At 42.5% G+C, this 243296-nt stretch overlaps 3 protein-coding genes across 4 annotated transcripts; 1 reads left to right on the top strand and 2 right to left on the bottom strand.

The window, feature by feature from the left end:
- The first annotated feature begins 19866 nt into the window (after positions 1–19866).
- stard5 (StAR related lipid transfer domain containing 5) lies at positions 19867–38408 on the top strand. Its single transcript, XM_063065828.1, has 6 exons — positions 19867–20288; positions 25591–25640; positions 27456–27588; positions 33349–33466; positions 33855–33948; positions 36548–38408. The coding sequence occupies exons 1-6, from the start codon at positions 20199–20201 to the stop codon at positions 36693–36695; spliced, it is 633 nt and encodes a 210-aa protein (XP_062921898.1). The 5' UTR covers positions 19867–20198; the 3' UTR covers positions 36696–38408.
- Positions 38409–39546: 1138 nt separating this feature from the next.
- Positions 39547–128130, bottom strand: il16 (interleukin 16). 2 transcript variants are annotated; one of them, XM_063065825.1, is made up of 19 exons: positions 127844–128130; positions 108629–109071; positions 97372–97483; positions 92900–93042; positions 87262–87372; positions 86617–86731; positions 84489–84562; positions 84168–84393; positions 76220–76337; positions 73007–73139; positions 70194–70281; positions 68971–69389; positions 62099–62240; positions 59567–61043; positions 55989–56190; positions 50829–50930; positions 48867–49107; positions 45614–45739; positions 39547–41285 (listed from the first exon to the last, which is right to left on the bottom strand). In XM_063065825.1, the coding sequence occupies exons 2-19, from the start codon at positions 109028–109030 to the stop codon at positions 41071–41073; spliced, it is 4446 nt and encodes a 1481-aa protein (XP_062921895.1). In that variant the 5' UTR covers positions 109031–109071; positions 127844–128130; the 3' UTR covers positions 39547–41070. The 2 variants fall into 2 exon arrangements, with proteins under 2 accessions (XP_062921895.1, XP_062921896.1); XM_063065826.1 differs by lacking the exon at positions 108629–109071 and having other exon boundaries at positions 127844–128127.
- A 10217-nt stretch (positions 128131–138347) lies between these two features.
- cfap161 (cilia and flagella associated protein 161) lies at positions 138348–189110 on the bottom strand. Its single transcript, XM_063065827.1, has 7 exons — positions 188913–189110; positions 166806–166895; positions 162250–162473; positions 158379–158460; positions 157690–157848; positions 148343–148416; positions 138348–138775 (listed from the first exon to the last, which is right to left on the bottom strand). The coding sequence occupies exons 1-7, from the start codon at positions 188979–188981 to the stop codon at positions 138565–138567; spliced, it is 909 nt and encodes a 302-aa protein (XP_062921897.1). The 5' UTR covers positions 188982–189110; the 3' UTR covers positions 138348–138564.
- Positions 189111–243296: the final 54186 nt, after the last annotated feature.

Genomic DNA, 243296 nt, shown 5'->3' with positions numbered 1-243296 from the left:
GAATACTTTTAACACTTCTAAAAACATTTTGCTCTTAGCTAATGTTTTTAATTATTTCAAGCAACACACATCAAAGTTGCTGGTGAACACAGCAGGCCAGGCAGCATCTATGGAAAACTGTAAGCAGTCAACATTTTGGGTCGAGACCCTTCATCAGGACTCCTCTTCCTTTCCAGTCCTAATGAAAGGTTAAAAAGTCTACTGTCTTCCATAAATGCTGCCTGGCCTGCTGAGTTCCTCCAGCATTTTGTATGTGTTGCTTCAACAAAGGCCAATCCAATTTTGAGGAGTAGCATCTTACCTTCTGGCTGGGTTCATTGCATTGGTTACACTGCTCCACAGTCAGTGACTCCCAAAGCAGTTGCTGTTTCGTTGCAATGCACAGGGTAGCTGTGACTGACCTCCATGCCTGCACATGGCAGGAGGGAGTTGGGCATCAGATGCCGGTAAAACTTTCCTCCCAGTCTGCTGCTAGACTCAGGCCACATCCATTTTCAGCTGAGGGACAAGAACTTCTCTGTCTCACCGGCTATCATACTGCAACCCTTTGCATTTCACTATATCTTTCCATCTACATATGACAAATAAACCTCAATCTGAATTTTTTGTTCAAAGAAGGTAGTAGGGATAGTCCAGGTAATTATAGACCAGTGAGCCTTATGGCTATGGTGGGAAAGCTGTTGGAAAAGATTATCAGAGATAAGATCTACGGGCATTTAGAGAATCATGGTCTGATCAGGGACAGTCAGCATGGCTTTGTGAAGGGCAGATCATGTCTAACAAGCCTGATAGAGTTCTTTGAGGAGGTGACCAGGTGTATAGATGAGGGTGGTGCAGTGGGTATGATCTACATGGATTTTAGTAAGGCATTTGACAAGGTTTCACACAGTAGGCTTATTCAGGAAGTCAGAAGGCATGGGATCCAGGGAAGTCTGGCCAGGTGGATTCAGAATTGGCTTGCCTGCAGAAGGCAGAGGGTCGTAGTGGAGTGAGTACATTCAGATTGGAGGATTGTGACTAGTGGTGTCCCACAAGGATCTGTTCTGGGACCTCTACTTTTCGTGATTTTTATTAATGACCTGGATGTGGGGGTAGAAGGGTGGGTTGGCAAGTTTGCAGATGACACAAAGGTTGGTGGTGTTGTAGATAGTGTAGAGGATTGTCGCAGATTGCAGAGAGACATTGATTGGATGCAGAAGTGGGCTGAGAAGTGGTAGATGAAGTTCAACCCGGAGAAGTGTGAGGTGGTACACTTTGGAAGGACAAACTCCAAGGCAGAATACAAAGTAAATGGCAGGATATTTGGTAGTGTGGAGGAGCAGAGGGATCTGGGGGTACATGTCCACAGATCCCTGAAAGTTGCGTCACAGGTAGATAGGATAGTTAAGAAAGCTTATGGGGTGTTAGCTTTCATAAGTCGAGGGATAGAGTTTAAGAGTCGCGATGTAATGATGCAGCTCTATAAAATTCTGGTTAGGCCACACTTGGAATACTGTGTCCAGTTCTGGTCGCCTCACCATAGGAAGGATGTGGAAGCAATGGAAAAGGTACAGAGGAGATTTACCAGGATGCTGCCTGGTTTAGAGAGTATGCATTATGATCAGAGATTAAGGGAGCTGGGGCTTTACTCTTTGGAGAGAAGGAGGATGAGAGGAGACATGATAGAGGTGTACAAGATAATAAGAGGAATAGGTAGAGTGGATAGCCAGCACCTCTTCCCCAGGGCACCACTGCTCAATACAAGAGGACGAGGCTTTAAGGTAAGGGGTGGGAAGTTCAAGGGGGATATTAGAGGAAGGTTTTTTACTCAGAGTGGTTGGTGTGTGGAATGCACTGCCTGAGTCAGTGGTGGAGGCAGATACACTCATGAAGTTTAAGAGACTACTAGACAGGTATATGGAGGAATTTAAGTTGGGGAGTTATATGGGAGGCAGGGCTTGAGGGTCGGCACAACATTGTGAGCCGAAGGGCTTGTAATGTGCTGTACTATTCTATATGTTCTATGAACCTGAATCCACTTAAACAGGATTACCAACTTTAACAACGTACAGAAGATAGGTAGGTGATTTTTAATGGTTTTATCATTTCTAGTGCTTTCATTAGATTATTTTTAATTATGGAAATCCTTTTGAATAATTTGTAAGTGCCCCTAATTATTAGAGATATTTAATAACAGTTGAGAAGGCCTTTTGAGATGAATGAAATGATCACCAGTACCCAATGTTTAAGATTACTACACATTTTGCAAGTGTATTCAATCCATCAAACATGTTACACGTTTCTATTTATTCCATATTTATTCTATTTATTATTTACAATAAATAGAAGAGCTGCCATTGAGAAGGTGTCAGTGAGCCACTGCCTTGAACTATTGCAGTCCTTGTGGTGAAAGTGGTCGTTGGGCTAGAAAATCCATAATAAAGACACACGGGAGATTCCGCAGACACTGGAAATCTTCAGCAGTGCACACAGAGTGCTGGAGGAACTCAGCAGGTCAGGCAGTATCTGTGATGCGAAGTGGAAATGCCATCTGGAGTCAAGATGCAAATCAGCCTGGATTTGATTGGTCGAAGGGGTTCAAAGAGATGAATGGCCATCTCCTCTAAAATACACTGTTAAGCTGATCAAAAGACTGCCTCCAGAAATATACCAGAGATTGCATATGTTGGAAGCTTGAGTTAAAAAAAACTAATTTCAGGAGGAGCTTAACATGTCAGGCAGCATCTATGGAGGGAGAGAGGCAGTTGGCTTTTTGGGTCAGACCAGGGGTATGAGTCTATCAGGTCATTGGAATCTGATTGAGGAGGCAGGTTCTCTCATAACATTTTAAGAATTTAGACAAGCATTTGTATCACCAAGGTATCTTTTTGGTAGAAGAGATAAAAGGGTAGACTGTTTTCCAAATGGAGAGAAAATTCAAAAATCTAAGGTGCAGATTCCCTAAAGGTTAATTTGCAGGTTGAGCCGGTGGTGAGGAAGGCAAATGCAATGTTAGCATTCATTTCAAGAGGACTAGAATATAAAAGCAAGGATGTAATGTTGAGGCTTTATAAAGCACTGGTGAGGGATCTTTTGGAGTGTTGTGAGCAGATTTCAGCTCCTTATCTAAGCAAGGATGTGCTGAAACTGGAGAGGGTTCAAAGGAGGTTCACGAAAATGATTCCAGGATTGAAAGGCTTGTCATATGAGGAGTGTTTGATGGCTCTGGGCCTGTACTCACTGGAATTCAGAAAAATGAGGGGTGACCTTACTGAAACTGATGTGGAGAGGTTCTTTCCTATGGTGGGGCAGTCTAAGACCAGAGAACACAGCCTCAGAATAGAGGGGTGCCCTTTTAGAATGGAGATGAAAAGGAACTTCTTTAGCCAGAGAGTGGTGCATCTGTGGAATTCGTTGCCGCAGGCACCTTAGGAGGCCAAGTCATTGGGTATATTTAAGGCAGAGATTGATAGATTCTCGAGTAGTCAGGGCATGAAGGGGTACGGGGAGAAGGCAGGAGATTGGGGCTAAGAGGGAAAATGGATCAGCCATGATGAACTGGCGGAGCAGACTCGAAAGGCCAAACAGTCTAATTCTGCTTCTATATCTTGTGTTCTTATGGTACAGAAGGATACAGACCAACCATTGATATGTGGGATTAGTGTAGATAGGAGTTTGATGGTTGACATAGACCAAGTGGGTTGAAAGGCATGTTTCTGTGCTGTGTGAGCTGAATTTAATCAGGAGATGCTGCTGATCATTTAATTACATATATAGCTGAAATAAATGTTATCTTGTGGTGGCAGACATGCTGAATTAATATAGATTGTAAATCAATATGACTGTAAATTTTAAAAGGAATGTTTTTAATTAGTGCAAAATAAATAAATGATTGTCTCTCCCCCTCTAACCTCTCTTTGTCACCATTGGGAAAGGTCCTGTGTTCATTCAGAAAGGCACAAGAGACTGCAGATGCTAGATGCAGGTGTTTGTCGTATATATGAAAGGTGTACAATGTACTAAACATGACAAAAGCAATTCTCAACAAGATTTGCCACTGTTTCATACAAAGGGGAATTTGGGTGTGTGGCCAAAGCTCGACCAATGACTGAGGTTTTGATGAAGTCTTAAAGAAGGCAAGAGAGGCTAAAAGATTAAAAAGAGGGAATTTCAGATCTAAAAGCTGGTTACTTCCTTCCTAACCAAGGCTGGCTTAAGAATTCTGTACAACTTAAATGTAGCTTAGTCACGTATACATGATTGCTGGCTGCAAAGAGACTGAAATTGTTTCCCAGTATCATCCATTCTACGCCAAGGACTCAACTGTTTCTCTGACTTCAGTGATATGTATGCACAGGTCATTAACATCAATGCATGCTTGAAAGTACATTCTGAATTTAAAGCTCACACTTTGTGTTACGAATAATCCTAACTGACCTAAAATTCTAGTGTGTTTAGATAAAATCTTCATTAATAAAAAAAATGCATTGAAATCTGAGTAAGTCATCTACTATTGCTTAACAGCACAATAGGGTCTCTTCAGGAAACTGAGAGCCTGAACAAGGACAGACATCAGTCCTGCTAACCCAGTAATCAGTCTGCTAAATCTTCAATGCATGGTAAGAATATCCTTCCTCGGGTTAGGACATTGAAACTGCACACTGTATTCAAAATGTAGTTTTACTAAGGCCCCGTGCAAGTCGTAAACAAATAAATATGAAAAAATAAATAAAGAGAACGAGAAGTTATATATTTGCGCCCAAAGTACTTCTGTGTCGTGCTTTAGCAGGGATAAGAAACTGCAGATGCTACATAGTTCCTAAAACCCTCACTAATTTTTATAGATGCACCATAGAAAGCATTCTTCTAGGGTGCATCACAACCTGGTATGGAAGTTGTCCTCTCCAAGACAGGAAGAAGCTGCAGAAGATCGTGAACACAGCACAGCACATCACACAAACCAATCTTCCGTCCTTGGACTCACTTTACACCACGCGCTGTCAGAGCAGTGCTGCCAGGATAATCAAGGACACAACCCACCCAGCCGACACACTTTTCATCCCTCTTCCCTCTGGGAGAAGACTCAGGAGCTTGAAGACTCGTACGGCCAGATTTGGGAACAGCTTCTTTCCAACTGTGATAAGACTGCTGAACGGATCCTGACCTGGATCTGGGCTGTACCCTCCAAATATCCGGACCTGCCTCTCGGTTTTTTTTTGCACTACCTTACTTTCCATTTTTCTATTTTCTATTTATGATTTATAATTGAAATTTTTAATAGTTACTATTGATTTGTAATCCAGGGAGCGGGAAGCGCAGAATCAAATATCACTGTGATGATTGTACATTCTAGTATCAATTGTTTGGTGACAATAAAGTATAAAGTAAAGTAAAGTAGTTAGCACAGAGATGCAAAACCTTATAGAGCAGTTGTGAAAGGGAACTTTAATTATCCAAGTTTAAACTAGAATAGTAACAATATTAGGGCTGGGGAAGCTGAAGGGTTTCTGAAATATGTTAATGATGATTTTCTAGAACAAAATGTTTCTTGCCCGATCAGGAAGAAAGTATTGGTGAATCTGGTTTTGACGAATGAGATGGATGAAAGGCACGAAATGTTGGTAGAGGTACCTTTAGGAGATAGTGATTGTAATGTCATAAAATTTAGACTGGCTACATGTATCAAGTATTCCAAAGAGCATTGAAAGGTTGTGTCTTCATGATTTCCTCCTGAACTGCTTCAAGAATCCAGGGATGCACCCAATACAATCCTGGTGACTTGCCTACTAATGAAAACCAGCTTTCCCAATACCTACATCCCATCAATTTTTAATATAGCCAGTGTCTCAAACATCTCTCCTCCTTTATTACTTTGAAAATGCCCCCTTCACTCATGAACCTACATGCAAAATATTCATTTGGTACCTCACCAGTGCCCTCAGCTTTTTTGTGTGTAATTGAAGGTAGGTCGATTTCAATGCAATGGAGATGGATCTGGCTAGGTAAACAAAGATTAACAGGTAAAAGTTAGGTAAAAATAAATCAATAGTTAGCCTTTAAGGAAGAAATAGAACTCATGAGAGATAAAGAAAGAACAAATTCAGGGCTCCCTGGTCGATGATAGTGATACAGAAGAGGAGAAAACAAAAGGGAAAGCTACTTCTAACAAGTGTCAGCTTGTAAATACAAATGACAGCCAGGCCGATGATAAAAAAAAGAATTGGAAGGGAAGTATAAACGAAGGAAACAGCGGTTAAAAAGAAGAACTTATAAGCAAAAAATAGCTGTCACTTTAGAATCAAGAAGTCTTTTATGGGCCTGTAAGTAGTACAATTCTAGTGCATAGAAGAGCAAAGCCGATAAAGAACAAAACAGGAAATGTACACATGAATGCTGAGTCTTGTAAGGAAATAAATTAACACAACATCTATCAAAATAATAGAGAGAGAGGGCATGTTTAAGACACTGGATATATTAAGCATTGATAGCATGGAGGTTTTAGACAAGTTGCCTTAGCCTGGTCGCTAGGACTGAATGGGATGCATCCTTAGATTTTGAGGAAAATATGAGAGGACATCACAAAGATACTGACCATGATCTTCTAATGATATTTGGATACTACAATATTGTCAATGGACTGGAGAAGGACAAAAAAAGGAATAATGATATGTCTATCAACTACAAGCCAGTGCATTTAACCTTGCTGGAGGGAGAGATTTTAGAAACATTGATCTAGCACAGGATTGGTAGATACCGGGGGGGAGGGGGTGGTGGAAATTAGGACAAGCCAACATGGATTTGTTAAGAACAAATTGTGTTTAACCTGTTTGATGGAATGTTTTTATTGGATAACAATTAATGAAGATAATGTGATAAGCTGATGTGATGTACGTGGATTTTTAGAAGTCATTTAATCTGTTGCCATATTCATCAAAGTTAAAGAATTCATCATTCAAGTTTCAAGATTGTTTCATGTCATTTCCAGTACACAGGTGTAAAGGAGAACAAAGTAATTGTTACTCTAGAACTAATGGAGCACAAAAAAACACAATAAAATCAAGATAAAAAAACACAATAAATATAAATACATAAGGTAACTTATATACGTAAATTGATTGAACGTCCATAAAGTGGCGTTAGTATATTAAGTGACTCTGACAGGAAATGATTGACGTACTGGTGGCGGGGGCTGTGGAGGGGTGAGTTAGTAGGTGGAGGTGTTGATCAGCCTTACTGCTTGGGGAAAGTAACTGATTTTGAGTCAGGTGGTCCTGGCGAAGATGCTATGTAGCCTCGTCCCTAATGGGAGGGGGGCAAACAGTTCATGAGCAGGGTTGGTGGGATCCTTCACGATGTCACCTGCTCTTTTCCAACACCTTTCATATGTACCTCCTTGGTATCAAGTAGGTTGGTGCCAGTGATGCGTTGGGCAGTTTTGATTACCTGTTGTACAGCCTTCCTGTCTGCTGCAGTGCAGTTTCCATACCATGCAGTGATGCAGAACGTTAGGATGCTCCCTACTACACATCTGGAGAAGGACATGAGTCTAGATGTGCATAGAGAGATGTCCAGCTCTCTTCAGCTTCTTCAGAGAGTAGAGGCGTTGGTGAACTTTCCTGATTGCATTGGATGTGTTCTGGGAGCATAGGAGGTTGTGTGAGACGGGTATCCCAGGAATTTGAAACTGCTCCGCAGTGCTGTGTAAAGGGGGGGTCAGTGCTGTCAGTTCTGAAGTCAATAGCTATCTCCCTTATCCTGTTGACACTGAGGAAAAGGTTATTTGCCTGGCATCAGGCCTCAAGTTTGACCACCACCTCGCTGTAGGCCATCTCATCATTGATGGTGATGAGCCCCAATGCTGTCGTGTCGTCGGCGAACTTGGCAATGTGATTACTCAGAGCTTGACCATTCAGTCACGTGTCAGCAGAGGGCTCAGCACACAGCCCTGGCGGAACCCCATGGTGAGGATGGTGGGGGTGGAAGAGCATTTGTGCATTCTGGCCACCTAAGACTAACACTGAAAACATGGATACAAATTAGCCAAATAACAGACAGCAGAGGTGAATTATTTGTCACACTATTGTAAGGTGAATATAGTGTCACACAGGGGGTCACTCAGGGATCATTTGTTCTGTTGCTTTACAGTAATGACCTGTAATAGGCTGGGTTGATCAGACACAAAAGAACCAGACCATTCAAAGTGTCCTGGATATGTGGTAATAATTGTACAGGCACATCAAAGTAACTTAAGCCTAATTTATTACCATAGAATAGAAAACACAAATAAACTACACAAAATTCTGCATAGTAAGTTGCAAAGATTTCAGGGCTCATGATTCTTAAGTCTCCACTTGATTGTCGCTGTTGTCAGGGAAGCTCTGAATGCTGACTCAGGAAACCACCCTGGGTCTCCTGAGCACTGATCACGATTCCTCCGGTCTAGGTGAGGTCCCAGGAACTGAGCGAAAGGGGCCTCAATAAATAGAAGTTAAAAGGTTCACTTTATTATCGAAGTATGTATGCAGAATACAACTCTTAGATTTGTCTTCTCCAGCTAGCCATAGAGTACAGAAAACCATATAAGTAGTTGAAAGAGTCAATCCCCTCCCCCACACGAAAAGAAAAAGAAACAAAACCTCGCAAACCCCAAACACCCCTATCCCCTCCCTCGCACAAAACTAACAAATCACCCAAACCCCCAGTCCGCCAATCTGCAATAAGAAAGAGTGGGCGAGAACATGAAAGAAACATGGAACTGAAAGAGGCCAATGTGAACTACAGTTAGTTTGAACTACAGTCCAATCCATAAATCTCAGAATTTTGATAACATCTCAGCATTGGGACCTAGCAGCCCCTCCAAAAGCAACAACTCAAATCAATGGCCCCTCCGATGGCAGTGACTCGAACCAGTGGCCCCTCCGACAGCAGCGACTTTACCCCACTTTTACCAGCACTGGGATGAACTTGCCCTTGACGGAGCTTGTCTTCTGCGGTGATTGAGAGCTGTTATACCATCTTAGCAGAGAGCTTAAGTGTTGGTGGCTGGAGCCTTTCTTGGCCTCAAGGTACCAGTGGAATGAGGACAAGAGTTTATCTGTCCCTGTGTGTCTCCCAGTGCTTGTGGAACTCCTAAAGAAACCATGCTGAGTTAGTGGCATGAGAGCAAAAGATCAGATAGTTTGTCTGTCTCTGTGTGTCTTGGTTTGGTCAAGATAGCACCAGCAAGCAACAATTCCTTGGGCAACATCTTCCAGATAGTCAATTATTTCAGCTTTTCTATATCTTCTACTTATTCTTTTTATCTTCATTTTGTTTTTGAAACTGTTGGAGCCTGGGACTTCAGGTATGTTGTCTGATCGAGTGGGCTAGCGCTCTACAGACCCCAAGAAAATTCCGGGAGAGAAATACGAGCACGAGCTACCATGAGAAGCTCAGAGACAAAATGAAGGCCATGATTGACCACATTTCTTTCCGATTAAAGCGTCGGGGTAGATTGAAACATTGAGCTTAATGTGGAGGAGGGCAAACAGCTGTTTTGTGTCACTTTCCTTGGAGAGTCCGTTGGTTGTCTCACTTTCCTTAGTAAAGCCGCTGGTTCATGTCCCTGCCCTTGGGGGGGTCACTGGTTTGAGTCGCTACTGACGGAGAGGCCACTGACTCGAGTCATTGTTATCAGAGGGGCTGCTGGTTCCATCCCAGGCCACCAGACAAAGTCTTGAGCCAATGCTTTCATTTTGACCATGCCTGGATGAACAATTGATGAAGATAATATAGTTGATGTGATGTACGTGGATTATTAGAAGTCATTTAATCATTTGTCATTTGGAAAGACTCCAGCCGCTAACAGCAAACATTTAACAAACCTACTGTGTTTAACTTGTTCTGACACCTTACCTGCTGTGAGCTCACAAAGTGTTAAAGTGTCACTTGGAATTGTTCAGACTTTCATCTAACATTTTTACAAAATTTAATACATGACCTAGACTTGGGACATACAAATCACAACTTCTAAATTTGCAAATGACACAAAAAAGTAAGGTGAACTGTGAAGATCAGGACAGGATACAAAATGACAAGTGGAATGGGCAGACAAGCGGATGAATTCCATACAGAGAAATGTAAGGTGATGTATTTAGTTAGGAATGGTGAGGAGATGCAATATAGAGTAAGGGCCACGGTTTGAAGAGGAACACAAGAGTTCGATCTACAATATGGATGTACAAATCATCAAAGGTGTCAGGAAAGATTGAGGAAGTGGCTAACAAGGCAGGTGGATTTCTGTCTTCATCAAATGAAGCTTGGAATATAGAAGCAGGGAAGTTATGCTAAACCATTGTTAAACACCTTAAATGGTTACCAGAAAGTGATGCTGTAAGAGGGGATACAGAAAACAGATCACAAGAGGTTTCGGGGATGAAAGACAGCAGTAACAAGAGTAGATCGGAGAGGTTGGAGATGCTTTCTTTGAAGAAAGAAGAATGTAGGTTGACTGAATAATGATGTATTGGGACTACGTGAAAAAGGGTGTCAGTTCCCTTTGGATGAGGAGTCAAAATCAAGCACTCGTGGGTATAAAAGGAAAAAGAATTAAGACCAACATAACAAAAAAAAAACATTTTATTACACATGTGTGATTGGAATCTAGAGCGCACCGCATGCACGTGTGGTGAAGGTTGTTACCATTGTAGCCTTGAAGAAAGGACTAGATGAATATATGGAGGAGAAAAATTTGTATGGCTATGGAGAAAGGGCCAGTCAGTGTGGCAGCAACTATTCTATGATGTTATGATGGCTGAATATGTGCAATATCACTACAGGGTGCATTTTCTATGACCTGCTTCTATCTGGAGATTCAAGTTGCTCTTATACACAAGGATGCAGCATACCCATCCCTTTCTATAACAGCAATTCAGGTACCAAAATAGAACCAAATCATAGGCAGCAAGCAGTGCAACTTCCATTTCCAACTCAGTGTCTTTGATATGGGCACGGCATTCATGATTAAATAATTGAATTCCTATTCTGCACTCTTCTTCGTGATTGTTAAAATTGCAAGTGGGTACAGCACTTGTAATGCCTGTGGTGTGAAAATCTGGAACAAAATTCAGAAAGGCATCACAGTCATCTAAGGCCAAATTGAAAGAAAGACCTTTGTGGTAAAAGCATTCCTAGAACCCACAGAGGTATTGTTCCATTATAAGGAATTATTATGGCATACCTTGAAGAGTTAGGGGAAGGCCACAGTGAAGATTGTTGCTGCTCTCATCATCAATGTTACAGTATGAATTGTTGAGAGTCTTAGTAGATGAACAACTGGGACTGATGGTAAGGCTTTGACCTAATAAGCTGAGATAGGAAATGAGAAGGACTCTGTGATTGGAAATATGGAAATTTGAAGGCAAATGACAATCCATACTGCAGGTTGAAAAATGTGTAATAATAATTAATCAGGAAACAGCAATAATACAAACATGAAAGTAAAACCCCGATTAGAATCAGATCCGGGATTAAATAGTGAACAGCCAAAAGTGAAGCATCTTTATCTGAACGTACACAGCATTTGTAACAAGCTGAATGAGTTAATAACACAATTAGAAAAAAAAATAGGTATGATCTCATGACTATTACCACAGTGTAACTGCACAATGACCAAACTGGGAATATTCCAGGACACTTCGAGAAGAAGTCGATAAAATGGAAAAGGAGGAGAGAGGTAAACTGATAATAATGATAGGGTAAAAAAGCAGCAGAGAGGAAATTTCATAGTTCAGGGCATCAAGAAGTAGGATCAATTTGGTTGAAGCTAAGAAACAAAATGGTAAAGTGGGACATAGTATAAATCAGAAGATTAAAGTCACATGCAGTAAAGGTAATACGACATTCATAGGGTCTCCAATAAAAACAGAAAAGGCCTAAAATACTCAGCAACACTATAGCAAAGGACACCTTTAATTGAACTGGTTAGCCAGGTGAGTTACTTCAAACTGTTGGATTTGAAGCTGAGTCCCAATGTGCCCAGACAAAAGATAAAGAGTTATTCCTCAAGTTTATGTTGAGCTTTACCAGAATGGCAGGAAACCCAAAGTTCACAATGAACGGTGGGGTCCTGGAGAGTGTTGTAGAACAGAAGGACCTACTGTAGGAGTACAAGGACAGAGTTCTTTGAAAGTGACTTCACAAGTAAACAGGGAGGTGAAGAAGGCATCTGGCACTCTGGCTTCATTAGCCAGAACAAAGAGTATAGGTGTAGGGCTGTTATGGTGTGGTCTACAAGAAGTTGGTGAGGCCACAGCTTCATTATGTATTATGCACCGTAATTATGTATTATGTCATTCAGCTGAGAAAGAGAATTACCAGAATGATGCCAGCACTCTCTCCATTTTCCACAGGGATTGTTCCCTCCATGGTCCCTGTATCCCTTTGTTCCTCCCCTCTAATCTCCCATTTGGCACATATCTCTGCTAGCAACAGATACGCTACACTTGCCCATTTACCTCCTCCCTTACCTCTATTCAGGGCCCCTAATTGTCCTTCTAGGTGAGGTAACACCTCACCTGCAAATCTGATGGGGTTGTCTGTTGCATCCAGTGCTCCCAATGCTGCTGCCTACTCTACATTGGAGAGGCCTGACATAAATTGTGGGGGGGGGGGGGGGGTGCGGTTCTGCTTTGTTGAGCACCTCTGCTCCATCTGCATAAAGTGGAAATTCCTGGTGGCCAACTATTTTAATTCCTATCCCCATTCCCGTTCTGACAATTCAGTCCATGGCTTCCCTTTTTGCCACGCAGGGGCCCCTCTCCGGGTGGAGGAGAAACACCTCCTCTTCTGTCTGGGCTAATGGCATGAACATCAATTTCTCCTTCTACTAAAATGAAATTCCCCTCCCCCTTTTCTCTTCTGTTCCCCACTGCCTCTTCTCCTCACCTGCCAACCATCTTCCCCAGGTGCCCCTCTTTCTTCCCTTTCTCCCATGGTCCACTCTCCTCTGCTATCAGATTCCTTCCTCTCCTTCCCTTTACCTCTCCCACTCATCGACCTTCTTCTAGCTGGTCCCCAATCCCTTCCCCCCATCTTTTTATTCTGGCATCTTCCCCCTTCCTTTCCGGTCCTTAAGAAGGGTCTTGGCTTGAAAGTGGGCACGTGGCCAAGTGGTCAAGGCATTGGACTAGCGACCTGAAGGTCGTGAGTTCGAGCCCCAGCCGAGGGAACGTGTTGTGTCCTTGAGCAAGACACTTAATCACACATGGCTCTACGACAACACCGGTGCCAAGCTGTAGGGGTCCTAATGCCCTTCCCTTGGACAACATTGGTGTCATGGAGAGGGGAGACTTGCAGCGTGGGCAACTGCTTGTCTTCCATACAACCTTGTCCAGGCCTGCGCCCCAGAGAGTGAAGACTTTCCAGGCGCAAATCCATGGTCTCACAAAACTAACGGGTGCCTTAATGGCTTGAAACATTGACTGTTTATTCATTTCCACAGATGCTGCCTGACCTGCTGAGTTCCTCTAGCATTTTATACATGTCGCTCAAGGGCCTGAGTTATAGGGAGAGGGCGGGCTGTGGGCAGTCTAGGCCTTCATTCGTTGGAGCGCAGGATTCTCATAGTCATAGTCATAGTCATACTTTATTGATCCCGAGGGAAATTGGTTCTGAGGAGTTATTTTACAGAGAAATCATGAGGGGAATAGATAGGTATTTTTCCCCATGGAAAATGAATCAAACACTAGAGGGCATATGTTTAAGTCAAGAGGGGTAAAATTCAAAAGGGACGTTAGTCAGTTCTGGTCATGCTATGTCGGCATCAGAAGTGTGGCGACATTTGGGGCCTGTCTGCAGCACAATTCTCAGACTATTGGTCATTCACGCAAACAACACATTTCACAAGAGCAACTTCTTCATGCAGAGGGTGGTGGGTAAGTAGAACGAGCTGCTAGAGGAAGTGGTCGATGGTGTCACGGTGCCTGCTGGCAACACCTGAACCCAGGTGTGGAGGATTGGCAAACTTCGTCATGGTGAGCAGCTGGCAATGACTCAACCCAGATGCAGAGAAATGACAGACTCCCGCGTAAAGATGGAAGCAAGAGGTTAGACATCGAAATACCACCAGAGCACCGGAGGCAAAACCGAGTGACAGCGCAAGACGAATCATTCTCCACAAAAGGACTCCACTGAGTGCTAAGCAAGTGCGGGAAACTCTGTGCCAGTCACAATAAAAGACAAGGTTAAACAGAGAACACAAGGGCTTAACGACTCTCCTTAAGACAACAATTAATAAACACAGGTGCTCGAGAAACCCAGAAGCCCAACGCTCTAAGGCATGCAGGAGATGCCCGCAGGCCTCCTGACAGAAGCAGATACGATAACATCATTTAAAAAGTATTTGAACAAGTAGATGGATAAAAAGGCTTTAGAGGGCTAGGTGGCAAACTGGGGCAAATAAAATTAGCTCAGATGAGCATCTAGATTGGCATGGATGAGCTGATCTGAAGATCCTGTCTATTGCTCTATGACACAAGATTTTTACCTCACAATGTTGCAAATACATCAGAAACATAGAGGTGGACAAAATTTCAGAATTCAGTGAAGGAGGACCAAGGCACTCATGAGGAAAGAGAATAATTTAGTGTAGGTATGGAAAGGGAAAACATTAGTACAGTGTACTCTCTGTTACCGAAAACCAGGAGGAACGAGGAGTGGTGGTTCTATGAGAACTGCTAAAAATTAACATGTTGCCCATCTGTATTACATCAAAGTTCAAAGCAAAATTTATTATCGGAGTACTGTACATACATATCACCGTATTCACCACCCAGGTTCTTTTTCTGCAGGTATGCTTAGCAAATCTATAGAATAGTAAATGTAAACATCGGGCACTGTAAACGAACTCTGCAAATGCAGATAATAAATAAATAGCAATAAATAACAAGCATGATAACAAGGTGTAAGAGTCCTTAAATGAGTATAGTTATCCCATTTTGTTCAAGAGCCTTATGGTTGAAGGGTAGGGTAGTAACAGTTCTCGAACCTGGCTCCTTGAGTCCCGAGGCACTTGTACCTTCTACCCAGAACATAAGAACATAAGAAACAGGAGCAGGGGTAGGCCATCTGGCCCATCGAACCTGCTCAGCCATTCAATAGGATCATGGCTGATCTGGCCATGGACCCATCTCCACTTACCTGCCTTTTCCCCATAACCCTTAATTCCCCTACTATGCAAAAATCTATCCAACCTTGTCTTAAATACACTTACTGACAATTAACGAGGCAGCAGCTGCAAGAAAAGAACGTGGCCTGGGAGGTGAGGATCTTTGATGATGTATGCTGCTTTTCTATGACAGCGTTTCATATAGATGTGTGTAAATGTTTAAATAAATTGTCAAACTAAATGCCATCTACTTACCCTTTTAAATAATAATGTTTCACATACAACTCTACATTTTAAGGGTAAACAGTATTAAAGTAAAGACTGTATTCACATGAAATACCAAATATTATCAGCCTACAAATATATTGTCCTTATATGAAAACATAAATAAACAAAAAAGTCTTTTCACACTAATTTTGCATAATCACTCAATGAGCTTATTTTCAAAAAAAACAATATTGAAGGCAATAGACTAGCTCCACTAGGGTACTACTTAAACTAATATTTTAAATTTGAGTTATAGACTAAATTTGATTGTGTTGCTTGAGAATTCTGGATGCACAAGTACTGCAATTATGGGTGCTAAACAAGTATTTACTGTTTATGTTAATGTGGATCCACTTCAGATCAAGGTCTCAGAAATTTTGCTGGTAAATAAGGAATTGACAGAGAAATTAAACAATGTTTTCCCCAGATTAAAAAAAAATTAATGAACAGTACCAGACTGAAAAAGGAGCTGGAGGAAGTTAATATTCACAAAAGAAAAGGGAGAAATGCAACTGGAAGATTATGACCCGTGTCCCAAAGGTCTAAGAGAGGTTGCTATGGAGACAATGGATGTACTGTTTGTCATCTTCTAAAATTTCATATTTTCCAGAATGGTTACAACAGATTGGGAGAGAGCAAATGTGACCTCATGAGTTTCCTCTGGGTGCTCTGGTTTCCTCCCCCTGTCCAAAGGCATACTGGTTGGTAGGTTAATTAGTCATGGTAAATTGTTCCGTGATTACCCTAGGGTTAAATCAGAGGTTTGCTGGGTGGCATGGCTCAAAGGGCCAGAGGGGCCTACTCCGCAGTCTATCTCAAAAAATTGAAAATAAATAAATAATCCATATTTATGAAGTGGTAACAGGGCATTTAAATTGTGAGGATTGGGAAAAGTCAGCACAGAATAATGGGAAGAAAAATTTGTTAAAGTTTTTCATAGCTATACCTAAGTAGCTAGAGTGCAGCTTCTTTGAACTCATCTGCAGAAACAACTTAATTTCTACCTTCCCCTTTTGTGTCTTTTTTTTATCCTGTTCAAGGTGGACGGGGTTCTGCCGAAGTCCTTGACCTACAACTGCACTCAAACTGTGGTCCTTTGCAGCGAAGGTTCTCGCTCCCGGGACTCACCAACCGGCCTTTTCTCGATATCCCGAGAACATGGCCTAGAAGACAAATGCACCCTCGGGGTGTTGAGGCTCTATGGCCCTGAGGGTGGGCCAATTTTATGCTGGGGTTGCTGAGTGAAGTGTTGCGGGAGAAAATGGAATGTCACGAACAGTGGATCGGCTGCTCCCTCCCTCTCTCTCTCTCTTGATGGTGGGGAGAGTTTGCTGCTGATTCTCGACTCAGAAAATTCAGGGGGAAAAAAGTAACATGGCAGACTTTAATATCGCAAACAGCAAGTTGTTTTTTTGTTGTCTTGTTAGTCTCCCCCCTCGCTGTGTGACATGTCTCTGCCTCTTTTTAAAGTGAATTGAACTGAATTGACTTTTTTTCTTACATCCTTCACATACATGAGGAGTAAAAATCTTTATGTTACGTCTCCATCTAAATGTGCCATGTACAATCATAGTAATTTATCATAATTTATAATAAATAGAACAGTCAATGTAATACAGAGTACACTCAAATCAGCGTGAGTTCATCAGTCTGATGACCTGGAGGAAGAAGCTGTTCCAGAGCCTGTTGGTCCTGGCTTTTATGCTGTGGTACCGCTTCCCAGATGGTAGCAGCTGGAAAAGATTGTGGTTGGGATAGTTTGGATCCCCAATGATCCTATGGGCCCTTTTTACACACCTGTCTTTGTAAATGTCCTGAATCACGGGAAGTTCACATCTACAGATGTGCTGGGCTGTCCGCACCACTCTCTGCAGAATCCTGCGATTGAGGGAAGTACAGTTCCCATACCAGGCAGTGATGCAGCCAGTCAGGATGTTCTCAATTGCGCCCCTGTAGAAACTTCTTAGGATTTGGGGTCCCATACCAAAGTTCCTCAACTGTCTGAGGTGAAAGAGGCACTGTTGTGCCTTTTTGACCACACAGCTGGTGTGTACAGACCACGTGAGGTCCTCGATGATGTGGATGCTGAGGAACTTGAAGCTGTTTACCCTCTCAACCCCAAATCCATTGATGTCAGTAGGGGTTAGTCAATAGTGGCATGTCGAATTGTCAGGTGAACGACTAGTTTTTGGTGTACTGCAGATCATGGTCTTTTTTGGGTGCTTTGCTATTGCTTGCTTGTTGGGTGGTGGGTGCTAATGGTTCTTGCTGATGGGTGGGGGAGGGGAGGGGAGGCACTTTGCCGCTGCTTGTGCGTGGGAGGGGGGAGTAGGGGATCTTTGGGGTTGTAATGATTTTACTGCCACTCATTCTTTGGGGTACCCTTCTGTTTTCATGGATGTCTGCAAAGAGCAAGAATTTCAGGTTGTATATTGTAAACATTCTCTGATATTAAACAGAACTATTGAACTACTGGAATAAATAAGAGAAACCAGAATATGTAAGATATTTGTACGTCTAAAGCACCTGATATAGTGCTGCTCAAGGGTTATTAAACTTAGACCATGTGGAATTGGGGCCAACATACTGGCATGGATTGAGGATTTGTTATGGAGAGATAACTGAATAAGATTAAATGGTCATTTGGAAGTTTGAAGGTTGTTGCAAGAGGAGCAATTCAGGGATAGTGGCGCCAGCCATTCACAATCTGTACCAATGATTTGGATGACAGAACTTAATGTGGTCTACCCAAGTCTGCCAGTGATGCAGAGCATGGTCATAGTGCAAATTGTAAGAAAGATGCAGAAAGGCATCAGGACAGATGAACTAGCTAAGTGAATGGGTGAAGACATGGCAGATAGAAAAGTATGTGGAAAAAAAATGCGAGGTATCCACTTTGTTAAAAAAATAGAAAAGTAGATTATTTATAAATGATGTGAGATTGAAAGGTGTTGCTTTTCAAAGGGATAAACGCATTTTTCAGATTAGGATAACATGCTTCCATCTAAGTTGTGGGAGCTGTCACTTGGCTGATAAAACAATGTGGGAATCACACACTCTTCCACTGATGGGACAGGAGGTATCTGACAGGGCAGCGGGTAAGCAGTGTGCTCCTGACGGATGTACTCATTTCCACTCAGCATGCTGTTTCTTCACTTTCAGTTGTCTTGAGCTAGGGATTCCCAAGCATCACAAAGTGTTGGAGTAAGTCAACGGGCTAGGTGGCATCTGTGGAGGAAAATGGACTGCCAACTTCAAGTCAAGACCCTTCATCTGGACTGAAACATAGAGGGCAGCTAACAGTATATGGAGGTGAAGGGAGGGGTTGGACCAAAAGCTGGCAAGTCATTCCTGGATCCATTAAAGGAGGGGTGATAGGCAGACAGAAAAGGAAATTATACTCTCCAGGCACTGACCGAATCTTGGATCCTTTCCTGTATTTCCCTTGCCAGATTTAATGAGGTTAAAGTCCTCTATTAGGTGTTCCCTTAGCCTCCACATTTTAGGAGGAAAGAGCCTTCAGTTCTTGGTTCTTGATCCTCCAGAATATTCCGAATGGAATTTAAACTGGAGGTGTTTCAATCTTTTTTGATGGTTCTGTAAGACGTTGAATGCTGTTAAATCCTTTTTTGCTTATGGAACAAAGGTGCAGTTGAAATACTTAATTATACCTGATTTAAGGTCACTGTCATCCCATGGAAACTTGGCAGTCAATTGGCACAAAGCGAGTTTCCACAAAGCCAAGTGCAAAAAGACAAGTTTTTTAAACGTTGCCTAAGTGAAAAGATATCATCCATCACACAAGGAAAACATCAGTTCTTCTTTGTTATGTTTTAAAACAGACCGGGCACGGTCTTTGTTCATCTATTCTGAAGAACAGAATCCATGGCTATGCAGCATTCCCTCGCTATTGTACTGAGAACGTTGATTTAGATTATGCAGTTGTGCCTGCCTCCGTACCAGGAATTGAAACTGAAAACGCAATGACACGGGAGAGTGCACCAACAAGCCAAAAATTGCAGACATTTCTCTGTTCGGTCACCTTTTAGCCGCTGTTAGGGTACGTGCGCGTATTAACTCTCAGAAAACTGGAAGTCCTTTAATCATTCTTCAACTGTATGAAGCATTATTGATGGCGTATTTTTGGCGCAAAATGAATCAACCAGCTCTAAGTAACCGCACCACCAAAAGAATATTCCTTTCTATGACTATGACTATGAATAACAAAAAAAATATGACAATCAGGAGAGTGTTGACACTTTCATGCGAGGCAGCTAACTGGCTGAGAATAAGTGGCACCATCGTTGCTGGCTCGGGGATTGAGCAACAAGGAAGCATTCATGCTTAACTGGGGAGGAATTCCCTGACTGAGACAAAAGAAGGGTAGGTATTCGCTCGTCAGGTGGGAACGCCTCTGCATCGCTCACATCCTGCAGCTTCATTGCGAAACCGTGTGCCACTCGCTCTCGCACCTCAACGCCCGATCACCGACCGCCTCGTTTCCCGATCCCGGGGAGGAGGCGTGCGTTCTGCCGCGCTACCTGCCGGGAGTTGTAGTCCTTCTGCTTTGAGCTCTCACAGGAAGGCGCTGACGGAAGCGAACAGAGAACTTCAACTCCCAGAGTGCAGCGCGGTGCCGGCCGGTGCCGGCAGTGCGGGGATGGGAAAGCGCGGCAGACGCCGGTCATCGGGCGGCGAGGCTTTCGACGGTCTGTGGGGCAAGGCTCGGCTCTGGGCCAGGTGAACCGGCTTAACCCCTACCCCCCCCCCATCCCCACCCCCACCTCCTCTCAGGCGTCGATGCAGTATGAATTACAGAACGGTGGCGGACTCGGTGGCTGAGAAGCTGCTGGGTTACAGCAGGGATGACAGCGGCTGGAGGTTTTGCAAGAGGACGGTGAGTAGTGAGGGGACGGGAGAGAGCCAGTGCTTCTGCTGGACTTAAACGTCAGAAACTGCTTGGTTTTGCGATTGTAGCTTTTCAAATGATGCTCCTGGGTAATTGATTTTGTTTTGAAGCCTAGTTTGTAGTATTGGAAATCAAAATAGAAACTATTGAGATTCTAACATTTTGTTTAAATCAGAAAATGTGTTTAAGTGCCCTAATGTCGTTGTTTGAATGGATGCGTCCTTTTCAAGTACAAATACCGGTCACCTTGTTGAGAGAAAGCTCTTCCTTTTGACGAAGTGTTTCACTTAAGCAGCAGTGGTTTTGACTGCATCTTTTGTGAAGTTGTAGATGGTGAATCCTGCCTTGTTTATTGTAATATTGGATGTTGTGGAGGAAAGAAAATAACCCAAAATAAGAAATAGATTGTGTCTGTATAATGTAATTTTAGTATCACATAGTTTTGCCTGTTTGAGTCTCTCTCTCGTCCAGAGTTTCTTTTTCACTTTATCTCTCTCTCTCTCTCTCTCTCTAACCTTTGCCCTGATGTGATATGTCACTACTGCTACTTAGGCAGTCCCTCAGGATCCAGACTGACTAGCCTTCACTCCGGTCTGGACCTTAGATATGCCTGTTGAGCGAATATGTGACCCATACACGGCCCCAGAGATGAGGTAAAATGTGCTTGCCCACTATGCTGCTATGAGCAGCAGTGAAAGCTCCCGGTGAGGGGACTTGAGGTTCTCATTGCCATCCTGGATGCTGCAGTCATGGGCTAGAGATTCCAGCAATGAAAATGTTACCTTTTCTCACAAAGAGTTTGAAAACAACTTTGAATTGTTTTCTCTATCCAGCTGATCATCTCTTGCCACGTCAGCTCGAAATATGGTGCCTATTTCAGTAGTCTGGTGTTGGGCACCAACATCAAAGACAGCAGAATACAAGAGGAGATTCCTCTAGCTTACTTGCTGGGAGATTCCCCTAGCTTGCTTATCTTACTGGTGGATTTGGAGCATTTTCCAGTACAGTCCCTTGGAAGCGTAGAGAAGGAATGGGGAGTGAAGTAAGATGGCTAGCACTACTGCTTGGTAGCTCATGAGCTCTGTGCCAGGTTTGAACTCTAATCTTATAATACTCTTCCTTAGACAGCTAAAGTTTGCTGGCACACTGAAGGTGAAGAGTAATGTCTGCTTTCATTGAGAAGTGTTTCCTGAAATATGGGAAGTTGTCAACAATTTCCACCTCTTTATCCTCTGATGATGCTGCTGCACAGTGTTTGTTGATTTGCAAATGTTCAACATAAAGTCTGTTCTCCTATTTTCTTCAGAAGACAGGTTGTTGATGACTTGGAGCTTAGCCTCCAAATAAGCAAGTGTCATCAGCAAAGTGCAGCTCAATGACTAAAGTTGGAAGGTGGGCTAGGTATTGGAGGGAATCACTAAAGTTGGATATTCTTATCTGTCCCATAAATTGGCTGCACTCCATCAGTAACCCTGTTGATGGTAAAGTCCAGTACTGTAGTGAACAATTTGGAGGAATACATTGGTGTGACACTTGACATCAGTCTGCATTGAGATTGAGGGCTCGACAGAATTCCTATCATTCTAGTCATTGTGTGATCCATTTGGAAATGATACTATAGAGCAGAATCAGATTTTAAACTGCCACTGATTACGGTGTGCATGGTTGCATTTTCATGTGAAATCTATAGTGTTTTTTCCTTTGGAAAATTATTAAATAAAAAGTAAGAAATAATTAAAAGATTTTCTTCATGTATTAAGATTACATTCAACAATCCATATTTCTGTTATCTGTTCGAAGTACCACAAAACCAATATCAATTGTGCCAGGTCTATGTGACTCTTCAAATATAGGATGAGCTTTTTTTAACACCCAGCCTCTTGAGCAATTCATCAATTGAATAATTCTGACATCTGTAACCATTACTTTCTCTGCAACAAGGTGGCAGAGTTATCACAGAAATAGTCATTAACAACTATGATCTAATTGCTGTTACAGAAATGAGTTCCTCCAACATTTTGTGTGTGTTGTCCAATATAGAGGTTGAATTTCCAAAATGTATACAAGATAGATTTCTAGATCAGTATGTTGAAGAACCAACAAGGGAACAAGTTAGACTGTAGAAAAAGAAGGGATTAATTTGTAATGTTGTAAAGGAGTCTCAATGAAAGGGTCACCATAATATGACAGAATTTTACATTGCTTTACTTTGAAACCAGAGTTTTCAATTTAATTTGGGTAAAACGTGAAGGGTAGGTTAGCTACAGCACAATTGGAAACCACATTGAAATGTAAGACAGTCAGCATTTACATTTCAACATGAAATAATACATAGCTTACAAAAATAGTATTTAAGGTACAAGAGAGAAAGTGGTCCATTCATGGATTAGGGGAAAATTTTAAGGGTAGTATTAAATCTAAGAGAAAAAGTTATCAAACTGTCAGAAAAAGCAGTAAGCCTGAGGGATGGGAATATAACTGAATTCAGCAGGGGTTGAGTAAAACATTGATAAATGGAAAAAAGAAAATGAGAACATATCAGACAAACATAAAGACTGTAGGTGCTTCCAATGATAAGTAAAAGGGAAAAGACTAATATGGGTCCCTTACAGAAGATGGCTGAATTTACAATGGGAGGGTTGGAGGAAATTGCAGAGAAATTTGTATTTCAAAAAGAAAACAGATCAGTATTGGAGAACCAAGAATCCAAGTGCAAATGATGAGGTAAAACAAGTGTTAGTGAAACAAAATTACTCTCTAATGAACCTGAAAATTCTAGGTAGGACCTGTTGACATGCATCAACATGCTTTGGTTCAGCTGGCTATAACCAGAACTTCCACTGTTGCTATGATCTTCCAAAATGGTTATATGGTTATAAAATTGTCTCCATATGGAAAAAGTCAGAGGGATGCAAATTTGACCCCATTATCTCTGAAAAGGAGAGAGAAAACAGAATTACCAGCTATTGGCAATAGTTGTAAAAATGGTGGAATCTGAAGTAAAGGAAGTGATATCAAGAAACTCATTCATTCAATGATTAGGAATGAATGAATCATGCCAGGTTGAAGCACCTAGGAATTGGTGCTTGGGCTCCAGTCATTCACTTTGTATCAGTGATTTGGCTGAAGGAAGGTTAACTGAGAATATGAAACTAAATGTAAATTGGAGTAATGATGATGCAAAAAAAGTGAGTTTTTCTTTTTAAATGGTAGAAGATGAGGAAATGTTGATGTCCAGAGGGACACTTGGCTCAGTCATTAAAATCAAACATAGAGCAGTTTGAAAAGAAAATGGCACCTTGGACTTCATTGTAGGAGAATTTGAATATAAGAGTCGATATGTCTACTTTGTGAGATTATTCCTGGAGTACTGATTGCCTTACCCAAAGGAGGGTATATTTACAATCAGGGTAGTGCAATAAAGATTGACCAGAATGGTTACTAGGATAATGAATGTGTCAGGCGAGGAGAAATTTAGTAAGTTAGGTTGGGCCCCTGTTGTCCAGAGTTTAAAACAATGAGAAATGATGACTAGATTGAACCATTTTCTGTCAAGTACTCTGTTTTTTTTTACATACTAGGAGTCTGGAGCTTGAGGTCATTTTCCAAGTAAATGGATGAACTAATTTGGATGGAACTAAGAAGAAAATCTTTCCACCTGGAGATTTTTTCCCTGGGCGTCTCTGGCTGATAGATTCATGGGTATTAGGGATTAGTGGAAAAAAATAGGGAAAGTAATTCTTGTTGAATTGTAGAACAAGTCGGAAGGACTGAGTGGCCCATTCCTGCTGCTGTTTCTTTTGTTCTTCGTTGCGCATTCTTTAGTTTGTTTTTATAACTTGTGTTCACTCTAAATAAATACCAGGTGTGCTGAACCTTTATCCATTAACTACTTATTCCTAATGTAGCCCAAAAACTCCTTTAGAAAGCTGTATTAGTTACATGTCCTAATTCAATTTTTTTTAGATTAGATTATGAGGACACTCAGTCCTCGTTTATTGTCATTTAGAAATGCATGCATTAAGAAATGATACAATGTTCCTCCAGAGTGATATCATAAAAAAAACAGGACAAACCAAAGACTAACACTGACAAGACCACATAATTATAACATATAGTTACAGCTGTGCAAAGCAATACCATAATTTGATAAAGAGCAGACCATGGCCACGGTAAAAAAAAGTCTCAAAGTTCTGATTGAGTCCCGATAGCCCCGATAGCAGACAGTAGAAGGGAGAAACTCTCCCTGCCATGAACCCCCAAGCGCCGACAACTGCCGATGCATTGGAAGCACCCGACCACAGCCGACTCTGAGTCCGTCCGAAAACTTCGAGCCTCCGGCCAGCCCTCTGGCACTGAGCACCATCTCTGCCGAGCGCTTCGACCCCCGCCCCGGCTGCCAAGCAACAAGCATAGCCGAGGACTCAGGGCCTTCTCCGGAGATTCTGGATCACACAGTAGCAGCGGCAGCGAAGAAGGAATTTCAGAAGTTTCTCAGATGTTCCTCCATACTCTCATGTCTGTCTCCGTCAAATCAGGATTGTGCACGGCACCCTACTTGACAGATTACAGATGTCATTCACCGGAGTGGCCACTGCGCGCTGCATCGTATCGCCATCTTCTCCTCCAATTTGCTACAACATTTAACATACAAAATTTGACACAAGGCTGAGGCTTTCAGGAGAGAGCTTGGTCAGACGTTTAAGGGCTTCCTGAAATGTGAATGAAGGTTATGCATACCTTTCTGATTTGTTGCTTTGGATATATTTGGGCTTCCTTTGGGACAAAAAGAAGTTCCTTTGCTATTACTTACGTTTTAAATCAGAGTAACAAAACTAGTTGTCTTAAAGATTCAAACAGTCAGTTTGATGCTTTGAACTTTTTTTTGAGCAGAACAAAAGAGAAACAAAAAAATAGGAAGTTAGAAGTTAAATGATTGGTTTTTAATTTGGACTTCTCTAGTCAAAATTTAGCTACTCTTTTGAAAATAGGTGTAGAATTTACCCATATCCATTTCTAGCACTTGTCACATCAAATCAATGACTGCTGCTGTCCTGAACCTACAGCAAATTTGAAAATCTTTCCAAAAGCAAATGAGAAAGCACCAATGTGATGGCAGATTTTGTGTTAATGGGATAAATCACTTCCATTATTTAGCCTCGTTATTTTGAGCCTAAAATAACATTTTATTTCTTCTCAGTGCCGTGATTAAAAAGAATACATATGTTTACTTGTGTTTTGATATTTTCTGTACAAAATACAATTTTTGAAATTTGTTTCTCTTTGGTAGGGTGATGTTTGTGTATCCTGGAGGCCATCATCAGAATATTCTGGAAACTTGTGAGTATGGAGATACGTATGTTTAAAGAAGTTGTCCTCTGAGAGTAGTTCTGCTTATATGAATTGTGCCTTGTCTTCCTACAATATCAGCTGATATAGTTGCAGATCATATGTGAATGTTAAGCATAGAATTAATTAGTGCAGCGTAATTCTTTCTGCATTCAGAAGTCAGAAGGGTATTAGATATGTACAGAAACTCCTGTTGTGCTAAGTTTACCAAGGTCACGGGATATTGGATTTCCAGAGGCTTTGACTCTTGGTCAGAATCTTGACATGGAATACTTAAATCTGGAATTGATGGGGTGGAAAAAGCTGATATCTGCAATGGGAACTGAACTTCTGGCTTGTCATTTTAAAACAAAACCCACATAGTTCACTGATGTCCTTCAGCAGAGGAATCATGGCATCCTGAACAGATCTAGATTATTTGAACCAAACCCACCTAGGTGAGTTCTCAATGATGGGTATCTGCCCAAAACGTTGACTGTTATTCCTATCCACAGATGCTGCCTGGTCTGCTGAGTTCCTCCAGCATTCCATGTGTGTTGTTCCACCTGTGTATTTGATTCCTTAATTATCTTCAGATACAGGCTGGAGGGTTAATCTGGGGTGGACACTGCCAGCTTTGCCAGTGCTGTCTATATCCCATGAATTTATTCTTTAAAAAGCCACAAAGCAGCATTTCACATCAGGGAAAGGACTGAGTCACCTCAATCACAGTTTTCTAGAGAGCAAATTGTTAAGGGAAATGGAGTTGAGGTTCAGGAGAAGAACTTGTCCTGTTTACATGATGTATTGAGTTGATCAGGAAGCATATTCTGAGTTTTCAACAGTACTCTACATATCACACCTGTCCCTTGATGTTTTCTCAACCCGTAGCCTATATATAAAGACTAGTATCCTACCATGTATTTTTTCAATATATTTGGCTAGTTCCCACGTGTGATTTTTGAAGTATTTATCTAATGCAAATTTTTGAATTGAGTAAGATGAATGTTCTGGCTGTCCCAATGTCAGAGTCTGAAAAGAAACCTGCTGGGAGTGAGGTTGCCAATTAAGTATATTAATTTGCATGATTCTTACCATGGAAAAAGAAACAAGGTTTTAAGCCAAAGAAGAGTTTGTGAAAAATTTGCGGGACATAAAAGGTGGGCTTTAAGGAGGGTACTATGAGAACATGGAGTAATAGAAAGCATGCTTAGGCCATTCAGCCCTTTATGCCTTGTGTACTATGAATCATAACCGTTCTTCTCATTCTTGTCCTTGATGGCTGAACCATTTGATGAGCCACTCAGGACAGAGGTAACAATTTTGTACCTTTCATTGACATTAATGGAAGAGGGGGATAGAGAGACTGAGGAAAATAAGAATGAAATCTTTGGGTGTTGGAATCTTGGTGGCTGGAAGCACAATTGCCAGTGATGAAGTAGGAGTCCAATGGAGAGACTGAGATTGTCATTTTGTAGGGATCTATATGCAATAGATGAGTATTTTAAACTGGATGTGTTGGGTGCCCTGGAGAAACTGTTGTCTCCATATTCACTGCTGTGTAAAGCAGCATGCAGTTACAACCCATTATTATTTTCATATTTGACCATCATAAATCCTAGAACTAAAAATATGTGGTAGCACAGGTCAGGCAGAGTAGAACTCTGGATCAGAAATAGACTTTATCCTTAACTGCAAAAATCATCTTTATTTTCTGCACTAAAACATTTCATCAATTTGAAATTCTACTTATTTTCAATGTTCTTAAAAATAGCCCACAGTTATTATAATTACCTTTTCCTTTTGTTGTTGTGGTCTTTGACTCAGGTACAAAGGTGAAGGGACAATTAATGCTGCACCACATGAAGTTTGGGAATGTCTGAAACCAGTGCCTGATGGACTAAGGGTGAAGTGGGACAAAAATGTGAAACTGTTTGAGCTGATTGAGACTATTGATAATGTAAGTTAATTGGCCATAATTGATTTAATTTGCAAGAAGAATTTGTGGTTTAGTCAGCCTAGGTAGTTGTTTGGCAATAATTGCACACTTAGATGGTATTGAATATGCCCATAAGAAAATCAGTCTCAGGGTGGCATATTTGTACTTTGATAATAAATTTACTTTGAAACCTATGAAGTGTTGTACCATGATATAAGTTTATGACAGCCATGTGTCTAGGTTTACTACATCTGAAATTTGAAGTCTGTGCTATCTCAAGATGGTGCCACCCTGTCACTGAAGAAATCTTGGAAAGAGATACAGCACAGAAATGGATCCTTCAGCGCACCAAGTCTGTGCAACTATCAATCCCACGTTGAGCTCTTTTTTTTTTTTTTTACTTAACTTTTCCTCCCTGTGATTTTCATCAACTTCATCTAGATTCAACTACTCACACACCGGAGCAGGGGTTTCCAACTTGGGGCTCACAGACCCCTTGCTTAATGGAACCCTTGCACTAGATGCAAATTACAGTGACACAGCCTACAGATCGGGGGACAGGAATGTGCTTCGCTCGTCCAGGTCTGCGCTTTCACTAGGGATCAGGAAAGCGAAAAGGGACTACGCGGGCAAAATACACGGACACTTCTGTGACACAGGTGACACCAGACGGATGTGGCAGGGAATTAAAGCTCTGACAGACTACAAGATCAGGCAGAAAACTGATGACAGCGACACCTCTCTTCCAGGCAGGCTTAACAATTTCTTTGCACGCTTCGAAGCATCAAACACTACAGCAAGGGTAAGAGCCAGTCCCTTTTTACCATCTGACCAGCCAGCTCCGATCATTGATCCAGAGCAAACACGGAGGACCCTTGCCAGGGTCAACCCACGAAAAGCGGGAGGTCCTGACAACATCCCTGGATGCGTGCTCAAGGAATGTGCTGATGTATTAGCAGATGTCCTGACAGACATTTTCAACATCTCCCTTAGTTAAGCCATTGTCCCCAGATGCTCCAAAACCTCCACAATCATCCCTGTAGCAAAGAAATCAGTTGTAGCCTGTCTGAATGATTACCGTCCCATTGCCCTGACCCCCATAGTGATGAAATGTTTTGAATGGCTTGTCAAGCCTCATATTACAGCCAGCCTCCCCTCATCACTGAATCCTCTACAGTTTGCTTATCGTCCAAATCGCTCTACGGAGGACACAATATCCACCACACTGCACACAGTTCTCTCTCACTTGGACAACAAAGACACTTATGCCAGAATCCTGTACATTGATTACAGTTCAGCGTTCAATACCATCATCCTGCAGAGACTAGTGGAGAAACTGTCGCTGCTTGGCCTTAACACTGCCATGTGTCTCTGGATTCCGGATTTCTTGACAGAGAGACCACAGTCAGTCCATGTTGGCAGGAACATCTCTGACTCCATCACACTGAGCACTGGATTCCCACAAGGCTGTGTGCTTAGCCCATTGCTGTTTACACTGCTAACACATGACTGTGCAGCCAGATTCAAGGAGAACCTGATCATTGAATTTGCTGATGATACCACAGTGGTGGGGCTCATCAGCAAAAATGATGAAACAATGTACAGGGAGGAGGTCAACCACCTAGAGAGCTGGTGCAGGGATAACAACTTGATGCTTAATGCAGACATCCCACCCTGCAAAAACTCATTTCAGGGAGGTAGCACCATCAATTTGCGGGAGACTTCCGGGAGAGGTGGGATGTCTGCAATAGAGTAGCTCCTTAGTAGCTAGCCAGCTAGTTTAAATAACATTAGTTATGCTAATGAACAAATGGCACCTGTTAAACTCACCTCAACATGCCTTTTACATTTTAACCCACCATGGGCAATAGAAAAGTCACTGTTGCAAACAGTGTAGCGAGCAACACTGTCATTATTTTTCATCCCTATTTGGCAGGGGTACACTTTGGTGTAGTCTGGGGTGACGTACGTTTTATTTTTTTTTGGAACACTCTGCCACTCTCTCTTTTTTTGGAACTCTCTCTCGCTCTCTATCATGCACACGCTGTCTCTCGCTCGTGGTCGCTCTCACTCGCGCTCACTCTCTCGCTCTCCCTCTCACGCGCCCTCTCTTGCTCTCTCGTGGTTGCTCTCACTCACGCTTGCTTTCTTGCTCTTTCGCTCGCTTGCTGTCTCGCTCTCTCACGCTCACTCTCAAAAAAATCAATTTCCGGGACATTGTATATAATTTGCGGGCATCAGGGAGCCACTATTAATTTGCCGGAGACTCCCGGAACTTCCGGGAGAGGTGGGATGTCTGTTAATGTCACCAAAACCAAGGAAATGATCGTCGATTTCAGACGGTCTCAGCCTGAGCACACACCCCTCAGCATCAGCGGCTCCACGGTGGAGAGAGTGGAAAACATCAAGTTCCTTGGGGTGCAGATCTCGGACAATCTCACCTGGTCCAGGAACATCACTGGGACTGTGAGACGGGCCCAGCAGAGATTGCACTTTGAGGAAGCTTAAACAAGCATCACTCCCCACTAACATCTTAACTACATTCTACAGAGTCGTAGTTGAGAGTGTGCTGACCTTTTGCATCACAACCTGGTACTCCAGTTGCAGTGCTGTCGACAAAAAAGCCTTGCAGAGGGTGGTTAGGGGAGCAGAGAAGGTTATTGGGGTCTCCCTACCTTCTGTCCAAGACCTCTTTCAGAGTCAATGCCTCCAGAAGACACGGTACATCATTAAAGATCCCTCACACCCTCTCCATGAACTGTTTGTTCTTCTGCCATCAGGCAAACGTTACAGGAGCATCAAAACTAAAACCACAAGGCTACTAAACAGCTTCCTCCCACAGGCAGTCAGACTACTAAATAGCTGCTCCACCTGACTCTGCTTTGGACAGTTTTAACTTGCACTGGACACTTATAACTTGATTTTAACTGACATGTGGCTGTTGTGTTTTACTATTTATTGTTATGTTTATTATTTAGTGTTGCGTTTGTTATGTTATGATTGCACTGCTCCTGGGAAATGCCTGCCTCATTCTGCCTGCAGAGCTGATGTACGGTTAGAATGACAATAAAGGTTTTTGAATCATCATCATTGAATCATTTGAATCAGTGCCATCTTTGAGATGTGAGGGGAAACAAGAGCACCTGGAGGAAGCCAATACAGCCACAGGGACAACGTGCAAATTCCACACATACAAGGCTTTCCTTTTATCTTGCACATGCTCACTCTTGTCATGGTGTAAGAATTGAAGGTTAAACTGTCACATCTGCCACACCCTCACCTTTTAGTTTGCCCAGTTTGATTCCTTCTACACCCATTTCAGTTAATCAGTTTAGTTCGTCCAACTCATTATGTCATTGATCATTAGCACCTATTTGTTATCTTTGTTTACTCATGCACTGGGCTAGATACCTTCTAAGTAATCAAGTTTTTATTTGGAAAGTGTTCTGTTACTTAATATGTTACTTTCTTTAATGAAATACAAACAATTCTCTGTAACATTTGATTTTTTTGGAAAATGAACATTAGGGAATCTAAAATTTGCTCTTTTCCATCCACTGATGCTCTAATGCAGAAGACTAAAAAATAAACTTCTGAAACAAAATTTATAGTAAAAAAATTCTGACGTGGCTAGGCCTTTTGCACTTGCACAGTACTGTAATTGAACAGGACAAAAATGTAGATTGTTGGATTAGTAAGCTTACAGGTGATATGAAGATTGGTGATGTTATGGATAGTTTAGAGGACTGGCAAAGAATACAATGGGATATAGATCTGATGTAGATATGGGCAGAGAAATGGCAGATGGAGTTTAACCTAGGCAATTGTGAAGTGTTGCAGCTTGGTAGGTCAAATGCAAAGAGACAGTTCACATTTAAGGGCAAGACCCTTAATAGTGTTGATGAACAGAGAGATCTGGGGTCCAAGGTCCAAATTCATAGCTCCCTGAAAGCGGCTGCACAAGTTGATAGAGTGTTTAAGAAGGCAAATGGCATGCTTGCCTTTTTAGTTGAGCAATGACTTCAGGAGTCAAGAAGTTAAGTTGCAGCTTTATAAAACTAGTTAGGCTGCATACAGTTCTGGTCAACCCATTATAGGAAGGATGTTGAGGCTTTGGAGAGGGTGCAGAAGTTTACCAGGAGTTGCCTAGTTTAGAGGGCATGTGCTATCATGAGAGGCTGGACAAAATCGGGTTGTTTTCTCTGCAGCGGCGGAGGCTAAGGAGAGATCTGATAGAGGTTTATAAGATTATGGGAGTCAAAGGTAGAGTAGACAGACTTTTTCCCAGGGTTGAAATGTTTAATACAGAGGGCATGCATTTAAGGTGAAAAGGGTAATTTCAAAGAAAATGTGAGGGATGAGGTTTTTTTTACATAGAGAGTGATGGGTGCCTGGAATGTGCCTGAGGGGTTGGTAGTGACAAAAACATTAGGTACTTTCAAGAGATATTTAGATAGGCACATGAATGTGAGGAAAATGGAAGGATATTGGCCATTGTGTAGGCAGAAGAAATTAGTTTAGTTAGCCATTTGATTGCTAATTAAATGGGTTCAGCACAACACTGGGGGCCAAAGGGTCTGTTCCTGTGCTGTATTATGTTCTATAGTTCTGAGGTGATCGGAGGAAAGTATGGTGGGGTGGGTTGTCAGGGTTAAGTTCCCTACATAGAGAGCAGTGGCTGCATGGAATGCCCTGCCAGGGTGATGGTCCAGGCAGATATGTAAGGAACTCTTCAATAGGCACATGGATGATACAAAAATGGAGGGCTATGTAGAAGGGAAGGGTTAGATTAATTTTAGAGCAGGTTAAAAGGTCAACATAACATTGTGGGCTGAAGAGCCTGAACTATGTGGTAATGTTGTATTCCCTGACCATGGTTTTTCTCATCCAATTAGTTTTAAAAGCCTTTACATTTTTTTGTTTACCTGTTCCTGGGACATTGGAAGACACAGCTAAAACCTACTGTGAGCTCTTAATTACTGTAAAGGCCTTCCCATTTTAATGTACCTAAGTTAGGTATCAGACTGCATAATAGCCAATGTTTTGCGTTCCTGTTTATTAGTACTTTGTAATGTATGCCCTTAATCCACAGAATACTGTTTGTGGGTTTTCTTTTAAGAATTGTTCTCACTTCAGTTGATAACTACCTTCAAATTCTGAGCCGCCTTCACTACCTTCAGCATCCTTCCAGACCATACGTCTGCAGTTTATCTGTCCTCCTTGTCTGCCGCCCTTTTTGCTTATTGCATTGCTATCTACAAGCTTTGGATGTCCACGTTTAGTAGTGTCTTCATGTTCTTTTCTCTGATTCTGCTTTCTTACTATCGTTTGACATGCATCATCATGCAAAGGATTCTTACTTTGTCTCTGATGCGGATCACTATTTTTAAATTTGAGTTGTTCTGTAGCCTCTAATTGACAAGGAACAATTCCCTTCTGATTAATTTTGGTTGTTTTTAAATACTGGCAATGATCTAAAAGTGCCCAATAATTGCCAAGTTAGCAACTGAACCTAATGACATAGTATAATTAGTTAATATTATGTGATGTCTGCTTATAAATATTAAGCATTTTTTATTCAAGAAAATGTTTTGAAAGTGGCAGTATTTTGGGAAAAAAATGTGCTATTTTAAAAAAAAACTGCAAGTAAAGCCAAATATTTAAGGAAAATGGTCTATTTGAGAATTTGGCTGAATATATGTGGAAAAATGTCATGTTGTAACCACTGAACAGAAGTGCATGATGAATGAATTCCTGACTGTTTGCCCTGTATCCCTCCAGACCAAATCTGTGTGCAGGACTGTTACACCATCAGCAGCTTTGGGCATTATCTCCCCAAGAGACTTTGTGGATGTCATTTTAATCAAGCAATATGAAGATGGAACGATATCCTCAAATGGTAACTAACACACAGCCTGCTTAACTGAAATGTAGAAATGGGATCAAAACAAATGTTCCAGTGTGGAGGTTTGAGAAAATACATCTTCAGTTCCTGTTACTCAAGTGTTATGAATATTTAATGAGATTGAAAGAAGTGCCCACAAACTCATGGTAGTGTGTTCACACTAAAATGACTCAGCCACTCACTTGAATAACAAGTACAAATGGGTAATGGATCTGGCTGATAACCATCAACTGTGAATGAATACATATTTGAATTTGTAAATTAACTTGGTTCATACAGTACCGAACCACAGTGCAAGGCCCTAGGATCAAACAAACTTGTGTGGTTTCAGTGTTTTGTGCCACTACAGTTTGAAGTGACAAACGTCCGTTTTTCTTCACAGCTACTAATGTGGAGCACCCTGGCTGTCCTCCTAAACCTCATTATGTGAGGGGATTCAATCACCCCTGTGGATGTTTCTGTGCTCCCATTCCTGGGTAAGACTCCTTTTTAATTTTTCTAGATCCTTTTTTTCATTGAAAATTGTTCCTTTTTTCCTTCAAACAAGTTTCTCAATCAACAATATTGTATATTTTTCATTTTATTGAGGATAGATTAATCCAGTTTCTGTGATGGGTGACCTTAAACTTTAGGATTATAAATACAACATTATTCTTCTTCTTCATGTGCCTTGCACGTTACACGCTTGGGTGATCATGGCTTTCCCACATCAGACGATCCCTCGCAGCATCAATGATATCTCGCACACTCAGATCTGTTAGTTCTTTCACAGTGTCCATATATTTTCTTCTTTGCCTTCCTCTTCCACGTTTCCCAGGCATATGGCCTTGTAATGTAAGGCATTTTATTTCTCCCTTTCTGATGACATGGCCCAGGAATTTAAGTTTCCCCTCATTTAATGTTCTCATTAAATATCTTTTTGTATGGGCACGTTGGAGTACTGTCTCATTAGTTACCCTATCTCTATATGATATTTTCAGCATTCTCCTAAGAAACCACATTTCTGTTGCTTTCAAGTTTCTTTGGAGTTCTGGTGTTATAGTCCATGTTTTGGAAGCATACAGCAAGATTGACCAGATGTAACGCTTTAGTAGCCTAAGCCTTGTTGTCATAGAGATGTGTCCAGCATTATTCTGGTACAATTATAAATTTGAACCAACTGGTTTAATGATGAATGAGATTTGCATTATCCAAGAGCAAGAGTCCAAAACTCCTACAAAAGGTAATGGATTTGGCCCAGTGCAGCATCCAACATCAAAGATCCTCACTACCCAGACCATGCTCTTTTCTCGCTGCTGCCATCAGATAGAAGATATAAGAGACTCAGGACCTGCACCGCCAGCTACTATCCCTCAGTCATCAGGTTCTTGAACAAAAGGGGATAACTACACTCATTCTATTTCCCACAAACAAAGGTCTCACTTTAAGGACTCTTTTAACTTGTTAAAACACTCGTTATTTATTGCTATTTATTTATACTTGCATTTGCACACTTTGTGGTTCATTAATCCTGTTTACAATTGCTGTTCTATAGATTTGCTAAGTATGCCCATAGGGGAAAAAATTTCAGGAAAAAATTGTTTTTGGCGATTCTGTTCGGTGGGGGGGTGTTAATCACGACCGGAATATAGGTGATAAGTGGCTAATACACTCAATTTCGTTTCTAAAAGGGTTTATCTAACGAATTTAATATTAAATACACAGCACATATTTTCCTCGCTTGAATATAGCAATAAGTCAATTGCTATAGTGGTAGAGGCAGGTTCGATATTATCACTTAAAGTTAAAGTGGACAGTTATATGGAGACAGGAAAGGAATGGAGGGTTATGGGCTGACTGCAGGTCAGTGAGACGAGGCGAGAGTAGTGTTCGGCACGGACTGGAAGGACAGAGATGGCCTGTTTCCGTGCTGTAATTGTTATATGGTTATGTAAGTCAATAGCATCATAACATTTTAAGTAACGTTTGGATATTAAACACACACCGCATCCATTTTCCTCGTATGAACATATAAAATCATTGCAATGCACCAATATCGCTGAATCAGTGGGAGCCCTGGACTGAATACTTGTTTCCCTGCAACAACACCATCCTATCGAGGGGTGATGGGAGACAGCGATACTCGAAGGGGGTTCCTTATGTCCAGTCTATTCCACAATTTAGTTTTCGTTGCATTCATTGCAGAGATATATTGGAAATGGAAGCAACGTTTTCAGTGCTTTTGTGGCTATCTCAGGATATTTAGCCTTGCCTTTGATCCAGAATGCTGGCAGAGATGTTATGTCAAACATACTTTTTAGCCTGCCGTCATTTGCAAGCTCGAGGAGTTGATCTCCTTCCCGCGCTGACGTGGATGATGCGTGTGTAATGACTTCGCGTGCCTTCAAGCTCCACTGACTCATATCGCCAAATCATATTGTTTCCTTGTGGCCCGGTACCGGTCCGGGGCCTGGTGGTTGGGGACCGCTGGACTGGAGGGTCTGACTACAAGACATTTTACTGTAATTAATATAGGGCCTTGGTGACTGTTCCTGAAATAATGTGTACTGTTCTGGTTTCCCTACCGAAGATGGTGGGATGTACTTCCCATAAAATTAGTGCAATAAAGCTTCACCAGATTAATTCCTAGTTTGGAGGGAATTGCCACATGAGAAGCAATTAAACAAATTGGGCCCATATCCATTACCATCAGCAGAAAGGATAAATCTTTTTGAAATATACCAATATATTTGCATACCGTCAAGGCAGATCGCAGGGTTGTGTTTTCCTTGTCTGGAATGGCTAGAAATACGAGTCTCTGTCTCAAAGTAAGGGATCCATTTAAGGGATTTGAGAAGAAATATCTTCACCTGGAGTAGGGAGACTCTTGAATTTTGTATCAGAGTGCTGTAGAGCCTTATTTGCTGAATGTATTCAAGATGTATGTATAGATTTCTGGATAATCAAGGGATATGGGATTAATGCAGTAAAGTGGGCCTGAGGTAAAAGATCAGCTGTGATAATGAGTGTCACAGCAAGCACAGGGAACTAATTTGCCTTCTCCTGTTTCTTATTGTGTATTTGTCTCAATTTTAGGGAGCCGCGAAAGACCCATTTGACTACATTCTTTCAGACTGACCTGGGTGGGTATCTCCCACAGTCAGTAGTGGACTCTTTCTTTCCATCTAGTATGGCTGAGTTTTACAGCAATCTGTCAAAAGCGGTGAAGACTTTTAAAGCCTGATGAATCTCAGTTTTCTGCACGTCTCCTCTACAAACCCTCTGATTTATTTTTGCTGCATTGAAGATCAGTTTTTGATTTGAATATGTGTTTGGATTGATCTTTCATCTTTTTGAAGAGAATAACAATTCCACCATTATTTTAGAACAATGAGTAGAATGGAGAGTGAGTTTGAGTTAAACATGAGGACCAAGAATAATATATGTTTATAGATATTATTAATAAATTAAAGCAGAGCTATTTAAATTTTCATTAATTGGGTATCCAATTGAGAATATCTTTATGTACTTAGAGATTTTTAGCACATTTTAATCTTGGACCAAAATTATTAACTTGCCCAGCAATGAATAATATACAATTTTATTTTTCTAATTGTATAAAGCACAGTGGTTAGATCAGCAAATAGGCCTCTTTATTTAAATGAGAGTTGGATATCCTATTCGTCAAATGTAAAACGAAAAGGATTGATCACTGCAAAATATGATGTTTTGTGACATGTTGTTCAGAACTTTGTCATTACAAGAAAATAAGCACTATTTTTTTGCTATTTTCCATGGCATTATGCTGGAGCAGAACTTGAATTACAGAGCAAGGAGTGTCACTAGTTTAAAACTGTGGCTGGATTGGATGATCATAGGATATATTTGTACTTGGAGCAGATGCAGCATGTACTCCCTGGATGGTCTGAGTTCTGATTCTTAAAGGCAATTCATGTGATGAATCTGTAATATAACTCTTCAAAACATTGAAATTATAGTGCAGTAGTAGCCACTTGGCTACAGTATCCATGCCAATAAAAGGTGCATTTACTTCTGGAAGGCTATGTAGTGAATTACTTACTTAAAAACTAGGCCAATTTCCAAACAGCATTTGGCATCCATGTTTGCCATGGAGTGCTGAGGATGGCTCTGGTTTAAAAAAAAATCGAACTGTGGAGTTTAAGCTGAGAATGAAAAATAGTGGAGAAAATGATTATTTTCAACCCAGAGTATTAAAATAAATAACTTTAGAAATTAATAGTTTAATCGCCATCTTCCCAACTCTTAATTTGGGCATTGTCTTTGTGCATCGGAAAACTATCATTGTTACACCACTAATGTCTGCAGGATAACTACAGTTGGAAAATAGTGAATGGAATCTAAGTTCAGAAAAGCATTTGCAGATACTGGCAACAGACCTCAAGTGCAAGAGTGCCACAAGTTTTATTAAGTATTTATTCTTCCAGTTCCCCAGTAATAGCATTCACCAGGAGTACTCCACAGAGTCAGTGTATTTTAGAATACATTTATTCCTTCAAGCAACATGTTTCCTGGTAATTTGCTATCTTGCATGTAAATGGTATATTTAATATTGTTAAATTTGTCAAAGTGTTCCAAGCAGATTCCATTTGTATGAATGTTTTTAATTGCTGCATCACTACTAGCACCAACTCTTGGTGATGGGAAATATTCTGCTGGTATGGAATTTCATTAAATCTGAATTTTACTTTCTTAATGAAAGGTGGGTTAATTTGCACAGTTTTAATTCTGTAAACTTTGACCAGTGATGTGACGCCTCTTTTTTCAAAAATTAACTTGCACTTTTTTAAGGTTTAGTTTTGGATTTAATTCTGAGCGAGTCACATATTTATTTGGAAGTGTCGAATTTCATAACTTCATAAACTGAAGAAATCGTTGTTCCTACAATGTGTACTTGAAATTCATGCAAAAATAAACATTCATAATTCACATGTTTGCAGCCTGACTGTTGATTGTGATCTATCTGCAGTTTCAAATACACTTTGTTGACAGTGTTCAAAAAAAGTCTTTAAGTAATACCATTTATTAACCGGTCTGCTGTTTTCAAATAGTGGGGTTGAAGAAAGATTTTATAAAACTACTTCTTAACTGCTTATAGCTGAAAATGGATAACAGTAAGCTGTATTACTAATTTCAATAAACTCCTGGCCTTAAGTTTGATCTGTCTTAAAACAGCAATTATCAGCTTGCAGTACAAAAAGGTCAGCCTATAGTCCTCTAGCAAGTAAATGCATCTTTATTTCTGTGCTGTAAAAAAATTGTTTACTTAACAGAAATTAACTACTTTCTAAATGATTTTTCATCTCTGTCCTTGCTACGGTTGACCAAAAAAAGGTGAAAATAACTTTGAGACCGTGGTGGCGAGCAGCCACCCAATACAGACCAGGCATTGAGATGTACAGTAATAATCCGTGGGGTATTAACTTTTACTGACAGATTTTGGTGTGGCATCTAACGAGTTAGAAATGAAATTATCAGGAGATGTTATTTATGTAGCTTCCAGAAACCATTCAATAGGGCTTTCTGTGTGAGTTTTAACAAAAATGAGATCTCAAGAATATGGAGGTAACCTAACAATGAGTAGAAATGTAGTGCAGAAATAGATAACTAGTCTGTGTTTGTCTCCGGTGAAAGACTGCATGACAACACTCTCAAACTCAGCACTATTATCTATTAGATGGGGTCATTGAGATGAATGCTAATATTGCATTTGCCTTCCTTACTACCAACTCAACTTGCAAGTTAACCTTTGGGGAATACTGTACTAGGACTCCCAATAAAATTTTCCTTCCCTTCCTCACTCAAGTAAAATCTCTTTTTAAAAAAAAATCCTAAGTTTTTTTTTATTTGCTTCATTGTCACTGAGCTAATACAATCCAAACTTCATAAGGTTTGGCTGTGGTAAAAATGTTACTCATATTTAAGAACTTGCATTAACCAAGAATCAGCCATGGTTCAACAATAGTACTTGCAGCTCTGAGCCGGAACATTCCTCTCCCTTGCGATTTATGCACATAATCTAGGCAGCTATTCCATTTTAGTGGTGATGTGATGCTGTGTTTTGACTGTTGCATGAAACAGAGTTTCCATCTTCTCTGTTCGATAACTAAAAGATCCCATGGCTGCATTTACAACCACATTTTGGTCTGAGTGAACTTGAATACAAGTAAGCTGCTGTGTTTCCTGCATGGCAGCAGTGGTTAAACTTTTGAAAGTACTTGGTTGGTTGCAAGGTGCTTTATAATGTCCTTGAGTTGTGTATGGTGCTTTCGAAACGTAAGTAGTTTCTATGATAAACTTTTATCCAGTACTAATTTCAGACCTCTGTCACGCAGCAGACGTCTTTTTATTTGTGCACTTGGAAGATCAATTTTCCGCAGAAATCAAACTGTAAACCACTTTTAAAATCACAATACTGCTGAAGGAACAGGTACAATGCACTGCCCTGAGCAAGATTACATGAAAGCTGCAGAAACAATTCAAACCCAGTGCCCACAATTTTATCATCATCAATGATGGTCAGAATCTTTAACGCAGTAAAGCTGTAAACAATGAGGTGCAAAAGCAAGAGTGATGGAGTCCATAGCTAGTCGGATACTTCTGTAAAGCAAAGGGACTAGCTAACAAGAAAGGTCCAGATCAACAAGAACCTTTAACTTTTTATACATTCTTATGAAGTTGCTTGTCCCCAGTATTTCCTGTTTTAATTCCAGTACTTTTTCTCAAATAAGGAATGTCACAGTATTGTAGAATGGGTTGCAGATTTCTGTTTAATACCACACAAACAGCTAATTCTTCTGTTACTATGCAGTTGGTCCCACCTTCCAGTTTTCACATCATGAATTTCAGAAGAGGACTTGAATGGATGGATTCTTGAGTTTTGGGAAGGATGAGATCTTTAGATTGAATAAAGAAAACCTTCAGGAACTAATGTTCAGTTAGTTTTCATGAAATGTAGTTCAGCTGAAATGAAGTCGTGGCTTGTAAAATGGCCATTTGAAGGGAGTGGCTGTAAACATAGGCTAGGAGTTCATATTAAAAGGAGAAATTAAGGGAGGACCAATGTATGTGAATTGACATCACCAGTGACAAGTCACTGGAGATATCTGGGTAGTAGAGAGCCTAGTACAATGTGAGATAAAAACAAGGACGTTTCCAACAATTGACGGGCTGAAGGAGAGATGGACAATCCCTGTGACGGACCCACTACTGGTCAACAGCTCATTTCATGACTGAATGAAGCAATCAAGTTTGAAATATGGTACAAGGTTGGCAAGAAGTTTATTTAAGTCATGTCACCAGTTCAAAACATTTTACTTTTTATTCTTCTTTCTGCAGGAACTGCTCGGTGTAATTAGTCTGCTTTTACTTGTGATTGAACTGAGATTTGGAATGATATGTTCCCGTCTTACTTATTTTTGATGAATAAAATTGCTCAAGATAAAATCCCAGCTGTTCACAGAAGTAGCAAATTAAAAGGTTAACTACTTCCTTCTGTCACTGACATAGCAATGGGCAATACCATATAGTCCACTTTCTAGATTAACTGAATTATGTGAGTATAAATGAGTAGCTCCTTATTAGCAACTTCGTTCAACATCTTGTGATATCTCTGTGTCTTTGGCTGTGCTAGGAATGGGGCCATTCCTCCTAATTACTGCTGTGCAAGGGCCATCTGGCAAGGATTTGATGATGTTCCAAGCCTCAAAGCGGCTAAGACCTTGGAGGACAGTGGAGTTTAGTTGCAACAGTTCATCTCCAGGCTGAATAATGTTGTTCTGTTCTACTGCTCCTCCTGTAATGGAGAAAGAAACTTCAAGAAAATTTTCATGGTCAAATGTTTGAAAATGTGATGTGAAACTCGGGAGTTCTAACACACTACCTTGAGAACAGCAAGCCGTAAATGCACACGCATGCACGTGCACACACACACGCACACACACAGTCTGTTCTTGTTCAAATAAACACAGCCTGAGGGAAATCATACATATCTGTGCAGTTCCAGATACTGCAACCCCAGGAAGTGGTTCATGAGGTTCATTATGGGGAGTTCTCTCAGAGAATAGACCATTCAGTGAACAAGTCTTCCAAGCGGTAGAGAAACATCAACATCAAAAAACATGTAGAGTTGAGTTGAGCGTAAGGGATAAAGTTGCACCAAAGTTGTTACTTTTAATTGATTGTGATGAACACACTTTAAAAAAAGCAAAATTTTTTGGCATTGGTTTGCTTCATGGAGACTGTAATAGAAACAGGGAAGTTATTCCATTGCCTACAGAATACTTTGTAATTAAGTAATATAAGTATATATCTTATGTATTCCCAAATCAACTGGCTTGTGGTCAAATTGGGCCAAGATGCCGTCTCTGTCAAGGTTTTAGCTCAGACTTGGGTTTCTTTTTTAGTTTCGTAAGGATGGCTTTGGGGGCAGAGATGAGAGTTAGGGGTCACGTTAGGGCTTAGAGACTGGGATGTGGGGAGTTAGAGGTCAGGCTGGAGTCTTATCTGCATTCCAGGCTTCAGATTCGAAGGCCAGCAATGACATGGATGAAGGATATCTGTGGACAGATGTCAGACCGGCAAGCACTGTGGGAGAAGACCAGCGAGGGCAAAGGGTACCCTTCCCTCCCTTCCCTCGCCTCCACAGGTCACTGAGTCCTCTTGTGGGATCAGTAGGATCTGGGGTCTGTGTGGGTAAGAGATACGAGGGTCAGTGATCCCTAAGTACGTCAGTCAATGGATCCCGAATTCGAGGTCTGGAGTTCAGGGTCCCATCATCTGGAGTTTGGGGTCAATACTGAAGTTGAGGCCCCTGGGTCTGCAAGTCTACTGGGGAATGCGGAGGCTCAACGTCTTTTGAGTCCGGTGGAGGCCAGGTGACTGAAGGTGGTCTACCCTAGGGTTGAAGTTTTGTGTGTGAGTGCGTGGGTGGGCCCTACCCACCCACACTCCCCCCCTCTCTCTCTCTCTCTCACACACACACACAGAACAGGGATTTTTTTTGCTGCTGTCTGAACACTGGGCATGCTAGGTTGGTGCAGCAGGTGTGGCAACACTTGCAGACTAGGTTGTGTTGGGTGTTAATGCAAGCAGAACATTTCACTTGTACTCCTTGTCCCTGTTTAGAGTGGAGTGAATATTCCTCAACCATTACTGCTTTTAGATCACTAAGACACAGTACATGCTCACTACTATTCATTAAAAACCTGCCCATATGTACAAAGCAATTCACACACTGTTTATACTTTAGAGTCATAGAGCACTATAGTACAGAAACAGATCCCTCGGCCCATCTAGTCTGTGCCAGCCTGGACTCCTGCCTAGACCCATTTACCTGCACCCACACTGTAGCCTTCCAAGCCCCTCTCATGACCAAAAGACCATAAGATATAGGAGCAGAAGTAGGCCATTCAGCCCATCGAGTCTGCTCTGCCATTCAATCATGGGCTTTTCCAATTCTTCCAGTCATCCCCATTGCCCTGCCTTCTCCCCATTCCCTTTGATGCCCTGGATAATCAAGAACCTATCTATCTCTGCCTTAAATGCACCCAATGACTTGGCCTCCACAGCCGCTTGTGGCAACAAATTCCACAGGTTTACTACCCTCTGACTAACATAATTTCTCCGCATCTCAGTTCTAAGTGGATGTCCTTCAATCCTGAAGTTGTGCTCTCTTGTCCTAGAGTCCCCTACCATGGGAAATCACTTTGCCATATCTAATCTGTTCAGGCCTTTTAAATCCACCGCACCCCCCCCCCCCCATTCTCCTGAACTCCAGGGAATATAGCCCAAAAGCTTCAAGACATTCCTCTTACGGTAACCCTTTCATTCCTGGAATCATTCTTGTGAATCTTCTCTGAACCCTCTCCAATGTCAGTATATCCTTTCCAAAATAAGGAGCCCAAAACTGCACACAATACTCCAAGTGTGGTCTCACAAGTGCCTTATAGAGCCTCAACATCACATCCCTGCTCATATATTTATAGAGGTATAGAATATAGATAGATAGGTATACCCTTGGGATTAATAAAGTATATCTATCTATCTATCTATATTCTATACCTCTAGAAATAAGTGCCAACATTACATTCGCCTTCTTCACCACCGACTCAACCTGGAGGTTAACCTTTAGGGTATCCTGCACAAGGACTCTCAAGTCTCTTTGCATCTCTGCATTTTAAATTCTCTCCCCATCTGCCCATTTATTTCTTCCACCAAAGTGCATGACCATACACCTTCCAACATTGTATTTCATTTGCCACTTCTTTGCCCATTCCCCTAAACTATCTAAGTCTCTCTGCAGGCTCCCTGTTTCCTCAATACTACTCACACCTCCACCTATCTTTGTACCGTTGGCAAATTTAGCCACAAATCCATTAATCCCATAGTCCACATGTACCTGCCCAAGCTTTTCTTAGAAGTCACAATTGACCTCTCATCTACTACTTCCTCTGGCAGCTAGTTCCGTGCTTACACCACCCTCTAAGTGAAGAAGTTGTCCTTCAGATTCCCTTTAAGTGTTTCACCTTAACCCTATTATCCTCTAGTTCTATCCTCACCCAACCAGAAGCAAAAAAACTTGTAATCATTCACCTCATTATTCATAATTTTGTATACCTCTATAAAATTTCCTCTCATTCTCCTAGGCTCTAGGGAATAAAGTCACAACTTACTCAACCTTTGCCTATACTTAGGTCCTCAAGTCTCAGCAACATACTTGTAAATTTCCTCTGCACTCTTTCAAACTTATTGATAATCATTCCTGTAGTTAGGTGATCAGTACTGCACAATACTCCAGTGCAACCTCACCGATATTTTATGCAACTTCAACATAACAACACAACTCTTGTATTCTTATTTAGGAAGGCCAATATGCCACAAGCTTTCTTTACCACCCTATCGACCTGTAATGTCACTTTCAAGGGATTATGGATCTGTCTTTCCACATCCCCTTGTTTTACCACATACTTCAGCGCTCTGTCATTCACTGTATAACCCTTCTCCTGGTTTGTCCTTCCAAAGTGCAACACCTCACAACTGCCTACATTAAATTCCATCTGCCATTTTTCAGCCAATGTTCCCCACTGGTACACATCACTTTGCAAGCTTTGACAGCCTTTCTCGCTGTCCATAATGCCTCACTATACTACACAGCAAAATGCTTGAGCAACAAGAATAGACCTGTTGTTACATTCTGTTTTTTGCTCAACACTGAGGTGTGATTGTGGGCTAGCAGTGTGTGTGGACTTTCATAAATCATTCTATCTACATCATTTGCAAACACTATGTTTCATGTGTGAGTCTTGCAAAATTGACCTTGGAATTTTTATACCTTTAGACAGTGTGAACAAAAATCTCACATAGACATTGGGAGATGAGTTTTCCAGGAGACCACAGCATAGAAATGCCAGTCTCGCTGATCTCCTGTCACCTTGGTACATAATTTGACCAACATATGTTATTAGTCATCAGAGATTGATTCTGTATTCATTAATTTACCACAGATGCAAAGACATGGAAACTCAGATATGCAAGTTGTGGGAAGAGTTAAACTCTCAATAAGTTTCTCTTGATGGATGACGATTGGTTGCAAAAAGTGCCAGTTTCTGAGTACAATGCAGAGCACCCACGTCACACACAGTAAAATATTCCCAAGCCACTTTTGAGGCCAGGTGGGGAATCTTCTGCTGACAAAGGAAGCACTGGAGCCGGCATCACAGACCACAACAGAAGACCCTCCTTTCCATCCACTGCTTCCCTTCCAAACAACTGCGGAGCCAACATCAGCACCAATCCCATCCTTACTGCCCATGCCACTCACCCAACCATTTTATATTTTCTGGGACTTTCCCAAAGCACACTATCTCATAAAGCAAGAGGGCCAACAACTGCATAGATAAATTTAAAAATGAGGCCATATCTTGGTTGATCAGGTACCACCCTGTCCAACTTCTGGTAATGCAGCCCACAATGGGCTTACGAATATTTGCCACTAAGGGTCCAAACGCATTTTTTTTCCTCCCAATCTTTCTGCACACAATCGTACATCACTCCCTGGATTATTTGCATGTTGTTTCCATAACTTGAAAAAGTTCTGCTTTATAAGCTGGTCAATCTGCTCACCTTTAAAAATCCGGTTGATAATCAGTGGTTTGTCTCCATGAATGGAACCCTTTCCTCCTTCCAAACTGAAGCCAACTCCTGCAGCGTTCTTTTCAAGTGTCACGGTGAAAGTGTTCAGTTTGTCTTCTGTTGTAAATCATAACAGCAAAGCCTGGTTAATAGGTCTACTCAACAGATTCTTGTTTAATTATCCTTGAACAGATACATGAGGCAAAGGGGAGCATGCAGAAATGACTTGATCACTGAGAAGGTTAGGGAGAAAATGATGTTTGTTGTTGGATGTACAGGTGTTCTTTCTGCCAACACTTCATATATGAATGTTCCCCAAAATCAATAGAATGCCCCTCTCTCCACGTAGGAATACAGTGGATTCTGGTTAATTGGGCCATTGGTTAATCAGGGAAGCTGTTTATTTGAGAAAACTCTTAAAGAACAATAGTTCAAATAAATAGACAGAATTCCCTTCATTTATTTGGGACGATATACCACTTAATTGGGACAGGAGACTGTTGCTGAACAGTTTCCAACTAGCTTCAGTCATTCCACCATGTTTAGAGCAACATACATCAAAGTTGCTGGTGAACGCAGCAGGCCAGGCAGCATCTATAGGAAGAGGCGCAGTCGACGTTTCAGGCCGAGACCCTTCATCAGGACTAACTGAAGGAAGAGTGAGTAAGGGATTTGAAAGCTGGAGGGGGAGGGGGAGATGCAAAATGATAGGAGAAGACAGGAGGGGGAGGGATAGAGCCGAGAGCTGGACAGGTGATAGGCAAAAGGGGATACGAGAGGATCATGGGACAGGAGTTCCAGGAAGAAAGACGGGGGGGGGTGACCCAGAGGATGGGCAAGAGGTATATTCAGAGGGACAGAGGGAGAAAAAGGAGAGTGAGAGAAAGAATGTGTGCATAAAAATGAGTAACAGATGGGGTACGAGGGGGAGGTGGGGCCTTAGCGGAAGTTAGAGAAGCCGATGTTCATGCCATCAGGTTGGAGGCTACCCAGACGGAATATAAGGCGTTGTTCCTCCAACCTGAGTGTGGCTTCATCTTTACAGTAGAGGAGGCCGTGGATAGACATGTCAGAATGGGAATGGGATGTGGAATTAAAATGTGTGGCCACTGGGAGATCCTGCTTTCTCTGGCGGACAGAGCGTAGATGTTCAGCAAAGCGGTCTCCCAGTCTGCGTCGGGTCTCACCAATATATAAAAGGCCACATCGGGAGCACCGGACGCAGTATATCACCCCAGTCGACTCACAGGTGAAGTGATGCCTCACCTGGAAGGACTGTTTGGGGCCCTGAATGGTGGTAAGGGAGGAAGTGTAAGGGCATGTGTAGCACTTGTTCCGCTTACACGGATAAGTGCCAGGAGGGAGATCAGTGGGGAGGGATGGGGTGGGACGAATGGACAAGGGAGTTGTGTAGGGAGCGATCCCTGCGGAATGCGGGGGGGGGGAGGGAAAGATGTGCTTAGTGGTGGGATCCCGTTGGAGGTGGCGGAAGTTACGGAGAATAATATGTTGGACCCGGAGGCTGGTGGGGTGGTAGGTGAGGACCAGGGGAACCCTATTCCTAGTGGGGTGGTGGGAGGATGGAGTGAGAGCAGATGTACGTGAAATGGGGGAGATGCGTTTAAGAGCAGAGTTGATAGTGGAGGAAGGGAAGCCCCTTTCTTTAAAAAATGAAGACATCTCCCTCATCCTAGAATGAAAAGCCTCATTCTGAGAGCAGATGCGGCGGAGACGGAGGAATTGCGAGAAGGGGATGGCGTTTTTGCAAGAGACAGGGTGAGAAGAGGAGTAGTCCAGATAGCTGTGAGAGTCAGTAGGCTTATAGTAGACATCAGTGGATAAGCTGTCTCCAGAGACAGAGACAGAAAGATCTAGAAAGGGGAGGGAGGTGTCGGAAATGGACCAGGTAAACTTGAGGGCAGGGTGAGAGTTGGAGGCAAAGTTAATAAAGTCAACGAGTTCTGCATGCGTGCAGGAAGCAGCGCCAATGCAGTCGTCGATGTAGCGAAGGAAAAGTGGGGGACAGATACCAGAATAGGCACGGAACATAGATTGTTCCACAAACCCAACAAAAAGGCAGGCATAGCTAGGACCCATACGGGTGCCCATAGCTACACCTTTAGTTTGGAGGAAATGGGAGGAGCAAAAGGAGAAATTATTAAGAGTAAGGACTAATTCCGCTAGACGGAGCAGAGTGGTGGTAGAGGGGAACTGATTAGGTCAGGTTAGAGTATGTTTAGAGCAATCAGTTTTTAAATAGCGTCAGTTTGTGTGTGTTTGTGTTCAAGAAGCAATGATTTTTGTCACTGATTGTTGGCAAGAAGTAAGCAGTAAGACAACTTGGAACTATTTTACTGACTGCAGTTTCAAGCATTCAGGCTTGGATATGCCAGAAACAGTCATGTGTAGAATTTCACTACTTCAACAAGTTAGAAATTACGAAGGTATTGACAATCATCTTGATTGTTACAACAAAATGAGGATTTGGAGGATGTAATCATCTAAAGCATTGAAGGCAGTCTATTATCTGCACTAGGTGTTACAGTTAAACAAAGGAACACAGCAAATGATATAATACAATCTTATCATACTCTAGAGGTATTGGTAGTGTTCTAATTTGTTCTTCTTTTCATTGGCATATATAAGTTTTTTTTCTTTGGCTGTATTAATTATATACATACTAATTTGTTGAATTTCTGTATTTTATAGCTGTAGAAGATTATATATTAATAAAAAGATTTAAAAATGAATAATTTGTTCTATTTTTTCATTTAAGTATATATATTGTTACTCAGTTAAATAGTAGTTTTTTTTAAATATACCTTTTAAACTACTTCCATGAAACTTTGGCTAATTGGGCAGCCACTTAATTGAGCCAAAATGTACTGGTCACAATGTGTCCCAATTATCTGGAATCCACTGTATGCCTGAATACACATAATGCAGTTCACCCTAGCCTTTTCATTTCCCAGTAACAAAACCCTTTCATAAATTGAGGAATATCTGTATTCTAGATCTTTGATTAACTTCTGACTGTGCAACAAATTTGTATTTGAACCAATGGATTGCATTTGAGATGTACAGGTCTATTCCTGGCAGTATTAGTCTTGCTGAAATGTGATACCTTCTACCAATGTTATAGTGACATTCATAAGACTCATGGTTTAAACAGCATGGTAAAGGAGATCTGTGGTGGATGACTTGTGGAGGTGCAGAAGAAAAATTCATATTGAATTGTCTCTACCTGAACCTGCAGGGTTCTCAGTTGTTGCAGATTCTGTTGAAGTGCTGAACTTGGTTTCACTTTCCTTGCCCTTGTGGACCACAATTACCGCTTGCCTTGGCAGTCGAGCTTGACGCAGGATGGTCAGACCCGCAGAGTGAGTCGCACCTTTCAATGACTGCCCATTGATTGACAAAATCTCATCCCCCTTTTGAATTGTTCCTTCCTGCATGGCCAGGCCATTTGGAAACACTCTGTGAACCTGTCATTGGAGGGCAGTAGAAAATGGAAGACAACAGGCTGATTAGTGTCTACACACTGTGCCATGTGTGATTGCTGGGCCTGCTTCTACGAATTGTCCATTGAAACCTGTGAATTTTCCACATCTATCTCATGCACTATGATATAAATAATGTCCTACATGGAGTTCAGGGTTGATAAGATCAGTAGCCCCTTGCCAGGGTCTAAAATATCACATTCATCTCGGGGTCCTGCATCTCAGGGCAAATTCTGGAGGGAGGGCATTGCTGTTTTGCCAGAATTCTATTCCATAATTAAAAGGTTAATATACAGACTAGTTGCATATTCCAGGGCTGTACTCTGTTAGTTTAGAAGATTAAGTAGCAATCTTATCAAAGTCTTTAGGATAATGAGAAGTGTTAATTGTGTAGTTGGAGAAAAGCTAATATATCTTGAGCTTGCTGGAGAAAACGCATTTTTTAATAAGTAGTAGCTCAGGGTCCTCTCTTGTGCAAAAAATGCATGGGGGGGGCAATTGTAAGATGTGGCTTGTACCACCTATATAGATAGTAAAAAAAAATAAGAGCTAGCAAGGCCTTGCCTGACACAGACAATACAGTCACCGCTGTGCCAGTGTTTTTCTGTTACCAGGATGTAGGTTCGATGGCTCCACTTAATATCAGAGAATGCATACAGTATACAACCTGAAATTCTTACTCTTTGCAGACATCCACGAAATAGAAGAAACTCTAAAAGAATGAATGACTGAAAAACATTCTGTAATATTCAAAGTAACCCACAGCTGCCCTGTGTACCTGTCATTTGAGTTGAAGTGCAAAAGCATTCTGTTGAGACAGTCCTCACTCTCCTGTCCCACTCCTCTGCAGAAGCAGTTAGAGCTCTGCCTGGCCTTCCCATTCCTCCTCCAGAGCAGAGCGGACCCAAAAACGGACTAAGTAACAAACTCTAAACTCTAACTCTAACTCTAACTCCAAACTCTAACTCCAAACTCTAACTCTAACATAGCACAGCAAAATCTTCAGAGTTTACAGAAATGTTGACAAGGTTTCAGCAAAGAGAGTTTCCCAAGTGCAGATCAATCAGGAAGTGTAACTGTAAAATGCACATGGGTTTAAATAACACTCAAATTCTATAGTACTGTTTATTTTGCCCTTGTTCAGCTGCTCATTGTATGGTGAGGTCATCATGGCAGCTCAGTGCCAGGATCCCCACCAGACATTTCAATTATCTGTCAACCTCAATCATTTTCCTGGTGGCTAAAACTAACACGGGCTTTGCCAAGCTGAAGGTCAATCTGATGTTGCAGTCCAAACCGCTCAGTCGTCTCAAAATGTCTGCAGAAAACCACCAAACCACTGACAATACTTGCACTCGCAAAAGGATTGCTTTCTGTGCCTTTACTTTAGTGAAATAGACACACTAACTGACTTTGAGGACTGGATTCAGGAAATCTTTCATAGACTCCTAAACCTGAAACACTCAAAGAGAGTTGGTCAAGTCAGTCCTTTGCTTCCAAAAATTTTTCCAACGAACGCATGCCTTGTATCCCACTGCCAGTGTCCAACCCTCTGGTGTAGTTTAATTGAACAGGTGAACTATCTAATAGGATCTTTTTGCTGGGTGGAAGGTTCCAGGACTGAATTCTCAACAGCTGAGCTGAATGAACAATATTCATACTGCGGAGAGTGTTTCACTTCACTTCTCTTTACTGCTGATACTCACAGTAGTCACTTTGTTTTCACAGTCCGCACCACCTCCAATGCTGAATCCCAAACCAGAGCCTTCTTCTTTGTGCAAGACCACGACATGGATGTCATCCAGTTGCTGTGAAGTGAGGATAATTTTAATGAACGCAAACACGAGGAAATCTGCAGGTGCTGGAATTTCAAGCAACACACATAAAAGTTGCTGGTGAACGCAGCAGGCCAGGCAGCGTCTCTAGGAAGAGGTACAGTCGACGTTTCGGGCCGAGACCCCTCGTCAGGACTAACTGAAAGAAGAGCTAGTAAGAGATTTGAAAGTGGGAGGGGGAGGGGGAGATCCAAAATGATAGGAGAAGATAGGAGGGGGAGGGATGGAGCCAAGAGCTGGACAGGTGATTGGCAAAAGGGATATGAGAGGATCATGGGACAGGAGGCCTAGGGAGAAAGAAAGGTGGGGGGGAAGCCCAGAGGATGGGCAAGGGGTATAGTGAGAGGGACAGAGGGAGAAAAAGGAGAGAGAGAAAAAGAAAGTGTGTATATAAATAAATAAATAACAGATGGGGTACGAGGGGGAGGTGGGGCATTAATGGAAATTTGAGAAGTCAATGTTCATGCCATCAGGGTGGAGGCTACCCAGACGGAATATAAGGTGTTGTTCCTCCAACCTGAGTGTGACTTCATCTTTACAGTAGAGGAGGCCATGGATAGACATATCAGAATGGGAATGGGACGTGGAATTAAAATGTGTGGCCATTAGGATTTGAGATTTGAGCCTGCATGTGTTTACCAAAGATTATCTTGGAGGGATCAGCGGATGTGACTGTGCATGTGCGGAACACAGCGAGGGGCAGCTGTCCATATGTAGGGCGAGGGGAGTAATGGGATTAAGGAGGAAGGGTCTGTAGAGTGAGTGAGACCTCTCCTCAGGCAGGAAGGACAGAAGCCTACAGCCCCACAGCACCACTTTCTTGAAACACTGCTTTCCTACATCCTTCAGGTTCTAGAACCAATCTACACAACCCTAACCCTACCTCAGCAATGGGATACTCCATACGACTTCCTGCTCTACCATGACTGTTTTATTGTTGGTTTTGCACACATGTCTTGTTTTCCTCAGCCGTTTTTCCTTCTTCACTCCTGAGTATTCTATGTTCTGAGTGTTTGAACCTACACGTCTGTGATGCTGCTGTAATGCTTCATTGTACCGGTACCTCACCATACTTGTCAATAAACTTGACTGCCAAAGATTAATCTGTTCTTTTTCATTAATGTCTTGTCTGCACGGTCTTTTTCTTCACTGTATAATTTATGTTCTGTCTGTTGCCCGTATTGACGTGCCTGCGATGATGCTGATGCTGCAAACAAGTTTTTCATTGTTACCGTATCTCACTGTACTTGTATAGATGACAATAAATTCCACTTGACATGACTTATAGGAAGGGACCCACATCTTTAGTTTGAGGAGTATGGCTGAAGGGTAAGCAGAAAGCTTATCCTTCTAATGCACCCTTGATTAATGAGGAGTGTGAGGAGACAACATCTGTGAGCAGAGCGGAAAGAGTCTATAGAACGAAGTGCGGTATCTGGGTCTGTACTATCTTTAGCAGCTGAAGAGTATCTGCAGGGTCTGGAAGAAGGCGCTGAGAGTGTTACAGTTGAGAGGAGCATCTGTACTGAATGGAAAGCACATGAACAGTCGGGAGATGTCTGCAGGATCATGGTGGTATCTGCAAGGTGAGAGCAGCATTTGTAGACTGAAGGAAGAATTCAGATTGAAGCAGGAAGAGGAAGAGCTCCTTGTGCTATTCCGCCATCCCATAATATCATGGCACATCTTGCACCTGGCTGCTGTTTTCCTGTTTTTGCCCCATTTCACCTGATTCTATTCTCTGTCTTGAATATATTCTGTACATGACTTTCCACATGTTGGTAGAGATTTCAGATTCACCATCCCACTGATGAAGGAATTTCATTTCCTTTCTATACTGATTGGTCAGCCCGTTATTAGACCATAAGACGTGGCCACAAAATTTGGCCATTCGAGCCTGCTCTGCCATTCCATCATAGTCAATTTATTATCCCTTTCAACCCTATGCTAACGTCTTCTCCTCATAACTTTTTTGATACCCTGACTAATTAAGAACTTATCAACCTCCACTTTAAATATACCCAATGACTTGGCCTTCACAATGAATTCCACACATTCACCACCCTCTGGCTAAAGAAATTCTTCATCATTTCTTTTCTTAAGGGATGGCCTTGTATTCTGATGCTGTGCCCTCTGATCCTAGACTCACACCTTATAGGAAATATCCTCTCCTCTTTCACTCTATCTAGGCCTTTCAATATCCAATAGGCTTCAATGAGATCTCCATCATTCTTCTAAACTCCAGCAAGTACAGGTCCAGAGCCATCAAACACTCCACATATATTAACCCTTTCATTCTTGTGAACCTCCTCAGGACCCTCTCCAATTCCAGCACACCTTAGATAAGAGGCCCAAAACTGCTCACAATACTCGTAGTACGGTCTGGCCAATGCATTATAAAGCCTCAGGATTATATCCTTGCTTTTGTATTTTAATCCTCTCAAAATAAACGCTAACATGGCATTTGCCTTCCTCACCACCTGGAAGCTAACCTTTAGGGAATTCTGGATGAGGATTCCCAAGGACAGAATTTATTATTCTATTCACTTATAAAATTTATTTTCTGAGTGTTATCTCTACCTAAGTGCCTGTGATGATGCTGTAAGTTTTTTTTCCTCTTGTGCACAGGACAATAAACTCAACTTGACTCAACTTGTTAGAAAAGTTTCTGAGCAGTGAGGGGATGAATTTGCAGGAGCAGGGTGGGGTTTACAGAATAAGTGGCAATGTCTGTAGGGTGGCTGATGCTAAGAAGGGAGGTGTCTGCAGGTGTGGAGGAAAGAGCTTGTCGGACAAATGGAGCATCTGTAGCCTGAGGTCTAAACAAGAAGGGAGGCACTTCAATAGGACAGGGCAGCACCAGTGGCTGCATAGAGCGGGCTCATAATATGAGGGTTGGGTCCTGTCGGCTGAATAGCTAGGGAAGGTGTGGGCCAGATCAGTGCGGTGTCTACGGTGAGGAGGTAAAGGACTAACAGTATAATGAGGTCTGTCTCTATTGTTTGCAGAGTGTGTAGAGCTCTCTGCAGGGTGAAGGGGACACAGGGAGGGCAAGGGGAAAACAACTAGGATGAGAAGCAAGAGCCTACAGGAGGAGGGAAGCATCTGCAGCTTAAAGGGAGTATCAGCACACTAATCATTTGAATGATGATGGGGATGTGGACAATGGTCAGGATGCTGAGAGGAGATAGGATGCAAGTGGCAAAGACGGATCTGTTGGGTTGGGGAAGATGTCTGTGAAGTGAATGGAAACCATTATAGGGTAACAGGAAAATGTCAGTGGAATGTAGTTTTCAATGGATCATTGAATTAACAGGCTCATCCACAAAGTGAGAGGCACCTATGGTTGTGTAAGGAAAACTGTCTGTATGGGAGGGGATGCACCTATAAAGTTCAGAGTTTGTTCAAACAGGGAAACAACTCTTTTATTGATGTGCCTCAAGATTAAGGCGTGTGTTGATGAGGTGGGGACATGTCATTTGGAGGTTATCTGGGTCAGCAGCATCTCATTGCCTGAGACATGTCCAGAGAGTTGACCGTAACAACCACTACATTACAAAGGTAGTTCTTTGCCTGTAAATGTCTGCAGCATAACGTAATTAATTTCAGTTGCTATACAAGTAAAACAGTTACTTTTCTCTCATGCTGTTCATAATTTGACCCCATTTACCATTTCCTTTTGCTGAAAAAACAGTTTTGTTTGAAGAAAATTTGACAGCTAATCAAAACATTTTGGCCTAATTATTTAAAGTCTCCACACCAGACACTGAGCCTCATTAATGGTCAGATCAGCAGGGAGTCAGTGCTCCACACAAATATGATTTAAGTTTGTAGATTTTATATTCCTGTTTGATCAAGGAAAAGCTGATTTCCTGCATTTTCACAGCTGACAGCAGACTGGAGAATGGTGAAAGGACACAATCTTGATCGATTAGCAAGTGCTTCAATATTAAAAAGTAAGGACAACATGGAGACGTTCTGTGCGGAATATGATCATTCCGTTTCCCATGGCTTACCAGTTTTTTGCTGGAGTTGTTAAAATCATTTGTTTGTAAAATAATGAGGAGGTTTCATGATCCACATGAGCAATCACGGGGCCATTTGGGAAATCATTCTAACAGTATGTACAGTACAGTGCAAGCTTTAGACATATATGTAGCTAGGGAGCCTCAAACTTTTGCACAGTACTGTAGTAATTTAATGCATTGCACTATACAGCTGCCACACAAAAAAATTTCGTGACATATGTGGGTGATGATAAACCTGATTCTGATGTGGGTCGCTATTGTGGACTGAGAGTGGGAAGAGGGCAGGGAGAGGGGAATCATGGTTGGGAAAAGGGGGGGAGAGAGGGTAGGGAGTTGGAAGCACCAGCGTTTGGAAACATATGGCCTTGCCTGGTGTCTCAGGGCTGAGAGTGTCTGCTCCCGCACCACCCAGCACCCCCCCATCCCTGGCACTCCTTCTCTGCCACCTGTCCCACACCTCCCACACCCCGCGGTGTTCCACCCTCGCCATTCCCAATCTCCTTTGCTCTCACATGTTGACAAATACAGTACCGTGCAATAGTCCTAGGCACCCTATCTATATATATGCACCCAAGACCTTTGCACAGAACTGCAAGTGATCCTGCTGCAAATGTAGAGCCTTATCCACAGAGTGGGTACATGTCAGCAACATGCTTGGACCATTCTTGTGATTTCTGCTCCGATTTCCCAAGTCTCTCCAGTAAATCACCGTAATACACTTTGCACAGAATATAAATCTGCAGGGACACTCATGTTAACATATCACAGTGTAAAAGAAACTTTGTAAGCCTGTTGCTGAGGAGGCAGGGATACAGTGCCAGATGTGCAGATGAATTTCACCACAATCAAAACAATAAGAATAATCGAACATGTGGAGCCTCTAAATTGAACCTTGAAGTTAAAGATTCTCATGTATGTTTCCAAAAGCCCTTTAATACTTATTCTTAAAGAGACATTATCCTATGGTCGGTGTTAATTTTGTGCCATGCATTCATGTTCTAACCTTTAAGGTTTCCTCATCCAGACTCTTTACTTCTGCTATCAGCTTCTCCAGCTCTTCTGTAGGAATCAAGGACATAACAGACTGTGCAGAGACACAGGAAGATAACGATGAGCTGCGCTCTTTCTTTCCATCTTCTTTTCTATCGTCGTCCTTCTGGTTTTCCTCTGCCAGATTAATAGTGCAGTCTCTCAACTCTGCAAGACTAGAGCAGAACATACTCTGTTATTCCCATGAATATTTGTGGGTGCAAAAAACTTAACGCAACCTCTCCGATGAAATAGCGAGTAAAACAAAAGTCACAAAAATAAAGATGGCATTAAATTTCAATTCATATAGGAGGGAAGGGATAAGTTCCATCAGGATGGAGTGCACTTATAATTGAATCTAAAAAATAATAAGGTGTAGGGCACAAGTTAAGTGAATTACTTGATGGTGGATTTGTTCATTTCTTGTGTTTCACATACAAATGTAACTTATTTAAGTTTTCTCTTTTAACTGAAGACCAATAACTTATATTTCTGTCTGTAAGTAAACCAGCCATTCTCAAACTATTTAGATTACAGAGTCGCACACAGTACCAGTCACCCATATCACAGCACTAACGTAGTGATATGACAAAGCAACACTCACACAAAATGCTGAAGGAACTCAGCAGGTCAGGCAGCATCTATGGAAATGAATAAACAGTCGACATTTTGTAAGTGTTGCTTTGGGTTTCCAGCATCTCGTGATAGTGATATTACAGGCTCCTTGAAGATTGATTCATTCGTATTATAGGTTGCAAATGTCATCAACTCCTCCATTTTACAGGGTTCATGTAGCAGTAACCTGCTACCATTGACCTCGGTGATAATAAATCCCAGTAAAAGTCCTGCTGAGGACCAATTAATGCATATTATAAACTTCCCAAGTCAGTGAGTTTTCTAGTATGCGAATAGTGTTGTGAATACATTGACATTCTTGGCCTGTGGACCACATGTATGAAAAACTCATTAAACCCACGGGCTTAAACTGAGTGGCCACTCTCTTGTGTAAGCATATGATCTGAGCAACTTTTTAGATGTGAAATTACCATTTATTTCCCTGCCAGCCTTGACTCAATGATATGGATTCATGTTGTACACACAGAACTGAGCCTGTCATCTCAGTTACCATTCTGGACTTTTAGCAAGCGAGAACGTTTAAATGAGATGTTAACCCAACTTATATTTTCCATTGCATATAAGAGGTGCCATGGCATTTTTCAAAGAAAGCAGGGGAGCTGTACTGATATGCTCTGATTAGAATTAGCAGCAGGGATATATGTGTTCATTGGTTTCACAATCTGTCCGCCCACTCAGTAAGGTCATAGTTGATCCATTCCTGGTCTCGACACCTGATCCCTCTTTGTTTATCCCTCAAACAATACTTAAAATCATATCACTTAGAATTTTAACAAAGAAGGTCTTGCTCTAAGTAAGAACTGAAATACGATTATAAGCTAGGTGGGACAGCGGAAACTGATTGGTTGAGAACTAACCAATCAGGAGGGACGGATGACAAGGGTATAAATACCACCGGACGAGACATGCCCAAGCATCATCCCTGATGCAGATGTCAGTTAAAATCAACACTTGTGCCCGTCTGGAAGCCGGAGAAGAGTTTATGCATCACATATGCCAGGAGAACACCAAATGGTTTTTCATGTCACTTAGTGCTTTGACCTTAATACTCATAATACTTTGTGGTGTGAAAGTTAAGCCCAACTGCTACTACTTTACAAAGTTATTTTCTTAACAAAAAAGGTGTACTGAATCACTTACTTCATTTAATTAGCTATTCTTGGAAAGTAAAATAAGGCCACATGCCATCTGAAAAAATTGGAATCAGAAAGGCTAGCCAATCAAGGAGTTCCAGATTATAAATATTACCTGATCAAATATGAAAATAAATGGATAAATCAATAAAACAAAGCAAGCAATCAGTTTTATTTCCATGGGTATAGAAGTGACCAGTAGAGATGTTATGTTGAAGTATTTGTGAATTTTGTTTAGACTGCGCTCAAGCAATGTGTGAAGCTCTGCGTGCCATGTTAAAAAGGTGGGAAACTAAAGGTAAGGATAATACTGAAGTTGTGTGGTTATATCTGTCAGAGAATGACAGATATAACCAAACCTTCATCTCTATAATCAAGGAAAATGTTAAGAAGATGTCCCAGATTTAAAATTCTGAAATATTTCAACAGAGGAGGTCAGGGAGAGTCATTTTTTGAAGGGGGACAGCCATCAAAATAAGCTTGGAACCAAGATATCAAGGAGAGAATTCTGGACAATTTACTAGAGAGTTGGTCATAGGTACTGAGGGAAATTCTGCATTAGTCATGGAATAGGAAAGGGAAAATTCAGCAACATTACACCTTATTAAGTTATGAAGGGTATAGGTAGGATAAATGCAAGCAGTCTTTTCCACTGAGGTTGGGTGGGACTACAGCTAGGTGTCATGGGTTAAGGGTGAAAGGTGGAATATTTAAGGAGTGCATAAAGGGAAATGCAGCCATGTTTCCTTTCTGGGAACATGACTTAGCCACCAGCTATCAGATTTAGATTAGAATTAGATTATGAGGACATGCCGTCCTCTTTTATTGTCATTTAGTAATGCATGCATTAAGAAATGATACAATTTGTTCCTCCAGAACGATATCACAGAAACACAAGACAAACCAAGATTTCCAGCATTGGCAGATTTTCTCTTGTTTATGAAGGGAAAGTTCTTCACTTACTGGGTCATGAGAGTGTGGAACGAGTTGCTGGCATAAGTGGTGCATGCAACAGACACAAAGCACAGGAGGAACTCAGCAGGTCAGGCAGCATCCATGGAAAAGAGCAAACAGACAATGTTTTGGGCTGTAACCCTTCGTCAGGACTGAGGAGGAAGGGGGAAGCAGACAGAATTAAAAGGTGGGGTGAGGGGAAAGAGGTTCACTGGAAGCTGATAGGTGAATCCAGGTAGGTGGGAAAGGTCAAGGGCTGGAGAAGAAAGAATCTGATAGGAGAGGACAGTGGACCATAGGAGAAAGGGAAGGAGAGCAGGGCCCAGGGGAAAGATGGTGAGAAGAAGTGAAAGGTCAGAGTGAGGAATAGAAGGAGGGAGGGGTGAAATTTGGTAACTAGAAGGAGAGACTGATATTCATCCCATCAGGTTAGAGGGTACCCAGATGGAGTATTAGGTGTTGTTCCTCTACCTTGAGGGTGGCCTCATCTTGGCACAAGATGAGGTCATGGACCAACATATTGGAACGTCAATTTGGATGTGGCCACAATGAGAATTGAGATTACAGTCATCTAATTTAAAAAGTAAAAAAGGACTAAAATACTTCCTGTAAATCTTTTCCCATTTGTAAAAATGAAAGCTTCATTGCACTGCTCAGTAGGCAGGAAGAGCTGACTGTGATAACTATTTGCTGATTACTCTCAGGGAGGAAGGGAACTTCAGGTTGGTACATCAGCCCTGTGCTACTTGTGGGCAAACTACCCATGGATGAGCCAGTAGAAGGCAGCTGTCATTTTATGCCAAAGAATGAACATTGCATCTCATCCTACCTGAGAGAGAAGCCTTTCTCCAACTGATTGTTCACTGTTGGCGAAGACAACGGAGACTTCTCCGCCAACAACAGGTCCTCGGATGGAGTGGAGGTGTGCGAGTTCCAAGGACTTCCACACAAAGATACCGGTGACAGGGGGAGGGCGAGTATACTTCTCATCAGGGCATGTGACAGTTGGTTGCTGACGGTATGCAGTTTGTCGCTGCTGGCCGAGAACTGTCCTTCTCTCAAAGATTTTACGTGGCAAGACTCATAGGTGGTACTGGCAGCCAGGGGAAAGCTTCTAGTCCGCAGCCCCGGCGATTTCACGGGCTGTGTTGGTGTCACTGGAGAGCCAGGCAATGAGGCGGATGATTCGCTACTGGCACTATAACATCTTCTTGGACCAGGGGAGATATTGGTGACTTGCGCTACTGGGGTCAGCTCGTTCACCAGAGCCTGAGATACAGGTCCCACATTCCCATTATCAGGAGGGTGCTTTGAGGTACCTGAAGATATCAACTTTACTTTTGACCCTTGTTCACCACTTGGGGCTGAGGCAGTCCTTTCCAGGGCTTTACCCGAGGTCAGCAGTGAATGAGCCTTGTTTCTGTTTTCTTTGTCTGGTGTATCTGAACTGGAGAAAGTTTCAAAGGAGAAGATCTTGTCTTTTATGGATTTGACTCGTGGAGTGAATGACCCAGTCGAGGCAAGGGCTCTCTCATTGTTGCTTTCCTTGGTAGCGCCACTGGCCTGAATCCTGCTCTTTAAAGCTTTCAGGCTTTGTCGGGACCACGCTGGCTTGGGAGCTACAGGAGGTCCTTTCTTCACTGTTGTCTTTACATCCAGCTTCCTAATTGATGACACATCATCCTCTGGCTTCAGCTGTAAGTCATTTTTGGGCCTTGACGTAGCCCAATTCTTACTGGACACAGTTCCAAGGGCTTTTCCTTTGGGTAGCATTGCAATGTCTTCAGTTGACGATGCCTCCATTTTACCATGGCCGGGACCCTTTAGCTGAGAGGTGGGAACACAAGATGAGAGTTCCAATGCCTTTCCTTCCACCACTCTGTCAGCTGGAAGCCGTCTTTGGCCTTCTAAAGATGAGACTCCTTCCAAGTCCTCGGGTGAAGTAACTGCTTCCCTTTCCATTTCATGTTTGCGAGCAGTGGCGTTTAAGTTGTGGTTGTCAATAGAGGCAGCATCGGCGTGCCCGTTGATATGTTGGCTCGTGATCACCTCTTGATTTCCAGGCAGTTGTGGGAGTACTGACGGAGTGGGAAGTTCCTGTGACTCTGCTGCGGTGCGAAGCTCTGCCATCACTTTGTGAACTGCCTTACCCACCGAGTCTTCCACCGCTGTCGAAACAGCTATGTCCTGGACGTTTTCTGCTGCCTCAGCCGCTCTAACAGAGATTTCCTGTTTCTCGGTCTTGCAGCAAAGATCCAAACATGCCTGTCTCCTCAGCAAAGGCCTTGCAGACTCTGAGCAGTTCGCTACATTGCAAAACAATTAATTAATAGCAATGTTCAAAAAGAAAATCTTGCACTTAGCACGACAAGTTTGTCCAACACACTAATTCATCACCCCTTTGCATTTGACTACTATTGGTTTGCAAAATCCATACGGGGGCAGAGGGTGGGAACTTATTTGCATTCAATATCTCAAAGACAACCACAAGTCATAGTTGTGACTGCCTCTCAGTTCAGGAGACTAAAAACACTTCCTGTTCAGAAAGTCAAAGCAAAGCAGTTTGAAAAAAAACTTTTTTTTTGACATATGCAAATTGCATGTTTGGGTCTTGCTAGGGTTTTTAAATGTAGAATTCACAATTTAATGCACTCCAATTTTTTTTTTCAAAAATAGGAAATTGAGGCATGGTGTGTCATTTATTACTTATTTTTAACCACAAGCCTTCAGCTGTTAGCAAGTGTTTTATAAAGTTTCAATGTGTTAAGCTCTTCTGTGCTTCCTGTAAATTGCTCCATTCGTGCTAAGGCCATGTCATTTTTTTTCGCCTCCCTTATGCATGTACTCCTCCAAGAAGACCACACCTTGCTGTGGTTTGGAGGCTTGTGTGCCTCAATAACCTGGAGAGCTGTGTCGGCAGGAGTCAGGGCTTTATGCTTTGCTTGTGGTAGGGTCACTCATGCCAAACAGGACAAAAGGTAGAGGCCAGACCAAGAGTGGTCCACCGGCCCGACAGGTTCAGGGGTTCAGCTCAGGGCTAACAACCCTGACTGGTCAAAACAAAACTGTTATAGAACGAGCAATGAAAAATCTGAGTGCGATGGTATTCCTGAGTCTCCACCCGGGACTTGTCTGACTGACAGCGGTGAAAACCGAGAGGAAGCTATTGACATGACGAAGGAAGCCTTGAACACCGCCAGAGTTGGAGGACCCTCATTGCTGCCCTAGGTGCCAGCAGTGTAACGGGCAGAGAGCAAGTACGTAAGCATATATTCAGTTAATATTGATGCATTAAAAATATTTACTATACCTCCCCAGACTCCTCTAGTCCAATACCCTTACAATAGTAAATGAAACATACCTTGGTTTGTTCCTCTTAGGTCGGGATGATAGGAATTGCGTAAAGGTAAGTATTGACTTTGGTCTGGAGCAGATATTTGGGTGAAGGCTTCTGAGCAAGTAGAAACTGCTTGATGTTCTTGCGACTGCAGTTTTTTCACTTCCTGTAAAGCAAACAGGAAACCATCACTTACTTCAAAGGTGTTGTTCACTGTCACCTGCCTCTTCTCCTTAACAAACGAATGAATGTTTAGATGTTCAACCATCATCGACTGAGTAGACTAGAGATAGAAATAATTTGGTTGGGAATTTCTTCAAACTACATAATGAAACATTTCTCAGTTGTCCCGTTATGTTGGATCCTGAAAGTCATAATGAACCATCTAGTCTCAGAAAGGGTCTTTCTCGATTTACTAGTGGAACTCTCACACCTTAGTGAGGAGGTGGTGAATCTAACCCCGACCTAGGGGTTTGTATGTCCAATGCTCCCATAAAGAACTGAGAGAGTGCCGCACAGTACAGCTTTGGATGAAAAGTTAAGCACAAGAGAGTGGAGAACAGGAGCCACCAGAAGACCCCTGAAGCCCGAGGTCATGGGCTCAACTGAGACAGAATTACACAGCATCAGAGGCTAACCAACATCAAGAGATGACCTGGTGGGTAGTATGGGAAAGGGATACTGACATTGTGATAAAAGGGTGACTGGGAAACTGGTCTTATACTGGTACTATTATCTGAATGGGAGCGGTGGGCAGAGTTTTGGATGCTCTTAGAAAGGGGTGTGGCCACTGAAATGGTGATCAGAGACTTGGGAATCAGAGAGCGTCATGTCAGGGAGTGATGGTTGGGTCAGTGAAGAGAGAAGCCCAGAGGATGAAGTTATTGAATTACTTGGCAGGCTTTCCCATCTGTTTTCTGCTGGGAAAACCACATTATCTCAGCAGTGTCCGAAGATGGGCACAAGCCAGTCCAAGCGTCCTCTCAGTACTCCAAAAGGAATGTCTCAATGAGAAACCTGTGGCAGGATCGAAAGAATAACTTGCCTCTAAAAAGTATCAGTGATACAGATGGGAAAGGGAATGGAGAAAACTAAATCCTATTGCAATTATACTACACTGTGAATTTGAATTTCCTGGCAATTGGGAGAGCTATTGCCATTGTAAGGCCTTGTGTTGCATTAATTTCTGTCACAGTTCCTTTGTTAACAGAGGTGAATACACCTCAAAAATATTTTATGGGCTAAAAGGAGCTGTGGAACACTCCAAGTTTGAGAATGGTTCGATTTGCATGCACATTCTTTTTTTTACCCCTTGACAAGAGTATTAAATGCCTTGGAGTTTCCAAGATTTCTAAGTTGAAAGGCTGAAATTTAGGTGTTCCAGTCCTGAAGCCAAAGTTTCCTGTGGTTTCATTATCACCAGTAAACTATCAAAAGCAAAGAAAAATTAGTGTAATTAACTGAAGCTTGAGTTGTTGTAAAGTGGATTGCACCAGCTTAAAACCAGATTCCAGAACAATTCTCAAAAGGAAATAGGATAAGAACTTAGGTAGGCCTTTGTGCCTGTGAGCTGTCCCTCGTTTTCGATGAATCTCGGTAATATCAGAGCTTGATATTGTGGCTCTGCGTTTATGGATTGGACTATTGCGTTTATGGACAGTGGACTTTTTCAGACTTATGGTTTTAATATTCTGTGTTGTTATTGCCCATTCCTTTTCCACTTTGTTGTGCGACGGGAGGGTGTTTAGGAGTTGATGTACTGTTAGTTATTCTTGCGGAGAGGGGTTGTTTCTGATGGGGGAGGAGTCCAATGTTCTTGTTCCGTTTTGTGCCAGGTGAGCAGGGTTCTGGGGGTTGATGATCGGATGCAGTTCCTTTTAGTGCAGGGAGGGTTGGGCCTAATGTTTTTCTCTGAACGGCTTTCATGTTCTTTCCATGCTTTGTGGCTATCTGGAGAAGACAAATTTCAGAGTTGTAAAGGGATACATGCTTTGATAATAAATGAACCTTTGAAAGGAAACACTTAGAGGGCTGTTGGTAAAGAGCAAGTAGGACTAGTTGAAGAGCTTGCCCTAAAGACCAAGGCAAATATGATGGGCTAAAAAAGCTTTGTCCGGGAGTATATTCATCAGTGACTATAACAAATAACTCAAGCCAGCCACATACTGTATCTCACTGGCTCAATGGAGAGCTGCTAAGTTTTCGGTTGGAAGCTGAAGGCTGTGTCATACAGCTTGGCACATTTCAACATCTTACCTCACATCAGTCATTGCTCATTTCACTCAAACCACATCAACGCAAATAGTACCTTAACGATGAGTTGCTTTACAGTTTCATAATTATATCCCCACTGGTGCAGCAATGCTATTTGGTGCAAAAGCCCCATTACTAATTAATCAGTGCTGAAGATCACCTAGGCACGTTGTCTGATAGCTTTAAAAGATATTTCAGAAATGCAAGAGTTTATTATCTTTTGCTTTCACTGTTGCTTAGCTCAGAGTCGATTAGTTAACATTTGGTTCATGTTGTTTTATATTGAAGAGTCTGGGGTGTCTCGGCAGCAAAGCCATAGAATCATAGAGCCCAGAAACAGGCCCTTCAGCCCACCATCCATGCTGACCCTTTTTGCTCATTTACACTAATCTGTCTACCAGCATTATGACCATATCCTTCTATGCCTTGCATATTTAATTCCCTTTGAAATGTTACAGTGGAACTTCTTTTTCTTCTTTTTTCTGCTATCAGTGGCATCTCTGAGCATTATTTTTGCTTACAATGAGAGGCTGTATTGAATGGTTTTTGTACAGTGGGCTAACAGACTGAGAGAACATTGATGCAGAGATTCTGAGACCTCCTTCACATCTGAGAGTGTACTGTTAGACAGGAGCAGGTGGCCCCTAGATAGGAGAAAATCAAAAGCAGAAGAAACTGTGCAAGGTAGGATTTATTTTTAAACTTCCCACAACAGGCCCAGAAAGAGCCTTTCGACCACAGCCTCCAAAGCACAAAGAAAACAAAGTAGGAATTGAAACATTGACGACTGGAAGAGAAGAACACAGATGAAATGAGAGCAATGGGATTTCATGGGTCTTTGGAAGAATTTCTTTCCTTTTTGCATTTGTTCTGTATGGTAGTCCACTCTCCACATTGTCTGCCACAATTATCCTCACACTGGTGCTCCACAAGCCTGCACCCTCAGTCCCCTAATCTACTCCCTCTACATTCATGACTGCGTGGCCAGATTCTGGCCTAATGAGTTTGCGGATGGCACCACTGTGGTGGGCTGAATCTCAGATAATGATGAGTTGGAGTGCAGGAAGGAGATAGAGAGTTTAGTGACACGGTGTCATGACAACAACCTTTCTTTCAATGTCAGCAAAACAAAAAAGCTGTTCCTGGATATGGAATGGGGGCTGGGGGGGGGCGGTGCACATTCTCCTATTTATATCAATGGCACTGAGGTTGAGAGAGCTGAACACTTCAAATTCTTAGAAGTTAACATCACCAATAGTTTGTCTTAGTCCTAAAACCTAAACAGTATGCCCAAAGAAGCAAGCCAGTGCCTCCACTTCCTCAGGAAGCTGCAGAAATTTGGCGTGTCCCCATTGGCCAAATTTTATAGAAGCACCACAGAAAGCACTCTGTCCTGGTGCATTGTAGTTTGGTAAGGCACTCTCAGCCCGAGACTGCAGGAAACTGCAGGGGCTTGTGGATGCAGCTCAGCACCTCGCAAGAACCAACCTCCCTCCCCTCTGTGGATTCTGTCGACATTTCTCGCTCTCTGTAACACAGTCAGCATAAACAATGACCCCCACCCATCCCAGACATTTTCTCTTCTCCCGCTCCCATTGGCCAGAAAACAATCGCCTGAAAGCATGTACCAGACTCAAGGACAGCTTCGACCCTGCTGTTACAAGACTAACAAATAGTCCCCTAGCAATGATAAGACTGACTCTTGACCTCATGATCTACTTCGTTATGGCCTTGCACCTTACCTGCACTGCATTTTCACTGTAACGCGTTATTCCGTGTTCTGTTACTGCTTTCCCCTTGGACTACCCCAGTGTATTGATGTGACGAAATGATCGGCTTGGATGGCATGCAAAGTGTTAAATTGCACCTCAGTACACATGGCAGTAATAAACCAATTTATCAATTTAAAACTCGCCATAGCAGCCAAGAAATGAAATCCAGTACTGTAGCTTGAATAATCTGAATTTAAAAGACTTTGAAAAGGTGAGTATGGAACTATTATGTCATTATAAACATGCATCCAACTGGCAATGATCCATCTTGCTCTTGCTGTATGTGATTGCCGATTACTTAATTCCCCTCTGGTAAGACTTACCAAACCACTCAGGTAGCATTAAACCAGCAATACATCTGGAGCATTGCATATAGTTCTGGACGCTCCACTGTAGGAGGGATGTTGAGGCTTTGGAGAGGGTGCAGAAGAGGTTCACCAGGATGCTGCCTGGTTTAGAGAGCATGTGCTATCATGACAGATAGATTGTTTTCTCTGGAGCACTGGAAGCTGAGATCCGATAGAGTTTTACAAGATTATGAGAGGCATAGTCAAAGTGGACAGAAAGTATCTGTTTCCCAGAGCTGAAATGTCCAATTGAGGGTGAGAGGGGGTACGTTCAAAGGGGATGTGAGGGGGAAGATTTTTACCCAGAGAGTCTTGGGTGCCTGGAATGCAATGCCTGGTATGGTGGTAAAGGCAAATACATTAGAGGCTTTTAAGAGACATTTAGAATAGGCACATGAATATGAGGAAGATAGAAGGGTATAGACATTATGTAGATTAGTGTTTGAGTGTTTTTGATTTGCTTTTTAGCTGGGTCGGCACAACATTGTGGGCCAAATGGCCTGTTCCTGTGCTTTACTGTTCTATGTTCTATGCTGTAATCAGTTAGATTTCCTCAGCCCCTGCAGAGATATTTTAAACAGTGGTTGCATGATAGTCCAATGGCCAACGTGGTTATGGGTATATCACTGAGAAATTCAGTAATCCTTGAGGACGATGATATCAGTTGCTACTGAATTCACATTGCGTAGGATAAGGCCTTTCCTTCACATACTCCATTAGCACAGAGCATGGAATGGAAATCTGAGACCACCAAGAACAGATCGGGATGTATCCCAGGAACAGACATCTAGGATGTGGATGAGGACTGTGGGAGAGTAGAGGGAAACAAGGCCAGGGCTGGCAGTCTACATTGGTTTGGTTGGGGATGTGGGCATGGGGTGCAATCTGGACTAGTGACTGATATATTGGAGCAATTTGATTGCTGACTCAAAGATGAATAGTTAGGTCAGGTGGGATGGGATCAGTAGAGTGGAAGGAGAATTCATAGATTCACAATTATACAGCACAGAATAAAAATGTTGTTGCTGAACTACCCTTAAGGCACCTCTGCCAATTTAAGTGCAAACATTCCAAATTTTGTGAGGGGTCTTTGCAGGATCAGGAAATGAGGACCAAGAGTCCTATCTATGCTCATCCAATTTGGCCCATTGTGGATCTCTAAACCATTCTGTGTAATAGGGGGCTAGATGTGTAGCTGGCAAGTAAATAGATTAAAGGATCTTCTTCTAATTGGGTTCCAAGTGCCTGGCAAGGATCCATTTGTGTTTAAATTATGCAGAAGTAACTCTTCCTGCAGAATCAGGCCTCCAGTGGATAAAATTCCCGAAGGAAAATAAATCCTGAAAGTGATTTCTTGATCTGTGTTGCACTTCCTCAGAAACCAGTGTGTATGTCTAGGGTCCTCTTGCACAACCCTTGGAACAACATAAATCAGACTTAAAGGCTAGACCTTTGTTCAGAGGTGATTTCTTATTGAAATTAGATCACATAGCATTCAGAAACTCTGTGTTATGCAATCCAATTTTGTAGGCAAACATAAGGCTACCAGGCATTGACCTCAACTCTTGATTAAGTGTCAGCAAAAGTCTGGGTAGTGTAGTGATTAGCGTGACGCTATTATTATCGGGTGTTCTGGAGTTCGGAGTTCAATTCCAGCGCTGTTCTGTAAGGAGTCAGTACGTTCTCTCCATGGAATGCATGAGTTTTCTCCTGGTGCTCCAGTTGCCTCCCACAGTCCAAAGGCGTACCAGGTAGGTTATTGGTCATTGCAAATTGTCCCGTAATTAGGTTAGGGTTAATCAGGTTTGTAGGAGGTTGCGCGGGGTGGCTCGAAGGGCCAGAGGCCCTACTCTGCGCTGTATCGCTAAATAAAAGAATATTCCCAGGGACACCAGAGATTGCAGATGCTGGAATCTTTGAGCAAGCTTCTGGAGGAGCTCAGCAGGCTGTGCAGCATCTGTCAGGGCTGGGGGAAGAAAGGAAAGGGGGCTTCAACTTAAAATGTCTACATTTCCTTTCCTCCCACAGAAGCTGCTGAGTTGTGCCAACAGATTGTTTGTTGCTAAGACAAAATCCCCCACCCTCTGACCCTCTAAAGTCCTCCTCACAAAGTTCAGGGTTCTTGCACCTAAGATGGCGGGAGAAGTTTCTTCAGGGCAACTGAGCAACAACCTTTTCACTAGGCACATTCCAAGAGCCAATATTGCGACTGTTTTGACCTCGTCTCCCCTGACAGTGGAAAGACTGAGATTGCCTATCTTTCCGTCTGAGGTCATTTCTTTACACTGAGGGTAGTGCGAACCTGGAATGAGCTGCCAGAGGAAGTGGCTGAGGCAGATACAATTGCAGCATTTAAAAAGCACTTGGATCGGTGTATGGAAAGGAGGGGCTCGGAGTGTTATTGGCCAAACGTGGGCAATGGGGACTAGCAGGAAGGAGGTTGTGGTCAGCATGAACAACCATTTGGGCTGAATGACCTGTCTCCTTGCTGTATTCCTCTATGTTAATGTGGATCTCCAGTCACCTCTGAAATAAAGTGATCCTGTTTGGAACCCTTGTAGCTCGTCGTCCTGGGCGGTGGAGTTGGTGGACGCATCCTCTTTGAATCATTATTGTTTCTATCAGTCACTTTTGATGCAAGCTTATCATTAGCTTTGATGAAATAAAGGTCCTTATTGGGACCACCTAGTAGTTCATGCTCTTTCTCTGGTGGCATCCCAATCGTGTCAATCCGTGGACTATCCGATCCAGGTACGTCTGCCTGCAGGCCTTTGCTGTGATTGACATAGATGAGTGTGCCAGAGTTCACGGCTGTGCTGTTAAAGTAACTGCTGTCACTGCTGGAGCGAGTCATTGGCTTCTGAACTTTTCTGGTAAAACTCCTGTCCATGCACTTTTCCCATGTCTTCTTTCTGTGCCAGCTTGCCTCGATTTTCCTCAAGCCTTTAAAAGAAGAGTCACAACCTTAGTGGAGCCCCGTTCTCCTGGAAACGTAGAAAATGAGACCCCGTACTTTACAGAGAACACAGGTCCCGAGGCAGCATTTCCACCCAAAACATCCCCAACTCCTTCACTCCAACCGATACCACTTGGTCCATTGAGTTTGTTTGCTACTGTACAAAAATATCAGGTCTCTTCTTGATTACACTTGGGAATTAATGTCAGAAGCACGCTAACCCATAGGATATTCAACCTGGTTAACTTGCTTAATCATTTCAGATGTTGGGAGTTCTCAAATGACATTGAAATAGTCAACTCAAGGGTTTGAAATATTCCAAGGGCTGCATAGTGAGTCCTAACCTCTGCCCGTATCTACATGGAGTTTGCAAGCTCTGTGTGAGTTTCCCTCCCATGCTCCAGTTTTCTCAGCATCCCAAATACATGGGATTGGTTGGTTAATTAGCCACTGCCAGTTGTCTCTCATGTGTGGGTAAATGATGGAATCTGGGGGTATCAATATGGAGCAAATACCCTCAGCGGCCACTATATTAGTTACCTCTTGTACCTAATAAAGTGGCTAATGAGTGTACGTGTGTGCTCGTCTGCTGCTGTAGCCCATCCACTTCAAGCTTTGACATGATGTGTACTCAGAGGTACTCTTCTGCACACCCCTGTTGTAATGTGTGGTTATCTGAGTTACTGTTGCCTTCCTGTCAGCTTGAACCAGTCTGGCCATTCTCCTCTGACCTCTCTCATTAACAAGGCTGGCTAGATGCTTTTTTGTTGTTGTTTTTGTCTTACATTTACCTTGCGCGCTCCATTGATAACTGTCCTTATTGAACCGTGCATTTTCTACCGTTTGCAGAATTGCGTCATGAAATTGCTGCTCAGAGATCTGCAATTACAAAGAGTTATTGTTCATATTTCAATCATGGACATCAAAGAATATACAAACAAATCCAGAGATTGCACCATAAAATCTATCACTCTTGTTGATCAGTGAAGATTTTACAGAAATACACCTTTATTTCATTTTAAGAAACACACTGTACATATTGATTAAGACAGATACAAGATACAGCAGATGCTGGAATCTGCAGCAATAAACTATCTGCTGGAGGAACTCAGTGGGCCGAGCAGCATCTGTGGGGGATAAGGAATTGTTGACGTTTCAGGTCCAAACCCTGCGTTAGGACGAAGGGTGTAGAACAGGGATAGCCAATATAAAGAGGAGAGGAGAGGAGAGTGGTGAGACTGGGGCTAGAGGTGATTGGTGGCGCAAGGAGGAGGAGGGTTGGGAAGATGATGGGCAGATTAAGCCAAGTAGGGAAGCGGGGAGCGGCAGAGTTCAGAGACAGGGGCAGGTGGAGGCAGATGGAGCCAGGTGGACAGAAGGAGGGGTGAAGCTGAAGGCTGAAACAGCTACGAGGCCAATAAAAATGTGTTAATTAGATTAATTGTTGTTGTTGTTGTACCTTAATCATGTTAATAAAGGTGCAACAACAACAACAGCAGCAGGGAGGGGGAGGTTGAATACCAGGTGCAGGTCTTTGTATCATCCTTTAAAATAAAACTCCCTGCTAGCCACACTTTTGTGCCTAATGCCACCTTTTCTGCCCAAGCACTATCTATTCCTCACCTTGAGAGCTGTGTGCTCTTTCCTGTTAGATTTCACACACACACCCAGTAAATCAACAATTGACGTTTGTTGTTGTTTGAAAGGTTCAGAAGCTTCAGAAGAGTTCTGTGAATTTTATGATTTAAAGTTGCCACCAGGAAGCAACAGATGTCAAGGTTCTGATGTGGATGTCAGAGTATCTGACTGAGAATGTCTACACTGAGCAGAAATGGGTCTGCTCTGAATTTCTGATACACCACGTTCCAAGTTGGCATCGTTAGCTCATTAAACATCCCTTGCATAAGTCATGGCAATAGTGGTAAAGAGAAGTTACTGGTTACAATTCTGAGGCATCATTAGGAAGAGTTTCAGTACAATAATGGCTAAGTTCTGACTGCTACCTGCAGTGATGGTAGAGATATATCATATGGGTCCGAACAACAAAGAAACTACTGTCTCAATTACAACAGCGACTGCTTAGCTTAGAATTATTGCTGGAGGGGAATTATTTAATGGGATATTTGGTTCAGTCCAGCTGTAGTCTTGGATCTCAACTCACAGTAAAAGCAGCAAATTGTTTTACATTCATTTTATCACCTTCTGCCCAGCCCATAAGCTAGGCATGGTCATTAAGATGGTTACATGTTTGACATCACAGCCTCATGGGCACTGTCTCTGCAGTGTGTACCATCCACAAAATGCTCTGTAACATCTAAATAAAGCAGTGACCAAACCTGAAAACTAAGGAAGGACAAGCAGATACCTTGGAACACACCCCTCCTACTCATATCATCCAAATTTGAAAACCTACATTCACAGTTCCTTCCTTGCTGCTGGGTCTAAACCCTGGAGCTCCCTATTCAAAAGCACTAGAGAAGAAAAGCAGCAATCAAGAATAATGGCCTGCCATATCATCACAAGGGTAATTAGGGATGAACTTGTATGAATACATTCAGTATTCCCTCATCTCTACATCGGTTTGCTTCACTCTGAGGGAACATATGATGAGATATTATCTGGTGTCAGACTTGGCACTATAATTTTGTGGTCTTGAATCTCCTTAGCCAGTGTCTACATTGGAAGTGTATCTTCACCAAATATGCACCACATCCAAACTGCTACTGGATGTATGAAACCAACCTGGGACAAAAAATGAAGCACATACTCCTCAGTAAGCTCTTTCACAGCCTCAGATATCCAGTCTCTGCACACCTCCCTCACAAATGCACTGTTAATGCAAGTCTTGCCTTTTGCAAATTCCTCAATATTGTTGAAGAAGTGAAGTTTTCAGTTGACATTCTGCAACTCTCTGAAACTCTCTCAAACCCAGTCATCCCGTTTTCAAACCACAGTTCCAGTCCTTCCTACCGAATCTTCCCCTCCTTGGTTCTACAGACTTTTCGTCCATCTTCCCTCCAGGAGAAGGTTCAGGAGCTTGAAGACTCGTACGGCTAGATTTGGGAACAGCTTCTTTCCAACTGTGATAAGACTGCTGAACGGATCCTGACCCGGATCTGGGCCATACCCTCCAAATATCGGGACCTGCCTCTCGGTTTTTTTGAACTACCTTACTTCCCATTTTTCTATTTTCTATTTATGATTTATAATTTAAATTTTAATATTTACTAATTTTAACTATTTTTAATATTTATAATACTTAATATTTGTAACTCAGGGAGTGTGAAGCACAGAATCAAATATCGCTGTGATGATTGTACATTCTAGTACCAATTGTTTGGCAACAATAAAGTATAAAGTACATCGATTTTCCTCAATACTGCATGTTAAAAACCTATTCACACTACAGTAAATACAGTACAGAACAAGTTGTGAAAATCCTAGGAATTAATTTGAGTTTAGATCAGCAAAAGAAAATTCCATGGGATTGGATGGAATTCTGGTCAGTGGCTCAAAATGACACCATTGACATCGTGCCTGGTCCTATCAGATTCATGATGACTGAGTTAGGTTCAATTACATCCCTCTGATAACGTCATCTTACCAAGGGATCTGGATGCCGACTAATCACTAGATCATTTGGTCCAGACCTACAGTGCTGGAGAAGGGTGTAAGCTTCATTCAGAGTCAGATTGTGGATGTTGGTTGTATTAATTTTTAAAATCTGATCACCGCACCTGCAACAGAAGATAAAACACAATGAAAGATGCCATTTATTTAACTAAATAATAGTACATTATACACACACATCACAACTTGCTGTATAAATGAAGGGCATGCCCTCTCCTCATTGGTACTGCCAGGAAGGAGGTACAGAAGCCTAAAGCACATGCTCTGTGATTCTTCCCCTCTGCCATCCGATTTCAAATTGGACACTGAACCCATGAACACTTCCTCACTTTTCAAAAATTTATTTCTGTTTTTGCACGACTGATTTTAACTTAACTATTTAATATACATGTATATAACTACTTTAATTCTGGTTTTTCTATTTATCATGCATTGCTTTGTACTATTGCTGCCAAGTTAACCAATTTCATGACATATGCTGGTGAGATTAAACCTGATTCTGATATGAATGCCCTGAATGAAAACATGGAGGGGTGGGTTGACAAGTTTGCAAACAACACAAAAATTGGTGATCTTGTGGATAGATTGGAAGATTGCTAAAGGAAACAGCAAGTTATGGATCAGCTGCAGATATGGCTGGTGAAATGGCAGATGGAGTTGTATCATATGTAAAGGGACAACACACAGTTAATGGCAGGAACTTTAATAGAGTTGGTGTACAGAATGGCTGCACTTTCAAGGAGTTATGGAACTGGTAGGATGGTAAAGAAGCTGTACAGCCTTTATTCGTCAAGACATTAAGTTCAAGAGTTTGGACGTTGTGTTGCAGCTTTGGTAAGGCTGCATCTGGAACATACAATTCCGCTCAGCTCCTTTAGGAAGAATATGAAGGCTTTGGTGAGGGTGCAGAAGAGGTTTACCAGGATGCTGCCTAGCACATGTGATATATAGAAATGTTGGACAAACTTGTTCATTCTTACTGATTATTGGTGGGATCATACTGAGTACAAATTGACTCCCGTGTTTGCCTGCTTGAAATGAGTGACAACACAAAAATAACTTCTTGATTGTGGTGGTCTCCCAGATTAAAATATCTAATGCTAGGGGGCATGCATTTAAGGGAAGAGGGGGTTTTGTTTGTGCAGAGAGTGCTGAGTGCCTGGAGTGTACTGTCAGGGTGCTAATGAAGGCAAATATGATAGAGCTATCTAAGAGGCTCTTCAATAGGCAAATGAATGTGCAGAGAACAGAGGAGTATGAATACTGTGTAGGCAGAAGGCATTAGTCAGGCATTTAATTATGAATTAAATTAGCTTAGAACAACATTTTGGGCTGAAGAGCCTATTCCTGTCTTGTACTGAGCCCTGTTCTATGTTCTACAGTTTTCTGAAACCAGGAGTACAGACTGGAAGTCAAAATTGCCACCAGTGGAGGCAGCTGTATGTGGTAAGCAGAGTGGTGTTGAGACAAAGGAGGGAAGGAATCCAGTGTCCCGGTTTTTGTGTGTGGGCCCTGCGTGCCTTAGAAATAATGCATTGCCTTCCTCTGGCTCAGCTGCTTCAGCACGTTCAGCTTTGGAACTAGTTGGACAGTGACCCTATCCCACTTGGTTCTGATATTGGACCCTGACTTTCACAATGAACATGTGCTATTGCTGGTTGGGAGGTGGGTAATTGCACATTGCACTTTGTGGTCCAGCTGACCATTCAATTAAATAGTTCCGCACTGGCTGGGCATGCAATCACACCACTTGCTCTACAGACCATTCTCGTCTATCCCACTGCACACCACGATCAAGAAGTTATTTTTGTGTTGTCACTCATTTCAAACAGGCAAACACGGGAGTCAATTTGTACTCCATAAGATCCCACCAATAATCAGTAAGAATGACCATTTCAACTCTCTTGGCATTTGTTGAAGGAAGAATGTTGTCACAACTGAAGGAACGTTTTCCAAATAGTACTTAAATATTATTAAATTCATGGCCAGCTGATCATAAAATCCATTGGGCAACTTCCAAAATGCAATAGTTACATGAATGTAAAGTTTCCTTTAAGGCCACACTTCTAGAAGGGAGAATCTTAAAATTAAAAGAAACATCTGTAAGTAATAGCCCACAATGCAGGACTTGTCTGTTCAGCCCTGCTGAGGGGCCACCAGCCATCTCCACTCCCTCCAGCCCAGTAAGAACAGAAAAGGAGATGGTGGATATGCTGGAATTAAATAAGTTAATCCTCACCAAATTATTTTTGCAAATCTTCTCCAATTTATTGCCCACAGGTCATACTCACTTAATCTGGACAAATGCATCCTCTAATCGAGAGATTTCCAATCATTTTTATGCCATGGACCCCCTACCATTAACCAAGGGTTCCATAGACCCCAAGTTGGGAGCCCCTGCTGTAATCCCTTCCATTCCAGGGCTTTAGGTGAGGTGCCTACTCAAAACCCGTTACCCCACTGCTTCTGCCTGCCCTCGCCCCCCCCAACCCCGGCAGCTTTGCCAATGTCAATCCCCCAGCCAGTGTTACTAGAACACTTTATCTACTCATCGTTCCTCTGCTCAAAGTGGGAGCTGATGTGCCAGATTTTCATATACAACAGCAGTGGCTGTTAAATGTTTTGAGATGCCCTGAAGGTGTGTAGAGTGATGGGTAACTGGAGATCTGGAGAGGTACAGCATAGAATCAGAGAACTTTGGTGCCCCAAGTCCACACTAGCCATCAGCAGCATATTTACATTTGTTTTACATTAACCCCATTTTTAATTCTCCCCATATTCTCCCCAACTTCCCAGAATCTACCACGCATTCAGGGCACAATACAGTGGTCAATTAATCTAATACTCTGCACATCTTCGGGATGTGGGGGGAAACCGGAACACCAGGGAGAATGTACAAACTCCACACAGACAGAGCAGGATTGAATCAGGCTCTCTGCTGTTATGAGGCAGTGACTCTGCCAGCTGTGTCACGCTGCTGTTAGTAGTTAGACAATTGGAGAATTGACCATGGTATGTTTGATTCCCTGCACCATCAAACTACTGGCTGGAGATCAGGAACCTGGTAGCTGACCATATCTAACATATCTGCTCCATGTCGAAGTCTCCGAGCAACGCTTGTGCTGTGGGAGACCTGTGTAGAGAGAAGAATTTCAGAAAACTTGTTCCATTCACTTTCAGGCCTTACCGCAGCCTTCCATCTAGATGCGCCACTGATCCCGGAGAAAGGGTATGGATATAAATGCAGGACGCCTGCAGCTGTGTGGACACACTGCACAACCCAATTCCCAGACCAACACCATCCTCTGGAGAAGAGGAAACAGAAGTGAGTTTAGAGCTTGTTCATTCACAGCTTCCTAGTTTCTGCCCTGAGAAGCGGATGTGTCTGTGTGAATGGTTTGCTGCATACATACTCGCAGGTGCCACCTTACTATCCTAACTAATTTCATTTCACCCTGTCCCAATATTCTGGAAAAAGGCCCTTTGTTTCATAGATTCATAACAAGGCCGGATCCATCACCAAGGACTGTCACCATTCCGGCCATGCCCTCTACTCAGGACTACCATCAGGGACAAAGTACAGAAGCCTGAAGACTCGCCCTCAACAATTTAGGAAGAGCTTCTTCCCCTCCGTCATCAGATTTCTAAATGATTCATAAACCCATGAGCACTACCTCATCACTCCTTTATTTTGCACTATTTAATTACTTTGTAACTTATAGTAATTTTATGTCTTTGCACAGTACCGCTGCTGCGAAACAACAAATTTAATGTCATTTAATAAACCTGATTCATAGAGTAATATGGTGTGGAAACAGGGCCTTTGCCTCGATTCATTCATGCCGACTGTTGTGTATTTAATATTTCAATAATGTCAGTTATCTTGTATATACAGTGGCATGCAAAAGTTTGGGCACCCCTGGTCAAAATTTCTGATACTGTGAATAGCTAAGCGAGTAAAAGATGAACTGATTTCCAAAAGGCTTTTTTCTCTAAACATAACTTTGCTCATTGCGGCCAAGAAGTTCTATTTTAACTTCATCAGTCCACAGGACTTGTTTCCAAAATGCATCAGGCCTGTTCCTTTGAACCTTTTGAATAGAACTTTTTGCCGCAATGAGCAAAGGTATGCTTGGAGAAAAAAGGGTGCAGAATTTAATGAAAAGAACACCTCTTCAACTGTCAAGCAGGGGGGTGGATCAATCATGCTTTGGGCTTGTGTTGCAGCCAGTGGCACGGGGAACATTTACCGGTAAAGGGAAGAATGAATTCAATTAAATACCAGCAAATTCTGGAAGCAAACATCACACCATCTGTAAAAAAAGGCCGAAGATGAAAAAAGGATGGCTTCTACAACAGGATAATGAACCTAAACACACCTCAAAATCCACAATGGATTACCTCAAGAGGCGCAAGCTGAAGGTTTTGCCATGGCCCTCACAGTACCCTGACCTAAATATCATCGAAAATCTGTGGATAGACCTCAAAAGAGCAGTGCATGCAAGACAGCCCAAGAATCTCACAGAACTAGAAGCCTTTTTCTAGGAAAAATGGGCGAAAATCCCCCAAACAATGAATTGAAAGACTCTTAGCTGTCTGCAGAAAGTGTTTACGATCTGTGATTCTTGCCAAAGGGGATGTTACTAAGTACTGCCATGCAGGGTGCCCAAACTTTTGCTTCAGGCCCTTTTCCTTTTTTGTTATTTTGAAACTGTTAAAGATGGAAATAAAAATGTAATCTTGCTTAAAATATTAAAGAAATGTGTCACCTTTAACTTTATGCCTTTTGGAAATCGGTTCATCTTTTAATCGCTTAGCTATTCACAGTAACAGAAAGTTTGACCAGAGGTGCCCAGACTTTTGCATGCCACTGAGTATTGTTTGAGCATTCTTGTTCATTTAAAAAATTAAGTATGCATATATATGTAAATATACATCAATAGTATACATCATCACACTACCATCTGATACGTACGCCTCACTTAAAGGTGAAATTACAGCCACATTTCTATGACTCCCATGTTTCCTTGAATTAACTAATGTTTTGAAGTTACAAAGCATAACACCAACCAAGCTGACTTTCCAATGCTAATGCATTTGGACCCTGCATCAGGACAGGGACTATTTTGTATTGATTGGTAGCTGCATATCTGACCGAACTAAAATGATATGCGGAGTGTCTCAAGGGTCTGTACTAGGTCCTCTTCTGTTTAACATGCACATGCTCCCTCTAGCTCACATCATGGTAAGCAATAAAATATCTTACTTTAATTATGCGGATGGCAGTCAGATTTACGTAACAGTTGAAAAAGACTATGGTCCGATACAATCACTAAAAAATTGTATTGAACAAATCACTGATTGGATGAGCCAAAACTTCGTTCAGTTAAACAAAGAGAAAACTGAAATAATTGGGGTTTTTTTGTGCCAAAAAAGAATGATTAAAAGTCAGTGCTTACTTAGAATCTCTGTCATTACAGACCACAAACCAAACCAGAAACCTTGGTACACACACAAAATGCTGGAGGAACTCAGCAGGCCGGGCAGTATCCATGGAAAAAGTACAGTTGATGTTTTGGGCCGAGACCCTTCAGCAGGACTGGAGAAAAAAAGATGAGGAGTAGATTTAAAAGGTTGGGGGAGGGGAGGAGGAAACACAAGGTGATGGTGAAACCAGGAGGGGGAAGTTGATCGGTGAAAGTGTTACAGGGCTGGAGAAGGGGGAGTCTGATATGAGGGGACAGAAGGCCATGGAAAAAGGAAAAAGGGGGAGGAGGACTAGAGGGAGGCGATGGATAGGCAAGGAGATAAGGTGAGAGAGGGAAAAGGGGATGGGGAATGGTGAAGGTGAGTGGGGGTGGGACCATTACTGGAAGTTTGAGAAATGCTAGGGTAGCCAAATATTCCGTCTGGGTAGTCTCCAATGTGATGGCATGAACATCAATTTCTCAAACTTCTGGTAATGGCCCATCCCCGGTGTCCCCCTCTGGTGCTCCTACCCCCTTTTCTTTCTTTCATGGCCCCCTGTCCTCAACTATCTGATACCCCCTCTCCAGCCCTTAACCAATCAACTTCCCAGCTCTTTACTTCACCCCTCTCCCTCCTGGTTTCACCTATCACCCTGTGTTTCTTCCTCCCACTCCCCCCACCTTTTAACTCTACTCCTCATGTTGTCTCCAGTCCTACAGAAGGGTCGCGGCCCGAAATGTCGACGGTACTCTTGTCCGTAGATGCTGCCTGGCCTGCTGTGTACCTCCAGCATTTTGTGTGTATAGCTTGGATATCCAGCAACTGCAGATCTTCTTTGTGATCAGAAACCTTGGTGTTGAGATGGACTCCAACTAAAATTTTAACTGCCATATTAAGACAGTTAGGCTACTACCATCTTAAAAATATAGCAAGAGTTAAAGGGCTTATGTCTCAGAAAGATGCAGATAGCCTTGTCCATGCATTTATTTTTATAGGCTTGACTACTGTAATGGCGTTTTCACAGGTGGCTGTAAAAAAAAGCCTCAGACAGCTGCAGCTCATTCAGAACGCTGCTGCAAGAGTCCTCACTAAAACCAACAAAGTTCTCAGATCACTGCACTGGCTTCCTGTCCGTCAGAGGACTGACTTTAAAATATTACTACTGGTTTATAAAACACTGAATGGTCTAGGGCCAAAATACATCTCCAAACTCTTGCTGCATTTTGAACCTTCCCGAGCTCTCAGGTCGCCTGGGGTAGGTCTGCCTACCGTCCCCAGGGTCAATGCTAAATATGGTGAAGCATCCTCAGTTACAATCCTCCTGGAATAACCTTCCAGAGGATCTGAAGTCTGCCCCAACTTTAAGCTCTTTTAAATCGAGGCTCAAAACTTTTCTTTTCACTGTATCTTTTAATTAGAATCTCTTGCACTTCTGTTTACCACATACATTTATTGTGTGATTTTATTTTCTTATATGTTGTCTGAAACTTGATTTTTATATCTCATTCTATGTAAGGTACTTTGAACTGCCATGTGTTTGCAAAGTGCTATACAAATAAACTTGCTTGTTTGCTTTCCAATCCAAATGTCTTTTAAAACATACCCACCTCTCTCACCTCCTCTGGGAAGCTCATTCCATATACCCACACCCTCTGTGTGAAAAATTTGTCCTTTAGATCCCCCTAAGTTCTTCCCCCCCCCCAAACCTACACCCTCTGGTTTTAGACCCCTCTAGTGTCATAGAGCATTACAGCACAAAACTAGGCCCTTCTGCCCATCTAGTTCATCCTAGTCTCATTCACCTGCACTTGGACCATGGCTCTCATATCCCTCCCATCCATGTACTGATTCAAACATCTCTTAAATGTTGAAATGGAACCTGCACCCACCACTTCCACTGGCTGCTCATTCCACCCTCTGACTGAAGAAGTTTCCCCTCATGTTTACCCTTAACTCATGACCTCTAATCTAGTCTCAGCCAGCCTCAGTGGGAAAAGCCTGCTTGCGTTTACCCTATTTATACCCTTCATAATCTTGTATACCTCTGTCAAATCTCCCCTCAATCTCCTCTGCTCCAGGGAATAAATTCCTAACCTATTCAATGTTTCCCTGGAACTCAAGTCCCAGTGACATTTCAGTAAATTTTTCTGTACTCTTTCAAACTTATTGATGTTTTTCCTGTAGGCTGGTGACCAAAACTGCGTACAATACTCCAAATTAGGCTTCACCCACGTCTTATACCATTTCAACATAACATCCCAACACTTGTACTCACTACTTAGATTTATGAAGGTTGATATGCCAAAAGCTCTCTTTATGACCCTATCTACTGTCCAGGAATTGTGGATCTGTACTTCTAGATCTCCCTGTTCTACTACACTCCTCAGTGCCCTACCATTCATTGTAAGCCCTAGCTTGGTTTATCCTCACTAAGTTCAATAAATCTCACTTATCTGCATTAAATTCCATATGCCATTTTCAGCCCATTTTTCCAGCTAGTCCAGATCCTGCTGCAAGTGTCGATCACCTTCTTCGCCGTCCACTGTGCCCCCAGTCTTGGCATCATACTGTGCCTGCTCTGGGAATGTGAATGGATTGGGGAGCTCATATCAGAATAATGGGCATGTTTACATGTCCTCAGGATGTTCCACTGAAGTTTGCAGACAACTGTCTATGTTTAATGTATAACTATCAATAGCAGGAGGGAGAAATGTAGCCGATTATCTCTCTGAAAAGTCTGTTGGTGAATTTGGCAGGAGATAAGTACTGCTGAGCACACTGACAGAACTGCCTTCTTTTCTTTCTATTGTGCTATGGCATCCTTGATGCAAGAGGCAAATATAATGAACAACTCATCTGATTTATGGTACCTCCACTGGGTCTGCACCATGTGGCACGTGGCCAAGTGGTTAGGGCGTTGGGCTCACAATCTGAAGGCCGTGGGTTCGAGTCTTGGCCGAGGCAGTGTGTTGTGTCCTTGAGCAAGGCACTCAACCACACACTGCTCCAGTCAACCCAGCTGAGAATGGGTACTGGCAAATGCTGGGGGTTAACCTCGCGATAGACTGGCGTCCCATCTGGGGGGAGTCTCATACTCTCAGTCGCTTCACACCACAGAAACAGGCATAAGCACCGGCCTGATGGGCTACAAGGATTCAGGACAGACTTTAACTTTAAACTGGGGCTGCACGCTTCAATGCTGTGCTCAGGCCACATGTGATTCCTTTGCTCAACCCTTGAAACCAGAGCGAGCACTACAAATGAGTTAAAACATGACTTTCCTTTGTTGGCGAGCCTTCTTAGAAGCACAACTGGACAGTGTATCTGGGGAACATACATCAAAGTTGCTGGTGAACGCAGCAGGCCAAGCAGCATCTATAGGAAGAGGCGCAGTCGACGTTTCAGGCCGAGACCTGACGAAGGGTCTCGGCCTGAAACGTCGACTGCGCCTCTTCCTATAGATGCTGCTTGGCCTGCTGCGTTCACCAGCAACTTTGATGTATGTTGCTTGAATTTCCAGCATCTGCAGAATTCCTGTTGTTAGTGTATCTGGGGAGCGATGTTACTGGGTTTGGGCAGCTGGAGATCTATGTTACTGGGTTTGGGTATCTGGGGATCAATGTTACTGGGTTTGGGTATCTGGAGATCTATGTTACTGGGTTTGGGTATCTGGGGATCAATGTTACTGGGTTTGGGTATCTGGGGATCTATGTTACTGGGTTTGGGTAACTGGGGATCTATGTTACTGGGTTTGGGTATCTAGGAATATATGTTACTGGGTTTGGGTATCTGGGGATCTACGTTACTGGGTTTGGGTATCTGGGGATCTACGTTACTGGGTTTGGGTATCTGGAGATCTACATTACTGGGTTTGGGTATCTAGGGATCTACGTTACTGGGTTTGGGTAACAGCTTGGACCAGTCGACCTCTCTAAACATACATTCCCTCCACCAGTAGCTGCAGTCTGAACCATCTACAATGTAGACTGTCATTTCTTGCCCAGGCTATTCCAGCAGGCAGCACAAACCTGCAATTTCTACCATTATAGATGAAGGTTCATAGGTAAACCACCACCACCTGCATGCTGAATCGCACACCATTGTTACTCGGAAATATAGTTGCAAGTCTTGATGAACTCCTTCTCCAAGAGTGTCCAGTCATTCAAGCTGGCTCATTTGCACTTTCTCAGTTAATTTATTTACTTACTGAGATACTGTGAGAAGTAAGCCCTTCCAGCCCTTTGAGCCGCACCGCACAACAATCCCCCAAAATAATCCTAGCCTGATTAGGGACAATTTACAACTGACCTACCAACCGGTACGTCTTTGGACTGTGGGAGGAAACTGGACCACCCGGAGGAAACCCATGCAGTCACGGGGAGAACACCTGTACTCTAAAGCATTGTGCTAACTACTACACTACCACACCGCCCAAAATGCTCACTAAGTGCTAGCCTTGCCAGTAACACCCTGATATTGAAAGAGAACTAAAAGGTTGGAGTTAAGTATGGATGTTTAGGAACATGCAAGAACATAAGAAATGGGAGCAGGAGTCGGCCATCTGGCCCATCGAGTCTGCTCCTCAATTCAATATGATCATGGCTGATCTGCCCATGGACTCATCTTCACCTACCTGCCTTCCCCTATAACCCTTAATTCCCCTACTATGCAAAAATCTATCTAACCTTGTCATAAATATATATTACTGAGGTAGCCTTCTCTGCATCATTGGACAGAGAATTTCACAAATTCACCACTCTTTGGGAAAAGCAGTTCCTCCTAAATCTACTCCCCCAAATCTTTCTCCTAGTTTTAGTCTTACCTACCAGTAAGTATAGGAACACACATAAAAGTTGCTGGTGAACACAGCAGGCCAGGCAGCATCTATAGGAAGAGGTACAGTCGACATTTCGGGCCAAGACCCTTCATCAAGACGGATGCTGCCTGGCCTGCTGCGTTCACCAGCAACTTTTATGTGTGTTGCTTGAAATTCCAGTATCTGCAGATTTCCTCGTGTTTGAGTAAGTATAGGATGCATCTTTGTGTATGCAAGTCCAAGTATCTATTTAATGGACATTTATAGCATCGATGAGGCTGTCACCTGGCATGCTGCCCAATTAGATGGGACAGAATAACCTTACCTCCCACTCACATCCATCTGTTGTTGGCAGAATTAGTTTCAAAAATAGTTCACTGGTATACAAACAAGAACAGAAGTTAAGTGAAAAAGGAAAGATAGTGTTCATTTTAGCTTTTCAGCATCTGTGCTATCCTGCCTTTGAGCCAGAAATGTAGATGAACAGATTAAAAGGTTGGCCACAACGTTGCAGGGTGTTCTCAGAGATGAACAGTGCATGCACATTCGTCCTGAGTATGATCAACACTGCCTTTAAGTCTCACAGAACTTATGTTTACTCTGGAGTGTTTTACAGGCAGAGGCACGTAGGAGTGTGTGGCTTGGCCAGCAGTGGATCGTTCTCTTCAGTTAGTGAACCTTGTGGGCTAATCATAGCTGTACTTCTGCTATTAGTTTAGATTTAAGAAAGTCAACCACTAACTGTGCAAACTTGCTGTCATTAACCCAGTATCAAGACCAAAATCGGGGCATACTTAGTCCAAGTGTTCTGTTGGCTTAGAATTTATTTGTGGAAAGATCACTTGCTTACCTTTGTATAAAGTGACTTCCATAATTACTCTGTCATCGGGATTTGGTATCTTTGGCAGGAAAAGCATGTTGTCCAGCTCCAAGCTTGAACAGCTTCCTCGAGTGATATGACCATTTGAGCTGACAGACCAACAACGGCTCAGGCATGCTGCTGATTGACGCTGCCTGAGACTCGGGCCCTTCAGACACGTCCTGACTGTTAGTATGAGAACTCCTTTCCTTACTTGCTGTGTTCAACAAGAAAGTAAAAACACATTGAGGATTTGCTTTTGTATAGGTTTCAATTTATAAACTAAAACTGTGCAGCCTCTGACATACTGACCTTAAATATCTGTATAGCTTCTTCATGGGTTAATTCATTCATAGACACTCCATTCACTTCAAGGATTTCATCACCTGCATGGTAAAAGTTTGACAGTATGGGCATTCCTATTTTACAGGTATCCTGCATCTCAATCATACTTAAAGTACCATAATTTAAATGTTACACTTATGAAGTCACACTTCCGTTATCAAGTGGAGACTGGCATTTCAAAATGTCATTATGATGAGAGAAAAAGACACAGAATGCTGAGCCCCATTTTTTCTGTTTGATCTGGAAGCAGAGCCAATCCAGTCGAGCACTCGAATCAGCTCTGCATAGAAGGCCGACCAAGTGCTGGCAGATGACATTAATAATAGGTGCTTACTAGTTGACATGGGCATAGTGGGTCAAATAACCAATTTCCACGCTGTCTAACCCGATGAATCCAAGAGCAGAGAATATAATTTGTTTAATTGTTGTATAGCTGACATCTCTATATGACGTATTTGATTAAGTGTGCATGCATTTCTCTGCACATGCACAGACACAGAATGTACAAACGTTTGTATAAAAGAGCACCCCTCAGACCTCTCCCTGTTTCCTGTGCATTACTCTGCACGCTCAAGAGGCACACTCAGCAAATCAGATATACTATAATAATTTTCAACAAGAGGAATCTTTAATGGGGGGAAAATTTCCAAGCTTCGTCAAAGGAGTGTAATTAGAAAATGGGGTCAGGATACTTGGCAGCTTGCTAGCCTGACCACAGTTGGCATGCATTTTGTACCAAGTTCGAGCTACGTTTAGGATGTGAGGCCGTATCCCAACCTGAGCCATACTTGCACACCTGACTTTGAAGGTTCTTGTGGCCCGGAATGTCTAAAGTTCAGTTCATCGCAAATGTTCTTAGGTAAACTTAATTAGTGACACTGGTTAAAGTGATTTACTAAAGGGGCAAGGAGAGGTGTGGAGGGACAAAGGAAGAACCTTCCAGAGCTTAAAACCTGTACGGACAGGCAGACAATCATGTCATTGGACAAATGACTCAAAAACTATTCTCTATTCCTTGCTCACTTAGTTGCTTTCACAGCTTCCTCTTAAATGCATCTATATTATTCACTTCAACCACTTCCTGCATTAGCAAGTTTCACATTCTCACCACTCTTTAGCTAAGAAAGTTGCTTCTGAATTCTGTCGTGAATGCCTTGGTAACCAGCCTAAACTGATAGCATCTGTCAATGTACTTCCCCAGAAATGGAGAATTGTTGCTCTATCCACTTAATTGACTGCTTTCACCAATGTCACTGTTGGACATTGATAATGTAAGATGCCTCAGGCCTGTTCCCCTTGTTTGGTGGCGGTACAGATGGTGGGGGAGCTGTGTGGCCTCGGTTGCAGCAAGGACTAGGCCTCGAGCCGTGGGCTTGCCTGCCGCTGCAGTCCAGGAGAGGAGATGCAAGAGGTGGTGTAGCATGAAGTCTGTGCTTGGTTGGTTCTGCCCTCCAGTGATCAGTCAATGGAAAGACAGGCTGGATTGCGTGCATCTGCGCACCGCCGGGAACCGTACCATCAATTTGTGGGATATGTTGCTCAGGGACCTGGGCTAAATATATGTTTTTTTTTGCGCATCTATGTTTTACTGCTTGCTATTTTGAATGTGATGCACCTTTGCCCCAGAGGAACATTGCATTCATGTATGGTTGAATGATAACTAAACTTGATTTTGATTTTGATTTGATTTAGTCTTAAAGATATCCATTAGGTCTTCCATTATCTTTCTTTCCTCAGAAGAATAGAGAACTGTTCATCATTTCCAAGTACTTATATCCTGCTATTCCTAGCAGCACCCAGAAATACCATCTCTTCTTCCTCTTCGTTGTCTCTATATTTCTTTTACCAGAACTGTATACAGTACACCAAGTAAAGACCAACCAATGTTTGGTACAGGTTGTGCATAATTCACATCTAAGAGTAGTTTGGATAGGTACATGGATGGTAGGGATATAGAGGGCTAGGGTCCCAGTGCAGGTTGACGGCAGTAGGCATCTTAAATGTTCGGCATGGACTAGATGGGCCAAAGGGCCTGTTTTTGTGCTGTACTTTTCTATGACAAGTAAAGAAATGGAACAGACCCGGGCTTACACACCTTCCCTTAGCCGCCCATCAGCAGCAGCTGCTCCCTCTGGGTATATCGTCTTCACAAAGATCCCCATGGGTCCGTAAACACTGTCTCGTCCTCCAACCACGCTGAAGCCCAGTCCCTGGGAGAAGAAAACATTCACATTTCTCAGTACAAAAAGCAGCCCAACAACTGTTAAGTAATAGCAAGCAAGTTACCCACATTGGGAGAAACCCGCAAGAGCAAATGTTGGGACTACACTGATGTGGCCTCCACCTTTTGTGAATGTATATTTTTTTAACATTCATGTCACATTAGGATATTCCTATTGACTTCACTGTCCTCATGATCATCATGGCTCCTGCCCAGCTGATATTTACTTGACAAGTATGGCTAGTAATGGAATTGGCACAAATGGTCCAGAGAGGGTAATGTGTCTGTGCAGATGACTGAATTGTGGCTTGAAACGGGCATGTTAATTATACGGTGCTGATGCTTGGTTTAAAAGCAGTACCAGAAAGAACTATTCCGGCCAGGCTCAGTGTGAGCCTGAATTATGATGTACCCATTCACTGTGCAAAGTCTTGTTAAGCAGTAATACTAAAAACACAGTTTCCCTTGTTGATTCTTTTCATTTTCCTGTACAGAAATTGAACAGAAGGCAAGACTTACCTTCCCCTGGCCTTTCATCAGGATAATGTTTGAAATGACAGAGGCTGGTGCACTGCAACCCAAGTGGAATAAGTGGGCTGAACTTAAGGATCGAGTTGCTCGTGTGATTGTCTGCAGGAAGAGAACGTGGATTGGAAAAGGAAAAAAATCACATTTTCGTTAGAGACACAAGAACCGGCAGGTGTGGAAACCTGGACAATAAACAATCTGCGGGAGGGACTCAGCAGGCTGAGCAGCATCTGGAGAGGGAAAGAAAGTAGGAGGAGTCCTGATGCAGGGTTTCAACCCAAAACATCAACAATTCCTTTCTTCCTATCGATACTGCTCAACTCGCTGAGTTCCTCCACCAGACTGTTGTTGCTCCCATTTTTATTAAACGTCGGCAAAGGCTGAAATCCTAGAAAAGTATAGCATTACCATTTTCCCAATAAATAAGGAAATATTCCTTTAGCATTCTATGGAAGACTGCTATGTAGAATTAAGCTGGTCTACCACGTCTTCACTTGGCTGTACATAGCCCAGCTGTAAATAACTGCCTGAGCAACGATGCTCCTTTCATTTATATGGAATCTGGGGCATTAGTTCATCCATGTCCAGATCTGTGGGGCAAATTGTTCACTGATATCTTTTATAAAGCTACTGATTCCCACGGCTATCTTGACTATACCTCTTCCCAGCCTGTCTCCTATAAAAATGCCATTCCCACTTCTTAGTTCCTTCGTCTCCATCACATCTATTCCCAGATGAGGCTTTCTTTTCTAGGACATCAGAGATGTCCTCCTTCTTCAAAGAACAGAGTTTCCCTTCCTCCAACATTAATACTGCCCTCACCCGCACCTCCTCCGTTTCCACTCCGTATCTAGTAATACACTCAGACCATTGGTTTTGGAAGGGGTTGTTTTGAAGAAAGGCATTGCAATAATTCCCTTTCTGTTAGCTCATGGTTGTTCTGGACTGCTTTTCCATTAACTGGCCTTTGCTCCAAATTCCTTTATTATCTAACAAAATTCTGAGTTGTGAATTTTCCAGTTCCCTTCCTGATGTTCAGCTCTTTCTGGAGAAAGATGTCCCAGATGTTTGAAAAAATGCTTTCTGATTTCACTTTCAAAATTCTATACATCCTTCCTGAGGTGCAATGCCAAGAAAGAAGCAGAGAACTCCAGACAGGATTTGAACAAAATTCTTCCTACAAGCATTGATTCTTCCCAACTCTACTCCCCCTGATGGTCAGATATCCTGTCAGAAGATTAGGCAGTAACAGGAAATTTATGTCAGACACCGTGAGTTTTAATTAAAAGGTGGGAGCATGGAAAGTGTGCAAAAGAAGATTTAAAGGGAATTTAAGAAAGCAAGGAAAAATATTGGCAAGCAAAAGTTAAAAAAAAAGTTTATTTTATACATACATAATGAGAAAGATCTGAGGAACGAGAAAAGTTTATCAGGGACTGAAAAGATAACCTACAGTACATGGTTACCTCTGCAGAGGATGTGTACAGGGTTCTGAATGAACTTTTCACACATTGGGGGGGGGATTCTTGCCAGTGTTGTGGTTAAGGAGGGGGTGACTGAGATACTAAATGGGATAAGCACAGTAAAGGAAGAATTATTAAGGGTTTAGCATCTTTGAAAGTGGATGAAATATATCACAGATTGTTTAGTTTTTTTAAAAAACGGGGAAATTGGCCATCATATTTCAGTTCTCACTGGCCTCAGGAGTGGTGCCAGAGAGCTGGGGCACTGTTGGTCTTGTACCATTGTTTAAAAATGAAGGAAGGGATAAACGAAGAAACCACAAGCCAGTCAGTTTAACTTCAATGATGAGAAAATCTCTGTAATTCATTATAAGAGGCAATACCTTCACTATGGGAGAGAGTAATTGTGGATTTGGCATGAAGAGTTACATCGGGATAAATTGGTCAAATTTTCTGAGGCGGGTGGATGAGGGTGAAATATTTGATATAAAGTAATTTATATGGATTTTAGTATGGTAAGGGCCTGAACAAGAGAAATTCTGCAGATGCTGGAAATCCAAAGCAACACACACAAAATGCTGGTGCATCTCAGCAAGTCAGGCAGCATCTATGGAAAAGAATAGATAGTCAGCGTTTTGGGCCGAGGCCCTTCTTCAGGACTGAAAAGGAAGCAGAGTTAAATGACGGGGGGTGGGGAAGGAGGCCAGCTGGAAGGTGATAGCTGAAACAGGCGGGTGGGTGGGAAAGGTCAAGAGCTGAAAAAGAAGGAATCTGATAGGAGAGGAGAGTGGACCACAGGAGAAAGGGAATGAGGAGGGGACCCAGGGGAAAGTAAGCCCTTCCTTCTCAGCCTTAAGAAGAGCCTCGTCCCGAAATGTTGACTGTTTATTCATTTCCGTTGATGCTGCCTGACCTGCTGAGTTCCTCCAGCATTGTGTGAGGGTAAGGTCCCACACAGTTTCCCAGATAAACTATTTGAAGCCCATGGGATCGAAAGGAGAGTGGCAAACTACATCCAGAATTGGCCTTGTGGCAGGAAGCCGTTCATGGATGTTTTGCAACCAGAAAGCCATTACCAGTGGGTTTCCAAGGGTTCAATATTTAGCCCATTGCATTTGTATATTAATGGTCCAGTAAGTGTAGGGAGCAGGATAAAGAGATTTAACAATTGTCCATGTAATTGCCAATGAGGAGGAGAGTTTTGGTCTCCAGGAAGATCTGGGCAGTATGGTCGGTTAGGCAAAGTGGCCAATGGAATTCAATCCAGAGAAACGTGAGGTGAGCTACCCGAGAGGTGCAGCAAGCAGAGGCATGTGAATTAAATGGGAGGGTATTGGTGGCATGGAAGAACACAGGAAAACTGGGATGTACATTAACAAATCCTTCCAGACGGTGAAGTATTTAAAAAGATCTCTAGGATGTTTTTCTTTATTCATTGAGGCCTTGGATATAAAAGCAGGAGGTTTTGTTGGGAATGGTCTACCACAGAGGCTCAACCAGAGCTTATGTACCCCTTTGGTCACCACATTACAGGGAAGGTGTGACCATATTAGAATTTACAAGAATGTTGGCAGAACTAGAACATTCTATGGAACTGTGGACAGGCTGCTTTTTCAGTGGTGGCATACGAGAGATTTAACTGAGGAGTAAAAAACTGTGAAGGGTCCAGATAGAATCAGTAGAAACAATAGTTTATTCAAAAATCAGGTAGAGGTGGAGATTTATAATGATCACTGGAAAGATTAGAAGGGAGAGGAGTTAAATTGCTTTCACCCAGAGTGTGCTAGGGTCTAGAAGGAAGAGAAACTGACATCATATTGAAACAGTTCTTGGGAACAGTACAGCAGTGGACAGGCCATTCCATGATACTGTGCCAATCTTGATGCCTATTTATACTAAATATTCTCCTCCTACTGTACGTATCATCCACACCCCTCCATTCCCTCCACATTCATGTGACCATGTAAAAGCCTCTTAAACTCCACCAAACTGCCTGCTTCCATACTACCCCTGGTACACTATTCCAGGCACCAATACTCTCTGCATAAAAAAACTTGCCTCTCAAGTTGTCTTTAAAGTGCCCCCCCCCAACTTGAAAAGCATGTTTTTTGGTGTTCAACATTTCTACCAAATGGAAAATATTCTGACTGTCTACCATATCTACGCTGCTCATAATCTTAGGAGATACTATCATGTCTCCCCTCAAACTCCAACAGCTGACCATCTGGCTTGTACCCCTTCCCCTCCACCCCCAACTCCTTATTCTACTTGCTTCCCCCTTTATTCCAGTCTGATGAACAGTCTTGGTCCAGAACATTGGCCGTTTATTTTCCTCTGTAGATGCTGCCTGACCTGTTGAGTTCCTCCAGCATTTTGTGAGATATAGAATGCATTAACTTTGATCTTCAGAAATGTCCTAGGTTTTAAAAGATAGGAAATATAACTTATATAATATATTAAAGAGAGGAGAGGAAAATAAAGGAAAACTGCAGAGTTGATCATCTCAGATAGGTAGGTGAAAATGCAGGCCGTTAAGCATGTCATAACATGCCACCTGGATAATGAGAGCACGATCAGGTGAAGTGTTTATGAAGGGGAAACTGTCTTTAACAAAAGGTTCTAACTATTAGGTAGGTGTGAAGATGTGGATGCAGTACGCTTAAGAATTTTAGAAAAAAAATTGCTAGGAGGTTCTTATCAAAGAGTGAGCTTCTTGGAATTGTGACATACGTTAACGTGGATTAAGAAATGATAAGTTGTAGGGAAAAATGACATTCTACATGTAAAAATGTAGATAGTGGAGTATTAAAAGGATCAGTGGTTGGGTCTCTGCTCTTTGTATTTGATACCAACAAACAACATGAAGCAACTAAACAGAGGACACATATAGTATCTTTCTCCCAGGTCAAAATGTGTAATACCAGAGGATATGCATTTAAGACCACAAGATACAGGAGCAGAATTAGACTATTTGGCTCACCGAGTCTTCTGCTTTCTTTAAGGAGAAAGGGGGTAAATTCAAAGGAGATGTGTGGGGCAAGTTTTTTTTTACACATAATGGTGGGTGTCTGGGATAGTAATGAGAGCAAGTGTTGAAGAGGCTTATAGGTAGGCACATGAATGTGCAGAGAATGGCTGGTTATAGACATTGTGTAGGCAGAAGGGATTCATTTGGTACTTATTTACCAGTTTAGTTAGTTTGGTAAGACATCACAGACCAAAGGGCCTGTTCCAGCATTGTAATGTTATATATTTTAAACCAAATTCAATGCATTCAGGAATAGACATTTCAGTGGGAAAGTAGACCACAGGGAAAATACAATGTCACCAAAGGAAACAGAAAAGCTAACAAATGGACTAAATCCTGGGGCACTGTGAAATTATCAATCTTGTTGTTGGAAAACTAGGAAAGTAGGAACTTTCTTTAAAGACTGGCCAGTGAATGTTGGCTTGAAGATTATGTTGGCTCTGAGGTGAAGTCCAATTCTCTACACCGACAGTACGTCGGCAATGAATATTGTGGAATGCCAAATAATTAGCTAATAGCCAAATAGCCTTTATTGCTAGGGGGTGGAGCAGCGGCGAGAAGCAGAAAGTAGACAATTAACTGGAGAACAAAGTTGAATTTATATAGCACCCATCACAACTTTAAGTTGCACTTATAAAGGTCCCATCACAACTTTAAGACATTCTCCAAAGTCCTAAACTTTCCAATCAATGTTAAATTATGCTAATTGGAGTGCAGGAAGTTCCGATGAACAGAAGAAAAATTTGTGCAGTAACCTGCTTTGGGACCTTTATCGGGACACTGGCCCATTATTGAAAAAGCACAATGAGATACTTGTGTCCACCTGAGAGGAAAGACAAGGGTGGACATTTCAACAAGAAAGTGGCACCTCTGACAGTGAAATGTTCCTTCATATTGACCTGGATTTTGACTTAAGGTATGGAGTAGGCCATGAATTAAAAGTCTTCCTGATCACGAGTGCCATAAAACTGAATCAAGTCTGACAGGCATTAAACAACTTGGACCCTATATTAAATTGAAAGGAAAACATGCACGTGACAAAACATAATAGAACAACACATTGTCTTAACCCACAGACAATCTGTGACTAAAGAGTTATTCAGATTCTGTTCAGCATATTTCCTGTGGAATGTCTTACTTGGACACTTTCTGGAGCTTCCAGCTGCTGTGAGAGAGACTTCCTGTTGCCACAAAGTAAATATGTCGGAGGATTCCTACAGAGATTTTGTTTCGCGGTAACCAGAGAATCGACGTTTTTGTCCACCCAGGAAGAATTTACGTCTGCCAAAAATATAAGTTACAATTCATTAGAAAGCAGAGGATGGTCTAATATTAGTAACTGGTGGAACCCACGGAGGCCATAGTCAGTATGCCTGGAGTGAAAGGCCACTACAATGAGCATTCCCATTTACAACAAACAAGTTACAGATTCTATTAACTTTTCACTGAACCTTGAGGTTTTTATTTTGTGTGTGTGTGTGCCACTCCAGAGAGAAGTAAGCACAACACCATAGATGTCAATCGAGGTGGTGGTGTAAAACAGGAAATACCAAGTCAGAAGCAGGCTACATTTCTTCATTTTCTGCTTTCATTTCCATTTTTTATGCTTATTCCTGATACTTTATAAATAATTGAGTTGGCCTCGACGAAAATTGTGTGCGCTTCAGGAAGAATGCAAAGGCCTCCATAAGTGTACAGAGAAATTTTATTAGGATGTTAGAGGCACAAAAGAATGTTGATACTGAAATGTGGAGCAAAAAAGAAACAAACAAACCACTGGAGGAGCTCAGTCAGTCAGGTAGCATCTGTGGATGAACCACGTTTCGGGTCGAGACCATGCAGTTGTTTCTCAGCAGTTAATTAGGATGTTACCTCGGGTTGAGGACAGCAATTACATTGGGATCTTGGAAAAGTCAGTCTCATTGCTCTTGGAGTTGAGTAAAACAAGATGTAATCTGATGAATATTTTTAGAATAGTTAGAGGCTTAGTGAAAGAGCTACATAATAATTATTTCTTTAAATAAGCTGGTGACTATCTGGAGACTATTAATTTAAAATCATTAGTAAAAGAGGGGCAGAGAAGAACTTCTTTCACTCAGTATCTGGAATTTGAATAGTAGCAATAGAAATAATTGAAAGAGAGGCTGGAAAGGGACTTGAGGATGTGGAATTTGCAGTATTATGGCCTCAAAGTGTGTGGTAAACCATAAACATATGTTGTAACTGGGTTACCTGTCTGGACATGCCTGGACATGCCCCTCTGCTGACTGCTCCTGTGGCTCCTCCCACAGACCCCTGAATAAAGGCGATTGTGCCACTGCTCCTTCCTCGGTCCAGGACAGACATACAGCATGGATGTTGGTCCATTTACTGTTAATAAAAGCCTTTCAGTATTTAAGCAACACACGTAAAAGTTGCTGGTGAACGCAGCAGGCCAGGCAGCATCTCTAGGAAGAGGTACAGTCGACGTTTCAGGCCGAGACCCTTCGTCAGGACTAACTGAAGGAAGAGTGAGTAAGGGATTTGAAAGTTGGAGGGGGAGGGGGAGATCTGAAATGATAGGAGAAGACAGGAGGGGGAGGGATGGAGCCAAGAGCTGGACAGGTGATTGGCAAAAGGGATACGAGAGGATCATGGGACAGGAGGTCCGGGAAGAAAGACAAGGCGGGGGGGGGGGACCCAAAGGATGGGCAAGGGGTATATTCAGAGGGACAGAGGGAGAAAAAGGAGAGTGAGAGAAAGAATGTGTGTATAAAAATAAGTAACAGATGGGGTATGAGGGGGAGGTGGGGCATTAGCGGAAGTTAGAGAAGTCGATGTTCATGCCATCAGGTTGGAGGCTACCCAGACAGAATATAAGGTGTTGTTCCTCCAACCTGAGTGTGGCTTCATCTTTACAGTAGAGGAGGCCGTGGATAGACATGTCAGAATGGGAATGGGATGTGGAATTAAAATGTGTGGCCACTGGGAGATCCTGCTTTCTCTGGCGGACAGAGCGTAGGTGTTTAGCAAAGCGGTCTCCCAGTCTGCGTCGGGTCTCGCCAATATATAAAAGGCCACATCGGGAGCACCGGACACAGTATATCACCCCAGCCGACTCACAGGTGAAGTGTTGCCTCACCTGGAAGGACTGTTTGGGGCCCTGAATGGTGGTAAGGGAGGAAGTGTAAGGGCATGTGTAGCATTTGTTCCGCTTACACGGATAAGTGCCAGGAGGGAGATCAGTGGGGAGGGATGGGGGGGACGAATGGACAAGGGAGTTGCGTAGGGAGCGATCCCTGCGGAATGCAGGGGGGGGAAGGGAAAGATGTGCTTAGTGGTGGGATCCCGTTGGAGGTGGCGGAAGTTACGGAGAATAATATGTTGGACCCAGAGGCTGGTGGGGTGGTAGGTGAGGACCAGGGGAACCCTATTCCTAGTGGGGTGGCGGGAGGATGGAGTGAGAGCAGATGTATGTGAAATGGGGGAGATGCGTTTAAGAGCAGAGTTGATAGTGGAGGAAGGGAAGCCCCTTTCTTTAAAAAAGGAAGACATCTCCCTCGTCCTAGAATGAAAAGCCTCATCCTGAGAGCAGATGCGGCGGAGACGGAGGAATTGCGAGAAGGGGATGGCGTGACCCGACGCAGACTGGGAGACCACTTTGCTGAACACCTACGCTCTGTCCGCCAGAGAAAGCAGGATCTCCCAGTGGCCACACATTTTAATTCCATATCCCATTCCCATTCTGATATGTCAATCCATGGCCTGCTCTACAGTAAAGATGAAGCCACACTCAGGTTGGAGGAACAACACCTTATATTCCGTCTGGGTAGCCTCCAACCTGATGGCATGAACATCGACTTCTCTAACTTCTGCTAATGCCCCACCTCCCCCTCGTACCCCATCTGTTACTTATTTTTATACACACATTCTTTCTCTCACTCTCCTTTTTCTCCCTCTGTCCCTCTGAATATACCCCTTGCCCATCCTTTGGGTCCCCCCGCCCTGTCTTTCTTCCCGGACCTCCTGTCCCATGATCCTCTCGTATCCCTTTTGCCTATCACCTGTCCAGCTCTTGGCTCCATCCCTCCCCCTCCTGTCTTCTCCTATCATTTTGGATCTCCCCCTCCCCCTCCAACTTTCAAATCCCTTACTCACTCTTCCTTCAGTTAGTCCTGACGAAGGGTCTCGGCCTGAAACGTCGACTGCACCTCTTCCTAGAGATGCTGCCTGGCCTGCTGCGTTCACCAACAACTTTTATGTGTGTTGCTTGAATTTCCAGCATCTGCAGAATTCCTGTTGTTTGCCCTTTCAGTATTTACTCTACTTCCAGTCTTTTGGAGTAATTGATAGTGCATCAAAGTAGATAAATAGAACTAAACAGAAAGAACTAGCTCAAATGCAAAGGGCTGAATGGCTAATAGTATTTTTCTGTGATTCTACAATTCTGTGACCTCGATGAATATAAAAATCGGGAGAGGAGTCAATGATCATTGGTTTTCTGTAGCTGGTCTTACATCATCACACAAGGATAACATCTATCCTTGGGTTGCAAGAGTAACGGAGGCTTACAGTTCACTGAAAGTCATTCACGATCGATCGTCATTCTCCCATATCGAAGTAAGCGCCCTTGTTGACTTCTGGATCACAGTCACTAAAATGCTGGTGATACTCATCTAAACCCTCTCTCACTACAACATCAAGTTTAGCTGATACTGAACTATTTCAAACAATTCACAGTATCGCCTCCAGTCTGGGAGAACGAGCTGCAATGATATAAACATGTCTTCCTAATTTAAATGCGGACGAGTGCGAGGTGCTGCACTTCAGCAGGACCAACCAGGGTAGGTCTCACACGGTGAACGGTAGGGCACTGAGGATTGCGGTAGAACAAAAGGGTCTGCCAATACAGGTCCATAATTCATTGAAAGTAGAGTCAAAAGTAGACAGGGTTATTAAAAAGAAAGGTTTTGGCACTTTGGCCTTCATAAATCAAAGTATTGAGTACAGTTATGTTGAGGTTGTATAAGACGTCGGTGAGGCCTAATTTGGAGTTTTGTTCACCTACCTACAGGAAAGATGTAAATAAAGTTGAAAGAATACAGAGAAAATTTGCAAGGGTGTTGCAGGGACTGGAGGACCTGATTTGTAAGGAAAGACTGAGTAGGTTAGAACTTTATTCCTTGGAATGTAGAATATTGAGGGGAGATTTGATATAGATAGGGTAATTGCAAGCAGGCTTTTTTCTACTGTGTTTGAGTGATGCTACAACTAGAGGTCGTGGGTTAAGAGTGAAAGGTGAAATGTTGAAGGGGAACATGAGGGGAACCTTCTTCACTCAGAGGATTGTGAGAGTGTGGAACGAGATTTCAGCACAAGTGGTGCATGTGCGCTCAATTTTAAGGTTTAGGTAAAGTTTGGATGGGTACGTGGATGGGAGCAGCATGGGGAGCTAGGGTCCTGGTGCAGGTTGATGGGAGTAGGCAGTTTAAATGGGTCAGCATGGACTAGATGGGATGAAGGGCCTGTCACAGAACTGTATTTTTCTGTGACTCTATAAGGTTGTGGCAAATTGCTTCAGCCTATTCCTCATGCTCTCTGGCCTTTCCTTTCCTGCCGGCAGTCACTTACCTGTTGAGTTACAGCGACTTCTTTGGCAGGAAAATTCAGTCTGTGGATCAAGTGATTGAGGAAACAATCCTTTAGCTAACTCCACTTCAATTGTCCCATTGCTTTTACGTTCCTGCAAAAAAATCAGAAACAATGCATGAACATAACAAGATTCCAGATTGTTTAGTGTCATTTCCAGTACACAAGTGTGAGGAGAATGAAATAATTGTTACTTTAGAACCAATGAAGAGCAAAAAAAAGCCCACAAAAGATAAAGAACACCATAATAACAACAAAGGATCACACAATAAATATAAATACAGAAGAGGTGAAGAGATTGTTTCCTATGGTTGGGGAATCTAAAACCAGAGGGCACAGCCTCAGAATAGAGGGGTGTCCTTTAGAACAGAGATGAGGAGGAATTTCTTTAGCCAGAGGTTAGTGAATCTACAGAAGTCGTTGGTACAGGTGATGTGGAGGCCAAGTCATTGGGCACATATAAAGCTGATGTTGATAGAGTCTTGGTTAGTCAGGGCATGAAGGGATATGGGGAGAAAGCAGGAGATTGAGGCTGAGAGAGAGCCAGGATGAAATAGTGTGCAGACTCAATAGGCCAAATGGCATAATTCTACTCCTATATCTTATGGTCTTATAGCTGATATACATTGATTGATTTATGTCCTTAAACTGATACTAGGCTTTACATAAGATGACTGATGGGAAATAATAAAGTAGTGGTGGAGCTAGTGGCCAGTTGTGAGAGTTGTAACACTGAACAGAAAATTTGCTGGACCTGCTACATAAATATTGAAGAATCAAAAGTTTGTCATTCAGTGCCAAATGGCTTGAATGCCCAAAGCTTTTCTCTGCTGACTACAGAAGCAAGAGGCATTATTCTCTAATTGCCAGCATCATCACAAAGTCAAGCTAGACAAAGCCACCCACTTTTGGCATCCAGTTCACCAATACAGTACATTCCCTCTCTAGACCACCTGTATACCACGACTGCAGGTAGAACCACCTACAAGGTGAATACAATTTGAGGCAACTTCAAAACACGTGGCACCTGCCACCTAGAAGCACGCAGGAAGCAGGAATAGGTCCAGATAATTTATATTTCCATGGAAGGAGCCTGTAGGAGCCATGTATTCTGCACTCTGTTTTTTATTTTAGTAACTAGTCACATCAGTGGGAGTGTGGTGAAAGCAAAGGGAATAAGTTCCGTATTCAGGCTTATTTAGTGGAAGTTTGTAGCTTGGGACCGTGGAAGTCAAATCTTTTCTGACTGCCGAGATAACGCTCTATAATGCTTACTTGTATGTTTGCTAATTGTTAATCAAGGATTGGAATACAGAATTCAACTCTTTGAAGCAATCATTGGAGTTCTGGGTGTGTCACGCAAGAATAACAGTTCTGTGGGGTCGCAGGCTGGCAGCAATTATTTTGTTCTGATTTTGAATCAACTTTGCTGCTACAGAGTCATTTCAACCCATTAAGTCTATGCCAGTCCACAAAATAATTCCATTCCCCACGAATTTTCTCTGTAATTTATTCTCCCCACATTCCCATCAGCTCCCTTTAGGTTCCACCGCTCACTTACACACTAGGGGTTATTTCATTTCCTGTATCATTATAGGAAGGATGTGGAGATTTAGAGGAAATTTACCAGGATGCCTCCTGGATTAGAGAGGATGTCTTATCAGGAAAGGTTGAGCAAGTTAAGGCTTTTCTCTTTGGAGTAAAGGAGGATGAGGGGTAACTTGAAAGAGGGGTATAAGATGATAAGGAACATAAGTAGATTGGACCATCAGCACCTTTTCTCCCCAGAATGGAAATGACTAACTCAAAAAGGTTTCATTTTAAAGTGATTGGAGGAACATTTAGGGGGAACATCAGAGGCAAGTCTTTTACATAGAAACTGGTAGGTGCGTGGAACTCGCCGCCGGGGGTGGTGGTAGAGACGGATATATCAGGGACCTTTGAAAGACTCTTAAATAGGCGCATAGATGAAAGGAAAATGGAAAGCTACATTGGAGGGAAGTATTCAATTGATCTTGGAATAGGTTAAAAGGTCGACACAACATCATGGGCTGAAGGGTCATTATGTTCTGTGCCCTACGTTCGATGAAACCAAAGCATGTGGGAGAAATCCATGCCGTCGCAGGGCAAATATACAAATTTCACACAGACAGCACTGTAGGTACAGCATAAGACTGCCCTGAAGAGTTGCCCCTAGATTCTGTGTTTGCATGTCCAGGAAGAAGAACCATCATTTTCTCACAGAATCAAGAGTTCTGGCTCTAGGTGCCAAAGGTCCACTTGAGAGCAAAGGGTCACGAAACACTCTCAAAGCTCACAAGATTAACTTTCTGGTTTGTTTGTTTCCATTCTTGCAGATCTGGTGATTCAATTTGCAGGACATGAAGCACTGAAAGGTCACTTCTGCAGAGTTACCCACCCTCAGATGTTTTTCACGTGTGTCTATTCTGCCAGACATACATCACAACAAACATACGTAATAGTAGTGATCTTTCAAGGGTCAGTAGATTCTGGAATAGTTCTAGAGGATTGGAAAATTGCAAATGTCACTCCACTCTTTAAGAAGGGAGAGAGGCAAAAGACAGGGAATTATGGGCTAGTTAGCCTGACTTCAGTGGTTCGCAAGATGTTAGAGTCCATTATTAAGGGTGAGGTTTCAAGGTATGAGGAAGCATGTGATAAAGTAAATCAAAGTCAGCTTGACTTCCTTAAGAGGAAACCTTGGCTTACAAATCTGTTGGAATTATTTGAGGAAATAACAGACAGGATAGACAAATGAGAGTTAATGGATGTTGTTTGCTTGGATTTTTCAGAAGGGTTATGACAAAGTTCCACACATGAGGCTCTGTTTACTGCAGTTTAGAAGAATGAGGAGTGGATTTAATTGAAACCCACTGAATACTGGAGGATTTAGATAGAATGGACATGGAGAGGAAGTTTCCAATAAGTGGGAGAGTCTGGTACCAGAGGGCACAGCTTTAGAATAGAGGGACAACCCTTCATAACAGAGGTGAAAAGGAATTACTTTATTCAGAGGATAGCGAGTATGTGGACTTCATTGCCACAGTTAGGTATACTTAAAGCAGAGGTTGATACCTTCTCGATTAGTAAGGGTATCAAAGGTTACAGGAAGAAGGCAGGGAAATGGGATTGAGAGGGAAAATAAATGAGCCATGATTAAATGCTGGAGCATTCAATGGCCTAATTCTGCTGCTGTCTCTTATAGTCTTATGATTATGGTGATTTAAAAGAGGAGCTGAGCAACTGTTACATCCAAACCTGGATTGGAAGGGAAGGCTGCCAATGCTGGAAGGAATGAAATGAGGGCTGTGTCAGTGCCTGCAGCTGCAGGAACACAACAACCTCATGGGAGTAGGGCTGAAAGAGGTTACTGAGGTACAGACTCGGTGGGATTTGAATCTGAAGGCTGTGCATTGTCAAATGGGCAATGCAGAATGTTTATTGTTTGCTCACGGGATGTTGGTAACGCTGGCATCTATTCTCCGTTTTTAACCGCTCCTAAACTGGGGAGACCCACATGATGGATCAGGAGTCACATACAGGCCAGACCAGGTAAGGGCAGCAGGTGCCCTTCCCTAAGGCACATTTGTGATTGAAATGGATTTTTATCAGAATCAGAATCAGGTTTAATATCACTGGCATAAGTTTGTTATTCTGCGGTAGTGGCACATTGCGATACATAACAATAAAAACCGTGAACTACAGCAAATACAATTATATATTAAATAGTTAAATTAAATGGTTGCATTAAATAAGTAGTGCAAAGAAAAAGTAGTGAGGTAGTGTTTATGGGTTCAATGTCCATTCAGAAATCAGATGGCAGAGGGGAAGAAGCTGTTCCTGAATCACTGAGTGTGTGTCTTCAGGCTCCCGATGGCAGCAATGAGAATAGGGCATGATAGTCCTGTATTCTTAAAGTCACTGTTTCCAAAATTAGCTTTAATTCTGTGCAATTAGATAACTGATAGAGCAGAAAGAATATCTTTGAAAATCAGTGCCAGGTATTGCCATTAACATAAACTACTTTGGAAATGCAGCTCTACCATTGAAATGTAGTCATATGCTTTCAATCAAATACCTCAACTTTAAACTAATTTCAACAACAAACAATGGGGTGAATCTGTTAGCAGCAAACAATCTGCTGGAGAAACTCAGTGGGTCGAGCAGAATTTGTGGAGGGAAGAAATTATTAAACCATTAAACCAATTTCCCCCGGGATCAATAAAGTATGACTATGACTATGACTATTCAAAGGCTACATCAGGACTGAGAGTGGGCAGGGGAGATCGCTGATATAAAGAGGACAGGCCCAGAGGTAATTGGTCCATTGAGGAAAGGTGAAGGATTTTGGGCAGACTAAACCCAGTAAGGGAGTTGCGGGGGGGGTAGGGGCAGGTTGAACTTGAGAGTCTGGGGTAGGTGGACGATAGATGGACGCAGACAAGAAAAAAGCAGATGGATCCAGGTTGGGAGAGGGGAGGGTGAAGGTGGAGGCAGCTGGAAGGGTAAGCAGGAACACAGAGGGCTACCAGTGCTGGAATCCATTCTATAAGGAAGGTGATAATGGGAGGGTAGCTGAAATCTGTAGGAAGTAGTTGGATGGAACTTGGAGCGGAATGAAGATGGATTATGGTTATGGGAAAGAAGAGAGAAATGGGAGGACTGGCGAAAAGCTGGAAGGAAGGGGGAAAGAGAAACACACTAGAAGTGAGGGTTACCTAAGATGAGAAATTCAATATTCATACCATTGTTTGTACTGATGCCCCCCAATGGAATATTAAGGTATTGTTCCTCTAGCTTGTCTGGGCCTCACTGGCAATAGAGAAGGATATAGGTGAACAGTGAGTGGGACTTGAAATGACATGCAACTGGGAATTCAGGATGGCTATTGCACAGAGAGCACAGGTTCTCTGTAAAATGGTTTCCCAGTCTGTGCTTGGTCTCACCGACGTAGAGGAGCACCAAATGTATTCAATGAGGTTGACGGAGGTGTAGCTGAACCTTTGCCTGACCTGGAAAGGCTGATTAGGACCCGGGATAATGGTGGGAGAGGAAATTTAGGGACACATGTTGCATCTCCTGCTGTGGATTTACTCATTCTTGCTGGGAATTTGTTAATTCTTCCTGGTCCCTCTCCAATCTGATCTGACCAGCACATGATCCTTACTCACACACAGAACAAAGCTGAGCCTTCACGCAGCCCTGAGTCTGCTGGAAAAGCAGAAGGAACTCAGGGCCATTGCAGAGTGGGCAGACATCCAATGGAATTGGCCTCTTGTCTCTTTCACCTCCACAGCTGTAGGGAAAACAACACAACTTGGGCAAGGCACAAGCATCATTATGGACAATGTTTGTTGATTTGTGATGAATCTTCCACAAACAGATCAACGTTCATTAATTTTCAAACATTTGTTAAGCATACTTTATTGTGTTGGGTTATGCTTCCTAGAGTTATGATGTTTACTTGATCATATTTTATATTGGTTTTATGGAACCAAGTTTTCCAGTAAAGTTTTGACCTGTTGAAATAAGAACCCTTTTGTTATCCCTGTTATATAATTGCTGCTTGAAGTCATGCAAATTCTCCAAGAATTTCAAGAAAACTGCGCAAAAGATGTTTTGGGTACAAGAAACTTAAAAACATACTTGGTAATAGTAGAGAATATTTGGACAGAACAAACAGTGAATCTTGTACTCAAAGCAAACAGTAGATGGAGTACTTCATAGAGCCATAGAACATAGTACAAAATAGAAATAGGCCCTTCAGCCCATCAAATCCATACCACCTTGCTTGCCAATCTATACTGCTCGCATTTAGCTGCTATTGTTGATATGCTTGTTTGACCTGACCATTTAAATGGCCATATGACATCTCTTAAACATGTTAATTGTCTCTGATTCCACCACCTCCTCTGGTAGTGAGTTCCAGAAATCAGACATTCTTCACATTAAAGTAACCTTCCCTGCAAATTCCCTTTAAAACTCCTCCTTCTCACTGAGCTGAAGCACCTGTTGTGGGAAAAAGATTTGATTGTGCTTCTTAGAACCTCATATACAGCTACCTCTGTCCTGCTGGCCAAGTGTTGGAGCTGCACTCATGCATCACACTCCTGACTTGTGCCATATACAGGTCTTCCCTGGTAATGAATGCAGTCCAATTTTATAGGCATTCTTGAATTTATTTTATCCACAAGTTAGAAAGTACACAAGAATTACTTGATATGGTAACCATACTTCCTCAGTATTGTAATGAATGGTACCCAAAGCACTGATAAGAATGAATAATTTAATGGAACTGGGAGGGAGAGAAAACTAGTTCTGGCATCGGTATCAACCAAAGTATGTATGTATATTGGATCTTTGAATTTAATAACGGTATGGGTGCTTGTTTATATATAGGGGTGTTGGTAAACTGGGTGTGTGTAACCCAGGAACAGACTGTACATGCGCTGACTATCAGACACCTACTTTAAAATAATTCCATCAAATTTTTCTCACATTTCCATCAATTTCCCTACAATACTACCATTCACCTGCATCCGAGAGACAATTTAAATTACCACCTGCACACCTTTGCGATGTGAGAGGAAACCTGGGCATCTGAGGGAGATCCCACAAGGTCAGATGGAGAACTTTCCAATGCCACACAGCCAGTGCAGAAAGTTGGGACTGAACCCAGGAAACTGGGGTTGGAACACCGCCGTGGTGTACAGTTAACATTGAGCAGATTCTTTGCTGCTGAAATATTTCCATTTGTGCCATGCTCATTACTGATAGTCATGTGAAGTTCCTTAATCTGCCTTTAAAGCCACTAGTTTTGCCAATGATGAACAAAAGCTGTTCATGGTGAAAAACATGGAATTGAATTCCTCACTCATTTGTTCAAATCTTGTGAAACATCAAATTAACTCTTGCATTTGCTGACAATTGAATGCCTAGATTTATTGTGAATTTTAGTGATAAAATGACAAATTATAAAGCTTCATGTGCTTTCAGGTCACACTGGATTCAGTGCACAAAATACCAGATAACTTGGTACCGAGTGCTCTTTCTGCACTATTTTTAAGCTATTAATTTGAGAAAACCCACCAAGCCTTTTGTTGCGTGCATCAGAATATCAGCCCACTAGATGAAAGTTCAACCAGCGAAGAGCTAATCTGATCAGACAGTTTATCTCCTGATGTTATCTCATCTCTAAGTATCAGGCTGGTAAGAAATCTCACCCAGAAGAAACCCATGCAGTCTCAGGGAGAATGTGCAAGGTCTACGCAACAGGACAATTTACTGTAGACAGCTAGCCTACCAATCTGTATGTCTTTGGGATATTGGAAGAAACTGGAGCACCCACAGTAAATAGTTCCTCTAAAACTACACTCATCCATGAGGCAGTGCTGCATACAGGGATTGCTTCAGCAGTGTTATGCAATTTCTTATCAACTTTGTGAAGTGAAACTGGTGTTTGCCAATAATCCATGGGTCAGGCTAACTCTAATGCAGATTAAGTTCCCACCATCCATATGGCTCTTGTTCAAACTAAAAAATAATAGTTATTTTTACTAATAATAATCACCAATGTGGCTGACTTGCAGTTGTCTAAATAGATGTTTGATTCACATTGAACTACGTATTGTCAGCAAACATCGGTTAAGTTCCACAGTCTGTTTCTGCCATTACTTCAATCAACTTTTGCTGTACGATTCCCAACTTAATTCCCTCTCGTTACTGATGGAAGTAGGATGTGGTATACATTGCTGTGGTACATGCATGTCGTATGTTTGGCAGGGTTATGTCTGCTTGGGGTCTGTCAAATGAGTGCATTTTTGACAGAATGTATATGTTGGATGATGTATATCTGGCCAGGTGTACGTCTGGCAGGGTGTATATTGGATTAGAATAGATTCAACTTTATTGTCATTGTGCCGAGTACAGATACAAAGCCCGTGAAATGCAGTTAGCATCTGACCAGAAATGCAAAGAATAGTGTTACAAAATAACTGCCAATAAAAAGTAAGTGCTACAGCACACGAATATAAAAGTACTGAGACAGTACAATATGGATGCAATACTGCTTAGCACTGTGATGTGAGGTTCAGCAGTGTCACAGCCTCAGGGAAGAAGCTCTTCCTGTGCCTGCTTTGTGGGAGCGGAGACTCCTATAGCACCTACCGAATGGGAGAAGAGTAAAAAGTCCAAGGTTCGGGTGAGATGCATCCTTGATAATGCTTTTCACCCTGCCCAGGCAGCGTTTATGGTAGGTGTTCTCAATGGTGGGCAATTGGGTGCCAATAATCCGCTGGGCAGTTTTCACCACACACTGGAGTGCTTTGCGGTCTGATATAGGACAATTGCCATACCACACTGAGATGCAGTTGGTGAATATGCTCTCAATGGTACAGCGGTAAAAGTCCATCAGTATCCTGGGACAGAGGTGAGCTTTCTTGATACTCCGCAGGAAATAAAGGCGCTGTTACGCCTTTTTGATCAGGATGGAGGAGTTCAGGGACCAGGTGAGATCCTTGGAGATGTGGACACCAAGGAATTTGAAGCTTAATACACGCTCCACTACAACTGATGTAGATAGGGATGTGAATGTGGCTCCTAGCATGCCTGAAGTCCACAATGATCTCTTTGGTCTTCTGGGTGTTAAGGGCCAGGTTGTTGTCGGCACACCACGTGGCCAGGTGCTGGACCTCATCCCTGTAGGCCGTCTCGTCATCCTCTCTGATCAGGCCAACCACTGTGGTGTCGTCTGCGAACTTGATTATAGAGTTAGAACCATGTACAGGAACGCAGTCATAGGTGAAAAGGGAGTACAGAAGAGGGCTCAGCACACAGCCTTGAGGCACGGCGGTGTTCAGGGTGAGAGTGGAGGAGGAGAGGTTGTCTAACTTAACTGATTGGGTTCTATTAGTCAGAAAGTCCAAGGTCCAACTGCAGGGGGATGAGATGATACCAAGCTGGTGAAGTTTGGCGATCAGCTTGGAGGGGATCACAGTATTGAATGCCGAGCTAAAGTCAATGAACAGCATTCTGACATAAGAGTTGGGGCTGTTCAGGTGGATCAGGGCAGAGTGAAGTGCCGTGGAGATGGCGTCCTCTGTTGACCTGTTGGTGCAATAGGCAAATTGATAGGGGTCCAGGGTAGTGGGCAGACAGGATTTCAGATGTGATAGAACTAGTCTCTCAAAGCACTTTGCAATGATGGGGGTGAGTGCAACTGGACAGAAGTCATTCAGGCCCGTGGCAGTGGAATGCTTTGGCACTGGCACGATGGTGGCAATGTTGAAGCTTGTTGGGACAGGGACAGATTTAAAATGTCCGTGAAGACCCCGGCCAACTGCCCTGCACAGACTCTGAGCACACGGCCAGGTATTCCATCCGGACCAGCTGCCTTCCGTACATTCACCCTGCTCAGGGTGGCGCAAACATCGGAGGTGGAAAGTGAGAAAGGCAGTTCACCAGGTGGGAGATCCGCTTTGAGGGTGATCTCCTTGTTTTCACCGTCAAAGCGAGCGTAGAAGTAATTGAGCTCATCAGGGAGGGAAGCAGAGCTGGAAGGGGGCACAGTAATAGGTGGTTTGAAGTCTGTAATGACCTGTATGCCATGCCACATGCGCTGGGGGCCGAGGAGTTGCAATGCTCCTTGATTCTCTGTTTGTACATGTGTTTAGCCTGAGAGATTCCCCTCCTCAAGTTGGCCCTGACTGAGCTGTAAGCCTCCCGGTCTCCAGACCTGAAGACTGAATCTCTGGCTTTGAGCAGGAGGCGAACTTCTCTGTTCATCCATGGTTTCTGATTGGGGAAAACTTTTACAGTATCTCCAAAATCTCTTCAGCTCCCTTCCAGTGTACAGTTAGTGGCCACTTTATTAGCTACCCCCTGTTTTTAATAAGGAGGTCACTGAGTGCATGTCTATGATCTTTTGCTGCTGTAGCCCATCTGCTTCAACATTCAACATGTCGTGCATTCAGAGGTGCTCTTCTGCACTCTATTATTGTCAAACATGGTTACTTGAGTTAATGTCACCTTCCTGTCAGCTTGAACCAGTCTGGCAATTCTCCTCTGACCTCTCTGGTTTATAAGGTATTTTCACCCACAGAACTGCTGGTCATTGGATTTTTTTTATTGCATTTTTTTTGTACCATTCTCTGTAAATTCTATTGGTGCACGAAAATTCCAGGAGATCAGCAGTTTCTGAGATATTCAAACCACCCTGTCTGGCACCAACAGTCATTTCATGATCAAAGTCTAATAGATCACACTGCTTCCCCATTCTGATATTTAGTCAGAACAACAACTGAACCTCTTGACCATTTCTGTGTGCTTTCATGCACTGAGTTGCTGCCACTGGATTGGCTGATCAGAAATTTGCATTAACGAGGTGTACAGGTGTACCTAATAAAGTGGCCACTGAGTCGGCTGCTGTGACCTATCCTGATAAATATTCCTATGATGCTTGATGTGCTATTTTCTGTAATAACACTCTTGATACTAAAATGTTAAATATTTAGACTCTTGATGGTGCAACTTCGGAAGATGGGAAGATGGGAAGATGCACCAATCAGAAATCAAAAAGCAAGACTTACAGATGCTAAAGACCTAAGAGACAGAAAAATGCTGGAAACCCTTAATAGGTCAGACATTGTCTGTGCAGAAAGACACAGAGTTAACATTTCAGGCTTGAATTATACAGCAGGTTACACTGCTGCCATCAAGAAAAAGGTACAGGAGCCTCAGGATTTGCACCACCAGGTTCAGGAACAGTTACTAACCCTCAACCATCAGACTCTTGAACAAAATGGGTTAACTTCACTCAACTTCACTTGCCCCATCATTGAAATGTTCCCACAACCCATGGACTCACTTCCAAGGACTCTTCATTCAGGTTCTCGCTATTTATTGTTTTTTTCATTCATTATTGCATCTTTTTGCATTTGCACAGTTGGTTCTGCACTCTGGTTGAAAGCCCTAGCCGGGTAGCCTTTCATTGATCCTGTTATAGTTTCTATTCTCTAGATTTGTTGAGTATGGCCGTGAAAAAATAAATCAGGGTTGTATGTGGTGGCATATATGTACCTTGATAGTAAGATTTACTTAGAGATTTGAAGTTAGTTCACCCTTGCAAGGTACCAGGAAAACCACATCCAAAACTTTGTAATCAATCTCTACATACACTGACTTCCAGCATTTGCAGTCTTTGTTTTCATTACCTTCTTACCTTGCTGGGACGCTCTTTCCTTACATCTTTTCCAGGTTCACCAACATCACTTGTCCTCAGTTCATTTGGAGTTAGGGAGACCTTGACCCTCAGAACCTTCTTTTGAGCTTGTGATTTAAAGTGAGACTCAGAGGTATTTTCAGATAATTCAACAGCACCTTCAGACACTCTGTCCCTCGATGTGGAATCGTTTTCCTCAACACTTGCTCTCTCATCATTGCTATGTGAATTGCACAATAAGAATGTTCTGGAAATAACTCCAAACCTTCGGGATTTCTTGTTGTTTTTGCGTAAATTCCCTTTCTGACTTCTCTGGGAGGCAGAAGCGTCCCTTTTTTTCTGTCGGTTACTACAAGAATAAAGCATTTCTTTCGGATTCCGTTTGTCTATTTTTGCCAGCATAAGGGAGGAGCTTTATTGCTTCTATAATCAATGCACAATTTCTGTAGATGGAAGGAAAATGGAGATTAATTGGAATTGAGTTATTATTTTCACATGTACAGAGATATAATGAAAAGCTTAAAACACAAGAGTTTCTGCAGATGCTGGAAATCCAGAGCAACAGACACACAAAATGTGGGAGGAACTCAGCAGGTCAGGGAACATCCATGGAAATGAATAAACAGTCGGCGTTTCTGCCAAGACCCTTCATCAGGACTGGAAAGGAAGGGGGAAGAGACAAGAATAAGCAGCGGTGGAGGGGGAGGAGTTCAAGATAAAAGGTGATAGATGAAGCCAGGTGGATGGGGGAGGGGGATGAAGTAAGAAGCTGGGAAGTGATTGGTGGAAAAGACAAAGGGCTGGAGAAGAAGGAATCTGATAGGAGAGGTGAGTGGACCAAGGGAGAGGGGCACCAGGGGAGGAGATAGGCAGGTGAGGAGAAGAGGTAAGCCAAAGTAGGGAAGTGAGGAGAGAAGGGGGAGGGGGAAAATAATTACCAGAAGTTGGAAAGATCAATGTTCATGCCATCAGGGTGGTGGCTACCTAAGTGGTGCCCTCCAACTGCCTAGTTTCACCTATCACCCTCTAGCTTGTATTCCTTCCTCTTCCTCCATCCTCTTATTCTGACATCTTCCCCCTTCCTTTCCAGTCCTGATGAAGGATCTCAACCCAAAACATCAGCTGTCTATTCCTCTTCATGGATGCTGCCTGATCTGCTGAGTTCCTCCAGCATTTTAGCGAAAAGCTTTTATTTTGCATGCCATACAGGCAGATCATTCCACATATCAGTACATCGAAGTAGTACAAAAGGAAAACAATACTAGAACGCAGAATGTAAGAACAGAATAGACCAAGATTCAGACATAGCCATGATCTCTGCCTATTAACCACATGTGGTGGTCCTGTGTCTCTAGTAAAAGTATCAGATGTGGTACTCAAAAGCTGAAGATACTAGAAATCTGCAATAAATGCTGGAAACACTCACCAGGTCGCGACCTATCTGTATTTGTATTGACTGAAGAGCCAGGTATGAGATGATGCCTGATTTTGAAGGTGTGATACAGAATAGACAGGTCTGAGTTAGTAGTGACGTCTCATTACCATGACAGTGAAATTGCTGCCAGTGTTACCTGCACTATCCTTGGGTGAGTTGTACATCTGCTCACAGGGCCTAAAACTGGGTTCATCTCTCAAGAGAATGTACTGCCCATGAAAGCATTCGAGAAATGTGGCTGTTGTGGGGGCTACAAATGGTGGCCCCAAAGTTCCAACGCTCCCTTAGAAGTTATTGTATATGAAGAGCAAGATCTCTTGTTCTCTTAAGACCATAAGGTATAGGAGCAGAATTAGGCCATTTCATCATGGCTGATCCATTTCCCCCTCAGCCCCAATCTCCTGCCTTCTCCCCATATCCCTTCATGCCCTGACTAATCAAGCATCTGTCAACCTCTGCCTTAAATATACCCCATTACTTGGCCTCCACAGCCGCCTGTGGCGACAAATTCCACAGATTCACCACTTTCTGCCTAAAAAAATTCCTCCTTATCACCATTTTAAAAGGACATCTCCGTGACCAAGTGTTGGGAGCATGGTAGGTAAATGATGACGATGACATCGATTCAGACCTGAGAGGCCAGCGTCAGGCATTTTCATGCCTTTAAGGCATCCGTTAGTCTTGTGAGACCATGGATCCGCGCCTGGAAATTCTTCACTCTCCAGGGCGCAGGCCTGGGCAAGGTTGTATGGAAGACCCGCAGTTGCCCATGCTGCAAGTCTCCCCTCTCCATGACACCAATGTTGCCCAAGGGAAGGCATTAGGACCCATACAGCTTGGCACCAGTGTCGTCGCAGAGCAATGCGTGATTAAGTGCCTTGCTCAAGGACACAACACATTGCCTCGGCTGAGGCTCAAACTCACAACCTTCAGGTCGCTAGTCCAATGCCTTAACCACTTGGCCATGTGCCCACATGCCTTACAAGGCACAGATCGAAAGGCTGTGTGGGGCGCCACTCCTCGCACGGACATTTTGCAGTATTATTTTAAGAGGTCAAGTTGTGAGCTCGACATCAACCCGGCGCAGATGGACAGCGCGTACGTGGGCGGTCTGTCACTGGATCGAATTCGGGAACCTCCGTTCTTGAGCCCGGTGCTGATCTCACTGCACCGCCAGCCAACCTTGATTAGGTAGGTAAAGCTGGCTGGAAATGTTAGAAGAAACCAGATGCTAGTGGTTTCAGTGGAAAAATTAAGAATGTTCTCTAGAAAGTGAGGAAATTAATTAATTCTACCTCTTCCATTATGTCACTTTAACATTTCTCTCTGCACTGCCTCAGTCTGCATTGCCATACTTTGCACCTTTCCAATGTCTATGGCCTTGTCACAGTATTTATTGTTGTATTTATTATTATCATGTACAGAGTTTACTTGCATGCTTCATGTGAGCAAGGAATTTCATTGCACCCTACTGTTTATTACAATAAATGAACAATAGCATCTTTTCCAAGGCTTTGTTAATTCCTAATGTATGTGGTCTTCTTAACTTCTTGTAGGACAGGAGTATTGACAAAAGCTGGATTCAATCCAGATGAAGTGTTTCAACCCAAAATATTGACTGTCCATTTGCCTCCACAGATGCTGTCTGGCTGATTGAGTTCCTCCAACATCTCATTTGTTGCTTTGGATCAAACAGTTCATATTGGGGAAAACCATTGAGAATTCCTAAGACAGAGCCAGTGCTGAAGGGGACTTTGATGTTTGGCCAGAAGACCTGTTCCTGTGCTGTAATGTTCTATGTTCTATGATGTGTTCATTTAAGCAGACTTCCGCCTCTTCTTATTTCAAAGTTTCAAAGGCTTATTTATTATCAAAGCATACAACTCTGAGATTCATCTTCTCCAGATAGCCACAGAACTAAGTTCCTCATCAGTTCCATTCTTGGCTCTCAGAGGGATGGAGGCCTTGGATGTTTGGGCTGTGAAGCCCCGTTGTGAATGAAACTCAGGTGCTCTTGTTGAAGTTATGGAAAGCAATTCAAAATCATAACATTACAATAATTCTATCAAACAGCTGGCGGAGACAGCAGGGCGGAGAAGGGAAGAGTGCTGAATCCTGTTTGGCCAGGATGGGCAATGGGGTTGGGTGGGTGGAAGTGAGATTTAGAATTGGATCAAAGGTTATTAATAATCAGTTATTTACTATGTTTACCTTAGAAGTGAGACCTACCAGCTGGTCACTCAGCAGAAGATGTGCCTCCTCGATCTGTCAGCTGGCGCTCCGAGAACAGATGTGAGTATACACAGGGCTCAGCATATAACAAGATGGGGAAGAGAGTAAAGTATGGCTAACCACAGTACCAGCTGTTACATTAGCTGATTGTAATCTCTGAACCTCAAAGAAAGATATTTTGCCACAGAATAAGGAGTTGCTGGTCTCCTGATAGTTGTTAAAATCCATAGACACCCCTTCTGCAAATGAATGGTAATTGATTTATGGGCCTGCTGTAAGTGTAGGCTGGCAGTCTGACTGCTCCATAACAACATTAAAACCTCCTCAGCTAAAGAAAGAGGCCTTGATAACCATAATGAATCATGAGGTTTTTAATCAGCTAATCTGTTTACACTGGTCACCAACCATAAGCCTACATTGGTCTTTCTTAAATCCAAGTCCACATCTCCTACCCCAGTGACATCTAGAGACCAGTGTGGCTGAACTTTCGTTCCCATTTAAATGAGACAGAGTAGAAAATCTTAAGCAAAGGTCACAGAGGACACATTATTGAGATTGTCTTACAGAAATGTTGACACAAACACAGAAAATACGATGTACATCTACAGGCTAAAGAAAATGGAGAGAAACACACACAAAATGCTGGATAGGTGAGGACGGGTGGGAGGGAAAGGTAAAGGGCTGGAGAAGAAGGAATTTGATGGGAGTGGAGAATGGACCATAAGAGGCAAGTGAGAAGAGGTAAGAGGCCAGAGTGGGAAATAGAGGAACAGCGGAGGGTGGGGGGGGGGTGAGATTTTTTTTACTGGAAGGGGAAATCAATCTTCATGCCATCAGGTTGGAGGCTACCAAGACGGATACATTGGTCATCCACTTTGGAAGGGAAAATGGAAGAGCAGATTATCTCAATAGTTAAAAAAATTGCAGCATGCTGCTGTACAGATGGACTTGGGAGTGCTTGTGCACAAATAACAAAAGGTTGGTTTGCAGTTGCAGCAGGCTATCAAGAAGGCAAATGGAATATTGGCCTTCATTGCTCGATGGACTGAATTTAAGAGCAGGGAGCTTATGCTGCAACTGTACAGCGTACTGGTGAGGCCACACCGGGAGTACTGCGTGCAGTTTTGAGGAAGGATATACTGACTTTGCAGGCAGTGCAGAGGAGCTTCACAAAGTTGATTCCAGAGATGAGGGTGGGGTTAGACGATGGGGGGGCTTAGACTATGAGGACAGATTGAGTCACCCAGGACTGTACTTACTGGAATTCAGAAGAATGAGAGGAGGGTGTATAGAAGCATATAAAATTATGAAAGGGATAGATAAGATAGAAAGTTGTTTCTACTGGTAGGTGAAACTAGAACTAGGGGACATAGTCTCAAGATTCGGGGGAGTAGATTTAGGATGGAGACGAGGAGGAACTGCTTTTGCCAGACAGTGGTGAATCTGTGGAATTTTCTGCCCACTAAAACAGTGGAGGCTACCCCAGTAAATATATTTGAGACGAGGTTGGATAGATTTTGCATAGTAGGGAATTAAGAGGAAGGTGCATGGAACAATTGTGGCAGACCCAGGTGACTTCTTCCAGTTCATCCACAAAACAGCTTCTTCTTCTTCTCTTGTGTCTCTCCTTCCTTTTCAAGGTGGTTGGGGTTCTGTCAGATTCCGTGACCTACAGTTCAAACTACGGTTCTTCGCAAGCAGAGGTTTTTCGGACCAGCTGTGTGGCCTAGCGCTTTGCTGTCTCCAGGAACAGCCTGGAAGACGTGCGCCCTTGGGGAGCGGCCCTGTGGCATTCAGGTTTGTTCTTTCTCTCTCTTCTGATAGAGAGTGAAAGCCTGTCAGTCCTCGAGATGGGGGACTTGGAGACACGACGTGGAAGACTGTAACATTGGAACAGTGAGCTGCTGGTTCTCCATTCTCATTGTTGCAGAGGCGACCCCCTCTCTCCCTCGCTGGAGAGAGACAGCCTCTCTGAGATACTGAAGTGCTGGGTTACAGACCGTAGTTTTGATGAACTCAGGATCAAGGTATCTTTGGTGGGGTGGGGGGGGGAGCTTTTCAGTCGTTTGCATGGTGGCAGGATGGGAACTTCTGCTGAAATGAGGGGGGAAAGGGGGGGTTGACACTGTTGCTGCACATTTGTACAAAGATTTGGGGTGGGGGGCTTCGTTATTTCTATTATTCGTTCAATGGGGGTTTCTTTTTTGTGGATGCTTGTGAAGAGTAAGAATTTCAGGATGTATATTGTATACTGATATTGAATGAACTTTTGGGGAAGGACTCTGCAGCTGGAGAATTTGGAGAGGGACCAGTGGAATCCTACAACAAACTACAATGGGAAGAGGATTCAATGCCTTAGTAAACATAAGTGTAGATAAATCCACTGGACCTCAGGAGATGTATCCCAGTCACGTGGAGAATTAGAACACTCCACACACACAGCCCTGGGTAAGAATCGAACCCAGGCCCCAGCAGTTTTGAAGCAAAGAAGTCGCAAGTACAGAAAAGTACATTTATGCAGATCCTTCTGTGCCTTCTTAACTAATGAGCTAAATAAACTTAAGAAGCACAAAATCTCTATTTAAGTAAATGATAGTATCTGGTCATTATCACACAGCTGTGGGTGAAATTCTGCTGAGCAGAGTTCACTGCTGCATTTCCCACACAACCGTGTTTGGCCAACAAATTTAACTACAGAACACTTTTTTAGTCTGAGACCATGGGTACAATCAAAATTCCCAGCAGAGGACAAACAACTAAAAGAGCTGTCACCTCATTGTGGCTAAACCCTTCAGAGTGTACTAAAACCTCTTGGTTTTAAGTGCCAGGCCAGGTTGAAAAGGTTAGGGTGTCGGGGTCTGAGGCGAGGGGCGGGCTGATTCAGGTCGCAGCTCCGCTCTGCAGTGGACGAAGGGTCTGGGGGCAGGGTGTCTGTGGATTTCAGTTCAGAACGTCATTTGCTTTATTGATTATCGTTCGTACCATTTTTTTTCCTCTCTGCACATTAGGCGTTCGACGGTCTTTTTTATGTGGATTCTTTTGGGTTTCTTTGTTTTGTGCTGCCTGTTAGGAGATGAATCTCAAGGTTGTATAATGTATACATACTTTGATAATAAATGTAACTTGAACTTTGGTATCTGTATTTAAAATGTGTTTAATTTGCTTCTGGGATTTGGGACATTTGACATGTTGACATTCTGAAAGATGCTACAGAATCTGATCAGAAGAATACTTCTGATTAAAAGTTCACTGGTTTCGTTCTTCAACACCTGGTACAAAAGACAACAGGTTCGTAAAAGTCCATGTCTTGTTCATTTTCTGCTTTCCCTGTCTGAAAATTGGAGCCATAAATTCATTGTAACTGCAGCAGAAACCCATAAAATAACTGATGATTCATCCAGCCATGGGCCGAATGTGTTTCAATAAATTTCTTTGTCTCCACCTGAAAATGAATGTCCTGGGAAAGCAATATTCAATTTAGTTAAGGAAGCACACGTCACCATTTCCAAATCACAGAATGGTCACAGCACAGTCGGAAGTTTTACCACCACCAAACCTATACTGGTTCTATTTAACAGTGATCCAATTAGTTCTATTCCCCTGCTCTTTCCACACAACCCTGCGAATTCTGCCCTTTCAGATACTTATCCAACTCTTTTCCAAATCCCCACAAATAAACCTGCCTCCACAACACCACAAAGCACTCTGTTCCCAATTCCAATCACTTGTGCAAAAGAAAACCCTGTCTCTATGTCACTTTTGCTTCTTATACTAATAATCTTCACTGTAAGTCCTCTGCTTCCTGACCCAATGGAAAGCGTCTCCCTCCAGCTACTCTCTGATTAAATCTTCTTGCAATCTCTTTTCCAGAGAAACCTCTTGCAACTGTTTCAGTTTACCTACCTAACTCACTATACCCTCACTATTTTTTAATTTCTATTTTTTCATTACTTATTTAATTTAACATATATATACCATACGTGCTATAATTCACTTTTTTCTGTTATTATGTATTGTATTGTACTGATGCCACGAAGACAACAAATTTCACAACATATCCCAGTGATATACACCTCACTTGTAGAATCAATTTAGGAAATAATTTCAGTCAGAGAGTGAGCTAAAGAAAGCAAAAATGCAAGGGATTCTGCAGTTGCTGAAAATCTAGAGCAATGCACAGAAAATGCTGGAAGAAGTCAGCAGGTCAGGCAGCATCTATGGAGGGGAATAAACAGTTCACGTTTTGTACCAAGACCCCTTAAAGAAAGCAAAGCACTGTTTTACCTGTTTAAGATACCCATATCTTTCAAACGTATCTGTTGTATTGTTTCACTTCCCATCCTGGAGATAGTTGTATGTCTGGCTGTACTAGATTTGATGGGTAATGAACCACCACCCAGGCCATTCTCTTTTCTCACTGCGGTCTTCAGGTAGAAGGTATAAGAGCATCAGGACTCACTCCACCAGGTTCAAGAACCGTTACTACCCCTCAGCCATCAGGCTCTTGAATAGAAGGGGATAGCTACACTTGCTTGCCCCATCATTGAAATGCTCCTACAACCAATGATCTCACTTCAAGGACTCTTTATCTCATTATCTCATGTTCTCGCTATTTATTTTAATTTGCATTTGCACAGTTTGCTATCTTCTGCACTCTGGTTGGTCTTTCATTGATCCTGTTACAGTTACTATTCTATAGATTTGCTGAGTATGCCCACAGGGAAATGAATCTTAGGATTGTATATGGCAACATATGTAATTTGACAATAAAATGTACTTTGAATTTGGTGTTAGTGGCAGCAATTGCAAAACTCTTTACATCACAAGGAGCAGCTTAAGGTCTCTCTGAAGGCAAAGCTGAGACGTACACTCCAACGTATGGTACCTGATCACATCTGCTACAGATACCTCTCATCATTTCACTCAGACTTTCGAATACAGCATCGTGTCAATGTCACACCCAAATGGTCCACAGCAGAGGGCAGCAGCATCCGTTTTGTTTGAAGGATAAAAGTTAGCCAGAACAGAGGCTGCTGCAAAAGGCCATGAACTCCACAATCAGCTCATAATCCGTACTAAAATAAGGCCCCCCTCGGTCTCTGAGGTGCTTGCAAAGGACCCTTCAGCAGTACACGCTGGCTCTGTGGCCTATCAGTACGAGTCCCTCAGCCGATAGCCAGCTGAGCAACAGATCAAATGGTCATTATCAAATTATATTTTGTGGGATCTTGCTTGTACACATCACAACAACAACTACACTTGAAAATATTTAATTGGCTATAAAGCGTTTTCCAGCACCTTAAGAAAATAAAACATACGAGGTATTTCAGAAATGCTTCAACAGAAGTCCAAGTGACATCGCATTAGAGAGGGCGAATACACAGCAGACATGGGCACCATGCTTAACTCCAGTTGTTCTCCCTATTCCGTAGCTCACTGCATTGCTCGGGACTTTATGGTTCAAGTCAGATTCACTTCGTGCCACATACACAAATTCTAGAGGAGCTTAACAGATCAGGCAGCATCTATAGAGAGAAATGAAGTCTGTGCTTCAGGCCAAAGCTTTTCCTCAGGATTGGAAAGGAAGAGGGCAGAAACCAAAACAAAAAGGTAGGGGGTGGGGGAGGAGCACGAGATGGCGGGAGATAGGTTAGTCCGGGTGAGCGGGGAAGGAAATGGATGGGGAAGGGGTATGGGAAAGGAAATGTTGTGAGAAGTTAGGTAATGACAGGTGGAAGAGGCAAAGGGCTGAAGGAGAAGAAGGGATCTGATAGGAGAGGACAGTGGACCATGGAATAAAGGGAAGGATGTGAGAAGTGAGAAGGTGGTGATCGGCAGGTCACGAGCATGCGGGAGAGGAAGAAAAGAAGTGAGGGGTTGCATAGGAATGAGGGGAAACAAAGTGTGTGGGGGGGGGGTGAAGGAAAACAGACGGAAGGGGTTACCAAAAATTAGAAAACCACCTACCTTCCCCTTCTTACCAGAGCTCACTTATTGCCTACTAGTTTGTAATCACCCCCCCCGCCCCCCCGCCACCACCTTCTTATTCTGGCTTCTGCCTTCTTCCTTTCCAGTCCCAAAGAAGGGTTTTGGCCCGAAATCTTGATTGTTCATTTTCTTCCACAGATGCTGCCTGCCCTGCTGAGTTCCTCCAGCATTTTGTGTGTGTTGTTCAAGATTTCCAGCACTTACAGACTCCTGTGTCAAAATTCACCTTGTCCTCCATATGCCTCACTGGCATTGCATCTTTGAGGATATAACAAACACAGTCAACAGAGGGGAACAGGTGGACATTATTTACTTGGATTTCCAGAAGGCGTTCGATAAGGTGCCACATAAAAGACTTACCCATAAGATAAGGATGCATAGAGTTGGGGGTGATGTATTAGCACAGATCGAGGATTAGTTAACCAACAGAAAGCAGAGTTGGGATACATGGATGTTTCTCTGGTTGGCAATCAATGGTGAGCGGTGTGTTGCAGGGGTCGGTGTTAAGCCCACAACTGTTCATGATATGCATTAACGATCTGGAAGAGAGGACAGAGTGTATCTAAATTTGCTAATGACACTAAATTGAGTGAAAAAGCAAATTGTGCAGAGGATATGGAGAGTTTAGAGAGAGATATAGATGGGTTAAGTGAGTGGGCAAGGGTCTGGCAGATGAAATACAATGTTGGTAAATGTGAGATCATCCACTTTGGAAGGAAAATGGAAGATCAGATTATTAATTAAATGGTAAAGATTGCAGCATGCTGCTGTGAAGAGGGACTTGGGAGTTCTTGTGTATGAATCGCAAAAGGTTGGTTCGCAGTTGTAGCAGCTATTAAGAAGGCAAATGGAACGTTGGCCTTCATTGCTAGAGGGATCGAATTTAAGAGGGGAGGTTATGCTGCAACTGTATTGATTACTAGTGAGGTTGCATCTGGAGTACTGTGTGCAGTTCTGGTCTCCTTACTTGAGGAAGGATATACTGGCTTTGGAGGCGGTGCAGAGGAGGTTCACCAGGTTGATTCCAGAGATGAGGGGGTTACACTATGAGGAGAGATTGAGTCACCTGGGACTGTACTTGCTGGAATTCAGAAGGATGAGAGGAGATCTTATTGAAACATATAAAATTATGAAAGGGATAGGTAAGATAGAAGCAGGAAAGTTGTTTCCACTGGTAGATGAGACTAGAACTAGAGGACATAGCCTCTAAGATTTGGGGGAGTAAATTTAGGACGGAGATGAAGAGGAACTGCTTCCCCCCCGGCGCCAAAGAGGAGGGTTTCTATGGAATTCTTTGTCCAATAAAGCAGTGGAGGCTTCCATAGTTAATATATTTAAGACAAGGTTGGATAGATTTTTGCATAGTAGTGAAATTAAGGGTTATGGGGAAAAGGCAGGTAGGTGGAGGTGAGTCCATGGCCAGATCAGTCATGATCTTATTGAATGGTGGAGCAGGCTCGACGGGCCAGATGGCCGACTCCTGCTTCTGTTTCTTATGTTCTTGGATTCAGGACACCCTTGTTTTAGATTTTGTAACTTTGGTTTCAATAGTAACGAAAAATAGATGGGTTTCTATAATCGATGAACAATTGTGTCACTTTCAACCTTAGCTGACAAGCTTAGGTTAATCCTGCCTCGTAATATTAATGCTTTCCTTATTACAACCTCACTGCTACCTCATTCTCTTCCCAGGCAGTCGCTTGGAACAGAGGATGGCTTGCTTCATCCCTGATTCTCCGACTCTTCCTCGGATCATAAAGCAAGTGCTTGATTGGGCAGGCAGGAGGGTAGCTTGCGAGGTGGCGGGCTCCTTCTGTCATTTAGCTAGGCTGCTGCATGTTGCTAACACATGGACTCAGCTCACAATCCCATTCCAAACTCTTCTTCTCCACTTTGAGTGGTCACTCCTGTGAGGTAGAAGTAGCATTTGCTCAGAAAACCTCTAAGAACCTTCTGGAACCTCTTCCCAAGGTGGAGCTCCGAATAGAGTGTGCACTTTGGGTGTCCCGTGTCATGCAGGCAAGTGAAGGCCTGCTCAGTGGACCTGAGTGAGCATAAAGCTGTTTACTTCTACAAAGTAGCACGTCCAAAATCCATCATGGGACAGAGTTTCCTCTCAATTATGAGGATGGCACCCCCAGTCTTATTAATTTTTCTACTGTCCTGGCTTCCTCCTGCTCCTCCTGTCGGCAATCTTCACTGAAGTTTTATTATTTGCATGGATAGGAAGGGTTTAGAGCAAAAGCTCCCAACCTAGGGGCCATGGACCCCTTGCTTAATGGCATTGGTTCATAGCATAAAAAAGGTTGGGAACCCCTGGTTAAGATGGATTTGGGCCAAATGCAGGCAAAGAAGCAACTGGGTTGGTCTGAAGGGCCTCTTTTCCATGCTGTGTAGCTCTATGATGCTATGAATCCACATCGAACCAGCTCTTTTCCTGGGATTTATCTTTGCACTCACTGCCCAGATATTCCCTATTGTTGAATCACTACATGGCCACATCCCTTTCTGTGGCACAGTCTGTTTCAATTACCCTCATCACACCACATAGACACCACCGCCTTCTCAGTCCCCCTTCCACCACCTAGGCCCCACACACTGGAATTTCCCTAAGAGACAGGGAGTACAGCTGGGATTAAGTGTACACAGAGACATGCACCATCTCACTTCTACTTTAGGACTCTTCTTGACATCAACTCCTTTAACCAAGGTCATCTCACTTGATATTGTTCCCAGTGGCTCAGACATCTGTCACACTCTCCTGTATTAAAACCACCTGGCAAACACAAGTCATTGTCATCAGAAGTTCAAGCAGAAAATGAATATAACGTGAAGTGGATAATGCTTTCCATTCCTTCCCCGTACAACTACAAGTCCCCTTCAATGTCAACCAAGTAGTATTTTATACTGTTGCCATGCTAACCAATCCCTTTTTCTGTGTGTACATATGACATGGGGATATGGCATAAAACATGGTTAAATATGTATATATTTTTAACCATTAAACCTGTTTTATAACTGCTAGGGTAGAGTCAAATTCAAATCTCATTCCAACAGTATCAAAATCTGAATTTAATGTTAGAAACTTGGAAATTAAAAGCTGGCTTCAGTAAAATGACTTTGGTGATTTGGACTTGACAAAACAAGCATCTCGGTCACTGACATCTCATCTTAGCACCGTAGTGCAACAGTTAGACCTGTGACCACACGGCTCCAATGACTCTGCATTCATCCTGGTGCTTTCGGTGTGAAGTTGGCATGCTCTCCCAGTCACTCTGTGAGTTTATCCCAGATGCTCAGGGTTTTCTCCCACACCCCAAAGATGTGTCGGCTGGCGATAGGTTTGTTAGTCATTGTAGATTGCCCGCAGTGTACATTGATGACAGGAGAATGAGAGCTGGATTAACAAACATTCAAGGGAACGGAGGCACAGTGGTGTAGCTGGTAGAGCTGCTGCGTCACAACTCCAGCAGCCCAAGTTTAGCACTGACTTCTGGTGCAATGCCACAGAGATTGCACATGCTTCCTGTGACCAAGTGAGCTGCCCCAGTTTCATCTGACTTCCCAAAGGTATATAGTCTAGTAGATTAATTGGCACCAATTCAGTAGGTAAATTGCCCCCTAATGTTATAAGAGGGTGAAAGAATCTTGGGGGTAATTCCTGGGAATGCAGGGAGAATAAAGTGGTGATATCATACATGGGTGCTTAATAGACATGATGGGCTGAAGGGTCTGTTTTCACAATGTATGACTCTGTGAATCGGAGTGTACACATTACAGAGAAATAACTAGGCATGAAATGGGACTATTGGAAATGCTCTGAAAGCCTGCATAGATTTGATGGCATGAAAAGCCTTCAGTGTCATAAGAAAATATGAAGAGTATACGTGGGAGGAAAAAAAAAACAGCTGGTGTTTCCCATTCCAGACTGTCGTAGACTTCCGGTCCATACTGATACTCTTTAAACTGAGATGGACAACAAATTCACACTCACAGCCTGAGAATTAATAACAGTGATTAAAAAGCCCAGTAGATGAGACATTTTGTTGTTGTTTAAATACAGTGATACGACGTTACTAACTTTTACAACCCTCCCCATTTTCACTTCCAATCACTTGATGTAAAATGAGTTACTAATGTACAAGCACCAAGAAAATCCGCAGATGCTGGAAATCCAAAGCAACACACCCATAACATGCTGGAGGAACTCAGCGGGGCAGGCAGCATCGATGAAAAAGAGTAAACAGTCGACGGTTTGGGCCGAGACCCTTCATCAGGTCCTGAAGAAGTGTCTTGGCCCGAAACGTTGACTGTTGACTCTTTTCCATCGATGTTGCTTGGCCTGCTGAGTTCCTCCAGCATTTTGTGTGAGTTACTGACGTACAAATACTCAGCAGACAAATCAGTGCTCCTGCATTTTGTACAACATCTGTGGGGGAACACTGAAAGTATCAAGGACACAAAATGTGCTCAGGGTGGGGATTTCCATGTTCATTACCAAGTATGGGCCAAGAGCATCACCATTGACCAGCTAGTCAAGTCTTGAAGGAAAATTATCTGTGACAGATAATGAGCCAACCAACATGATGTTTAACCTCCTTGACCTCATCATCACCAATACAGGTGTAGATGCACCCATCCATGGTAACATTTCTAGAAGTGACCACCACATGGACATTGTCGAGACACCCTCCATCGTGTTATGAGGCATTACAATCCCTTTAAACAGAATAGACTCAAAACAGATTTATCACTATAAGAGTTGATATCTATGAGGTGCTGTGGACCATTAGCATTGCCACAATTTGTAACCCCATGGCCTGCTATGTCCCTCTCTGTACCATTACTGTCAGACCAGGGGGATCAAATAGTAGTGGCAGCCGGGCAAGTTTGTAATATCAGACTCCATGTTGTACCATAGGACTGCAAAATGTAACATAGGGCTGCCTATTTGTCAAACAGCAGAGACCACTTGTAATGGACAGATCTGAGCAACCCCACTGTCAACAGATCATATCACATCTCTGCAGTCCTACCATGAGGATGATGGTGGCCAATTAAACAAGTCAGTGAGGCTGCTCCACAAACCTCCCCACATCAGTGATGGTGGGTCCAACACGTGAGGGGTTAAAATGCTGAGGGGGAAAAAAATTCACAGCCATGTGCAGCAAGATGGGGCAAGTGGACGATCATCTCAGCTCCCTCTGGGGTACCCAACTCCAGTAAACCAGCCTACAACTAATTTGATTAACTCCACGAAATCATTGTGAGCACTGGATACAACACAGGCTATGGAATCAGATAATTTCCTCTTGAGGGTGTTCAAGACCTGAACTCCAAAACTAGCTGTTTCTCCATCTAAACAGTTCTGGTTCAGTTACAACACGGTTATCTACCTAACAATGTGGACAATTGGCTGGGTTTATCTTGCTCACCTGAAGCAGTATCAAATCCATACTGCAGGCTGCTGCCCCATTGGTTTACTCTCAATTATCAGCAAAATGATCAAAGGTGACATTGTCAATACAATCAAGTAGCACTTACTCCAATAACCTGCCCTACTCAACAACACCCAGCTTGGTTCCAGACCTCATCATGGCTTTGGTCCAAAAATGGACCAAAAAGCTTAATTCCAGAAGTGAGATGAGAATGACTGCCCCTGGTAATTAGGTGCCATTTACCAAGTGTAGTATCAAGGCCCTTGGGTGAACCCAAAGTCAATGGGCATTAAAGCAAAATGAAATCAAATGGATCATGTCAGATTCTTGTCAGATGTCAATGACTTCAACCCCAGGACATCACTTGTGTGTTCCTCAGGGCAAACATCTTTGAATCCCTCCATCTTAAAATCAGAAATGGAGGTGTTTGCTCAGTTTAAACAAACGTTCTGCTCCATTTGTAATTCCTCAGCAAATGAAGCTTGCGCATCTGTCTGGAGCAAGAACATAGACAACATTCAGGCATGGGCCAATGTTATCAAACAATACCATACTTTCTCCGTATTTGTAACACTTCATTCTGACTCCTGTTATTGTTGCCCCTTGAGCCACCTCATTGCCCTGCTTTTCACAATACCTTGGTAAAAGTAATAATAATAAACCAGTTTACAAATTTATTAAGTGACGTGACATTTGTGTCAAAAAGGTACTAGGAAATAAATGTTCTCCAACAAGAGAGAGCGTATTCAGTGCCATTGATATTCAAGAGCATTATCATCACTGAGTCCTCCACCATCAACATCCTAGGTACCATCAAAGACCAAAGGATAAACTGGAAAAGCAACTCAATTACCATAGCTACATGAGACTGGGTCTCCTGTGATGAGTGATATTCCTCCCAGCACTCTAAAGCCTTTTCCTCTTCAAAAAGGCACAAGTCAGGACTTTGATAGAACAGGTTTATTTGCAATGGAGGAGTACAGGTAGCTTCATCAATGCTCAACAAGCTCCACACCAGTCAAGACAAAGCTGGCTGCTTGACTGACACCCCATCCACTACCCTAAACGTTCCTTCCCTCCACCACTGGTGCAGTGACTCGTGCGTACTATATTCAAAATGCACAGCCCTTACTCATCCAGGCTGGTGTAGCATCACTTTCCACATGTTTTATCTCTGAGCAAGACTAGCAGGCCCACAGGTTCCCTTCCAAGTCACGTGATGTCCCAACTTGTGTGTATCACTTGTTCTTCCTTGTCACTGGGCATAGGTGCAAGAACCCCTCCATTAAAGACAGAGTATCTTTATTGGAAGAACTGCAGCAGTTCAAAAATGCATAACATCTCCATCTGCTTGGGCAATTATAAGTGGGCAATAAATACTGGTTTCACCATAGGCAACTGCAGCCCAAAACAATAAAACTCAGAGTTAAAACTGAGCCCTCTATGTTCCAGCAAATGCTTTCCTGGGTCACATGTTAGTAGTTATCCATCTGCATTGCCAGTTGGCTGTGGCCTTAGTAGTAAGTATGTCATCCAGATGTGATTCAGTAAACATGTTAATATCTATCCAAAAATTAAACCTCATCATTCTAACTTGTAAATATTTTCTGGTCTATAGAAATCAGAGGATCAGAGGGATCTTGGGGTCCATACCCACAGGACACTCAAAGCTGCTGCGCAGGTTGACTGTGTGGTTAAGAAGGCATACAGTGTATTGGCCTTCATCAGTCATAGGATTGAGTTTAGGAGCTGAGAGGTAATGTTGCAGCTATATAGGACCCTGGTCAGACCCCACTTGAAGTACTGTGCTCAGTTCTGGTCACCTCACTACAGGAAGTATGTGGAAGCTGTAGAAAGGGTGCAGAGGAGATTTACAAGGATGTTGCCTGGATTGGGGAGCATGCCCTATGAGAATAGGCCTTTTCTCCTTGGAGAGATGGGGGATGAGAGGTGATCTGATAGAGGTGTACAGTATAAGATGACGAGAGGTATTAATCGTGTGGATAGTCAGAGGCTTTTTCCCAGGGCTGAAACGACTAACACAAGAGGGCACCATTTTAAGATGTTTGTAAGTAGGTACAGAGGAGATGACTGGGGTAAGTTATTTTAGTGTAAGTGTATGGAGTGGGCTGCCTACGATGGTGGAGGCGGATACAATAGGGTCTTTTATGAGACTCTTGGATGGGTACATGGAGCTTAGAAAAATAGAGGGCTATGGGTAACCCTAGGTAATTTCTAAAGTAAGTACATGTCTGGCACAGCTTTTTGGGCTGAAGGGCCTGTATTGTGCTGTAGGTTTTCTATGTTTCTATGAAGTTTAATGTTGGTGTTAAGAAGTTAAAAATTATTGTCTTATTGTCATTATCACACCAACCCTAGCTTGACTGAAAACTAAAAGATTATCACAAACTTGAAATCAAATAAATGCTAAGATAGACAAGAATTTCTTCTGGTGGGAAAGCCATCTTAAAATTGGAACTATGACTTCCAGGAAGACTTTCATTGGTTGTGACTCCCGCAAGAACCTGAGAATGAATTGGAAACTTCAAAGTTGGGTTGGGCCATTCGAGGCAGGAAGCGAAATGGCACTGCAATAGTTGAATGGCGTTATGTCCAGCCACAATGGATATGACAACACCAGTTGGTCTATCTAGCCAATTTCATGCAATTGGGAGTCTGGCACACCATCCTAGTGCAGGGACTCCCTGGAAAACCAAACAGGTGGACTGAAAAGAAAACAATTATACTGCACAGAAACAGGCCCTTCAGCCCAACTTGTCAATACAGACCAAGGTGCCCAACTAGGTTCAGATTCACCCTTAGGATCATACTTTGATAATGATCAGGAATCTCTGTATGACTCCTGCACAATGAACTGGCTTCACGTGAGAGTGAGATTACAAATGCTGAATTTATAGCAACATCCACAAAGCTGGAGCAACTCAGCTGGATAAGCAGCACCTACTGAGGGAAATGGACTACCATCCTTGAGTTCAGATGAAGGGCTTTGGCCCAAAATCTCAGCTGCCCATTTTTCACCATAGATGCTGCCTGACCTGCTGAGTTCCTTCCGTGTGTGTCGTGTCAAACCAGTTTCATTGCTGGACTGCCCTGAGCAGTCGAGGAGAACAGGAGTTCTGTAATCCACCTCTGCATCCCAGACTAAGGAGCACAAGAAGGAAGCTGGGGATTCAAGTTATGCCACTCTGCAGCAAGTCTGCGTAAGCATTGAAATCATTACTGTGGCAGAGATATCACCAATCAAAAACCACCCAGAGAATGGTGATAAACTCCTATAGAGTTATACAATGCATTAGAAGCTGTCAGATAAGGCGCGCTGACAGAAGTAAAAACAGAAAATGTAGGAAAATCGAAAACTAAACTCATCCACCTGAATCTTTATTCAATCTCTCTCTCTCTCTACAGATACTGCCTGATGATCTGCTGAATTATTCCAGCATTTTATATATACTTAACTCTGTAATGCATTTTATTCATTGAGATACAACGCAGAATGGGCCCTTTTAGCTTTTTTGCCCAGCTATCCCTCAGCCTAATTTACAATGACTAGTTAACACACTAACCGGTAGGTCTTTAGACTGCGGGAGGAAACCGGAGCACTCGGAGGGAACCCACGCGGTCACGGGGATAATGCCCTAACAGGCAGCAGAAGGGATTGAACTCCGGGAGGAGCGATGGCCAGGACAAATGCTGCCCTCTCTCCTTTCACTAAACCCGGTTACATTTGTCTGAACAGTTAAAGGGGCCTCGATTTATCACTTCATTCAGAAGATGTAGCGAGGCAGGGGGGGACAGCAGTGTTTGAGCGGAACGCATGTAATCACAGCGCCGAACTTCAGACCAACAGTTCTTAGGATGAGGCGACGCGAATCCAACTGATTCACTTTGCACCCGTTCCGAGCTCTTTTCTTCCGTGCTGGCACTCACTCGAGAGCAGAGCCCTCACACTCGCGATCTATATACTTCACATCGCCTGTACCTCCACGGTGAAAAGTATCACAGCGTTGTGTGAGTACCGCAAACTATTTCTCTTCACTCGGATTCCAAAACAAGTTAGTTCTCTATCAATATTACGGAAGGAAATTAAGGAAAAGGTTTTACCCTGGCCGCACTTTCATTTAACCAGCGCCTCTCTCTACCCTCCGTTGGATAGTTTTCCCCGAGCATCTGCGGAGGTCCCTCTCCCGCTTCTGTTTTTACCCGGTCACATCAGATCTGATGACTAGTCGCTTGCTTCTGGCCAAACTCCAGCTCACAGTGAGGTTGTCGAAAGCCAGCCTCACGCCTGATTAGAAATTGAGGGGTTTTTCCCCCTCTATTTTTCCCTAGTCGGAGGTCCTGTATGAAGAAGCTGTTCCATATACCGCCCTTTCCATTGAGCTGCACTTTGTGAAAGAGCCGTGTTATTTTGCTGCGCCCGGACCGGATTGTGACTCCAGTACAAACGAACGGGAAATCACAGCCTCTCCCTGGGACTTTCACTGACGTTCAGCCGACTCCAAGATATCAATCCCTTTAACTCTCTGTTGTCAGATTGGGAAAAGTTCGTCAACAAATCCTGCATCATTTAAACCCTTTTTTTCTTTCGGTGCAACAGCCACTGTCGTGCTGAAACGGGATTTAAAGCAGGGTTCTTCACCCCGTTTCTGGGCTCAATGAAAATCATTCATCCAGGATTCTGTAGCACCCCGATCGGCCAGGCTTGCTTGACGCAAGTAAATAACGCCTTTCATAGAGTTTGCCAGAGCACTTCTGGGCAGATGTTTCTGAATAAATCCTATATAGTGGTAGACCTGCTATGAATTACAGCATGGAAGGAAAGCCCAAAGCAAACAGACCCAGCACAGAGGTGTGATTCAGTTAACTGGCCACATGCAGAGGTTAACACTGAGGGCCAACTCAAATGATGCTCCATTGCTAACTTAGTAATATATTTTATATACATATCTAATACTTCTAAGCCAGTTGTTAGAGCTTTTCATATTGAGGTCAAATCACATCTAAATCTATTCATAATTAAAACAATATTCATATTATATCAAATATAAATGGACAGAAATATGCTCAGCAATCTCAGAGCGGGCATTCTTTTCTCTGCACATATTTAATTAGCCTAAAGAGGAGCTCAAAGATAAATCTTAATCTGGTAATAATTAGGTTATTTGACCCAATCTGTCGATAGGAGTACAGAAATGTGACGGTTGGAATGACATTTACCTACTGTGCTCCCATATCACAGTATCCAATCTAGTCTTCTGTGCCGTTGTAATCCAGGTTAAATTGGAGTTTGCCACAACAGTGAATCAAACTCATAACCTGCAGTGATTTAATGGAAAAATAAACTGAGCACTGATTCATTCACGGTACTAGTCAAATCTACATCCACCCCCACTGTCTGCCTCAACCACTGACCTTACCAGTGAATTCCACAGCATGATCATTCTACATAAAGAATGTCTTCAGAGTCAGCCAAAGCTTTCCAGTGTTAAAGGAACTTTTTTAAAAAATGCAAATTGTAGTTGTTCCTTACTTGCTATAAATCTCCTACATTTTACAACTCTGCACTCCTAATCTTAGCGCTGCTGGAACTGACTCCTCAGCATCCAATTCATTGTTTCAGAATAGCTTTGCTTACTTTTGTCTCCTGTGTTTGACCTTTTTAATAAGTGAGGGCAAAAAGCACTTTATCTGAATCTCAGATCTGCCTGGCTCTGCAGAAGTGCCTTACAAGGAGTGATGAGAACTGCAAACTGGAAGGTAAGAGATGGACTATTCTTGGCTGGGAAGGTGAATAACTACTCCAATGTACACTGTTAGCAAGTGCCTGTCCGTATAAGCCAATGACTGCTAATCTCCAAGGTACACTTTCATGAACACATGAAAACAGGAGCAGGAATAGTCCACCTGACCCCTGAGCCCTGTCCCACTGTTCAACATGACCATAGCTGATCCATACTGGCCTCTACTTCTCCTCTGTGCCAGTTCCCATAGACCTCAATTCTCTACACAAAATAATCTGCAGATGCTGGGGTCAAAGCAACAGGGTTCCGGCCCGAAACATCGACCGATCTTTTCCACGGATGCTGCCCGACCTGCTGAGTTCCTCCAGCGTGTTGTAAGTGTTGCCCTCAATTCTCTGACCTTTCAAAAATATATCTACCTCCACATTAAATTGTCATAAGGGGAGGGGGGTGCTGGAAGCAGACCCAAATGCAAGACACAGACAGTGAAGTACTAGGGACAGGACAAGGTTTATCAAGAAAGCAAGGGGAGTCAGGAAGAAACGATGCTGGACATTGACACAGGCCCTGGACAACACTAGGATACAGGGCCTGAGCTAGGACTAGGACTTGGACTAGAAACACGGGACCCGGACGGGGAACTAGGAATGAAAAGCCTGGACTAGGAACACAGAAGACCGAACCAGAGCCTGGACAAGGACCCAGAACCTGGTTCTTGACTCGGAACTGGAACCCAGGTCTAGGCTAGGACTCGGGACTAGGATCTTGGCAAGGACAGGACATGGCTACAGGACAGGACAAGGTACCCCAGCACAGGACAGGGAATCTCCAGCACCAGGCTGGGCAAGGAACTGGAACTAGATGAGGACACGAAGCTCAGATTTGGACAGGGCTGGAACACAACACCTGGACTTGGTTTTGGAACACAGGAACACAGAGCCTTGGACGTAGACTGGACGTTCAGAGCCTTGAACATGGACTGGATGCTCAGAGCCTTGGACATGGACCGGACAAGGTATTCCAGGGCAGGACGAGGTACTCCAGGACAGGACGTGGCTCTTGGACTCAGCTTGGTTAGGCTCCAGAACTCCTCCTTGGAGCGCAGGGCCAGGACCCTTTCTAGGATGCAAGGCTAGGATGACTGCTGAGGATACTTGCCGAAGTAAACTGCCAAGGGACTCCAGGACTGGACAAGGCACATGGACTGGACGAGAACAGGAAGCCTTGACTTGGACAAGACTGGAACACAGCGCATGGAACTTGGAACACAGGAACAGAACACAGAGCCAGGACCCCTCCTTGGGAACAGGTCCTAGGGCCGGGACTCTTCTTTGACATGGACACTAAACGCTGGGGCACAAAGAGATAGTTCCAAACTCAGTGATAGATAGTTCCTTATCTTGGCGTGGCAAGGCTCCGGTCTCACTCTTGCGGTTGAACTTGACGGGGATGCAAGCAAGGCTTCAGAAGGAAGGAGAAGGGTACCGTCCAGCAGGGAATCCTTGGTTTGAGAGGTATTTATGTACCAGCCCACAACAAGAATCAGATGCCTCAATTAAGGCACCCAGTGGAACAAGGGAAAACAGGAAAACCCGGAATAAGGAATCAACGGACTGGACCATGGACTGGAATGCAGACTTCACAGACCGGACCATGACATAAATACTTCCAATGATCTAGCCTCCACAGACCTCTGACAGAGAGAAAGCAGGAACTCACCACCCTCTGTGAGAAGAAATTCCTACACACTTCTGTTTAGAGTGGCTGGTCCCTTTTCTTGTAATTATGCCCCTTTGTTCAAGTCTCAATTTTCCAAACTGATTTATCTAGTTTTAATTCCATGCTCCCACTGATTTTTGCAACTTCAGGTTCAGATTTAGGTGGCTAGGCCATTAAAAATTACCCTAGGTGCACATAGTTTGAAAGCCAGCCAACAAAATATTAATAGTATTAAGCATGCTGTATTTCCAAGGTGCTGGAATGCCATACATGGCATTTTTAATGCAGGAAGAAATCTACAGGTAAATAAAGGGACAAGATTTGATACTAAGCAAAAGGAGATAGTAGAAGGGAAGTATAAAGATGGAGGTTGTAAGGAGCAGGTTAAAGAAGAATGAAAGATATAGCATTGTGCATTTCAGATTCCAGAGCCTTGATGGTGAAGGCACTAGCTTTAGTGATGGAGTAAAGGGAACATGAGAGGGTGAGAAGGTGCAGCTTGTAGAGCCACTGCCTCACAGTGGCAGCGACCCTGGTTCAATCCTAATCTCGGCTCCTGTCTGTGTGGAGTTCTCCCCCTGATCATATGGGTTTCCTCCTGGAGTTCTGGCTTCTCCCCACCCCTCAAACGTGTGTGGGTTGGTAGGTTAATTGGTCATGGTGAATTGCCTCTAGTTTGTAGATGGAGGGAATGTGGAGGGAGCTGACTAGAATATGGGGTGAATGTAGGGTGAGTGTAAAAGAGTGGCGGCTGGTTGGCAGGGAGCACTGCGCTGTTTAAGATGGCACTGGTGATGACCAGCGACTACTTATCAGTGGCAAAATACAAAACAAAGAAAACTACTAAACAACAAACAACACAAAATACTAAACACTTCATTCATAACAATCAATGCTAACAATGGAGAGGCATGCAGAGGCGAGCGGGGGCAGGATCGAGGAAAATACCAACATCTGATCAATTTAAGCACTGGGCCAGATTTAAAAGGTCAGAGTGGTGGGACCGGAGGCAAGGGTTGGGTCAGTTCTGCCTAGTTCTGCAGGGTTCTGCTCACTGCTCTACAACGTTTACTCAGCTCTGGAATGAACTGAGACTGTGGACTGCTCAGTCCGCAGTGATGCCTGGCTTTGTGCTGTTCATAAAACTTCACTTCCAAATGCAATTTGCTTACTTTTATTGTTTGTGTTATTTTTTTCTGTCTGCGCATTGGGTGTTTAATTATCTTTTCTTTACCGTGCCCATGGTCTGTCTTTATCAAATTATGGTATTGCTTTGCACTGTTGTACCTATGTTATAATTATGTGGTTTTTGTCAGTTAGTCTTGGTTTGTCCTGTGTTTCTGTGATATCTTTCTGGAGGAACATCATATCATTTTTAATGCATGCATTTCTAAATGACAATAAACGAGGACTGAGTGTCCTCATAATCTAATCTAATCTTTTTTAATGAGTTCTGCTGGGGTGTTTTTGTTTTGTGGCTACCTGTAAGGAGATGAATCTCAAGTTTGTATTATGCATATATACTTTGGTAATAAATGTACTTTGAACTTGAAAGGCTGATTCTGTGCTGTATCTCTCTATGGCTGTACAACTTCGAAATATTAACTGTTTCTCTTTCCACAGCTGCTGCCCGACCTGCCGGGTATCTCCAGCATTTTTTGTTTATATTAGTGGCCCTCAGGTCTCCGTTCAGAGATAATGAAATATAGACAATGTTGCAAACACTCAAATTAAGCAGCACCTATGGGAAAGGAAACAGAGTTAACATACAGGTCAGTTCCGACATTGCTGATTTATAATCATGCAGGAAATTATTCATTGATCTATGGCAATATCTTACAGGAAAATGTTGAGTCTTAAGAATCAAACTTCGCGAATAAAATGTTTTCACTACTTCAGCATTCTTGTCAAAGGAAAGAACTGCAGGGCAGCAGGAGTCCAGCTTCATCACTGCAGAGGTCAAGCAATTTTTTTTTCAAAAAATATATTTTATTCATAATATATACAGTATATGTAACCAGGACATGTGTTTATAGTCATTGAAACATCAATATATTTTCTCACAATGTAAAAATGCTATTCACAACTCTTCCTTAAACAGTGCCCCCTTGAAGCACTTGAGGAGCTGTTGAAAAGCTGTTACACAGGTCCCAGCTGCTCAGCGTCTACTGACAGCAGGACCATAGACAGGGACCCTTTCCTACAGAATCTTTGTAATGGCTGAACTGGACTTCAGAGCATCCCTCAGCATGTAATCCTTACACTGGAAGACAAACAAGTTTGGGCTGTCTGAAGTGCATCTTTCATCATGTTGGTGATCTCCTGGCAACAGTTCATGTTTCTCTCAGAGCACTGAGCCGCATGTTATAACACTACCTGGGATGAATACAGCACCTTTTCTGGAATTCTTTTTTAATTTCTCTATCATTCTGCATTCTGTTTTCTTTTTACTAATGCAGTGTAAGTATGAATGGCATGAGTATTCATGGGTTCATGGACTATTCAGAAATCTGATGGCAGAGTGGAAGAAGCTGTTCCTGGGTTGCTGGTGTTGCTGACTGGGGTTCCCTGCCTCCTTCATATTACTCTGCCTGTGAAGTGTGCTGCATCAGTGAGTTTCATCTTCAGAAGAGGAGAGGTTGCTGACATCTGTCTTTTCTTCCCACTTCTGTTGTTACCAGAGGCCTTCTGCATCTTGGCTGGTGCATTCTGCATCATTCCTGGGGAAGGAGCCAAGGGCTTCCCAGCTTCAGGTGGTCAGATTTTCCTCACTTCTCCTGGTCTTGCTTTTTGCTGGAGTCTTGGCAAAGGGATGGGAGGTGTTAGTATTCCTCAGGGGATGTTGTCAGCTCTGCCCTACCCATTACATGTATATAGGTAGAGGTTGCCTGCCACCCACACAGGTTGCAGCATTTGCTTTCCTTGGTCTGGTGGCCTTCTTGCTTTGCAATCCCTGCAGATGACTGTTCTGCATTGGGCAGCTGCATATCTAGGTTTGTCGATGTTTTGACATGCGATTGGTTGTCCAGAATTCACGTCTACCTGTACCTGTAATTCTCTTGAACTGCAAAGTTGGAAGGCTGCTGGTTGGGGACCTCCTTTTCACCAGTCCTCTGTGTGATTTTATCCAGGTACTTGTTCATCTGGTTCCCAATATAGTCAATCATGTTAATGCCTCCTTGGCACTTGTTGATAGACTGACCAAAGAAGAGTAACAAACAAAAAACTGGGGAAACTCAGCAGGTTAGACAGCACCTAAGACGGGAAATGAACAATCTTTTGTGTCTCTAGCTAGAGAAGATCTTTGCTAACTCTCTGTGGTCCTTGGTCATTTCTTCAGCAGCACTCTCAATGACTGGTTTGATGGGTTCCACTTTCTATAATTATTTGCATAAGTGAATGGTTAGGGTCCTGGAATCACTCCAGAGTTCATGAGTTCAAAACTCTGTAAACTATGTTGTGAAAATGAATTTAATAAATCAGGTAGTTTGCTTATATGTCCAAGAAAAAAAGTGACAGGGAAAACTCCCAGATTGTCATAAAACTCAACAGTCTCTGTCGTTTTCCTGAGAAAAGGGAACCAGCTGCGCTTGCTCCTCAATGCCACACGCACTTTTTACCCTCTGTAGAGTGTTGGTTCAAAGCTTTTCAGCCTTATCAGGGCAACAGAAATGAGCAATAAATGCCCTTACTTCCTACCTTCCTAAAATAAAAACTGGAGGCATGGTAAATTGATGTCATTTTCTCCTGTGGTCACTCCATATTCCTCTGATAATCTCAAGGAACTGCTCCATATTCATAGGCTTTTGTCACCCAGTGTTATCACCCTTTAAATTATCCAATCATTCTGGTTTGTCCTACCACATAATTTCCCTTTAATTTTCTCCTGCACATCTCCCTTCCTATCCATCTGAAACTCTATTTATTCCCAGTTCCAATGAGAAACTATTATCCTCTGTCCATGTACGGTGCCTGACCAGCTGAGGTCTTACTTTCCCCTGCTGCCACTTTGCCATTGTTCCCCTTCCTTCACTCTATAAAACTGTAAACCACTGATAAAATGGAATATATTTTTTTCTCTCTCTAATTTTCTCTCATTTTTAATTTTTTTTTGCTATTCTCTCTCTGCATTTAATTAAATGATCGACAAAAATAAGGCAAGAGCTGAGAGCATAGAAAGCCATTCAGATGGGGTTTCTCTGGGGGTGTCACAAGCAGGACGAACAATGTGCAACCTTGCAAATCTTTCCATTTCCTTCAACAAATAAACTTAGCATTTTTCCATTAAAAAATTTCAGGTTTAACTTTGTGATGCTTTATGCTCCTGAGCGAATGAGTAGAGAGAAGTAAAGGCTTTCAATTATATCACGTCTTTCTTCACTTCACCAAGACCAAAGGTACTTTGAAGCCAATACAATCCTTGGTGCTACAAGCAACCAATGTTTTCACAACGAGCTCCCACAAACATCAAATGAATTGCAACCCAATAATCCGTTTCTTTTAGCGATGGGGTTTGACGGCTCTTAAAAAGCCAACATATTGGGAAGAACTCACCCACTCTTTCTTTAAAATAGTGCCAAGGGATCTTTTACATCCTTTTGAAAGAGTATACAGGCCTCAGTTTAATGTCTCAATTAATCATTTATACTATTGGTTATCCGGCTGAGGCAGACTGCAGCCACAGATGGCAGTAGGGGATGGGATCGCATTGCTGAAGTGTAGGCAACTAGAAACAAAATGCACAGTTATAGTGCTTTCTAGGATATTTACGGGTTTAGCATGTTGTGACCACACTTGAAAATCCTTGCTTCCATCAAGATTTTTTTATTAACAGTGGTTCTTTGTGCTTTTCTGGTCGTTGATACCTGCCCTGTGGTACGCTTCACTTCAGACTCCCTGGTGCAGACCACACAAGGTTGCTTACTGGCATTCCAAGTCACTCGACCTCCTTGTTTATAGAATGGCTTCTGACCCTCTTCATTTCTCTTTACTGGAACATTCCTGCAGGTTTTTTTGGAAAGCTGCAAATAAAAAGTCTCCAGTAAAATAACAACAATTCCTCATTCTGCAGCAATATTTCCCTCCGGGCTCCAAATTAAATTTAGACAGACTTCCTGCCACCTTCTATGGGGTCCACAGGCTGCGAGACAGTCAAGTCAAAGAGAAATACTTACACTCCCGAGCCTGCAGTAGGTCAAATACACACACTGATGTTAAATCAGCAAACGTGATCGGAAGCTCATCAGTGTTGGGCCTCTTTCACCAGCCTGCTCTGTCTAAAGCAGGTGTGATGCAAGGCGTAACCAAAATACAAATCATTCTCTCTAGATCACCTGTACAGGCTAGATACGAAGGACTCAACTCTTCCTTTCCTATACCACCTTCTCCTCTCTCCCCTACAGAGAGATAGGGATCAGAGTTCAGGTTTTATGGGTTCAGGCATGTTTCAACACATAACCCACTACCTCCCTCTGCCCCACTCATATTCTCCTGCAATTGGTCCATCTCCACTAGATCTCAGAGAACTGGAAATAATGGGCATTTCTGAGGCTGGAAAGATGTAACATGCCTCAGAGATTAGTTTTGGTCCTCGGTTATTACTCATGTTTTATTTACAAGTAACTACCTGTCACAAATTCATCATCTATTGGGAAGCAGTGATTTCTGACCTCCGGTTACTTGTGAGACCTGGGTTAGCTAGAGCTAGCTCCAGAGAGATGCCACCAATATTGTCTTCACAAACATCATCCAAATCTAATAGCATAGTAAATAAACTGGTGTCAGACAGCCCCACATCTAAAACATTGATGTCTTAATTGCTTTCACCTCCAAACCCACAGAATTGGAGTGGGAACAGGTCATCCTTGAAATTATGGGACCACCTGAGTAAAAGACATTAAGACTGAGTTGAGACACAACTGCAGCTTATCTAACCTGATTCAGATCCCACAAAATCTTGCTCCTGGAGTTCCAAAAAGCTAAGAAATTCAATTACAGCAAAATCAAATTTACTAGTTCTAATAAACCAAAAGAATTCAAGAGAACTTTGCCCAAAGGACTGTCACAATTTGAACTCATTTTCATAAGGCAGGAAGAAAAACTAGTAGGTAAAAGACACTAGAAGGCTTGTGTAGAGTATTGACATTCCCATTGACTAGCTGGAATGAATAGCCTTAATGTTTGCTACATTGCATGCTGAGGCTTTATAAGGCAATGGTCTGACTGTATTCGGAGGATTGTGAGCCGGTTGAGATTTTTTTTAATCTGAGTAAGGATATTCCAGAACTAGTGAGGGTCCAGGGGAGATTCGCAAGAATGATGTTGGCAATGAAAGGGTTAAAGCATGAGGAGTGTTTGATGACTTTGGTTCTGTACTTGCTGGAGGTTAGAAGAATGAGGTGGGGATCTCATTGAAACCTGCTCAATATTGAAAGGCCTAGATAAAGCGGATGTTGAGAGAATTTTTCTAATAGTGGAACAGTCTAGGACCAGAGGACACAGACTCAGAATAGAAAGATGTCCCTTTAGAATAGTGATGAGAATTAATTTTAGTGATAGGATGGTGAACCTGTGGAATTCATTGTCACAGATGGTCATGGGGAACAAGTCATTGTGTATATTTAAAGTGGAGGTTCTTGATTAGTAAGGGAATCAAAGGTTATGTGGAGAAGGCAGGAAAATGGAAAATAAATCAGTCATAATCAAATGGTGGAACAGACTTCATGGGCCAAATGGGCTAATTCTGCTGCTAAGTCTTACGGTCTTATTTCTATCTACTTGCAACGCAACTTTAATTGGTCAAGCAGCAGAATTTTTGTGTTCTCATTTCTTGTAGGCCAATCTACTATCACCTTTGGCAAATACAATTCTGTGTGGTGTGGGTATTGTGAGGAGACCAAGGATTGAGGGGTGGCACTGCTATTGGATGTGACCTCACTCAACCACAAGTTGTAGCAAAATGTCCAGATGATCATTTGCTCTTTGAGCTTTAGAATTACTCTCATTAACAACCCACTATTAAGACAGTCAAGCTACAAATCTGAGCACATGTTACTACACTTTAACATTTATTTAGCTATTTAGATAACAAAATACATTCAGCTGGTTTCCTAGAGAACATATTTGTCATTATTTTACCTTTGCCTCTCATTCATTGTTAGATTGTAATTAAAGTGAACATTCTGACATTCTGCACAAATTGTAGAAGCTTCCATGGACATAGTTCGATTGATTAAATTCAGCACACTATGAAAATGAAGCTGATATAAGGAATAATCCAGCTGATTAAAGATAAATTCAGGTTTGGGAAGGAGAACTGAAATATTTCTAGTCAAATAAATCAAGGTTGCTCAGAGGGTAGGTTTATTTTTGAGTGAAGCAGTCAGATGACTCCTGGCTGTGCGTTTTCTTTGTTTCTGGGTTTTTACAAACAGGTGGAGGCATATGAACCATGATTCCATGAGGAACTCTGGGATCCCCAGTGACAATTATCCAATGGTTCGGGTCTTCTTCAGCCCGATGGATATCGAGGAAGGTGTGAGTAGTAATTTCATGCTCTCTTCCAAACATTGTCCTGCAAAAAGTATAAAATATTGCTGAGCACAATTCAGATTTTTTAAAATTATTTGTACTTAAGAGGTTGGTCATGAAGCAAATCAAGGCCTGTCTTAGGAGTGACATGGATTGGTTCCAGCTTGCCTACCTTCACAACTGATCAGCAGCTGATACCATTTCATTGGCTCTTCACTCAGCTCTGAAACATGTGGACAATGAAGATGTATATGTCAGGATGCTCTTCATTGACTACACCTCAATATTCAACACTAACATCCCCATGAAACTCATCACTAAGCTCCAAATCTTGGGGCTCGCTAGCGCAGTGTGCAATAGGATCCTTGATTTCCTCACTGACAGACCCCAGTTAGTGTAGACTGGCAACAACCTCTCTTCTACCTTTACCATCAGCACAAGTACATCACAGGATTGTGTGCTTAACCCCCTGCTCTACTCACTTTATACTTGTGATCATGTGGCTAAATGCAGCTCCAACACCAAATGACACCACTGCTGTTAATCGAAACAAATGTGGTGACAAATTGGCATATAGGAAAGTGACTGAAAATCTGGTTGGATGGTATCACAGCAACAACTTCTCACTCAACATCAGCAAAACCAAAGAAGCTATTATTGAATACAGAAGGAAGAAGTCAGAGTTTCACGAGTCAGTCCTCATTCAGAGAACGGAGGTGTAAAGGGTCAGTGGCTTTTAATACCTTGATGTTAACATATCAGAGGATCTGTCCTGGGACTAGCACATAAATATCATCACAAAGAAGGCATTACAGCACTTCTACTTTCTTAGGAGTTTGCGGAGACTTGGCCTGTCACCAAAAACTTTAGTAAGCTTCTATAAATGCACAGTGGAGAGTATCCTAACTGGTTGCATCACTGCATTGTGTGGAAACATCAATACCCATGAACAGAAAAGGCTACAGAAGGTGGTGGACACAGCCCAGTCCATCACAGGTGAAGCCCTCTCCACCAATGAATACATTTACATGAGGCACTTCCACAAGAAAGCAGCAGCATCAAAGAAAACACACCATCCAGGTCATGCCCTCTTCTTGCTCCTGCAATTAGGACTTAACTTTTATTTAAGCAACACACATCAAAGTTGCTGGTGAATGCAGCAGGCCAGGCAGCATCTCTAGGAAGAGGTACAGTCGACGTTTCGGGCCGAGACCCTTCGTCAGGACTCATTTTTATTTGCACAGTTTGTTTTCTTTTGCACATTAGCTGCTTGTCAGTCATGACTGTTTATGTATCATCCTTCATAAGTTCTACTGTAGTTTTTTCATTCCCCCCCTGTGAATGCCTGAAAGAAGATAACCCTCAATGTAGTACATGGTAAAATATGCATACTTTGATAATACATTTACTTTGAACTTTGAATCTAGTTGGGTTAGTTTCTGCTCAATATGTTCGCTTCTTCAAACAAATTTGGGAGTATTTAGTGTAATTGGTGTAAAAGGTGGTGGAATTTTTAAGCACAGTTTATAATCAGTGCAAATCAGCCTTCTGCATTGAACTAGAAGCTGCTTGTGCTCATAATATAAGGTTGGGGGAATAAGTGCCTATTTGAAACTGCCACTAATTGTATTTCTTTATTCATCGTCAGGGAAGGAGCTATCTTTTCAACACTTCGGGAAATGTGAAGTTACAGGCAATGGATATCTCTACCCACTCTAAAGAAGGTAATGGTGGGCCACTTTTCTGAAGTACTACAATGATGTTGTTGGGTAGTGGAGTCCAGGATTTAGATGCAGTAACAAAGAAGAACTTCCAACGCAGCAAGATATGTGATTTGAAAGAAAACCTGGAAGTGGTGTATTCCCTTGCATCTACTGCTTTTACGCACATTGCAGTCAATGCATAAGCAATGAAGGAAATGAACATTTATAGAGTGATACAGCATGGAAACAGTCCCTTTGACCTAATTGGTCCACGCTGACCAAGATGCTCATCTAAGCTAATCTCATCTGCCCACATTTGTCTTAGAGTATTCTAAAACTTCTCTACCCATGTAAGTGTCCAACCAACTTTGTGAAGTTGTTATTTTATCCACCTCTACCACTTTCTCTAGCAGCCCATCCATTTACATACCACCGTCCTTGTAAAAAAGTTGCCCTTCAAACTCCAATTAATACTCCTCTCTCATTTTAAGCCTCTGCTCTCTAATCCTTGATTCCCCAGTCCTAGATATAAGACTTGGTGAATTGAACCTTATATATGCCCCTCAGGATTTTATACACCTCTAAAAGATCATCTCTCAGTTTCCTACATTCCAAGGAAAAAGATCTAATTTTAGTATCATCTGCAAATTTATTAAACATGCCTTACACATTCTCATCCAATTTACTGATAGAGATAACAAGCAACAATGGACCCTGTACTGACCCCTGAACCACACCACTAGTCATGGGCTTCCATTCCAAGAAACAACATTTATCTATTACTCCCTGCTTCCTGCCATCAAGACAATTGTGTGTCCACAATTTAGGGTGATTGTTGAGATGAAGGTCTAACAGGCTGCTTTATCTTGGATGGTGTTGAGCTTCTTGAATGTTGTTGGAGGTGCATTCAGCGTAGCAAGTGGGAAATGTCATATCATGGGGTATTAGGGACTGAATCAGCCGCACAGTACTCACCCTCTGCACATTAAATTGATAGATCCAGCTGAGTTTCTGCTTACTGGTAAACTCTGAGAATGTTGATGGTGTTGCAGTAACATTGAATATTAAGATTAAATGATTAAATGTCTCTCTTGTCAGAAATGGTCAATACCTGGCACTTTAGTGTCACAAATGTAAATTGCCATTTTTCAATCCATCTAGGTCTGGTTGCATGCAAGCATGTATTCTTGGCTTCCTGAGAAGTTGTGAATGGATTGAACATTGTGCAAACATCAGCAAACATCTAACCTAAAGATGGAACAACTGAACATGTCTGGACCTTGAACATGATCCTGAGAATCTCCTGTACTAGAGCCTTGTGTACTGAATATTGTGCAACTGCTTCAGTCCCTAATACTCCAAGATCAACTTCCAACAACCACACCTTTGTGAAGTATAGCTCTACCATTGGAATACTTTCCTTTTCATTTGCACTGACTTCCATTATCCTAATTTCTGGATGTTTCACTCAAATGATACCTTGATGTCAAGGACAGATAGTCAATATTACCTCTGGCAGTCAACACTCTGGTTAATGTTTGGACCAAGGCTACGATCATCCTGACCCAAGTAGACATAACAAGCCTCAAAAGAAGAATCAGTTTGCAAATTATTTGTGATCTATCATTTTGCATATGACTGAGAATAGATGAACTGGGGATGCAATTAGTCACATTGGATTTTTCCTGTTTTTTGTGAATCTTGGTCATCTTCCACACTATGGGGTAGATGTTTATGTTCTAATTGTCCTGGAACAACATAACTTGAGGCAAGGCAGTTTGATAAATGTAAACAGCTGGACGTTGTTTGCTCCCACTGCCTTTTTATCTGGTGCTCTCAGTAATTTGCTATCATGTGAAGTGAACTGAACAGATCAAGAACATCCAAGAAGTTCAAAACCATCCAAGATAAAGCAGCCTGCTAGACTTCCGTTTCATCCATCATCCTAAATTGTGGATACATAATCGGCTTGACAACAGGTAGCTTCTGTGTCTGTAGGCATCTCTGAAGAAAGCCGCGATGGATCATCTGCTGACCATTGCATGCCAATTGGCTTGTCATGAGTACTCTCACCGTTGAAACACCATTGTTAAGGATGGGGATATTCACCCATTAATTTTCCATCACTGCTCAAAACTAGATTTAACAAAAATTCCAGAGTTTCATTCTGATCTGTAGACTGTAGGATTTCTTAGCTTTGTCTATTTCATCCTATGTTTTACAATTTAACATAAAAAGAATCGTGCATGGCAGTTTCATCAGATTGACACCTCATTTTTTTAGGTATCTGTACTCCACATTGAACCAGGTGATCCTCCAGACTGAATATAAAGATTGAGAGAGAAGTAAGCAGGGCACTGAAGCCACAAACAGTGGTGTACATTTACGAGGGGTGATTGATAAGTTTGTGGCCTATGGTAGAAGGAGATGAGTTATACAGCTCTTGTTACACACACATGCAGTCCAACTCTTTGAGTGAAAATGCAGAAAGTTTGATGTTAATAACTCATCCCCTTCTACCTTAGGCCACAAACTTATCAATCACCCCTGCTGTGGACCACTTTCTGGAGGTCCAAGACGCCGACTTCTACAAAGAAGGGATCCGTATGCTGCATGTCCGCTGGACTAAGTGTGTAAATGTAGGAAAAATAAATGTGCTGGGTTTTCTAAAATTGACTCCCTCTATCTTAGGCCACAAACTTACCAATCACCCCTCGTATGATGCTCTTTATCTCTTACGTTGATTCATTTAACCATTCCGACAGTATCATCTACACTTAGCCAGCATTACTCTTGAAGATGGACAATGAGAAACCCAGCCCAGACTATATTCTGTGTCCTTGCTACTCTCAGGTGTTGTTCAACATGGAGAAAAACAATTCAAAAAATGGGGATGGTAATTAGGAGGAGGCTTCCTTGCACGTGTTTGCCTTAATGACTTGCAACTTCTAGAGTGAATGGTGAGGACTCCCACCACCTATACATGTCACAATACCCCACTCCTGCTGGTGTGACCTGCCACTGGCATTGGACATATGAGGGATTGTAACAGAAGTGTCTGGCAAGTTGCGTGTAAGAAATGATTCTGTGAGTACAACTATATTAGAGACTGGATGGGAATAATTTTGCAATTAATAAATTTGGAGCCTGGGTCAATGTGAAGTAGTCCTGTTTCGTCCTATTTCTGTTCTGAACTACAAACCAGGCCATTTCGGAAAACTGTCCAGGATGCTGCAGGTCTGATTTGGTTTGGCAGATAGCAGGAAAAGTATTGATAAATCTGATTAACATTAACATTTCTGTGGTCACTGTTAATAAAGCTGATTCTTTTAAATTGCAGACTGCTGGCTGAACAGTAACTGTGTTTGTCCACAGCAGCCATGATCAAATCTGAACTCGTGTTACTGGATTGTCAATTCACCCCACTGGATTACTCAACTACTAATTTAAACATAGTGCCACAGCCATTCCGAGAGTTTAGTTTACCATGAAACTAAATAATACATTAATATAAATATAAAGTGGACTATATACACTTTTTAGTGAAATTAGTAACTCAAAATTAGGTGGTTGATCGAATTCTAACTTTTTTAAAATTGTAATTTTGAGTAAAATCTGTATCTGATTTAATTAAACTTCAAGTTACCATCTTTAAAATATTTTAAAGCATATTTATATTTTAAAACTACTGAACTGCACTGATTTGAAATAGATATTATGTTTGATCATGTGCAATTGAATGACATACCAGACTTGAGGGATAAATGTCTGTATTCTTTCCAGTTAATATAATTATATGATGATGATGATGGCCGGTTCTTCGCTTGTGAAGATCAGGAGGGAAGAAGAGTCCTCAGGAGCGAAGGCACAATCCTTGGAGACTGTGGAGGGCAATTCCGGATCTGCAGACTCAGGAGCAGTAGGGACACGGGAACATCTGGGATGTGGGCGCTTGGGTAGTTGGATCCTTCCTGCGTCCCCTCTTCTCTTCAGCTGTCGCTCTTCTGGATTCCTCAAAGTTCTTGGCTGCTCAGTGGATCAGCGTTCTCCTGAGGTCTCTGTCACAAGCCAGCTGCTGCCACTCGTTGACCTCGATATTGGCCTGAGAGAGCTGCTGCTTAAGTTGGTCTGAACCTCTTGTGCGGGGCACCACGATCTCTCTTGCTCTGAGGGAGTTCTCCGTAGAGTACTGCTTTCAGTAACCTGGAGCTGTCCATGCAAGGCACATAGCCTGACCAGAGGAGCTGCTTGCGCAGCAAAGTGTCTTCAATGCTTGGAAGTTGAGCCTTCTCCAGGACCTCTGTGTTGTTGACTCAGTACTGCCAGCTGATACCCATGATGGAGCGGAGGCAGCGCCGATGGAAGCACTGGAGCAACCGCATTTGCTTATGGTACGAGACCCGGGCTTCAGAGCTGTATAGTAGTGTTGTGATGACCTGTACACCTGGATTTTTGTTCACAGACACAGCTCATGTTTCTTCCATTCACGTTTCTGGAGGCGCCCGAGGGCACTGCTGGCTCTGGTGAGTCAATTGTCAACATCCCTCACTACTATAGCATCATTGGAGATGGCACTGCCCAAGTAGGTAAACTGCTCAAAAGTGGTGAGAGGCTGGTCGTCAACGGTGATCCGAGGTGGGTGGTGAACTCCACGAGGGGACTTCGGATGGAGGATCATTGTTTTCTTCAGACTGACCATTAACCCGAAAGCCCTTGCAGCCTTGGCAAACTGAGTGAAGCGTGTCCTCTGTGAGCGTGAGAAAAGCAGTCATCTGCATATAGTGGCTCTGGCATGCTATTTGTTCAGGCAAGAAGGCGGCGGAGGTTGAAGATATTTCTGTCAGTGCGGAACCAAATGTAGATGCTTTCTGAAGTGGTCTCTTTCGCTTCCCATAGCATCATGCTGAAAAAGATGGCAAAGAACACTGGTGCCAAAACGCAGCCTTGTTTCACACCAGTACTGACGGGGAATGGGTCAGATAGGTCACCACTGTGTTTAACCTGTCCGCTTTGGCCTTCATGGAGCTGCTGCAGGATGGTGAGGAATTTCGGGGGACAGTCGAGCTTCGACAGAATCTTCCAGAGACCATCGCGGCTAACTGTGTCAAGGGCCTTGATCAGGTCAATGAACACCGCAAACAGTCCAATGTTCTGTTCACAACACCTCCTGTATCTGGTGCAGGACAAGGATCACGTTGGATGTGTCTCTGTTCGCTCTGAATCCACGCTGACTCTCTGTGAGGTTGATTTCGGCAATGGTAGGGATGATTCTGCCTAAGAGAATTATGGCAAGGATCTTCCCAGCCATGGACTGCAGGGTAATGCCTCTGTAACTTGAGCAATCTACTTTCTCCCCTTTGTTCTTGTACAGGGAGATAACTACAGCGTTGCATCCGTCATTTGGGACTGAACCTCTCTCCCAACAAAGTGTGAACAGGTTTGTGAGTTCACTCAGGAGAATGCCCCCACTCATTTTGTATGCTTCTGCTGGGATCCCATCAATGCCTGGGGCTTTATGGCATTTCAGCTTGGAACTAGCAGCTTTGACCTCATCCAAGTTGGTGGGCCATCAGTCTCAAGCCTGACCTCATGCTGGGGATCATTTCAATGGATGCTTCTTGTACTTGACGATTATCCTCGAAAAGGCTTCCGGAATGCTCTGCCCATTACCTCATGATGGCTTTGTTGTCTGTCAGCAGGCTGGAGCCCTCGGATGAGCATAAAGGGGCTTGAATCTGATGAGTTGGACCATGCACTACGCGCAGCAATTCATAGAAGGCGTGAGTGTTGCCGCTGTCTGCACAGTGCTGCGTTCATTGTGTCCACCTATCATTTTGCATCTGCCTCAGTTTGGCTTGGAGGGTTCTGTGTGCAGCTCTGTATTCCGCCTTGGCTGCTTGGCCATTGGGTCTAGACAGCAACACTTGATGGGAGGAGTGTTTCTTCTGGAGCAAGTTCCAGATTTCAAAGTCATTTTCATCAAACCGGTCCTTGTTTCTTCCTGACGAGTACCGAACTACCTCAACAACCACATCTTGGATGGCAGTCTTCAGGTGCTCCCATTTCTTTCCTGTGTTGGAGTCTGCACTTGGGGTGCTTTTGCTGTCCAGTTTCTCCCTTAGCTTGATCTGGAATACATCTCAGAGTCCAAAGAGATTATCCACCTGGAGCCTCTTCTACCTTGGTCCCCTCTTCCTTATTGCTGGTTTGATAGCCAGCCTGACTTTCACCCTGACCAGTATGAGATCTGTATAACAGCTTCCGCTCAGCACGACCTGGTGTGTAGAACATCCAACAAATTCTTTTGGTGCACCAGGGTGTAGTCCAGGAAGTGCCCCTGTTTGGATCAGGGGTCTCTCCAAGTCATCTTGAATCTAGCTTTCTGTTGAAATGGCATATTTGTTATAACCAGGTCTAATTCTGTTCAGAGTTCCACCAGCATCCTCTCATTGTCATTGCAATGTGCGACGCCTTGATGACCTAAGACTCCCAGCCATATATCAACACTTCTACCCACCCTGGCACTGAAGTCGCCTTGGTTAATGATCTTATCTGCCTTATATGTTTTCAATAGGAGGGATTTCAGCTCTCCACAGAATGCCCCTTTGACAGTGTGGAGACATAGATGCTTAGAAGGGTGACAAACTGGTTGTCTTGAAGCAAGAGTGGCAGGGACATAAGTCAATCTGAGTGTCCGACCAGTAGGCTTTGAAGCTTATTGATGATGATGTTTTTGATCATGAAGCCCACCCCTGAATGTCTGTTCTCATTGCCTTTTCACCTGACCAGAAGAGAGTGTAGCCTGTATCATGCTCTATCAAAGAACCTTAGTCTGCAAAATGCACTTCACTCGTAGCAGCGATGTCAATGTCCAGCCAAGGTATTTCTTGTGCCACAAGTGCTGAGCATCTTTGGGGTCGGTCACTTTGCATTGCAACTTTGAGGTATGTTGTCTTCTTTGATTTATTTTCCTTTTTCTTACCACTTGAGTGAGATGCCCACTGAGCCATGGCAAACCAAACAGATGGTCTCCATCCGGAGCAAGCAGTACTATCCCTGGAGAGGGCTGCTTGGTCACTGCTGAATGCTGTTGTTGCCTCAGGTCAACAGACAGACAACCCATGGGACTGTGCCGCCTACGTGCAGAGTTGAAACTGCGCCTTCCAGTGTCATCTAACACCTGTAGTTTCACCCCTTCTACATCGCTGCAGGACTTTTCTTCCCGCCTGCACTGCAGAGGTTTATAGTGATGATCAGTGCACGTGGACCAATTCCACTCTTTAGGCTAGGGGACATTCCAGAATGGCATCGCAACCTGCAATGACTGCAGTCACCACAAGGCTGTTGGTTGAATACTGGAGTTTTCCTTCTCCTAGGTAGACTGCCTGGCAAGGCTAACAAGTCCTATCTACTCAAGTTTGGAGTCGGAGTTGTCCTTCTTCTAGGCTGGCTGCCTGCCAAGGCTGAAGAGCCCAGCCTGCACACCCAGTTATACCGCTGGAGCCTCTGTTGAGCTGTGACATAGCAAAACAAATAAGAACAGGGATGCCATGTGAAGCCATTGCTATGGGTACAGTAGTGTAGGAGAGGCCATATGCGAGTGACCTCTTGCATGGCAAGCCAAACAACGGTCCTGCAGCGATCACTACACTTGGAAAGGAGAGGTATAGGAGACAATTCACCTTCCTTATGTGAGCAGGATGTCCAGCCCAGGACTCACCCGTCTATAATTATATAGACAACATTTATCCCTCGTCTGATGTGCCATTCCATTGAATATTATCAAATATAATATTTATTCCAAATCAGTGTAACTGAGTAGTTTTAAAATATAACTATTATATATTTCATAATATGAAACTCAGAAAACTATTATTCATTTTCTGTACTTTGCTAGCAATACTTACCAGAAGGAGTATTCCTGAAGAACTGCTAAAGCCTGATTTGTACGAACATGGTTGATAAGTACTTTAACATTTGCCTACAAAATTAGAAGTAATAAAATCATCACATTAGCAAACGTTGCACTGTGATTTATTTCTAGTGGGACAGAATTAATAAGCAGAGAAAATATATACAATTTATAGCAAATTTATATAAGCCACTCATGCAGAGCTGTGCATATTTCTGACCTCTATTTTATAAACGTGTTGACATAAAAGCATTGTAAAAGCTCCAAAGAATATTTACAAAGAAAATATCTGAACTAAGGAACTATTCCTATTGGAAAACACTGACGGTTCAATTCTCAATAACAGATTGAAGAGTGACTAGAAGAGTTTACAAGTATTAAATAGTTTGTTAGGTAGGAAGGGCTGAAGACGTTTCCACTCAAGTGGACATGGCTGTGCAGGCTTTCGGGGATGGAGGTGTTGAGAAACATAGTTGTAACAAAATTAAATGATACTTTTAAAAACTAAAGCCCAGTAAGCACGGTTTAAAACATTAATTTTATGCTAATAATTTAGCAGTATAAATATACAGTGAATTAATGACAAATAAACAACACAAAATCCTAAGTGGTCCTTTCAAATGAACAGCTGTGCACTAGGTAACGTGAGACTGAGCAATTCAATGGTGCCTCGAAGAGAATGCGAGGTCAGATGCATGAGCACCAGACCCCCAGTATGTTCCTGCATTCAGACTAATGCAGGATAGTAGGATGTAACTAGTAGAGACCCTTGTGGATTAAAGTTTGCATCTCAACTCTCAATAATCTATAATCAATCACTTAGATGAAGGGACTGAATCAACATTTGTTCTGAAGGCTGAGCTGTGAAGAGGGCAAAAGGAAACTGCAAAGGGACAAAGACCAGTTAAGCAATTGGGCAATATAATGGCATATATAGTTAAATGTGAGGGAAAATGAAATTTGCCACCTTGATAAGAAGAATGGAAATGTAGGATATCCTTGAAGGTGAGAAAGAGTATTGGTTGTGCAGAATATTATATTTGACCTCTTACAACTGGCATGTTGGTTGATCATAAGGATGATGAAATACAACAGTAAGTTGAGCTGTAATAATAAGATCATAAGACACAGGCACAGAATTAGGCCATTCAGCACATTGAGTTTGCTCTGCCATTTCGTCCTGGCTGATTTACTATCCCTCTCACCTTCTCCCCACAACCTTTGACATCCTGACTAATCAAGAACCCATTTAAGTATACCCAAAAACTTGGCCTCCACAGCCATCTGTGGCAATGAATCCCATAGATTCACTAACTTCCGGCTTAAGAAATTCCTACTCAGCTCTGTTCTAAATGGACATCCCTCAATCTGTGCTCTTTGGTCCTAGACTAAACCATTATAGCAAACGTCCTCTCCTCATCTACTCTATCTAGGCTTTTCAATATTCAATAGTTTTCAATCAGCTGCCCCCTCCCCATTCTTTAAGCTCCAGCAAGTACAGGCCCAGAGCCCATCAAAATGCTCTTCACGTTAACCCTTTAATTCAGTAAATCTTCTCATGAACCTCCTCTGGACCATACCCAATGCCACCACATCTTTTCTTAGATAAGGAGTCCATAGTTGCTCATAATACTCCAAGTGTGGTCTGACCAATGCCTTATAAAGCTTCAGTGTTACATCCTTATTTTTATATTCTAGTCTTGTTGAAATTAATGTTGCATATTTGCCTTCCTTATCATTGAATCAACTTGCAAGTGGACCTTTAGGGAATTCTGCACAAGGACTCCCAAATTCCTCTGTACCTCTGATTTCCGAATTTTCTCCATGTTTAGAAAGTAGTCCATGCCTTTATTCCTTCTGCTAAAGTGCATGACCATTCTCTCAATCGGTCCAAGTCCTGCTGCAGACTCCTTTCTTCCTCAACACTACCTGCCCTCCACCTATCTTTGTATCATCCATAAACCTGGCCAGGAAGCCATCAATTCCATCATCCAAATCACTGGCATATAACATGAAAATAAGTGGTTCCAACACAAACCCCTACAAAACTGTTAGGCACCGGCAGCCAACCAGAAAGACCTTCTTTATTCCCACTCTTTGCCTCCTGCTAGTCAGCCAAACTTCTATCCATGTTAGTATCTTTCCTGTAATACCACGGGTCTTATCTTGTTAACCAGCCTCATGTGTGGCACCTTATCAAAGGCCTTTGGAAAATCTAAATTAACAACTCTTCGTCTATCCTTCCTGTTATTTCTCAAAGAGTTCCAAAAAAATTGTCAGACAAGATTTCCCATTAAGGAAACCAAGCTGACTTTTTAACCATGTACCTCCAAGTACACTGAAACTTCATCCTTAATGATGGACTCCAATATCTTCCCAACCACTGAAGTCAGGCTAACTGGCCTAAATTTCCATTCTTCTGCCTCCCTCCCTTCTTAAAGAATGGAGTGACATTTGCAATTTCCCAGTCCTTGGGAACCATTCCAAAATCTAGTGATTTTTGAAAGATCATTACTAAAGCCTCCACAATCACTTCAGCTATCTCTTTCGGAACCCTGGCATGTAATCCACCTGCTCCAGGTGACTTTCCTACCATCAGATCATTCAGCTTTCCAAGCACCTCCTTTAGTGACAAGTACACTCTCTTCTGCCGACACTCTCAAATTTCTGTTATACTGCTAGAGTCTTCCACAGTGAAGACTGATGCAAAATACTTAGTAAGTTTGTCTGCCATGTCTTTGTCCCCCATTACTACCTCTCCAGCAACATTTTCCTGCAGTCCAATTTCTATTCTTGGCTCTCTTTTACTCTTTATACATCTAAAAAAACTTTTGGTATGTTCTTGATATTATTGGCTAGCTTAGCTTCATATTTCATCTTTACTTTACTTCTCCTTGTGGCATTTTTGCCTTTTTTTGTTTTTTTAAAAACTGCCCAATCCTCTAATTTCTCACTAATTCTTGCCATATTATATATATTATATGCCCTCTCTTTTGCTGTTATGCTGCCTTTGACTTTCCTTCTCATCCTCACTGTAGAATACTTCTTCATCTTTGTGATTTATCTATCCTGCACTTTCCAAATTGTCCCCAGAAACTCCAGCACTACTGTTCTGGCATCATCCCTGCTAGCGTCCCCTTCCAATTAACTTTAGCCAGCTCCTCTCTCATGCCTCTGTAATTCCCTTTAGTCCACTGTAATACATTTGACTTTAGGTTCTCTCTCTAAAATAGTATGGTGAATTCTATCAGATTGTGATCACTTCCTCCTAATGATTCCTTTACCTGAAGCTCCCTAATCAAATCTTGCTCATTGCACAACACCCAATCCAGAAAGTCCTTTCCCACAGTGGGCTCAACCAAAAACTTGTAGAAACTCTACAAATTCCATCTCATTGGATTCAGCACTAACCTGATTTGCCCAACCTACTTGCATATTGAAATCCCACATTACCATCATAACATTGCACATTTTACATGCCTTTTGTATCTCCTGTTGTAATTTGTAGCCCACATCCTGGCTACTGTTCGGAAGCCTGTAAATGACTCCCCATCGAGGTTTTCTTACCCTTGCAGTTTCTTAACTCTACTAATAAGGTTTCTACATCTTCTGATCCTATGTCACCTCTTCCTAAGGATTTGATTTCATTTTTACCAACAGAGCCACCCCACTTCCTCTGCCTACCTGCCTGTCCTTTCGATACAACGTGTACCCTTGGATGTTAAGCTCCCAACTATGATCTTCTTTAAGCTATGACTCAGTGATGCACATAACGTCATACCTGCCAATCTCTAACTGCACTACAAGTTCATCTACCCAATTCCATAAACTGTGTTCATTGAAATATAACACCCTTGGTCCTTTATTCATAACTCTTTTTGATCTTGCTCCCATATTACACTTCAATTCATCCCACTGACTGCATTTCTACCCTGTCATCTGCCTGTCCTTCCTCAGTCTCACTACATGCTGCATCTACTTGTACACAGACTGCCCCATTCTCAGCCCTATCACTCCAGTTCCCATCCCCGTACCAAATGAGTTCAAATCCTCCCCAATAACAGAAAAGTTACTGGCATAGTTAGACCACTGGCTGATTGGTAGGAGGCAGCGAGTGGGAATAAAAGGATCCTTTTTAGGTTGGCTGCCAGTGACTAGTGGTGTTCTGCAGGGGTTGGTGTTGGGAACCACTACTTTTTATGCTGTATATCAATGATTTAGATGATGGAATAGATGACTTTGTTGCCAAGTTTGCAGATGATACAAAGATTGGTGGAGGGGCAGGTAGTGCTGAGGAAACAGGTAGGCTGCAGTAGGAATTAGACAGATTAGGAAAATGGGCAAGAGAGTGGCAAACGAAATACAATTTTGGAAAATGCATGGTCTTGCATTTTGATGGTAGAAATAAATGTGTAGCCTATTTTCAAAATGGGGAGAAAATCCAAAAATCTAAGATGCAAAAGGTCTTGCGAGTCCTTGTGCAGAACACACTAAAGGTTAACTTGCAGATAGAGTCAGAGGTGAGGAAGGCAAATGTAATGTAGCATTCATTTCAAGAGGTCTACAATACAACAACAGGGATGTGCTGCTGAGGCTTTATAAGATACTAGTGAGGCCTCACCTTAGGTATTGTGACAGTTTTGGGCTCCTCATCTAAGAAAAGATGTGCTGGCATTGGAGAGAGTTCAGAAGAGATTCACAAGGATGATTCTGGGAATTAAAGGGTTATCATACAAGGAACGTTTGATAGCTCTGAGTGTGTAGTCGCTGCAATTTAGGAGGATGTGGGGGGGGCAGGTGGGATCTCACTGAAACCTTTCAAATGTTGAAAGGCCTAGACAGAGTAGATGTGGAAAGGATGTTTCCCATGGTGGGGGAGTCTGGGAGAGGAGGGCACAGATTCAGGATAGAGGGGGCGTCCATATAAAACAGAGATGTGGAGAAATTTATTTAGCCAGAGGGTGGTGAATTTGTGGAAGTTATTACCACAGGCAGCTGTGGAAGCCTAGTTGTTGGGTGTATTTAAGGCAGAGATTGATAGGTTATTGATAGGACACGGCATCAAAGGTTACGGAGAGAAGGCCGGGGAGTGGGGCTGAGGAGAGGAGAAAAGGATCAGCCATGATTGAAAGGCGAACAGACTCGATGGGCCAAATGGCCTAATTCTGTTTCTATGTCTTATGGTCTTATGTCTTATAATAAAAAACTCTGGTCAAAGCACTGTGTGTGGCTTTATCCAAGCAAGAATACTGTATCTTAAAGGAAGTGGAATGAAGACTCAGTTGATTGATTTCTGGCATGGTTATCAAATAGGCAGAATATTGGCCCCACATTTCTTATAGTGCAGAAGAACAAGAAACATATTCATTGAAACACAAAATTATTACTGGGTTCTGCAGGAAGATGCTGGTTCCCCTTGTTGAGGGCAAAACAGCTAGAGTCATGACCTCATATTAAGAGACTGTTTAGAAAGGAGATTAAAACTTTCCTCATTCAGAGCGCAGAAAAGCTCTGTAATTCTATCCACAGACAACTGCATAGATTCGGATGGTGTGTGTATTAATGATTCAGATAAATAACATTTTGGGCACTAAAGCATTAATGGCATGAGAAAATGACCTTTCTAAAAAATGGAGAAAGCTTGTGCAGTCTTGTGACCCACTCTGTCTTCTAGTTATTATGGTTTTATTAGATCTAGATTGCTTTGACATAGATTAAGCTTTGATACAATACCACAGATTGTGTTAAATTTATCAATGTTCTCCACTGGAAACAAGAAAAATTATTTAATTGGAAAATCACTTAATGTGAACTTAAGCTACACAAAGAAACACAAAATCAATGAAATCTTACATTTTGTTTCTCACGGATCACATGAGCTCTCTTGATGGCATACCAAGGCAAGCTTAATAATTTATAAACCATTAGACCCCAAACAATAATCTTACATTTTGTATTACAGTTGTCATGAATATTGGAGGTTGAATAATCCTTAAAAGATTACTTAAAATTGTGTTTTTGGCACCCGGTGAAGATGCCTGTAAGAATTCCTTACTGGTTGGCTAGCTTGATAACAGCAGACATTCATAATGCCAGGGATCTATTGAAGTGATATGTGGAAACAGCAAACTTTGGAGAAAAGGAGAGATTACTAGATTGTTGTATGTTCTGTCACAACAACAGGCTCTTCTATGTTGTCAATGACCACAAATTCTGGGCCAGTACGTTATTGCACTGAATGCCTTCCATCAGATCAGGGGTTCCCAAACTTTTTAATGGCATAGACCAATACCATTAAGTGAGGGATCCATTGACCCCAGGTTGGCAACCCCTGCACTAGATCCATATAATGTTCCGTGTATGAGGTAGATGAAATTCTGCTCTATGGTAATGCTACAGTTGTTATGGGGGACTTCAACATGCAGGTAGACTGGAGGAATCAGGTTCGTACTGGACCCCAAGAAAGGGAGTTTGTGGAGTCCCTCTGAGATGGATTCTTAGAACAGCTTGTACTGGAGCCTACCAGAGAGAACGCAATTCTAGATTTAGTGTTGTGCAATGAACCGGATTTGATCAGGGACCTCGAGGTAAAGGAGCCATTAGGAGGTAGTGACCATAATATGATAAGTTTTAATCTACAATTTGAGAGGGAGAAGGGAAACTCGGAAGTGTCAGTATTACAGTTGAACAAAGGGAACTATGGTGCTATGAGGGAGGAGCTGGCCAAAGTTCAATGGAACAATACCCTAGCAGGGATGACAGTGGAGCAGCAATGGCAAGTGTTTCTGGGAATAACGCGGAAGGTGCAGGATCAGTTCGTTCCAAAGAGGAAGAAAGATCCTAAGGGGAGTAAGGGGAGGCCGTGGCTGACAAGGGAAGTAATGAACAGTATAAAAATAAAAGAGAAGAAATATAACATAGCAAAGACGAGTGGGAAGCCGGAGGATTGGGAAACTTTTAAAGAGCAACAGAAGGTAACTAAAAAGGCAATACATGGAGAAAAAATGAGGTACGAAGGTAAACTAGCCAAGAATATAAAGGAGGATAGTAAAAGCTTCTTTAGGTATGTGAAAAGGAAAAAAAATATTTAAGACCAAAACTGGGCCCTTGAAGACAGAAACAGGTGAATTTATTATGGGGAACAAGAAAATGGCAGACGAGTTGAACAGGTACTTTGGATCTGTCTTCACCAGGGAAGACACAATCTCCCAGATATAATAGTGGCCAAAGGACCTAGGGTAATGGATGAAATGAAGAAAATTTATATTAGGCAGGAAATGGTGTTGGATAGACTGTTGGGTCTGAAGGCTGATAAGTCCCCGGGACCTGATGGTCTGCATCCCAGGATACTTACGGAGGTGGCTTTAGAAATCGTGGATGCATTGGTAATCATTTTCCAATGTTCTATAGAGTCAGGATCAGTTCCTGTGGATTGGAGGGTGGCTAATGTTGTCCCTCTCATCAAGAAGGGAGGAAGAGAGAAAACAGGGAATTATAGACCGGTTAGCCTGATGTCGGTGGTGGGAAAGATGCTGGAATCAATTATAAAAGATGAAATTACAACACATCTGGATAGCAGAAACAGGATCAGTCCGAGTCAGCATGGATTTACGAAGGGGAAATCGTGCTTGACTAATCTTCTGGAATTTTTTGAGGATGTAACTATGAAAATGGATAAGGGAGAGCCAGTGGATGTAGTGTACCTGGACTTTAAGAAAGCCTTTGATAAAGTCCCACATAGGAGATTAGTGGGCAAAATTAGGGCACGTGGTATTGGGGGTAGAGTACTGACGTGAATTGAAAATTGGCTGGCTGACAGAAAACAAAGAGTCGCGATTAACAGGTCCCTTTCAGAATGGCAGGTGACCTGTGGGGTACCGCAGGGTTCAGTGCTGGGACCGCAGCTGTTTACAATATATATTAATGATTTAGATGAGGGAATTAGAAGTAACATTAGCAAATTTGCTGATGACACAAAGCTGGGAGGCAGTGTGAAATGTGAGGAGGATGTTATGAGAATGCAGGGTGACTTGGAAAGGCTGGGTGAGTGGGCAGATGCATGGCAGATGCAGTTTAATGTGGATAAGTGTGAGGTTATCCACTTTGGTGGTAAGAACAGGAAGGCAGGTTATTATCTAAACGGAGTCAAGTTAGGAAAAGGGGAAGTACAACGAAATTTAGGTGTTCTTGTACATCAGTCAAGCATGCAAGTACAGCAGGCAGTGAAGAAAGCTAATGGCATGCTGGCCTTCATAACAAGGGGAATTGAGTATAAGAGCAAAGAGGTCCTTCTGCAGCTGTACAGGGCCCTGGTGAGACCACACCTGGAGTACTGTGTGCAGTTTTGGTCTCCAAATTTGTGGAAGGACATTCTTGCTATCTTCGTAGGTTCACAAGGTTAATTCCCGGGATGGCGGGACTATCATATGTCGAAAGGTTGGAGCAACAGGGCTTGTATACTCTGGGATTTAGAAGGCTGAGAGGGGATCTTATTGAAACATATAAGATTATTAAGGGATTGGACATGCTGGAGGCAGGAAGCATGTTCCCGCTGATGGGTGAGTCCAGAACCAGAGGCCACAGTTTAAGAATAAGGAGTAGGTCATTTAGAACGGAGTTGAGGAAAAACTTTTTCACCCAGAGAGTAGTGGATATATGGAATGCTCTGCCCCAGAAGGCTGTGGAGGCCAAGTCTCTGGATGCTTTCAAGAAAGAGATGGATAGAGCTCTTAAAGATAGCGGAATCAAAGGTTATGGGGATAAGGCAGGAACTGGATACTGATTGAGGATGATCAGCCATGATCACAGTGAATGGCGGTGCTGGCTCGAAGGGCCGAATGGCCTACTTCTGCACCTATTGTCTATTGTCTATTGTCTATGATAATTCCATTGTATTTCTTATAACATAGGAGGAGGAAGCTTGGTTCATCAAGTCCATGCTGTCTCTCAGAGTAATACCATCATTTCCCCAAATATTTTCTCTGTAATCTATTCTCACTCACATGTCATCAACTCTCCCCAATTCTCCAAACCCTCACTTGCAGAGGTAAATCGCAATCATCAATTAACATATCAGCCAACATATATTTAAGATATAAAAAGAAACCAGAGCACTCAGGGGAAACCCAAACCATCGTAGGAAGAACGTGCATGCAGGGTTGAACCTGTGAGACAGCATAGCTTAGTAGGCTAACTTATAACATAACTTACTTGAAAACCTTACACAAATCTGGTCTAAAATTTAAATTGTGGACATTTTTACTCATCACAATATTAAATGGAGGTTATAAAGTTAAATTTAAGGAATACATCTCAATCCAACACAATTTTAAAATTTCCTACTTGCACTGGGTATCCATCGTACTCAAGCCGCATCTGCGGGTCAAAGTACAAGACCTGCCAACAAGTCAGGAAGGAAAGCTGATCTGTGAGGTTCACTAGCTGCTTCCGAGATTTTTTGGCATATTTCAGAAATAATTTCATATCACTTGTCAGATATAGCTGTAAAAGGAAAATCATTTGCAGCTTAGAGCAATAATCATGAGAACACATAATAAAGCAAGCAGTCACAATTAGAGTCAGAGAGTCATAGAAAAGTATAGCACAGAAGCAGGCTCTTCGGCCCATCACTGCCGAATCATTTGAACTGCCTACTCCCATCAACCTCTACGGGGACCATAGCCCTCCATACCCCTACCATACATATCTATCCAAATTTTTCCTAAACACTGAAATTGAGCTCACATGCACCACTTGCACTGGCAGCTTGATTCACACTCTCACAACCCTCTGAGTGAAGAAGTTTCCCCTCAAGTTCCTCTTAAACTTTTCACCTTTCACCCCTAACCCATGACCTCTAATTGTATTCCCACTCAAACTCAGTGGAAAAGGCTTGCTTGCACTTACCCTACCTATACCCCTTCACAATTTTGTTTATGTTGTTTCCCTTACCTTTTCTTCCAGTTTCTAATTGCTTTATTACAAATATTTTGGAAACATCAGAAAACGATTGCCATCTGGCTTTAAAGTACCTGTCCAGCAATTCCTTCCATTGTTTTGAGAGCAAAGCTTTGTCCATATCGAAGTGGATCACCATTGCAACTACCATCAACACTGATTGGAAATAAAATATTGGTGAGAAACACAAAAAAATGAACAAAGCAATAATCAAGCCAATAACAGCAATGTAATTTTGCAATGCATTTTATCAATTAGCTTAGGATTTTAAGTTAATATAATTAGATATAAATAAGCTCATATAATTAGAAATTATATTATTATCCAAATGAGAACATCTCCAATTTTTGAAATCGCACACCTGTTTTCATTTTTAAAAATTACAATGCAAATTATTTATGGTGGACAAATCCATAAAGTAGCTTAATTTATCTGGTTTGCCAGTTGACTGTAGTAACCATGTACACTTCGGTCTGCAAGATTAAAGAGAAAGAGCCAGGGGTTGAAATAGTAAGTTGCCCTGATAGAGATAGCACAGATATGATGGGCGAAACTGTGTCCTTCTGTGCTGTGATCTTTCTATACCTATCCAGCCAATATTGACTCCGATGATATGACATACGTGCAACTATATTTCAGTCTTTCAAAGTCTGACACTCCTTTGCAAAATGAAGCATCAGCTGTCCCCTAAAGTTGGTAAGTCTATTGGAATCTTTGTAATTTACAAGAGTACTAAAGAATAATTATTTCAGCTGGAGTCAACTGAAACAGAAGTTCCAATTAACAAAGTGTGAATTATTTTTAAAATAATTATATGGGTAGAACTAGGTTTCTTTGCTTGAAGGTTATTCATTGTGTCTAAAATCTTAATTTGAGAAATAACATTGTATTCTTTTTTTAAGTGTCATCCCTGTCCAAGGAATGCTTGGTGAACTGCCCTTAAACCTCTGTTTGTAGAGCTCCTCTTGGTCTTTTTTAGATGGCATTGTTGCTGATTATTTTCGCCAAGCAACTTGGCTTTCTTTATGAGCAACACACACACAAAATGCTGGAGGAACTCAGCAGGCCAGGCAGCAATCTATGGAAAAAAGTACAGTTGACGTTTTGGGCCGAAAACCTTTGGCAGGACTGGAGAAAAAAAAAGCTGAGGGGTAGTTTAATGGAGGGGAGGGGAGAGCAGAGCCAGGCGATAGGTGAAACCTGGAGGGGGAGGGATGAAGTAAAGAGCTGGAAAGTTGATTGGTGAAGGAGACAGAAGGCCATGGAAGAAAGAAAAATGGAGAGGAGCACCAGAGGAAGGCAATGGGCAGGTAAGGAGATGAGGTGAGAGAGGGAAATGGAGAAGGGGGGGGGTTGGGGGGCATTACCAGAAATTTGATAAAATGTTGTTCATGCCATCAGATTGAAGGCTGCGAGACAGAACATAAGGTGTTGTTCCTCCAACCTAAGTGTGGCCTCATCATGACAGTGGAGGAGGCTATGGATGGATATCTTTGGCATGGGAATCGAAAGTGGAATTAAAATGGGTGGTCACTGGGAGATCCCATTTGTTCTGGCGGATGGAGCATAAGTACTTGGTGAAGCGGTCTCCCAATCTACGTCGGATCTCACCAATGTACAGAAGGCCATACCAGCAGCACCGATCATAGCAAATGACCTCAACAGACTCACAGGTGAAGTGTCGCCTCACCTGGAAGTACTGTTAGGGCCCTGAATGGCAGTGTGGGAGGAGGTGTAGGGGCAGGAGTAGCACTTGTTCCACTTGCAAGGATAAGTGCTAGGAGGGTGATCAGTGGAGAGGGATAAATGGACAAGGGAGTTGCATATGGAATGATCCCTGGTGAAGGCAGAAAGTGGGGGGAGGGAAAGACATGCTTGGTGGTGGGATCCTGTTGGAGATGGTGGAAGTTCCGGAGAATTATGTGTTGTGCAAAGAAGCTAGTGGGGTGGCAGATGAGGACAAGACGAACCCTATACCTGGTAGGGTGGCAGGAGGATTGGGTAAGAGCAGACATGCATAAAATGGAAGAGATGTGGTTGAGAGCAGCGTTGATGGTGGAGGAAGCCTCTTTCTTTGAAAAAGGTGGTCATCTCCTTCGTTCCAGAATGAAAAGCCTCATCCTGAGAGCAGATGTGGCGGAGACGGAGGAATTGAGAAAAGGGGATGGCGTTTTTACAGGTAGTAGGGTGGGATGAGGTATAGTCCAGGTAGCTGTAAGAATCCATGGGTTTGTAATAGACATCGGTGGATAAACTGTCTCCGGAGATAGAGAAAGTAAGATCGAGAAAAGAAAGGGAGGTATCGGAAATGGATCGGGTCAATTTGAGGGCAGGGTGGAAGTTGGAGGCAAAGTGGATGAAGTCGATGAGTTCAGCATGGCTGTAGGAAGCAGCACCAATCTGGTCGTCGATGTAGCATAGGAAAAGTGCGGGATGGTCACCAGCGTAGACTTGGTACATAAGTTGTTCCATGTAGCCAACAAACAGGCAGGCATAGCTGGGACCCATGCGAGTGCCCTTTTGTTTGAAGGAAGTGGAAGGAGCCAAAGGAAAAACTATTGAGAGTGAGGACAAGTTGCGCTAATCAGAGGAGAGTGGTGGTGGAGGGGAACTGGTTAGGTCTGGTGTTCAGGAAAAAAAAGGAGAGCTTTGAGGCTTTCCTGGTGGGGAATGGAGGTGTAAATGGGCTGAACATCCACAGTAAAAATAAGCTGATGGCAGTCAGGGAGCTTGAAATCCTTGAAAAGATCAAGAGTGTGTGAGGTGTCATGGATGTAGGTAGGAAGGGACTGAACTAGGGGGGATAAAACAGAGTCAAGGTATGCCGATATGAGTTATTTCATCACTCCCCATCCAGGTTTCACCTATCACCTGATGGTTCTCTCTCCCCTCCTCCCACCTTTTAAATCTACTCCTCAGCTTTTTGTTTCTCCAGTCCTGCTGCAGGGTTTTGGTCTGAACTTTTTCCTTAGATGCTGCCTGACCTGCTGAGTTTCTCCAGCATTTTGTGTGTGTTGTTCAGATTTCCAGAAAATGCAGATTTTCTCTTTTCTATGGCTTTCTTTATCTTCGAGCTGTAAAGGTCAAAATTAGAGCATCAACAGTAGTCTGGATTTTCCTCCATTTATTTAACTAAGTACGTGCTGTGATCATACATTGACTTATGTTCATGTTTTCCATGGTTACAACACCAGTATTCATATTCAGAATGTGTCTTTGGCATACTTTGCATTCTTATTATAGCTCTATGATGTGATTGAATCACCAGAGGTTTATATAACAGTACTAGTCTTCCCCTGTAGATAAGTTGGACTCTAGACTTCAGAATCTACCTCGTTATGATATTGCATTTTATTGTTTACTTGTACTGCACTTTCTCTGTAGCTGTTACACTTTATTCTTCATTGCTATTTTTTTCGCTTGCTCTATCTCAACGCACTATGTAATGATCTGATCTGGATGAACAGTAGGCAAGAAAAGCTTTTCATTGTACTGTATCTCTTCACATGTGACAATAATAAACTACTTCCAATTGTTCTAGATTCTGGATTGGTTTTGTTCAAGATCCAACTAAAATACGTAAGGAAAAAATACATAATTTTAACACAGCAAATGTGACTGTTTTCATTATTTTCATTTATAATTAATTGAAATTCAGCAACTTTGAATTAAATGCAGATGATAGTAACAACCAATGTTCAGGAGAAGTCTTCAACCTGTAGTGATATCTCTGTTTCTCTTTTCACAGATGCAGCCTGACTTGTAGAGTACATATCCACAGCATTTTTGTTTTTATTTCAAAGTTCTAACTGCAATTTTTAACCATAATTATTTGTGCACAAATATTTCAATATAAAATTTAGCCACTGGTAAAACAACCATTTTTGCTATACCTGTCATTGATTCAAAGGAACTTTATTAACACAAATTCAAAGCCTCTCTTACCTCGTAATGACAAAAGTATTCCTGACACAGGGTGTTAAGTTCCTGCTGCTGCACACTTCACATGGTGAATCAACTTTTTTACTTGTCATAAATCTGTTTTCATCAACATTCATCGTTAATGTCATGGGGGCTCGAGGCAAATGACTTTGTTCTGTGCCAGGATTAATAAGTAATACCTGGTCACCAAAGTGAATATATCCATCAGTACTCTTGGAAAGCTCAGTCTAAAAATTAGGAAAGAAACTTCTTGTTACTGCAAGCAATGTTGTCAATTATGATACAAAGCTAAAATAAGAACTGTCCGGAATTTATTACAAGAAATATAGAAATACTAAAAAAAGGAGCAGAAGTAGGCAACGCATCCCCTTCATCCAACTCTTATCCTTCAATACAATCATGGCTGATCAGCCACTTCAGTACCTCTTCCAACTTTCTCTCTATATGGCTTAATTCCTTATTCATTAAGCACTAATCTTCTCCTTGAAGACTTGGCTTCCACTGCCTTCTGTGATAGTCAATTGCACAGGTTAATCTCTGCCTGACTGAAAAGTTCTCTTGATTTCTGGTCTAAATGACGGGGGTCAGTCTGTGACCCCTGATACTGGCCCTCCAGCCATTTGGTGCATCTTCACCAAACCTGGCCATTACAATAACAACCGCACACTCAATATCAACAACACCAAGGAACTCATTGTGGATTTCAGGAAGGAGAAGTCAGGGAAGTATGCACTGGTCCTCATTGAGGGGTCAGTGGTAGAAATGGTAAGCAGCTTTAAGTTCCTGAGTGTCAACATCTTTCAGGATCTGCCTGGGCCCAACACATTGATGCAATCGTGAAGAAGGCCCACCTACAGCTCCACTTCTTTAGAAGTTTGAGGAGATTTAATATGTCACAAAGACTCTTGCAAATTTCTATTGAAGCATTCCGCCTGTCTGCATCACAGCCTGGTATGGAGGCTCCAATGTAAAAGATTACAAGAGGCTGAAGAGGCTGGTGGACTCAGTCAGCTCCATCATGGGCACAACCCTACAACCCTCCCATAGATAAGGACGCCTTCAAAAAGGTGGTGCCTCAAGGAGGCGGCATTGATCAATGGGGACCCTCACATTCTGTTCACGCGCTCTTTTCATTACTACTTTAAGGGAGCAGGTACAGGAGCCTGAAGACCCACACTCAATGATTCAGGAACAGGTTCTTCTCTTCCATCATCAGATTTATGAACAAACATAAACCCATGAACACTTTATTTGCATGTTTACTTATTTTGTAATTTCTAGTAATTTTATGTATTGCTGCTACAAAGCCACAGATTTCATGTCATATAAAGTAGTTATAACGAACATAATTCTGATAGCTGTGATCATGGAATTTGCTCATTTAACTGTCAGCTAAAAGAGAACATTGAACCACTGGCACCTTAACACAAATAAGAAGTATTCAAAACACCCAACCCATGGCATAGGTATGACAAGTCTATACTCACCTTTCTTTGACCCTTCACTTCTGACTGTTCTGGGTTCTCAAAAGTTTATCTGCCCACTGAAGATTTCCCAACAGTTCCTGGAATGATTGGAACAGCGTCCACTCCAAAAGGGGAGTGACATCATGAGGGCAAGTATATCGGGACAAGAAAGAGCTCTTGGAGAATGTGACTGAAGAATGAAGCTGGAAGTTGACTCTCCCTGATGTCTTGCCCAGTCTGTGTGGCATTCCTGTTACCTAGCCCTGGCCCAACTTGGCACCTAGTCCAAATACAAACTTAGAACCAGGAACTAAAGATGTGATATCCAGATATCAGACACGAGACCCACTTAAGGCCATTCCCATCTGGGCTCAAGTACAGATCCAGGTTCATTCCCAGCTCTAAACCCATATATAAAAACTGTGAAAAGATATCACATTGTAGCATGACAAGAGGACTGAAAATTGCAAATGTCACTCCGCTCTACAAAGGAAGAGAGGGAGACAAAAGACAGAAAATGTAGGCAACTTAGCCTGAGTTCAATGGTTGACAAGATGTTAGAGTCCCTTATTAAGGATGAGGTTTCAGGGTACTTGGAGGCACATGATAAAATAGCAAGGTTTTTTTAAGAGAAAATCTTGTCTGACAATACTGTTGGGATTCTTTGAGGAAATAACAGGCAGGATAGACAAAGAAGAGTCGGTGGACGGTGCTTACATGGATTTTCAGAAGGTCTTTGACAAGGTGCCTCACGAGACTGCTAAAAAAAGCTACGAGCCCATGGTATTACAGGAACGACTGGCTGACTGGCAGAATGCAAACTGTGGGAATAAAGGGAACCTTTTCTGGTTGGCTGCCAGTGACTAGCGGTGTTCTGCAGGGGTGGGTGTTGGATCCACTACTTTTCAAATTATATGTTAATGATCTGAATGACAGAATTAAAGGCTTTGTGGCCAAGTTTGAGAATAATGCATAGCGGAGAGGCAGTAGCACAGAGGAATCAGGAGGTCTGCAGAAGGACTTACACAGAAGTGGCAGATGGAACACAGTGTACAGAAGGAATAAAAACGTAGACTATTTTCTAAGCAGGGAGTAAATTCAGAAATTAGAGGTACAAAGTCTCTTAGGAGTCCTACTGCCAAATTCCCTAAAACTTAACTTGCAAGTTGAAGCAGTCATAAGGAAGGAAAATGCAAAATTAGCTTTTATTTTAGAGGACTAGAATATATAAAACAAGGATGTAATGCTGATGTATTGTGAGCAGTTTTGGTCCCCATATCTAACAAAGGATGTGCTGGCATTGGAGACAATCCAGGGAAGATTTGCAATAATGATCTGGGAATGAAAGGGTTACCATCTGATGGCTCTGGACCTGTATTCATTAGAGTTTGAAAGAATGACGGGGAGATCTCATTAAAACTTACCGAATATCGAAAGGCCTAGGTAGAGTAGCAAGGGAGAGGATGTTTCCAATAATGGGAGAGTTTAGGACCAGAGGGCACAGCCTCAAAATAGAAAAATGTCTCTTTAGAACAGAGATGAGGAATTTCTTTAGCCGTGAGTGGTGACTCTGAAGAATTCTATGCCATAGAGGCCAACCATTGGCTATGTTTAAAGTGGAGGTTGATAGGTTCATGATTAGTAAGGGTGTCAAAAGTTATGGGGAGAAGGCAGGAGAATGGGGATGAGAGGAAAAATACATTAGACATGATCGAATGTTGGAACAGATTCGATGGGCCAAATAGCCTAATTCTGCTCCTATGTCTTATAACATAACTAAAAGATCTCACATGACAATTATCACATATAGTCAGGGCTTTGAGCAGGGTGATAAAGTTTGCCTGTACACTAAAGCTGACTATTCCTCCATGAAATAATTAGGTATTGAAGTCAATTGCAGCTTCTGAATTTATAATTCATTCATCTGAGTCAATTCAGTGTCTGAGGTGGGAGGTGGTGAATGGCAATATTGATTAAGGAGAATATTTCACTGCTAGTATGCTGAAACAATCAAGGACAGAATATTTCTGAGTTAACAAAGAAGATGCAATTACATCTCTGCCACTATTCTATTAAGTAGCCAACGAATGGGAAGGATATTGAGTAGCAAATTTGTGGTGAAATTGCAGAGATGTCAAAATCCACTGAGCTGTGATATTGGTGGACTTCAATGCCAAGGTCAAAGGCAAATGGAATATAAGTATGAGGTGATGTACTTTGACAGGACTGATAAGAGTAGGGCATACACGATGAACAGTAGGAACTTGGATACTTGCCTATATTAGCTGGGGCACAGAACACAACACCAGGGAGGCTTAGTACGTCTTTATAAAACATTGGTTATGCCACAGTTGGAATATTGTTTAAAACTCTGGTTGCTAAGCTATGGGAACATAGAAATCTACAGCACATTACAGGCCCTTAAGGAAGGATGTGATTTTACTGGAGGAGTGCAAAGAAAGTTACCTAAGATGAAATGTTTCATTTATGAGGAGACACTAAACAGCTTGCTTTTTTATTCCTTATAACAGAGCAGGCAGTGGGGACCTGGTAGAGGTAAAAAAAATTTTGAAGGGCATAGATAAAATAAATAGAAACTCTTCCAATTAGTAGAAATGCCACAAACTCATAGGATAAATAAAGTTCCTTTTATTGTGCAGTATTACACCTTTTGGAGTAATCTACATGGCCTTTCGTGCATTTTGCTTTCTGCTGTGAACATAAAATAAAGCTGTTGCTGGGAAATACAAATAGTAACAGATGTGTTATTCGGCCCATCACTCCAGGTGAGACGTAGCTGGTTTTAAACACTGAGCATTGAACATGGCCCTTCCAAACAATAATACCATGAAATGTTTGTTTATAAATGCTAATTAATATGTAATGACCATTTTATCACCTCCAAAGCAAATAGATTGAAACAGTAAATTATTTAAGTGAGTAAGGCAGATTTAAAGCAAACTGGAAGATACAGAGGAAATTTATAATTTGTCTTGTAATTATTAGAGATAATAATGATTCTAAACCTGCACTCAATTACCAAAAAATAACCACTTGAGATAAAAATGTTAACACTTAAAAAGAATTATTCACCTTATTCAGCAGATCATCTTTAAAGGATCCAAGCTTCTGCATTAAAAGCTCACCACGTTCTTTCTTCTTAATAAAGTCTTTAATAACATCCTGCAAGATACATTTTAATAGGTCTTTTATAGGTCACCAGAGACAATTTCTCACATGAGGCATTAACTCCTATCTTATTAATAGGTGATAGATCAGTCAAAACACATGTCCATTTACAACTTCCTTCTAGAAAGTGGGAAACTACGTTGCTAGCTTACCATGGATGGAGATGACAGGAGAGATTGAGAGGGAGGCAGATATCTTTATGGCATGTTCTTTAGCAGGTTCAGCAACTATTTTAAGGACGTTGTTGTTCTTAGGCAAACGATAGAATGAACCGCAACCTCAAAAATTTTGAACAGCTGAAGAGATACCTCAAATTTTCCAATGCACTAGAGAAAGATTTGCTGGCTGTCTGAAATGTAACATGCTGTAAGGTTTCACTGATAACGTAATGGACTCTCTGTAGCAGCAATGTTTGGATTATGACTAGAGATAGCGGGGTTTGGAATGCTGTTGTCCTTTCTTGTGAGTTTGGAAGAGAGATTTTTGCAGTCTTTGCCAGGGAGAGATGAGGAGAGAAGGCGCGAATGGAAAGAGTTGGTAGACCGCCGGACGGGGTGGATTTGGAGCGAGGGTCCGAAGGGCAGTGACGATTGGAGGAGGTCGATAGTCGACAACCGGCTTATCAGTGAGTTCCAACACTGAGCAATAGACTGTTTCATAAGATTGGGCCCTTTTTCTTTTTTCTCATTTTCTTTACTAACCATATAGTCAAAGTAAGAATGATAAAGCTTAATTGTTTAATCGCATATTGTGTACTGTTTGTTATTCCGGAGTACTGATTTGTAACAGGGGACACATCGCACAGCATCCACCAAAATGAGATTTCTTAAGTTTGGCTGGGCCGGGGAGCTATCACCCCCTATATTAAGCCGCTAGCCGAGGCGAGAGTTACAGAAAAAAAGCATAGAAACAGCCGATACAAAACCAATCACTGCGAAGGGCAATATAGATATAAAGAATTCACAAAAGGTGACCAGGCTAAGTTACCACTCACTTTCATTCAGATACTGTACTGTATTACAGGATAATGTTGGTAGTAGTCCATTCCTTGTACACCATGCCAAAGTCAATTGGGAAATGACTCAATTATTTTCATTCAGATCCTTATTTCTTTCTGTTTTGACATTTCTGCCAGTGCCAGCCTTTAACAACACTCAAGAAAGACTAACATTGCTGTCACAAGGGTCTGCTTGTTTAATGTTCAATAATACTTGTTTTTAAGGGAGAAGTCACTTTCATTTTTTATTAACATTGCAAGCATAACGTGATGTGAAATTACTTTTAAAGACATTCCAAGACCTGTAAAATTAGCCCCTGTCTCTCCAAATCACAGAAAATCCTGTGAGATAAAATTGGACTTTGGTGAGGATTCAAATCACATGGAATCATTTATGTTGCTATTACACAACAATTGGATAAAGTTTAATGACTAACAAACAACTGATGCAATTATGTATAATAATACGTCCCAATTTTAACCTATAGGCCACAGGAAGAGAAGTAATTGATTATAAACTGTTAGGATTACAGAGTATTATTTTAAGAGTTCTATCATGCAAGAAAACTAAAGGCAGGTAGTTGAAAGACACGCTAGCTTCTGAGAAAGCAACCAGGAATGCTTTCAACAGAACAATTACACTGAACATCCACAATCTCGTTGATCTATGAATTAGTTGCCTCTTTAGAACTAATTAAAGGAAGATTCATCCCGAAAAGGTTACATGTGTGTGAAAGCTGAAGATATTCTGAATAAACATTTGGTGGAGATTGCCACAGAGAGAGAGAGAGAGAGAACAGAGACATTGTATTGAGGAGGGACTGCACGGTTTTTTTTATTATTTGTTGAGATTTCAGCGCGAAATAGACCCTTCCAACCGCATCACCCGGCAACCCCCAATTTAACCCTAGCCTAATCATGGGACAATTTACAATGACCAATTAACCTACTAACCGGTACCTCTTTGGCCTGTGGGAGGAACCTAGAAAACGCACACATTCCACAGGGAAGATGTACAGACTCCTTACAGATAACGTTGGAATTGAATTCCAGGCTCCAGTGCTTCAAGCTGTAATAGCATCGTGCTAGCTGTTGCACTACCATGGCACCCATTTGACAGGATAAAACAAAATGACAGAATCATTCAGAATCAATGACTCACTATTTTTTGAAAACCAGTAAGTCATAGAGCCCAGATGAAACCTAGCTTAGGCTGTTAAGAAAACTGACGGAACATATAATGAAGAATTTCCAGTTGACACTAATTTCAGACAGTGTTCAAGGAGCAGACAACTGCTTACATTATAACACTCAACGAAGTTTTACAAGCTAGTCAGCATTATATTAGTAATTGAAAGAAAATTACTAGAAACATTTATTCAGAATACTATTAACCATTGTATAGATCAACATAGTTTAATTTGTAACTTGATTTATTATCATTAACATGTACTGAGCTCAATCAACATGAGTTTAAGGGCAGGTTGAATATGACCAACTCAAACTTATTGAAGAATGAGAAATGCAAGCATATTTAATGTAGTCTAATCACAAACAAGAGAAAATCTGCAGATGCTGGAAATCCAAGCAATGCACACAAAATGCTGGAGGAGCTCAGCAGGCCAGGCAGCATCTATGAAAAAGAGTACTGTCAATGTTTCAGGCCGAAACCTTTCAGCAGATGGTGTTTAGCAATGCTTTTGGTAAGTTTCTTCATGGCAGATTAGTCAGTAAGATCAAATTCACAATGCCCAAAGTAAAGGACAAGTTGGATCAGAAACTGGTCTGATGACAGAAGAACAGCGGTAATGGTCAATGGAGACACAAGGGTCTGCAAAAAAACTGAAATCTGAAGCAACACATGAAAGGATGGAAGAACTCAGCAGGTCAGGCAGCAACAGTGGAGAGAACTGGAGGATCAACATTTTCATCGAGACTTTTCATCGAAAGAAAAAGGGTGATAGCCAGTATAAAAAGGTGGAAGGGAGGGGTGAAGCAAAAGCTGGCAGGTGATAGGTGGATCAAGGTGAGGGGGTCGTCAATGGACGTAATTATGAGAGAAATGCACTTGGGAAGCAGGAACACTAGGAAGGACACAGTCCGTCAGTTCAGGGGAGGCGCCTTTTGGGAAGGAATAGGAGGGAAGTTGTGTGGTTGGCGGGTCCAAGGTTTGGACATATGGGTTTGCATTCCACTTTAGCACTTGGTGGTAAGCATGGGATTGGGTGGTGTGATTTTTGTAAGGTCCCAGAGACGGTGGAACATGTGATCTTGGTGTGCCACAGATATTTGTTGGAATGTGGGAGGCTGTTTAGGCAACTCTTGGGTCGATCTGGGGTGCCTAGTTTGCAGGATATTCTGACACCTGAAGCAGGGATGGTTAAGTCGTGTAGGGCCCTGATGAACTTTTTAATTAAACATGTTTGGGAGGTAGGATCTGACCCATGATGGCTCCCTTCATATACCATTGCAGTAGGGGGCACCATTGCACCTTCCCGATAGGTGCCAGCTGCCATTAGCACAAAAGACGTGAAGGAAGACACAGTTCCAAGTCCTGTTTGGTATACATGAATGATTTCGACAATTCCAGAGACTATGATTAAGAAGCCTGTAGAAAAAAGGTCTCTGTATCTGATGTGATTAAAAGATCTGGACATGACAGGAAGATATCTCTGGAGGATAGGTGGTAAACAGAATTTAATCCTGACTAGTGTGTGTAGAAAATCAAAATAATAAAGGGTATTCACAATAAATGATACTGAATCATGAAGCCAGCTCTGGAGTTCACAATTCCCAACAGGTCATAAAAAAGGTATATGGTATATTTTCCAGTAATAACTAAGTTATAAATATAATTACAAAACAACTATATTGCAACTGTATAAGACATCAGTTTTGCATAGAGTTTTACACAAAACAGGAAAGTGTAATCATGCTGGAGAGAGATTTGCGGCAATGTTGGTAGCACTACAGAAAAGACTGAATCAGTTATGTTCTTCGGAACATGGGGCCGTAGAAAGACTTAATTGAGATATATGATATTTTGATTGACCTAGGCAGAATAGATTTGAAAATACTGTACTATTTTCTTGAAATGACAGGTCAATAACTGAGGACTATAAATCTAAGGTATTGAGGAGATTTTTTTTGAGTCAATACCAGAAAATGTGATTGAAGTAGAAAGCCTGATTATATCTTAAAAGTATTTGAAGGTGTACTTGAAGCGTCATAACTTACAAATCCAGGAACTAAGGGCTAAAAACTGGAATTAGGTTGGATAAGAATAGAAAATCCCGGAAATGTTGAGGAAGTCAGATAGCATCAGTTAAGGTTTTAGGTTAGCAAACCTTAATCAAAAGTAGAGATAGATTGGTTTTAATGTGCACAGAATAATAAAGTAGGTTTGTAATGTAGAAGGCTGGAGATTAAATATCATAAAGGGGGTGGTAATAGATCAAATGAAAACATTAAATATTATTTTAGAGGAGATACTGCATAAATTGGAGAAACTGAATCATTATCTAAAATTACCAAAGAAAACCATTATTAATAGCAGAAACATGAGATAAAAATGCTGATTAGTTGAAATAGTTGAACTCAAGGTTGAGTCGGAATAACAATACCCAGAAAGAAGATGAGCTACTTGAAACTACATTAAGCTTTTGACAGGGGGTCTTCACTGAGATTTACTCTGTTGTAGATTTATTTGTTACTATCATGACCTGCATGCCATCATAAAAGATGGAAATAAATTTCTGTGGTCAGCCAAATTTGAAGGGGATACTCTAAAGTTTCTCTCAGTTGATGCAGTCAGTGCTGTTAGTGAGGTCTGTGAAATCCCCTGTTATATTCTCCTCTTCCCAGATGTGGATGATGAGGATGCAGATTTAAGACTGAAATTCTGGGAAATTTTCAAGTAGTTCAACTAGAGTGCCTTTCAAGTCTTGACCTTTAGTTGGGATGTGGCCTTTTCAATTGCTTGCTGGTCAGAAGACTGGACTGAAGAGGTTACTATGGGATTAAGTTGGAGTGCTCACTTTGAGAACAAAATTACAATTGAGATTTTTGAAATGTTCATTCCTACAATCATTTACCTCCTCTGCCCTTGATAAGTTCACCTCCATTCTTGGCATTCAATGGAGTGGGGTCTTACTATTTGGAGATAAATGTCTTCAACAGTGCTGAAGGACCTATGCATGTCATGGATATCAGTGAGTAACTTCTTTTCTACAATCTTTCTACCTGCTATCTGTCATTTAGGTCATGGGTTTTCTGCCTTCATTTTGCTTGAGAAGTTGTCCACAGACGCCAAGACTCTCTTCAGAGATGACAATTATGGTGAACCTGAACAGCACATTAGTTTTTGACTTTCTGCAGCTTCTGTTGACTGAAAATTGACAGATCGTCTGTAAACCACTATCTGAATAAGCTACCTTTGTGGGTGCTTGAGAGCTTTAATATTGATTTTCTTGCAGCAATGTTTCTGTTGATACTTATGCTCTGTGTCCAGGCTAATAGGCATAAAAGAGTGGATTAGACAGCGATCAGTAATCTAACAGGTGCCAGTTCCTGGACCAAGGGTGCTGCCTATGGAGACCAAAACTTTCATATTCTTCCACGTAGATCTTTCGATAAATATTAGCCCCATCATACCACTGATGTCCTTGGTCTATTCAACAACTGATCATCCCAACAGTTTACCCCGCTGACCTCATTCACTTGTCCTCTCTCCTGTCCAGTTCCTTTCTTTGATCAGCCTCTTGCAACCAATCACTTCCTCCCACCCCAATATTGAATGTCAATAATATAAATATGAAATAAAACTAATAAAAGGGTTACGTTCTCTCCTATGATACTTAGAATCTTTATAAATGACTTGATGTAAAGCATCAACCACTAGAGGGAGTCTGTGTACTAATCATCAGATTCCAGATTAATAGTGCTGTATATGAAACAATTTAAATAGTCTGTAGGCTAAGGAAACTGAGGATATTAAATGTTACTATTCACAAGGAAACATATATGAAGTGTTAATTTTATTTTAAAGATAAGAACAACAGCCATTAAGGCTCAGTGAAAGGTATCTTCACTCAGTGGTAGGCTTCTCCCCTTCCAAAATGAAAGGTTATACGTTTTTGCAAGCAAATAAAATAACAGTGACAAGCAAACAAAAAGAATTCCGGCCTCTGTAAACTAAAGTAATGTCTAGTGGAAGATTTCCACCTCTGGTAGCAATTGTGGATTGACGACCAATTATTCACTGGAAAAAGGAATAGTCTTTATCACAGACCATGCTATAATAATTATGGAATAAAATGGAGCATTTCACTTGCCATTGGCATGGAAAAGAAGAAACTCTCACAAAGATCTTCCAAGAGACTCACTGTGAGCACTTGGCCTGGTTTCACGAGGTTCTGCACAATTTTACACCAACTGCTACAATCAGTAAAACATCACAAATACTCTACAGGAAGTTACCCTCAGACATTGATTATGTACTTTACCAAAATTCAAAATATAAAAAAATCTTAGACAGATGACTATAGACTGAAGTTTTGTAATTTACTAAATGCTCTTGTTTCTGTAATCATTGGGGAATTTGATGAATTGAACATAGGTGTGCCCCTATTATTCATTGTGGCTGGTACACAAACAACTGCTTCTCATTTAATTCAAACTTCCATTAACACAAAGTGAAGAAGTGAAATATTTATTGATACTCCTAACAATGTGCTTTGTGTTAAGAGTGAATTGAATTAGATGATTACCAAAACTCAAAGTAAACAATTAAGGATAGTAATCATGTCAAAAATGATCATGTAAAGATATTTATTCATTAGTAAATAAGATCCCCTTTAATTCATTCCATCCAAGTACTTGCTCCATATCCACATCGCAAGCACCATGAGCTGTACTCTTCTTTGTAATTAAAGTTATCATCCATTGAGTCTTTCCTTGTACATTGTCACTTTTTCGTTTCCTTACTGATCTAGTGTTGAACCTATATATAGTTTTCCTTCAAGCACCCTCATGCTCAATAGAACTGCTGAAAAACAGCTGAAGTAATTACTTCTTCTTCCCAATTCTACATGTCAACAAACTTTCCCCTTAATTGAATACAGCTCAGCGTTTAACGCCATTATTCCTTCTGTTCTGCTTGAAAAGCTACAGAATCTAGGCCTCCGTACCGCCCTCTGCAACTGGATCCTCAGCTCCTAACTGGAAGGCCACAATCTGTGTGGATTGGAAATAACGTCTCCACCTCACTCAATCAACTCTGGTGTACCACAGTGATGTGTGCAAAGCCTACTGCTCTACTTTATCTACACCTATGACTGTGTGACTAGACATAGCTCAAGTACCATCTATAAATTTGCTGAAGATACAAGCATTGTTAGCAGAATCTCAGAAGGTGACAAAAGGGCGTACAAGAGCGAGATATATCAGTTAGTGGAGTGGTGTCGCAGCAACAAACTTACACTCAACATTAGCAAGACCAAAGAGCTGATTATGGACCTCAGAAAGGGCAAGATGAGGGAACACAAACCAATCCTCATAGAGGGATCAGAAGTGGAGACAGTGAGCAATTTCAAGTTCTCTGAGGATCTAACCTGAACTCAACATATTGATGCAGCTATAAAGAAGGCAAGACAGCAGCTATACTTCATTAGGAGTTTGAGAAGATTTGGTTTGTTAACTAAACACTCAAAAGCTTCTACAAATGTACCGTGGAGAGCATTCTGACTGGCTGCATCACCATCTGGCATGGGGGGGGGGGGGGCTGCTACTGCACAAAATCGAAATAAGTTGCAGAAACTTGTAAAATTAGTCGGCTTCATCATGGGTACTAGCCTCCATAATATCCAAGACATCCTCAAGGAGTGGCATCTGAAAAGCGGCATCCATCATTAAGGACCCGCATCACCCAGGACATGCCCTGTTCTCATTGTTACTGTCGGAGAGGAGGTACAGAAACCTGAAGGGACACACACTGCGATTCAGGTACAGCTTCTTCCCCTCTGCCATCCGATTCCTAAATGGACATTGAACCCGTGAACAAAACCTCACTACTTTTTTATTTGTTTTTTTTGTACTACTTATTTTTTAACTTAACTATTTAATAGATATATAAACTTCCTGCAATTCAGTTTTTTTCTATATATTAATTTATCATGTATTTCATTGTACTGCTGCCATAAAGTTAAGAAATTTCATGACTAATGCCGATGTTATTAAACCTGAATCTGATTCATGTTGTCAGCATACTTCTCTACATTGCTTTCTTTCCTTTTTAAAACTCTTTATTAATTTTCCAAAATTATAAACTCAATAACAAAGTTAGTACAAAGAGATTAGAAAAATGTTCATCAGCATATATAAAATGAATTTTAAGTAACATAGATATAAAAGACTTCCAAACTCATAATGAGATTAATCATTAAAAAAAGAAATAAAAAGAAAAAAAATTTATAAACAAAAAAAAAACCCAAAAGAAAAAGAGAAAATAAAACCCAAAAAAAGCAAAACAGGGCAGACCAACGGCTTGTATCAGACACGTTCAATAATGTCATTAACTCCGCTCCTCTCATCATATAATTTAAGTTTAGAAAAAAGATTCAGAAAGGTCAGATTACATCATATTAAAATATTGCATAAAAGGTTTCCAAGTTTCTTCAAATTTAACCGAAGGGTCAAAAATATCACTTCTAATTTTTTCTAAATTTAAACTTAATACGGTTTGAGAAAACCATTGGAATGTAGTTAGAGGATTAGTTTCCTTCCAGTTCAACAAAATAGATCTTCTCGCCATTAAAGTAACAAAAGTTATCATTCGACAGGCTGAAGAAGACAAAGATCTATGTTCTACCATTGGCAATCCAAAGATTGCCGTAATCGGATGCGGTTTTAAATCAAAGCATAGAACAGTTGAAATAATATCAAAAATGTCTTTCCAATATTTTTCCAAAAGAGGACAGGACCAAATCATATGAGTTAAAGAAGCCACTTCAGAGTGACATCTATCACAAGTAAGGTTTATATGGGAATAAAAACGAGCTAGTTTATCTTTGGGCATATAAGCTCTGTGTACTACTTTAAATTGTATTAATGTATGTTTAGCACATGTAGAAGAAGTACTAACTAATTGAAAAATTCTTTCCCATTTCTCTATGGGTAGGGAAAGTTGAAGTTCCCTTTCCCATTCATTTTTGATTTTATCAGATATATCTGGCTGTAATTTCATAATTATATCATAAATTATTGCTATTAATCCTTTCTGCAAAGGATTAAAACCTAAAATTTTATCAAAAATGCCAGAAGGATTTGAAGTCGGAAAGGTAGGCAACATAGTATTTAAAAAATTTCTTACTTGTAGGTATCTAAAAAAAATGGGATCTAGGCAAATCAAATTTCTCAGATAACTGCTCAAAAGACATAAAGCAGTTATCCAGAAATAGATCACGAAAACATATTTTACCTTTCGTTTTCCATATCAAAGAGGCTTGGTCCATTACTGAGGGTTGGAAAAAGAAATTAGATAAAATAGGGCTTGATAACATAAATTCATTCAGACCAAAAAATTTATGAAATTGAAACCATATTCGCAATGTGTGTTTAACTATAGGATTGAAAATTTGTTTATTCAATTTAGATAGTGCAAAAGGCAGTGAAGTTCCTCTACATTTCTGAATAAGCTAAAATTACCTGTTATGAACATTGATAGAGGCCTAGGCAAAGAACATGTTATTTTGCCATTGAATCCCCTTCCTCTATATTGTCACTGTCTGTTGGGGACTTTATGGCATTTTTTAAAATTTCAAAATATACCTTATTCAGAAATAAAATTATATACAATACACCATTCAATAACTTTCCATCCTTTACATACGTTCCCATTATAGTCAGTACGTATCCGTACTTATGGCCACCCACGTGGCACTCCAGTTGTTCACCTTACCACATCATTGTTGAGGGGAATACTCCCCGCCACCCAACCCCTCCCACTCCCGCGGGTGAAGAAACCTATACTGTGGTCCTTCCCCACCGGGCCCTTGCGATGGCTGCACCGAATTTCAGTGCGTCCCTCAGCACGTACTCCTGCAGCTGAGAATGTGCCAGTCGACAGCATTCTCCCACGGACATCTCCATGTGCTGGTAGACCATCAAGTTTCGGGCTGACCAAAGAGCGCCTTTCACTGAGTTGATGATCTGCCAGCAGCGCCGGATGTTGGTCTCCGTGTGCGTCCCCGGGAACAGCCCGTAGATCAGAGAGTCCTCTGTTACGCAGCTGCTGGGGATAAAACGTGACACTAGCCCGTCCATTCTCCTCCACACCCTCTTTGCAAACTGACAGTGTGCAAAGAGGTGGGTCACAGACTCCTCCTCACTGCAGTCCTCCCGTGGGCAGTGGGGTGCAGAGACGACGTTCCGGGCGTACAGGAGGGCTCTGACCGGGAGGGCCCCTCTCACCACCAGCCAGGCGAGGTCTTGGTGCCTGTTGGTGAGATCTGGCGATGAGGCATTTTGCCAGATGAACTGGACGGTCTGCTCAGGGAACCACCCCACTGTGTCCATCACGTCCTTCTCCTGCAGTGCCTGCAGGACATTACGTGCCGACCACTGCCTGATGGCCCTGTGGTCAAAGGCATTCTCCTGGAAGAACTTTTCTACGTAGGACAGGTACGCCGGCAACGACCAGCTATTTCAATAAAGTCAGAAACAATCACTTAAAATGCTGTTGTGAGTGGACAGGTCTTATCTATACAACATCTGCATATTCTCTTCTTCATTGAAGGCAGAAGTCCTACCTTAGATTTCTACAGCTCCATTTACCTTTAGAAAACTTTTCAAAACTTAAACCTTTAAACAAGCTCTTCTTAAATTCTCCTTTCCTGGTTTGGTATATCTTATTCTGTTCCTTTTTTAATGAAGGACACTAAGACTTTCCATTATGCAGCTCTTTAATAAAACATTGGAGCAAAAATATCCAATCAGAGCAAAAGCATTTGTATTTATATACATAAACACGAGGAAATCTGCAAATGCTGGAAATTCAAGCAACACACACAAAATGCCGGTGGAACGCAGCAGGCCAGGCAGCATCTATAGGAAGAGGTACAGTCAACGTTTTGGGCCGAGACCCTTCATCAGGACTAACTGAAAGGAGAGATAGTAAGAGATTTGAAAGTGCGAGGGGGAGGGGGAGATCCGAAATGATAGGAGAAGACAGGAGGGGGAGGGATGAAGCTAAGAGCTGGAAAGTTGATTGGCAAAAGAGATACAAGGCTGGAGAAGGGGGAGGATCATGGGACAGGAGGCCTAGGGAGAAAGAAAGGGGGAGGAGAGCACCAAAGGAAAATGGAGAGCAGGCAAGGAGTTATTGTGAGAGGGACAGAGAGAGAAAGAAGAGAGGAAAAAAAAGGAAATAATAAATAAACAAACAAACAAACAAATAAATAAATAAGGGATGGGGTATGAGGGGGAGGAGGAGGGGCATTAACAGAAGTTAGAGAAATCAATGTTCATGCTATCAGGCTGGAGGCTACCCAGACAGAATATAAGCTGTTGCTCCTCCAACCTGAGTGTGGTTTCATCTTGACAGTAGTGGAGGCTGTGGATAGACATATCAGAATGGGAATGGGACGTAGAATTAAAATGTGTGGCCACTGGGAGATCTTGCTTTCTCTGGCGGACAGAGCGTAGGTGTTCAGCAAAACAGTCCCCAGTCTGCGTTGGGTCTCACCAATATATAGAAGGCCTCATCGAGAGCACCGGACACAGTATATCACACCAGCCAACTCACAGGTGAAGTGTCGACTCACCTGGAAGGACTGTCTGGGGACTTGAATGGTGGTGAGGGAGGAAGTGTAAGGGCAGGTGTAGCACTTGTTCCACTTGCAAGGATATGCGCCGGGAAGGAGATCGGTGGGAAGGGATGGGGGGGACGAATGGACAAGGGAGTCACGATCCCTGCGGAAAGCAGAAAGGTGGAGAGGGAATGATGTGCTTAGTGGTGGGATCCCGTTGGAGGTGGTGGAAGTTACGGAGAATTATATGTTGGACCCGGAGGCTGGTGGGGTGGTAGGTGAGGTCAAGAGGAACCCTATCCCTAGTGGGGTGGTGGGAGGATGGGGTGAGAGCAGATGTGCGTGAAATGGGGGAGATGCGTTTGAGAGCAGAGTTGATGGTGGAGGAAGGGAAGCCCCTTTCTTTAAAAAAGGAAGACATCTCCTTCGTCTTGGAATGAAAAGCCTCATCCTGAGAGCAGATGCGGTGGAGATGGAGGAATTGCGAGAAGGGGATGGCACTTTTGCAAGAGACAGGGTGGGAAGAGGAATAGTCTAGGTAGCTGTGAGAGTCCGTAGGCTTATAGTAGACATCAGTAGATAAGCTGTCTCCAGAGATAGAGACAGAAAGATCAAGAAAGGGGAGGGAGATGTCGGAAATGGACCAGGTAAACTTGAGGGCAGGTTGAAAGTTGGAGGCAAAGTTAATGAAATCAACGAACTCAGCGTGTGTGCAGGAAGCAGCACCAATGCAGTCGTCAATGTAGCAAAGGAAAAGTGGGGAGCGGATACCAGTATAGGCTTGGAACATGGACTGTTCCAAGCCTATACTTTTGTTAACCTATACAATCTATACAATTGGTGATGTAATGTTGGCAGTTAAAAAAATATCACCAGTTTAAAATTAGAACAGGTGTTAGGATTGGGGATTTGGAAATTGGATTACTGCTGGTATCTCAGGAAAGGAAAATGCTGTACAGATTAGGAGTGAGACTATAAATGATAAAAATGCAGGCACCCAAAAAGAGGAGCTACATATAATTTGAAGAAATCAACTGGTCCATTTGGAAAGTATCCAGGTTACTGAGGGAAGTAAAAAAGAAAATTGGAGATGTTGCCATATTGGCCAAATGTCCCTGAGTACTATAAAATTTCAAATTCAATCCCTGTTGAAAGAAGTATTTTGGGATAAATCCAGTAACTGCAGTTTAATTCTGGGGTGGTGAGTTTTATGGAATTGTTGATGAAGTAATAAAGAGAGTTAATGAAAAAACTTCAGGTGATATGGACTTCTAAAACGCTCCTTAAAAGGTGTCAAATAACAGAGACACTGGAGACCGTAGATGCTAGAATCTGGAGTAACAAGCAAAAAGCTGGAAGAACTCAGGTCAGGCAGCATCTGTCCAGATGAAAATTCCAGTCCAGATGAAGGATCCCTATCTGAAATATTGACTGACCATTTCCCTCCATAGATTCTCCCTGACCCACTGAAATCCTGCAGCTTCTTCTTTGTTGTGCCAGATAATAGGCCTGTCATTAAGACTAATCCCACAGAATTAAAGGGCCTGCACCAGCAAGGAAAGAAAATTGTCTAATTAACAGGAAAAAAGAGGAAAGCATTACAAAGATGTTTTTGGACTGCAGACAAATGTACAATGAAGTTTCCCAAGATTATTGATTATGGCTTTTCTTAAGGTGCGTGACTTGGAAGAACAAAACTGCTGTTTCTATAAAACATGGACCTACCATATGATGGACTATGAGGAGGATTCTAATAGTGATGTGAAATGGGCAGGTATGTGGCAGACAAAATTTAAATGTTAAAAATTGTGAAGTATTTTGGTAGGAAGAATGTCAAGATGCAATGTAAACCAGCATGCAGAATCCTAAAATGGGTACAGAATCTGAGAGCAGGTGAGCATTGTTCATTTAAAGTGGCAGTTCAGGCTGACAGCGGTTAAAAAAACAAGGGATCCTGATCTTTATAGATAGAGCCACAGAGTACAAGAGTAAACAAGTTATGAAGAAACACGGGTTCTACCACAATTGGACAATTGGATCATCGTCTAGTTTTGGTCATCACAGCTCAGATATGATGTAAAAGGTTGAGACACAGTACTCAAGCGGTTTGCCAAAATAATTCCATGAATGAGAGTTTGGATCTGAGTATGGTCCAGGTCATAGTGAGAGTGAAAAGGCAAGTGAAGTTAGAGATGTAATCATAGCCACAAAAGGTACAGCACAGTTTGCATGCCATTACTTCTGTAAGAATCAGAATCAGGTTTAATATCATAGGAACAAAGAAAATAGGTGCAAGAGTAGGCCATTCGGCCCTTCAAGCTTGCACCGCCATTCAGTATGATCATGGCTGATCATCCAACTCAGAACCCTGTACCTGCCTTCTCTCCATACCCCCGATCCCTTTAGCCACAAGGGCCATATCTAACTCCCTCTTAAATATGGCCAATGAACTGGCCTCAACTGTTTCCTGTGGCAGAGAATTCCACAGATTCACCACTCTCTGTGTGAAGAAGTTTTTCCTCATCTCAGTCCTAAAAGGCTTTCCCTTTATCCTCAAACTGTGACCCCTCGTTCTGGACTTCCCCAACATCGGGAACAATCTTCCTGCATCTAGCCTGTCCATTCCCTTTAGAATTTTATACGTTTCAATCAGATCATAGTCATAGTCATAGTCATAGTCATACTTTATTGATCCCGGGGGAAATTGGTTTTCATTACAGTTGCACCATAATAATAAATAGTAATAAAACCATAAGTAGTTAAATAGTAATATGTAAATTATGCCAGTGAATTATGAAATAAGTCCAGGACCAGCCTATTGGCTCAGGGTGTCTGACCCTCCAAGGGAGGAGTTGTAAAGTTTGATGGCCACAGGCAGGAATGACTTCCTATGACGCTCAGTGCTGCATCTCGGTGGAATGAGTCTCTGGCTGAATGTACTCCTGTGCCCACCCAGTACATTATGTAGTGAATGGGAGACATTGACCAAGATGGCATGCAACTTGGACAGCATCCTCTTTTCAGACACCGCCGTGAGAGAGTCCAGTTCCATCCCCACAACATCACTGGCCTTCCGAATGAGCTTGTTGATTCTGTTGGTGTCTGTTACCCTCAGCCTGCTGCCCCAGCACACAACAGCAAACATGATAGCACTGGCCACCACAGACTCGTAGAACATCCTCAGCATCATCTGGCAGATGTTAAAGGACCTCAGTCTCCTCAGGAAATAGAGATGGCTCTGACCCTTCTTGTAGACAGCCTCAGTGTTCTTTGAGCAGTCCAGTTTATTGTCAATTCGTATCCCCAGGTATTTGTAATCCTCCACCATGTCCACACTGACCCCCCTGGATGGAAACAGGGGTCACCGGTACCTTAGCTCTCCTCAGGTCTACCACCAGTTCCTTAGTCTTTTTCACATTAAGCTGCAGATAATTCTGCTCAAACCATGTGACAAAGTTTCCTACCGTAGCCCTGTACTCAGCCTCATCTCCCTTGCTGATGCATCCAACTATGGCAGAGTCATCCGAAAACTTCTGAAGATGACAAGACTCTGTGCAGTAGTTGAAGTCCGAAGTGTAAATGGTGAAGAGAAAGGGAGACAAGACAGTCCCCTGTGGAGCCCCAGTGCTGCTGATCACCCTGTCGGACACACAGTGTTGCAAACACACGTACTGTGGTCTGCCAGACAGGTAATCAAGAATCCATGACACCAGGGAAGCATCCACCTGCATCGCTGTCAGCTTCTCCCCCAGCAGAGCAGGGCGGATGGTGTTGAACGCACTGGAGAAGTCAAAAAATATGACCCTCACAGTGCTCGCTGGCTTGTCCAGGTGGGCGTAGACACGGTTCAGCAGGTAGACTATGGCATCCTCAACTCCTAGTCAGGGCTGGTAGGTGAACTGGAGGAGATCTAACTGTGGCCTGATCATAGGCTGGAGCAGCTCCAGAACAAGTCTCTCCAGGGTGTTCATGATGTGGGAGGTCAATGCCACCGGTCTGTAGTCATTGAGGCCGCTGGGGTGCGGCGTCTTTGGCACAGGGACGAGGCAGGACGTCTTCCACAGTACAGGAACCCTCCGGAGCATCAGGCTCAGGTTGAATACATGGTGAAGTACTCCATATAGCTGAGGGGCACAGGCTTTGAGCACTCTGGTACTGACACCATCCGATCCTCCAGCCTTGCTTGGATTGAGACGTTTCAGCTGTCTTCTCACCTGTTCAGCTGTGAAGCCCACCGTGGTGGTTTCGTGTGGGGAAGGGGTATAGTCATGAGAGCAGGGTGGGGGACTGTGAGGAGGGGTAGGAGGGATCCTCCCTCAATCTTCTAAATTCCAGAGCGTATAAGCCTAGTCAATCCAGTCTTTCATCATATGAAAGTCCTGCCATTCTAGGAATCAACCTGGTGAACCTTCTTTGTACTCCCTCTATGGCAGGAATGTCTTTCCTCAGATTAGGGGACCAAAACTGCACACAATACTCCAGGTGTGGTCTCACCAAGGCCTTGTACAACTGCAGTAGTACTTCCCTGCTCCTGTACTCGAATCCTCTTGCTATAAATGCCAGCATACCATTCGCCTTTTTCACCACCTGCTGTACCTGCATGCCCACTTTCAATGACTGGTGTATAATGACACCCAGGTCTCGTTGCACCTCCCCTTTTCCTAATCGGTCACCATTCAGATAATAATCTGTTTTCCTGTTTTTGCCACCAAAGTGGATAACCTCACATTTATCCACATTAAATTGCAACTGCCATGAATTTACCCACTCACCTAACCTATTCAAGTCACCCTGCATCCTCTTAGCATCCTCCTCACAGCTAACACTGCCGCCCAGTTTTGTGTCATCCGCAAACTTGGAGATGATGCATTTAATTCCCTCGTCTAAGTCATTAATATATATTGTAAACAACTGGGGTCCCAGCACTGAGCCTTGCAGTACCCCACTAGCCACTGTCTGCCATTCTGAAAAGGTCCCATTTATTCCCAACAACACACATAAAAGTTGCTGGTGAACGCAGCAGGCCAGGCAGCATCTCTAGGAAGAGGTGCAGTCGGCGTTTCAGGCCGAAACCCTTCGTCAGGACTAACTGAAGGAAGTGTGAGTAAGGGATTTGAAAGTTGGAGGGGGAGGGGGAGGGGGAGATCCAAAATGATAGGAGAGGACAGGAGGGGGAGGGATGGAGCCAAGAGCTGGACAGGTGATAGGCAAAAGGAATACGAGAGGATCATGGGACAGGAGGTCCGGGAAGAAAGACGGGGGAACGGGGGGACCCAGAGGATGGGCAAGGGGTATATTCAGAGGGACAGTGGGAGAAAAAGGAGAGTGAGAGAAAGTATGTGTGTATAAAAATAAGTACCTAGTCAGTTCCCCTCTACCACCACTCTGCTGAGACAGGGTGAGAAGAGGAATAGTCCAGATAGCTGTGAGAGTCAGTAGGCTTATAGTAGACATCAGTGTATAAGCTGTCTCCAGAGACAGAGACAGAAAGATCTAGAAAGGGGAGGGAGGTGTCGGAAATGGACCAGGTAAACTTGAGGGCAGGGTGAAAGTTGGAGGCAAAGTTAATAAAGTCAACGAGTTCTGCATGCGTGCAGGAAGCAGCGCCAATGCAGTCGTCGATGTGGCCAAGGAAAAGTGGGGGACAGATACCAGAATAGGCATGGAACATACATTGTTCCACAAAGCCAACAAAAAGGCAGGCATAGCTCGGACCCATACGGGTGCCCATAGCTACACCTTTAGTTTGGAGGAAGTGGGAGGAGCCAAAGGAGAAATTACTAAGAGTAAGGACTAATTCCGCTAGACGGAGCAGAGTGGTGGTAGAGGGGAACTGACTAGGTACTTATTTTTATACACACATTCTTTCTCTCACTCTCCTTTTTCTCCCTCTGTCCCTCTGAATATACCCCTTGCCCATCCTCTGGGTCCCCCCCCCCATCTTTCTTCCCGGACCTCCTGTCCCATGATCCTCTCGTATCCCTTTTGCCTATCACCTGTCCAGCTCTTGGCTCCATCCCTCCCCCTCCTGTCTTCTCCTATCATTTTGGATCTCCCCCTCCCCCTCCAACTTTCAAATCCCGTACTCACTCTTCCTTCAGTTAGTCCTGACGAAGGGTCTCGGCCTGAAACGTCGACTGCACCTCTTCCTAGAGATACTGCCTGGCCTGCTGTGTTCACCAGCAACTTTTATGTGTGTTGCTTGAATTTCCAGCATCTGCAGAATTCCTGTTGTTTCCAGTTATTCCCACTCTTTGCTTCCTGTCTGCCAGCCAATTCTCTATCCACATCAATACCATACCCCCAATACCGTGTGCTTTAAGTTTGCATACTAATCTCCCGTGTGGGACCTTGTCAAAAGCCTTTTGAAAATCCAAATATACCACATCCACTGGTTCTCTCCTATCCACTCTACTAGTTACATCCTCAAAAAATTCTATGAGATTCGTCAGACATGATTTTCCTTTCACAAATCCATGCTGATTTTGTCCGATGATTTCGCCGCTTTCCAAATGTGCTGTTATCACATCTTCGATGACTGACTCCAGCAGTTTCCCCACCACCGATGTTAGGCTAACCGGTCTATAACTCCCTGGTTTCTCTCTCCCTCCTTTTTTAGAAAGTGGGGTTACATTAGCCACCCTCCAATCCTCAGGAACTAGTCCAGAATCTAAAGAGTTTTGAAAAATTATCACTAATGCATCCATCATTTCTTGGGCTACTTCCTTAAGCACTCTGGGATATCACCAGTGTATGTCATGAAATTTGTTGAATTTGTGGCACAGTACAATGTAATAGCTTGGCGCAGCAAGATCACCACAGGAGCCCGTGCAGCTGAAGTCAGGCACATCATCGAGGCACAACGAAAGCGTGCTGTGCGCAAGGCCCGAGCAGCATCCACGGCCACGACAGCACCCACCCACTTGTGTCCCACATGTGGGCGAGCCTTCAGGGCCCGGATTGGCCTCATCAGTCACCTCCGGACCCACAGCCACCAATCTCCCATTTGACTTTGAAGCCATGGTCATCTTCAACTACGAAGGACGAACAACAACAACAATGTAATATATAATAAAAGAGAAAATGGTGAATTTTTAATATATATATAGGTAAATTTAAAAACTAGTACAAAAATAGAAATTAAAAAGTAGTGAGGTAGCGTTCATGGGTTCAATGTCCATTCAGAAATTGGATGGCAGAGGGGAAGAAGCTGTTCCTGAATCATTGAGTGTGTGTCTTCAGGCTTCTGTACCTCCTTCCTGATGGTAGCAACAGGAACAAGGTATGACCTTTGAGTCACCACTCCTGGAAGATGTCCTGAATACTACAGAGGCTAGTGCCCATGATGGAGCTAACTAAGTTTACAACTCTCTGCAGCTTACTTCGATCCTGTGCAGTAACCACACCCCTCCCCCAATTCCAGACGCTGATGCAGCCAGTTTGAATGCTGTCCACAGTATATCTGTAGAAGTTTTCAAGTGTTTTAGTTGACAAGCCAAATCCCCTGACAACCTGTGCTGAATAACTGGTTCGTGTATACAAGGACATCTTTAACCTCAAATACAACATTCGGAGGTTCCCACCTGCTTCATAAAAGGCATCAATCATATCTGTGCCCAAAAAGAGCAGGGTGAGCTGTCTCAACAGCTATTGCCTGGTAACACACATCTACTGTGATGGAGTGCTTTGAGAGTTTGGTCATGTTGCATTTCCTGCCTGAACAAGGTCCTGGACCCAATGCAGTTTGCCTACCGCCAAAACGGATCTTCAGCAGACACAATCTCACTGGCTCTCCACTCAGCTTTGTAGCACCTGGACAATAGCAATATATTCATCATTTATTGATTGCAACTTGATGTTCAAAGCCATCATTCCCTCACAACTAATCAATAAACTTCAAAAGCCTAGGCCTCTGTACCTCCCTCTACAACTGGATCCTTGACTTCCCTGTCAGGAGACCACAGTCAGTACAGATTGGTAATCACATCTTCTCATCAAAGTTGGTGCACCTCAAAGATGCAAGATTAGCTCACTCCTCTACTCTCTCTACACGAATAACTGTGTGGCTAGGTACAGCTCAAATGCTATCTGTACATTTACCAAAGACACCACAGTGGCTGTCAGAATCTCAAATGGCAATGCAGTGGCATACAGGGGTGAGAAGGATCAACTGTTTGAGTGGTGTCATCTTAATAACCTTGCACTCAACATCAGCAAGACCAAGAAATTGATTATGGTCTTCAGGTAGGGGAGGTCAGTCTTACTGAGGAGTCAGTTTTGGAAAGGATGAGCAGCTTTTGGTTCCTGGGCATCAACATTTCAGAGGATCTATCCTGGGCTTCTGCAACTGGTTGTATCACTGCCTGCTATGGAGGCTGTAATGTGCAGGATTCAAAGAGGCTGAAGAATGTTATAGACTCAGCCAGCTCCAACACAGGCACAACCCTCCCCACCACTGAGGACATCTTCAAAAGGTGGTGCCTTAAGAAAGCGACATCCATCAATAAAGACCTTCACCTTCTGACACGTGACCCCTTCATATTACTACTTTCAGGGAGGAGATACAAGAGCCTGAAGCCCCACACTCAACATTTTAGGAACAGTTTCTTCCCCCACCATCAGATTTCTGAATGCATGATCACTACCCTACTACTCCTCTTTTGCACTATTTATTAATGTTGGTAATTTATCATCATCTTTATGGGCAATTTCAAGTTCCTGGATGTCAACATCTCTGAGGATCCTGGGCCCAACAAGGAAAGCAAAACAGCAGCTATATTTCATCAGGAGTTTGAGGAGATTTGGTATGTCACCAAAGATACTCGTAAATTTCTGCAGACATACTGTGGAGAGCATTCTAACTGGCTGCATCACCATCTGGTGTGGGGGGTGCAGGTGCGGACAATGCACAAGATCGAAATAAGCTGCAGAAAGTTGTGAACTACGTTAGCTCCATCATGGGGACCAGCCTCCCCAGCATCCAGGAACAGTGCCTCAGAAAGGCAGCATCCATCATTAAGGATCACCATCACCCAGAACATGCCCTTTTCTCATTGCTACCATAAGGGAAGGGATTCAGGAGCCTGAAGGTAAACACTCAAAGATTCAGGAACAGTTTCTTCTCCTCTGACATCAGATTTCTGAATGGACATTGAATCCATGGACACTACTGCACCAAGTTAGAGATAAAATGTTAGAGATGGGGTTATTTTACAGGATTAGGAAGAGTACAAATTAAGGTAATAAGGTTACAGAGACAAACCCGGGTTAATGGATAAGTCTCAGAGGTAGAGTTTATGGGAGAGAACTGAATCTGAGAGATCTGGGTATGAATCAGGGGAAATCAGAATCAGGTTTAATATTATTGGCATGTGTTGTGAAATATGTTGTTTTGCAGCAGCAGTGCATTGAAATACATAATTTTCAAAACTATATATTACAATAATATTTATATAATTAAATAAGTTGTGCAAAATATCACACACAAAAAATGCTTGTAGAACGCAGCAGGCCAGGCAGCATCTATAGGAAGAAGTACAGTCGACGTTTCAGGCTGAGACCCTTCGTCAGGACTAACTGAAAGAAGAGAGAGTAAGAGATTTGAAAGTGGGAAATGATAGAAGAAGACAGTAGGGGGAGGGAGGGAGCTAAGAGCTGGAAAGTTGATTGGCGAAAGGGACACAAGGCTGGAGAAGGGAGAGGATCATGGGACGGGAGGCTTAGGGAGAAAGAAAGGGGGAGGGGAGCCCAGAGGAAGATGGAGTGCAGGCAAGGAGTTATAGTGAGAGGGACAGAGGGAGAGAAAAGAGAGAGAGAGAGAAGGGGAAAAAATAAAAAAGTAAATAAATAATTAAATAAGGGATGGAGTAAGAAGGGGAGTAGGGGCATTAACGGAAGTTAGAGAAGTCAATGTTCATGCCATCAGGTTGGACATTAACCATAAATTTAGAATTATGAACCAAAAATTGGGGTTAGATTCAGCACATAGTTCAGAAAAAAATCAGATTGAGATGTGGCTGGAGATGATAGATTCATTGCAATAGTGTGACACTCTTAAATCGGAGGAAAGAATTGGATTGGCAAATTAAAAGTTAGATTTAAGAGTACAGAGTAAGAGGTGAGTGAATTACCGTTGGGATGAAGTTTGGGGAATCGTCTCAAGATTCGTCATAAACTAACGGGAGTAGAGGGGAGGGCTCGGCTCCTCACCTGATCCAAGGCGACGTCCTCAAACCAGTTATGGAGCAGCACCGAGGAGCAGTACGTCCTTTCGCCCATTTCGCTCCACAGCAGCGAGGACGCCGGTCTGCCAAACTTGGCAGCGTCCCGTCACCATGGCAACCGACGCGAACGCGCCCTTTGACCTGCACTGGGACTGGCTTCCGCTGTTGCCATGGCGACGGGTGCTTCGGGCCTTCGCTCCAGTTGTGGTCCGTGGTATGTGCCCTTCGGAAGCTCAACAGCCCGGAGAATCCTGCTTAGTAATCACCGGAAAGTTGGGGGAATCGTTAGATTGCAAGTTGCGCAGTTTTATTTTTGTAAAGGCCAGTTGTAGTTTGTTGGCCTTCATTGTGTTGTCGGGTTCTGTAATTCTACGTAGGCTGGTGAATTAATATGGCTCTGGCATCTCTTTTACTCCAGCATAATAACGTACTTGGCTGTGATTATACTGATACCAACACAAAATATGGAAACATTCTTTGATAACGGAGGGTGTAAAGCAAAAATGGGTAAATTATATTAAGCCAGAGATTGGTCATGAATAGCTGAATGAGTTATTTTCCTAATCTTGCCTATTGATTTAATGCAAGCAGCATTTTAAAGTTAATAATGTTTCCTCCCTCCAAGGCCAATTTATCAATGGAAAAACTGTTTTGCATACCAGTCCAGGTGGGATCTAACCAAAACTCTGCGCAACAATTGCTGAACTACTCGTCCTGTCTTTATGATAAAGACCAGTGTTTCATTTGTCTTTATTCTCTTCAAGTTTTCAATGATTTCTTTATTTAGATGTACAAATCCTTTGGTTTCTCACAAGTCTATGATTTGTGGCATTTAGAAAATATGCAAATTCTTTTTTTTCCGATCCACAGTGAATAACTGCAATTGGTTTTCATGTTGCACAGATTTTACCAGTTACAGGTCTCTACCTACAAAATATAGTGTACATCTTAGTCTACTATCTCTAAACTTGGATGAACATTCTCTAAATATAATGTTATATGAGGAACTCATTGGTAACATACCATTGATCGCTTTATAACCATATAACAATTCCAGCACGGAAACAGACGATCTTGGCCCTTCTTTATCTCCACGGCTTTCTGACCTAGGGTCCATGGACCTCTTGCTTAATGCTAATGGTATTGGTCCGTGGCATAAAAGGGGTTGGGAGCCCTTGTCCTAACTAATTGATTCAAAGAATCTATTTAGTGCAGCACTGATGAAGGGTCTCAGCCCAAAATGTATACTCTTCATTCCCCTTCATAGATGCTGCTTGACTCGCTGATTTCCTCCAGTATTTTGTGTATGTTGTTCAAGATTTCAAGATCTGCAGAATGTCTTGTGTTTACAATTAGAGCATCATCTTAATGGTGTAGGATGAACAAAAACAAATGTAGAAAAATGTCAATCTGACTGCAGGCCTTTTAGTGGATATGTTAAAAGAGCAAATGTGCCCTTTACCTATTGTGTAGCAGTATGATTTAAAAAAAAGTAATGCAGAATGTAAACCCCTTCTCAAATGATTAACTGAGTGGATAAAAAGATGAAAGTTGGAAACAACTGCCAGTTGTGTAGGCCCTCTATGAAACCAGATACGGAGTAGGTAGACATTTTTGGTCTTGTTCCCTAAGAGAGAATGTAGGCCTAGAAGTCTCAATGTAGTTTCAATTATGCATCAGGCACAGTAGCAGTGGTCTGTTAATTCTGTTTTCAGACATCCCACCCTGCAAAAACTCATTTCAGGGAGGTAGCACCCCCCCCCCCCCACAACCCCATAACCCACCCACCCACCCCCGCTCAACCTCCAAGGGTGTATGTAATACTTTGTTTAGTGATTTTGTCTAATCTGTAAACCAAGTTGGGTACATGCAGAAAATGTGACATTAAAATATGTAGTTATATTACCATGTTTATTCTATTACAACTTTAAGCAAGTCTGCTGGGTGTATGGCGTCATCACGTAGGACATCAATAGAGTAACTCCTTAGCAGCTAGCCAGCTAGTTTAAATAACGTTAGCTACACTAGTGAATGAATGACACCTGTTAAACTCACCTTAATATGTCTTTTACATTTTAACCCACCATGGGCAATAGAAAAGTCACTGTTGCAAACAGTGCAGCGAGCAACACTGTCATTATTTTTGAGGTCGACTGTAAAGGCCGCCCACAGAGAAAACTGATAGGTCTACTTAGCATGAAGAGAGCTCTCAAAAAAATCAATTTGCGGGATATTGTATATAAATTCCGGGCATCAGAGAGCCACTATCAATATGCGGGAGACTCCCGGAACTTCCGGGAGAGGTGGGATGTCTGTGTTTTGGTCTTACCCCCATAAGTTTTTGTAGATGCCTTGGCCATTTGAGAAGTGGAGGGCTTGGCTGATTGAAATTGGAAGGGAACCATGTGAAAGATCAATGAGATTGCTGGGAGCAGCCAAGATCTGAGTTGTGAGATGGGTGGATAGGATCAAATGGTAATGGTGGCAGGGGCTGTTGGAAAATAGCAAAGTGGTTCTGAATTCTTAAGCTAATACTTCCTTAGAGAATGGGACGAATGTTGTCTAAATTGTTCCTGGAATAAGATGGTTTTATGAGGAATTGAATGGGAGGGTTCAGACTCTTTTACTAAACTGAGATGGTATCACAATAAAATCTATACAATTGCAAGAAGGTTTAATAAAAGGGCATCTGATAGGATGTTGCCATAGCAGGAGAGTCAGAGTAGGTGGTCACCGCCTTGGAGTGACAGGTTATTTGGGATTGAATGACAGGAAATTTCCTCACCCAAATGATGAATCATGGGGAATTCTGTGACCGTTAGATACTATGGGAATTGGGGACTGGGTGGGAAAGTAAAGATCAGCTATGATAATAAGTGAAGGACTATGCATGTTGACTGCTTCTGATCCTATTGGTTTATTGGTTATTTAGTGCCATGAATTTAATGCAGAACATATAGTTTCCCCTTGCTGTTCTGTAATTAACCTGGTAACTTTATCAGTTTAATTGAAGTAAAGTAGGAATAAATGCATGATTAGTTTTCCACCCATCACTGAAAGACAGGAAATCTTCCAATAGTGTTCAAGATCTGATAGAGTCAGCAATGACCTTTACATTAAAAGCGTGTCAGTGTCTCTGGGGGTACCGAAGAAAAAGTGACATCTTATTCTGCAAAACCTCGTAAGTGGAGCTTCGTACTGTCAAACTGAATGAGGACATAAAGGCTTTATCTTGGTCGCTCAGGAAACCCTACCCCATCATTGTGGGAAGTTTATCAGAATTGTTTCAGAGCAGCAAATTGTCTAAAAGCCCCAGGGGAAAGCAAAAGAAATGGTAGGCATCGGGGTTTGCAAATTACCGTAGATACTGCTATTTGATTTAAAAAAGGGAATTTTGCACCACATCTCTTCTTTATACCAAAGTTGATCTGGAAAAGGGAATATAAATGTACATGAAATAGGAATTTATTGTAAATAAAGTGACACATAGCTGGAATCTGATCAGCTCTAGAATTGAGATAATTTGCTGTGGCAGTGCTATCCTATTTCCATGAGAGCTGGTGATGTTTAGGATGTTTTTAATTCCAAATTAGAGATGAAATGCGTATTCATTTATTTATTTAGAGATATCGTGCCTAGAGACCCTTCTGGGCCAATGAGCCACAGCACCCAGCAATCCACCTTTTTGATACCAGTCTAATCACAGCACAATCTACAATGACCCATTAACTGCATATCACGCAATGCAAGGAGGCACGGGACACAGTTCTGGTCAGCATCTCGAGAAGTTTCATTTATGCTAGAGAGACTGGAATAATGAAAATGCACTTTGACATAATGAGGTTACAGAGGGATATAATTGGGTTAGGAGAGGCAAAGGAACATAAAAGGGAAAAATGTGAAATTGTCCATTTCATCAAGACAATTATAGAAAGGGGCAGAGATTTTGTAAATTTAGCAATAGTCTAGTATGTAGGTAAAGCAAGTGAGTATGAAAGCTAGCAGAATCCTGCCAGTCACATTTCTCTGTGTCCCAGCAACGTATTTTGTGTCACATACCTAGGAGGACACAGTAATACAGCCACACAATTCCAGTGCCTGGGTTTGATTCTGACATTCATGTGCTGCCTGTATGGAGTGTGCATATTTCTCCTGTGTGAGATTCCCCTGCATGTTCCGGTTTCTTCCCACATCCCAGTGACTTGCTGACAAGTGAGTGTGTTCCTGCAAATGAGTAAATGTGTAAGTGAGTGACAGGAAAACTGAGGGAAGTTGATGTGCACATGAGAAAAAAAGTAAATTTCAGAGAGATAATTGAGGGAAAGGAACTAATGGAATTGCTCTGAGACCCGGCATATACTTAATGGGCTGAATGGTTTCCCACGTGGCAAGGAATTGTGAGAATGCTCAGCAACTCCCCTTTATATCCATCTGCCCCTCCAATATGGCAAGCTGAACTTAACCTCACAGACATAAGTATAAAGCGAGTAGGGCCGGGGGCTAAGCACACAGCCTTGTGGTGCAGCTGTGCTGATGGTGATTGTGGAGGAGTTGTTGCTAACTGAGTGGGGTCTGCAAATGAAGAAGTAGAGTATCCAGCTGCAAAAGAGGTATCGAGGCCTAGGTCTTGGAGCTTTTTGATTAGTTTCGAAGTGATGACAATATTGAATGCTGAGCTGTAGTCAATGAAGAGTATCCTGATGTATTTATCTTTACTGTCTAGTTTTTCCAGGGCAGAGTGAAGAACCAATGAAATGGCAGCTGCTGTTGTCCTGTTGTGACTCTTGGCAAACTGGAGTGGATTCAAGTCACTGCTCAGGCGGGAGTTGATATGTTTCAAGACCAACCTCTCAAAGCACTTTATCACAGTGGGTGTAATTGCCAATGGACGATAGTCATTGCGGCAGATTACCATGTTCTTGGGCACTGATATGATTGAATCCTGCTTGAAGCAGATGGGTACCTCACACTAACGAAGTGAGAGGTTAAAGATGGCAGTAAACACTGGAGCCATTTGATTAGCACAGGTCTTCAGTACTTGGCCAGGTACACCATCTGGGGCAAATGCGTTCCACCTTCCTGAAAGATGCTCTCACATCAGCTTCAAAGACTGAAATCACAAGGTTGTTGGAGGCTGTGGGATTTCTTTAAGCTGCCTCCAAGTTCTGTCAGTCAAAGCAAACATAAAAAAATTGAGCTAATCTGGGAGCAAAACATTGTTGGCTTTGTTTTATAGAAGGTGATAACCCAGCTCTCACAGCTGTCGAGCATCCATCTGTGATTCAGGTTGGTCAGGAGTTGCTACTTCAGATGTGAGATGGCTTTCTGGAGGTCATACTGGACCTCATGTACATTCCTTGGTTGCAGACCTGAATGCCATCAACCTAGCCCTCTGCAGATTGTGGATCTCTTGGTTCATCCAGGACTGCTGGTTGGGGAGGACTAAATCATTTGTGGCAATCCACAAGTGTCTTTATAAAATCCGTGACCACTGTGGCGTACTCATTCAGGTCCTCGGATGAATCCTTGAACGTGGCCCAGTCCACCAACTCAAAGCAATCTTCTAACCACTTCTCTGCCTTCACAACCACCTCTTTGTTGTCCTTACCTCCGGTGCTTTGCTCTTTAGCCTCTGCCTGTAGGCAGGCAGGAGAATGAAAGCCAGATGATCAGATTTCCCAAAAAGCGATCTCAGGATGGAATGGTAGGCATTCCTCATGGTAGTGCAGCAGTGGTCAAGGTTGTTGGGAACCCTGATGCTGCAGACGATGTGCCGATGGTAATTAGACTGAGATTTCTTCAAACTGGTCTGATTGAACGGGCAAAGATGTGAAAGACATCAGGGTAGGATGTTACTTGTTTCTGAACCTGGTGGTTTGGGCCCTGAGGCTCCTGTACCTTCTTCCTGATGGTAGCAGCGAGAAGAGGGCATGGCCTGGGTGGTGGGGGTGGTGGGGTCCTTGATATTGGTTACTGCTTTCCTGTAATAGTGCTCTGCGTGGATGTACTCAGTAGTGGGAGAGCTTTACCTGTGATGGATCGGACTGTATCCATTACTTTTAGTAGGATTTTCCATTCAAGGGCATGTGTGTTTTTGTAACAAGCTATGATGCAAACTGTCAATATAATCTCCACCACACATCTATGGAAGTTTGTCATTTTTTTTGATGAAATGCTGAATTTACACAAACTTCTAATGAAGCAGAGGCACTGTCGTGCTTTTTTCATAATTGCACTTATGTACTGGACCCAGGACGGATTCCCTGAAATGGTAACACTAGGCATTTTAAAGTTGCTGACACTCTCCACCTCTGATCCCCTGATTAGGGCTGGCTCATGAACTTCCGGTATCCACTGAAGACAATAATCAGCTTCTTAGTCTTGCTAACATTAAGAGGTTGCTGTTACACTACTTAGCCAGATTCGCCCTATGACAGGAATGTTGGCAGCAAACTTGAATATGACATTGGAACTGTGCTGAGCCTCACAGTCATAAGGATAAAGCCAGTAGAGTTGGGTGGGGAGGGGAGCGAAGCACCTGCCCGGTGGTACACCTGTGCTAAAAGAGATTGTGGAGGAGATGCTGTACCAGTATGAATTGACTGGGGTTTGCAAGTGAGAAAATCAAGAATCCAATTGAACAAGGAGAAATTGGGCCAAGGTCTCGAGGCTTATTGATTTGAAGGGGTGATAGTCTTTGATACCAGGCTGTAGTTGATAAAGAGCAACGTGATGCTGTACAGATGTTCCTGGATTAAGTGAAGAGCCAATGAAATGGCAACTGCTGCAGCCTGTTGTGCTGGTAGTCAAATTGGAGCAGATCCAAGTTGCTTCTCAGGCAGATGTTGATATGCTTCATCACCAGCCCCTCAAAGTACTTCATCAAAGTGGATGTATGTCCTACTTGATGATAATCATTGAGGTAGTTTACCACGATCTTCTTAGGCACCAGTATAATTGAAGCCTGCTTGAAACTGGTGGGTACTTCAGTTCAAAGTTTAAAGTAAATTTGTTATCAAAGCACATATATGTCACCATAAACAACCCTGAAATTCTTTTTCTTGCGGGCATACTCAATAAATCCAATAACTAAAATAGAACCAATGGAAGACACAACAACCTAGTGGGCAACCAGTGTGCAAAGGATAACAAACTGTGCATATACAAAAAGAAAGAAAAATAAACAAGCAATAAATATCAAAAACATGAGATGAAAAGCCCTTGAAAATGAGTCCATAGGTTATGAGAACAGTTCAAACCGCCAAAGCGAGAAATTAAATATATCAGTGAACACACCAGCCAGTTGGTCAACACAGGTCTTTTAGTTTTTGGCCAGGTACCACGTTTAGGCTGGATTCACCCTCCTGAAGGATGTTCTTATGTCAGCCTCAGAGACTGAAGTCACAGGGTCATTGGGAGCTGAGGGAGTTTGTGAAGCTCCTCCATGTTTTGATGGTCAAAGTGAGCATAGAAGTCATTGAGCTCACCTGAGAGTGAAGCCTTGTCACCTAGGTTGCTTGGTTTCACTTTGTAAGAAGTAATAGCATTTAAGCCCTGCCACCGCTGTTGAGCATCCTTGAGTGATTCAAGTTTGGTCTGGAATTGTCACTTTGCCTGTGAGATAGCTTTCTGGAGATTGTAGCTAGGCCTTATTTATCTTACTTAGTCTATAGAGCTGAATACCACTGATCTGGCCCTCAGCAGATTGTTGTCATCATCATCATCATCATCATGTGCCATACTCTACCAGAGCCTCGGCAACCACTTTCTTCCACTGAGATCTGTCGGCAGTCAAACCTCTTGCATCTCTGATCTCTGGCAGTGAGGCTGGTCCACTTCTTGATGTTGTCAATCCAGGTCGTCCTTTGTCTGCCTCGGGAGCGGCTTCCTTCTGCTCTGCCTTCAAGCACAATGCGTTCCAGTGTGTCATCAGTTCTTGAGATGTGTCCAAAATAGCGAAGTTTCCTTTGGATAACAGTTTCCAAAAGTTTTGGTTTTGTGCCAATCTTTTCTTAGGATGAAATGGTTGGATCTCCTTTCAATGTATGATACCTTGAGGATCCCTCTGTATGTCCACATCTCAAATGCTGTCAACTTCTTTCCATCAGCTGCTTTTAGGGTCCATGTTTCACAGCCATATAGGGATACTGGCCAGACAAGACTCCTGAGGCTTATCTTGGTGTCAGTGCTCACAGATCTATCTTTCCAGATGTTCCAGAGTTTGGTAGTGCTTGTGCATGCCATTGCTAGCCTTCACCTTATTTCCTTGCTGCATTCGTTTGTGTCATTTAGTTCTGCACCAAGGTATATAAAGGAGGACACTTGTTCGATCTTGTCCTTTCCGATGTAGATGTCAGCTTGAATTGCAGTTTTGCTTATCACCATAACTTTGGTCTTTTTGCTATTTATCAGCAATCCAAATTCGGCAGAGACTTTTGCAACATTATTGAGTAGTGCTTGTAGGTCTTCTTCTGTTGTGGCTAGCAGGGCTGTGTCATCTGCGTACCTCAAGTTAATGATGGTACTTCCTCCTATTTTAATGCCAGTGTTGTCTGGAATTGCCAGTCTCATGATCATCTCAGTGTAGATGTTAAAAAGGTGTGGAGAAAGGATGCAGCCTTGGCGGACTCCTTTCCCATTGCAGAATGATTCAGTCTCCCCAGACGTGGTTTGAAGGCTGGAGGATTGCGTAGCATACAGTCTGTCTAGAAGAGCCACTAGGTGTGGTGCCATGCCCAGGTGAATTATTGTCGTCCACAGTTTGGTGTATCGGACACAGTCAAATGCCTTTGAGTAGACTATGAAGGAGATGTACAGGGGGGTATTGACCTCTCATTTTCTCCATTATTAGGCACATGTTGAAGAGCTGGTCCCTGGTACCTCGGCCACTCCTGAAGCCAGCCTGTTCGAGTGCAATTTCTCTATCTACGTAGTTCTTTAGTCTCTCAGAGATGATTATGAGTAGACACGAGGAGTTCTGCAGATGCTGGAAATTCAAGCAACACACATCAAAGTTGCTGATGAACGCAGCAGGCCAGGCAGCATCTCTAGGAAGACGTTTCGGGCCGAGACCCTTCGTCAGGACTAACTGAAGGAAGAACTAGTAAGAGTTTTTTTTACTAGCTCTTCCTTCAGCTAGTCCTGACAAAGAGTCCCAGCCCGAAACATCGACTGTACTTCTTCCTAGAGATGCTGCCTGGCCTGCTGCGTTCACCAGCAACTTTGATGTGTGTTAATTATGAGTAGAACCTTGCTGGCGTGTGATATCAATGCAATTGTTCTGTAATTACTGCAGGAGGTCCCCTTTCTTGGGAATTGGAACGTAGACAGGTTTGCACCAGTCTGTTGGCCATTTGCCAGTCTTCCAGATGGCACAGACAATGCGGTGCAAGATGTGGGCCATTGAGGTGCCTGTTGCTTTCAGTAGTTCTGCTGATATGTTGTCTGGACCAGGTGCTTTATTCTTCTTAATCTTCTCGATTGCTGTTTCTACTTCTGACAGTAGTGGCTCTGATTCACCTTCAAGTGTTGTCCAGTCAATGGCTTTGTCGCGGTTTTCATTCTTGTGATTTTCATAGAGTTTCTTGGTGTACTCGAGTTACCTTTCCCTCACATCTACATCTTCTGTCAGAATTTTTCCTTCATCATTTCTGATTGTACCAATTCTTGGTGTGAAGGTACCAGTAAGTTCTTTTACTGCAGCATAAACTATCTTGCTGTTGCCTTTGTTGGCCTTGTTTTCCATGTTGGAACAGATGCGTTGTAGGTATGCCTCTTTGTCAAGCCTGCAGCATCGTTGTACTTCACGCCTCAGCTCCTTGTATTCCTTACTTGTTCCGTTCTGACCTTTCACCAACCTCTTCTTTTCTACAGCGTTTCATTTGTGATCCATTCTGCGCCTTTGTGCTTGCGTCGCTTTGGAATGTGTTTCTCTGCTGCTGTTGTCAATGCATCTCTTGTTTCATTCCAAAGTTCTTCTGGTTCAACCTCTTCTTGTAAGTTCAGCAGGGCTTCAAAACTGTTGCAAACCTCTATGCTGAAAGAGTTTGGTGTGTCTGAGAGACCATATCTGACTGGTGGTTTTGCTCATTTTATGTTCTTAACCCTGAGCTCCATCTTGGCCAACAGCAGTTGATGATCAATATCACAGTAAGCTCCCGGATATGTCCTGCATTTCAGAATATTTAATCTCCATCTTTTGTTGGTGAGGATATAATTAATCTGGTTCCTGGTTTTATCATCAGGAGCTGTCCATGTGTATTTGCACCGAGGATGTTGATCAAACATTGTGTTCATTATACAGAGGTGGTTTTCTTGACAGAACTCAACTAGCTGTGTCCACCGTTAGTTGGTGTTCTTAAACCGTTGTTTCCACAGCAGATTGTGGATCTCATGATTCATCTAGGGCTTCTGGCTGGGGAAGACTCTGAATGATTTTGTGGCGACGCGCTCACCTAGGACTGTTTTTGTAAAGCCTGTGACAACCGTAATGTATTCATTCAGAGCCTTTGAGTCCTTGAACACAACTCGGAGCAATCCTATAGCTGCTCCTCTGCTTTCTGCAGTCACCTGTTGTCCTTATGCAGGTAAGAGAAGGACAGCCAAGTGATCAGATTTACCAAAATGCAGTCTGGGCATGGAACATGGTACAGTAGGCATTCCTTGTCGTAATTTAACAGAGCACAAAAGTTGTTAATGTTAGTGCCTGAGGGGACAAGTGTCAGAGTGATCACATTCTAAAATTTAGTAAAACAAACACAAAATACTGGAGGAACTCAGCAGGTCATGTAGCGTTTATGGAGTGGAATAAACAGCTGACATTTCAGGCCAAGGCGCTTCATCAGAGCAAAAATTAGTTTTGCATTTAGAATTTAATCTCACATTTAAAATCTACATTTTTTGGAAAAGATTTGAAGTGAAAGAGGCTGATTTCAGATCCTAAGGGATAGGTCTATTTTAAGAACACAGAAAGCCATTTTACCCATTGAGCTTTTGCTTTTGATTGCCATTAGTTCATTTCAAGAAGAATCTGCTGATAGTGCTTTATGTATTATGTAGGCATGCAGCAATTTCTCCTGGAATATAGAGTCAGCGTTTTGAGATGAGACCCTTCATCAGGACCCCTTTGGGTCTCGGCCCTGAATATCGTTTCTTTATTCCTTTTCCTAAATGCTGTCTGACCTGCTGAGTTCCTCCCATATTTTGTGTGTGTGTTACTCTGGATTTCCAGCAAATGCAGGTTTTCTTGTGTTTATGATTAGCAACCTCTCCTGTAGCTTTTACTAAAATTGTTATGGACATGGTACGAATAGACATAGGAATATATTATCTGGTCACAAGTGAATCAGACATGATTCAGGTAAGACTATAATTGGGAAGCAGCTCAGCATTGGTCTTGTACAACAACAAACAGGAAGCGTGTCAATCTCAATTCTTCTTCAGGATGTAATTTAACTGCATCACTGATAATTGAACCATGGTTTGACACTTAACACTGTCACTTAGTCATATCCTGAACGCTGTTTGCAATGAAGCCATTCAAACAAAAATTAGTACTAAAGAAATCAGTCCTTAGTCTTGTTAGAGATTCATCAGTTCTGTTTTTAGTCAAGAGTGGAAGAACTATTATCTAGTTCTCAAAGCAGTCTTCAATCGGAAATGTTAACCTAGTACCAGAGGACATACATTTAAAGTGAGTGGAGGAAAGTTCAGGGGAAATGTGAGAGGTAAGTTGTTCCATACAGAAGGTGGTATGTGGTTGGAACACACTGCCGGGGGTAGTGGTAGAGACTAACACAATAGGGATCTTTAAGATACTCTTATATAGGCACATAGATGTAAGAAAAATGGAGGTTATGGTCTGTGAAGGAGGAAAGGTTTGGTTTGACCGTGCAGTAGGTTTATATAGTAGCAGACATCCCACCTCTCCCAGAAGTTCCAGGAGTCTCCCGCATATTGATAGCGGCTCCCTCACACCTGGAAATTATATACAATATCCCGGAAATAGAATTTTTTTTGAGAGCGAGAATGAGCGCGAGCATCCTGATTGGTCTCTCTTCGTGCTAAGTAGACCTATCAGTTTTCTCTGTGGGCGGGCTTTACAGTCGACCTCAAAAATAATGACAGTGATGCTCACTGCACTGTTTGCAACAGTGACTTTTCTATTGCCCATGGTGGGTTAAAATGTAAAAGACATGTTGAGGTGAGTTTAACAGGTGTCATTTGTTCACTAGCATAGCTAACGTTATTTAAACTAGCTGGCTAGCTGCTAAGGAGCTACTCTATTGATGTCCTACGTGATGAGGTCAAACTCTGTGTAGACTTGCTTAAAGTTGTAATAGAATAAACATGATAATATAATATAAGTACATATTTTAATGTCACATTTTCTGCATATACCCAACTTGGTTTACAGATTAGACAAAATCACTAAACAAAGTATTACATACACCCTTGGAGGTCGACCGGGGGAGAGGGGGTGTTATTGGGTTGCGGGTGGGGGGTGGCGGGGTGCTACCTCCCTGAAATGAGTTTTTGCAGGGTGGGATGTCTGTAGTAAGCACAACTTATTGGGCTGAAGGGCCTGTATTGTGCAGGCATTGAAATACAGAGTTGGTATGAGGGAGGTTTTCAGAAATCATAGGGGTTGTTGGCTTCAACGACTGGCTGTCAGCATCCAGTATTGGTGCTGGTGAGGCCTGCCATCACCACTCCAGTGCAGTAAGGGAGGGAGGAAGAGAGGAGTCACTGAGTTGAATCACCAGTGTGATTTAGGTCATGTCAACTGAGTCAGTGGCTATTTTCTGTTGCCTGAAGGTCAGTGGTTGGATTGGGTTATTGTCAGATGGTCAGTTTGTAGGGAGGAATGTTTCAAGTGAGCTTGATAAGGGTTGAGGTCACTCATTGTAATGGGTTTGGAGGAAGTAACAAAAAAGGAGAAATACACACAGTGGCCAGTTTATTAGGCACCTCCTGTACCTGCTAAAGTTGCCACTGAGTGCATGTCCATAGTCTTCTGCTGTTGTGGCCCACCTGCTTCATGGTTTCATGTGTTGTGCATTCAGAGGTGCTCTTCTGCACACCACTGTTATAATGTGTGGTTATTTCAGTTACTGCTGTCTCCCTGACAGCTTGAATCAGTCTGGCCATTTTCATCCACAGATCTGCTGCTCACAGAATTTTTTTTGTTTTATGCATCATTCTCTGTAACACTAGAAACTGTTGTGTGTGAAAATCCCAGGAGATCAGCAGTTTCTGAGATACCCAAACCATCCCATCTGGCACCAACAATCATTCCAGAGGCAAAGTTACTTAGATTGCATTTCTTCCCCATTCTGATGTTTGATTTGAACAACAACTGAACCTCTTCACCATGTCTGCATGCTTTTATGCATTGGGTTGCTGCCACATGATTGGCTGATTAAATATTTGCATTAATGAGCAGGTGTACCTAAGGTAGTCCAATTGGTTCTTTGGGTTTGCACCACCATTCATCAATGTCATGGCTGGTCTACCTCTATGCCACTTTTCCGTACAATCTCCATATCTCATAACTCCCTTCATATCCAAAAATCTATCCATACCTATTGCAAATGAATTCAATGATTGAGCCTCTACAGCCCTCCAGGCTTGAAATTCCTAAGATTCACCACCCTCTGAATAATGAATATTTTCCTCAGTCCTAAACATTCATTGATTTTTTTTCTGAGACTGTGAACCTCTAGTTCTGGATACTTTAACAAGAGGAAACATTCTTCCTGCATCCACACTGTCAGACCTAGGAGTCTTGTAACTCCCCTTTCTTCTAAATTTTATAGAATTATTCCACGCAATCTCCACTCATGAAAAATCCACCATGAAGATCGAGAGGGACACAAATTTGACTGGGCATCAGTGAATGTCATGGTGCAAGTAAACACGCGGCATGCTAAAGAACTCCTAGAAGCATGGTTTTTCGCAAACCATTCTATAAACTGACATGTAGACCTCAATCTCATTTATAATCCAATGTGGGCAAAATTCCAGACAACGCACACAGTTCACTACGCAACCAATCAGCGATGAGACCCCCTTCCGTCGTGACAACCAATCAATTGATTGATAAGTATATAAACGCCAAGTATTTGGTGGAAATACCACAAGTGAACAGTGCACTGATGATGCCTCCTCATATGGTGATGAAAGGTTTGCAAATGGATTGCCAAGATCAGAGAACAACTCAACCCAACCAAATCCACCATTCCTAAAACCATTACACTAAGGCAAGCATTTCCATTTTAGGCAAGCAGACTAAAACTACCTCATAATTCTTTATATGCAGTTCTGCCAAGGCCCTGTGAACCTGCATTAAGACAACTTCATCCTGAGTATTCAATTAATCTTGTAATATAGGCCAAGGTACCATTTATCCTTCTATCTGTGTGTTGTAGCTCTGTATGTCGGCTTCCAATAAAGTGTACAAGCAAACTACTGAACCTCAACATTACACCATTTAAAAAGTAATTTGTTTCTAATTTGTGCTCCTAGGTGAGTAACTGTACACTTTCCACATTATGTCTGTCATGTTCTTGCTCACATATTCATTAAAATCTAGGAATAATGGTGCATAGTTCCCTGAAAGTGGAATCTCATGTGGATGGGGTGGTGAAGAAAGTTTTTGGTATGCTGGCCTTTATAACTCAGAGCATTGAGTATAGGAGTTGGGATGTAATGTTAAAATTGTACAAGGCATTGGTAAGGCCAAATTTGGAGAAGAAGGGAGTGAAGAAATCGGGTAGAAAAAGTCGTTTTTTTAAAACACTGCTCGGGGAGAAGGGTCTGCACTGCGCAGGTGCGTGACGTAGCGCGCCAAGGTTTAAAAAGAGAAATCCTCAACAGTTCTTGTTTCAGTCGAAGCAAGCAGCTGAGAAGAAGGGAGTGAAGAAATTGGGTAGAAAGAGTTGTTTTTTTTTAAACACTGCTCAGGGAGAAGGGTCTGCACTGCACAGGCACGTGACATAGCGTGCCAAGGTTTAAAAGCAGACCACCATATACAGCGGCCATTGTCGGAGTGGACTGAGAGTGGGACGGCTTTGGCTCAACAGGCTTCGGCGAGGACAGGCAGAGGCCAGGGTAGGTTCCGGTAAGTTTTTTTGTTCAGATTGTTTAGAGTAGAGAGAATGCCAGGCAGAATGTTGGAATGCTCCTCTTGCAGGACGTGGGAAATCAGGGAGCCCTCCGGTGTCCCTGACAGTGACACCTGCAAGAAGTGCATCCAGCTGCAGCTCCTGACAAACCGTGTTAGGGAACTGGAGCAGGAGCTGGATGACCTGTGGATCATTTGGGAGAATGAGGAGATTATAGGTAGTAGCTACAGGGAGGTAGTTATGCCAAAGGAGCAGAGCACAGGAAATTGGGTCACTGTCAGGCGAGGGAAGAGGAAAGGGCAGGCAGAGCAGGGTTCCCCTGTGGCCGTTCCCCTCAACAACAAGTATGCCGCATTGGATACTGTTGGGGGGGATGACTTACCTGGGACAAGCTGCAGTAGCCGGATCTCTGGCACTGAGTCTGGCTCTGCAGTGCAGAAGGGAGGGTGGAAAAAGAGGAGAGTGGTAGTGATAGGGGACTCGATAGTTAGAGGTGCAGATAGGAGGTTCTGTGGTCGTGACAGAGAATCCAGGATGGTTTGTTGCCTCCTGGGTGCCAGGGTCAAGGATGTCTCTGATCGCTTGCATGACATTCTGAAGTGGGAGGGTGATCAGCCAGATGTCATGGTGCGCATTGGTACCAATGACATAGCAAGGAAGAGTGAGGAGGTCCTGGAGAGTGAGTATAGAGAGCTTGGTAGGAAGTTGAAAAGCAGGACCTCGAGGGTGGTAATCTCAGGATTGCTACCTCTGCTACGTGCCAGTGAGGGTAAGAATAGAATGCTCTGGAGGATGAACAAGTGGCTGAGGAACTGGTGTAGGGGGCAGGGTTTCAGATTTCAGGATCATTGGGACCTCTTCTGCGGCAGGTGGGACCTGTACAAGAGAGACGGGTTACACTTGAACTACCACGGGACCAATATCCTTTCAGGGAGGTTTGTTAGTGCTATTGGGGAGGCTTTAAACTAGATTTGCAGGGGGATGGGAGCCAGAGTGCCAGAGCTGACAGTGTGGCCAGGGTGAAAATAAATGATGTTGAAAGTTCAAGCAAATCCGCTAATAGAAAGGTTGAGAGTGGTGGTAAAAATCTTCTGAGGTGTATATATTTCAAAGCTAGGAGTATTGCGGGGAAGGCGGATGAGTTGAGGGCGTGGATTGACACGTGGAATTATGACATTATAGCAACTAGTGAAACTAGGCTACGGGTGGGGGGGGGGCAGGACTGGCAGCTTAATACTCCAGAGTTCCGATGTTTCAGATGTGATCGAGGCAGAGGAATGAAAGGTGGGGGAGTAGCATTGCTTGTTGGGGAAAATATTACTGCAGTGATCAGGCAGGACAGATTAGAGAACTTGTCTACTGAGTCCTTATGGGTGGAGCTGAGAAACAGGAAAGGTATGGCCACATGAGTGGGATTGTATTACAGACCACCCAATAATCAACAAGAATTGGAAGAGCAAATCTGCAGAGAGATAGCAGGCAACTGCAGGAAACATAAAGTTGTGGTGGTAGAGGATTTTAATTTTCCAGATAGCGATTGGGACTCCCATACTGTTAGGGGTCTAGATGGTTTAGAGTTTGTAAAATGTGTTCAGGAAAGTTTTCTAAATCAATATATAGAGGGACCAACTAGAGGGGATGCAATATTGGATCGCCTGTTAGGAAACGAGTTAGGACAAGTGACGGAAGTCTGTGTAGGGGAGCACTTTGGTTCCAGTGATCATAACACCATTAGTTTCAACTTGATCATGGACAAGGATAGATCTGGTCCTAGGGTTGTGGTTCTGAACTGGAAGAAGGCCAAATTTGAAGAAATGAGAAAGGATCTAAAAAGCGTGGATTGGGACAGGTTGTTCTCTGGCAAAGATGTGATCGGTAGGTGGGAAGCCTTCAAAGGAGAAATTTTGAGAGTGCAGAGTTTGTATGTTCCTGTCAGGATTAAAGGCAAAGTGAATAGGAATAAGGAACCTTGGTTCTCAAGGGATATTGCAACTCTGATAAAGAAGAAGAGGGAGTTGTATGACATGTATAGGAAACAGGGAGTAAATAAGGTGCTTGAGGAGTATAAGAAGTGCAAGAAAATACTTAAGAAGGAAATCAGGAGGGCTAAAAGAAGACATGAGGTTGCCTTGGCAGTCAAAGTGAAGGATAATCCAAAGAACTTTTACAGGTATAGTAAGAGCAAAAGGATTGTAAGGGATAAAATTGGTCCTCTTGAAGATCAGAATGGTCGGCTATGTGCAGAACCAAAGGAAATGAGGGAGATCTTAAATAGGTTTTTCGCGTCTGTATTTACTAAGGAAGCTGGCATGAAATCTATGGAATTGAGGGAATCAAGTAGTGAGACCATGGAAACTCTACAGATTGAAAAGGAGGAGGTGCTTGCTGTCTTGAGGAAAATTAAAGTGGATAAATCCCCGAGACCTGACAGGGTGTTCCCTCGGACCTTGAAGGAGACTAGTGTTGAAATTGCAGGGGCCCTGGCTGAAATATTTAAAATGTCACTGTCTACAGGTGAGGTGCTGGAGGATTGGAGAGTGGCTCATATTGTTCCGTTGTTCAAAAAAAGATCGAAAAGTAATCCAGGAAATTATAGGCCGGTAAGTTTAACGTCGGTAGTAGGTAAATTCTTGGAGGGAGTACTAGGAGACAGAATCTACAAGCATTTGGATAGACAGGAACTTAATAGGGAGAGTCAATATGGCTTTGTGCATGGTAGGTCATGTTTGACCAATCTATTGGAGTTTTTCGAGGAGGTTACCAGGAAAGCGGATGAAGGGAAGGCAGTGGATATTGTCTACATGGACTTCAGTAAGGCCTTTAACAAGGTCCCGCATGGGAGGTTAGTTAGGAAAATTCAGTCGCTAGGTATACATGGAGAGGTGGTAAATTGGATTAGACATTGGCTCATGGAAGAAGCCAAAGAGTGGTAGTAGAGAATTGCTTCTCCGAGTGGAGGCCTGTGACTAGTGGTGTGCCACAGGGATCAGTGCTGGGTCCATTGTTATTTGTCATCTATATCAATGATCTGGATGATAATGTGGTAAATTGGATCAGCAAATTTGCTGATGATGCAAAGATTAGAGGTGTAGTAGACAGTGAGGAAGGTTTTCAGAGCCTGCAGAGGGACTTGGACCAGCTGGAAAAATAGGCTGAAAAATGGCAGATGGAGTTTAATACAGACAAGTGTGAAGTATTGCACGTTGGAAGGACAAACCAAGGTAGAACATACAGGGTTAATGGTAAGGCACTGAGGAGTACAGTAGAACAGAGGGATCTGGGAATACAGATACAAAATTCCCTAAAAGTGGCGTCACAGGTAGATAGGGTCGTAAAGAGAGCTTTTGGTACATTGGCCTTTATTAATCAAAGTATTGAGTATAAGAGCTGGAATGTTATGGTGAGGTTGTATAAGGCATTGGTGAGGCCGAATCTGGAGTATTGTGGTTAGTTTTGGTCACCAAATTACAGGAAGGACATAAATAGGTTGAAAGAGTGCAGAGAAGGTTTACAAGGATGTTGCCAGGACTTGAGAAACTCAGTTACAGAGAAAGGTTGAATAGGTTAGGACTTTATTCCCTGGAGCGTAGAAGAATGAGGGGGGATTTGATAGAGGTATATAAAATTATGATGGGTATAGATAGAGTGAATGCAAGCAGGCTTTTTCCACTGAGGCAAGGGGAGAAAAAAACCAGAGGACATGGGTTAAAGGGGAGGGGGGAAAAGTTTAAAGGGAACATCGGGGGGGGGGCTTCTTCACACAGAGAGTGGTGGGAGTATGGAATGAGCTGCCAGGCGAGGTGGTAAATGCAGGTTCTTTGTTAACATTTAAGAATAAATTGGACAGATACATGGATAGGAGGTGTATGGAGGGATATGGTCCATGTGCAGGTCAGTGGGACTAGGCAGAAAATGGTTCGGCACAGCCAAGAAGGGCCAAAAGGCCTGTTTCTGTGCTGTAGTTTTTCTATGGTTTCTATGGAGTATTGTGTCCGGTTCTGGTTATCGAATTATAGGAAAGATGTCAACAAAATAGAGAAGTACAGAGAAGATTTACTGGAGTGTTACCTGGATTTCAGCACCTAAGTTACAGAGAAAGGTTGAACAAGTTGGGTCTTTATTCTTTGGAGCGTAGAAGGTTGAGGGGGTCTTAATAGAGGTATTTAAAATTATGAGGGGGATAGATGGAGTTGACATGGATAGGCTTTTTCCATTCAGAGTAGGGGAGATTCAAACAAGAGGACATGAATTGAGAGTTAGGGGGCAAAAGTTTAGGAGTAACATGAGGGGGAATTTCTTTACTCAGAGAGTGGTAGCTGTGTGGAACGAGCTTCCAGCAGAAGTGGTAGAGGCAGGTTCAATATTGTCATTTAAAGTAAAATTGGATGGCTATATGGACAGGAAAGGAATGGAGGGTTATGGGCTGAGTGCAGATCGGTGGGACTAGGTGAGAGTAAGCGTTTGGCATGGACTAGAAGGGCCGAGATGGCCTGTTTCCGTGCTGTAATTGTTATATGGTTATATGGTTAAAAGCAATGACCCTGAGTTGGGTTCCAAGACTGGGACTGGGACTTGCTCAGGGAGGCCACTAATAACTCTACCTTGCAGATAGCAGCTTTATTAAAATTTAGTTTGGTTGTGAGGACCTAATGACAGATAAGCTTCAGGTCTGCATGGACAAATTTCTCCTGGTAATGCTCTAAGTGAGTATTTCGCAATATGTGTGTCTACAGTACACAAAGTCCATTATTGTCACAAAATTTGCAGCCAAGAATGCTGTTTGATTTGAACCAGAGAACTTTTTTCAGACAAAAAATATTTTAATACACAAAACAAAGGGAAGAAATAGTATCAGAATGATTTTTTGGGCTAAGAACTACACATGGTATGGCAACTGTGCATACACCAAAACACAGAGTATGAAGTTATTCTTTCCAGCATGGCAGTCAAATCCATTAGAAAGTTGTCGACTTCAGAAGAACTCATACCACTCTACATGGACGGCACAACAGTAGAAACTGCAAGTAATTTCAAACTCCTGAGAATGCACATCTCACACAAACTCATGGTCCCAGAACAGATCCTACACAAACAGGAAAACTCACCACTGTCTCCACTCTCTAAGGAAGCTGAAGAGAGCTGGACTACACACATCTATACTCATGTCCTTCTACAGATGTGCAGTATTGAGCTGCATCACTGCATGGTACAGAAGCTGCACTTCAGCAGACAGGAAGGCTCTTCAACGGGTATTCCCGTTCCTACCATAGAGGAGGCTACATAGCATCCACACCAGGATCACCAGACTCAAATACAGTTACTTCCCCAAGCAGTAAGTCTAATCAACAGTTGCATTCACTAACCCACCTCAACCCCGCCCCCTACCACCATCACCACTGTTGTATCATTTCCTGCACTTTATGTACAGATCCTCCCATTCCTAGCTGCACTTTATGGACATACAGTATACAAGCTATCCCATGTATTTATATTTATTATGTTTCTATTTTTATTGTGTTCTTTATCTTATTGTGTGTTTTCTTCTGCTGCATCAGATCCAGAGTAACAATTATTTCATTCTCCTTTACATTTGTGTACTGGTGATTACATTAAACAATCTTGAATCTTGAAAAGTTTGTGCACCAATCATCCAAACTCTGATGTCTTAGTTCTTATTACAGTATATGCAGAAACCTAAGTGCAGTAATGGAGCCTGCACATCTATGCTATAAGCTGAAGCTGCTGCTACAACTTTAGATACAACACTGAGTCATGTCATCGGCAGAAATTCTCTGATGACTCAGCAATAGTTGGGTGCATAAAGGGACGACGGGAGGATGAATGCAGGGCCCTCGTGGAGAACTTTGTCAAGTGGTGCAAGCTGAATCATCTGCAGCTCAACATCAGTAAGACAAAGGAGATGGTGATGGACTTTAGGAAGACTAAACCTACATTGCTTCCTGTTACTATTGATGATGAGGACATGGATGTGGTGAGGACCTACTATACCTGGGGGTGGACCTGGATGACAGACCTGAGTGAACCAACATCACAGAGGTTGTATACAAGAAGGGACAGAGTTGCCTGTACTTCCTGTGGAGACTGGGGTCCTTTGGAGTATGCAGGTCTCTCCTTCACATGTTCTACTAATCTGTTGTCACCAGTACAATCTTCTGTGTGGTGGTGTGCTGGGGCAATGGCATCAACACAGGTGATGCCAACAGGCTCAATAAACTGATTAGAAGGGCTGGCTCTGTTATTGGAGTCAAACTGGACACACTAGATGCTGTTGTAGAATAATGGACCCTACGAAGATCCTGGCAATTCTGGACAACGTTTCTCACCCTTTGCATGCCACTTTGACAGAACAGAGAAGCACTTTCAGTAATACACTAGTACAACTGCGCTGCTCCAAAGAGCGCTATATGTGGTTATTCTTACCCTCGGCCATTAGGTTCTATAATGAGTCAACCTTTAGCCGGAGAAGTGATGGCCCCTTCTGTTAGACTGTTTGCAATAACTTATATTATATTAATTCTACTTCTCTTCTAATATTTATACTGTGCACATGTAATGCTACCGGAACACAATAATTTCCTTTGAAATCAATAAAATATCTATCTATCTACAGTGACTTGAACACCAGAGAACTGCAGAGCAACTCCAGGATTACCCATGCAGTAGGTTCATTTCAGTCTGTCAATCAATTGGTCAGTCACATCTTTCTTTGTGTGATCACACAGCTGTATATGTGCATGGATTGTACGTACACCAGAGTTCCAAGTCATATCTGATGCCCTTTGATTTGTATCAAAAATGCAGATGAGATGATGGATGGCCCCTAATTAAAGGCACCACGACAATTGTCAGCTTCTTGAGCACTGACCATCAGCTGAGGGATTTTTCCAGTCACATCTCTTCTTAGAATTGACATGTAATGTCCACACAACAGTATGCTCCAGTCAATACACTCTTCAGGGATGCCTGAGATGGTTGTAAATTGTGTGCTCTTTCTGCTTGCTGCAATCTGGCAAGGTTGAATAAAATCGAGTTCCTCTGAATAAACTTTCATTGAATAAAGAGCTCACATAGCACTAGATGGCAGACTGCTACAAATATCTCCAGGTCCACCCTGGTTGCCCTAAAATACAAGAGCTGATACCTTTGGTTATTCTGATAGACCTTGACCATGTGGTATTGACAATTTTCTGCATTATAGGTGCAGCTGGAATAGGTGATAATCTTCCCTGAAGATTTTTTTTTTATGGAAATGCAAGTATCTTACTATGTTAATTTCCGAGATTCATTTGTTCTGTGACCTTACTAAACAGATACAGTCTTTTACTGAGAACATTCTCCTATTCTTCCTCCTTTTGCCTAATAGCACATGTTTCCATGTTCTCTGCTTACTCACCATTCTATCCTCCTAGTGTAATTGTCATTAAAATACCCAAGTATTGGAACACCAAGGATGCACAGAAGTCTTTTGTTTTCAAGGATATTTCTTTATTCTATTTTAGCTGCCATAACTCAATAAGGATGTTACGTTTTTTTTAAGGAAGATTGAGAATGTCATCCTCAATGTCTTCTCTGTCCACATGGAAAATCTCTATCTGTGACAGGCATAAGGACAAAGTGCAGTAGAGCTATTTGATTATAGTCAGAAACACACAGGAGATTCTTCAGATGCTGGAAATCTTGAACAACTCACACGAGATGCTGGTGGAACTCAACAAGTCAGGCAGCATCTATGGAAGGGATTAAACAGTCAACGTTTTGGGCCAAAACCCTTCATCAGGACTGGGAAGGAAAGAGGTAGAAGCCAGAATAAGAAGGGGGAGAGAGGGGCAGGAGTACAAGCTGGCAGGTGATTGCTGGGACCAGGTGAGATGGAAGATGGGTGGGTAGGGGTGGGAAAATGAAGTAAAGAACTGGGAGATGGTAGATGGAGGAGCTAAAGGGCCAAAGAAAAAGGAATTCAATAAGTGGACCATGGAAGAAAAGAAAGCCAAAGGGGAAGCAGGGGGAGCTGATGAAAAAAGGTTTAGAAAGGGAAAAAAAACTTGATTTATTTGTCACATGTACATTTAAAACATCCAAACATACAGTGAAAATGAATAACTTAAGCCAACGTCCAACACAATCCAAGGATGTGCAACGTGTAGCCTGTAAATGTTGCCAGGCTTCCAACGCCAATATAGCATGCCCACAGATTATTAACCTTAAACCCATACTGTTGGCTAGAAAGAACCACAGTCTACAGATCAGATAATTTGGATGAATAAAGGACAGTGGAGTAGACAAACCATTTGAATTTGTTCTTGCCATGTCCTTGAAGGAGATGGAGACAGCCATTTTGTGAGACTGTCCTTGCAGCTCCCCCCCCCCCCCATCCCATTTGGTGAACTCTGACCTGATTCTTGCTCTGGGATAATCTAATCAGAGCAATTGAATGTGGACACAAGGAGCTTCATCTAATGACCTGCTAAATCTGAGACCATTCTCAGATGAGTAGCTATTTATGATGTAAAGTGGCAGGCTTGCCAAAGAGAAGGGTCTTGGCCTGAAACGTCGAATGTACCTCTTCCTATAGATTCTGCCTGGCCTGCTGTGTTTACCAGCATTTTTTGTGCGTGTTGCTTGAAATTCCTGCATCTGCAGATTTCCTCGTGTTTATGTAATCTCTTTGGACTCAGTGTCTAGTTCACCTCGCTTAACTGGTCTGAACCAGTCAAAGTTGAAAGGAACAAAGGCATGAGACGGAGGGGTGGGGGCATGCAGAAACTATAGAACAATGCTGGTTGTAGCCTTGGACCAGGGCAAGTAAGTAGGTGACCCAGGTAGGCCAGGTGTCCTCAGGCCAATGGAATGGAAATACATCAGTTAAACTGATGATGAACACTATAAGAGTCAGGAGCTTCAAATACAAGGGAGCAATAACTCTCCAGCCAGTCAGAGACCAACCATTGCAGATGAGGAGGAACCCATGGACACGTGGAGACCAGTACCATGAGGAATGCCTGGCCAGCATAGACTCTTCTCCTGGGTAATACCTTTTCTCTTCATTAACTGTTCATGAAAGGTCAGGGAATCCTAGTGGGTGTGCACACAGGTTATTAGTTTGCGAACCCACATGCTTTTAGTTGAAATGATAAAGGTTACTTGTCAGTAATCACAGATTCTCTCTGCCTCTCTCTCTGATCATTATTACTAAGGGGCAGATCCTTCCAACAATATGGCTTTGGAATGTAGGAGGAAACCAGAGCACCAGGAGGAAACCGACGCGGTCACAGGGAGAACATACAAATACTTTACAAATTCTTTACAAATCACAATCTTACAGCTGACACCGTAAAGCATTATACTAACCATTATGCTATGGTGCTGCCTTAATTGTAAAGCAAGTACCCAAAGCTTCTCCACTGTATTGAAAGCCACATTGTGAACACTGAATGCATTACACAGATTGGCAGAAGTGCAATTGACTCACTGCGGCACTTGGAAAGTTACGTATATTCCTGGAATCTGGGAAGGGAAGAACTGAAAGAACAGGTCCTGCACGTAACTGTTCTTCTTTCCACAGGTACTGCCTGACATGTTGAGTTTTTACAGTATTTTCTGATTATATTTGAGAGGCTCTGCTGCTTGGTAGAGTTTGGTGTCAGCTGTGAAGACTTGCTCTTCAAACACTGTTTTCCTTAATCCACCACAAGCCACACTGATGTACTGAAGATAGTGGTGAATTTCTACATTTGCTAACTGAGGGTCTCTAGAGGGTGGCAGGGATGAAATGGAGAGTGGAGTGGTGGAGAAAGAAGGGAAGATGTGAGAGAAAGTGGAGGACAGCAAATGCAGTGTAACGCGAAAGAGAAAGGGAATGGGTTTTGAAAGGATGGGGCTGTTGAGAGGTAGTGAAAGGAAGGGAGTTCAGAAGGTGAAGATGTGGAAGCAGGATGAAAAATCAGCATAATCAGACAGAAGTATGAATGACCCATAAAATTTTGTGTATGAAAATGGACACACTTATAAAAGCGTATGCGCTGACTGTAGAACCTCCTTCCATATGGCTAAACCATTGTTCTTCATTGATATGCCTTTGCCAACTACAATGTTTGTAACATTAAAAGAAACCATGCAGGACATTTTGCACTTTTGAAAGGATGTCACTAAACACATTGATGAAGGTAGAGCAGTAGATGTAGTGTATATGGATTTCAGCAAGGCATTTGACAAGGTACCCCATGCAAGGCTTATTGAGAAAGTAAGGAGGCATGGGATCCAAGGAGACATTGCTTTGTGGATCCAGAACTAGCTTGCTCACAGAAGGCAAAGAGTGGTTGTAGAAGGGTCATATTCTGCATGCAGGTCGGTCACCAGTGGTGTGCCTCAGGGATCTGTTCTGGGACCCCTGCTCTTCGCGATTTTTATAAATGACCTGGATGAAGAAGTGGAAGGATGGGTTAGTAGATTTGCTGATGACACAAAGGTTGGGGGTGTTGTGGATAGTGTGGAGGACTGTCAGAGGTTACAGTGGGATATTGATAGGATGCAAAATTGGGCTGAGAAGTGGCAGATGGAGTTCAACCCAGAATAGTATGAGTTGGTTCATTTTGGTAGGTCTAATGGTAAGTCTCTTGGCAGTGTGGAGGATCAGAGGGATCTTGGGGTCTGAGTCCATAAGCCACTCAAAGCTGCTGAACAGGTTGACTCTGTGGTTAAGAAGGCATACAGTGCATTGGCCTTCATCAATTGTGGAATTGAGTTTAGGAGCCGAGAGGTAATGTTGCAGCTATTATAGGACCCTGGTCAGACCCCACTAGGAGTACTGTGCTCAGTTCTGGTCGCCTCACTGCAGGAAGGATGTGGAAACCATAGAAAGGGTGCAGAGGAGATTTACAAGGATGTTGCCTGGATTGGGGAGCATGCCTTATGAGAATAGGTTGAGTGAACTTGGCCCTTTTTCCTTGGAGAGATGGAGGATGAGAGGTGATCTGACAGAGGTGTATAAGATGGTGAGAGGCATTGATCATGTGGATAGTCAGAGGCTTTTTCCCAGGGCAGGAATGGCTAGCACGAGAGGGCACAGTTTAAGGTGCTTGGAAATACGTATAGAGGAGATGTCAGGGGTAACTTTTTTACGCAGAGAGTGGTGAGTGTGTGGAATGGGCTGCCGGTGACGGTGGTGGAGGCAGATATGATAGGATCTTTTAAGAGACTCCTGGACACATACATGGAGCTCAGAAAAATAGAGGGCTATGGGTAACCCTGGGCAATTTCTAAAGTAAGGACATATTCAGCATATCTTTGTGGGCCGAAGGGCCTGTATTGTGCTGTAGGTTTTCTATGTTTCTAAAACATGAAACATTGGGATTCTTATGAAAAACCTAATCACCATCCATCCCCGTAAATTATTCAAAATAGTCAGCATAGTATGTAGAACCACCATATCACAGTGCCAGAAACCTGGGTTCTACCCGGACTTCACGTGCTGCCTATGTGGAATTTACATCTTTTTCTGTGATCTCTGGGCACTCTGGTTTCCTCCCATATCCCAAAAGTTTGCAGGTGAGAAGGTTAATTAGCAAGCTGCCTCTAGTGCATAGGGGAGTGGTAGAATCTATAGGGGTGGGGGGTTATTAGTGAGAATGTGGCAAAAGTACAAATTGTAGAATTAATTCAGGGGTTCAAACCAGGAGTACACAGACCCCTCAGACAATGGTAGGCGTCCATGGTATAAAAAAGGTTAGGAACCCCTGAATTAATGAATAGTTGATTATCAACACACACTCAGTGGGCTGAAAGAGGCACAATAGACTGCAGATGTTGTAATCTGGAGCAACACCCACAATGGCAACAAGAAGGCTAAAGGTGATTGAATGTGAGAGGACACGAAGGTGGAGTATGCAATCACGGGGAGAGCAAATGGGGACAGTGTTGGAGGGGAAGCAGTTTGAGGACTGTATGAGTGATGGACAGATTGAATTGGTGCATGGGGAGAAGGAAAGTGTGTGACAGGAGCTGGGGTGAAGGTAGGAAGAACTGGGTAACTGAGGAAAGAGAAAAGGAACAGAGGGGGAGCAGCTTACCAGAAGTTGGAGAGTTCAATGTTCATGCCATTAGGTTATAAAGAGTGGGCCAATTATTCTGTTTCTATGCTGCATCTCGCTCTGGTCAAGCAAAAACAGGCTGCAGTTGAGGACCTTGAGGACATTCAAATCTACTCCTTTTAAAAATATTAACCATCTGACAAGTACATGGTTTCCTTCTACAAAACATAAGTCAAAAGTAATTTGATAAGCCATGATTCCCCTCTATCTAGTGCCCAAGATGGAGCTGACTAGATTTACAACCCCATGCAGCTTCTTTCAGTCTTCTGCAGTAGCCCCCCACCCCCCATGCCAGACAGTGATGCAGCCTGTCAGAATGCTCTCCATGGTACATCTATAGAAGTTTTTGACATGCCAAATCTCTTTAAACTCCTAATGAAGTATAGCTGCTGTCTTGCCTTTTTTATAACTACATCGATATGTTAGGACCAGGTTAGATCCTCAGAGATCTTGACACCCAGGAATTTGAAACTGCTCACTCTCTCCACTTCTGATCCCTTTATGAGAATTGGTATGTGGTCCTTGTGTTGGCACGTGGCCAAGTGGTTAAGGCGTTTGTCTAGTGATTTGAAGATCGTTAGTTTGAGCCTTGGCTGAGGCAGTGTGTGTGTCCTTGAGCAAGGCACTTAACCACACATTGCTCTGCGGCAACACCAGTGCCAAGCTGTATGGGTCTTAATGCCCTTCCCTTGGAAAACATCGGTAGCGTAGAGAGGGAAGATTTGCAGCATGGGCAACTGCTGGTCTTCCATACAACCTTGCCCAGGCCTGTGCCCTGGAAACCTTCCAAGGCGCAAATCCTTGGTCTCACAAGACTAACGGATGCCTATGAATGTGTTCCTTCATCTTACCCTTCCGGAAGTCCACAATCAGCTCTTTCATCTTACTGATGTTGAGTACCAGTTTGTTGCTGTGACACCACTCCATTATTTGGCATATCTCACTCCTGTATGCCTTTTCGTCACCACCTGAGATTCTACCAACAATGGTTGTATCATTGGCAAATTTATGGATGGCATTTGAGCTATGCCTAGCCACACAGGCATATATATATAGAGAATAGAGCAGTGGGCTAAGCACACACCCCTGAGGTGCGCCAATGTTGATCGTCAGCGAGGAGGATATGTTATCACCAATCCGTACAGATTGTGGTCTTCCATTTAGGAAGTCCAGGATCCAATTGCAGAGGAAGGTACAGAGGCCCAGGTTCTGCAACTTTTAACCCTAGCCTAATCACGGGACAGTTTACAATGACCAATTAACCTACTGCACTAACTGGTACATTTTTGGACTGTGGGAGGAAACAGCAGAGCAAGCCCATGGAGTCACAGGGAAATCATACAAACTCCTTACATACGGCGCCAGAATTAAACTCCGAACTCCGATGCACTGAGCTGTAATAGCGTCACACTAACTGCTACACTACTGTGAAGCTCTTGCAACTTAATAGAAGTGCTTTTATCTTGGTTCATTTTCTTGTAAATGCAATGTTGTCTTGGATTCACTGCTGTTTGCTTCTGAAGACAATAGTAGTATGCAGTGATGAAATACTGACAGACTTTATTACCATGAATATTTCATGAGGATTATAAGAGAAACCACCTAAATTCTGGAATTTGTCTCTGATAACTTGGCAAACTCTTGTTAGTTATGAATATTCAGTCTTCAGCTGCTATTACATAAGTATAACCTACACAGTTGTTTCTGTGGTGTCTTTTTTTCCAATGTTATATAACACTTACAAACAAGAGAAAATCTGCAGATGCTGGAGATCCAAGCAACACACACAAAATGCTGGAGGAACTCAGCAGGCCAGGCAGCATCTGTGGAAAAGAGTACAGCTGACATTTCAAGCTGAGACCCTTCAGAAGGACTGGGGAAAAAAGCTGACGAGCAGATTTAGAAGTTGGGAGGAGGGAAGAGAGAAACACGAGGTGATAGGTGAAACCTGAAGGGGAAGGGATGAAGTAAACAGGTTGGAGGCTACCCAGACAGAATATAAGGTGTCGTTCCTCCAACCTAAGTGTGGCCTCATCATGACAGTGGAGGAGGCCATGGAGGAGGATATATTGGAATGGGAATAGGAAGTGGGATTGAAATGGACGGCCACGGGGAGATCCCACTTTTTCTGGCAGATGGAGTTTAGGAGCTCACAGTGTGCCCTCCTGTATATCAGTGAGACCCAACGTAGATTGGGAGACCACTTCGCTAAGCATGTAGTCCACCAGAAAAAGTGGGATCTCCCAGAGGCCACCCATTTTAATTCCACTTCCTATTCCCATTCTGATATGTCTAAGCCACACTTAGGTTGGAGAAACAACACCTTATATTCCGTCTGGGTAGCCTCCAACCTGATGGCATGAATATCGACTCCCCAAACTTCCTGTAATGCCCCCCTCCTCCTTCACCAATCCCCCCTCCATTTTTCCCTCTCTCTCCTGATCTCCTTGCCCGCCCATCACCTCCCACTGGTACTCCTACCCCCTTTCTTCCATGGCCTTCTGTCCTCTTCTATCAGACTCCCCTCTCCAGCCCTGTATCTCCTTCACCGATCAACTTCCCAGCTCTTTACATCACCCCTCCCCCTCCTGGTTTCACCATCACCTTGTGTTTCTCCCTCCTCTCCCCCCACCTTTTAAATCAACTCCTCAGCGTTTTTTCTCCAGTCCTGCCAAAGGGTCTCGGCCCGAAACGTCAACTGTACTTTTTCCATGGATACTGCCTGGCCTGCTGAGTTCCTCCAGCATTTTGTGTGTGTTGCTTATACAAGATTTGATGCTTTAAGTTCTTGCAGTCAGCAGCTGCTTGTTCAATAGGTACACCAAAGGAGCCACTTCCTGCTTTTAGAAATTCATGCATTGTCAAAAATAGCTTCTGCTGTAGAGATTTAGTTATTAATGGTATATAAGAAGAAAAAAATTCTGAAAATAACCTGTATGCATTATATATATTATGCAGTACAACAATTGTTTCTTATTGGTATTAATGGAGTGTTTCAGAACTAAGTACAGTAAAAGCTTCAGCAGGCTGATATTTGCAGTCTTTGAACTAAGGAGTAGATACATGATTCCTGACAAAAAAGGATGAGAAAATTGTCTGTTTTCAGAAATGTTTTTTTATTATTGTTTGAATTTAGAGACTGATAGAGAATGGAAATGTTTTCAGGGAGACTTGATCCTACTGAACTCCTACAGATTACTCTAGCACATTCACCGTTTTGCTATCCATATCAACTACAGACTTTTTTCAGTGTTTCTTGTGAACTGTCATTTTTGAAATGTTAAATTTCATACAAAAGAAAGAAGAACATAGTGACAAGAGTACTTTCAGCTGATATAATGGGCAGGTTAGAAGAGGAATGCGAAAGCAGCTTGTGGCAGTGATATCACACTTTAATTGAAACAAGGAAAACTTTTCTAAATCTGCAGTAAATTCATGGCTTATTAAAAAAGATGTCACTTTTAATGAGCTTTTTGTCTGATGAAAAATAATGAATATTTGATGAATATTTTCAAATTCAGAATCAAGTTTATTATCACTGACATATGTCATTGTTTGTGGCAGCTGTAAAGTGCAAGACATAGAAAATATAACTTACAAATAAACAAAGAAAGCAAAAGTGGAGTAGCGGAGTAGTGTTCATAGATCGTTCACTCTACTACTTTTATGTGATTCTAGTTATACCATCTTTAGTAGTTATTAGATTTTATGCATTTACCATAAGTTTTATGAAGCCTTTACCTTTAATGAATCACAACATTTTGTCACGGGGGGGTGCGGGGGGGAGAGGAAAGAAAGATCACATGATACCACCCGAAATGTCTCTGAAAGGAATGGGCGTCTCTATTATTTTTCCTGGTTGACTGGGCAACAAAACAATTTCCTTTTGTTTTTTGCTCCCTCCTTAAATTCCTTCCCCCTCCCTTCATTAACTAGCTGTTGTGCATTTTTAATAGTCAGTTACATTAGAATAACACAGATTACCTCAGATTTAGATTGTGCTTTTTTTCTTGTGGGTGTACTTCATCCCCACTTCCAAAGTAAACATCTCCCTATCCCACTCACCTCTTCCCCCTCAACTACCCCCCATCTACCCTTCATGTCCCTTCTCCCACTTTCCTCATCCCTCCTCCATCTAGCCTCTCTTCCACCCCACTGTTGCTAAGTGGTTTTCCAATACTTCTTCCATAATTCCTCCCCCACATCCCCCACATTCTCATCCTGTCTCCTCCTCGGTTAGAACTTTCAGGATAGATATTTACCTCCATTTACCTTCTCAGAAAGATGACAAATATCCATTGCATGAATTCATCAAGTATAACATTACTTCCTATGGGCTCATGTCTTAATAATGCAGAACTAAACAGCTACTAGTCACTGTTTTTTAAGAGAATTTGTTTTTGAGCGGGTTGATTGCTCTTTCCCTATGTCACAATAATGCCCATATTTCAGGAAAGAATGTCCTGAATTGTAAAAAAAAACTTATTTAGAAATGCAATGCACTCTAAAGATACAGTTTTAGAGATACATTGAGGCCACCCTCAGGTTGGAGGACCAAACTTTCTATTCTGTATGGGTAGCCTCCAACCTGATGACATGAATATCAATGTCTCCTTCTGGTTAAAAAAATCTCTTCACCTCCTTTCTTCTTCTATTCTCCATTCTGCCCTTTTACCTCTTCTCTTCACGTACTTATGGCCTCCCTCCCTGCTGCCCCTCCTTTCTCCCATGCTCCACTCTGCTCTCCTATCAGATTCCCTCTTCTCCAGCCCCTTACCTTTCCTACCCACCCAGTTCCATCTAGCACCTTCTAGCTATCCTCCTTCTCCTCACCAACCTTTTTATTCTACTATCTTCCCCCTTCCTTTACAGTACTGAAGAGAGGTCTTGGCCTGAAACATCGAAAATTTATTCATTCCATAGATGCTGCCCGATCTACTGAGTTCCTCCAGCATTTTGCGTGCATTGGTTTAGATTTTCAGCATCTGCAGAATGTCTTGTGTTTATGATTCACTAATGATTAGGTTGATTGTTGCTAATGCCCAATGGGAGAGAGCAGAGATGGGGCCAAAGTACAAATAATCCCCAGAAAGAATCTGAATATATGAGGGAATGATGGAAGAGCTGCACCTTTCAGATAGTGTTTCACAAAGGACATCTGATAACCTGCAGCAGTTCCTGCACACTAACCTAAAACCTCAAATCACTTGGCAATTATACCCAGGGCTGTTATTTTTAAAGAATGCATTTGGGGCTGAATTCCTCTGCCCTTTTGCATCCACTGAAATTTCCTGTCCCAATTGGGAAGGGGCATTTACCACACCCTGCCTGCTGGTCAATTGATCCTGGAAGGTTACACTCACACAATAACAAGTGTAAATGATGGGAACCAGAATATTTCTCATGTGCAATGCGCACTGCTGGAGAGGAGGAAACTGCTGCTTTCACACCTAAACTGGGCTATTTCAATGGGGCCAGAAATAGACATCAATCCAATGGGAATAGACACCGCCCCAAAATCCATTCCTAGGAATGATATGTATAAGGTTCCACCCTCCTTGCTAACAATAGCAAAGGAATTGTGGCCTCTTAGCTCTGTATCTGGTGTACAATTTCCAACCACTGTCTTTAGGATCTATTACACAAATAGCATAAGCACTGATTGAATCAGTTGACAAGGGTCTTCACAAGTAACAATTTATGTCAATTATTACTTAAAAGCAATTATTCCTGTTTTGTATCATTTCTGAATTTCACACTGAGATATTAATAAAAGCAAGTCCAATTGATAGAACTGCTTCTCAGCTCGTTGAGGGGAATGCGAATCTCTTTCATTCGGATGCTGAAAGAGAGATGTTAAGTTAGTGCTTATGTTGCCTCCTTATTCAGGACTAGTCAGAAACTCCATCACTGGGAGCTATCATAATAGTGTGAGAGACAGGCAGTTTGCAATGAATAAAAATCTGTCTTTTTTTAAGGCAGTGGAGACTGCCTTGCTGGAGAGGTTTTATCCTACACTAATAATTTTGTACACGTTTTTGTTCCAATAGTTTTGTGGAACATAAATGTGCAATCCATTCAAGGACAGCAAAAGCACCAACCTGCATCCCTGTGGAGCAGAATCATATTTCCCTGTCAAGGCCAAGCAAGCTCCTTGCCCTATGTTATCATCAGGTTAAGATACCAATGCTGGTTCAACGTGAAGTGTCGAAGGGTATACAGTAACAACACAAACTCTATCTATAAATGTAGAGCCAATTTGCCAAGCAGCCAAAGCAGGTCAATCTGACTATGGTAATTACCCACCACTATCTGTTACAAGGTAAATCTTCAACTGCCTCCTCCCAGTGACCAAAGACCTGTTCCTAAATCACATTGTGGCCTTTCCTTTCATCTAGAGGCTCAGTGCACACATCTTCACTGTGCAACAGCTCCAAGAGAAATTAGTAGCTTGTTGTTACCTTATTAAACCCTTTAACAATTAAGATTGGCTATGGCAAAACCTCCTCAAATTTGGCTGCCTGCAGAAATTCATCTCCACTTTACACTGGCTTCACGATGGCATGTAAGCCATGGTCCAAACCAATGGATCAATAACAGAACAAGACTCAATGAAAACTTATCATTGATCTAACACGTTTTCAATCTTTATGGTTGTAATGCCCACACATCACCATCATACAGCTTCTTGCTGGAGTGGAGCCAACCCACGTGATGGTATTGGGTTTACTGACTGCAAAGCTCTAAACTCAGACGAAGGCGTTAAGCTCTGCCAGATATAAATAACCATGAGTACCTTCACTAAAGGGAGATTATACTGTAACTACCCAATCTTCAAAGACTAGTTTACTTCCCTGTTTATTCTCCATGGTGAGTTTCGTTGTCAATACCCACTAATCTAATGGTGGGTCCCTTCAGCTGTTGCACAGTGAAGATGTGTGCACTGAGCCTCTAGATGAAAGGAAAGACCACAATGTGATTTAGGAACAGGTCTTTGGTCCCCACCAAGGAGAAGATGCTTCCAGCTAACAAAGTAATTTAAAACACAGTTAATTTACATTGATATGTATTTAAATCCAAACCACACTCTTAAAGTACATTTAAAATTCACAGAGGATTTCTCCCTTAAACATTTCCCAATTACTAACCATTTCTAAAGCACTAATCATTTCCAAAGCACAAAACATTTCCAAAACATAAAAGATTAAGCATTTTCAAAACTCAGGTGCAATTCGTGTAAACTAAAAAGACATAGCAAGGGTGCAGACAAACAAGTTGTCTGTCACAGAAACCAAAGCTGGGGGAATGGATTGGATTCTAGTTCTTCCATGATTGTTGATGTTCTTTACCCCATTCCTAATAAGCAAGAACTGCTCTCTACACTTATACTCCCACTTGAGTGCCTTCACAATAATGTTATATTTGTTCAGATATTCTTTTAACATGAACTATCTAAAAACATTTTTTTGGAGACATAGATATTAGCTTCCTCCCATTATTGCTGTAAAGCTAACTTCTGATTACATAAACCTCTCAACTATAAACACATTAGTTATTGAAATGCTAAATGATATTATCCATCTGGTTCTGCAAGCTTCCTTGAAGTAAGCAACTTAAGAGTCAGCTTGACTGTTTGAAACAACCCAAATTAAACAACGCATTTTCTTATATTGTAGTGTTGAGCAATAATAAAGTAGGTGCAGTGACTTTTTACAGATATTGTCTTCAAAATACAAAACCTATTTGCAAAGCTGTTCTATAGAGAGTGCTTTATAAACTTGAAACTGCTTTCAATTTATAATTTAAGAACTGAAGACTGACTTCCATTTATGACTCGAAATTAAACAAAGCAATATAGTTATAAGTGTTTGTGACCTTTCAAAAGGCAGCTGTTATTTAGAAAGCAAGTTTAGCAAATATGAGATAGAAGTGAATACCTATCACACCTACTAGACTAATTTGCATTTATATTGCAAGCAGGAAAAAATTACTGGAAAATGATCAGGAGTGCAAGCTGGTACCAATTTTCTATTTCCCTTTAACAACAATTTTAAAAATAAGTAGCCTCACATTGCCCCTGAAACAGACTAGCTCTGGTTATTTATAATGTGCATTGTAAATCATGGTATCAATAGCAGTATTTTTCTGTTGAATGAATAAGTTGATAAGGCTCAACTTTCCAAAAGTAGATCATGCATCCATGCTCCATAACACCTCTGCTCTCTTGATAACCTAGTCAAAAGCATTTTCAATGTTTTTAAATGTTTGAATTTAATTGATATTTAATAAACAAATGAAATGCTTAAGTTTAAAAAATAGGCTGTGAAACAACTATAAACTGAAATAAGAAAACAATAAAGAAAAACTGCCCTCAGTTACTTTTCATACGGTGTTAGACGTGACAAAGTTCAAAGTAAATTTATTATCAAAGTACATATATGTCACCATATACTACCAAGAGATTCTTTTTCTTGCGGGCATTCATTAGAACAGAGAAATACAGTAGAATCAATGAAAAAAAATCTATACACAAAGACTGACATAGAAACACAGAAACATAGAAAACCAACAGCACAATACTGTCCTTCAGCCCACAAATCTGTGCCGGCCATGTCCTTGCCTTAGAATTACCTAAGCTTTACCCATGGCCCTCTATTTTCCTAAGCTCCATGTAGCTATCCAGGAGTCTCTTAGAAGACCCTATCGTTTCCACCTCCACCACCATCGCCGGCAGCCCATTCCACGCACTCACCTCTCTCTGCGTAAAAAAACTTACCCCTGACATCTCCTCTGTACCTACTTCCAAGCACCTTAAAACTGTGCTCTCTCATGCTAGCCATTTCAGCCCTGGTAAAAAGCCTCTGACTATCCACATGATCAATGCCTCTCATTATCTTGAACACTTCTATCAGGTCACCTCTCATCCTCCGTCGCTCCAAAGAGAAAAGGCCGAGTTCACTCAACCTATTCTCATAAGGGATGCTCCCCAATCCAGGCAACATCCTTGTAAATCTCCTCTGCATCCTTTCTATGGTTTCCACATTGTTCCTGTTGTGAGGCGACCAGAATTGAGCACAGTACTCCAAGTGGGGTCTGACCAGGGTCCTATAATAGCTGCAACATTACCTCTTGGCTCTTAAACTAATCCCAAGATTGATGAAGGCCAATGCACCGTATGCCTTCATAACCACAGAGTCAACATGTGTAGCAGCTTTGAGTGTCCTATGGACTTGGACCCCAAGATCCCTCTGATCCTCCACACTGCCAAGAGTCTTACCATTAATGCTATATTCTGCCATCATATTTGACCTACCAAAATGAACCACTTCACACTTTTCCTGGTTAAACTCCATCTGCCACTTCTCAGCTCAGTTTTTCATCCCATCAATGTCCCATTGTAACCTCTGGCAGCCCTCCACACAATCCACAACACCCCCAACCTTTGTCTCATCAGCAAATTTACTAACCCATCCCTCCACTTCCTTGTCCAGGTCATTTATAAAAATCACAAAGAGTAGGGGTCCCAGAACAGATCCCTGAGGCACACCACCGGTCACCAGCCTCCATGCAGAATATAACCCGTATACAACCACACTTTGCCTTCTGTGGGCAAGCCAGTTCTGGATCTACAAAGCAATGTCCCCTTGCATCCCATGCCTCCTTACTTTCTCAATAAGCCTTGCATGGGGTACCTTATCAAATGCCTTGCTAAAATCTATATACACTACATCTATTGCTCTACCCTCATCAATGTGTTTAGTCACATCCTCAAAAAATTCATTCAGGCTCATAATGCACGACCTGACTTTGACAAAGCCATGCTGACTATTCCTAATCACATTATGCCTCTCCAAATGTTCATAAATCTTGCCTCTCAGGATCTTCTCTGTCAACTTACCAACCACTGAAGTAAGACTCACCGGTCTATAATTTCCTGGGCTATCCCTACTCCCTCTCTTGAATAAGGGAACAACATCCGCAACCCTCCAATCCTCCGGAACTTCTCCTGTCCTCACTGATGATGCAAAGATCATTGCCAGAGGCTCAACAATCTTCTCCCTTGCCTCCCACAGTAGCCTGGGGTACATCCCATCCGGTCCTGGTGACTTATCCAACTTGATGCTTTCCAGAGGCTCCAGCACATCCTCTTCCTTAATATCTACATGCTCAAGCTTTTCAGTCCACTGCAAGTCATCCCTACAATGGCCAAGATCCTTTTCCGTAGTGAATACTGAAGCAAAATATTCGTTAAGTACCTCTGCTATTTCCTCCGGTTCCATACATATTTTTCCACTGTCACACTTGATTGGTCCTATTCTTTCACATCTTATCCTCTTGCTCTCCACATACTTGTCGAATGCCTTGAATATTGACAAACAACCAATGTATGAAAGAAGACAAACTGTGTAGTTAGATAAATAGATAGATAGGTAGGTAGATAGACAAACAGGCAGATAGGTAGATCGATAGATAATGACATTGATAGACAGCTAGATAGATAAATAGATAGACATATATAGATTGATTGATAGATAGACAGGTAGATAGATATACATAGATAGATAGATATAGATTGATAGATAGATAGACAAATAGGTATGTAGATAGATATAGATTGATTGATTGATAGATAATACTGAGAACATTTGTTATGTTCATTTACTTATTTATTTACCATAGCTGATTAGGGACTACCAGTAGACCATTTGGGTGAGCAGTTCAGGGCTCGATCGACTATGCTGGAACCTGACATCCATACTGTAATCAGGTGGCAAAGCTATTAATGCATGTGAACTACCTTGCCAGCAAACCTCTTCAGAAGCATTGGCCAAAGGAAGGTATATTGCAGACTGTGCGTACAACTTGGAAGTAACATTTAAAGTCCGCAATTTTTCTCTTTAGCTTGATCTGGATCATCAGTAGTGAGGCAGTGAAATGGAAACCAAATTATCTTTGTGAAGGGGGAAGGTTAACAGTTAAAAGAACTCTTTCAAAATACACCTTTCTTTCAGAACCCTACTGTTCATTCACCTTTAGAAATACCACAATTAAATCTGAAACAACAAAATTTCCAATTTTTGTGCTTCTTTTTTTTTGTGTGCCATACTCTGCCAGAGCCTCGGTGACCACATTTTCAAGTGGCTGTTTTGGAGGAAAGATTCTGTGAGTGGTTCCCCACGTCCTTCTCACAGCACTGTTTTTTTTTACGAGGTCGAGTTGCGAGCTTGACACTCAACCTAGCACAGATGGAAAGCGTGCCCGGGAGTGGCCCGACCGGATTCGAACTCGGGAACCTTCGCTCCGTAGTCTGGCGCTGATGTTACTGCGCCACCAGTCGGCTGGTGCTTCATAGGTGTTTCATAATGTACCTGTAAACACATTCTTCTACATGGACACCATAATTCAGTTCTGACCTAAAGAAGTAAAAGTGAAGAAAGTTTTCCTTTAGAAGTTTATTACTTCTGCTTGAAGTCAACTTAGAATCCCATATTTATGAAAGAAAATTCCATGAAAAGAAGGTGGATCCTTTCACAAATGAAAAAACGAGATGATTATTTAGTAAACAACAAATGTGGATACTTGCACTTAGCCTCAATTTGATGAAGAACCAAGGAGCTGGTGGGAGTTTAAAAAAAGACAATAAAAGTTGTAAGTATACTTTGCAATTAAGTGATTTATTTTGTAAAACGATGGAGGTTTTAATTTCCAGTTTAAAAGACGTTACTGATCAGAGCTTTAACAAACGATTTTTATGCAAATTATGTTGTCAAGCACATTAAAAACACCAGTCACTCTTTCCTACATTTAAAAAAGGAAATTACTACAAGACTGTTTTGTTAATTTGCCTTGGGTTTTTTCCACAGCCATCTGTTCAGATGCTAGGCTGATATTAATCTTTATAATTTATGTGTTCATGGACACCAATAAAAAGTACAAACACTTGATGTATATCTTTTTAATAAAACACATTTTAAGTGAGAGACCCGTTAAGTGATTCAATGTGATTACAAAAAGGTGGCCACTGCAGATCGACTATACTTATTTAATGTTCATACTGAGACAAGTACTTAATTTTGATTGACTATGTAATGCTGGAAGAACAGGTAGAAAATACTTGTGAAGGTGAAAGTAAATGAAGTAAACTTGCATCTCTAAATAACTTTTGTAAAAATATCTCAGCACTACGTTTTAGGTGAAGTTTATGTTGTGGCTAGCCTAATGTGGCCAAATGAGAGTATCAACAATCATGATTGTTGGCCTGGAAGAGGCCACACCATTTAAATGAACTTCCAAAGCAAATATTCTATTCCTAGCTCTGCAAAGGCAGGAGCTACCTAGATGGGTGCAGAAAAATGTTCAAGGATGCAATTAAAGCATCCTTATAATTTTCAGCAACCCCTCTGACGCCAGGGAAACTTTTGACACATGACTACTCAAATGAGGAGCATTGGAATCTAGATCCCATTCTGCAGGAGCAAACAGAAGCCCTGCCTGAGCGACTGGAGTAGCGCACCACTTTATAAATTATACACTCAACCTCCCCCATCTACGGAAGAGACTGCAGCTCCTTTAATAGCTTCATTTCCCAACTGGAAACCAGAATGGCAGCAGGTGATCCTCATTGTCAAGGGATAACTCAAAATGAGGTTGTTGATGATGTAATATGGGAAATGCTACAAATAATTTAGTATTTACAGCAGTAAGATAATGATCACATAATTTATTTATTGAGATACAGTGTGGAATAGGCCCTTCCAGCCCTTCGAGCTACTCTGCCAAGCAATCACCCGATTTAATCCTAGCCTAATCACAGGACAATTTACAATGACCAATTAACCCTATCAACCTGGTGGAAACCAAAGCACCCGGAGGAAGCCCACGTGGTCACATGGAGAACGTACAAACTCCTTACAGGCAGTGGTGGGAAACTTCAAAGTTCAAAGTAAATTTTAGTACAGGTATGTCACCATATACAACCCTGAGATTCATTTTCCTGTGGGCATACTCAGCAAAACTATAACAGGAGTCATGATAGATCAACTAGACTGCAGAAGATAACAAACTGTGCAAATGCAAATATAAATAAATAGCAATAAATAATGCTATTTATTGCATTATCTCATAAAGATTAAGATTACTTAAAGTGAGATTATTGGTTGTGAGAAAAAATCTCAGTGATGGGTCAAGAGAGTGTAGTTATCCCTGTTGAGGGGTAGTAACTGTTCTTGAACCTGTTGGCCTGAGTCCTGAGGCTCTTGTACCTTCTACCTGATGGCAGCAGCGAGAAGAGAGCATGGCCTGGGTGGTGGGGGTCTCTGGTGATGGACGCTACTTTCCTACAATAACATTTCATGTAGATGTGCTCGATGGTTGGGAGGGCTTTACCTGTGAGACACTGGGCTGAATGAGATGGCATCCGCTGTGGACTTGCTGCTCCAGTAGGCAAATTTGAACAGATCCAAGTCTTCCCTCAGGCAGGAGCTGAAATGGTTAAATGAATAAAAAGTAATTATATGGTGAATATTGGCTAGGAATATCATGAAAATTCCTATGTCTTCTCTGATTGGTCCCACTGGATCATGTACGTCTGCTTAGAAGGAAAGTTTTGGGTTTAAATATAAAACAATTCATAAAGATGGAGAGAAGAGCAAAGGGGAGATATAGAGAGCTACAATTGAATTTGCCTCGATGGCTAACCCTAGAGACACCTCCCAGAGCATAACCACTGGATGCATGAAGAAGGGTTAACATCACATTGCTTTTGATTATTTTACCAATTCAATGCTCCAAGATCTTCACCCTCCCACCAGGGGAACAGTTTCCCTCAATTTCGCCATCTTAAATGCCTCCACCGGACTATCTCATCACTTTGGTTCCATGGAGAAGAGCCCCAGCTTATTCAGCAAAATCTTCTCTCAGAATTGTCCCTCAATCCCAGAATGGTTTTAGTAAATCACTTCTGTGCCTCTGAAGGCTTCACGTCATTCCTAAAGAGCGCTGCCTAGAACTAAATACAGTAATCCAGCAGTGGCCACACCACTGCTGTAAAGTTCATTGTGACATTCTTATTCCTGTATTTATGCCTCTAATTATAAAGAGTGCAACTTTTCTCATTTCACAGCATTACATTTCATCTGCCTGTGTTGGGCATACAAATGAAAGGGCCTTACCCAACATCTCCAGCATCTTAGGTGTGGGACATCCTCCAAGTTTTAAGATGATACACTCATTAATGTAAATGGAAACCAGTCTTCAAACTAGGGCATGGAGATCAGCATGAATACATATTATTGTCTGCAAAGAGAGCCATCTCTCAATATTGTGGTAAAGGATAGCTGTTCTGGGTGTCTGAATTCTCAACAAAGATGTTTTAGCCCAATGTGACCTCAAAACAGTAAATGGTCTCTTCCCTGCTCCAGTAATACTTTGTTACCATAATATCTAACCTAGGAGGAGACATTGTCTCTGTACACCGCATATTATATGAAAATAAAGTACTTCTGGGTTGCAATTGTATAGAACCAATATGAATTCAAAAGATTAAATGGCTTCTTCCCTGTTTCAGCCATTCTGTAATACCTAGCTGTTATGTTCTGTAACTTCAAAATATTAGATCAATTCAGAGGAAAGCGCGGGAGTCCGGGAACATGGGTCTAACTCAGGATTTTACTTTGAATTAGTTTAATATATTGGAGTTATCAAACATAACATTGGCAACAAGGAGGTATTTTTAAAATGAACGTGAGACGGCTGTTGACCTGTTCAAGCACAGCAAGACGTTCAAGTTTTTTTTTAATGCAGCAAGGAATGGCAAAACAGAGACGCATATAATCCTTTGAAAGAGAAAACAAGATAAGAGCTTTTTTAAAAAAAAGGTAGAAAATGGGACAATTCACGGGTTCATAAACAGCGAGTACCAGGTGATAATAATCATAAAAAAGAGCAGAAATGGATAGCTATATCGGAAAGATTAACATGTTTGATTACACAATGGGTAATTGACTGGTGGGTACTGAACTATTGGAACAGTATTTTGAAGCAAATGAAACAGCCAATGAGAAACAAGTGTCAATTTTACTGAGATCATTGGGTTTAAAGGTATACAGTTTGCTTTGAAGTTTGACTGCTCCAACCAAGCCAGTAGAAATGAGCTTTGCTGATATTGTCAAAGTAATACAGGAATACTTGGAACAAAAGTCGTTAATCGCAAAATGCTTTAAGTTTCATAAACAGAATCAAAAGGAAGGGGAGTCAATTTCCGCATGTGTGGCAGAATTGAAGAGATTGTCTGGGCATTGTCAATTCAATAATGGTCTTAATGATACACTAAGACATCAATTAGTGTGTGGAATCTTACAAAACATAACACTAACCTAAAAGACAAACAGGAAAATATCTGCAGGTGCTGGAAATCAAAGTAATGCACACAAAATGCTGGAGGAACTCAGTATGCCAGGCAGCATCTATGAAAAAAAGTAAACAGTCAACATTTCGGACCAAGACCCTTCATCAGGACTAAAAGGCATTGTCTTAGTATGAATAAATGAAAATAAAGTACTTCTGGGTTGCAATTGTATAGAGTCAATATGAACACAAAAGATTAAATGGCTTCTTCCCTACTACAGCTATTCCTTGAGACTGTAATATCTAACCTAGAAGACATTGTCTTAGTATGGCCCAAGTATATGAAAATAAAGAACTTCTGAAGCCTGCTTGGGTATGTATGACTTCAGGTCACATCCTGTACTTCATATTATTCCATTCATTCTCAATAGCTGCTTGACTACACGATTTGAAATGGACTAAGTATTGTTCTGTTAAATATCCCCCTGTATTTTCTGCATTTAGGTAAAGAAAGAGTAAGTTTGTACAAAGAAGCCTTTTTATTGTGTCTCCACACTTTTATTTTTGGAAAGAAAATGCATTTTAGCGTGTCATTTTGCCTTAATTGAAATGAAAAGATAATGAAGGTCTGCAGAATTTAAGTAAGCTTAGATCAGGCAGGATATGAGACAGACTGCAGCCCTGTTCTGTGTCTGCTGAGGAAGTGAACCACACCTTAGCTAAAATGGGCAGAAACATCCTTGGTAAACAGGCTACTAGACAGAACTGTTAAGCGTCAGTAGTTACCGCAAAGAACCTTTAGTGTTTGCAGTGGACACTCTTTATGTGAGGCAAACGTGTAAAAGACCGTGGTTTTTGAACATCTTGGGAAGATATACTCATTGTATTTTTATACCTCTTAATTTCTGTAAACAAAGCAATTATAAGTTTTACAAGAACAACACCTATATATTTCAAGATGCTTTCACTTATATATTTCACTGAAATCCATCACAGTCTATTCAGTTTTCCTCCTGATTCTGAACAATATTCTTTTACAAACTGTGTGGCGACACTGGCCAACATTCCCAGCTGTTGACACCCTGATTTCAATCATCTGGCTTCACTGGCCAAGGTAAGATGTGTGTATGCCTGACCCCAGACATTCTATTCCAAACTCTGTCAGAGCAAGAGAATACCAGGTGGACGAAGGAGAAGATTCAGTGCCTGCATGAGAAAATGCAACACCTACACTGCTGAGAACCCTCGGCTCATGACAGTTAAGGATCATAATTTGGAGGGTGAAGTGTTGGATCACATAATTACAGATTAACCAGAATGAGAACCACTCGTCAGGAAATAAAACCTGTACACAATCTAATTTCCAATTGATTCTTTGTGGCTAGAGAAATTAATCATTGGGTTTGGGACATGCTGATTCTGTTCCATTGAAACTCCTTGGGGGAAGACAATAGATGAACGTTCCTGCTGTTAGCACTTTGTTAAAGATGCATCCCTGCCACTTAGAGCATGGATCAGTTCTGTCACTTGACCTGCTGGTTATTTTTATATTCGTGGGTCATCCAGCAGCACCAACAAAAGAGCAGCACACACCCAAACTGCTGGAGGAACTCAGCAGGTCAGGCAGCGTCTATGGAAAAGAGTACAGTCGATGTTTCAGGCTGAGACCCTTCAGCCTGACTGGAGAAAAAAGATGAAAAGTAGAGTTAACTTGGATTTCCAGCATCTGCAGATTTTCCCTTAAATTGAATTGAATTGACGTTATTACTTACATCCTTCATATACATGAGGAGTAGAAATCTTTACATTATGTCTCCGTCTAAATGTGCAATGTGCAATTTAGAGTCATCATCATCCTGGCTCCGTCTGTCTAAGTAGACAATGGATGCGCCCATGCCAGGGCGCAGACCTGGGCGATAAATATGGAGATCCTGGGCTGCCCAGACATCAAGATCCCCCCTCGGCCTAGCGGATGTGGTCCGAAGGAATGCGAGGCAGTACATTTGGCATCAGCTTGGCTATAGGAGCTGCCGGGAGGTGACGTGATACGTCATCCAACCACCTTAGGGGCTCCACTCCAGATTTGTGTAGGGTTTACTCCTTAGCCTTCTCTTCTCCCGAAAACACCCACAAGGCAGTGGGATCCGTAACCCTGGATAGGAGCCCATACCGGGTACTGTCAGCCGGAGCCAGCTGAGGCCGGGACTCGTGTAAGGCAGGGTCGACACACCCTGTAGTAGTGACTCATGGAGCCACTACCCACTACCTTATTTAGAGTAGTCTATAATAAATAGTATGTACAACAGGACAGTCAATATAACATAGAAGTACAGTTGTGTCAGCATGAATTAATCAGTCTGATGGCCTGGTGGAAGAAGCTGTGCCGAAGCCTATTGGTCCTGGTTTTTATGCAGTGGTACCGGGTCCCAGACGGTAGCAGCTGCAGCAGTTTGTGGTTGGAGTGACTTGGGCCCCCAGTGATCCTTCGGGCCCTTTTTAACACACCTATCTTTGTAAATGTCCTGAATAGTGGGAGGTTCACATCTACAGATGTGCTGGGCTGTCCACACCACTCTCTCCAGTCCTGCGATTGAGGAAAGTACAGTTCCCATATCAGGCAGTGATGCAGCCAGTCAGGATGCTCTCAATTTTGCCCCTGTAGAAAGTTCTTAGTATCTGGGGGCCCATACCAAACTTCTTCAACCATCTGAGGTGAAGGAGGCGCTGTTGTGCCTTTTTCACCACACAGCCGGTACGTACAGACCACGTGAGATCCTCGGTCATGTTTATGTCGAGGAACTAAACTGTTCACCCTCTCAACCCCAGATCCATTGATGTCAATAGGGGTTAGCCTGTCTCCATTCCTCCTGTAGTCCACAACCAGCTCCTTTGTTTTTGTGACATTGAGGGAGAGGTTGTTTTCTTGGCACCATTGTGTCAGGGTGATGACTTCTTCTCTGTGGGCTGCTTCATTATTATTTGAGATTAGGCCAATCAGTGTAGTGTCGTCAGCAAATTTAATTGGCAGATTGGAGCTGTGGGTGGCGACACAGTCATGGTTATACAGAGAGTAAAGGAGGGGGCTTAGGACACAGCCCTGAGGGGCACCTGTGTTGAGGGTCAGAGGGGCAGATGTGAGGGACCCTACTCTTACCACCTGCTGGCGATCTGACAGGAAGTCCTGGATCCATCTGCACAAGGAAGGGTCAAGGCCGAGGTCTCCGAGCTTCTTGTTGAGCCTGGAGGGAATTATGGTGTTGAATGCTGAACTGTCGTCCAAGAACAGCATTCTCACATAAGCATCCTTCTTCTCCAGATGTGTAAGGACGGTGTGTAGAGCTGTTGCTATTGTGTCATCTGTCGATCGGTTGTGTTCGTAGGTGAATTGTAGGGAATCTAGTTTGGGTGGTAGCATGCTGCAGATGTAGTCCTTGACCGGCCTCTCAAAACATTTGCTTTTTAGTAAGGTGAGTGCGACGGAACACCAGTCATTCAGACATGTTACCTTGGTCTTTTTATCTACAGGAACAATGGTGGATGTTTTGACGCAGGGAGAGGAAGAGGGGAGAGATTAAAACTGTCTGTAAACATACCTGCAAGTTGTGCCGTGCACACTCTGAGTACCCACGCTGGGATGCCATCCAGTATGCCAACAAAATAGGTATATTTTGAGTGTCAGGAATTTGTACTCAGAAACCTTTGGAGCAGACACCAGTATTGGATATTCAAAGGGGTTCTGCTAGTTGCGACATGTAAATATATAATTCTGTAAATTTACTGACTGTATTTCAAATGTTAACGTTAAGGAGGTGATCATAGAAACTGAAACAATTTGTCCATTACCGCATCAGTGTAGCTCAGTTTCAGTCATGAAAGACCACGCAAAGTTGAGAAGGAACATTCTAGATGGCCTGAGAACCTCAAGTACAGGTGTCAGAAGCAGTCAGAAAGGCAGCTTCAACGTCTCTTCTATAATCAGCACAGGAGCAAACAAGGCTGTGGGCTCAGCCCCTGCTCTGCTTGCTTTATACTATCGACTGTGTGGCTAAGCACAGCTCCAATACTATTTTAACGTTTGCTGATGACACCACAGTTGTTGGCCAAATCAAAGGTGGTGAAGAATCAGCACATGGGGGGGAGATTGACAATCTGGCTGAGTGGTGTCACAACAACAACCTCTCACTCAATGCCAGCAAAACCAAAGAGCTGGTTATTGACTATAGGAGGAAGAAACCAGCAGTCCATGATTCAATCCTTATCAGGGGATCAGTGGGGGAGAGGGTCAGTAATGTTAAATTCCTTTGCACTACCATTTCTGAGGATCTGTCCTCGATCCAGCACAAAGAAGACTCTGCAACACCTCTGCTTCCTTAGATGTTTGTGACATGTCATCTAAAACTTTGTCAAACTTCTATGGGTGCATAGTGGAAAGTATAGTGACTGGTATGGAAGACACTATTGACCTTAAGTGGAAAAGTCTACAAAAAGTAGTGGATACGGCCCCGTCCATCGCAGGTAAAGCCCTCCCCTCCAATGAGCTCATCTTCAAGGAGTGCAGTCACAGGAAAGCAGTTCCATCATCAAGGATACTGAACATCCGGGCCAGACTCTTTTCTCGCAGCGTCCATAAGGAAGGAGGTATAGGAGCCTCTGGTCCCACACCACCAGATTTGGGAATTGTTAATACCCCTCAACTATCTGACTCCTGAACCAGAGTAGATAACTTCACTAACCACAACACTGAAATGGTTCCACAACCTATGGACTCACTTTCAAAGACTCGACAACTCACGTTCTCAATATTGCTTGCTACTTATTTTCTGCTTATTATTAATATATTAGATTATTTTTGCATTTGCACAATTCATTGCATTTTGCACATGGGTCGTTTGTCCGCCTTTATGTGCTGTTTTTTGTTGATTCTATTGTGATTCTTTGTGAATGCCCGCAAAAAAATGAATCTCAGCGTAATATATAGTGACAGTTATAAAGTTTGATCATAAATTTACTTTGAACTTTGAGCATTATGACTGTTAGTGGCAGGAAGATTGAAGAGAGAGAATATGACTGCCTTCCATCTCGCTAGTCCTCTTGCCTGACCTGTGGCAGTCTATGGGTGTCATATTCGCTTTATCTGTCAGCACTTGAACCACTGCTAGAGTGGAAGCAAAGTTACATGATACTGCCTATGATGAAAAGAAAGCAACAAATGGAATCAGTTGTTAGACGTGATTACAGCACAAGCTGACCCATCTACAAAACCAGTTCATCTGGGAGTTAATTCTGCACATTTTATCCAATGTACCAGCTCCACACCCATATCTCTTTCTGATATCCCTGACTAACTGATATTTCAAGTCAAGTTTATTGTCATTTAACTATATACATACTGTACATATATATAACATACTTAACCATTTACTGTATATAGAAACGAGACAACTTTTCTTTGAACCAGGATGTAACGCACAGTAGTACACATAACACACATGACATATGATAATTTATAAAGGTAAGGATAAAATCTACAGATGAATCACACATAAATAACAAAATAAAGTCTATAAATTAAATATTGTAAGGTATGAACAGATTAATCAGTGGCACTTCAAATATGATGCAGCAGGGAGTTCAGAAGTCTTAATGGCCTGAGGGAAGAAACTGTTTCCCATCTCGACCGTTCTTGTCTTTATACCTCAGAGTCTCCTGCCTGATGGTAAAAAGTCAAAGAGGATGCTGGATAGATGGGTGTGATATTTAACAATACTAACAGCCTTGCGTATGCAGTGCTCCAGATAAATGTCCCCGATGGATGGTGGAAACACCTCTACGATCCTCTCAGCCATTCTCACAGTCCTTTGTAGGGATTTCTGGTCTGATGCTCTGCTCATACTAGATGGAGATGCAACTTGTCAGGGCGTTCTCAATGGTGCTCCTGTAAAATTCAGTTAAGATGCGTGGGGGCAGGAAGCCTCACTTATCTTAACCTCCTCAGGAAGTGGAGATGCTGTTGTGCCTTCTTGTTCAAGGAGGTGGTATTAACGGACTAGGTGAGGTCATTGATGATGTAAGCTCTCAGGAACTTGGTGCACTTAAGTGCTGATGTGGTTTTTTACTTGAATCTGGACATGGAGTCCACAGTCTCAATCTTGAAGGGGAGAACAAAAAACTGTAGAGCTTATTTACAGCAGATTATTTCACTTTTTTGGGCGAATTACATTCCACTTAGAAATATGACAAACTATCAAAGTCTTGCACAAACATTCAAGAGAATAGAACTATCATTGGTCATTGATGTTAAACAACTTCAGTGAGGAACTATAAAAATGCTCTACTTCCTTAGGAGTTTGCACTGATTTGATATGCCATCTAAAACTTTGACAAACTTCTATAAATGCACACTGGGGAGTATCCTGACTGGTTGCACCACAGCCTGGTATGAAAACATCGATACCCAAGAACAGAAAGCTTACAAAAATTGGTGGATACAGCGCATCCATCACAGGCAAAACCCTGCCTGCCATGGTGCACATCTACAAGGAGCACTGACACAAGAAAGCAGCATCCATAATCAACGACCTCCACCACCCAGGCCATGCTCTCTTCTCATTGCTGCCATCAGGAAGAAGGTACAGGAGTCTTAGGTCCCACAACACCAGGTTCAGGAACAGTTATTACCCTTCAACCATCAGGCTCCTGAACCAGTGTGATCACTTCATTCACCTCAACACTGAATCTATAGACTCACTCTCAAGGACTCTACAACTCATGTTCTCAGTATTATTTATCTATTATTACTACCAGGCTTCTTTTGCACAATGATTGTCAGTCCTTGTGTGTAGTATTTCACTGATTCTACTGTATTTCTTTGTTCTTCTGTGAACACCTGTAAGAACCTGAATCTTGGGGTAGTATACCATGACATATACATACTTAGATAGTAATAATTTAATTTGAACGTTGAGCCTTGCATCGTGTCACCAAGTGAGCTCCTTCCAAACCTGTGAGCTCCACCATTGAAAAGGACAAGAGTTGCAAAAGCATGGCGACATCACCGCATGGACATTTCCCTCAAAGCCATGCATCAGCCTGACCTGAAATATATCACTGTTATGTCACTGTCACTGGAGCTCCTTTTCTAACAGCATTGTGTAAATACCCACACCTCAATGATCGTAGCTGTTCAAGAAGGCATCCCTCAGAGGCAAATAGGGATGGGCAATTAAATAGGGTCTCAGCCAGCAGAAACAACTTCCCTTCAAGGGAAAAATCAATGTTAGAAAATAAATCTCTTGATGGGAGTTATATACAGGCCTCCAAACAGTGGCCATTGATGTGGGCTGCAAATTATAACAGGAGATAGAAATGGCGTGTCTCAACGGCAATGTCAGGATAATAAACGTACTTTAAATCTTTGGATCTTGAATCTTTGAACCCTAGAGAAGGAATTTGTAGAATTCCTAGGAGGTGACTTTTTAGAGCGGCTTGTGGTCGAGCCCACTTGGGGACCAGTTATTCTGGATTGGGTGTTATAATGAAGTGGGTTTGATCAATGAGCTTAAGGTAGAGGAACCCTTAGGAGTCACTGATCATAATGAGATAGATTTCACCCTGCAACTTTAGAGGATCAAATCAAATGGTCCAATTTAGTATCAGAGAATGTATACAGTATGTAACCTGAAATTCTAACTCTTCGCAGACATCCAAGAAACAGAAAAGAATCCAAACCCCCTCCCGTGCACAAGCAGCTGCAAAAGCTTTAAACCTCTCCCCTCCCCTCCCCCTTGCTTCAGCTAAAACACCGACCACCCCCCCCACCATCCACCATGCAAGCAACAGCAAAGCCCCCAAAGAGACCATGATCCAGAGTCATTCAAAAAACTGCTGTCCATCCCAACACTTCGAGGGAGAAGCTAAAGTCAGCTGTAACCATATTTCATTGGAGTAAAAGGGATTACAGAGGCGTGAGAGAGAAGCTTCTTTGGGATGATGGCAGAGCAGCAACGGCTGGAGTTTCTGGGAGCAATCCGGGAGGCACAGGATAAATACATCCCAAAGAAGAAGTATTCTAAAGGGAGGATGAGGCAACTGTGGCTGACAAAGGAAGTCAAAGCCAACATATAAGCAAAAGAGAGGTCATATAATAGAGTAGAAACTAGTGGGAAGTTAGAGGATTTGGAAACCTTTGAAAAACAACAGAAGGCAACAAAAAAGACACAAGGGGTGAAAAGATGAAATATGAAGGTAAGCTAGTCAATAATATCAAACAGGAAACCAAATTTTTAAAAATATATATAAAGAGTAAAAGAGAGGCGAGAGTAGATATCAGACTGCTGGAAAATGACACTAGAGAAGTAGTAATGGAGGACAACAAAATGGCAGACAAACTGAGCAAGTATTTTGCATCAGTATTTGCTGTGGAAGAAACTAGCTAGTATGCTGGAAGTCCGAGAGTGGCAGGGGGTAGAAGTGAATGCAGTTGCTGTTACTAGGGACAAGGCGCTTGGGAAACTGAAAGATCTGAAGACAGATAAGTCACCTGGACCAGATGGCGTACTCCCCAGGTTTCTGAAAGAGGTAGCTGAAGTGATCATGGAGGCATTAATAATGATCTTTCAAGCATCACTAGATTCTGGCATGGTTCCAGAGGACTGGAAAATTGAAAATGTCACTCCACTTTTCAAGAATCAGCGGGCAGAGGGTGGAGCTTAGTTGAGATGGCGCTAAACGGCAACTCCTTTGCTTGCATCTTTGGAAACAGTTCTATTTCCATCTTTAATATCTCTATTTTTCCCTTTCAGGGCTCTTTTGAAGACCCTGACCTGGAGTTACACACTGACTTCGGTTCTTTGCGGGAATGGGACCCACTCTCGGGGTGTCATAACTGGCCGTTATCCGATGTGCCAAAGGCGCAGCCTAAGAGTTCGGCTCGCCTTTGGAGGCCTAGGATCTCGGGGCTCTGAAGACGGACAGATCGAAGGTCAGTGTCTCAGACCGGTGTGTCATGGGAGCTGGAAGATCTTCGGCTGTGTGCTCAGCAACCCGAGATATTTGGGCACAGAGCTCAGTAAAAGCAACGCAACAGACCTTTAACATCGTAAACCAGTGAGTTGTTTGTTGTGTCTCCCCTCTCACTGTGAAACGGAGACACCTCTTTCTTCCTCATTAGGGAGAGAGCGAGCCTGTGGTATGTCAAATACCGGGTGAATGCGTAGTCTTTGGAGTACTGCAAGCCCGTGTCTTCACTGTTGTTTTTGCTGCATGCTTGAGTGCTCGTTGGCAGGTACCAATGCCTTTTTTTGCCAATGGAGGTTGCTTGCTGCCGCTTACAGGCAAGAAGGAGGGGAGCTTGGTGGGGGGTACTTTGGGGTTCCAACATTTAACTGTCATTCATCTTTTGGGGAACTCCTCTGTTTTTGTGGATGTTTGCAAAGAAAAAGCATTTTAGGATGTATGTTGTACAGATTTCTCTGACATTAAGTGTACCTTTGAAACCTTTGAAAGAAGAAAGGGAGGCAGAATAAAGGAAATTACAGGCCAGTTAGCCTGACCTCAGTGGTTGGAAGATGTTGGAGGTGATTTTAATTTCAAGAAGACTAGAATATAAAGGCAAGGATGTAATGCTGAGACTCTATAAGGCACAGGTGAGGCCTCACTTGGAGTACTGTGAGCAGTTTTGGGCCCCTTATTTAAGAAAGCATGAGCTGTCATTGGAGAGGGTTCGGAGGAGGTCCAAGAGAATGATTCCAGGATTGAAAGGATTATTGTATAAGAAGCGATTGATGTCTCTGGACCTGCACCCACTGGAATTTAGAAGAATGAGGGAGGAGCTAAGCCTAGATAGAATGGATGTGGAGAGGATGTTTCCTGTGGTGGGCTAGTCTAGGACCTGAGGCCATAACCTCAGAATAGAGGGATATGAATTTAGAATGGAAATGAGGGGAAATTTCTTTAGCCAGAGGGTGACGAATTTGTGAAATTCATTCCTACAGGTGGCTATGGAGGCCAGCTTATCGGGTATATTTAAGGCAGAGGCTGATAGGTTCTTGATTAGTCAGGGTATGAAAGCTTACAGGGAATTGGCAGGAGAATGGGGTTGAGAGGGAAATGGTGAAACGGCAGAGCAGACACGATGAAGTGAATGGACTAATTCTGCTCCTGCGTCTTATGGTCTTACGTTTTAAATTGCAGCAAAAGTGTATAAGTGGAGTAAACAAAAGGAATGTTATGTTGGACATAGAGACCAGAAGGAACTGAAATCATACTGCAGATATTGGTGTATCAGCTCAGAGAGGGTGGTTAAGGGTTGCTAATCACAGATATTCAATCTAGAGATGTAAACATCAGGACAGCGAGAGAGAAAAATAATGCAAAAACCATGCAATGCAAAATACAGCAGTTGTCAAAAATCTGAAATAACAGAAAAAGCTGGAAATAAAGCTGATCAGGCATTTATATCCATCAGTCTTCACGGCATTGCAAACATTCACGCTCCTCTCTCCGTCCCTTCCCTCTCCCTGCAACTTAAAACATGATGAATATTCAATTTTCCCCACTCTGAAGAAAGGGGCCATGATAGCATAGCAGTAAGAGCAACGCCATTACGTCTTGGGCGTCATATTTCAGAGTTCAATTCCAGCGTCCTCTGTAAGAAAGTTTGTACGTTCTTCCTGTGTTCGTGTTGGTTTCCTCCAGGTGCTCCGGTTTCCTCCTACAGTCCAAAGATGTACTGGTTAGTAGGTTAACTGGTCTTTGTAAATTGTCCTGTGATTGGTCTTGGGTTAATCGAGTTGCTGGCCAACAGGGCTCAGTGGACTAGTAGGGCCTGTTCCGCATTGTATCTCTAAAATTAAAACAAATCCTGAAGTGTTTACTGTTTCTCCTTCTGGAACTGTTGACTGACCTGCTGAATATTTCTGACATATAAGAACATCTGCAAATGCTGGAAATCGAAATCAACACACACAAAATGCTGGAAGAACTCAGCAGGCCAGGCAGCACCTATGGAAAAGAGTAAGCTGTCAAAGTTTTATGCCCTTCATCAGCACCGGAAACATCGACTGTTTATTCTTTTCCATAGATGCTGCCTGGCCTGCTGAGTTCCTCCAGCACTTTGTGTGTGTGTTTGCTGCCGAACATGTCTGTTTTTATTTTGGATTTTCAGTATCTGCAATATTTTTGGATCCAAGCAATTTCTGCCCCTTAGCTTGTGAATTGCAGGTTATGAATTTTCAAATTGAACCCTGTGAACAAAAGAATTGTGGATCTTGTTCTAACTTGAATACAAAAGCTCTTTTCAATCCCTCCATCTGCTTCAGGCTCATAAGATCCCTCATTATTTTGCTACTACTATTGAATATTGGACAAGGAACAGAATGATCTATTATATATTCCCTTTAATTTCTGGATATTGTATGAAGAATTAGATGAGTTTGTATTAACACACTGCCTTCAGGGAAAGAACATACTAGCATTTACATAGCACCTTATCAAAACTGCTCAAAGTAACACATTCCAGACAAACAGAAAAGCTTGCTCACAGAATGTTACCCAACTGCCCTATGATAACAATAAGACCATAACATGTTCTAATCACAAACAAGAAAAGATCTCCAAATATTGGAAATCCAAACAAAGTCTGTGGTTTCCAGTGTAATCATGTTTGCTGTTGTGTGCTGGGGCAGCAGGCTGAGGGTAGCAGACACCAACAGAATCAACAAACTCATTCGTAAGGCCAGTGATGTTGTGGGGATGGAACTGGACTCTCTCACGGTGGTGTCTGAAAAGAGGATG

The sequence above is a fragment of the Mobula hypostoma genome, chromosome 13 (assembly GCF_963921235.1).
Source record: "Mobula hypostoma chromosome 13, sMobHyp1.1, whole genome shotgun sequence".
Taxonomy (NCBI): domain Eukaryota; kingdom Metazoa; phylum Chordata; class Chondrichthyes; order Myliobatiformes; family Myliobatidae; genus Mobula; species Mobula hypostoma.
The sequence above is the reverse complement of the archived record's forward strand: the minus strand, read 5'-3'. Positions and strand labels throughout refer to the sequence as shown.

Bases quoted from the DNA above. Each gene is read 5' to 3' on its own strand.
- stard5 (XM_063065828.1), top strand. From the start codon at position 20,199: ATGAATTACAGAACGGTGGCGGACTCGGTGGCTGAGAAGCTGCTGGGT. The intron at 25,641-27,455 runs GTGAGTATGGAG...TCTTTGACTCAG, and splicing joins TCAGAATATTCTGGAAACTT to GTACAAAGGTGAAGGGACAA. The intron at 33,949-36,547 runs GTAAGACTCCTT...TCTCAATTTTAG, and splicing joins TTCTGTGCTCCCATTCCTGG to GGAGCCGCGAAAGACCCATT.
- il16 (XM_063065825.1), bottom strand. From the start codon at position 109,030: ATGCTGGCAAAAATAGACAAACGGAATCCGAAAGAAATGCTTTATTCT. The intron at 93,043-97,371 runs GTAAGTGACTGC...TATTTTTGGCAG, and splicing joins AAGTCGCTGTAACTCAACAG to ACGTAAATTCTTCCTGGGTG. The intron at 56,191-59,566 runs GTAGGATGAGAT...GTTCTGCTCTAG, and splicing joins GAGAAAGGCTTCTCTCTCAG to TCTTGCAGAGTTGAGAGACT.
- cfap161 (XM_063065827.1), bottom strand. From the start codon at position 188,981: ATGGGCGAAAGGACGTACTGCTCCTCGGTGCTGCTCCATAACTGGTTT. The intron at 162,474-166,805 runs GTGAATAATTCT...CCTAATTTTTAG, and splicing joins AAGATGATCTGCTGAATAAG to ACTGAGCTTTCCAAGAGTAC. The intron at 138,776-148,342 runs GTAAGTATTGCT...TACTTTTTGCAG, and splicing joins CTTCAGGAATACTCCTTCTG to GACAATGTTTGGAAGAGAGC.